Below are 249542 nucleotides of genomic sequence, written 5' to 3'. Positions count from 1 at the left end.
AAGACTTTCTGCCACTTCTATACCACATCTTGGTAGACAAAGAGTAAATTATTTGGAAGATTCAAGAGATGATAATAATAATAATAATAATAATTGTTATTATCTTTTATAGCACTTTTCAATTTAGAAACCATTTTCTTAGAAGTAGCAGAATGTATTGCCAAACTCTTCCCACTCATCTGTCAGAGGGAGACCTAAAATCAAAAGAATATAATTAGCTGCTCAAATAAATTTAATCAGAGTTGAAACCATTCCTTTCTTTGTCCTTCATGCTGGGAACTCACCATCTCTCTTCCCAATTCAAATTTAGGCTTTCCTTATAGAAAGCAGATCTTATTCATTAAAACTCCAGAAATAAGTTGCAAAAATGCAAAGATGAACATTCAAATCATCAATATTATAATGACTATTATATTTCCTAGCAGATTCAAGGTTATGCTCACATACACTCAGTGACATGGTTTTTAACCAAACAGAAGGCACAAATATGTATCTTTTCTTGCTAACTTGCCTGCATTGTAAATTACCTGCATTGTATTCATTACTATAAAATTCAGAAAACCCCATGTAAAGAAAATAGTAATAAATGCTATTTCACTCAAAACTCATTACTATACCTTTTTTCCCACATAATGAGTTAAATTTAGAAATCAGTCTCCAAATATTCTAAATTAGATAAATGGATTCAATTTTTAATAATTGTGTTTGATAAATTCCAAGGATTAATTCACTTTACTTGGCTATGTCTTAGTTTACCCATTTATTTAAAAATGTATAGGTACGTCTCCGCTCACTCTTTCTCAAATAGATTATGAAATCTAATTAGTACAAATTTATGACACTAAGAATTTAGAAAGAAAATGTTATATAGTGTAGAGTTGTATTAATATTTTGGTCTAAGCATTACCTAACTTTGTTAAATTTAATTCTTACAGTCCCAAGAGCTTTGTCTGTCATACATTCCACTTAAACACACAGTCCAGTACACTCCTCATTATACACTACTCAGGTCAATTCTTTAGCAGAACAGATAGATGCAGCCTTGAAACTCTAGTCCCTGTCAGATCCATCTATTCCCACCCACATCCTGTCAGCCATCGCTCTCAGATTCCACAAAAAGTGAGAGGGAGGGAAAGAAGGAAAAAACTGGCAGGCATTAACTACACTGTCTTCTCATTTGGCTGTTAATAACAAACAGGACACACACTCTCAATTATCATACAAATAATTCATCCATTCAATCACGCCAACAGCAAGTATTTACGAAGCACCAACTGCCTGGGTTTATGCCCAGTGCATTGGAGAACACGTGGCTAACACAAAACGGGGCCACACTTGCTGATTTTGCATGGAGATTATGAAAGGTTCAACAAGGAAAGCAAAGAGCAATACAAGATTTTGCTAAATGATATACCAGTGATAAGTATTACAGAAATTCAAGGTTATACAATGTTTATAATGTCCTTAAGTAAGCCCAGGTCGCAGAAAGGTAAAGTCCAATCATGAAAGGACATTGTTAACTCTGGAACCCTATTTTGTTAATATGACTTTTCGGAACTCATAATCAAAATATTCTATAAACCTGTAAAAAATCATAGGATATATAGAAAGAACACAGTAGCTGACATATAATTTTTAAAGCGTTTTTGCATTATGTCATCTAATTGTTATAACACCCTAAGAAATAACACAGGAAAAATATTGCCTCAGTTATTTGTTGAGGAAACTAAGGCTCAGAATAGTGAAATGACTTGCCCAGGAAAACAACATGCAGGTGGCAGAGACAGTATTAGAAACTAGATCTTTTTTTTTTTTTTTTTTTTTTTTTTTTTTTTCGTGACCGGCACTCAGCCAGTGAGTGTACCGGCCATTCCTATATAGGATCCGAACCCGCGGCCGCTGGGAGCGTCGCCGCGCTCCCAGCGCAGCACCCTCCCGAGTGCGCCACAGGCTCGGCCCAGAAACTAGATCTTTTGATATCTAATACTTTCCTTTTTTTTTTTTTTGGTGGCTGGCTGGTAGAGGGATCCAAACCTGTGACCTTAGTGTTATAAGCTGTGCTCTAACCACTAATACTTTCCTTTTTCAATAATAGTATCAATCTGTTTCTGTACACTGGTGAAATAGGATGGATTTTTTTAAAAAGGCATTTCCCTCCTTTTTCCTATGTATGGGATCAGCCACAAGGTTGATCAACCACAGCTGCATGAGGAGAGGAACTTTAGTTTTCTTCCCTACAGTCTCCCAGCATCTACACCAGGGCCTGGCTCATATTAGGTGCTTTCAGTAAGCATTTGTTAGAGAAATCAACCCTATCAAAACTTTGTGAAATTTTTGATTTGCTTAAAGCAGGGGTTCTCAGAGACCCATCTACAATTCAGTGTCTGGCTGGCTAAATATGGATTTTTAAACTATAGATTCCAGAGTCCTGCCAGTAGAAATTTTGATTCAGGAGGTCTTGAGTGATGCCCAGGAATCAATGCTTTAAAATGATACTGCAATGATTCTAATGAGCCACCAGGTTTGGAAGCCTCTGGTTTAAAGCATCTCATTTTCTTTATTCCTCCCCACTCCATCCTAGTCAGTGGAGAGAAGTGAAAAAGCAGACAGGATAAGAAAAGTAGAGATGAACAAACATGTGGCCCTAGAGAGAGGCCTTTGGGAGAGAACCTGCCCCAGGTCATGATGGTTTTCCAGTTTTCAACTCCAGTCCCTCATGATCTTCTCTTCTGTTTCTGCCTCTGGATTCATTTATTTAATTATTCATTCAGCAATGTGGCAGGTTCTGGGAAAAATCAGTAAGCCATCAAAGACCCTGCTCTTGTGGAGCTGATGGTCCAATGAAGGGAGACAGACAATAAACAAACAAATGTGTGCTATGTCAAGAGATGTAAATACTGTGAGGAAAAAGTAAGGCACAGTAAGAGGATAGACAGCAGCAACAGGGATGGGAACTATTTTATACAGCGTGGTCAGGAAGGCGTACTGAAATGAGTTCCATGAGGCACTGCTGTATCCCTATAATAAATTTGCCTGAAATAACCTTGAAGAGATCACTTGGAGCCCTCCATTGCAAGCAATAGAAAGTGACTCTAACTATCTTAAGGAAAAAAGGAAATGTATCAGGGGTTCAATGAATTAATAAGAGGCTGTAGAACCAAACTGACAAGATGGATAGAAATTGAGGCATTGTTGGAGTGTCCAGTGGTCCAACTGTTTTCTAATAAGGACAGCAAGGACAGTCTGTCCAGAACACCTCCATCACTGCTATATGACACTGCTGGTCTCTGCAGATATATTTAATCAGTCTTAACCATCTCCTCATTTTTGCATCATTTGCTCCAGACTTAAAGCCCCAGGTGGAAGAGGCTGAAGGGTCAAGCCTAGGCCACCTGCCAGTGCCCTGGCTACAATGGGTAGGAAAGAAAGACACTGCCTTCTAGGCAACCAAGGAGGAGAGCTGCTGTGGATTGGATGTTCTGCTAAAGCTCATTGAGACTTAACCCCCACTGATACAGTGTTAAGAGAGTGGGAAATCTTATAATGGTAACTGAAAGGTGTGGCCTTGAAGAGTTGATTAGATTGTGAGGACCATGCCCTACTGAATGGATTAATCCATTGATGGTTTAATGGTGGTCATAGGTGTGGCTCTCATGGCTTTAAAGGGAGAGCTCATGAGAAAGTCTCTCTCTCTCTCTCTCTCTCTCTCTTTTCTGCCTTTCTCGCAATTTGATACCCTGCATTGCTGAAGTCACCACCAAAGAAGGTCCTCACTAGATGTGTTCCCTGGACTTTGGACTTCTCAGACTCCAAAACTGAAAACAATAAATATTGTTTCTTTACAAATTACTCAGTTTCTGGTATTTCTGTTATAAGCAACAGAAACAAACTAATACAGGAGCACAGTACAGTCTCCCCAAAAGCTGGCATATAATGAAGGATTCCCCAGGCTGGAAAAGCTTGGATACTGGATTACCAAAAAAGGACCAAATTCTACTATAGCTTCTGTTTCTTACAACTAAATGAGCCCTGACATAGACCCCAGAAAAAGGCTGCAATCTAAGACCAAGCCTGAACACAGAGTGTAAGATTCTGTTCTGTCTCAGGACATTTAATACGCACCAATCAGGGACAATGCCAGGGTGTTGGAGAGCCAAAAGTGAGGCAAAAACAAAACAAAAATATGATTCTTGATTTTATGATCCTTGAGTCTAGATGGGGAGACAATTATATTTTTTAAAAAATTCAAAACAAAATATCATATGCCATGGACAAAAAAGTGTTACTGCTGATGGGAAACAGTTCAGCGTAGCTCTTTTAGACCCTTCCTCTGGAGACAGACACCTGAGTTTATATCTTGCCTACATCCATTGCTAGAGGTAAAACCCTGGGAACATTCATTTCTTTGGGCCTCAATTTCCTCTTTTGTAAGAATGCAGACAATAAAAATACCTATCAGATGTTATAACACCAAGGCCAAGGGTTCAGATCTCCATACTGGCCAGCCACCAAAAAAAAAGTACCTACTAGGTAGAGTTGCAGTGAAAATTAAACTGAGATAATCCATGTAAAACCCTTCATACTATGGCCGGCCAACACAGTCAGCACTAATACAGGTTAGCTAAATTAATAGCTACTTTATTTCATCAGTATCAATTGATATCTGTGAGTGTAAAATATGTCATCATTTTATCAATTTTATGAATGAAAGAAAATCACTTCCACTTAAACTATGACATAGTGCTTTTCTTTAACTTAGAATTTTTCTATACAATCTCATCCTCCATGCCATCAAGAGTACTGGTGATGCAGCATTTCTTAAAAGAGTGCTCCTAATTATCTCTGGGTTTCTCTACCAAGCTACTACTGGTGTCCATTCTGTAAGTCATTCTGAACAGTAATTACACTCAACACATGTGGTACCAATAATGCATTTAACTCAGTTGAACTGATGACAGTTCGAGCAGCTATGACCATGTTTGCGGACAATTATGTCTATGTCATAACTATCACCTGGCTGACTGTGGTTGTAGACACATCCTTATTTCAGAGATATTAACATGTGAAAAAAAACTGAGTCTTAGAAGAAGACAGGAGCTTGTTCAGGAGCTCAAACTCTTCAATTTTATAAACCAAAAGGACAAAAAGTAATAGCTTTGACAGATGTTTGCAATGAATCATAGTTGTTGCTGTACACTTTAGAAAACTGTTAAAATTGTTACTATAGTGAATACTAAAAGGAAAGTATTTTCAAAACTGCCAGACAAAACTGATGTGCAGAGAAGTTTTCTCAGAATCCAAAAACTGTAAGAGTAGAAGGGATCCATACAAGGCTTGAATCCATCCATTCTACATCATCCCTGACCTCTAAACTCCAGCCTTTAAAAAACAAAACAAAACAACAAAAACTTTCAGTGATAGTAAACTCTCTACTTTCAAAGCAAGTTCATTCCATCTTCAGAAAACCCCACTTAGAGTTCTTATATATATTGAAAAGAAATCTTACTTCCTGTGCTATCCACCTCTTGACCTAAGCCCTATCCTTTAGGACCATACCTTCAAGTACAATCACTCTTCATGTCCCCTCTGTGTCTGCTGTCTTCCAAGGTCTATCATTTCTGAAGATCGACAATTTGAGTTGAGTTCAGCTGTGTGGTTCTTCTACTGGTCTTACTTGGAATCACTTATGTAGCTGCAATCATTTGGCAACTTGATGGGCTGGGGGGGTCTAACATGGCCTCATGCACATGTCTGGTGGCTGTCCTGGTTGTCAGTTTGGCCTCCCTCTCTACATGGTCTCTCATCCCCAAGGGGTCTACACTTCTTTACCAATAGTGTCAGGACAGCAAGATGACAAGAGCAGACGCTGCAAGGTCTCTTAAGAGCCAGGCTAAGGGCCAGCCCGTGGCTCACTTGGGAGAGTGTGATGCTGATAACACTGAGGCCAAGAGTTCAAATCCCTAAATAGGCATTGCTGGTTGGCTCACCTGGTAGAGCATGGTGCTGGCAACACTAAGTCAAGGGTGAAAATCCCCTTACTGGTCATCTTTAAAAAAAAAAAAAGACTCAGGCTAAGAACTCCCACAGTGAAAGAACTGCCACATTCTCAGATTTAAGGGGATAGAAAACAGGCCAGCTGGCCAGCTCAGATTAAACAGATCAGCTCCAGATTAAAGGCGGCAGAAAAATAGACTCTTCCTTTTGGGGGAGTAGCAAAGTCACGATGCAAAGGGCCATGTATACTGAGATGGAAGAAATTTGAAGCCATTTTTTGTAACTACCACACAAAGTAATAATCCTCCATTTTCCCCTTGTGGAATATGGTTTTCAGTCCACTCCCCATCTGGCCACTATCTTTTCAATGTAGTTCAGTTGTCTCTATTCTTCATAAAGAGAGAGGCAACCAGAAATAAATGCAAGATATCCTCTAAATATCATTTCTCTTTTCAGAATCGTACATTTTTCAGGGGCTCATTCAAAATGGGAACAAGAAGAGTCCTATTTTAACATTCCATTACATGAGGAAATTAAGGCTTTAAAAGTTTAAATAACTTGTTCTAGATCACAGATAATGAAAAGGAGAGTTGGATTCAAAATTAATGTCTGAAATTAATGCTTACAAATTTCACTACAGTAGATTTAGCCTGTTGTTCCGGGCTACTGTATCTTTTTAGATCCTGATTAGGTCATCTAAGGCATTTGTTCTGCCTCCTAATTACTTGTAAAGTACTTTCTGTGATAAATGTTTTATATATGTTGTCTCAGTTTAATTTTAGTGCTGTATCATATAGCTATTATTCCCATTTAACAGCTAGAAAAATTGATATTCAGAGAAGTTAAATGACATGCCCAAGATCTCAAAGCTAGTAAGGGTACAGTTAAAATTCAGAGCTACTTGTATTTTAACTCCAAACTCATGCTCATATCCACAATGCTATTCACTTCCCTATATTCACTGTATAAATTTATATCCAGCTTCGACCCTTCCTCTTTGCCAAAGGATTTGAAACAAGTGTTATTGAAATGCATGGATGCAGATCATCCTCAAAGTACAAAGGATTGAAACACTCATTCCAGGAATGGAAGGGCATTGGCTAGTTGAGATGAAAGAGGTTAAGGAGAGGATGATTATGCACACACACACACACACACACACACACACACACACAAAACCCCACAAAAATAAAACACTAAACTAAACTAAACTTTAACAAAGAGAAGAAACTCAAAATGAGTACAAAAGGGTTCCGAGTTTCCTGAAAGTAAAGGTGGAAAGGAAAATCACCGTGAATCACACAGGAGAAGAAATGGTAACATTCTTACCAGATCATAAGGGGTATTCTTTATCTATTGCTTCATAGCAAACCAACCCCAAAACTTAGTGGGTTCAAACAACAACCACTTTATTATCTCTTACAATTCTATGGGTCAACTGAGCTCAGCTCAGTTCTTATGTTTCTTGTCTTGGGGCTCAATTGGGCTGGAGAGGTTCCAGATGACTCACCCGCAATTCAGGCACCTTGGTGGGCAGCTGGGAAGATTGCTCAGCTGGGTTACTGGGAGGGCTGGGCTTCTGTCTTTATCCATGTAGACTCAGGGCCTTGGTCCGTACTTCTCCACGTAGTCTCTCCACATGGTCTCTTCATGTTGCCTTTTCAGCAAGATAACTGGACTTCTGACATAGGGGCTCAGAGCTCCCAAAAGTGAGCATTCCAAGAAAGTAGAAGTGAAAGCTGCCAGACTTCTTTTTAGGCCTGGAGTTGGCACAGTATCACTTTTGCCACATTCTATTTGTTAATATAAGCCACAGACCAACCAGATTCATTGTGGGAAGGACTACACAAGGGCATGGAGAGTGGGAAGCATGGTTCATTGGAGGCTGTTTCTGGAGACCAGCAAGCACAAAGGAAGAGCAGATTTCCTAGCACTTAACTCTAACATGAAATAATTACATGTATTTTAACAGAAATGTTATAGAAAATACAAAGGCATATACCCTCTCATCATGACTTTTTATACTGACACTGAAGAAAGTAAGAATATAGTGTAAAATGAGAGAAACAGTATTTCTGAGGGAACTCAGGGTAATACATTTCAAACTTGTTGCTTTATGATCAGTTGAATTGATGTAGAGGTAAAACTTAGAAAATTTATAAAAATAGGTAGTTAACATTTCTCTTAGGTTATCCCACTTGAATACCCTATTGCTTTAACAGGAAACTTTTATTGAGGTAACCATACCTCAAAAATTAGCTAAATTGATAGCTGATAATTCAAGAACTAAGATGACCGTACCGATACTCTCTAGTCAAAGATCCTCAGAAACACACTTTGAACGATTATTGGATGATGTCAGAAAGTAGAGGTAATCATATGATTTTTACATTAATAAGCCTTATCTAGGTGTAGAGAAACTAGAATGAGGCTAAAGCTGTAATTAGTAAAGTAGCAGTTATTCATATTTTCCATGATAGGAAGATGTTTGGTCATTTTTGTGGTTTTAAACAATGTACGTGTTTTCTCTGTGTTCAGACATGATTAAGGAGTGATCTTGTTTTGTCTTAATCCATCACAATCACACAGAGACTTATCTGATGTTGGTATTCTATGAAATTGTTCATTTTCAGCAAGAGAACACCAAGGCCTAGCTGTGAGTGCCAGGCCAGCTCATAGCAACACCAGGTGCTGATAGTAGTCACATCACCAGCTGATAGTACCGGACCAGTTCCCAAATGTCAGGGGCTGCTCTTCGATGTCAACTGTAATAACAATAATAATAATAATCTTAATGTCTAATTACAAAAGACTAATAAAATATATTATGGTATTGTTTATCCATACAATGGAATACTATGCAGCCATTAAAATGATGCAGTGGAAGAATATCTAATGACATAAATATATTCTCAATGCACTGTTAAGTGAAGAGGTTGATTACAAACCAGTATTTATAGTATAATTATATTTTAGTAAATTAATGTGCATAGGCATAGAGAAAAGACTGAAAGATGTTAACAGCAATGTTAACACTGGCATATCTGGTTGCTGAGATTAGGGGCAAATTTTATTTTCTTTCTGCTAATCTATATTTCCCAAGGTTTCTCAATTCAGATGTATTATTTTGTAACAAGAAAGGAGAGTGTTGCTGTTGTTGCTGCTGTTGCTGCTGTTTTACTTACTACGTGAGTGAAAACCCAGAAGCAGAGGCTCACAATGAGACTGAAAGAATGTTCAAGAGTTTAAGAAAACCACCATGCAGGAAGCAAGATTTATATTTTGACATATACATTAAGGATGCTGACTTATATTTGTCTCCAGATGGGGACGTCAAAAATGGCTATGGATTTGCTCAAAAGGATTGTCTCAAAGTTCTAGATTTATGCATCATTAAGCAAAGAATAAGTGACCAATGTCTGTGTGCCAATAACTGTTCTAAGCACTTTGTATGTATTAACGAATCTTCACAATAATCCTAAATACTATTATTATTCCCATTTTACGCATGAGAAAACTCAAACACAGAGATCAGTCAAGTAAATTTCCCAAGATCCTATACTTAACAAGTGGTAGACCCAGGATTTAAACCCAGACCATCTGTTTCCATGGTCTGTGCCACTGATTTTTACTTAAAAGATGACAAAGGTATAATTTAAACATACTTGTCATAAAATCACATAAATATTCCTGTATTTTCCTTAATCTTCTAAAAGTCTGTATTGCATTCCAACGGACCAGCCCTAAATCTCATAAGCCAAGTAACTGACAAAAACGTTAAGCAGCACCAAGGACAGATCCTAGCAGATTCAGAGTGGAAACATTTCTTCAACGCAGTAGTTTCCTAAATACTATAAATGACTCTACCCAAATGTTGGGAACAGGACTTTCTGCCTAAAGACCAGGATTTTCTACCCAGAGGACAGAATATTCTACCCAAATGTCAGGATGAGGATTTTCTACCCAAAGACCAGAAAACAAATTTGAAGCATCCAGAATTAATTTTGATAGGTAGGAGAGAAAGACAGGTGTTTCTTCCAGGTGTTCATCAGGATCTTCTATGCAGGCATCATCAAGCCTCCATCAGGGACAAGAAAGTACTGTTTAAGGAGCCATACTCTGATATGACAGGTGAGAAAGAAAGAAAAGGCTCTTCTCTGGTGGCTTATCAGTATCTAACCTGGGACCAGGACTTCATCAGATATCAGCACAGGAACAATGTGCAGGCATTACACGATTAGACAGATGAGAGATGGAAAAAGGAGTTCTTTCCAGAGAGTCGTGAATATGTTTTACATGAAAATCAGGATCCAGGCTCTGCCGGAGAGTAGGTGTATGATGAATATCAATCAGGAATGAGCACTTATTCCAAGCTTTACTGGCATTTCAGTCTGGAGTAGATCAAGAAGAAGATAAGAAGATCAGTAAGATCATCAAAAGCAGTACCTGAAACATTGAGAGAGAACAAATAAAAGAACAACAAAGGCAAAAAGAACAAAAGAAGAAAATCAAAAAAATTAAGAAAAAGAAAGAGCAGCAACGTTATGCTCAAAAGCAGAGGATCCTAAAAATGAACTTTCATGAAGAACCATATTCAGGGGAGAAGAAGAGTGACATATTAGCTCATTTACAACTTGAAGACATAATAGGAGCCAGAGAAAAACAGCAACAGAGAGCAAAGGAATACCTAAAATATGCAGAAGCTTTACAAGCTCAGATCCAGGAGAAGGTGCAGCTATCTAATATTACTTTACCTCCACTATGCTGTTGTGGTCCTGATTTGGGGGATGCTCATCCTGATACCTGTGCCAACAATTGTATTTTCTATAAAAACCACAGGCATATACTTGGGCACTACATTCAGTCATCAATTCCTGTGATATCTCTGGGGAGAACTCAACTCTTCAAAATTCCATTCATAATTTTGCTTCTGCACATGGACAGACTTTGAAAAATCTGTGTTAAGAATCTGAACTGGTGGTATTTCAGCCTTCATGTAAAAATCAACACTGAGAGATTATTTAGGAAAAGCTGTTAAAGTACATAAGTTGTATAATCTGGAAAGAAGTACTGTCCCACATAATAACTATCTCTGTAATTAGATCACAACTGTTGCTTCAATCTCTGCCTTGGGACCAAGATTGAAAGTTGACTTCCAAACCTGTCTCCTCTTTGTTGTGAACCATATAGAGCCTATTATTTTTTAAAATGACCAGTCAGACAAGTAAGATTTCTCTTACTTTGCTCTGCTCTGTTTGGAAGAGGTCATGAGAAATCTTTGAGATTATCTCATTTATCATCTTTTTAAAACTATATATTTGAGTCTTAACAATATTGAAAATGTCTGCACACAGTAGAAAAGAAGTGATGAAATGAGCGTCTCAGCATCAATGGCTATGTATATTGTCATTAGATTTTCTTGTTGTGTGTAACAATTAGACATGAGAAGAATCTGAATTTGATGCACATTTTCTTCTCAAAATTTTCTATCTCCTGGGTTTTTTGGTTTTTTTAACGCATTGTTTCTTTTCCCATTCAGTGATATTGGACTACATTGGACATAGGGCTTCTCAATTGTATAAATTTTTGTTGTGAAAAAAGGGGGAATAAAATCTCTGTCTTTTGAATATCTTCTATGTGAAATAATTGTGAGTGACATATCAAAAAGTGAATCTGGAGTCAAAGTGAGTAAAGTCCTGCCTTATTTCCCTATCTTGAAAAAATCTGGTGAATGGCATACCTAAAGAGCAAGTGAAATAAAAGTTGCCATAGTTGGTATAAAAAAAATTGTATATATACATATATACACATATGTATATGTATATGTATATGTATATGTATACAGTGGTTTTGATTACAAATACCCATTGATTTTTTAAAAAAATCAAACATATAGAAATATAGAAACTCAAGTCGAAGGTATACCTGTTCTCCAATGTTCATCGCAGCACTCTTTACAATAGCCAAGAGTTGGAACCAGCCCAAATGTCCATCATCAGATGAGTGGATACGGAAAATGTGGTACATCTACATAATGGAATACTACTCAGCTATAAAAACGAATGAAATACTGCCATTTGCAACAACATGGATGGACCTTGAGAGAATTATATTAAGTGAAACAAGTCAGGCACAGAAAGAGAAATACCACATGTTCTCACTTATTGGTGGGAGCTAAAAATTAATATATAAATTCACACACACAAAAAAAAAAAAAATGGGGGGGGGAGAAGATATAACAACCACAATTACTTGAAGTTGATACGACAAGCAAACAGAAAGGACATTGTTGGGGGGGAGGGGGGGAGGGAGAAGGGAGGGAGGTTTTGGTGATGGGGAGCAATAATCAGCCACAATGTATATCGACAAAATAAAATTTAAAAAAAAAAGAAAGAAATATAGAAACTGAAAATCTCTCATGATCTCATTTTCAAAGACAACTGTTTTTAGCAGTTCAAAGTTCAATAAAGTCACTAGGGACATAGAATTGAGGTGATCAAACCCTTCAGTCCATGCCTTCCTACCATCATAGGTCAGAGCAAGGCTCCTCTTTTATTGTGTTATTTGTATGATTTATTTCTTTATTCCCAGCCCTATTTCCCTCCTTTCACAGGAACCCCAGTTCTTAATTGGAGATACTTCCAATATACTATCTTACATTTATTTAAATAAATAGTATAGAGTACTGGTTAGGACTCTGGAGCTAGTCTTCCTGAGTTCTATATCACAGCTCTGCCACTTACCAGCTGTGTGACCATGGGCAAGTTACTTAGCCTCTACATGCCTCAGTTTTCTCACCAAAAAACTATAAAAAGTAATAGTACTTACTTCATAGGATTGTTATGAAGAACTAATATTTAGTTAAATGAGCTAATATTTATTAAGTAATTAGAACATAGTTTAACACATAGCAGGTGCTATGTGGATGTTAAATGTGCGCTATTGAAAAACAGTGGTATTGTTTCTTCTTTATTTCTCTCAATGTTAATTTTTTTAGATCTACCCATGTTATTATATATAAATCTAGCTCCATGCCCCATTTTACCTGTCGATTCCCTTAATCAGGCCCACCTTCAACATTTCTGGAGCCTGAGGCAAGAGACCAAAGGAGGCCTATATATCATATGTTTAAATATTTAAAGTCATAAGTGAAGATGACACACTGTAAAATTAGATAGTCTATCTTTTTTCTTGGCAAATATTCTTTTATAAAGACAAAATTGAAACATCTGTAAAACTCTAATTTTTATATGACTTAGAATTGGCATAAAATTCAAAAGGACTAAATTTAATTATTTTTGCCCATGTCTGGTTATTCTTCTGATGGACTGGTGACATCTGGATAAGTAATAAAGATATGTGTAATTCAAACATTAGATATTTACCCCAAGACTTTATTTTTCTTGCCTTCATTTCAGCAAAATCACTAGATTGTAGTAATCAAAATTTCCCCCTATTCCTATTTTGTTTTCTACTGGCAGCAAGGCCAACCTAGACAAATGTTCTTATTTAAGACCTTTCTTTGGCGCTGACCAGTACAAGGATCCGAACCCTTGACCTTGGTGTTACAAAGCAGCACTCTAACCAACTGAGCTAACCGGCCAGCCCTAGATAAATGTTCCTGTGTGGTTGTAGTATTTATATAGTTTTTAAATTAATTTGGAGAAATTTCACTAGCTGATGCCATACTTAGATTCAAAAATGAACCATGAATTTTTAAAACTTTTATATTGAGGTATAACTTGTGTACAGTAAAGTGCACAAAACTTAAGTGAATAACTCAAAACCTTTTCAAATGTTTATGCTCATATAACCACAACCCAGATCAAGAACTAGATCAGCTCTTCAGGCTCTCCCATGCCCCTTTCTACTCTGTACCCCCAAAGTAACCACTATTCTTATCTCTACCATCATATACCATCATAAAATTATACTATCATGTTCAAACATTTTAATGCACGTGATAAATCATTATTATAACAAAGATATTACAAATATTTTAATTTTTTCACACAAATTGCTTTCAGTTATATTGCAATTTTCATCATCTTTTAAAACAATATAGATTCATAGAATATTTGTTAAGTTCTTCTTTCAAAATTTTCAATGCTGGGGTATTACAAAGAAAACCAAATCTGGAAGTATGCTAACAATTTGCTTAAATGCCTCTTCAGTTGAGACTATATCCTAATCTATCATACCAGAAAACATGTCTATGTAAATTAGTTTGATATTATTTGCACATAAATCTTCTCATTTATGAAATTTATGTAAACTTTTTGTTTCTTTGCTCTCATTCCCACATATTTTATTTGAATATCATCTCTGTTAAATATCTTTATTTATTGCTTAGTTATTTTGGTTATTTATTGTTAAATAACTTTTCTAATACATCATGTATTTTGTGTAAATTAAGTCCAATTACTTTGACAAAATTTAGTAAGCATTTTCCTCATGTGTTCGAGAGTGATTTTGTTTATGCTTCGTCAAGATGTTCAATATTTGGGGGCCGGCCCGGGGCAGCCCCGTGGCTCACTCGGGAGAGTGCAGCACTGGGAGCACCAAGGCTGCAGATTCGGATTCTATATAGGGATGGCTGGTGAGGTGTGCTCACTGGCAGAGCGTGGTGCGGACCACACCAAGCTGAGGGCTGCGATCCCCTTACCGGTCAAAAAAAAAAGATGTTCGATATTTGGAAAGATCCAGAATATTGTATATAATCTTTGATTTGTTCCCAAGAATATCATTGCTGCTGGCATAACTAAGACCAACAGATTCAAAATGGCATTAAGTGGAACACACACACACACACACACAAAAAAAACAAGTTGAAAAAGATTATGACACTTATACTTTATTTTACCAAGGCCTTTATCATAGGCTTTATTGTGCTTGAGGGAAGGGGGCCGTGTATCACAAAGTCGCAGATACACACCACTAGCACCACCTGGTAAATCTATAACTTAGGATTTACTGGCAGAGCATACACAGTCCCCTGAACTCTCACTATCCCATAATATGGGCCTACATAGATGTTCTGAATGCCCCTTGTCCAAAGTCCCTGTGGTCAGCCTGAGGCAAAGGACTAAACATGCCCCAAACAACACTCCAGGAAAAAGGACCCTGCCCCCTTACTGTGTTATATTTATCAGTTGAACTGAGAGGTAATAGGGAAGATCTAATTTCTCCAAGAAACAAGAAACATATCAAGGAATCTCTGGTCCAGGAAGAACTTAAGGAGTACACAAACCTAGGGCTGACGTCTTATATCAAGGGCCTTGGAACCAACCTAGGAGAAGTTCTACCTCCCAGTAACATTGGCGTCAGCCGGTGGTCCATCTGTCCCTCTGCAGACAGGCTCATTCCTGATGAGCCAGCTCCCTGCTGAACTACCAAAGGTGGGAAAGCAATGTGCTTACAGGGCCAGCCAAACTTATTTCTTAGCAGACTTGCCTTCAGCAATCTTTTGAATCGATGCATAAAATTGAGAAATGTTTTCTCAGTTCTTGTCTTAAGCTAAAAGCCTGTACTTTGTTACAATAGGTATAAAACCAGTAAAGCATTCCTTAATTTTCTACTTCTTTGTTTATTTCTGGTAGTTCAAATATGTGTGTGTGTGATTACTCAACATAATTTTGTACAACCTAGTTGAAGTAAATAATGTATTTGTTTTATTTTATATATAGATTTTATATAAAGATTTCTTCTTTCACTTTATTAACCATTATTATTATTTTGAATTATTCTGAATTTTCCATCCTAGATAATGATCATTATTTATCTGTCTTAAATGTTTAGCCTTTCTAGCTTCAATTTTCAAGTTTATTCTGTACCTAGAAATGTCAAACTGTTTTCTGTAAACATTTTGCTGTTAAAATATTATTTGAGTGTTACAATAATGTCATAAATCAGTGTTTACTTGTGTTTGTTGAATGCTTTCATTGTTTTCTGTTTATTCAATCTTTTTAAAAATTAATGCTATTCTTAATGGACAAATCATAATTGTGTACATTTATGGGGTACAATGTGATGATTTGATACAATGTGGAATGGTTAACATATCACCTTGCTTAGCTATCATTTTTTATGGAGAGACATTTGAAGTTTACTCTCATTTTGAAATATGCAATACATTACTATTGACTATAGTCACCCTGCTGTGAGGTATATCTCAAAATTTATTCCTGTTCATCCTTTTTTTTTCCAGTTCCAATAACAGAATGCATGTCTTTTTATGTGTGCCAATGTCATTTCTGCACTTTTAATCAGGAACCTAAATGTTTCCAATCACAAATACCTTTGTTGGCCTAAGCTGACCATGAAAACTAGTTGTGAGATGTGTAACAGTACACATGGCCTTTAAATTTAAAATGTAAAATCCAATTTCTATAGTTTTTTTTTCCATTTGAAAGAATTTTGGTATAAAATAAAATACTAAATATTCTGCTAAGTGAAAATGGAAATGAAATGGAATTGTTCATTTGAAACAGATTTTATTTTGCTAAAAAAGTCCTCAAACAGTAGGAAGAATGTGATGGCCATTGTCCAGGAGCATTGCTCGACAAATATGAAATGCCTGGGAGGGTTCCTCTTTTCACCTTCAACTTGCTGGTTTCATGAACGTCATTTTATTCATTTTTCTAACAGGCAAGACAGAATAGGATTTGTTCTTTCTTAGTTGTGAATTTGACATGCATAATTCTCTTTGTAATTCTAATTGCTTTGGTAAGTTATTAAATCTTCATTAGTAAAGAATGTGAAACTGAAGAGGTTACATTCGACCTCTTCAAGTTGTGGATTTGAAGAGAGTAATTTTCTTCCTGTGTTTCATTATCATTTTGAACGAAATTCTTTGAGTTTCTCCATCAACCTATCTGGTAGCTACTGTCCCCAGCACCCACCAGAGGCCTGGACAAAAGAGCACTAGTGGAGGATCCACCCTCCACTGAGGAGGGTCCCCTCAGGGCAGCCTCAAAGTCAGGGGTCAGACTGTGGGCTCAGCTTTAATGACATAACCACAAGGTAAAAGTTTGAGTTTTTAGACCTTACAGATTCTAGGGGTACATGGCATGCCCAGAGGACACACACACATACACACACACACACAGGGAGGTCAGGGAGTGCAGGCAGGGAGAGAAGAGAGCTTGGCAGCTAGCAGTGTATATTGGGGAATAGGATGTGGGTCACTTTAAGTTCTCAGGCAAATGCCTGAATGGTCCCTTTAAAGGAAGCAGGGGGCAAGCAGGGAATCCAGCCTGCTTGGCAGGAGAGATGCCTGTTAGTTCAGATCTCTGGCCACAGGCTTGAGCCATTTGGGTATGGTGTAGAAATGGAAACTGTGTCAAGGGTAAATGAGCCTTGCTCTGGCAAGGGAAAGTCAAACCCGCATTCAAAATGGATGCTGACGCAGCATAAAATTATAAGCATTTACTACAGACATATTGGTCAGTTATTAAATCTCTGTTAAACATACAATTTGCAATCTCCTATTCAAGAATCTTAAGTGGATCACTCTCAACAAAAAAGTCTGTTTGCCTTCATGTTTCCAATTTTTAAAAATTTAAGCAGATTGCTTCTTTTGAAGGCTGCTCCCTTTACTTTCAGGTTTTTTTTTTTTTCTTCTTGAGGTCCACTTTTGTATTTTTTTTTTTTTTTTAAAGATGACAGGTAAGGGAATCTTAACCCTTGGCTTGGTGTTGTCAGCACCACACTTAACCATTGAGTGAACCGGCCATCCCTATATAGGATCCAAACCCGTGGCCTTGGTGTTATCAGCACCACACTCTCCTGAGTAAGCCACAGGCCGGCCCTGCACTTTTGTATTTTTTAAATATTTATAACAACCTTGACTTGTATTTATTCTCAATGACCCAAATTTTAAAATAACTTGTAATATATTCAGAGTTTATATAACTTAAATATATTTTCATTTTAAAAATAAATGTAAGTAAATATAAAAGTAAAAAATTAAAATGAAATTTTACATATTTTGAAAAAGCCTTTTTTCTTCAAAAATGTTCAAAATTGATTATTAAATTTAGACTTAAGTGACAGTATAAGTTAGTTAATAAATATCAGAATATTCAGTCAAAATTGTTTTAAAAAGCAGAATTTTAAATTTTGTTTTCTGAAAATTTGATTAAATCTCTTAATATATTTTTACAAAAATAAAACTATTCAAATTCTAGCACTGTGTCCATTTAGTTGCCAATGTAAAGAATCAGTTTTCCATTTTAAGCCTCTTATGTCTAAACCACACATACACACATTTAGTAATATGTGTTGCTCATTACTGCAAGTACTACTCAGCTGTTGGAAATACAGTGCTAATTTGTGAGTACCATGAATTGGAACACCAAGAGAAGCCCAGAAATGGGTGCTCAGCACTACCGGGAAAGGACACTTCATTACGCCAGAATACATTGCATTTGTAGCATCCAAGAGGAAGGATTTGTCAAGTAATTAATTTGTTTTCTTCCTTATCTAAGCGTTTTTGCCACTCAAGTGCTTCCTATGCTCCAAAGCAGTGTCCATCTCCGAGGCTGGCAGCAGTACAACCCAAAACCTTCACAGCATTTTAACTCAGCCCACCTTTTTTAAGGACGTAGGACAAGATAAGTGGAGACATTTCCTTAGAGCCTGAATAGAATCAGTCACAACAGAGAATATGTAGGGTTACAGGTCAGGCTGTGCCAGTCCCAAGTACTGTACCAAATCACTGACAAAGGCTCCTGTGCATGTACTTTAAGAAATGTATTTTTTGTGTTATTGTGACAAGCAAAGACTTCTAAATTACAGGTCTACAGCAGAGGCCCCCTCTTGTCCAGGTCAAAGGTAGTATCCCATGTTGCCTTCCATTCTTTGCTACAATCAAAACCATGATGAACATCCTCATTTCTGTCTCCTTGAGGATCTGTGAAGGGTTTCTCTAGGATATGTACTCAAGAGTCAAATTGATGGGTTATCAAATACACACATTCTTAATTTCACTGAATATTGCTCTCCAGAACAGCATACTAGTTTACACTCCTGCCAATAATACTTAAAATGTTTCTCAATTTTGCATGCAAATATATCATTTTTGAAAACCAAAATGGTATTGTCCTCAATCTATTGTTTCACAATTTGAATTTTTCATTTGTCTAGTTTGACATTAATCCACTGGCTAGAACCTTTAGGTAAGGTTGTCTAATCAGTAACCACTCAACTGTACTAGCATCTGAACCATATTTCTGACATTGTCCAATTTGCATATTTATTTGTACAGAGCACAGACTTTAACAAACTATTAAGAACTATTCCAGGCATTGAGGGACACAAACACAAATGAGGCACAATCTACACTCGAGGACCTTGGAATCTGGAAGATATCATGCAAAACCTATTCTACAGCCTTACAGAAGTCAAGATTTACTGTCATTTGAGTTTTTGTTTTTTTTTTTTTTACAAATTCTTTAACCCTGTCAAAAGAAAGAACGGGACTGTATTAGTCTGTTTTCTGTTGCATGTAACAGAGTACCTGAAACTGTGTAATTTATAAAGAAAAGAGATTTCTTACAATTTTGGAGGCTGGGAAGTTCAAAGTTGAGGGTGTGCTTCTGGGGAGGACCTTCTTCCAACTGGGGACTCTCTGAAGAGTCCTGAGACAGCACAGGGTGTCACATGGCAAGACAGCCGAGCGTGCTAACATGCTCACTTGCTCTCCTTATACAGCCACAAGTGCCACTCCCCTTATAACTATTATCCATAAACCCATTAATCCATTCATGAGGGCAGAGCCCTCACGATCCAGTCACCTCCCAAAAGCCCCACCTTTCAAATACCCTGGTCAGATTTCCCACCCTCTTAACACACTGTCACAATGGGGATCAAGCCTCAATGAGATTTGGGGGGACATTTAAACCATAGCAGGTTAATCTGAAAACGCATGCCCTTAGCAAACTTTCACTTCTAATGTGTTTCTTTTGTGAGAGTACATAATTGAATAATCTTTTTTTGAATCTTGCCCAGGATCAAAATCAATTTCACGAGTACATAATTTGGGTGTTCCACTTTCTCCTTCTGGAAAATCACCACTGTATTTGCCAATATCCAATCTTTATTTTATTCTCCTTGATTTTCAAAATAACAAAACATCTGTTCAACTACTCACTCAGGGCTCTCTGCATATGCTAGGATATAAGTCATGTAGGCTAGATGATTGAAAATTATTTGGGGCTGGTGGGTTAGTTCAGCTGGCTATAGTGTGGTGCTGTTAACACCAAGGTCTGGGGTTTGATCTCTGTATCAGCCAGCTGCCAAAAACAAAAACAAAAAAGAAAATCATTTAGATCTCTGCACAATTTAGATATTCCCACATTTCCCACCCACTTTGGGCTCCAGTTCCTTCTAAGCCACTTTTGTTTCACCTTTTTCAGTATGATGACCATTCTCCTTGACACAGAAGACAAACTCAAAGAGTTCTGCTTACTTTGTCACTTGTCTTTATTACAGTCAGCCCCAAGCACCAGATCTAACTTGTCTTTTATCTTCTTGCTCTAAATATGACTTACGAAACTCTTTGTTCTTAGCTGCTTTGCAGTCCTCCACTCATTTGGGGATTCGTTTTCCTGCTGCCATTTTTACAGATTTGTGGCACTCTTTCTATTCATCCTTAGTCACATTTTCTTATTTCCATCATACACACATTTTCTATTAAAATCTAAACTAATCAGAAAATTCTCCATACTACTACAATGACGTATTCAGAGGCCTCCTTTTTTTTCTTCTTCACTGAGATCATTTAAAATTATGTAATCAGAATTGAATATTTGAGGGCAACTCAATTCTGTTGATCAGGGTACATCTAGCACAATACAGAGCAAATAATAAGCACTTAATAAATATTTAATGGATGATAGTAAATAAATGAAAACCTCATTCCAATGAATCATGCCTGTCTTTTCTTCGAAATTTTATAATCTGAATTTTTCTGTAATCTTCCAAACATAGCTATTTATATTGTGATTTAAAAATTACAATTTACATAGTCATTTTCTCCCTATCTTCCTGTCACTTTTACTTCAGTTACTTTCAGTTTTAAAGCACATACATCTTGCTGTTTGTAACCAGTGAAGATGTTAACTCAAATGCTGTGGGAGCCCCTCAGAAAAACCCTTTGGGGCCTGACACCCCTCACACCTACATATAATGATTTTCATTTCCTTTGGCAGCAGAGGGATTAATAGCCAGGGACAAACTGCTTTGAAGAAAGACCTGTGCCCTTTACAAAATGAGAAGCTGCTCTTCAGTAATGGGAAAGAATTTGAAACATCTTCAAGCCACCTGCGTATATGCTCTTGTGTTAGAAATTCTATTTGCTTTTGTTCTTGATACAGTTGCCTACAAAAATACATTAAGAGAATCTATTTTCTTTGGGGGGGGGCAGCCTGCTGGTAAGGGAATCCAAACCCTTGACCTTGGTGTTACAATACTGTACTGTAACCAATTGAACTAACTGGCCACCCCCAGGAGAATCTGTTTTCTACATAACCTAAATAAGATAAAGAAAGCTATTGTGACTAAATGTTGCCATGAATGCACAATTTCTACCCTTGGGAAAGTTATGAATGTGAGCTAAATCTCTCTTCCTGCTTCCCCCAACATTTGCTGTCACCAGAGGTGCCCTTGCTGTGGGCTGTGAGCAAAACCCATCAGGGACCACTTGCAGCCAGTTCCAGGCTCAGAACCATGAAGACTATGAAAGAATCCTAGGAGCTGGCCAGTTGGCTCAGTTGGTTAGAGTGCAGCCTATAAAACACCCAGGTCACAGGTGTGGATCCCAGTACCAGCCGCTGCCAAAAACAAACAACAAAAAAGAATCCCACCTTCAGCAGAATCTTGAAAACATGATGAGTAAAGTCTGGATATCGCCTAGCTTTTTATTTGCTAGGAAATTAAAGGGACTTGAACCTTGCTAATTAGTTTCCATTGTTTCTATCCTTCAGTTTCTATCTCATTGCCATTAAAAAAAGCAAACCCCATACTGGCCAGCTGCCAAAAAAATAAAAATAATTTTAAAAAAGAAGCAAAGTGTGTTCCTGCCCAAGAGGGCAGGCAAACCCAATTTAGGTAGTCCTTAAAACTCTGTTATGAAAAATTAAAGCAAGCTAGGGTTACTATTGTTCCAAAGCTGGCTGGTTTTTTCCATCCTATATGCAATCCTGATATTTTAGATGCAACTCCTAAAAACATAGCCTCATTTTGACGTCATAGGTAAATCTTGCCATTAAAAACCTATACTGCCATATTGTATGATTCCATTTGTATGAGATGCCCAGAATTGGCAAATCCATAGAGACATAAAGTAGATTAGTGGCTGCCAGAAAGTGGGGAGAAGAGAGACTGGGAAGTAACTACTTAATGGGTGCAGGGCTTCTTTTGGGGGAGATGCAAATATTCTGGACTTAGTGGTGATGGTTGCACAACATTGTGAATATACTAAAACCCACTGAATCGTACATTTTAAAATGGTTTAATGGAGATTTTTATGTGAGTTTCATCTCAATAAAAAAATTTTTAATCTGTTCTGCCCCAACATTTTAAATTTTGTACTATCAAATGTAAGGGGAAATATTGACTCATATAAATCTGCAGAATAATAAAGTTAATAAAAAGATGAGTTGACCAAAAGAAAAAATTAGGTGGAAAATGCTTAAGTTTGGGGCACGCACCTGCATTCAGAAACCCCTGTAACCTGGATCCCTGACCTTGGTTTCCAGCATGCTCATACTGCCACCTGGTGGCTTTGAACCTCCAAACCAGGCAGAGTCCTACATTTAGGATTTCCAGCTCTACCTACTTACCTATTTCTTCTTCTCCCCAAGCTTGCCATCTTCTGGTTGGAAGGAATATACAAAATGAGTTCCTTGATAAGGTTGGAAAACCCAAGTTGTTCAGTATATTAAGATCTACTATGCTTCCAAACAGCCAAGCAATATCTTAAGTCAGAGAAGTGACAGAAGTAGAATTTCAGGCACACCCCATTCATTCCATCGAATAAATAAGTATTGAGCCTGCTTTGTACCAGGCACTGTTCCAAGCCCTAGGAATATAGCAGAGAATAAAACCAACAACAATCTGCCTTCATGATGCTTACAGTTCTTGTGAGGTGGGACAGAACAGTAAAGATGAATGAACCAGAGTTACACAGATCAACCTGAATGCATCTCATAATCATAATGTTGTGGGGGGAAAGTTATATCAGAAAATATGCTATATTAAAACAGTTATACAACATTGTTAAATGCACAAAACATTATATATAAGTATCACCTAAGGTATGTCACATGAAAAGGCAAGGGGTAAATGTTTAACAACTGGCTCTCTGAAAGAGAGAGGAAAAGTACCGATTTGTAGTATTTTTTGATTTTCACAGTATAAATACTTCCATCATGGCTGATTCCAAGCTACCATACGTTTAATAACCAGCTCACAAAATTCTTGAAATTTTAACAATCAGCCTTTTAGATCCTGTATGTGAGCAGGCTCTGGCACACCACTGCTGCATGAGGTCCAGTCTGGGAGCATGGACAATTCATTCATAGTGATAGAAAGGAAGCATCAGTAGTTGATAGAGCTGCCAGTGGAAGAGTAGATGAGGTGGTGGAAACTCATGGAAGTTCTCTTCTTTTTTTCTAGTGAAAAAGGAAGCAAGGTCAGCAGCTAAGAAGGAAAGGAAAGGTTTGAAACTTAAAGAAGAGAAGAAGTAAAATAGTTGCCTAGGAGAAGAGAGTAAATAAATTAGGGAAATATATTGCTGAGCAGCATTAAGAGCCCACTTGAGGTTAGTGGTCATAAATTTTAAGAGAGAACAGTTAGCATAATCAAATGGTTTTCTTCAATGCATAGGTGCAGGCTCTGAGTAGATGGGTTTGGATTTTACCAGGGACAGGGAAAAGTTGTGAGAATCAATGGATCGATTGTCCTAATCAGATCAATGGTTTGTTGAAATCAGAGGGAATGGGCTAAAATGATAGCCATCAGTAGTGGTCAGAAACCAGAATGCTTGAATCAAGACAATGGTGGGGTTGCAATTATTGGCAACAAGAAGCAAGCGAGTAACTGAGGTAGGGTAGAGAGTCATCCAGGAGAGGAATGCAAGGAATTGAGAATCCAAGATGTTGGAAAGATCATCTATGTGGATAATAAAATCGCTAAGATTTAAGATAGGTGTAGTGCTAGGATGACAGCAAAAGAGAAGCTAAAATCTATAGATGACTGCAGTAAGGAGAGGTAGTGAGAGATAACATCTAATGATATAAAATTCAAAGCTGCTTTTTTTTTTAAGGGTTTAGGAAGAAGCATCGTTTGCAAGTCCAGTGGTACAAAAAAACACAGACTATCTGAGAGGGCTGCAGGGGAAGCAGTGCTTTTAAGGCAGAGTCAGGGTTTCCCAACTTGGTGCTATTGACATTTGGGGTTTGACAATATTTTGCTGTGGGGGCCATCCCATACATTGTAGGATGTTTAACAGCATCCCTGGCCTCCACCCACTAGATACCAGTAGCACCACCTCCAGTTGTGACAACTGAAAATATCTGCAGACATTGCCAAATGTCCTCTGCGGAGTGGGGGAGAATGGCCTCCGGTCAAGAACCTCTGGGCTAGAGCAAGAAGGTAAAGGAAAATATTCAAAGAGGAGATTTAGGACATGGTGGGTTTTGCAGATGATAAACCATGAGTTTCAGAAGGCAAAGTGGGTGCTGGTTATACACCCAAAGGAATGGAAATCATCATGTCGAAGGGATACCTGCACTCCTATGTTTACCGCAGCTCTATTTACAATAGCTAAGACTTGGAACCAACCTAAATGTCCATCAGTGGATGACTGGATAAGGAAAATGTGTTATATATACACAGTGGAATACTACTCTGCCATGGAAAAAAATGAAATTCTGCCATTCACAGTAACATGGATGAACTTAGAGAAAATTATGTTAAGTGAAATAAGCTAGGCACACAAAGAGAAATAATGCATGTCCTCACTCATAAGTGGGAGCAAAAAAAATAAACAAATAAAAAATAGAGAGAGAGAGAAAGAAAGATACATCACAATAGTACATTAAACCTTCAAAAGGAGAGAACAGAACTGAGGTTACCAGAGGTAGGAAAGAGGAGGGTATTGTGGGTAAAGGAGGAATTGGTAAAGGGCCATGAAAATCGATTACATTGTATAATGTTGAATATACTAACTATCCTGATTTGAGCATTACATACTGTATTAGTCATTTTTTGTTGCTTATAACAAAGTACACTGAACTGGGTGATTTATAAAGAAAATGAAATTTATTGCTTACAGTTTCTGAGGTTGAGAAGTCCAAAGTCCATCTGGTGGTGGCAACAGTGACCCAGGGATCTCACATTGCAAGATGGTGGAAGCAGAGGGAGCAGAAAGAGCAAAAGGCAGACTCTCCTTTTAAAGCCCTCAGAACCACGCCCCTGACCGCCATTTTTAGTCCATTCACTACAGCATGGTCTACAATCCAATCACCTCTTCAAGACTCCACCTTTCAATTACCATAATAGGATTTCCCACCCTCTTAACAGTCACAGTGGGGGCTAAGTTTCTAATACATAAAACTTGAGGTACACAATTCAAGCTTCAGGGAGTTTGGGGGGACATAATTCAATCCACTACACATATTGTAATAGTAAATAATCTATTATTGACATATGTATGTAGTATAATAATAAATACAGTAATTATCCTGATTTGAGTATCACGTATTGCACACAGGTATTGATATTCAATGCTGTACCTCACAGATATGTACAATTATGTTTCAATTTTTAAACAAAGGCAAAGTGGAAAAGTTGGAGATAAATTTAAGCTGAGAGGTCTTCCCTGCACCCCTCAAATTATACCACTTTGACAGCTGACAGATTGAAGTCAGTCCTGACAAGGTGTTTAAAGATGCTGTGAATTTTCCGTTGTCTGCAAGAATGCCTCTGTTCCTGAAGTTTCTTTCTTTCTTTTCTTTTCTTTTTTTTTTTTTTGGATTCCACATATAACTGAAATCATGCAGTATTTTTCTTTCTGTGTCTGGTTTCTTTCTTTTTTTTTTTTTTTAAAGAAAATGTCACTTTATTAATATTATTTTTTACATTCTAGGGTGTTGTTGCAGAGCAGTTGGGAGGGACAGGGAGAGGGGAAAGGGGAAGGAAATGGGATAGAAGAAGGACGAAGGAGGAGGGGTGGGATTGAGACCTATGGCACCCCCCTCATTCCTACAAGGGAGACCAGGGGACTTCCAGCAGTGGCTTGGTCATTGCCAGGCTGGGTGCAGATATCAGGAAGGTGTGGCAAAAGCTCTCGCCCCCCACCATCCCAGCTTGGGAACCCGGGGCCCTACTTGCTGCAGCTTGGCGGTTGAAGCTGGGCTGGTTGCATGTGTCAGGGGGGTGTGGCTGAGGCCCTCGGCCCCCCACTGCCCCAGCTTGGGAGAGCCCAGGGCACTTCCTGTGGTAGCTCAGTTGTTGTCATTGGGCTGGCTGGGCATGTCAGGAGGGCATAGTTGAGGCCCTCGGCCCCCACCTTTGGGATTGGTTGCAAATTTTGGGGGTCACTGCTGAGGCCCCTGACCCTCCCCCCTTTCTGGCTTGGTAGCCCAGTCCTTCTAGGTGTTATAGGTGTTCTTTGGTGAAATGAGACCTTTACTAGTTAATATGAAACTTTGTCTCTGGTTGTGGGTACTTTGTTTTCTCTTTCAGATCTGTGTTGGGTTATTTGCTGTTTCTGCCATTTAAACTCCACACTGAAACTAATTTGTTGTCCTTTGCTTACTTCCAAAATGGGGGATCTTCCTGTGGGGACCAATTCTTGAGCTGTGTGGTTTAGCTAAGTCACTGCTTTGCTGCCAATTCCCTAGGGAAGGCTTTTTGTGCAGCTCAGGTATTAACGGTTAACTTTATAGGTACTTCTGGGTCTCAAGATATCTAGTGCACCTGGGTTGTGTAGAAACTCTGGTCTGTGCCTGAGTCTTTTCATCAAACTGCACCCCATGCAATCCTATATTCCTGACTAGTCTCCTCTGAGTGGCCCTTTGCTGACTGGGGGGCAGATCAGCTATCCTTGATGTGCCCCAGTGTTCTCTCAGTGGGCCCACCTCCCCCACTGCCTGTGCTCCAAACACTTCCCATGGGAAGGGCCAGGCTTTGGTCCCTTGCAATGAACCCTTTTAGTGGTCTTGCTGGCTTGGGGGCCACCAAAGCCCTCTTCTCCTCTGCCGCCTCCAAGCAACTACATCCAAAGCGCACAGCTGTGGCTTTTGCCAGCTCCTGCTCCATGCACTCAGCAGCTCCAGACTGGAAGAAGCTGGGGCTCAAAATGGTCTGAGTGGTTTTTTCTTTCTCTCATCATGGCTTCTCCTACCTTCATGCATTCCATGGGTTTCTCCTCCTCTTCCCCTGAACTCTAGCAGCCCCAGCTTGGCTGTCATTGCTTTTTTACAGTTGTAAATTGGTTGATTTGTGGAAGAGAGTGATGCTGGGGACTGTGTATTTCACCATCTTGACTGGAAGTCCCTGGTTTATTTCACCTAGCACAACGTCCTCCAGGTTCATCCATGTTGTGGCAAATAGCGGGATCTCCGGTTTTTTTGTTTGTTTGTTTTCTTTGTTTTTCTGGTGGCTGGCCAGTAACAGGGATCAAACCCTGGACCTTGGTGTTACCAACACCATGCTCTCACCAGCTCAGCTAACTGGCCAGCCCTTCTGTTTTTTAAGGCTGAATATTTCATTGATTGTATTACGTATGTATATATGTGTGTGAGATGGAGTTTGGATGTGTTGTCCCCTCCAAAACTCATGTGGAAATTTGATCTCCAATGTTGGAAACTGATTGAGTCATGGGGGCAGATCCCTCATGAATGGATTAATGCTCTCCCTGGGGGAGGGGGATTAATGAGTGAGTTCTTGCTCTATTAGTTCCCGCAAGAGCTCGTTGCAAAAAAGACCCTGGCACCTTCTCTCTCTCTCTCTCTCTCTCTTGCTTCCTCTTGCCATGTGATCTGCTTGGATCTGCTGGCTGCTTGCCACTTTCTGCCATGAGTAAAGCATCCTGAGGCCCATGCCAGATGCAGCTGTCCCAGAATTGTAAGCCAAATAAACCTCTTTCCTTTATAAATTACTCAGTCTCAGGTGTTTCTGTTATAGCAACACAAAACAGACAAAAACAGTGTGTATATGTATGTATGCATATCATAGTTTCTTTATTCATTCATCTGTTGATAGACACTTAGATTGTTTCCATATCTTGGCTATTGTGAAGAATGTTGCAATGAACATGGGAATGCAGATATCTTGAGGAGGTGGTGATTTCATTTCCTTTGGGTTTATGCCCATCAAAGGGATTGCTGGATCATATAGTAATTATATTTTTAATTTATTCTGAAACCTCCACACTGTTTTCCACAATGGCTGTACCAATCTACATCCCAACCAACAGTGTAGAAGGGCTCCCTTTTCTCCACACCAACACTTATCTCTTGTCATTTTGATTGCTGTCATCCTAACAGGCGTGAGGTGATATCTCACTGTGGTTCTGATTTGCATTTCCCTGATGATTAGTGATGCTGAGCACCTTTTCATATTGGCCATTTTTATGTTTTCTTGAAGAAATACCTATTCAGTTTCTTTGCCCTTTTTGTAATCGGTTGTGTGAGTTTGAAGTTGCTTGCTTTCCTTGATGGCATCATCACCCTACAATTGAACAATGCTCCCATGTGATGGGGACAATAAGTTAACAGACTTGGCTATTCTTGCAGCTAGTAAAATTTAAGCTTCACATCAGCACAGTCTAAGTGACAGTGATAAAACACCATGGTAATACTGGAGTTGAAACATCCAAGAACATAATCACAGGAAGTTCTGAAAATTGGAAAAAGGTTCCATAAATTTGTTACTGATCCCAAGTCTGGCTGTCCACCACCATACAGAAACGAAAAACTGGAAAGTCAAATGTTGGTGAAGCTTTATTCAGGCCTGAAGAGACAGCAGGCTAAATCATCTCATATTCTCAAGTTAATAAAGGGTTTTTGTGGGAAGTGAAAAACAAACAAAAAACAAAAAAAGTAGAAAGTGAAAAGCAGGAAGGAGGGAGATGTGAGTTGTGGGGGCTCCACATAAGAAGCCAGGTACAAAATCTCTCCAGGGGTCCATCTGGTTTCTCTTCTCATCCTTAGGGTCCTGCAGGACTATGATTTGCTTGAGGGTGGAATCATCTTAGCTTTTGGATGTCTTCCTTGGTTTCTCAGGGTCTGGATAGTACATCCCTCATAGCAAGTCTGCAGCACCAGGCTGACTGGAAAACAGCTTTACATTCATGTAAAATCATGCCATCCTGCCCTATAACCAAGGTTCAAAATATCAAATAACCATGGGAAAAGAGGGAACTCAGAGAAATGCATTCTAAGCTAGGCTTTATGTTTATCTTATACTCTGCTAGACAAGTGTACTCCTATTTCTGGCAATTCAACCAGCAAGATGCCTTGCAAACTTCCTCCAAGGCTGAGGCCTGCTCCAACCTCAGGGGAAAAGGATAGAATATGGATGGTCCTGCTGTTACATTCTTTGTAATTGCTTTTACTTTTATGGAATAGTTTGTACAATATTAACACATTAATTCTTGGTTAAAACGAGCAAGCTTTGAGTGATTGGATATTAAACTTGGTTCTGTGCACTTGATCACTTTATCTGTAATGCCAGTGGCTTGCTGGGAGGCACTGGAGCCTAAACATTACAAACGTTAATCTACCCAAGTTTAAATCCCAATTCTTCCTTGTGCCAGCTGTCTGACTCATCTTGGGCAACTTACTTTATTACTCTCAACTTCAGCTTTCTTATCTATAAAATGAAGGCAATAATATTAACTATTCTTTAGGTTGTTATGAGTAATAAGTGAGATAAACTATGTAGAATACTTAGCATAGTGCCTGACACGTTGTAAGGACTCAATGGTCTGTCTTATTACTGCCACATGACTTTAGGTGACTTACTCAGGATTTCTGCCTCTGTAAAACCAATTAGATTAGATTATTTCTAAACTTGTTCCAATCTCTCTCTTTTGGTGTAAGTGACTTCCCCTCCTTGAGACTTCCTATCTGCATATAAAATGAGGAGACTGGAGATACCTTCTATTTCTAATAACTTTGATCATTCAAGATCCTCTTCTAAATTCCCAATAACACAGATCCAAAAAAGAACAGTTAGCTTCAAATAGCCAAACATTCCTCTCATGCCAACAGTGACAAGTTGAGTGAAGGGAGAGGAAAGATATTTAACATATTTACATTGTTAACTTCTCCCAAGATCTGCCTGAGTACCAAAGTTCCATTAAATAAGAAAATGTACATAAAGTGGTTAGTGCATAAATGGTATAGATGACCTCATGATGAAGGTAGAGATGATGCCATTAAGACATAAAGACAGAATTAGGAGGATTGCTCTTTTCCTTTGACAGGAAGTCCATAATAAAAAGGTATTAAATTATTTTCACCATAAAAATGGATTGTGGCTATTAAGCTAATGAGGCTTACTTAGAAATATGTAGGAAAGAGGATTTGCCCAATCAAACATTAAAACTTGAAAGCCTTTATAATTAAAACAATGTGGCACTTGTGCACAACCAGGGAAATAATAGAAAAGCCCCAAATAGACTCAGATACATAAAAAATTTAGTACACACAGGATAAAGGTGGCATCTTACACCACCGGGGCAAAGACGGGCTTTTTTTTTTTTTTCTTTTGGTGGCTGGCCTGTATGGGAATGGGAACCTGTGACCTTTGTGTTATAAGGCTGTGCTCTAATCAACTGAGTAATCGGCCAGCCCAAAGATGGGCTTTTTAATAAATGGTGCTGGGATAACTGGGTAGCATCTGGAAAAAGGAAAAATTAGATCCTTCACACCATACAAAACAATAAATTCCAAACGTATCAAGAATCCAAATATAGACAGAGGCTGTGCTACTGCAGGAGCCGAGCAATTCCGAAATCAAAGGAATTTGTTTCTTTGACCTCATCAGGCAGTGATTCTGACAGTGACGTTGACAAAAAGTTAAAGTGGAAAACTCAAGTTGCTCCAGAAAAACCTGTAAAGAAGCAAAAGACAGGAGAAACTTCGAGAGCTCTGCCATCTTCCAAACAGAGTAGCAGCAGCAGAAATGATAACATGTTTCAGAATGGGAAAATGAGGTATGTCAGTGTTTAGGACTTTAAAGGGAAAGTTCTAATTGATGTAAGAGAATATTGGATGGATCCAGAAGGTGAAACAAAACCAGGAAGAAAAGATATTCCTTTAAATCTAGAGCAAATGAGCCAGATGAAGGAACAAATTTCTGATATTGATAATGCAGTAAGAGAACCATAAAATCCAAGTCATATAAAACCTGTACTATTCCAGTTACATTAACCTGTCTTTTTGCATGGCTTTTGTTTTCTAAATGTTGTTTTCCAAGCTATTGTATGTTTGGATTGCAGAACAATTTGTAAGATGAATACTTTTTTAAAATGTGCATTATTAAAAATCTGAGTGGGCTGGCCAGTTAGCTCAGTTGGCTAGAGTTCAGCCTTATAACCCCAAGGATATGGGTTCAAATCCTAAACCAGCCAGCCACAAAAAAAAAATTTTTTTTGTTTTACATTAAGTGAATTTACTACTTAAAGACAGACAGCAAGGGAAACATTCTGAGCCTAGGATTCATTGTGAGCCAGTCCCCCAGGGCTCAGAAAGCTGCCTGGGATGGATGGAATCTTGACTGTGATTGGCACACTTGCACTGCAGCTGAGAGACCCCAGAAAGCAGCCTGCCCTGGGTTTTATACCCTTGGGACAACGTAACACACTGGGCTAAAGCATTAAAAACATCCTGTTTCAGGGGGTGGGGAGAGGGGACTGGAACAGAGCCTGGGCTTGCCAGCCAGCTCCCCCTTATCTGAAGATGTTACACAAACTAAGTTACTTTTGAAAACTACAAGTGAGAAAGGAGGGGGGAGAACAGGATTGGGCCAAGGCCACTAGAAGAACTGTCCTGCAGTTATCTACTTTTTACATTAGTGCCCTTAGCATACTAATCATAGTTGCTTTACATTCCTGGTCTTATAATTTCAACACCCCTACCATATATGGGTCTAGTTGCAATAACTCTTGTCTCTTCAAACTGTGTTTTTCTGTTTCCAAAAAAAAAAAAAATCTGAGTGAAGCTAATTGTCAACTTTATTAAGGAGGATTGCTTTGTGCCCACCACCTAGTGTAAAATAAAATCAAATAATACAAAAAGAACCCAAATGTAGTGCCGGCCCATGGCTCACTTGGGAGAGTGTGGTGCTGACAACACCAAGTCAAGGGTTAAGATCCCCTTACCGGTCATCTTTAAAAAAAAAAAAAAAAGTACTATCTTTGAGATGTTAGATATTTATTTTAAAGTTGTGACAGTTTTTGACCTTTTCTTTTAAAAGTGCATTCAGTATCATTCTAACAAGACACTATTATGGAAACAGACTGGACAAAAAAGGGGTCAACACTCAGAAAGTTGGAGAGTCGGGTATTCTATTATGCTGGCAGGCCCAGACAAGCTAATGCTTGGAAATCTGGACCCTGAGCTCAGGTCTCACAAAGTTTTTATAAGCAGATTCTTCCGGGGTTTTTACTTTTTTTTTTTCTTTTCTCAGCATTCACTAGGCTAGCATATGTGGTCTGTGCAGATAAGTGAACTTGGTTACAAAAGCCAAAAATGCAAGTAGTGATTAGAAGCTAGACTAGTGTAACAAGCAAATATTGTTTCAAGGACAAAATATTACTTCAAGGACAAAACAGGCTCATGAGAAAATTATTTTGGCATTTTTCCCACAACACAAGAAAATTAGTTTCTTGGTGCAATGTTTTTTTAAAAAATTATTTGTTATGAAAAATTTCAAACACACAAAAGTAGAGAGAATAATATACTGAACCCCTATATACCTATTACCCAATTTTAATAATTAGTATCCTCCCCAAATTTACAGTATTTATTTATTGTTCTTTTTTTTCAATGGAATAATTTGAAGCAAATCTCAGATATGTCATGTCATGGTAAAGACTTTTTTCTTTAAACATATCCATCGTACCATTATCACATCTAATAAAATTAACAATTCCTGAATATCACCAAATTTTTAGTGTTTATTGAAATTTTGCTCATTGTGTCAAAAGGTGGTTTGTTTGAATCAAGATAATGAGGTACATATTTGATCACGTGTCTTAAGACTCTTAGACCATAACAGTTCACCTTACTCCCACCCTTGATTTTAAATTTAATCTGTCGAGGAAATTAGGTTATTTGTCCTGTGGAAACTGAATCCTTCCTCTCGGTGTTTGTTTTTCTTAACTTATTTTTCCACTTCCTGTATTTCCTGTAAACTGTTGGTTAGATCTAAGGCTTAAATAGATTTAAGTTCAATTTGAGAGATTAAGAACACTTCATAAGAAGCACTGTGTATTTTCTATTCCATCTGGTTACACTTTTTTTTTCTGGAGGATGGAGGGTTCGGGAATCCAAACCCTTGACCTTGGTGTTATAACACCAGCTCTAACCAACTGAGCTAATCCGCCAGCCCTGATCAGGAGGTTTAAACAGTATCAGCCTGATTCCCTCATTATAAAGTTCAACATCTTTTTTAGAAGGCAGCTATCATATATGTTTAGCTCTATCAATAACAGACACAGTCAAATGTTGAAGTCTTGCCCAGAGGTAGCAATCTTCATAATAAGGATAAATTAATCTTCCTAACATAGAACTACAGGTGAAGGTCCATGTCAGCTTTTCTATCACAAAGTACTGTGGAGAAAAAAAGTTTTTAAACAAGAAACTAATTTTTTTAATTGCATTACACAAGTAAAGCTCAAAGTCATCTCAGAAATTGCCATGTTATTTTATGTTGCTAAGTAAAAAGAAAACAGAAAAAAAATTATTACTATGATTAGGAACCAAGTGGATAGATTTACAGGGTCTTGTATATAAAGCTTTAAGGAAATATCTAAGTCATAAAGACTAGTAGGGAGCTAAGCATTACTGTATAAAAAATAAAATTCATATTGCTGTGTCTAAGAGGAGGGACAGGACACAGAAAGGGGTGAGGCAAGGAACTGTGGCTTTTCATTATAGCCTTATCTGTGCATGTACCACTTTGAGAAAATTAAAAAGGGTAAATGTTGAAGAACAGAAAGTCTGCTGAAATCCCACTTCTGGGTATATATCCAAAGGAATGGAAATCATCATGCCCAAGGGATACCTGCACTCCCATGTTCATCGCAGATCTCTTTACAATAGCGATATGGAACCAACCTAAATGTCCATCAATGGACGACTGGATAAGGAAACCGTGATATATATACACCATGGAATACTACTCTGCCATAAAAAAGAATGAAATTCTCCCATTTGTAACAACACGGATGAGCTTGGAGAAACATGTGGAGTGAAACAAGCAAAGCACAGAGAGATAAATACCCTATGTACTCATTCAAAAGCGGGAACTAAGAGAGAAATAAGGAAAGAAAGACCACAGTGGTCTGTTGGACTTGCAGAGGCAGAGAACATACCTAGGGATACAAAGTGGAGTGGGGGCAAAGGGGGATGGGGAGGGAGGTCGGGGGTAATTGAGGGGATAATTGGGTGGGGGACACGGGGTATAATCACAATTTTTGGTAATGGACATGCTGCCAATATGGATCTGGCCATCACATCTTAGGCACGAGTGGTGACAATTTGCTTTGTACCCATGAATATTCATAACCTATATATATATATATATATATATATATATATAGTTTGCTGAAAACATCCAAAACAAAAGTTTATTATGTACACCTTTCGAATTTTTCTGTTCCCTTATATGAATATACCTGGACACTATTTAAAGGGGCTAAGGTCAATAAAAGCTCATCTGACGACTGAAAATCTTCAGAGGTGTTGACACGTTACCCAGGAGTCTGAGGGTCGTAGGTCAGCGCTGGGGAAACGGCTCCAAGGCACCCAAGCTGGGAACACAAGCCACCACCACGCGTTAGGACCCGCCGACACAAAGCGCCGCGGAAGGCGGGGCCTCGTGACGTCACAGAGACGCCCGCCCCCTTACGTCGCGCTCTGGGGAGGCTCGAAGGTTTCTGGCGGCGGCGGCGCCATTTTGCTGGAGCCTGAGACCGAGTGGGAGTGGAGTGGAGCGGCCGTTGTTGCCGACTCTTTTCTCCTCCCCACGGTCCAGTCAGCGGGCTGATCAGGCCATCGGCCCTCGAGCCGAGACTTGTCCTTTATTTAGTTCTGAGGAGTGCCTGGCCGACATGAGTGATGTAGAGGAGAACAACTTCGAGGGCAGAGTGAGTACAAAGCCGCGGGAGCCGTCTTCGGCGGCGGCCCGATGCTCGGGGTTCCACGGGGACGAGCGCGATCGGGCGGGGTTGTGGGGAGTGCTGCGGGGTCCCGCGAGGAACAACCCTTGGAGCCATCGCGATTGCTTCCTCACATCCCAAGATGGCTTCTGGGTTCCCAAACACTACGGCTACACCACCGCCCCTTTTTGGAGACTCACTGATACCTGGACTCCTGGGTTCTATTAACCCCCTATTTGCTCCCTCCCTTCTCCCCACACCTGAGGCTTCCTTATTTCTGTTCCGAGACGTGGGTCCCCGTCGCGGTGGGGCGGGAGGAAGCGGCAGGGAGTTCCCCTCCGGCCGGATAGTGGTAGGTGCTTCCTGCGGTTGGCATTTCTGGCGACCCCGAGCATCGTAGAGGGTCTCGGGGTCGAGTGTGCGGGGCTGTTTTCCGGGCGGGGAGAAGCTGGCGTGGGACTAGCTGGGGCCTGTGTCTCCTTGGCTCTCTATTGCAGTGAGCGGCCGCGTCTCTGTTGGAACCGGCGGCGTTGCGTCTATAAAGGCGAAAGCCTTGAGGTTGAAGGTGGGACGAGCCTAATGAAGTGGTTAGTCAACGACCGCACCGACCCTTAAGCGTTCTTAAGACGAGAGCTGTGAGGGGAAAACTACGCAAGGAGCCCTTTTACCTTAATGTCCCCTCTACTTTCCTTTCCCTTCAAAGTGAATGTGGAAATGCTATCTATAACGCCTATTTTCTAATTCCTTGATGTTGGGTTTTTTCTCTTCTTTATATCTCAACTTCTAATGCCTTTCTTCCTTTGATCTTTCATCTAAAAACTGATCACTCCTTTTCAGGTTTTTACGGTAAAAAACAAAAAAGGAATCTTCTTTCTTTAATCTTACATAACTGAACGAATTTCATGGCTCATACTTTAAAAATAACTTCAGTTTATGCTGTTCTTTAACTCAAATGGGTACCTGAAGATTACAGACCCTCTCCCATTTCTCTCGTCACCCCATCCCCCAGCGTAGGATCCAGAAGAAGGTTTTCATTATTTGTGGTCGGATGGTATAAACATCAGAAAGAATACGTTCTTCCCAGCTTAAATGCACTAGAACGTTTATTAATGTTTGAATTGTATTTCCGAAGTTACTCTAGTGGTGGAAATTGGTGGAAATGAGTTAGTGTGAAACCCTGAAAAGAAAACAAAAGCCCCAGGCAACACGTTCGGACTGTTGTGTTGGTATTTATTCTAGTCACTAGGGGAAACACATTAAAAAAAAAAAAAATACTAGAGGTGTGTCCTGTAAGGAATGAATTTTGTCCTTTTTGGAAGTTCATAATATAAACACCTGTAACCAGGCCGTCAAAGCGGATGGTCGAATTAGGCTTTTGGTTTTTTTGAGGAAACAGGTTTAAAGCAATAGGTTGGAAACCAAAAAGCTACCTTTTAAAGCTATTCCTTTAAGATTGGATTTTTTGGATACAGTTTGGAGCATGAATGTAAATGAATAATAGTTGAACCTCATTTTTTAGCATAATGTATTGATTGTACCAACAAAACTTTTAAAAATCATACAATAAAAATATTTGGTGGTAGTTGTCAGCTGCTGCTTGTTTTGAAAATGTTAGGTAGTTAGGGGAAGAAATTTTGCTGTCCATTTAACTTTCCTTCGATTAACTTTCATTACAAAATATTTGTTTTGGTTTGGTTTGAAGTGAAGAGGACTACTTAATTTTTAAGTGGTCATCAAGGAAGGGAGTAAGTTCTAGATAATGGTCACTTTACCCACAGAAGAAAGTAACATGTTTCAAAACACAAATCTAAACAAAGCATGTACACCCATTTTAAGCTAAAATGTAGGCATTAACAGTTAATTTTTAAAAAGTATAGTACATATATAGATTTTACCTTTTTTCTCCCAGTAGATTGAATAATTGTGTGTGTGTTTTGGTTTGGTAGGGTTTTTTTGTTTGTTTGTTTGTTTGTTTGTTTGTTTGGTGGAGGTAATTGTTTTTATTTGTAATTGGTTAAGGAATTACAACACTAGAAACTCTTCTGGAGGTGTACTATACTTTTTTATTGTTTCTTAAGGCAATTTAATATTCACTAGTGCTTTTGGTTTTTACACTACCGTGACCTTCATCTGCTGACCATAAATCAGCAGTTAAAAAAATTTTATATGATACAACTGCTGTGTACTTACCTTTGTATCTATAGATACCTAAATGATGTAACAATCAGTCTCAAAAAAGGATTTTCAAATGATGTATGTTGGTATTTAAGTAGTTGTTATGCTTCAGATTTTTTCTTCAATTAGGGAAAACACTGGTCAGTATTTGAATGTTAGGGTTATCAGAAGCATTTGTGGAGATCATGAATCCAATTAAGTGCACTTTCATTTACTTTATCTGCAATGTAAACAGGGCACATATTAACCCCATCTTACTAGAAAGATATTTAGAATTAGTAACTTTCTGAAAGCTACTGAACATATTAAAGAAACAGGACTAATACTTAGTATTGCCTACTTTATAGGATTTTTGAATCTGTCGCCCCAGAAATCTTTGATGTATTTTCTAATTTACTGTTCATTATAATCTTATAAAGGCTGGAGTAATGTTAGCATTTCAGGAGTTACAAACTGATAACCAGAAGACGGCACAGCCAGGTATCTGAGACAAGTAGCAGTTCTCTGTTCATTGCATACACACATTGTGCTGTATATATTTTCATTTACTTTTTTAAAGAGAGCACACTGTACTTCAGTGTCTCAGATCCATTAGTGGAGTTTACTAAAAGCAGTTACGGATGCTTTATTTTCCGTTATAATGCATCTTCCATTTTAAAGGACTAGAGTAAAAGAACTTTAGGAAGGAAAATATAATTGGCTGAATTCTGTTGTAAATAACCAGAGGTGAAACTCATTGACAGAGCATGTGCTAACTTTTTAGTAAGGGCCAGCTAGGTGTTGTTCTTCAGAGAAAGAGAACTTGCAGTCTGATTTGAGATGACTGGCTGATGGTTCAGATCTGGGTAAAAGTAAGTATGTGATAGAATTAATAAGGAATTTAGAAAATTCAGCTCTGAGCAGTTTGAGCTAGGAGAAAGGGAAAGATTTACCTAGGATGTAAAACTTTCACTAGTCTGATGATTAGGGAAATTAATATTGTATGAATGTGACAGTGAAAAAGTAGGTCATACTGGAATAGTGAAAGATAGATTTGACTCGTACAGTCAGATAACGGAGGATTTTGAATTCTAGGTTTAGAAATCGGGACATAACCTGATATACAGTAAGGAGCCATCTTAATTCTGGGAGGGGTATAATGAAAAGAATTTTAGCCAAGACCAAAGAGACCAGACCAGTTCAGGAAGAGCAGCCGGAAGCACTTGAAATATTTAAGGAAGTAAATTATGAAAAAATTTGGTCGAAACAGGACTGCAGTAGAATGTAAAGAATGAATGAGATGATTTCCAAGATGCCATTAAAATAAATCCAGGAGAATAATGGTGCCATTAAAAAAATAGGTCTGTTAAAGCAATTTGCTTGGGATATGTATATCAAGTTAAGCATTTCAAGTGGAAATGTACTTTGGAGCTGGGAGTGAGATTGGCTATGGCTTTGCATGTCATCTTCATAGAAGTAATGAGTTGTTTACTTCATATAGGATTTTTATCTCAAAAAATTTAGTGTCCTTTATAGAAATGTTAAACTTTTCTTATTTTACTTATTTTATTCCCCCTTATTCCTAAATTTTTAAAAACTAAACTAAGAAAAATATTGACTGCAATTTTTTTCTCATACAGTGGCCCAATGTTTATAATAGAGATTGATTCTGTATTGTTGAGGGATCCACTGTATAATCACACAAATGTTTATAATATGCTTTGTAGTACAGTTGAAGAAGAAAGATGCTACTTATTCTTGCCTCTTTTTCAAGGCCTGTTCCTGCTCCTGGAGTAGTTGGAATATTTTTGAGAGAATCCTAGAGTTCCTCTTAATATATGAGATGATTGGATGATAAAAGTGAAGAGCAAAGCAAATTCATCTGTACCAATTTAGAATTAGAAGTTGTGTGTGTTTTAGATATTTTGTTAAAGAATGGAAGAAATGGGGGCAGGGTTATTTATCTTCTCTGAAGCCTGATTTATTAATTAGGGTTGATGACTCATTCAAAACCCAGCTTGTTGACTGGCTTGTTTAAAAAAAAAAAGAAAAAAACTCTTAAACTAAGTTATATATCTCATCAAATCAACCAGTTTCAAAAGGGGTAAAGCTTCCTTTCTTGTAGTAGTGATAGTATTAAACCTGAGGGGTTTTTAATTTGTCTTGGACTTTATTTTCTTAAAGTTAAGTACTATCATTTATCCAATTTTAATGTTTTTTAATTTTCCTTGAAGAATTTGTAAACTTAGGGAAACATCTTAAAACTCACATTTTTATATTTGAAATTCACTGAAGGGTGCTAATTTGATCAATATAAGTAGAAAGCATGATTTTGAAAGGGTGCAGTGCAAGTAACTATACCCATAATGCATAGTTATTATTTTTCAGATCTATTATAGATGCTTATGCTTTGTACTTTTACTAAAATGAGAATAAAGAACCTTGAGATCTGAAAGAATATAAAAGGATTTCAATATTTAGGAATGAGAGTCATTTAAAAACCAGACAAAATAAGCTTTGTCTATGGGCTTCATTTTTTAAAGAACTGAACTTACTTATGGTATGGCATGTAGTATAACAAATGTGAAATGACATGAATAATTAGCACAATAGTTTCCTAGAACTTGTCTGACAGTGTGAAAACCTTCTCTTTCATAGACAGTATCAGTGGGTGCTCAGGCATTAAATAACTAACCCTGCGACCTTTGTAAAGTGTGTATTCACATGCTAAGTAAATTAATACTGATTGTTATTTGTTTATATGTCCTAACAGATTTAGCAGGACAGAAGTGGAGGCGAGAAAATGGTAACAATCAGATGAGGAAAAGATTGTAAACACTGTAGAAAAGTGGAGAGAATAATGAAAGGAAATGTGGTTCCCCTTCCCTCCTTTAAGTTACTGCCGTATATAGTTGTGTATAATCCTTATTGTCTCATGATTTTCACCACAGATGTGAGTGACTTGAGGTAGAAGAAAAGTTATTTTTCCTTGAAACCAGGGTCCTGTTATCTGACTACTCAAGATTCATAAATGCTGCATGACACCAGAAGATGGGAACATAAGTAGAGAATGCTGTAACACATTCCTAGTTTGGTTTTAGTTGCTATTCATTGGCTTTTAATATAGCTAAACCACTTTTAGTCCTTGTAAGCTTGTTTTCTCTACCTTTGAAATTGCCACTTAAGCACCAGTGTTTTGAATGTTACAATTGATCATGATATGTAAGTTAGCAGGTTTATGAGCCATGTTTAAAATTTGTACAAAAGATTATAAATTTTACAGATAATTTCACAATTGTGACATGAGTTTAAATTTGATTATACAGTATGTGTATAAGTGCCAATTACTAAATCATTTCATTGTGTTAAAAGGTCCCAAAAGTATTCCAAACTTTAGAAAATATACAGACATACAGTGTTAGAATATCTGTGAACCTTTGCAGGCAGAAACCACATTAACTTCATTCAGAATGCAGCATTCAGGTATGGCCTTGAAAGAAGGAAAAGAAAATATTGTTTAAAATGAACAATCGGTATTTTGTTTTTAAGGGATTGCTCCAATAGCAATTATGGTTTAAGAAGAGTCTGCAAGGAGGAAGCAGAAATATTATTTCTGTAGACTGAAATTAAAACAATTGAGTAAATATAGATTTCTTACAAGTCCAAAAGAATGACGTTCTTAGTACAGTAAATACTGTAAAGTATTTGGGTAACTTAAGTACATTCTCCCTCTTTTGGGACATATAATTTAAATTATATTTAAATGCATTTCTGTGGCAATAGATCTCCAATTTTACTTGGAGAAATTTTGTTTTACAAGTTTAATACTGTACTCATAGACTTAAATTTGTGTAAATTTTGTACCATTACCTGGCATAGAATTTGCCTGGCCTTAATACTGGAATGGGTTACAGTGTAGCATTTATTAGTTTATGTGTTTATTTTAATGGGTATTAAGTACTAAGCATATGTGTTGAGTTTTTTTTTTACCCCGTCTGTTACATGATATAGGCTGTATTAAAAGACTACAATTATTGCTTGCTGTAGGAATACTTCATGTTCCACAACAACATGTACATATATTTAATAACTTTCCTGGTAAAAAGAATAGTTACATGGTATTGTGATTATTTAAAGTGTGTAAAATACAACTGTATTTTAACATAGAAGTATGGTTCTTAGTGAGCTTGTGTTGGATTCACTGTAGTCTTTTCTTAGTGTTCATAGTTAGTTCCCTCCTTTTCAGTTGTGCTGTATCCTTTAACCACTGCCAGAGGTATCTTGATAAAAACAAGCAAATAAACAAAAACCTGCTTAAGCAAGTCCTGCTGGCTGTGAGAACTTTCTGCCTGGCTTCTGGTTTATAGTACATAAGGTAGACTAGAGGCCTATTTAAGATTTCTGTTAAAATCTGTGATATGAGTTGATTGAGTCTTTAATCTTCCCGTTTCAATTAATAGTTGTTGGTTTCAGGAACCAGGTTACAGAGGAATTTGTAGAATTACTTAACTGAACAGCTTTCAGAACAGGTTAAGTGAAACAGGGTAGATACCACCCCTTCTTAAGTTATTTGAAAATGGTAAATATAGGTATTAATGTGACGATTTTTCTGTTTAAAGACTACTAACTACCAATGATGGACCATTTTTATGTTATAGTAAAAATATTTCTAAAGAATTTATTTTGTACTTAGTAGCTTATTCTTTAGGTTGTTTACTGATGGTTATTGATCTACCTTTTTAGATAAGTTTGTAAATTGTTTTTGGAAGTTAAAATCATAGCGACAGCTTTATAACTAGGAGTTAGAGGAAGCTAAGAGGAGTAATTCTTAATTTTGGATTATTTCATGAAGAAATTTATGCAGGTTCAGATTTCCCCAAGATAAAAAGAGAAGGGCAGACAAAAAAAGGAGGTTAGGTATTTATGAATACCTTGGTTAATAGGAAGCAGAATATACTGATGTCTTTTAAAAAGACATCCTATCATACATTACTGCACTGTTGGTATGCCAGAACTGGGATTTAAACTTTAAGATCTGAGTTACCTTGTTCCTAAGAAGTGGTCATTTTCAACAACTACCAAAGTTGTGTTTACGAGAGAAGAATTGAAAAGCAAAAATACTTAAATATTTGGACCATAAAATATTTGTCACATACTGGAAAGCTTTAAATAAACATTTAAGAGTAAATTTGGGGTTTTAATGTAAGATTTTTATTTCTGTCCTAGTAAAATTAAAGGTTTTCAGGGTCTTAGAGAGCAAAGCCTTCTGATATAACAAGGGCTATGTGATGTTTGTAGATACAATTCCAGCTATTGGTATTCTATAGCATAAATTAATGTTACGCTAGAGGTAACATTACGCTTTATAGAAGGGAATGCCATAAAAGGAGAAGATGTTCTTATCAGTTTAGTTAGTGAACCAGTCTGTGAGACCCAATTACAAGCAAATTGGCCATACCTTTTTTTTTTTTTTTTTTTTAAGTACTAAGTATGCTGCTTTTACAGTTTCAATGAATGAAAAAACCTAAATTGCTATACTTGCTCTAGGCATCTGTCCAGGAATTTACAGAGTATATAAGATGTGGTTGAAAGGTTTATTATAGATAGCTAAATCGGAAAGGTTGGTATTAAACAGAAAGGTAGCTGTATATTTCAGGTTTGTTTTCATCTGAAAAAATGGATAAGCTCGGTGACATCAGTACAGTTCTTAATAAGTAAGTCTTTTGACATTAAACTTGAAGTAAAGGAATAGTTTAAGAAAACTGTTAAAAGAAAGTGGTGTGATAGTCTTAGGGCATAAATAAAAATTGGTGTAAAATTCCTTTTGTGAGATTGGGATAATTATTTACATTAATAATCAAGGCTTAAATTGACAGAGAAACCAAACTGTCCATCCTGTTTTGGTCATAAGTGCATCATATCTGTCAAATTAAACAAGCTTTTAATCAGTTATACATTATTTTATTTGGAAAGTTTTGAGTTACTTCCAGCTTTTTCAAAAACCAGTTTTCTGATATAGGAGATATAGTCATTGAAGGGAGTACAAATACACATAAGTGCATAAAATATGTATAAACTATGACCGAAAGAGGTGGGATCAAAGATAAAGACTGTGATACAAATTTTGTAACTTATGCATTATGATATTTCGTGAACAGTATAGCATTTTAAAGTGGCACGGTTGCAAAAATACATATTTTAGGAATTAACAAACCAGAGGGAAAATTTTAAGATTTTTATGCTTCCTCATATCCTCAGTTTTTTTCAATATATTTGTCTTCAGAACATATCTTTCTGGTTAAGTCAGAATGAGCAAAGATACTGTTTGAACAAATTGGGAGAGGGTATTAGTAATTTTGCTGATTTATTTTTTTTCTTTGACCTTGGCATGTGTGCTATAATGTGAGTTTAGACAGGTGTGTGCAAATATTCAGCTTGGGATGCTTTGCTTTAACTATATTTTGATTTCTTACATGACTTAGTAAAGCTTATTTTAAGATTACTAAGAATCTTCAAGTTATAAAATAGTGGAAATTTAACACTTAGGTGGGGGGAATAACAGTTAATATTAGATTTATGTTTGAATTAAGTATTTATATTGAAATTGTTCACATTTTAGGAACAAGAAGGAAATATGAAAGGGGAGGAGGGTGAAGAGTATGGTTAAAAAACATTTAGAGAAATTCAGTAAATTCTCTTTGCTAGAAACTAGACTTAAACAATTTTAAAGACTATAAATTGTTTTTTTTTTTAATAAACTAGTTATTTGCACTTTACCTGCTGGCTTTTCCATTTGGTAGATAACATTCTGAACTCCAGCAGAGTTTTATAATCCCCACGTGCTTAAATATACTAAATGTTCTTTTTCCATTAAGGTTAATGTTCGTGAAGAAATTGAAGAGTTTTTTCCAAGAATGTGGAAGATAAATCAAGATAAAAGAAGGCTAATGAAAAGTATTAAAGATCAGAAAATTAAAATTGAATGGGGGAAAAAATTGAACAGAAGATTGGTCAGATAGAAGCACTTGAATATTTTTTTTTAAGGCTATTTTGAATTGTTTGAATTGGGGAAGAATACACGAAGTATGAAAAATGAAAAACTCAATGAAGAATGAAGAGAAGTAGAAAGCAAGAGTGAAGTAGAATTAAAAGAATCTGGAAGAATGAATGGGTCCTAGGTTAAGTAAATGTATGGTTTATGTTCCAGTGTCTGTATGATCAAGTTGTAGATGAATTTGCATGATTACTTAGTTAAATGAGAATTGGTGATCTGGTTCAAGTAGGGAATTATTGAGGACAGTTAGCAGTATTAACAATGGGTTATTAATGAGCTGAAATTTTTTCTGGAGGGTGTTGCCTAACCATTTGTTTTTCAGGAGCAATCAATATAAATTACGGTACTTTAAATGTTAGGTGTTAGGCATCTACGTGACCAGTGCCATTTGTAATACTGTCTTCTTTGGTAGGAGTCTCGCTCTCAGTCAAAATCTCCAACGGGAACTCCTGCTCGTGTAAAATCGGAGAGCAGGTCAGGATCTCGTAGTCCATCAAGGGTTTCCAAACACTCTGAATCCCATTCTCGATCAAGATCAAAATCCAGGTAAGTGTGTTTAAAATAATATTTAAAATGCCTTCCTTGAGTTTTTTCAGGCAGAGGGGTTTTTAGCTGCATTCTGTGTAGAATTTTCACCAAAGATTCAAAATCACTAAAGAGTTTTTCTCAGACCACAGAGTTTAGAAATGAATAATATATTCTGAAGACTTAGATAAGAATCATCTCTTGGACCAATTAATCTATTGAATACTAGCTGTTAATACAAATTAAATACATACTGATTGATTTAAATGTACTTGGTATTTGAGAATGTGTTTGGTTTTATGCCAACAATATTTGCACAACTAAAAGGCAGTTTTCTCCATTGGAGACTTGCGTGTAATTTAGTGCAGGGAAGGTTGATGGGTGTGTGTTGTTCTGGTTGGTTATCAGAGAATGATTTGGAAAGCTTTTTTAAGATTCATGTTCCAATTACATCCTTTACCTGAAGATTCTGATTCTATGTCTTGGGTGGAGCTCTCCATTACACAGTGGAGGCAGTGGGGAGCCCCACTACTGACAACAGCAAAAACTCTTTAGGGAACCACTGCAAAGTTCACTATCAGATTTCCTTGGTGCACTGTGGTAGGATAAAAAGGTTAAAAATAACCTGGACAGTTAATTTGGTAAATCATTGTCATTTCTTCAGTACAGACATAGGATTTATGTCTTTTTGCAAGGGGCTATGAGACAGAAGAATCAGTTCTAAGGCAGTATTTTTCTTAAAGTCCATAGCCATGCTGTTTTCTCTGTTATATCCAGGATCCAGACCATACTTGATTTACTAACAACTCAATTATTTAATTAAATACACATGTGCAGAATAACACTGGATAGAATTTGGGTGTAGAACTAGAAATAAATGTATTTTTATCTTGGGGCCTTTACATTTGCCAATCTCAGCCAAGAATTCTTTTTTTTCAGATATTCTCATTAATTTGATTGTCACCTGAAAAGATTAAATAACACACCCACACTCTTAATTCCCTTGCTCTTCTTCTCTCTCCTCCCATACCCCTGTAATATTGACCACTATCTGATTTAAAGAAAAAATAGGGACTCCTGAAGAGTTGTAAATTTATGTCTCACTTTCATTTCTATTTAAAAGTAACAATTGATATTTTAAATGACAGGTTTTCTTATTTATAAAAATTTTGTTATTTGTTTTTTAAATTGGGGCTTTAAATTTGTAGCTCTAAGGAAAATAGGGAATCCTGTTTGGTATTCTTTTTTTTTTTTTTTTTTAAGATGACTGGTATGGGGATCTTAACCCTTGACTTGGTTTTGTCACCACCACGTTCTCCAAAGTGAGCTAACTGGCCATCCCTATATAGGGATCTGAACCCGTGGCCTTGGTGTTATCAGCACCACTCTCTCCCAGGTGAGCCATGGGTCGGCCTTCTATTTAGTATTCTTGCACAAAGACAAGTCTTTGTACCTATTTCACCCCACGCCAGAGATGATTACTTTTCTTTTAGATAGGCAATTCATTTTATTGTTTTCTTTCCTGGGAAGAAGCTTTTCATTATTCAAGATTTTACACAATGTTGTCTCAGTCCTTTTCTAATCTTTACTCGTAGTTTCCTTTATAAAGTATCCTAATTCCTAGCAGATTGTACTATTTTGCTATTCTCTAATACATCTTCATATCTTCTTGCCAATGAACTTTTGCTCTTACTACTCCTACAGCCTATCAAAATCTAGCTATTAAGTCTCCCATTTTTATTGTTCACCTTTGTTTTAGAAAATCTTTCCTCATTAGTTTTATTCCCTTCCTTTATATGCTCTCTTTTTAAGCTTTCTGGCCCTTAGCATTTATAACATTTATTGAGTGCCATATAGAAGTTATTTTTATGACTGTCATCAGTACTGGTCTGGGTAAGTTAAGAATGGGTCATATGAATGGTAAATAAGAATTTGTTGGATTAATTTTATAGGCAAAGAAAGAGGACTATCTGAGAGCAACTGGAAATAATCAGAAATAGGTGAGCTAAGGAATCAGCAGTGGACAGATGGGTAAGATGCTGTAGAAAGCGTCAAGAAATGAAGACTCATAAGTGTCTATTAGATGAGTTGGGCATTTAGGTTATTAATTAATTTAGCAGATACTAGATTGTAGTAGGCTGAAGAAAGATTGGAAAGGAAATGATACTTAGCAGTGAAGGGAATATGGAACTATATGGAGATGGTGTCAAGAATCAAAGGAGTTTATTATAACGCGTGGTAGTTGGGTTTTGTTTTTCTTTTTCGAGAAGGTAGAGCCTTAACATATAAGGTAAGGTGGAAAAAGGGTGAATGTAGAAGGGATAGACTGAGAACAGGGCAGAGGTTGTAGTGATTTAAGAGAACAAGAGGAAGAATACCCTTTGCTCAGAAAGAAAGGAGCTGAGGATAGGCAGGGATAAATGAATACGTCCTTGGAAGAGGGAAAGGTTTTAATTATTTTGTTCCAGTGTTTTTACCAAAATTTATTTCTCCCAAAGGTCAAGGTCAAGGAGGCATTCTCATAGACGTTATACTCGATCCAGATCCCATTCTCACTCTCACAGGAGACGATCTCGAAGTAGGTCATATACACCAGAATACCGGCGGCGAAGGAGCCGAAGTCATTCTCCAATGTCTAACCGGAGAAGGCATACAGGCAGCAGAGTATGTGGTTTATAAAAATTAATGAAAATTTTTCTCTTTCCTGTGTGGCATAATATCTAACTTTCATGAGAGCTTGCTTTTATGTTACTCCAGAAACATCCTTAATAAGCCACTTTACCTTTTAAAATAAAGAAAAGGAAAACCTTTTATATTACAAAGAAAATGTCATACATAATGTTATAATATAGAAAATGTTATAAAGGAATGCTACCATCCTAGTAAATAAGCTTGCATGTTTCACAACAGCTGTTGCAAAGGGGAGTGTATTTTCTTTTTTTTACTTTTGAGTAGTTAAAAAAGAGATGCAATTTGGGAAGAAATATCTTCCAAGAATTAAAATGGAAAGCATAAACTGAGTTGATTTGAGAATATTGAGATACATTCAAAATTTAACTTTGGGAGGTGGGCAGGGGAGCGCAGGCAGGCAGGGAAGTACCGAAAACTTAGTAGTAATAATAACTTAACACTTTTATTCAGTGTATTTCATACTCTTAACATCTCTGTGAGGCAGGTTATGTTATGGATAAGGCAGTCAAATCTTGGATGTGTGACATTTGAGAGATTATTTTGTTTTTGTTTTTGCTAACTGGCAGAGCCCAGGATTCAACCAGGCTGCCTGACTAAAGTTCCTGTGCTTAACTGCTATGCTCTACTATCTCACTTGGTGGAGTATTTTGTTATTTAATGATGTTTTGAAATCTGTACTTTGATTTTTTAAATCCAGATGATGGGAACATTGAAAGAGTATTCTTGGAAAAGAATGAAAATGGAGCAAGGGGAGTCTAAATCAGCAATTACAGATGAAGTCAGATTAGGTACAAATGTATAAGGGATGTAAAAAATTTAAATAAATTAGAAATACATGGTATTAAATTGAGGCTGAATTCTTAGTAAATACCTGGGCTAGTGAGTAGGAAAGTTTTTATTCAGGCCAGGAAGTATATTCCAAAGGCCTGGATGTACTGTAAAGTATGACTCATCTGCTTTAGTTCTCTTAAAATCTTATTTCCAAATGACTAGAAACAATATATTCTTTGTGTATTGGGTGAGGTGTCCTGAACAAAGTATTTCTGTTTGTTAATTTTGATTTTAATTTGGAGTTTAAAATTAAATAACATCTTTATTCAATAGGCAAATCCAGATCCCAACACCTGTCTTGGAGTGTTTGGCCTCAGTTTGTACACAACAGAGAGAGATCTTCGTGAAGTATTTTCTCGATATGGACCATTGAGTGGCGTTAATGTGGTTTATGATCAGCGTACTGGGCGATCGCGAGGATTTGCCTTTGTGTATTTTGAAAGAATAGATGATTCAAAGGAGGTAAATTTGTTTTTATCATTTTCATTTTGAAAAATTTTTGATATGCATGATTATAGTATTGAGTAGCTATTAAAAGCTGACTAATAGACTCCCATTTCTGTAAACATGTCCTCCCTGTGATCCTGATTCAAACTGTGCCTCTCATTGTTAGAATTGGAGTGACCACAGTTAAACTTTTCAGTTTATACTTTCTAGGACAGCTATTGAAGTCTGGCCTTATAAAGTGAACTATATGTGTTTGAGTTAATGGAAAAAGTGTGTAGGTGTTCTCTTTTGAATCAGCTGTACTGATGCTCCAAGCAGATGACTAAATTGACTTCTGACAATTATGATGTTTAGATTTAATCTATTTAATTTTGTTTCTGTAATTAGCTCCTTATAGATTCAGAGCTTTGTGAAGAATACATGGAAAGAATTGATAGAGTTTTTTTGTTACTTAATGCCATTCTTGTGCCTAACTGAATGACCCTATTTGATGTCAGAGATTTGAAATAGTGCTATTCTAATGTATTAGTTATAGGGCTGGCCAGTTAGCTTAGTTGGTTAGAGCATAGTGCTGTTAACACTAGGGTCCAGGGTTCCATCCCTATACTGGTCAGCTGCCAGAAAAAGAGAAAGAAAAAATAGCTTGTGTACTAGGTATTGAATTATAAAGGAAGCAGAAGACTTGTTTTCTCTTTACTATAAATTCTTAAATAATTGAGTTAGAAAATTGCATTTTAAGGAATTTAAAACTCAACGTTGAAGTTTTATCAGACCACTTAAGGTACAGGCATTACTTTTTTGTGCCATTTTACATGTGATAGCAGTTCGATATAGGTCATTACTGCTCTGTGCTCCAACAGTGTTTGAATGCAACATAAGCAGCCCTAATAAAAATTGGCATATCTTTCAAAAACAATAGATGCTATTGGCATCTAGTGAGTAGAAGCCAGAGATGCTGCTAAACATCCTACAATGTGCAGGATGGTCCCACACAACACAGAATCAGCAGTCCCAAAATGTCAGTAGTGCTGAGGTTGAGAAACCCTGGGTAATTCTAACAAAATAATACTTCCATTTGTAAGTCATATATGTAATAGGCACTCTAATGTCTTAGTCAGTCGTGACTTTTTTTTTTTACTGTTACATATTTGTGATTTGTTTATTCCCGTACTCAAGAGATAAAGGTGTAAATTTAGAGATATCAAAATATCTGATCTGAAGTAAGAATTGCAAAGTGGGAATAGTAACACAATTTAATTTTTTTTTCCATGGGGAACTTATTGTCTTACCTCTTTTTTCTTCCCTTGGTTTATTTCTGGATAAAATGAAAATGGCAACTTTACTTAGGTTTCAAAGAACTTCTTGCAAATATTTTCATTTTCTAAAGTGATTAAATTATCATTGTATTTATTGGTATTAGTACCTAAGGACAAAGTGATAGGAAATGTGAGCTCAGGTATAAAGACATAGGACTTGTTGGCAGGGTTAAAAGTTCCTCTATATTTGGAGTTCACTAGGTGGCGGTGTGTTACCTAAGGAATGACTTGACTAGTTTAGACTTGTCAGCTGAATTGCAATTTGTTTTGAGTTGCCCAGACTGAAACTAGTTACTGCCAACCTCAGAATTATATAGACTTCCTTGAGTTATGTGGTTGCTTCTCTAAGGCTGTGACTGCCCCCAGTCTTTAGGCACAGGCTTTCTGATTTTTTTTTTTTTTATCTAAAGCCTCTGTGTATATTAGAAAAACCAAAACTATTGTTATGCATATAGCAAAGATTAATATGTAAACTCCTCACCTGTTTGAGAAAGAAGTGCTTAAAGAATTTTGATTTTTGAAATTTCAGATGGAAAATGTGTTAAATTTGTTGCAATTTTTGTTTTACAGACACTTATTTATGGGATATAATTATTTTTTTAAGTTGGGTTTTTTAATTGCCAGAAACAAACAGTGCTATCAGAGTTGTTCTTCTGAAAGGTGAGACCAGAGAGATATATCTTGATCGTATAGGAGCATAGCCTCTTGTCAGAGTATGTTGGTTTTAATTAAAGTAAAAGAATTAGCTCTTTGGGGTACTATTAAGGTGAAATATTTGTGAATTACATTAAAATTGTGTGTCTTTATTGGTTCAGTCTCTGTAAAAAGGCTGAAAAGCATTACCAGAAATGTGTGTTTTGTATATCCCTTTATATCATCATTTCTTCTTGGCTTCTGAGTCTTATCAGTATACTGGACTGCAAACTAAAGAACAAGAATGGGGGCAGGTGATAATTAGAACCTGAAACTTAACTCATCCTTTTTAATGTTTTGAAATCATTCTTTATATGTGAAATAGCCGGAGACTAAGAATAATGAAATGGCAAGCTACCTGGACAACCCACAAAATGTTTAACATAAAAGACTTTTCACTCCTGTTCCCTTTGTTGATCTCTTGGAATGGAGAGTGGGAACTGAGCCAGAGCTGGAAAATTACTTGGGGGAAAGTTTATTAACTACTGTTTGAGCTGGGTAAATTAAAATGTGTTCTGGACAGTGTTGAGGTCTAGAAATGCTTATACAGTCCCCTGTACAAGCTGCATTGCTATGTCATTTTCAAAATTTGGAATTTATTTGGATTACACATACTTTCTGCCTAATTTTGAGTAATTATTACTTGAAGGCTAGTGAATTATGCGTGACTTTCTGTGCCTGTTTTCCTTTACAGGCTATGGAAAGGGCAAATGGAATGGAGCTGGATGGTAGAAGAATTCGAGTGGATTATTCTATCACCAAGAGAGCACATACACCTACACCAGGCATCTACATGGGCAGACCAACTCAGTAAGATTTCAGGTTTCCTAAGCTAAACTATAAGAGCCAGAAATGGGCTGAGTCCGTGGCGCACTTGGGAGAGTGCGGCGCTGGGAGCGCAGCGACGCTCCCGCCGCGGGTTCGGATCCTATATAGGAATGGCCGGTGCACTCACTGGCTGAGTGCCGGTCACAAAAAAGGCAAAAAAAAAAAAAAAAAAAAAAAAGAGCCAGAAATGCAGTAGAAAAGAGCCAGCCTGTGGCTCACTCGGGAGAGTATGGTGCTGATAACACCAAGGCCACGGGTTCGGATCCTATATAGGGATAGCCGGATAGCTCACTGGCTGAGCATGGTGCTGACAACACCAAGCCAAGGGTTAAGATCCCCTTACCGGTCATCTTTAAAAAAAAAGAAGAAGAAATGCACTAGAAATGTGTGCAAAATTTTGATTAATCACAAGATAAAATGGGGTTTTTTTTACCTGTAATTAAAGATGAAAGTTATTTAATTTGCATAATTTCTTTGAGTCTTTTCTGTTCTTTCTCTTCCTCTCTCCCTTTCTTCCTCTTTCCCTCGCCCTTCTTTCCTCTCTTTTTCAGCAAGAGGACAAATTAAAACTATCAAAGTGCATTCCTGGCTTTTCTCTCTGTGCCACTATACAAATAGAAAAATTATTAAATACTAGAAAAATATCATATGTCTTTTAATATTCTTTTTCTGTTTTTATGCAACCTGAGAAGTCTCTGTGTATAGGGCAGATTTTATTGATATTAGTGTTTGTTTAAAAAAAAAAAAAAGCTACAATTGTCACATTGAACAAAACATAAATAGGGGCTTTTATAATGTTTTTTAACATACAACCAGAGACATTATTCACAGAGATATTTCTTGGGAGTGCAAAAGGGAATACAGGCTTTCAGTTTTGAAACACTGGGGGAAATGGTTTTGGTAAGGAGAACCTACAGAAAACTAAAGTGAAAATAGTGTCCCTATGGCTAGGAGTTTGGAAAACACCAGGGGAAAGGGCTTAGAGTTTAAATTCATTGCCAAAGGTTTTAAACATCAGACCTTGAAATTATTTTAGTGCTATACCTTTGTGTAAGGTGGTTGGTTACTTTTTAAAATTCTTGACATTAACTAGTTGCCTTTCAGTTAGTCATAGGGATACATATCTTAGCTTTTTGGTACTACTTCACAAAACAGTGCTTCATTTTACCTTATTGAAAAGGTCCTGATGATGTGCGCAGTGCATTAATAGAATAGCAGATTATAGTTGTAAAAGCATTCTTGGTTATGTATGTAATGAATAAGAAGCCAAAGCAGAATACCATGGAAGTCAGCAAAATGAGATAAGGAGGCAATTGGCGTGAAAATGTTGTTCTTTCTTTTTTAAAAAAAGATGACCAGTAAAGGGATCTTAACCCTTGGCTTGGTGTTGTCAGCACCACACTCAACCAGTGAGCTAACCGGCCATCCCTATATAGGATCCGAAACCGGGGCCTTGGTGTTCTTAGCACCACACTCTCCCGAGTGAGCCACGGGCTGGCCCAATGTTCTTTCTCTCTTATCTGTCCTCTTTGCCTTCATTTTTAAAAATTAATTAATTAATGTTAGCTGGCCAGTTAGGGGATCTGAACCCTTGACCTTGGTGTTATCAACACTGTGCTCTAACAGACTGAGCTAACTGGCCAGCCTGCTGCATTTTTTTAAAGCTACCAATTGGTATTAAATGATCCCAGAAAATAATCATTCACACCAATGTAAAATTTTTACATTTTTCTGTAGTAGTGGTGGTGGCGGCGGAGGTGGAGGCGGAGGTGGAGGCGGAGGAGGTGGCAGACGTCGAGATTCTTACTATGATAGAGGATATGATCGTGGATATGACAGATATGAAGACTATGATTACCGGTACAGGTAATGTTTTAACTTAAGATTTATGTTCTAAATTGGATAATAGTAGTGTTATTTGGCGCTTTTATATTTGATGTGTATGGATAAAAACTTGATATTTAAAATAGATTGTATATGATGCTTTGAGAACAGAAGTGAACTATCTGTATTTACCCATATTTTGTTGTGCCACATACTTACTGTTCTAGTATCATTGGTACAGAGAGATCTTAATAGTTATCATATCATAGGTACATTATTTTGAATGATGAGGAATTTTTATTTTCATCAGCCTCAGTGGAGTTAATTATGTGATATGCTAAGTAATCTTTTATTTCTTACAGAAGAAGGTCACCTTCTCCTTATTATAGTCGATACAGATCACGATCAAGATCTCGTTCCTACAGCCCAAGTATGTAAACTTTGCCTTGGTAGCATTAAAAAACCTCATTTCTAATTAATGGCTTATTTTATTTTTTTTATTTATTTTTTGGTGGTTGGCTGGTATGGGGATCAGAACCCAGTGGCTTATTTTAGAATATTAGGATAATATTAGGGTATATATGGTGGCGGTTAATAGTTGGGAAAAGTCAGACTACAATTGTCATTTTGACTTTTTTTTTTTTTTCTCTTTCTCTTTCAGGACGCTATTGATAATGGAATAGTTGCAGTTAAGGACTTTTTTCCCCTTTATTTTTTTCTCTCTCTCTCTCTCTCTTTTTTTTTAAAAATTCTGGATTTCCCCAAGCTTCTAATCCTTCCTATTCCTATAAAAGAGCCCTTAAAAATATATATTTGGTTCAGTTAGCATCTGCACTTTTGTCAATTGTGTTGATGTTTTCCACTCCTTTTATTATACTATTAAAGATGTAATTGTCATTTTGAGTAGTTTAAACATCTTGAGTAAAAAGGAACCCCAGTGTTATGCTTTGTGATTTTTTTCCTTTGCTTTTACAGATGATTAACTCCTAGCTAATCAAATGAGGAAAGAAACAATTTTTAAAGCTTCCTTTGTGTTAGATATTGCATCAGAGGTCTGCATTTACGAAGAACTCCTTTTTTAACTTTCAGGGAAGATAGTAACACATAAAGTAGGTTCGGTCATGTCAGGTTTGTCTGGGGAGGCATGGAGCAAATAGTTGAGTGTAGAAAGTTTGAAACTATAGAAAAAAACTTCCTTGAACATTTCTTTTGAAGAACAGAATTTTTGTACCCTAAAAAATGTCTTTTTTTAGAAATGAAAAGCTTGTGGACTCCTACAAAAACATGTTGTATTTGAAGTACATCTGTTAAACCTTACAAAGTTAAAGTGTGATTTTTGTGTTAAACTTATTGAAATTTAAGTATTCCTTTATCAGTGAAGGACAGCCTTTATTTATTACCTACAGCAATTGTATAATTTGCTGTTAGAAATTTTAGTATTGGGACAATGGTTAAGCAGGTTATTGTATAGCATAGAGTCTTTAGAAGATACATGGAAACGTAGTCTGCCTTCAAATAAAAGTTAATTTCTTTGAAAACGGGATTGTGTCTTTATTGTGGTACAATGGAAAAATAAAACTGGGTTGATTTGAGAACTAGTTTTTCCTTTTCCTCACATTCCCCCAGTATATATTCATACAAGGTTTTGTTCATCCTGAGTAAATTTTCTAATTTTTCCTAATATTTTTTCTTACTCCTGAATGTAATCCTTGTCCCTTCTTTGGTCTTTAAAATCCCTGTTTTTCCTCCCTTTTTTGTGTGTGTGGACTGAGTTATAATATTGAGAGTATTCAGTACCAGCAGCATGCTGAAGGAAAGATAAATAAGTACTTCACATCTTCAAGAAGCCCACATTATAGTAGGAAACACACTTAAATGACTGTAATATGAGGGGAGGGTGTTTCAGGTTACCTTTTTAAAAAGGCATTAGGATCATGAGTTCCTTTATTTTCTCAAAGCAGTAGGAATAGAATTATTATGGTCTCTGATCCATAGAATCAGAATTTTGTAAGTCTACAGGATTGAAGTGTCTCGGACATCTTTATTAAAAAGCTAACTTTTCAAAACTTTTAAAAAAAAAATTTTTTTTTGCCAATAAAGGATATCCAAAGAAGTTGACAATCTTTTGTTGGTATCTAGAGGGTTTTTGTTGTTAAACCAGGTTATTGAAAAGACTGGAAACCATAGCCCTAAATAGAATATCAATCTGTTGACTACAGGAGTATTTTAAAAACTTAAGCAGCATATCATCAAAGTGAAAACTTCCACAACCCATACGAAGAAACAATAAATATAATTAAAGACAAGTAGATGTTAGGTGTGGTAAGGAGAAAAAGCTGAGAGGGAGAATAAAGAAGTAAGGGGACAAGTTTAAACAGGGTGATCTTTGAAGGCCTCCCTGAAAAGTCAAAATTTGAAGATCTGAAGGTGAGGGACATCTACGTATGTGGGAGAAGAGCATATGACATACAAGGGTACTTCAGAAAGTTCATGGAAAAATAAAATTGAAAGATACAAATCTTTCCATAAACTTTTTGAAGTACCTTCATATAGGGAAAAGCAAGTATAATGGCCTTAAGCTAGTAGCATACCTGGAATGCTAGATAAGAAAGGCCAGAAAGGAAGAAAACCACAGGACTGGGTGCTATTGGGGAGAGAGGGGAAATGGGATGGTAGGTGTGGTCTCAACAATCAAGAAGTTCTTTTATGAAAATGGGAACTGAGGCTGGGCCCGTGCCTCACTTGGGAGAGTGTGGTGCTGATAAGACCAAGGCCACCGGTTTGGATTCCTATATAGGGATGGCCGGTTAGCTCACTTGGGAGAGCGTGGTGCTGACAACACCAAGTCAAGGGATGAGATCCCCTTACCGGTCATCTTTTTTTTTTTAAAAAAAGGGAACTTCTGTTAGAGGAAGTGGGTGCATGTGTATAATGTTATGTATGAGGACACTTCAAAATGTTCACGGAAAAATGGAATTGAAAGATGGGTGAATCTTCCCATGAACTTTTTGAAGTGCCCTCATACATTATATATCTTGTGTATATCTACATGGATAAATACTAGGCTTAAGGACTAGATGTGTTAGATTGCATAACTGCCCGATATAGAAATAAAAGTTCAGGTATTTCTGGGCCTATTCACTTTTTTGTTATCTATAGTATTAAAAGCTAAAAAGATTTTTTTCAGCTCACTGAGGGGTAAGAAAAACTTTTTTGTTCTTAAAACTTCTTACAGCAGTGGTTCCTACTTAATCTTATTTTGGTCATGGAGCCCTTAAAAATACGAAGAAACTGTAATCTGTCTCAGGAAAAGAGTGCACATATGAAAAAATTTTTTTGTATTCACGTATTTGGTTTTTTAATTATATATCCTGTGCATAGAATAAGATCTATAAGAAAATACACGAACCTCTTAATAGTGGTTACCCTGTGGAGCAGTAATCTGGAAAGGAGTTAGGAATTTGCAGAAAACCAGCAAAACAATTTTACATGCAAGTTCAGGGATATTAAGCATACCCCTCTTAGGTTGAAACCTGTCACATTTTCCAAAAATTCAAGAAGAGTAGTTATTTCCTCGCTGGTTGTTTTTTTAGAATGTCATTGCTTATCAATCTTAGAATTTCATAGCATTTTGAATTTCATAGCAACTTGAGAACTATTAAGCACAAATATATATTGCTTTGCTAAGGCAATTAAAAGTTCAGCATTTGTAAAGTGAAGGTTTATTTATTAGTTTAAAATATGCTTGGGCCGGCCCGTGGCTCACTCGGGAGAGTGCGGTGCTGATAACACCAAGGCCCCGGGTTCGGATCCCATATACGGATGGCCGGTTCGCTCACTGGCTGAGTGTGGTGCTGACAACACCAAGTCAAGGGTTAAGATCCCCTTACCGGTCATCTTTTAAAAAAAAATAAATAAATAAAATAAAATAAAATATGCTTATCCCTGATGTCAAACTTACTGCTTTTGGTTAATTTTGAGTGTATGAATTTTCTTTTTCCCTCCCAACTAATTTGAAATAGATGAATCAAATAGACAAAATAATGCATTTTTGTATTCTGTGAGACAATTCAGATGATAATCGATGTTGAAAGGTTAAGTGAGAGGGCCGGCCTGTGGCTCACTCAGGAGAGTGTGGTGCTGATAACACCAAGACCACGGGTTTGGATCCCTATATGGGGATGGCCGGTTGGCTCACTTGGGAGAGCGTGGTGCTGACAACACCAAGTCAAGGGTTAAGATCCCCTTACTGGTCATCTTTAAAAAAAAAAAAAGGTTAAGTGAGAGAGATACCATCGATGGGAGTAATGAATATAGAAAACAAGAAAGGTCTAAGTAGCTTCCAACAACCAAACACACACAAATAAATGGAATAAAAGGCTTTGCTAATTTATACTCCCAGTATGAGAGAGGGAGATTTTTTTTGTAACAAAAGATGTTGAATTTTTTTTTTTTTTTTTTTTTAAAAGATGACCGGTAAGGGGATCTTAACCCTTGACTTGGTGTTGTCAGCACCACGCTCAGCCAGTGAGCGAACCGGCCATCCGTATATGGGATCCGAACCCGGGGCCTTGGCGCTATCAGCACCGCACTCTACCGAGTGAGCCACGGGCCGGCCCAAAGATGTTGAAATTTTACTAAAGGAAAACAAGCTTATGTACTCTGAATTATTTGTACCACAAAATTATTTCAAAATGAGTTTAAGGTAGTTTTCAAAAACATGGCTAAGGAGACAAATGACAGATTAGCATAAAAGTACATATTATGGAATCCTGTATACTCGCTGTGATTTATAAATTCTGTCCTATGAGTACCTGTAATTGGCCCCAAGAAAGGCTGTCCAATTGGGAATCCCATGGTTTTAAGGTAAAAAGGCATTTGCTTAACACAAACCAGCGAACTGTTCATTGTGAATCCTCACAGGGGCTGCTATGATATGCAATCCAAGTATATGTCTCCCTGGTGATAATTCAATCCAGGAATAAATTTTCATAGTATAATGTTCAGATGTCTCTACTACAAATATTCTTTTTGTAGAAGTTTGAGAAGATACTCCCTTATACAGGGAGTGTAGGTGTATTTTGCCAGTTAAGTGGAAATGTACCTAATGAGTTGATAAAATTGACATATCCCTGTGAAAACTGAGACTTTCATAGAGAGCCTAATTAAACTATCTTACTTTCCCCTCAGAGGTGAATGAGCACAGACACATGGGATATTGGGGCACCAATTTTAGAATATAGAGAGTATGACTCCAGTCACTTTTTTCTTTGGCAGCCGACCGGCACAGGGATCAGAACCCTTGACGCTGGTGTTATAACACTGCACTCTAACAACCTGAGCTAACAGGCCAGCCCCTCCAATCACTTTAATTTGGAAAAATTAAGAGTATTTTATAGAGGGGAGGATGGGATTTAGTGTTTAATGGGTATAGTTTCAGTGGAGATGAGAAAGTTGGAGATGGGTAGCAGTGATGGTTGCACAACGATGTGAATGAGCCCAATGCCAAAGAACTACACTTACAAGTGGTTAAAATGATCATTTTCATGTATATTTTAGCACAATATGTATTTTTTCAAGTATGTATAGTAAAAAATGAAAATCTAAAGTAAAAATCCACTGCCTAGCTGGGTGCTATGTAACTAATTCTGTGGTGTGCTCTGCAGTTAGAAAGTTGCAAAGTGATTAACCAGTGATGTAACTTGCTTGCCTTATAATTGCTGTGTCCTTGGATCCTAGAACAAGGTTCTATGCCTGGCATGCAGTAGGTGTCCAATAACTTCGTATAAATAAATGAGTGAAAACAACAAAAATTTAAAGAAAAAATGCTGAGGGGCCTGCTCCATTCACTGGGCTCTTCACTTGTTGGACTGCTGTTGAGTCCACTGTTTGATAAACAGCAAATGATCTTCCAATAAAGGATTTCAGATGCTTAAAAAAAAAAAAAAATGAATGAGTGAATGAGGATAGTATCACGGGGAAATAATTGGTAGGGTCAATTAGCTAAATTCCCAATCAGAAAGTTCCATCAAATTAATTAGAATAGTGTGATTTATTTAAAGAGCTGAAGTATAAAAGTATGACAGGAGTCCAGGCTGAAAATACATATGTTCAATCATGATGACCCTAAAAAAAGGTTAAGAATTACTTTCAATGGTCTCTTTAATAAGAGAAGAAAAATGGCAGTTTAATATAATTATCGTAAAAGTGTTGGTGCTTAAGTCACCTGGAAAATTCATTTATATGGAACAATGGGATCCCTGATGTCTGATGAGTGAAGCATTCTATTTGTTATTCACAAGGGAAGTGCAGAGGTCACAATGGAAAATATTCTCTTTTTTTGAAACTTAAGGGACATGAATTTATTTTCATGTACTGTATAACTTTATTAATACATTTATATTTAACTGAAATTTAGCATTTTCTTTAATAATGTAGGCAAAGATTTAAACCTAGCTTTGTAAAGGCATACACATATTTGTAATTAAAATTATTAAGTTATAGTTCATATGCTCTGGTTTCTCTTTATTTAGGGTTTATGTTATTATAAGCAAGACTCTAATGAAGAAAACTAAAAACATTTGTTGTCTTATATAAATAGATCCTGAATCCCTTTATATTACTGAATGGGAAAACCTAGCACTATACACATTTCAGTCCTTACCCCAAATTTATATATACATTTAATGGAGTTCAGTGAGAATGCTAATCTTTCAGGGTGTGGTCTTAAATTCAAGAAAACATTCAGACTTAGAAAATCAGTCCACACTTGGCATATTCACTTAGAAAAATACAGAACAGGAAGCAGCATGCAGTAGGGCAATGCCAGGCATTCCACAGGAGGCCTTGTAGCAGTCCATACAACTTTGGTACAAGGAGTACACATAATGCAAGTGCAGGAGCCACCTGTAGGAATAGCTTGCAAGGTTCCTGAAAGATGTGCCTATTATGTCACTGCACATGGAAAGAGTATGTTGTCTCCAACAGATATTTCTACTTTCTCACAGTCCAGATGCAATTTACCAGTCAAATCATTTTTGCCATAAGCAGTGTTGTAACAGTTGACATAGTATAGTATCCTTATCAAGGTTCCAGAGGAACATCTAGAAATTTTATGAAAAAGCCAAATTCTCATGCAAAAAGGGAAAGGTTTTGTGAACTACTTAAAATAATCCCTATAAGATTTGGGGCAGGTGAGTGGGGGCGCAGGGAGGAAGGGAAGAGTTGGATGAAACTGTTCCGAAGATCACATGGAAGAATGTGCATAGGAGTGAGTAAACAATCACAGCAATAGAGTCCAGAAGAGATCCAAGTACCTATGAAAAGTTACATGATAAAGATGGCATTTTGTTTTGGTGGAAAAAAGACAAATCAATAAAAGATGTTGGTACAACTGGCTATTTGGAGGAAAATAAAAGACTCTTTCCTCATACAGTACTACAACAGTATAAATTATAGGTAGATTAAATAAATGTTAAAAAAAATAAAAGCTAGGGCCGACCCCGTGGCGCACTCGGGAGAGTGCGGCACTGGGAGTGCAGCAGTGCTCCTGCCGCGGGTTCGGATCCTATATAAGGATGGCCAGTGCGCTCACTGGCTGAGCGCGGTACGCCGGTCACAAAAAGACAAAAAAATAAATAAATAAAAATAATAAAAATAAATAAATATAAATAAAAGCTATAGGGCTGGCCCGTGGCTCACTTGGGAGAGCGTGGTGCTGACAACAGCAAGTCAAGGGTTAAGATCTCCTTTCCAGTCATCTTTTAAAAAAAAAAAAAACTATAAATGACCATTTGGCAACCATGTTAGTAATAGTTGACTAAGGCAAGACCCTGATGGGTAATAAAACTAGGTAAATAACAAGTGTAAGAACCCAAATGTCCCAAGGGATCACACCGAGGAATGTAAGAACCCAAATGCCCCAAGGGATCACACCCTGATCACATAAGTCCTTCTCAGCCACACCCCATCATGGCGCTGGTTGCCCTCTAAGTAGGGATTGTATTTTAAGCCAATCAGCCTTCCCTAGAAGCCCTATATATATGTGTGTGTGCCGCCTAATAAACGAGCTCTCTCCAGTGGATCATCAACTGGTGTCGACTCGTCCTTTCATTTGGTGCCGAAACCCGGACGGAGTTTCTCTCGAGCAGTGACACTTTTCAGATTGCAGTGGCAACACTTTCCGAGCTGCCCCTCGGGGCTCCCTCGAGCTGTAAGACTTTTCAAATCGCAGCGGCAGCACTTTTCAAGTCGCCCCTCGGGAACTCCGTCCCGCCAGGACCGGCCTCCCTTCCACCACTCACCACTGATGGTCCACCCTCGTCCATTCTTTTGGGCGCTGGCTCCTTCCACTCACCACCGGCTCATCATTAGGGAACCCCCCTTTCCTAAAGGGCACCAGCCCTTTTTCAGGCTACCACAGGGAGTCTAGATCGTCCGGTAGCACCTAGCGCCCAAACCCCATCCCACCACGGTCTTCACGACCACCATAAATTCCCAAACTATAACAGGTTCCAAAGCCCCGGTAAACTTTTACTTTCATTTTTGGAGGTTAAAAGCCCCATTCTGTTCTCTCCTTCACCCTCCTGTCCACCACTCTCTTCTCTCCACTTCCCGGGTCCGGGACCGGATCAGAAAATCCTGGCGCTAGGTTCCTTCAGGCACCGGGCTTTTGCCCTAGAGAAGTGAAGGTCTGAGTGACGACCCACACCTCCCTTCTCTCCTCCTGGTTCGTACCTGAACCTGCCGGGACTGACGTGACCTACTGGGGATGCCCTCTAGGATCCCGCCTTTCCCAACCGGCCGAAGGATCTGTCCTATCACTAAATCTCTGTCCGATTTCTGTCTAAATTCCCATTAAGAGACCAGAATGGGTGCTTCCTCCTCCTCCCTAGGGGACTCTCCACTTCAATGCCTTCTGAAAAACCTCACCAACCTTTCCCTCAGGCCGGATATTGAGCCCAAACTCCTCACCAAATTCTGTACACAAAATTGGCCTTATTATCCTTTAGATAATCAGAACACATGGCCCCCTGAGGGCACACTAGATCCTAACATTCTAGAGACCTCTTTAACTACTGCCAGTGCATAAAAAAATGGAAGGAGATCCCCTACATCAAGGCTTTTCACCTCTTGGCTCAGAACCCCACCCTCTGCTCCTCCTGTGCTCCCTCTCAAGTCCTTTTAGCACAGTCACCCCTTGATTCTTCCACCTTCAACCCTGCTGATGAACCCCCACCCTACCGACCTCCTCCTCCCCCAGTGCCTCCAGCGTCCGCTCCTCCTCCCCCGTCATCCACATCACCTTCTGCACCTCCTGCGCCATCCACTCCCCCGTTTTTACCCTCCCCTACTCCTGACCCACTAAGCCCCCCTTTCACCCATTCCCGAGGACCTCCCCCTGCCCCTTTAACAATCGCCCCACTACGTGAGGTAGCTGGGGCTGAAGGAGTAGTTAGGGTCCATGTTCCCTTTTCCCTAGCTGACCTTACAGAATTAGAAAAAGACTAGGCTCTTTCTCTACCGCCCCTACCACCTACATTAAAGAATTCCAATGGATCCTGCAGGCCTACAGCCTCACACACCATGACATCTTCATGCTCCTAGCCAATACCCTCCTCCCTGAGGAATGCAGCAGGGTCTGGGAGTCAGCCCAAACCCATGCCACTGACACCCATCGTACCAATCCAGATCACTGGCCAGGCCCCCAAGCAGTCCCAGAACAGGAACCTAATTGGGATTATAACACAGCCCAGGGAATCCAGGCTCGAGACCGTTTTGCCTCTTGCTTAATAATTGACCTCAAAAAATCGGCTTGCAAGGTCGTCAATTTCCAAAAAATTCAAGAAATTGTCCAAAAAAAGGAAGAAACTCCCTCCAAGTTCCTCAATAGATTAACTCAGGCCTTTCAACAGTACACTAACTTAGACCCCAACTCAGAAGACGGCCAGCATGTCCTTATGACCTATTTCCTGGCCCAATCCTACCCCGACATTAAAACTAAACTTAAAAAATTAGAGCAGGGTCCTGCAACCCCTCAGACCGAAATCCTGTCAGTGGCCTTCAAGGTTTTTCATAATTGGGAGGAGGAAAAAGAACGTCGAAAACAAAAGGCCGACCACGCCAACTTCCAGATGTTGGCCCGGCTTATCAAACCCCCTGGGTGCCCTCCCACAGCCTCCACCTCTAAGCCTCCACCTAGAGCCTGCTTTAAATGTGGAAAGGAAGGGCATTGGGCAAAGGCTTGCCCCACCCCCAGGCCACCCACCACTCCTTGTCCAAAATGCAAAAAGAAGGGACATTGGGGATCTGATTGCCCCCTGGCCCGAAGGGGTGAGGGACCAACTGCCCCACAGTCCCCCGAACCGTGGACACCACCTATGGTGGGCCTCGCTGAGGAGGACTGACGGAGCCTTGGGCCCTTCCCGACCATCTCTATAACAAAGCAAGAGCCCAGGGTATCCATGGTTGTGGACGGCCACCCAATATCTTTCCTCCTGGACACTGGAGCCACCTTTTCAGTCTTAAGGGAATATAAAGGCCCCACCACCTCCAGCAGTCTCCTGTAGTCGGGGTAGGAGGTAAACAAATCTTTCCCCCCAAAACCCCTCTTTTAACCTGCTGCCTTCAGGGCACTCAATCCGTTTTCTCCCATTCCTTTCTAGTCATGCCACAATGCCCCGTCCCCTTGTTGGGTCGGGACATTCTATCTCGACTTCAAGTCTCCATTACTTTGCCCCTGTCCTCTTCCTCTTCCCCCGTTTCCTTCCTCCTAGCGCTAGTTCAAGCCCAAGATCCTACTGATCCCACCCCTCCAAAGAAGTCCTTACCCATCCTGACGCACCCTGTTAACCCCACAGTTTGGGACACTGCTAGCCCCGCTCTGGCCCAGTGTTCCCCTGTACACATAAAACTAAAAGACCCCTCCAAATATATTTGCCAGGCTCAGTATCCATTAACCACAACAGCCCTCCTCGGGTTAAGCCCCATCATTCAGGACCTATTAAAAGAGGGGTATCTCCGTCCCACTCGCTCCCCTTTCAATACTCCCATACTCGCTGTAAAAAACCTAATGGCGCCTTTCGTCTCGTCCAAGATCTCCGCCTTGTTAACGCCGCTGTCATTCCCATTCACCCTTGTATCAAATCCATACACTCTTCTTTCCAAGGTCCCAGCAACCTCTACCCATTTCTCAGTTAACTTCCTAGTGGGTAGGGGATATCGAGTGTCCCCTGCCAAGGCCCAAATCTCCTTGCCGTCTGTAACCTACCTTGGTTTTCTCCTCTCCCTGGGAAAGAAGGAAATCACCCTGGACAGGAAACAGTTCCTTACTGACCTGCCCATCCCCAAAACCAAAACAGAGATCCTATCTTTCCTGGGTCTAGCCGGATATTTCAGAGCATGGATCCCCAATTTCTCTTTACTAGCCCGACCTCTCTATAATATGAGTAAGGGTCCTCCTGAAGAACCTTTACTCTCCTCACCTCAGCGCCCTTTTCTCAAGCTTCGGCAGGCCCTCCTAACAGCCCCTGCACTTCATCTCCCTGATCTAACTAAACCCTTTTTCCTCTATGTTCATGAAAATACGGGACAAGCTCTGGGCGTTCTAGGACAGAATTCTCTCACCACATCACCTAAAAGACCTTACCTATAAGGCTCTCCAATCCCTCCCACCTTCCAGAATCCTAACCCTCCTATCCTCATTTCTGGAAAATCCTGCACCCTATCCTTCACTACCTGCCCACCCCTAAATCCAGCTACCCTACTGCCTATACCAGATTCCCGCAACACCCCTTTGCATAGCTGCGTAGAAAGCCTTCAAAATTTTATACCTTACCACTCTTCCATCACTGAGGGACCCCTATCTCACGCTGATCTCACATGGTTCACGGATGGGTCCTCATTCAGGGAAGGAAACACTCATTATGCAGGGTATGCCATAGTCTCCCTTCATTCGGTTATAGAAGCCAACCTTTACCAGCAGGCTGAACTTATCGCTGCCACGCGAGCCTGAGTTCTAGCTGAAAGAAAAACTCTTAACTTATACACTGACTCCAAATATGTCTTTAGGCATCCCATTTACCTTGTAAATTAGGAGTCATTCATTGCAGATCCCACCAGAGGGATGATTCCCCAATCACTCGCGGGAATTGTAAGGCTGACCTCTCCGCACGCACTGCGGCACGGCACCCACAGACACAAAACCAACTTCCCATTCCAAGGTTCACAGACACCCTCTCAGCCCCAACCGCCTAATGATGATAAGTCCTCTCTCTTTCGCTTGCTCCATGACCTGTTTCACTCTAGCCCCCAAGCTTTATCCCAGTTTTTACAAGCCTTCTTCTCAATCACTCCATCTGACAAAGCCCTCTTACAAAAAAAATTTCCTCCTCATGCACAATCTGCCAGCGTACCAATCCTAATACCCCTCTCAAACCTGGGCCATACCCCTCCCACCAGGCCAGAGGTCTCACACCCGCGGCCGACTGGCAAGTCGATTTTATGCACATGCCTTCCATCCGGGGCCTCAAATACCTCTTGGTGTTTGTTGATACCTTTTCAGGATGGGTAGAGGCATTCCCAACATCCAATAAAAAGGCCTCCACCATAGCCCAGACTCTCCTTTCCCAAATCATCCCATGATTTGGGATGCCCACTTCCATTCAATCTGACAATGGACCTGAATTTACCGCCCAGGTAATACAGAAACTCTCCCAGTCACCCTCTCTCCCCTGGCACTTACATTGCCCTTACCGACCTCAGGCATCCGGAAATGTAGAGAGAACCAACAGAACCTTAAAGGACATACTAACTAAATTGTCTCTGGAATTACACCTTGATTGGGTCCGTCTTCTACCTCTTGCTCTACTCAAGACCAAGGCTCTCCCAAAAAGGCCCTCCAATCTTTCCCCTTTTGAAGTCATGTATGGTCGGCCCCTCCTACCCCCGGGGATCACAGCAACTGAAGGACCCATACCACCCACCATGGCCTTACCCTTGCTCTCCCACCTTCACACCGAGCTATGGAAGTACCAGGACTGGCTACTTCCAGATCCGTCACTTTCCAAAAATAAACTTTCACTCAGCCCAGGCCAATCAGTATTCTACACTTCCCCGGAACCCAAAACCCCCCTAACCCCTAAGTGGGAAGGCCCATGTCCTGTCATCCTTTGCACTCCAACTGCTGCTCTCAACCACACCTCACCGGCTCTCTCTCCCGGAAATTGTTTTCTCTTCCCTTCCTCTCAATGTTACCTCCTCCCCACCATCAGAACCCCTTAACCTTCTGGACGTCCCTCTTTGGGAGCCCGACAGCAAACACAATAACACTTTGTTGCCCCGTTACTGTTTCATCGGAAACTCTTCCTCCCTAACTTTTCCTCCGTCTTATTGTAATCTTAACACAACCATTCATACCCACACCGTCGCCCCACCAGGCACTTTCTTCTGGTGCAATGGAACCCTCTCTACCTCCATCCTGCCTAATCTTACTGCCCCATGCCTTCTTGTCACCATTGTCCCTCAACTCACTCTGTACACCAGTTCAGAACTGTTCCATCTTCTTCATCCCCCCTCAAGGCAGAAAAGGGCCGCCTTCCTCCTGACCATGGTTGGTATTTCCCTAACACCATCAGCGGTTGGAGCCGGCCTTTCGGGAGGAGCCTTAGGACACAGTTTATGGGCGGTCGAAGACATAAATGCTAAACTTGAAGGGGCTCTGACCTCCACTGCCGAATCTCTTTCCTCTCTACAGAGACAAATTACCTCTTTAGCTCAGGTCAGCCTCCAAAACCGCAGCGCACTAGACCTCCTCACCGCAGAAAAAGGAGGTACTTGCATCTTCCTTGGGGAAGAATGCTGTTATTATATCAATGAATCTGGTCTAGTAGAAACAAACATCATCAAACTCACCGACTTAGCTTCCAGCCTACGAACCACATCCAGTTCTAACCCCTTTTCTTCTTTTATCTTAAACCCTGTCCTAACTTGGATTTGGCCCATTTTGGGACCTCTAATCATTATCCTCATAACCTGCCTTTTCTTGCCCTGCATCATTAGGTTTCTTCAAACCCAAGTGGGAAAAATCTCTAATCAGGCCTTTAACCAGCTTTTGCTTAGAAACTACCAGCTTCTAGGTACCGATGAACCCCCCGCCTCATCTCGTGAGCGCCTCAGCCGATGCTGAAGAGGCACCACCTTACAGAGGGAACGCATTCCTACACGCCCTCGCCACCGAGGCCTGGCTGCTCCCTCCAGTCTCCAACTACGAACAATGGAACCGGTGCATATTCGACTTGTGGCTCCAAGGAACGTTTATGGACTTTTGCCCTTTTGAAATTACTTGTTTCTCCACCCTCCTTTGGGGTTTCATAATGGGTATTTATGTACCTTCCTCCCTTTGCCCCCCCCACAACACCCCATTTCAGCAGGCAACGTCCCCTTTCCTAAAACAAGAAAAAGGGAGGAATGTAAGAACCCAAATGCCCCAAGGGATCACACCCTGATCACATAAGTCCTTCTCGGCCACACCCCATCATGGCGCTGGTTGCCCTCTAAGTAGGGATTGTATTTTAAGCCAATCAGCCTTCCCTAGAAGCCCTATATATATGTGTGTGTGCCGCCTAATAAACGAGCTCTCTCCAGTGGATCGTCAACTGGTGTCGACTCGTCCTTTCAACAAGAAACTTACAAGGTCTAAGTCTGAAAATCTCTTTTCAGACTTGAAATGTGAACATTACAAAGGGAAAAACGTTGCAATTTTACACTGGAGAAACCTGGCAGAAACTTAACCAAAGTTAACATCATCAGTAATAGGACTGTAGTGAATTGAGTTATGTCCCCCCCCCAAACTCCCTGAAGCTTAAATCGTGTCCCCCAAGTTTTATGTGTTAGAAACTTAGCCCCCACTGTGATTGTTGAGAGGGGTGAGATCCTATTATGGTAATTGAAAGGTGGAGTCTTGAAGAGGTGATTGGATTGTAGGACTGTGCAGTAGTGAATGGATTAAAAATGGTGGTCAGGGTCAGGGGCGTGGTTCTGAGGGCTTTAAAAGAAGAGGAGAGTCTGCCTTTTGCTCTCTCTCCTCTCTCTGCTTCCACCATCTTGCAATGTGAGACCCTTGGGTCACTGTTGCCACCACCAGATGGACTTTGGACTTGTCAGCCTCAGAAACTGTAAGGAATAAATTTCATTTTCTTTATAAATCACCCAGTTGCAGGTATTTTGTTGTAAGCAACAGAAACGGACTAATACAGAAAATTGGTACCAAAGAAGTGGGATGTTGCTTATAACAAATATTTGAAAATTTAGCAACGGCTTTGGAACTGGGTGTTGAGGAGAAGTTGGAGGAGTTTGGAGGACTCGGAAGACAAAAAGACAAGGGAAAGTTTGTAATGTCATAGAGACTTACGTGGTGGCAAGCAGAATGCTGATAGAAATGTGGACTGTAAAGACCATTCTAAGGAGGTCTCAGAAATCAGAAGGAGTTTATTGGAAACTGGGGCAAATGTCAACCTTGCTGTGAACTGGGAAGGAACTTGGCTGCATTGTGTCTATATCCTAGGACTTTGTGGTAGTTGGAACTTAGGAGTTGTGAACCAGACATTTGGCCAAAGAAATTTCTAAGCAGCAAAGCATTAAGGAAGCTGCATGGCTACTTGTTACAGCCTACGCTGAGTTATGGTGGCAAAGGCATGACATAAAGCCAGAATTTAAAAGGGAAGGAGAGTGTAAAAATTTAGAAAATTTGCAGCCTGGCCATGTGGTGGAGAAGCAGAGAGCATGCTAATGGTGCAGCCCAGTGAACATTAGCTAAGATTAGTACAAAGAAAGGGGATTATCAAGAGAAGGGGAAAAGAGCCCTGAAGGCATTGCAGAAGCCTCTGGGGCCAATCATTCCATTTCAGGCCCAAAGACCTAGGGAGACAAAATGGTCTTGGTGAACAGTACTGAGGTACCCTCCACAGGCTCACTGCTCAGGGCCACCTTGGGAAGCTGCTTCCAGCACCAGCACCCCAGCTGCTTTGGCTAAATTGGTCCCAGGTGTGGCTGGACCCACAGCTTTGGAAGATACAAGCTGGAAGCCTTGGCGGTGTCCATGTGGTGTTAAGTCTTTAGGTTCACAGGATGCCAGAGCTGTGGAGGTTTGGGAGCCTCCACCCCAATTTCAAAGGATGGATGGAAAAGTCTGGGGGCTCAGGAAGAGCTCTGTCACAGGGGCACAGTCACCACAGACAACCTTCACTAGAGAATGCCAAGCAGAAATGTGGGGCTGGAGTTGCAGCAGAGAAACCCCATCAGTGCCATGTCTAGTGGATCTGTGAGAGGGAGACTACCATGGAGACTCCAGACCTGTGGAGTTACCAGGATATAGTATCACCTGAGACCAGGAAAGCCATAGAAGTGGAGCTGCCTGAAGACTTGGGGATCCAACCCCCACACCAATGTGCAGAGGACATTGAATATGGAGTCAAGTTACAAGATTCATCAGCTTTAAGATTCAGTGTGTGTCCTGCTGAGTTTCAGACTTGTTTGGGACCTGTTACCCCTTTCTTTTGGCCTACTTCTCCCTTTTGGAATGGGAATATGTACCCTATGTTTGTCCCACCATTTTATCTTGAAAGTAGATAACTTGTATTGATTTCACAGATGGGACTTTGAACTTTGGACTCGAGTTAAAACAAGTTAAGACTTTGGGGATGAAATGAATGCATTTGCATGTGAAAAGGACATGAGTTTGGGGGGGCCAGGGGCAAAATGTAGTGGATTAAATTATGACCCTGAAACTCCCTGAAGCTTGAATTGTGTCCCCCAAGTTTTATGTATTAGAAACAGTCCCCACTGTGACTGTTAAGAAGGTGGGAGATCCTATTATGGTAACTGGAAGGTGGAGACTTGAAGAGATGATTGGATTGTTGGACCATGCTGTAGTGAATGGATTAAAAATGGTGGTCAGTGTCAGGGGTATGGTTCTGAGGGCTTTAAAAGAAGAGAGAGTCTGTCTTTTGCTCTCTCTGCTCTCTGCTTCCACCATCTTGCAATGTGAGACCCTTGGGTCACTGTCACCACCACCAGATGGACTTTGGACTTAGCCTCAGAAACTGTAAACAATTAATTTCATTTTCTTTATAAATCACCCAGTTGCAGGTATTTTGTTATAAGCAATAAAAACAGACTAATACAGAGACTAATGGACATCAAGTGCTTCCTGATATGATGCACTAAGGACATTTCTTCCATGATATTCCACAAAAACATACAGAGACTCTTATCTTGGGGAAAATCAGATAACTCCCAATTGAAGAGTATTCTGTAAAACAACTGACCTGTGAACTTCAGAAGTTTCAATATTACAAAAGATAAAGATTGAGGAATACTCCTGATAAAAGGAGATGAAAAAAAATAACTGAATGCAAGCCATAATCTGGAATTTTTTTTTATTCTGTTTTAAAACATGATTTAAACATAGTTTTATTGTTTTCAATCATAGGGAAATATACCATCATTTATTAACCATTCCTCTAGCTCTTTTTAAAATCAGCCTTATTGAGGTATAGTTTATATACATAAAATTCTCCATTTTAAGTGTAATATTGTAATATGATGAGATTTGATTAAATTATACAGCCAGGGTTTACATTTATTTATTTATTTTGGCAGCTGTCTGGTATAGGGATCCGAACCCTTGACCTTGGTGTTATAACACTAGGCTATAACCAACTCATCTAATTAGCCAGCCTTACAATAATTTTTAATCTGACAGTTACAGAGAGCAGAAATCTTCATATCAATTTCTCTTGGAACTTCTTTAGTACACAGCATATTTGAATTAATTCTGTGAACTGATTTTCAAGACAGACTGAATTGGTGTGAGAAAGAATGTTGAATTCCATTTTAAGTAAAAGTTAACTAAATTAAGCACTCGTTAAACTAAGGGTTACTCTACTCTTAGGTGACACAGGTGTGTCATGAGAAAACAAGCTGGTAGCCAAAAATTTTATTTAGTGAAACAATTTTCATTCTATGGCCTTTGTCTGTGGAGATTTAGTAAGGTCCGACAATTTCCACAGTAAAATACAATTAGAGTTAATTTTAATGTGTGTGGAGATTGTTAAAAGTTATTGAGTTAGGGCCGTGGCCTACTCGGGAGAGTGCAGTGTTGATAACACCAAGGCCATGGGTTCGGATCCTATATAGGGATGGCCGGTTCGCTCACTGGCTGAGTGTGGTGCTGACAACATCAAGCCAAGGGTAAGATCCCCTTACCGGACATCTTTAAAAAAAAAAAAAGAAAAGTTATTGAATCAAAAGCAGGAAGCCAACACATTTTGAAAACTATTACTTTCTGGGCTGACCCAGTGGCACACTCAGGAGAGTGCAGCGCTGGGAGAGCGGCTGCGCTCCCGCCGCGGGTTCAGATCCTATACAGGGATGGCCGGTTCGCTCACTGGCTGAGCGCGGTGCGGCCAGTCACAAAATAAGACAAAAAAAAAAAAAAAAAACTATTACTTTCTGACTAAAAGTCAGTTGGGCTGGCCAGTTACTTGGTAGAGGAGGCTGATAACACCAAGGTCAAGGGCTCAGATCCCTGTACCAGCCAGCCACCAAAAGGAAAAAAAAAAAAGTCAAGAGTCAATTGATGAGAAAATGAATTAACCAAATCACTCCAACACATGATCTAAACTTTCCTAAATCTTAACATGAATCTTTGTAAAATAGGCCTAAATTTGAATTAATGTTGGTACTATATAGTACTCCAAATTTGAACTGGACTTTAAGAATTCTAAGACATCATACTGGTTAGATGCCAAAAAAAAAAGAAATTCTAAAGTCATCTCTTGAGCAACAGAACAATAATACATTTAAAAACTGAAAGATAGTGAGCCGAGATGCTTGTACTGTTCAAGCTTTATTAAAGAAAGAAATCTGCCGGCTGGACAGCCCCAACAGTGGGTTTGTGAGAGTTTATATTAGCTTTGGGGCATGAAATGTACTGGGGGAGGAATCATTAGGTTGCTATAACTGGGTGGAGAACTACATTGATGCAGAAACCGGAAAGTTGTTTCTAAGTCAGGAGGCTTCTTGTAAAGGGACGGGGAGAGGGGCTTGGTGCTGGAGTGGAAGAAGAGGCCGTCCCTCGGCTATTTCATGCTGATGCTGGTGCTTATTGTGTGCACAATGGCGCCAGCCATGTCCAAAATCCATCAAAAACCTAATTGACCAATGAAGAACCGAATTGATCCATGAAGATGAGTTTAACTTAGGATATCTCCAGACATTTATTGTACTTAATAACTGCCAAACCAGTATGAAAAGGTTGCTCTTAAATTGAAATAGTGACTCTAGGAATATCCGTTAGGTATACATTAACATGGACACAACTATTCATTGTACAAAATATAAAATTCTTTATTTCCCAGGTGGATGAGGGGAAAGAAAAAAAATTTTTTTAATTAAAAAAATAAAATTCATTATTGATGCAACTTACATGCCCATCAACAGGAGACTGGAAAAAATATATTACAGCAACCCATTCAGTGGAATACTGTTTAGTCATTTAAAAAGAAAAAAGGAAAACATTTTTTATTTTATTTTTTGGCAACTGGCCTGTACAGGGTTCCGAACCTTTGACCTTGGTGTTATAACATTGAGCTAACTGGCTAACCCTGAAAAACATTTTTTAAACGGGGCAATCTATTTGTACTGATATAAATTTATCTCCAAGATACACTGATAAGTGAAAAACATAAAGGTGTAGAACAGTATGTATACTATACTGCCATTTGTGAATTTGTGTGTGGTGTGTATGTGTACACACACATAAAGGAGACATATACATATCTGCTGTGAATACTTTGAAAATATATGTGGGCTGGCCAGCTAGCTTAATTGGTTAGAGCAGTGTTGATAACACCAAGGTCAAGGGTTTAGATTCTGTTATGGGTCAACTGCAAAAAAAAAAAATATATATATATATATACACACACATATATGAAATGAACATAGTTTCCTGTGGGGAGGGGAATTAGTTGATAAAGGGTTACATATTGAAGACAGACTTAATTTTCATGGACATTTTTTAGTACTGTTTGATTTTTTTAAACCATGTGTGTTTATTACCTACTTAAAAGAATCTAAACAAATTGGAATTTTTTCATTTCCAGTTTTAACTTTTAAATATGGAGCAATATGTATGTTTATTCTGATTCAGTAAAAAAATGATTCTCAATACATAAAAAAACTACTGTGAAATTTTTGGAGAAAATCCTAAAAAAAAAAAAAAGGGAGAGACTGAGAGAGAACCTCTTACCTGAAAGAACCTCTTAGTTACCATTTTTAAATTCATACGGTACTTTAACATTGGTTGCCTGAATAAGCAGTCTATCAATACTGAGTCAATCTTTTATGCTGACTTTTTTCTCCCCCTCAGTGTTGAATAATGGCTTAAAATTATCTAATCCAATTCTCCATCTAATGATTGAATTCCCTCTAGAACAAGATACTCCTTAAAGCAGCTAGCTTACTTGAAGGAAAATGGGTCTTAATCTAGTGTCCATGGCTAAGGGGGTAATGGATGAACTTTAGAGAGACTATAAATCTTTGAATATATATATTCATAACTTGATTGCTTATGTTCGTATATATTTTTCTAAGGAAAAAGTTAAATGCTCCCATCAGATTCTAAGAGGTGTTCCTAACCTTCCTAAAATAAAGAACCATAGTCTGTAAGGCTAATAGAGTTGAAGTTATGTTTTGGTTTCGTATATTCTCATATTTTCTTGTCTGTGATTATATATGAGAAAGAGTAAATGAGTAGAAATATTTATGAAGTTGGGAGCCCATACTTCTCACTGTGAGAGAAAGAAAATAGAAACATGGAATAAGGGAAGGTGAGGAAGATCCCTCTTGCGTTGGATTTAAGTTGGAGGTATTAACATGAATTTACAAATGTTGAAAAATGTCTTCTTAATATTGCCCTCAACAGAGATAGCTTAAACAGACCAGTTACTATAACAAACCGATAAAATTATTCAAAAATTAACTGAAGAAAAAGTCCCAGGCCCAGATGATTTCAAAAGGTAATTCTACTAAGCCTTCAAAAACCAAATAATCCCAATGTTATCCAAATTGTTTCAGAGAATTAAAAAAAAGAAAATCCTGAATTATTCTGTGAATGAAGTTTAATACTCATATCTAAACCTGATAAAGACAGCACAAATAAAATGACAGACAAATTTTGCTTATAAATATCAATAGAAAAATTCTGAATTAAAAAAAGAAAAAAATTCTGAATTAAATATTAGTAACTAGAATACAACGGCACATTAAAAACAAATACACCAGAGGCATTTATTCCAGAGATATAAAGATGGTTCAATATCAGAAAATTCATTAATATAATTCACCATATTAATAATCTAAAGAGGAAAACCATATGGTTATTTCCACATCTCAATGCTTATACCTGATTAAAAAAAAAAAACTTAACCCCCTACCAGCCAGCTGCCAAAAACAAACTTAAAATATGAATACAAATTGATTGATACTTCCTAAGATCACACACACATACACACCACCGCCACCTTAAAGTCTTAAAGCCAGCATCTTAGTGGGGAAACATTTGAGACATTCCCATTAGGGTCAGAAACAAGGCAAAAATGTCCACTATCTCCATTACTATTTAACATTGTATTGAAGGTATTAACCAATGCAGTTAGACAAGAGAAAACAATTGGAGGCATGAAGTCAGGAACAATGAAGTAAAAATAGATTTCTATTTGCAGGTGATATGAAAGTATACCCAGAAAACCAAAAAGCATCAATGATATAACTAATATAAATAGGGGCCAGCCTGTGGCTCACTTGGGAGACTGTGGTGCTGATAACACCAAGGCCGCGGGTTCGGATCCTATATAGGGATGGCCAGTTGGCTCACTTGGGAGAGCGTGGTGCTGACAACACCAAGTCACGGGTTAAGATCCCCTTACTGGTATCTTTATATAGGGGGGGAAAAAAACCTAATATAAATAGCAAAAGAATTCAGTAAGGTTAACAACATATAAAATCAACATGTAAAAACCAGTGGCCTTCAAATATACAAACACATTCAGTTATAAAAGATAGTGGGATCCCTGATCCACCTGAAAGACACAAAAGCAGGAAACGACATTTTTTATTCTTAGATGGAATATAACATCGTGGAGATGACAATCATTCCCAAATTAATATATAAATTGAACACAACTCTCCATCCTAAGTTTATGGTTTTTTCTTCTTCTTCAGAAATTTTTTTAAATTAATAAACTTCATTTTTTTAGAGCAGTTTTAGGTTCACAGCAAAACTAAGCAGATAACACAGAGTTCCCATATAGCCCTTGTCCAAGTTATTTTTTCTTGGAGACTGATAATATAATTCTAGGGGGCTGGCCGGTTAGCTCAGTTGGTTAGAACATGGTGTTATGACACCAAGGTCAAGGGTTTGGATCCCAATACTGACCAGCCACACACACACAAAAAAGATAATATAATTCTAAAGTTTATATGTAAAACTAAACCTTCTGGAATAGCTGGGAAAATTCTAGAGGGGGGACAGAGCTGCAAAGAGAGTCTATCCTTACCAAATATTAAAAAAAAAATACTATAAAACCTCCATAATTAAAACAATGGAATTATAGTTCATGAACAGACAGGCAAATCAGTGGAACAGGAGAGAAAGTCTAGAAATAGACCAATTTACATATGGAAATTTAGTATATAATAAAGATAGTCTTCTGAAATAGATGGATGGACTTTTTAAGAAATGCTGTTAGAACACCTTATGACTGTACATTTAAAAAAAGAATGAGGCAGTAACTTAATTGCAATTAATGGAACCATCTCAGTATAAGAAGAAAACATAAATGAATTTCTTTATAACCTAGGCAAGGGAAAATCCTTTCTAATGACTCAAACTCCAGTTACAATTTACGAAAAAGACATAAATTCAACTACATAGAAACAAAAACTGACGGACACCATAAACAAAGTCAAAAGAGAAATGATAAACTGCAGAAAGTATTTGTAAACACATATCACAAATAAAGAGTAAATCTCTGTGTGTGTGTGTATACACCATATATATAACTCTTAAACATAAAGGAGAGAAAAATAGAATGAGAAAGAAAAAGGAAAAGTTCTGTACAGGTGAATGCCAGTTGATAAATGTACAAATGATAGAAAATCATCATTTTGTAATCCTTAATATAACAACAGATTCAGACAAAGATTACAATGGATTCTAAAACTACTGGATGAATAGTTGTTGGAGAAAAGGATACTTGCATGGACTGAAAGTATCATGCCACAGATTACTTATTAATTATAAAAGAAAAGAATGTTCCTTTACAATGAAGATCTGGCAGTCACCACATTAACAAAATAATCAAATTTAGCATCACCAATAGAGAAATAAACCAACGTGTGCCTCCTGATGCAATCCAGTGTACAATGTGCAACTTTGCCTATGAGTATTTTTGCCAAAAATGTTTAACCAGCATCTGATTTGGAGGAAATAATCTGACAAATTCAGAATGTAAGACATTCTACAAAATCAAACGCCTGGAAGACTGGAGTGGGGATGGGGTGGAGTGCTCTAGATTAAAAGACACTAAAAAGATACAATTTCCATAAGCTATGTTTAAACGTTGATTGCATCCTAGATCAAATAAAATAAAACATCAGTCAAAGTTATTTTCGGATCAATTGGAGAAATTGAGTTTTGACTATATATATATTACATATTGGATGAATGTTAGTGTTCTTAAGTGTTAAAATGGCATGATGATTCTATGGAAGAGTGTCATTATTCTTAGAATATGCAGGCTGAAGCATTTATGGTTGAAGAGTCATGATGACTTCAGCTTTCTATCAAACAATTCAAACAAGCAAAAATCCAGTGCATACACATATACACATACACAAAAAGGAATATGCATGTTCAGTATACTATTTCAAATTCTGGGTAAGTATAATTTATTTAAATAAAAATTAAACTATCCCAAACATATAATTTGAAAAAGGAGACCACTGTGGCTAAAGCATATTCAATTATGATACACAAAAAAACAAGCAAACAAAAACTGGAAAAAACCTTTTACCTTTAAAAGTAAGAATGAAAGGGAGATGAGTTGGCCCAATTTCTTAGAGAAATATATGTCTTTAGTATGTGTGGTATGAATTACTACTCCTGGGCTAGCTATTGCTAGCACATGGAATTTCACTTAGCTTAATACAATGCAAGTAAATTTAGAAAGTTTTCCAGAAGATTAATCCTTTGGAAAACAAATTATGGTCTCATATTATGAGAAAAATACAACTACCGTAGTAGCCTATTGTGTACTAAGTAAACAGAAAAGTTAAAAAGATTTTAAAAGATCACTTGAGATAAAACTGTAACATAATGGAGAAGAACATTGCACATGTATTTGTAGATAGAATCGTGCCTCATTATTTTATACTTTTTCTATGTATTCTCAAGGTAGGAGTTTAGTTTTGATTTCCTGAATCTTAATGGCTTCAGCCTACATACAGGTGAAAGGACTAATACTTTGATTAGAATTCATGAAACCTAACACCCTGGGTGACACTCAAAAATTACTGAAACAGGACAGAAAACAGAAGTTTTACTTTCATAAAATTATACTGGTTTCATGCCTGGATGTTTAATATTGCTCCAAAAAGAACACAAGGAAGACAAAAGTCTAGGAAAAACACAACAAATGATCAAAGGCATCCATTGATGAGTATTTTAAGAGACTGAGAACTTGGAAAGTATAATCTAGAAAGTCCAAATAAAAGCATATATGATCAAGGTTCAAAAACTGCTGTAAGAGGGCTGGCCCGTTAACTCGGTTAGAGTGTGGTGCTGCTAACACCAAGGTCTAGGGTCTGATTCAGCCACCCTATAAATAAATAAATAAATAAACCCACAAAAAACTGCTGAAAGAAACCAGTGGGATGAGCGTGAACTTCCTCACTAACTCCTCGTATTTAGAATTAAAAAGCATGCTTTCAATCTTGAGGTATCGGGAGAGAAAAAGAAATACTGTAGATAGTGAATTTCCTGTGGCCCCTTACTTCCAATTCCTCTAGGACAACCAAGAAATCTCTGGTTGGCAAAAAAAAACCAAAACAAAACAAACTTTAATAGCAGTGTTGTTTTTTGAAAGTACTTTGATGTTTTCATATCAATCACATCATTTAGATACATTCAAGAAGAGTTTAGATAAATTCCTAAATAAAAGCTTTAAAATGGTCCATTAAAGCTAAAGACATCTTGTGTACATCTGACATTTTTAAGAATAACATAAATGGCATTTATATGCTGCCTCTTAAGAGGTGGTGGCCAAGGATCACAACTTATGCATTCATCTCTGTCCTCAGCAGGGCCCTGCACCTTTTGAGGCACAAGTATTTGTTGAATAAATAAGTAAACATTACTTCACCAAATGTTTTTTGATGATACTTAACAGAATTGTAGACTTGAAACAAATTCAGTTCAAATTGTACCCAATACATAAAAGTCTTTAAAGAAAAATGTATCTGCTATATTCATCATTTTCAGAATCTAAGGATTATATAAATCTTCTTTTTTGCTAACCACACAATGAAACCTTATAATATTACACTACATTTTGGATGGTGCTAACTATTTGATATTGTCCATCATGAAATAAGAAATGTAAAAATGAAGGATCCCATAAAAATCAAAGCATATATTTCACAATCTAAAAATTATAGCTATTTTAAAGTAGGTGAAATAAATTTACCATAACTTCCTAGAATTCCATTTGATAATTACATTACAAGGTTCTCAGCAACTTTACTTTTTAACCGAGAATTAATGTTCAAGGAGTTTAAATCACAGACTGGTTCTTTTTCAGGACAATTTTGCTATTTCTTCTCTTCAAATAGGACTATATCATAAAAACCTCATGTTTACTCGGTATATTTTGCCAAATGTGACAAAAATCAACCATAGTAAGCCTCAAAAAAGTTTCCTTTAAATTCAGTTCTGCTCTCTATTCTTATTTCTTAAAAAGTAGTCTGTATATAAAGTAATAAAAGTGTATTATGCTCTGACACAATTGTATTGATACTGAATTATGACCAAAGGCTTTTTATCACCTTTAGAAAATTGAAACCATAAAGCTTCAAGATATTGTGGTTAAGAAAAATTGGTCTATACTCTAAATCTTAAAGAAACTGGTTTTTCCCCTTTAAAACAGGGTCACCTTAGGGGGTGGGGTGGAGTTTGTATTTGCACAAAAAACTCCAGCATTTGTATGTTCAACAACTTTTTTTGAGGACTTCCCATATAGAAGGCTGGATGTTACATAGGATCATGCCTGCATTCAACAAATATTTATTGAGTGTATACTATGTGCCAAGCACAATTTAAAGTATTGGAAAATTAGCAGTGAACAATGTAGACCAAAAACATCTCTGCCCTTGTGGAGTTTACTTACATACAAAGATAAACCAGAGCTTGCTAATCAGTTTAGACTCTACTAGAGAAGATAAGCATAAAAAAACTTTTTAAAATAAATGTTTTTGCAATATACAAATAAAGTGCTATGTCAAACTCACATTTTAAAATTCTAAAATCAAAAAGGGGAAAAAAAGAAAAAAAAATAGGAATTCTAAAATCAGAGGAGGGAGACATTATTTCTAGTCTCCAGGATTAGGGAAGCCTTCATAGAAAATAATGACTCAACTGAGGCTAGCCTACAAATAGAGTCTAAACCACAGAATACTTGATTCATAATTATTTTTAGTTAAGTTTGTTATACTACAAAATAAAAAGAAGAAAGAAAAAGGAGGTAAGTTTACAATGTGAAATGAACAATGTGTCCACATCTGGATATGAAAGATTTTTAACATAACAGATCAGGAATTAAAAGAATAAATAAGCCATTTGTCTACCTTGTTTTCAAACAATTATTAGCTCTGATTTTAGACCATAATGATTTTCCTCGTTAAAAATGTATCTAAAATTTTGAAGTGGAATAAAATTTTATGAAATAAAAATCTCTTTTCCTATATTTGCGTTATTAATAACTCCAAAATAGTAGGACCATATTAAATGGCTTTTATTTTTATAAGTGCTTGGAGCTATAAACTAAATAAACTAAATAAACTTTTCTGCTGAGTTATTATTGAGGGTTTTCACTTACTTTCATAGAATAAAATTTGTGTTAACGAAATTTCCTTCAAATTTGCCTGGACTCTGAAAACTTTAGTCTCTGTAAAAATCTGAAATATCATAGATAAAACCAGCAGCTAAATATCTTTAAATAAGTTTCAATAAACTGCATTTTTTTTTTTGCTTTATTTTAAATAAGTGAGAAAGAAAAAAATGGCTATATCACTTAGCTTGCTCCCTATCAAGCTTCTCACTCCATCATTTTCTGAGAATGGATTCAAAAGATAAAATGCACAGGGATATTCATAATCACAGAGGATTGAAGTCTGAGTCCTCTAAATGTACTTACTTCAAATATTGAAAATAAAGAATCATCTGCAGGATCTTTTTTCACCTTCTCTCAGAGTCCTGCTATTCCCATTATTTTAGTTAGTTTTTCAAGTGCACCACTGCTAAAGCTATTTTGCAAGAAGGAGCAGCTATGCTAAAGTTCTTTAATTCTGTGGAAAAATTCTTCTTTCTTAAATGTTGCTCATGTGAATGTTTCAACTGTGAAGAGGAAAAATCCAAGCCAGGGATAGTTACTGCATCACAAATAAAAATTTTATGTCTTTTTTCTAAGCAATTCTTACGGAATATTTGAAGAAACCACCAGGAATAGAAACAAATGTAGATATTTGAACTGAGTACTTGAAATTCTTTAAATCCAATACATATAGTTTAAATCTAATGATTTTTGTTTACCTTTAATTTGTCTATAATATCTTCCAAGTGGTCTCAAGAGGCTCCAGTTTTTCTTGTAACCATCTATAAATCATTTGTATAAAATTAAAATATCTAAATTGATATTTTTCAGAAACCTATAGGAAGCAGTTAGAAAACTAATTTTAAAGGTCAAATGAATATTACTAAACATTCACACTGACTGATCATCTAGTAATTTGACATTTGACTAATTTGTTTTGAAATTTTGACCTTTTTGTTTCCTTCTCATTCTCTTTTATTCTAAATTCTGTATTATGGTAATTTCTTATCTAAGTTCACATGAAGCACAAGGGTCTGATTTTAAAAGAAGGAATCTTTTATAAAAATTAATTTTTATGTGCAGAGTAGAGACAAATTTCTTTTAATTTTTGGTCAGGATGTTGGCTTGTTAGCAGTTGGCCTCAGTAAGGGTCCTTCACAGGGGATAGCTCTTTTTCTGCTTTTCCCACAAACTGTCACTTAGCTGTGGTATCTGAATAAGCTTTTTTCCCCTCTGATAGTGGTGAGATATCCTTCCCTGTGTTATATTCCAGTGTAAAGCAATAATCCTTTCCTCTCTTGCACTTTATGGAACTTTCAGAAGCAGACCAATAATTTCATTGATATTCCCAGTCTTAGTCCTGTTTCTGAAAGCTAAATTCCACAAATATTTGTTGAAGCCTACTCAGTGCCCTGTGCTGTCAAAAAGGTAAAAGGTGGTACAAATAGTTTAACTCTTTTTACAGCTGTGAAAACAAAGGCCCAGGAGGTGAAAACAACAACAACAACAACAACAAACAACTGACCCAGCGTCACAGTAGGGTCAGCTACACCATAGAAAACAGGGACCATGGAGGTGTCCATAGTTTAGGAAGAACAACCCACTTACAGGTAAACAACATTATTGAAGAGCAGCTTTTAATTCAAAGGCACAGCCGAAGGCTTTGAGCTTTTAATTGAGAACTCATTTTACTTTTCAGCTCATGTATGTAGTTAGGGGTGAGAAGCCAGGAGTACTTCTGGCCAGTAACCACCATCCCATATGATGTGAGAAAAAAGAAGAGCAGGTGGCAGGGTGAGCTTGAGCTCCTGTCACCTGTTCTTCAACTCTCCAGGAGACAGGAGTGGAGAGGAGTGTGTGAGTGTGTGTGTATCTGTGTGTGTGTGTGTAAATAGTAGTACACAGTCCCTTCCCCCCTACCCCCTCTGAACTTTCACTAAAAGCAAAAACAAAATTCAGCTCCACTGATTCTTAATTTGCAGTAAATCTGAACATGTAATTTTTCAAGTTTGACATGGGGAGGAATTCTTAGCTTACCACTAAGAGCGAGTGACGTGGTTGTGAAAGCAGATTCCTCGGCCCCTAGAGATTCTGATGTAGCTGGGCCATGAATGAAGCTTTTGAGAGATACAAGAGAGATCATAGGCTAAAGAAATCATGGGACCTTCTTCCTTACCAAATCGTTTACATTGAACTGATTTTACCTGTTTGAGATCATTTAAATGAGATCCTGACTAAAGTCACTGAGGTGAAGCTGCTGATTTTTTTCAAGGTCTCCTCCACCCTCAAGGCTTTCAACCTTAGTGTTCAATGACATGCAGAACCTCTGGTCAGGATAAATGTAGGCTTTTTTTTAAAAAAAGTAATGATGTTGGCCAGTTAGCTCAGTTGGTTAGAGTATGGTGCTGATAACACCAAAATCTGAGGTTTGTTCCCTGTACCAGCCAGCAAGAAAAAATTAAAAAATTAAGAAAAAATGTAAAGATATTGGGTCTGCTGTCTTACCACCAAAAATAGAATAAAAAATACCGCTACTGCCTCCCATTTGGGGTCATTACACGATGTCACTCAGAGGTAAACACATTTCAGCCCTGCTACTGAACTAGCTGTGTCTGCCCACATGGACCTTCCTTGACTTCAATTTCTGCAACTGTAAAATGGGTATCTGGTAGATCCCAAATACTCTTTCCATATATCAAATCATAGGATCATCTTATCATGAAACAGGTTCAACTGAAAGTCTTGTGAAAGAGAAGATACTCTGTACAATCCCCTAGTTATTAAACAAGCAAACAAAAAAACTTCTTTATACAGAGTATCCAAGAATTTGGAATATATATAAAAAAGGGTATTTTCCCACTTTGAGTCTCCGAGTACTAGGCTCTAATAAACATTGCCTCTATCCCTTTCTCTATTAAAAAAAAAAAGTGCTAACAGCACACACCTCCAAAGATAAAATCTTACTATCAAAATTACATTTTAGAGATATTATAACTTACAATTTACTATAATGAATCTAGATACCTTCTGGCTCATGCGTCCTTTTCCTGTTATAGGTGCTTTAAACACTGACTTCCCTTTACACCACAGGAGTCTGGTTTCTTGACTTTACATCCAGTCTAGCCTGGGCTTTTGAAAACAAGAACTTATTTGCATACTTATATTGGGATATCCATAGCAAGATTCAAAATCCAGAGTCTATAACTTCATATTACACTGCAGAATCACTTTGACAATGCAAAACTGTGGTAATTTCCTTGAAGTGTATTGTTTTCAAAATAAGTTTGTGTTTGAATACCCAACTTCTAATCAGCTACATATAATAAAATCACATTCTCCGATGTCCTTAAATTATCTGTAAGATTATTTTTTAAAAATCAGCAAAATCTGTTTTATGAGCTTATAAATGTCATTAAATATGTTGGCTTTTAATAGGTTTTATTCCAAGCTTTCATGGAAAAGTTAGAAGGAAAAGGGCCATATTTTAATCCACAGATAACAGATTTTATGAAATAACTCTAATAGTCTTCAGCTTACTTTCATGTTTTTTAAGCAAATAAACAGAAAAAAAGTAACTTTTTAAATACCATATCTAAAGTTATATCAAATGAAATCACAAACTGTTAAACAGATTCTTTCCATGATAATTAGTGATAACTGAATGTTAATATATTCAAGTTTTTACTCTGTTACAGATTTTAAACAATAAAGACTATATAAGCTTAATCATGGCATTTGATTATGAGAAGATACTTTAATTTTTAGCTATATCAAGAGTTCCATAAATCTGATTATTTTGATCTTTTTGCTTGCTTATACATGCTTTCTGTGCTTGCCTGCAATGTATTTATTTCTATTAATTGCCACACCCAGAGGATAATTCAGTTTACTACTATATTAGCAGAACATTGCCACAGGGAAAAAAAAAAGAAAATAAATGCATCTGTTATTTGTAACAAAAATAAAAGGTTTAGTTTGTTTAAAAAGCAATGGTCATTCTTCATCTTTTTAAAGACTCAGTTTAAAAATGTTTGGTTATCCTAATGCAATATGACTTTTCCCCCTACTTTATAATGAAATAATTTAGGGATATTTAATAATCAAGAAAATCTTTTACAAGAATAGTAATAGGAAGGGGCTATCATTTGACTGAAAAAACATTCATTTATAGCCAGCGGTCATCCCTGAATCAACATAGTTTAATACCAACTCTCCTGATCTCCAATAAAGAAAGACAAGCCAGTGGATAACAGTACCTAGCTTTCACTTAAAATCTGAGTTTCCTCTCTATATCTGTTTCAAACAACATTGTTGTTTTTACAACAGCAGACCAGTATTTTGGCTCTTTTTTTTTTTTTTTTTTTTTACAGGGGCATTTTCTCAAATAATTACTTTGATAAAACTAAAGTGATCAAATAGAAGTACTAGAACAATCTAACAGAAAATATTTCTCATAACTTCATATTTTGTAAATAAACAACATTTTCAAAATGATCAGTATTACTTCTATCAGTATTGAAACTGATTACATTCATGTTTTAATAATGTTGTTGGATATTTTATGTGTGTAATCCTAACTAAATATAATATTTTTGAAAACAGAAAACAAGGTATAGAAAGATATACAATTGAAAACATTTGTATTATTTAAATTCTAATGTTGATGTACTAATAGCATCCCAGTTCCAGTTTGATCTGTATTTTCAAGTCTTATTCCCTCAGGTTTAAAAACATCATATTCAAGTATTCTGATGGTTAAGAAAAAAACTGTTAAAAGTCATGCTTACCTTGCTTGTTTTAACCTGCAACCTCAGAATTTGAACACAAGTTCTATCTTGCTTTGCTCCTTCACAAATCTCCACAAAGGGCTTCTCAGCAGGAATATGTGTATATATTCATGTGTCCAATTGCACCCACTGACTGCATTCCATACCTGACAAAACTGCCTTCAACTGGAAGATTTGTTGTTGTTGTTGAAGGAACAGAGTAATGTTATGTTTAACCCTATTGTCTATTTCACTGAATTAAAACATTTCCTTAACTTTTTTAATATTAATATTTAAAATAAAATTCAATTAAATCGGTTTTTAAAAGTCACAGTATTGGTCCTGGAGTAAAATAAAATTTGTATATATCTCTATGGTTGCCAGAGATAAGCACCTACAGTGTACTACACTAAAGTTTTTGATTTTTTAGTTTATTTCCTATTTGGCTTTTTATAGACAGTCCTTCATTTAAATAAAAACCAAAGACATCATTTGAGTCTTGGTAGCAAAGAAATACAAAAGCAAAGAAATTACCATAAGAGATATGGTAATAGATAGAGTCAAGGAGCAAAATTCTAGGCAATTTTCAACAAATGAAAACAAAAGAAGATGACATCATTCAGTACTTAATTGTTCCATATCAAAATGTTAACAATAGACAGAAACAATATCGATTTCTGATGTAACAAAACTGATATTTTTTGACTTCTTTTAGAGGCTTTTATGACCTCTGTTGCTTTGGTAGTATCCTTTTTGTAAAATAGATTTTTAATGGCTGGATTAGAATTAGACTGCTTATAAAAGAGAGACCATGCAGTTATTTTAGCTTAATGGAAAATATTCAAGAGAAGTATGTCATACTTGTTTATGTTAAATTGTACACATTTTAAAAAGTCTTTACTCACATTTTACAAAGTAAGATTTACTTTTAAATTGTTTTCCAAGTCTTGGAAAGTGCTAGGAAAAACATTTTAGATTACAAATAAGATATGAATACTTTACCCTACTAAGGAAAGCAATTTAAAAAACAGAAAATTGCTTCAATTACTGACATGATTCTCCAAAAAACAATACTAAGGATTGGATATTAAACAGATTCAATTACTGATATTTAATGAAACTTCAGAGAAAATTTTGCCTTTAACAAGGCACTAGTATTGTCAATTTAAAAATAATTGATCACTAAATTTAAGTGTGCAACCAAAAATACAACCAAAAATATTACCAACTTTTATATTTTTAAGCAATCTGCTATAAAAAGTAAATGTTTCAAGAGAAGTGTGTTAGATATGCATTTTAATACAAATTTTTATAGTGTCAATTTTGATAAAGATTTCCAATTAGGTTTTTTTCCCTTCTATATCTTATGGTCTCAGATTCTTTATGAACTTCAGCTGAGATGTCCAAACAAAAAACAAAACCCCTTACTTAGCCTGCTACTTTCCTCTTTAAAGCTGGGATCATCATGCTAGAGAGTTCAGGACTAAAATGTAAACTGAACTCAAGAAGGAATGAATTTTAATGAGTCAAAGTGGAAATGGTAATGATCTACCATTATTATTGCAAGTAAAAAATTAAAAAAGATATTCTGCCCTATTATATCTAAAAATTAACTTTACTTTTACAGATAGTATGAGAAACTCAGTTTATCTCAAAAATCATCTAGATGGTGCTAATTTGTATACTTAAATCATGAAATCTGCTGTTTCATCAAAGGAACTTTAATTTCTAGATATTTTGTTATGGGATTCTAGAATATAAATGGTCAGGAAAATAAAGGACCCAAATATGAAAATAGGAACCTAAGATGTGTCTTTTAAATGTACATGTTAGAAAATGTTGAAAACTAGCGATAACCTCAGCATGTGCTTTGCTTTTTCAGATTATTTTAGTGGGAGAGTAGGTTCTTATTGTTCTTTCCAGTGGGATTTCATGCTTGGATTCCTGTCCCATTTTACACCATTAGTTAATATATTCTCTCTTTACTCCCTTCCTTCCACCCTTAGCAAAGAAACCTGCAGGATAAATGAGTTGAAACCAAGAAACAAGTTTAAATACCAACTTTCCCCAGCCTCCCCAGACCCCTCCCCCCACAAACAAGTAAACAAGTGCCTGCCTTCTTTGTTTTCTATGGTTGGTCTGCAAATAAATATATACACATCAATTACCAAAGAGTCTTTCTTTAAAGGTCTCATCCTCTCCCCCCAACCCAACAGAATGAGTATTTGAAATTTTTTACTCAAGTGAAGCAGCATAATACAGAATATAATTGCAATAAAAGGAATTGTGCTTATCTAATACTTTTACAGTTATGTATGAAGTTTACCAGATAGATAAAAATTCCCATTCCAACTACTATACTTAGTAGTTGAAAATGTAAAAGAAACAGAAAATCAATTTCTCTCAACCAGAATAGACTTTTTAAAGAAAAACAGTGATTGCATAAATCTTTGATTTTGAGAAAACATTTGAAAATATCCCAGATTTTAGAGTTTTGACTTGTCCAGATTAATTTTGTTTCCCCACAATTGCATTTTCTCTACTCTAAACAACTTGTTTAATATTTTCTACTGTAGCAGTTTCTTTCTTTTTTATTCTTTAATGAGTTTTTCTTTTTTTAGTGTATTTTTCAAAATATAAAAATTATAGAATATATAAATCCCAATCTAGAATCATTTTACAAATAATCATGTCTTTATTTTAAATTTCTTAGGTGTTAAAGGGTTATCTAAATTAGTAACTCTATAATCTTAAGCATTATACTGTAAATTTGTAAGCTTTAATTAATTTGTCCAACTTAAACCCTTTGTAAGTTACTCTGATGTTTCTGAGGAATAATTTAACATGAAAGCTTCTAAAATATACCTATTAAAAACACATTTAGTAAAATGTACTTGAATTAAACAAAATGTAAACTAAATATGTGTAACGATTACTTCTATTTTGAAACAGCTTTTCTTCACTAATCAGCTCAGTTTTTAAAATTTGTTTTAAAAAGCTGCTCAAATAACTGTTTTAGTGTTATGGTTCACACAGCAATTTATGTTACTTAAGTTAGTTTTTAGAGACTGGAACTAAACAGTACAAAGCTAAAGATACTTTTTCCAAAAGAACTTAAAGAGGATGATGTAACATTACTATAGCTAAGACATACAAAAGTACAGAGAAAATCTTTGAACTCACTGATCTAAATCAATTATCTCAAAGTTTTTCATATTTACTGAAGAGTTAGTTTTACTGGTTTTTAACCAAATCGAATATTTTGTCAAAACTTAAAAAGTGAAAAACTAAGTTATCTGTAAACAAATAATTAAGTTATATTCCCAACTAGTACATTTAATTTTCTCCAGATAATGAAAGATTGGTAAAATCTGTTATGAAATTAGATCTACCAAACAAATTTATACTTCCTTCTTTTCTTTCATGGCCAGAGTTCTGTCTGACCTCTAATTTATTTTTGAGAAGACCAACAGCAATTTATTCATATAATTACAAACCCAACAAAGACACCAGTACCTAGGATACACCATTGTGGCTGGTTTGCCTTTTTAGTTAATCGAATTAAATACAATTAATTCGTTGGTTTTGTGCTTTTCCAAGCCAAATTCATATTTATTTTTTCTCACCGTCTCCACCAAACGTCAGTAAAATTAGAACATTTCAGCTACAGAAATCGTTAATCCTTCAAGGTCCGTCTCAGCTTCATTGGTTTTAGTGCAGCTTCAACAAAAACGTGGTCTCGGCATAGTTGATTTTACCCGGAATTTTTCGTTTGCTTTTTTTGGAGGGGTTGTTTGGTTTTGCTTAAAACAACCCTGCGGACCACAAAGGGGGTTAGAAAGGGAGGGGGCAGAACGAGTCGCTGTCTCTAGAAGCCCAGGAAAGTTCAGGCATCTGGAAACGTATTTTGTGGTAGTTGTTTTAAATAAAAAGGACGTATAAATTCTAAAATGTTGGAAACGAGAAAGGAAACGAAGATGTGACTCCAGCTGCTGAGCATGGCGCAAACCCAGGACCTCCGGGCGCTGGACGTTGGGGGAAGGGAGGGGACTCTGCGGGCACCACGCGGTCAGCCCAAGGGGCGGGCTCCACACACGCACGCAAACTATTTTCTTTCCCTCCTAACAGTTATCTCCCTCTTTCCTCCTTGGGGGCTGGGGTAGGGGCGAGCAGTTAAAGGGCAGGAAAAATGAGAGCAAGAAGAGGGGAACCCAATCCCACCCCTCAACCTCAATAAAACCAGCGAGTCTGCAAAGGGTTATTTTCGCGCCACAAAAGATGGAAATCCAGTGGCCGTTCCGGGACCAATGAATGGAAACCAGCAAACGGCTCCGGCGGAGGCAGCCGACGGTGATAGGCTCCCTCCCTCCACCAATCGGGTGAGAGAAGCCCCCTCCGCCCCCACCCCGCAGCCAGGGGCGGTGTCTCTCTCGACGCCGGTTGCTCAACTTGGTCTCAGCGAGCCAGCCCCGTGGAGCGCGGGAGCTCCGCCCTGGGGCCGCTTTTGCGCGCCCTGTGCGCCCATCTCACTGCCCGGCCGCGCCCCGGACAGAGGCGCAGAGTTCGGCGAGGGCTTCTGGTTCTTCCTGGGTACCAAACATCCCCGAGCGCCTGGGACCCATCGCACACACGAAACTGAGGCAGGAGGTGCGGGAGGGTCTCCAAACACACGCTGCCTGGTGCGTCCCCGCGGCTGGCGGGCTGGTGCGGGGGAGGAAGGATTTCAGGTGGGGGAACGACATTGGTTCATGGGGCTCCGCGCAGAGGGACGCAACCCGAGGCGGAGTCTGAAGCCTGCTGTCCCTCTGCAGGGCCAGGGGGAGGGCGGTCCAGTGGTCAAAGCCCTCCGAGGACAGCCGGCGGCCGAGGAAAGACCTTCCCCAGTGTGCGCTGCAAGAATCCCGCCCTCTTTTCTCGGGGCAGAGCCAGAGGAAAAAGGAAACCACTCCATCTTCTCATCTCGTGGGGCACCATTTTTTATTTTAAACAAAAATAAATGAAGGCAGATTCCAGAGAGAGGGTAGATCCAGGTTACCACTTATCACGCCTCTGGTTTAAACAGATGAGTCCAGGAGAGCTGATGGTTAGAACAAGAGCGTGTTAAATACCTCCAATGAGGACCAGGCGACGCGGCGGGCATTGTGTGCCCACCCGCGTGAAGAGCTTCGGCTCCCGGCTTGGTCTCAAGCAACCGGGAGTAAGGAAGAGTAGCAATAGGAATGCCCTTTACTCCTACAATGCCTGCTCAGCCTTCGCCTATAACCTGTGGATACAGCAATGGTAACCGACCTCGCAAACATTTTTTCTCCTTTAATATTACACTGATCCATTAGAAACATTTTTACTGTCCTCAGGTTAGCAGATGAGGAGGAGGTGCAGCTGTCCAAAGAGTAAACAGACTACAGTTGGAAAGACTCAGCCGCATCCAAGAGCACATACAAAGGGTGGGAGTCCTTTCTTCGTGGAATTAACATTAGGTAGGGGCTACAATGCTTCAGGAAGAATCTGGAGTAGCCCACATACAGTTAATTTGTGAGATTCTTTAAAAGACTGGAAGTTAGATTAACCTCATATTCGTTCTTGAAAATTCAAATATATTTTTTGCACTTGAAGTGCTAGTAAAAAACATTGACCTACGGTCTTTTCACTCAGCCATTGAGTATATACTTACCTCTCAAATGCTTGGAAGATTGGAAGTGGAGTGAACTGCATACACCTCCCTTTTTGATGTCTGAGTTTATATTACACGTGTATGTTTTTAAGGTCCTAAATGGAGTATCCAGTTTGTTACAATAATACACAGATTAAGTTCACAAGTGTCCCAGGAACATATTTCATCAAAACAGCACACTTGTTTTAAATTCCAGGTGTTAGATTTGCTTGATAGTGACAGACAAGCATGGGCTAGTGTTTATGAAAAATAAACAATTTATTCTATGCTTTAGAAATACATATTTCCTTAGGTCTCAGTTTTAGTAAGAACGAATACAGTCAACAATCCAGAAGCCACCGTTCAATTGACTTTGGAAACAAGCTGAACATATAAAAATCTGTTCTTATGAAAAATTACTAAGAGTTAAGTGATTGATAAAGTACAAAATTTAAGTGACATTTAGAAAAGTAAATATTTACTAATTGAATGAAAAACATTTCTCCAAAACATTTTTTCCAGATAGCTTTTGATCACATGCAACAGGTACATGAAAAATAAATTAATCTTCCATATTTACATTTAACATACCAAAAAGACCCTTAAATAAATATTTTTTCTTTTCAGAACCACGATTCTTACTTTAAAAACTCAAAAAGGAAAAAATAAGCTTTTTACGAATTAAACCTAACCATAAACTTAAGAGAAATTCCGCCAGTGTTTTTTCAAGAATGAGCCCATATACAGTTCTAGATACTGTAACACAAGAACACACTTGTCCCCCACCCATCTCATAAAGTAAAAACATTTACTAAATTAAACGTGAATGAAATTATTGTGAAAGGGTGTTTACGTTTAAAAAGGTGGATTTGCTTGGCAAGAAAGAAAAACCTGTTAGAAAGAAGTGGCATTTAAAATGGATGATCTGACACCTTCCGGTGACTTACCATAAAATTATAAATTCTCTTTAAGAGGCAAAATGTAAATTACTCTTTATTTCAAGCAATGATTCTCATATTTTAAAAATAATTTGCCATTCATCATTTAATTGTTAAATACTTTTAAATACATACGGTTTTGAGAAAGAAGCGAATTACATCAATTGTCAATTACTGAAGATGTTTCCAGTGTAAATGACAGTATTTCTTCTAATCACAATACATTTTTTTATTAGCAAGAGTACCAAATCATTATTCTTGTTTATATTTCCATGCTATATAGAATTTCATTCACTTTTAAAAGTTAGCACTTTATATCTTTTCCATGGAATACCTGTTAAAAATATACCACAAGTATCTGGTGCAAATGAAGCCTTTGAGCACAGTACAAAATCATTAAACGACACTCGGAGATTTCCACAAGAAGCTCAGCACTGGCTTCGTTTCCGTATTCCTCATCTCCAGCTCACATTTTGTTGGCCCAGGAAGGCTCCACCGGGCCCCGACCCTCCCCCACACACCCACCATTGTACTCGATACACACAGGGAAAATTATGCATAGCTCTCGTGGCCAAATGGGGGCAGAAAGACTCGAATAATTTTTCCAGCGTGAATACCAACCTAAGGGTAACACAAAGCGGTCTTCCTGTTTAAGTCCCAAGTTCTCCAACTAAAATTATTTCAACAAAAGTACCAGCCTCCCCCTTTCCTCCCCCTCTAGAAACTACAGGAAAAGGAGGTTTTCCTTTAAGTATCGACTTCTCCCCCTTTGACTTCTCTCCTCTAGCCGCCCAGGCCCCCAGCGCCCCCATCCCCAAGCCACAAACCTCAGACCCTGTGCTCCCCTCCCCCACTGGTGGCCAAGCCCGCCCCCGGCCTCATTTATCTCGAAGCCTTTTCTGAATCGCGCAACCAATGGCAAACGCGAAGCCGAGAGCCACTGCGAGCGCAGGCGGCGGCGAAGGAGGTGTCGCCCAGACACCCGCCCAGGACGCCGCGGCTCCCATCCCCCACCGCCCCGCTCCCGCGGTGCCCGGGGCCGGGGAAGGGTGCACCGATCGGGCTCCCGCCTCTGCCCACCCCACCCCCCTCCCCGTTTCCGTCCCTGCCAGCTTTGCGAACGTGCTAATGGCTTTGTCGGGGTTACACTTCTAATGCCATGAAAGCCACCAGGCGAGTTCGGGTTCGTGACTCTTTGGTTTTGTTAATTACCTTTAAAAAAAAAATCCAGTGCTTAAAACTACGGTAACTACAGCTGAGGAACTGCCTTGTTAGCACCCTCACCCCTTTCCTCATTAAAAAAAAAAAAAAGTCAGTATTCCAACCCTCCCTCCCCGGATCCGCCCCGACCAAATAACCCTTTCTAAACTCGTGTGGTGACAATCAGCTCACGGCGCCGCCCTCCTCTCTGCGCCCCGGCTGCGGCTCCTTTAGCATTTTTTCCCTCGTCCTCCTCCCCCTCCTCAGGGTCCCTCGCCCAATCTCGCTTCCCCTCCCCCTCTTCCTCTCGCTGGCTTTTTTTTTTTCTCTTCCGAAACCCACTCTAATTGAGGCGCTGGGATTCCTCACGTGAGACGTTGATTTGTAGTTTGAACACGTGGCTCATTCAAAAAGCCGGACACTCAGAGCGGATTTTTTCCGCCTCCTGCGCCTTCCTCCTCTTCTCCCTCTCCCCTCCCTCTTGCCAGTCACCCTTCGGGGTTTTTATGGGGAGGCGGCGCTTGCCTCACGTAGTGTGATATTTTCACGGTCCGCTGGCCGCTGCCACAGGGGTTGGGGAGGAAGAGACAAAAAGTAGTTTCCCCCTCCTCCTCCTCCTTTCTCTTGCTGATCCCGCCTCCTCTTCAGAGTTAGGAAGACTCGGTGTGTTTGGGTTGTAGCTAGGCTTTTTTTCTTTTCTTTTTTTTTTTTAATACCCAGAAAAGGAAAAACAAGAACCTTCGGATCTGATTTTTCGCTCCTCGTTCTTGTGCTTGGTTCTTACTGTGTTTGTGTATTTTAACGGCCTGAAGGAGAGGGGAACAAAACCTGCCGGATCCATCCATCATCACTGTGGGTGGTTTTAATTTTTCGTTTTTCTCATTAATTTTTTTAAACAACCACTCTTGACAATGAACAAACTGTATATCGGAAACCTCAGCGACAACGCCGCCCCCTCGGACCTAGAAAGTATCTTCAAGGACGCCAAGATCCCTGTGTCGGGACCCTTCCTGGTGAAGACGGGCTACGCGTTCGTGGACTGCCCGGACGAAAGCTGGGCCCTCAAGGCCATCGAGACGCTTTCAGGTGGGCCCCGCCCGGGCGCCCGCGCCAGCCCTGCACCGCCGGCCCGGCCCGCCCGGGCGTCTCCGCGGGGCCCCAGGTCGGGCGCGGGCCGGGAGCCGGGGGTGAGGCCCGAGCGCCCACACGCGTGGGGGCCGAGGGGCTCTCCTCCGCTTCTGCTCCGACTCGGGGCCCGCGGCTCCCCTGCCTTGGCCGGGGTTGGCCAGGGGAGGGCGGACGCGCTGTCAAGAAAGCCCCGGCGCGGGCTCGGAGGGGCGCGGGGCTGGGGAGGCGCGCTCGCCCCGCCAGGGCCCAGGCGCGTGCTTCAGGCCGCGGCTCGCAGGGCCTGGGGGCCGAGTGCGAACGCCCGCCGGTCTCTTTCCTTCCGGCTTTCCTCGGGTCGTTATTTACACCGCTGGTTTCGCTGTCCACCCCCACCCCCGGCCGTGGAGAACGGAAAGTGGCCTTAACCCCGCTGCACAGTGAGGCCGCAGGCTGGTGCCTCGCACAGGCGGCCCCGCGCTTCCTCTCCACCCTGCGCAGGGGAGCGAGTGCGCCGGGTGTCCACGTTCCACCTCACCCCGTCCCACAAGAGAAAGGGGCAGGTGGGCGGGGGCGGCCGCTTGTCGCCAGCGAGGGAGCCGCCGCCACGGCACTGGGCCGCCCGCCACTCTCTGGGCCCCGGCGCTGGGCTGAGGCCTCCGGGGACGGCGGGGTGTGCTCGGCCGGGGCTTGGGACCGTGCGTGGCGGGGTGTACTCGGCCGGGGCTTGGGACCGTGCGTGGCGGGGCGGCGGGCTGGGGCGGGACGCCGGAGAGGAAGGCTGAGCTGGTCTCCCAGAGAGCCCCGTGCCTTTCGGCTTCCTGGGTCAACCCAGAACTGGTGCGGCGCCTCGCCGTCCTTCGCGCCTGGTTCAGTCTGTGCTGAGCTGCACCTCTGGCCGTTCACTCTTTCTTCGTCTCCCCTGCGGTTTCCCACCCTGTCCTGCCACTCAGTCCTCCCCATCCCACCGCCAAGTGCTCCCGGCGGGTCTGGGCTTGAACCAGAGAAGGGCCGGGGCGCCCCTCCCCCGAGTTTGGCCTATGTGGAGTGCCCAGGGAGGTGGGAGGGAGGGCCGCGTCCCTATGGCCTTCCTTGAATGGGTAACTCCCTGAGGTGGGCAGGAGAGGCCTGGACTAGAATGTTACACCAGTAGTGGGCCCGCCGATTCCTCTCTACAGCCGTCTGAAAGTTAACCCACACCGATAGGGTCAGCTTCCCACCCACGCGGTTACCGGCTTCTCTCTGGGCCTTAAGCCGCGTCCGGGCCTTGGGGGCCATTCGGGGTGTCAGGAGGCCATTTGTGTCGTGCTTAGGCTGCTTGGGTCCTTAGGGCAGGGGGAGCCACTGAACGCAACCGACCATCTCTCATCTCTTTTGTGTCCGTAGGTAAAATGGAATTGCACGGGAAACCCATAGAAGTTGAGCACTCGGTCCCCAAGAGGCAAAGGTGAGCTTATTTATTCTGTTCTTCCTAATTCTCCTGTCACCCCATTATTGGGAGGAAAGGCTTAACACAGCTGAAAACATCTTCTCTTCCTCTTTTGCTTACCGGGCTGTTGTACGGCTTGGCATTTCTCGTCTTTTTCCCTTGCGTTTAAGTTTTTTTTTTTTTTTTTTTTTTTTTAAAGATGACCGGTAAGGGGATCTTAACCCTTGACTTGGTGTTGTCAGCACCATGCTCACCCAGTGAGCAACCGGCCATCCCTATATGGGATCCGAACCTGTGGCCTTGGTGTTATCAGCACCACACTCTCCCGAGTGAGCCACGGGCCGGCCCCCTGCCTTGCGTTTAAGTTTAAGGCACGTGTGTGTTGATAATGCAGGGAAAGGACAGAGGGCTTGACCGTGGCTCCTGCCACTGGATTGTCTCAAGGAACCTCTCACAGCTAAATATTCTCTGGCAGAGCAGGTCAAGTTGCAAGAGCAGAAAATCAAAGCCTCAACTAGTAGTTCTTGGGAATCTGCAGGACTTAGGAAGCAATGGATGATTCCCCACACCTGTAAATACAGGAGAGGGGAAGGCAGCTGCAGACAGGTGCGGGTATGGTGGGCCTTGCGTTCCCTGTTCCAAGTTGGGGGACGGTCAGTGCATTTGAGAAGAGAGACATTTGCCTTTACCCTGTTAGCTCGCCAGTGGGTATTTGAGACAAGTGCGTGAATGCCTGAATTTCTCCTGCCCAGAAGTGCCTTTCGGTCACTTCAGTTACAAAAGTTTCTGCTAACACTACCTTTGTCTCCCGCTCCCCCGTCCCCACTTTTTGGGGGCATGTTTTTGCTTACAAAGAACCACCAAGAGATGGTGAAGAGGAAAGGTTGGGGTTACTTAAGCAGGGGAATTTCTCTTCTCCAAGGGCATGTGTATTGTCAATCTACAGAATGTTTGCAGGCAATGTTTTAGCGTCTGAAGTATTTTGGAGAAATGGCTTCTTTCTCTAGAGCAGGTCAGATCTTCACTCTGTAACTCTCAGCTGGAAGGACGCTGCTGCTCCCTCCCAGTGGTGCTGGGGCTGGCCTATGCCTGTCTGAGTTTTGCAAGGTGTCGTTAGGGTTTCTGCCTTTCCGCTTCCCATCCCCCCACTGCCAAACTGGGCCAAACCATAAGCTCTAAGTTAATTTAAACCAGGGCTGTCTGTATCTGGTTAGGTATTGAGTGTGCTGGAGGGCAGGAGGGGTTTGCTGTGCATTTTCCTGGTGCTGTGCAGAGATAAGTAGATGGCTACACAAAGTGTCATCTGTATCCCTGTTTGTAGATTGAGCTCTCTTCCAGGTAAAGCATTTTCACAAATCTTGTTTTTAGGAACAAGCTGGTTTGGATTGTTTTGGACTTCTCTTGTTCGTGTACTTAATTTTCATTAGGATAATTGGAAAGGGATTCGAGTGACCTGATTTGGTTCTAGTTGGGAATTTTGGTAGGGGTCAAGTTATTTCATATAATAGAATGTAGTTCTTTTTTAAAAGCATCTAAAATAATAGAATGTGTACAGAAGTATCTAAATTAATCTTCATTTAACAGAAATTGAAAAATTGAGGGACAAGTCATAGCCCTCTAAAAAGTTTAAAGGCGTAGTCTGTGAATTGGTTACCTAGGGAAAAAGTGTAAACAGGTTCTGCAAATTTTAATTGGTTTCTTGTTTAGCCAGTGTGTCTTAGTTTTTTTTTTTTTCAAATGTTGAATAAAGCAAGCAAATGGTAGTTTGAACATTTTAACATTTTAACATTTGAGTTTCTAAATTCAAACATTAAATGTTTTGAGTTTTTTCAGATACAATTCATTGACCTACATGTAAATGCAGATTGCTTTGCTTTACTCTTGCTTTTCCGGCCTGGTATGAATTTCTCCCCATATGTAGGGAATTTAATTAAAAATATTACCTACTAGCAACTGCCTGTTTTCTTCTTAAAGGCTTTTCCCAGCTAAAAACATACTTTGTTACTCGTTACTTTATAATGAGCAGGAGTTTTTCTTTAGGAAAGTACATAAAGTAAAATGTTAGTAGTGATAGCAAGTATTTATTAGTGGAAGCTTTATCTAGTTTATTAACGAGTAGGTTTAAGCTTATTTTGCTAGCTTTAAAAATGCTCAGGATTTTAAATATTACTTTACTAACAAAAAAAAACAAAAACGGGTGAGCACTTTGGAAACAATTTTTTACTAATTTGAGAGAACTGTCAAGTAAGTACTTTGTATTGAAATGTCTTAAAAGTAGAGCCTTCTTTTTTTGCCCCAGGAAATTTACAGGAAATCTATATTACAATTGTTTTAACTGAACCTTGGAACTAGATGCAGTTTTCCTTATCTGGATCATCTGCATAGGCTCTGGGAGAGGGCAGAGAAGTCACCAGCAGCCACAGGTCCAGCACCTATGGGAAGGTCAAGAGGTGATACTGGTGAGGGTTGCTGTGATAGTGAGTTGAATGCCACAGACCAGTCCTTGCCAAAGTGAGCCTGCTGAACTTTAGTGTTGAGTTCTTTGTGCTTAGCAGTCATTTGGTTCCATCCCATCATGTGGGCATCTGAGGCAGGAACCCCTGTGTGTGCAGCAGTGACCTTTATACCTGCTGTGCAAGGCATGTTGGGAACCTGGTGCTGGAGAATGCTTATGGCAGCACTCTGAGATGGATGAATGGGCTTGCAATGACAAAACAGGGGAGCAGGCCCAGGGGGTGATTGGATGCTTGGCAGACTGGCCTAGTTCTGACTGCCAGCTGAGCTGGGCGGGGACTCTTTCAGGAAGGGGCATTGTTGAGTTTGGTTCAGACCAAGCTTAGCTCCTGATTACCGAAGTCTCCAGGGAATGTGGAAGGAATGTGGCTTTTCTGCATTCAGATACCCCTCAATGGGGGAAGATTATAGGAGTACTTTATGGAACTTGAGGTCCCCTGCATCCAAAATGAAGAGAAGATTGCATTGGATATCTGTGGTGTCGTTGTGCTTTCTGTTCCAAATATAAAAGATACAGTATATGAAGACTTGACTGAGGTACAGGCTTCAAAAAAAAATTATCTCCCTTGGAGGTAAGAGTGGTGTGGAAGTAGTTGTGACTTTGAAAGACTGTAGCTGAGTTTGGAAGACCTGCTGGTATCTCATGGGGCCTTGTATATGCCCTTATGTGAGGATGTAAATAGCACTGATGTCCTTTTTTGTTATATTGTGGGCTTTTGGGCATGGGAGAGAGACTGGGAGACTTACTGACACTGAGGAACTGAGAGGATGGTGTTTTAGGTCAATTTCCATGACTTTTAAATTGTGAAAACTTTTCATATTTTCATTTTTTTATAGCCTAGTCATCTTTTTTGTTAAACTTCCTCATGAAAGCTGTTAGCATTGGATTAAGATTATATGAAGCCAAAAATATATTTGAATAAAGGAGAAAAAAGATATTATAGTTAATATTTTTCCAGGAAGAGTCCTTTAAAACAAACCGTGGTGCTTTAAGCTCAAATGTCCTTTTTTTGTTTAAAAAAAAAAAAAAAGTAAAAGTAATAAGGTGAGCAACTTATTTCTGTATTAGAATCTTGTGTTTAACATGTAAATTGGATAGAGCATTATAAAAGTCACCGAGGTTTTAAATGTATCTTATTTTAAGTGGTTATTTAAAAACTAGGGTTGCATTTTAATAGCTGTTAAGTATAGACTAGGATGGTGCCATGACCAGCAGTGTGCCCATTAGCCAGGGCATATAACCCCTTATGATGGAACTGACTTCAAAGTCTCAGGACAACAAAAGCTGTTTTTAATCTTGAACATTTCAACACAGGTATGAATAGCTGTGCTATTCGTCTTATCAATGTGGTACAGGTGAATCTTGTGAATTGGGGACATTTCTCACACATGCAGAGACTTGAGGTTCTGAATGTTAGGAAACTTTCTTGGCTGGCAAAGAATTATAAGCAGGGTTATCTTTGGAGTGCTCAGTTTAAGATCAGCAATGCGTGACTGCTTAAGTGGTTGTAGCTTGAGAGATTTTCCTTGATTTTACAGTTTCTCAATACATTTTGAAAGATTTCTTACTTTGGCCTTAATAGAATTTTTAAAAATGTTGATAAATAGCTTCTACTGTGCATCTGTCCTGAGTAACAAAGAGGAAGATATTATGGAAACCTGACATGTGCCTGGAGCCAGTGGGAATTGAGAATCTTGGCTTCTGTTTCTGGCTTTCTTTTTGATTTGAATGATCACTTACATTCTCTGTTCAGGCCAAATGCCATTATAATAAACTACAAGGGGCATATTTTTTTCTGAAGTTTTGCCATTCTGCTTGAAATAAATGGGTTATCAGCTAAGCTTAAAAATATCTTTTGGAATCAGAGATGTGGGGTTTTCCACGTAGGGAGCTTGACTTGAATTTTTCTGTAGTGTGGTTTGGTAGCTCAGTTGCTTTTGTCCTGATACCGCTTTCCAGGCAGTCAGCAAGAGGGAAATGATCTTTGCCATGCTTTCAAAACCCTTTTATGAGCCACACCGCTGCAGTTAATGTGTTGTCATAGGATTGGGATTTTTGTATTAAAATGAGGCTGCTGTGCTGGCCGGTTAGCTCAGTTGGTTAGAGCGTGGTGCTGATAAAGTGAGGCTGTTGAACCACCTTCATATATTTGAAGTGACTCATTGTAATTGCTTTTAGCAGCATTCAGGCAGCAACTTTTCTAGCAGTAACTAATATTTGAAAGGTATGAATTATCTGTTCAGTAACTCTGGCGGTTGGTTTGGTCTGGGAGGAAGGAGAGGCGGAAAGAGGAGATGGTTAGCTGTGCTATTCTTAGCAGAGTTTCCTTTATCAACTGTTGCCTCTGATTCAAGCTTCCAGAGTCCTAAGGCAGGAGGTGGCAGTGTGGTAGCAGTGACCAAGAAAGGAGGATTGGTATTCTTAGTTAGAATCTCTACCACATAAATCTGATGTTTACAAATTGGCTTGGACTGCCAGGATTTTGCTTGAAGGTTGGTGGCAAGCATAGTTTTGAGTGCTCCATTAAAATCGAGGGTGTAATTTATCATGGTTTGAAATTGCTGTTTGGCAAGTATTCAGTATTGGTAAATAAACAGTTATAAATATTAATATAGTATGTGAATTTTGTTGCCCTGAAGGGGGAATACATAGTACATAAACTATACATATTTTAGAGATTATCCTGAGACCATTTAACTTGATTAAGAAATAGTTTGAAATTATTGTAGAAGTACTCTTAGAGGAATCTAATAGAACTATAAGCTGAAAGAGGCCTGAGGCCGTAAAATATTTTGCTGGCATTATCATTTAGTTGTTTAGGGACCTGATTCTATTGTGATCATTGTATTTCTATATAACAAACCACCCCAAAACTTAGCTCAAAACAACTTACTCTTTCTCATGATTCTGTGGATCTGTTAGGTGGTTGGTTTTCCAAGAAGGCTTCACTCACATAACTGGCCCCTTAGTGCTTATCCTTGTGACTTTTCTTCACGTGGTGTCTCATGTTCACTAGTAGCCTGAGTTTTTTTATAGCACAGTGACTGACTACCCCAAGTGAAATTGGAAGCTGTTAGACCTCTTAAAAGCTAGACCCAGAATTGTCACATTTTTACTTTTGTCCCATTCTGTTGATCAAGGCAAGTCACCAGCACAGATTCAAGGATCCCCCTTGAATGGAAATAGACTCTATCTCTGGATAGTAGAGTGGCATGCATGTACACAGAGGGAGGAATCAGTGGTGGCGGTCTTTGTTGATTATCTTCCACAGATTGGGAGAGGAGTAGTCATGACTTCAAAATGTTGGGAACATAAAATATCTGGAGATTGCATTTAGCGTTAAAAATGGGGAGTTAGCCTCCATTGTAATATCCTGGCAAGAGATGATGGTATTAGCTTGGAGGTAATGAGTAGTGGCCATTCTATTTATATTTTAAAGGAATAGCTAACAGAATTTGATGGATTGGGTGAGGGGTATGGGAAGAGTCAAGAATGATATCAAGAGTTTTTGGCTAGAGCAACTGGGTGGAAGATGGTGCCATTAAATAAAAAAGAATATTTGTCAAAATGGAGGAACAGATTCTTGGGTGGAAATGGGAACTTTGTATTTGACATGTTGTGTTTGGAATACTTCTTAGACATTTAAATGAAGTTGAGTGGGCAGTTGGATATATCAATCTGGAGCTCAGGAGAAGGTAGGTTAATAGAGGTGAAAATTAGGGGCTTCATTAGCTTATTGCATTTGAAACCAAGGAAATGGTCAAGTTCGTCAAGGGAGTGAGCCTGGGGCTCTAGGAGGAAGGAGAGACCAGCAAAGGAGAAAGAGGGAAGATGGTAAGGTAGAGGAAAGCAAGCAGAGTGAACTGTTTTGGGGAGATAAGTGAAGAAAGCCTGTGGAACAGGAAGAGGGTGTAATCAGCTGTGTAGAATACCACCGAGAGTGTGATTTAGATAGATGAATACGTGAGGAGGGAGAGGTGTTAAATCTCAGCCTTCTGGCTCTCTGTAAATAGATGGAGAATGATTTATGAATTTTGGAGCAACCTGGAATATAGCCTTTCTGCCAGAATTCATTTATTAGGATCTTTGTTTATTTTCTTATTTTCTAGAACTATCTAAGAGCATATTCTATTTATGATTTGTCAGAAATGAAAGTCTCCTAAGTTTAGTAAATCCTTTTGCTCAATGGACAAGACTAGTTTGTGACATCTGACAGTTAACCTACTCTGGCATGTTTTAACATTACTGGTGGTCACTTTCTTATAGAAAAGTCACTCTGCTTTTCACTAACATACATTTGGGAAATTCTGAGGCTGTATTAGTTTTCAGAACAGTGTAGCCAAGTTCAGTGCTGCTTCTGTGTCGTGGTCTAAATACTTGATGACTTGACAAGCATAGGCCGAAACTATTGCCTAAAACATTTATGGATATTATGGGCTAGATTTAAAATACTTTAATTATCTTGTTATTTTAGGATGCTGGCATAATTTAAGCATTCCTTCTATTTTATTCATATAATTTTTGCTATAAGAAACACAAGACATCTTTTGGAAGTACCTAAATTTCCTCCTTTTTTTTCATATTTAAAAATCTGGCCCATGGTAAAGTAGCATGCTCTCCAAATTATGAACCCTGTCTTTGATGGTCATAATAGTTGCCAAAACTAGGTGATGTTGAATCAATTGATTTTAAGACAGAAGACTTGGTCTCGTGTAACTCTTTTCAATACTTTTTTTCTTTGTCTATGAAGGTCCTTGTATTAACAACTTGCTATTTTAAGAAAGGAAAACTAACACAAATGAGATAGCACAATCAATTCTTTTTGTTTTGGTTGCTGGCTGATATGAACCCTTGCACTTGGTGTTACAAGGCATGCACAATCAATTCTTTAGTGGTATTAGTTGCTTTACCAAAGGATTCTCCATAAAGTCCTGGTAGGAGTGACCAGCCCTAGGCCCTGTGAGTGATCAGTGGAACCCATTTCCAGGCCCTGCAACTCTGCCCTGCCTGCTTTTATTCCTCCCATTTCAATTGTCCAAATCCTCAAAGTAACTTACATAGCAGCCTCATCATGTTTGCGGTGGCAAGTCAGAGCAGAGACGTCCTATTTCTTGCCTTCTCTGAAGTACAGAAATCTTGTTTGTCTTCTTTGAAGGGTTGCTTGTCCTCTTTCTTTAGGAAGAACACAGGTACAGGTAGTCTGGAATCTGGGGCTTTTTACAGAATAAAACTATTTGGACATCCTGTTTTAAGACAGAAAATGAGATTTTTTTGTTTTGTTTAATGTATATTTTAGCAATGCCATCTTAATGTAAAGGAATTGTGGAGAAGTGGGAGGGCGGCCTAAGGACATACAAGGGTAGGACAGAGAGCAGGGAGTGGTAGATGCCTGGCTTTGTCTCAGGAGGGTGATTGTGACTCATGGGATGTGCTCTTAGATTGCAAAAGAGGTGGAGGTGTCCGGAGTGGAGTCCATGGTGCCTGTTTGTCCTAGCTTGTTATCAAGTTTGGTAGGACCCTGGCTTGCAGAAGGAAGTTTCTTTAACTTGGGATATTGTAGAGGATCAGGAGAATAGGAGGGAGAAATTGTGCTGAAGCCTTTTGTTTAGGAACCTTGCTGCTTACCTTACATGTCCTTGTTGAACTGAAGGTATAGCCAGAAAGATGTGGGATATGAGGTCTTAGATTTGGGTTTGGATCTCAGCTCCATTTACTAAATGCATGATGTTGTTTAAGGATGAGGAAATTGAAGTCTGGGAACGTTAGAATGGAAATGATGCTTCATAGGATCATGTAGGACAATATTTGTAAAGCATTAGTACAATATCACCTGGTAGTCACTACAGTGGCAGTTCTTGTATTTTTTTTTCTTTGTCTTTTTAGTTCTTGTATTTTTTTCCCTTTGAAATTCAGTTGTGAAAGCTGAGTCGATGCAGATTCGATTTGGTGGTGACTAACAGAAATATGGAAGATCTTTGTTCTGTTTGGGATGTGGATTCATTTAAGGAGAAATCTGTCGATGGTATATTTTTGTTTTCATTTACAATGTGCATGTATTATCTTTTTTCTTAAGGTATAACGTAGAGACCATAGTTTATAAACATTAAACGGATTAATTTTTACATATGTGTGCATTCAAATTCAAAACACATAAAGTAAAATGTGAAAAATATTTGTTTTTCAGTCCTCACTATCTCCATGTACTTACCAGGGCTTATCGCTGGTTTATGTGGTGTATTATTTTCCAGACATTACTTTATGCATGTATCTTCAAACTTTTGGTGTCTGGCCAGTATGAGGATCTAAACCCTTGACCTTGGCATTACCAACACCATGCTCTAACCAAGTGAGCTAACCGGCCAGCCCCCTACCAACATTTTTTAATATAATTAAATTATATTGTTTATAATTTGTGTTTTTACTAAATAATGTATCCTGAAGAATTTTCAGTGTAGGAACAAATAGTTCTGTCTTTTAACAGCTGCCTTGTTCAGCATCTGTGTGTAATTTAATCGTTCTTTTCATAGTAGTTTGTCAAGTACGCTTACATTTATACATGTATGAGGGTACTTAAAAGTTTGTGGAAAAATATAATTAAAAGATAATAAGAATCTTTCCATGAACTTTTTGAAGTACCTCTATATATCATTGAACTCTTAGTTGGGATTTATTTTTTTGGTGGCTTAAGAGAACCTGTGGTGTTAAAACTGAGAAGTAAGTGATTGAGTTCTCCTCAGTGATCCTCAAATGTCTATTTTTTTTAAAAAGTTAGCTGGTTTTGCAAAAATGGAGAAGCTCTTGATTTTTTTCTTTTTCCTGTAGTTTTTTGAGCTTCAGAAATGAGTTCACTCCTTATGGCTTATAAATCTTTAGTTTAACAAGCATAGATTGAGCACCTGTGCTCGTAGTGGATTCTATGCTAGGTTTCAGGGACTAGCAAGAAGAGTAAGACCCTGTCCTGAAAAAAAGTACATGGAGTCAAGTGGCTTTCACTTTATTCTGTCTGAATCTCTGGGTGATGATATTTTTAATTTCAACAGTAATAGTGGCCTGCTGTGACAGTGATGCTAAAGGTGGATTAAACTCTCTGCAAGTAAAGAGAAGTTGTAGATATGTTGTAGGATATATGTGGGATGCCCCAGAAACACAGAAAGGGCATTAGCCTTAGCCTGGATGTTGATACAGCCAGCCAGGGATAGATTCAGAGAGGGATGTGAAGACAAGCAGAGGCTAACCATGTGCAATAAGGATGAAGGGGCAGAAGGGACAGCAAGAGCCAAGGATGTAAGTGTGAAACATCCTGGTGTGTGCAGGGGAATCACAAGCTGTTTGGGATTAAAGAGGCTCAAGTGTGAGGCAAAGATGGTGATTGAGGCTGAGTCTAGAGGGGTGGCTAGAGCAGCCTGTGTGCCTGACAGAGTGACTGTTATTCTTCATGTGTTTAACTTTAGGGGCTCAGATGGTTATTTGGGATTATCCTGGAAGACATGATACCTAGGTTAATTTTGAGATCTGCTCACCAGCGATACTTTTGAACTGTTTGCCTCTTCAGTGCCTCATGGGAATGGCTGTGCCCCCAAAACATCCCATAGAGTTCAGAGCTGTTCTTGGGAACCCTCTGACAGGGTAATTAGGGTAAATTGTGATACAGGACAAGAAACATGTAATAAGGTTGATTGAGCCCATGTCATCTTTTTTTTTTTTTAAAGATTATGTATGGCAAGGTAGTCATCAGTAATGATGATTAAAGCTCCTGGTATTTGATTTTCATTAAAGATGTAATGAGCCTTTGGAGAAAAATGGAATAAACACATGCACATACTATTAACTGAGTCAAATTAGGAGCAGCAGTACAGCACTATGGTAAGGAGGATCAGTGGTATCTCGCTTGGATCCGCACAGATCTTGGTTGGAATCCTTGCCTAGCACTGATCTGGGGCAAACTGATTAAACTCTGAGTGTCTCTTTCTCTCTCTCATAAAACTTACTGATCAGAGTTGTTGGGAATTAAGTGATGTTTGTAAAGGACATCTTGGATTATCTGTCACCTAAGCAGTATTTACCATGTGGCAATAGAAAATAAGGGATGGATTTGTCTATTCTTGTATAATCCCATGGTTTATGTCTCATGTATGTATAGATATACAGAAATGTTTCACATTTATTTGTAGAAAATGGGTTATATACTGTGAATAAGGTAAGAATTTGTACTTTATGTCAACATGCACGGGTCTTAGAATCCCTAAGATGTGTTTAGTTGTGAAATTATCTTAAACAAGAGAGATTATACTTAAAAAAAAATAATAGACTAGAAGATAACTGCTAATTTCAAAGAGGTAGACACAGTACAAAAATGGACAAAGGGTGGGAAGTGGCACTTCAGAAGAGGATATCTAAAAAAGTCTTTGTAGAAAGGTATCCAATCTTACTGGTTTTTAGGGAAATGCCAAATATAATGTTATCTTCTGCCTATAGGTTTGGGGAAAGATGAATAAGATTGATAATATCTGGTGTTGGCAAGTGTGGAGGAATGGGAATTCATACGGCTAGAGAGTAAATTGGCAATGACATCTTGACGTTCTATTTGGCAGTCTCCTTTAGAACTTAAAATGTGAATACCCTTCACCCAAGTATCATGGAAAGCAACCCAGTCCTCATAGTTTTGGGCAGTCTGTAGGCATAGCTTTAATGAGCAGTATTGTAAAATAACTCCAAATCACCAGGCAAGACTTGGTAAAAGATCTTTGGGTAGGAGTTTATAAAGCACACAGACCTTGAAGATTTTATTAAATTATTTATCACATTTTGTCAGGTGTTATATGATAATCTGCAGCTAGTATCGTTCTCTACTTTTCAAGCAAAGAGGATTCCTTGGCTTTAATATGACTGTCTGGGACATTTTTCAGTTGCCTATTTTTGAGCTGTAGAAGGTAGATTTTTGAAAAGGATGGTACCTAAAGCCCCTTCTATTTTTTTTTTCTTTTTGTTAAAAGCACTTTGAAATAATACTGGACAATTTATAAATTTTAGGCATGTTTAATGTCTTTCTCCATGCTAGTAAACTTGTAGCATTCTCTTATAAAGACATACTTGGCAAAAAGTTTTTTTTTTTTTTGCAGTATTTAATAGCTAAAAATTGGAAATAACCTACATTCCATCAAAAAAAAAAAAGTACCATATTCTAACCAAACATTCAATATTTTGTAGCAGTTACAAAGAATGATAGAGGTTTGTATGAGCTGGAATGGGAAGAGCAAATTGAAAAGCCTGTTTGGGACAGGTCTTAAAACACAGATGTTTGAAAAGAAACTTCCATATGTATATGTCTGTGTAAAAATGTAGGAAAAGGTCTAGAAGGTACAGACCAACAGTTGTTATCCCTCTACAAAGGGGAGCTGACTGAGGAGGGGGAGAAGCTAATGGGAGGTCTTTGGCTTTTATAGTCTATTCTAGTGATTCTCTAACTTTTTAGTTTCAGCCCCTTTACGCTTAACCAAGGATCCCCAAAGAGCTTTTGTTTGTTTTTATTTATTGACATATGGTTTAGCAGCAACCAACTGAGTAATGTTTAAAATTGTTATTTTTAAGTGGATTAATAACTATAATAAACGTGTTACATGTTAACATCAGATTTTGTTTAAAAAAAAAAAAAAAAAAAAAACCCAACACAAACTCTTCTAAAACCAAAATAAAATTAGAAAAGTGGAATCATTTCATATTTTTGCAAATTTCTTTAGTGTTTGCCCTAAAGGACAACTGGATACTCATAACTAATTCTATATTCAATTTGTTGTAAAGTACAATTTTGATTGAAGTATATGAAGAAAATCCAGCCTCTCACAAATATATAGGTTAGAAAAGGAGTATTTTAAGTCTTTTTAGATAATTTTAGGTATTCTTTGATCTTACACCAAAATGTGACAAGTGGTAGTTTTTTTAAAAGGCTAGTTCGAATGTGAAATCTGAAATCATATCAGTGAACTTTTTGTTCTCTGTTACATTTAATCCATTGATTCTCTTGCACTTTGAATGGATCTTTATCCATGAAAATTGGGAAGATGTCAAAGTTTTCCAAAATTCTAGTTTTTACTTAAAAGCTCAAATTTAGTCATTAGGCAACAAATAGTTAAGGAAAATAAATGTTCTTGAAGTGACAGGCTCACTTTATTCTTTTTTTGTGGAAATGTCTGCCAGATACTCAAGTTTAAATAACCATAGTTTTCCTGTAGTTCCTGAAGGTAGAAATAAATGGTGCTTCAGGAAAAGTGACTGGTTCATCTTGCCACTCAAATAACCACACTCTGCTTTTTCTCCATACAACCATTATATGTAACAGAAATGTTTTATCCATACTTCCCTTTTCTTCACACAGATATTGAAAAGATATGTACTCAAAGGTTGAGTTTTAATAGAATTTAGTAATTCTTACTGCTTTATCAAGGACATCTTAAAGTGAAACTTGCATAATTCTTTACTGTGAATGCCAGTGACAAATACAGTGACTGCTAGTACAGGTTAGTGCCACTGCCTTGATTGATGCTGAGCGCCAACAGTTTTACCCACCGTTGTCTTTCTATCAACAGTGTGAATATCTATACAGTGAAAACGGCCAATAACATCTTTTTATTATAAAAATAGTTTTGGCTTCTTGGACCTCCTGGGAGTGTGTCAGGGACCCTCAGAAGTCCACAGACTATACTTTGAGAATTGCTGCTCCACACAAATGTGTGGCTTAAAGTTATTTGGCTCAGGTATTCCTTGTGAATATGTGTTTACGTTATAACACAACAGATGGCAAGAACAAGTGAGGATTATGTGCCACTCCATGGCATGCTCGCCTTGAGAGGGAATTTTACACAAGTCAACTTGTGAAAAACAGGCGTGGGAAGGGAAAAGCAGAAGAAAAAATGTAAGACACTGTAAACACAAAGAAGAAAAATCTAGGTGAAAGAAAGATGAAATATTTAGAAAAAAGTTAAGAAGCACTCAAAACAAATGCCGATGAGCAAAATGAAGTGAGTTTGGATATTTGGGCCCCCAATCAGGCTTTACGTTCCTCAAACCAAAATAAAAACTACATGTTGATACCAGGTTATGCCTAAGGAAGTGAACAGCATCAGTACATTTTGTTTTTCCTTACACTTTAAAGAAATCTAATTAGGATCTCAGGGCACCATTAAAGTTTCTTTTGACAGTTTAGATGTTTTGAGGCTGGAAGCTTGTGGTGACTCATTGTACTGTATTTGAAAGGATGACCAAGTGAAGAGTCCAGCTGTTAGTTAAATCTAGAAAATAACTAGTTTTGTTCCTGTCACTGGATAGGTACTTTTCTTGTCTTAGACAATGATTTTTTTTTTTTTTTCCCCTTTAAGAGTCATAGGGGCTGGCTGGCGAGCTCAACTGGTCAGAGCATAGCCCTGTTATAACATCAAGATCAAGGGTTCGGTTCCCCATATGGGCTAGCTGCCAAAAAATACAACGATGCCCTTTCATATTATTTCACCAAGTCTTTCCCATCCTGTGTGTGTGTTTGTATATATATGTATCTTTTTTTTTCTAGTACGAGAATGTTCAGTAACTTGCTGTTATGTTTTCTTTTTCAAATGGTTCAGTTTTGCTGATCTTTGCAATTTTTAAATGATTCATTCAACAAATTTTTTTTTTTTTGTCCTTTTTTGTGGCCGGTAAGGGGATCGCAACCCTTGGCTTGGTGTCGTCCGTACCACGCTCAGCGAGTGAGCGCACCGGCCATCCCTATATAGGATCCGAACCCGCGGCGGGAGCGCCACACTCCCAGCACTGCACTCTCCCAAGTGAGCCACGGGGTTGGCCCATTCATTCAACAAATTTTTAAGTGTCTCCTACATGCCAGGTACTGCTGTAGGTGCTTGGGAGACTGAATGAACAGAAGGTGAGAATTCTGCTCTCATGAAGCTTAGGATCAGAAAAAGGACATTAGTGGGATAAACAACAACCACTGCTACATTTTGCTACCAAGGAATTGAAAAGTGTGGCTGATCCAACTGAGATACAGGTGTATGTATAAAATACACACTACATTATGAAGACTTAGTTCAAAAGAATATAAGAGCTGGCTGGTTAGCTCAGTTGGTTAGAGCATGGTACTGATAACACCAAAGTCCAAGATTCAATTCCTGTACTGGCCAGCCACCAAAAAAACCTGAACAAAAATAAAAATGTGAAATATCAGTAATTTTTATATTGATTTCACCTATTTTTTTTTTTTTACTTGAATGTGGCTAGTTAAAAACTTAGTATCATGTATGTGGCTTGCATTTGCAGCTTGTTATATTTCTAAGGAGATGAACAAAACAAAAGTATAATAGGCATATTAAAGGCTGTAGAGAAATAAAATGGGGTAAAGAGGAACAGGGATACTTGGCAAGGAGTGGGGTTTAGTTATTTCTTGTAAGATGATCAGAGAAGGCCTTTCCAATAAAGTGCTGCATGAACATAGATGTGAAGTTGGAGAGGAGGGAGTGAGGTAAGCAGATGTCTACAGGAAGAGTGATGCAGGCAGGCAGCAGGGACAGCAAGCCCAGGAGCACTCAGGGCAGTGCATGCGCCCTGCCTCTGCAGTCATCAAGGAGGCTGTTCTGGCTGGAGCAAACCCACAGAGGGAGAGCTGTAGGGGATGAGGTTGAAGCAGCATGAAAGCTGGTTGGTGGGAGAGAAGGGAGAGGAGTGCCAGCAGATCCCCTCTGAGTGAGATGAGAAGCCATGGGAGGGTTTTAAGAAGGGACAGTTCTGATCAGATTTATCTTTGAAGGGAACTCTGGCTACTCCATTGAGAATAGACCATGGATGGGGTAGGGGGTGGGGAACGGTATCAGGGAGACCAATTGAGAGACAGTTAAAATTATCTAGGTTAGATGTGGTGGCTGGGATCAGGGTTATGGTGGTATTGCTGGTGGTGAAGATGAGTAGTTAGACTCTTCTGTTTTGAAGATGAAACCATTGGCAAGTAGGGAGAAGGGCTGGATGTAGGGAATGAGAGAGAAACCAAGGATACCTCAACAGTTTATGGTTCATGCTAGGATAGTGTTTCCACTAACTGGGATAAGATTTTGGGAGCAGCATGGTTGGGGGTGGGGAGGGATGGACATTGAGTTTGGTTTGGCCAGGTTCAGTCTGAGGTGCCTGTTAGCCGTGTGGAGATAGCACAGTGAATAGACAGTGGATGGAGGAGGAGAGGTCAGAGGGCATGGTGGGAGGTAAGGGGAGCCACTGACCGAGACAGGTGCAGCTTTGATGGAGTGGGGACATTGAAACCCTGAATGGTGTGGATTTTCCAAAGAATGGATGGATGGAGCAGAAGTAGACTGAGCTTTCAAGGAGGCTTGCTGTAAAGACAGAGAAATAGGAAGATAGTCAGAGAGGTCGTGGGATAATAGGAAAGGGCTTTAAAAAGCTTTATTTCAATTTACAGGGAAGTTGCAAAAACAGTACAGATTGAACATTTACCCTCATCCAGTTTCCCCAGATGTGAAAGTTTGACTACTCTCTAATCTTTCTGGAACATTTGAGAGTAAGTTGCACTCATACTACCTTTTACCTGTGAGTATTTCAATGTGTGTTGCCTAAAAACAAGGACATTCTGCTGCATGACCATAGTACAATTATCAGAGAAATCACCTTGATACAATAGTGTTTAATCTACCAGTGTTAGTCAGATTTGCTGGTTTGCTAATGTCCTTTTTTGATTACATATTTCATTTAGTTGTGACGTTTCTGGTCCCTTTTAATCTGGGACCATTCCTTAGTCTTCATTTGTCTTTTGTGACCTTCATGTTTTTGAGGAGTATAGCTAGCTATTTTGTAGAATGTCCCTCAACTCGGGTTGGTCTGATGTCTCTCATGGCTAGAATCAGGTTAGGTATTTTTGATTGAATACCTTAGAAGTGATGTTGTCTTCAGTGTACTTCGTCTGGAGGCACATGGTATTATATTGATTTTTGTTCTAGTGGTGGTGTACTTGGATCAGTTGGTTAAGGTGATATCTACCAGGCTTCTCCAGGGTGTTACTGTTTTTTCCCTTGCAATGAGAACTTTTGTGGGGAGATATTTTAAGACAATGTAAAGATCCTGTTTCCATAAGACTTTTGCTAATTTTAGCATCTATTGATGATTCTTATCTGAAACCATTATTACTGTAGTGGCTGCCAATTGATGACTTTCCAATTCTGTTTATTTCTTCTGCGTTTATTAGTTGAAATGTTACTCTAAGAGCTTTCATTCTCTATTTTATATGTTTATATTAATATGGACTCGTGGATTATTTCACAGATTATAACATGTTGCTATCATTATTTTGTTCAGACTATCAGTGGGAGTTTTTAAGTATTTTAGCATGGTGATAGTATGCTGAAGGCAATGACTCAGCACAGGGGGGGAAGACGATTATGATAAGCTAATGTTCATAATTCTAGATGGAATCTTTACTTATGCTTCATTTTTTTTTTTTTTTTTTTGGTTGCTGGCTGGTACAGGGATCCAAACCCTTGACCTTGGTGTTGTAACACCTTGTTCTAACCAGCTGAGCTAACCAGCCAGCCCTTGTGCTTCATTTTAGGTAGCTGAAGTTGGCAGTGAGTTAAGTACTGCCAACTTCAGCTACCTAAATGCAATAAATCTAACATACTTGACTCTTTTGGGGGGATATCTTAAAACCAATGAAAATCAGGTTGTCTTCATGTATATGATGCATTAATTCTTAAATTCAGATACTCTGTTCTGCACCTGAACACATATAATAATTATGGTGTATTGTGTGGTACTGACGATAATTGTTAATCATATGCAGGTTGTTTTTTCTATATCAGTCTAACTTTATCTTATCTTACGGTCACGTGTTGTTTTCAGTCTTTTGCATTTTTTTTTTTTTTTTTTTTTTGTCTTTTTTGTGACCAGCCCCAGCCGCACCGCGCTCACGCACCGGCCATCCCTATATAGGATCCGAACCCATGGTGGGAGCACTGCTGCGCTCCCAGTGCCGCACTCTCCCGAGTGCGCCATGGGTCAGGGTCGGCCCTCAGTCTTTTGCATTTTGATGCACTACTGATAAATTAACTGTGAGGCTGGTAAAGCATTATCATACATTTCTTTATTGTTCCTATTTATTCTTACGTCTCTTGAATGGTGAAACAAATCAAATGGAATTTTAAGCTATTGTCTTCAGTTATACCATATATAAAACACCCCCTAGTTTTTTCTGTGGTAGTTAAAAAATTTGGAAGATTTTAGTAAGTGGTAAAATTTAAACCATAAAAATGGTTAACATCATCTTTTTTCCCTTTCTCAAATGCAACCAGCTTGCAGTTTCTTGTGTTCTTTTGGCAAAGCTTTAATATGCATATATATATATATATATGCATCTATGGATGTTTGCTTTTTAGAAAAAATATTAAGCTCTGCACCTTACTGTTTTGAAATTTTAAAGGCACTTTGGAAGGTGGGAGGAGGAAAAATTGTGGTGACATAGTATGTTCAATACTGTTAAAATACTGGATCTCGATTTAAGAGTACAATATATTTACCCATATGTGGGCTCATAATATATTATAATCTGTTTAAAGCTCTTGTTATTAATAGAATATTAATATCATCTCAGGTTTCATTATTAGTACTTGTTATAGGTTATTTTGATTCAGGAAACTCCAGCATGTGGTTTACCCCCATAATCAATTATGATGAAAAGAAAAAATGTGTTGTGCAACGTTGAACCAAAAGTAAAGAAAAAAAATCCCCAAACCTCTCAAAACCTCAGAGCAGTCCTTTTTAAATAGCATATGCGTAATACATTATATTAACTGGAACTTGCTCAGTGCTCCAAATTTAATTTTAATGGTTTTTTAATATTTGTGTTTTTAGATTTCTTTTAAAAATCCTTTTTATTTTTGTTTTTCTTTTTCTAATGGTGCTCTTAAACTGCTTTTTTTGGGTGCTGAAACTGCTGTTTATTTGAAAAATTAGTATTTTTACAGAAACATCTTACTGAAATATTGATAACCAGAAAAATATTGAAATTTGACTTGTAAGCTTAAATAGTTTATGATTTTAAAGAAGGACATTCTTTTCAGTTTTCGAACTGGTAGCAACATAGATATTTTCAATACTTATGTGTTTTAATTCCAGGTGGAAGCCTAGAATGTTCAGTACACATCAGTCTAATTCTGAATTTATGGACTTGTTTAATAGCTCTTAAATAAAATACATAATTAAATGTAATTAAATATCTCAGTGGAATTATAGCTAGTAATTCAATACTGCACAATATATCCAAGATGTAGCTATTGAACTTTAAACATTAAGTTTATTTTTAAAGTATCACCATATATACTGCTTAAATATGTAGATCTGATAGGTAAATTTTACTTTTGATCATGTTGGATTTGTGTATCAGTATAAATACTTAATTTTTCAAAACAAGTTTTAAATTTTGATAGTGTAATTAACTAAAAAAATTAAAATCTCACTAAACTGCTTTTAAATGGTTTCGTTAAACATAAAGTTCTAGTTACCTGGTTTTATGCTAAATTTTAATTTGGTTTACATACTGCCACCCAAATCCCTGAATTTATCAAAGGACTAGATGGAAATTTTAGTAAAATAACATCAGTATACCTAAAACCAATACTTGAACTTTTCAGTTAAATTTGAAACACTACAACTTCTTAAAATCTGGAGATTGGTTTCAGCAAAGTCATTTCTTGTTATTCTAAAAATGAAGAAAACACAAAATGGAATATTGTTCTATATTACTGACCTTGAACAAAACTTAAGATGACATTGATCCATAGCCAGCTGATAATATATCTTTTAAGGGATTGAGTTTTAAAGTTATTGATATTTGCACTTTGACTTCTGTTGCTTATTTGCAGTTTCATTTTCTTTCAAATTATCTATTGAGCTCTGCCAATGACAGCCACAATGCCCAGATGCTAGGGAGACAGAAAAGCATTAAGTTAAATTTTGAATGAGAAATTAACATTATACAGTAATTTTATTCAATTCAAAAAGTAGATTTATGTGAATAATATGTGCAGTAACATTTTTAACCATTGTCACAGTTAACAGTAACTTTAAACATTAAAAAAAATTTTTTTTATAGTCAGTTGTGGTTGTTGGGGGAGACGGCAGTAATTTTAAATGCATAGCTGGACTGAGTATTTCAGATTGTCTGATTAGGTAATTTGCAATTTCTGGACGAGGTGGGAGCTATTAAGGTTCTGTAAGTCTCTTTTAATCTTCAGAATTTTAAGATGTGTGTCTTATAAGTAAATTGGATCTGGTTAGTTGTTTTGATGCTGCTTGATCAGTCTCATAACTGTCACGACTCTGAATTTACAGGCTCATGAAAAAGTAGACCAAGAAGCACATACAGTATTTTTCCTATTTCTGATTGTAGAATTCTGCAACTAATTTTCCTGTTATCCACTTTATATATTTAAAGCCTTTCCAAGTCCCCAAATACCTAAGGTTGTAAACGTAGGGGTAGATGACTATTTAAATGGTGTCCAAGAGATAGTATAGAGAAGGGATTAAGAATCCCAAAGGTTTGTAACTGATATTATACTCTTAAATTTAAGATGTGTTCAAGCTTTGTCAGGAGAACAGGCTTAGCGTAAGTGTATTGTGTATGATGCAGGACCTCTAAGGAAAAAAGTTAAAACTTTGACTTAGGTCCTTCTCCAGCCATAAGTAAAGCCTGTGTAAAAGTTAAAAATGACCTGATATGTGTACAGATGGCTGGTGGTCAGAGTATACCGGAGTCCTCATGTGCTGCCCCCCGATGGACAGTATGTCCCGGTAGCTTACATTTTGCACTTGTTTCTACAAGTCAGTCTTCAGGCACTTATTTTGAAGTGGTTGGAGGTTTAACACATTCTTAAAGCTTACACATTTCCAAAACACTTACTTCAATACTTTTACAAGGTGTTAAAGCCCAGCCCACTGAAGTTTAATGCCCTGTACAGATTGTTAATGACAGATTTAGTTTATGATGCTTTTTCTAATTGCAAAGATTTCAAAGAGAACATTTGGTGGGGAGGAAAGGGCCATTATAAATACTTGGTGTCTGTGTTATAGAGAAAGCCCAAGGGCAGGTAGATGTGCTCTAGGTACTCTGGAGAGTGAGTACTGTGCAAAAGGTAAGAGATGTCTATTCACACCTTTGCTGCTTGGTGCTGCTCCTGTCTTCTTTTCTTAGCTTATGTTAAACATTTTGGCCTATTACATCAATATCGGAAAGAAGATCAAGTTTCTTCCTGTGAGAGATTTGTATCCACTATGGGCTTGAGCTGTGTTAAAGTCATAAGAAGCATGCTTTTGCATATAAACATGTTGATAATAAGCATGGTATCACATCCTACATTGTCATGATGAGGGCACAGTTTTAACATGTGACTTTTTAAATTGAATTTGAATAATACATAACATTTTCTTAAACATGATGGTGGAATGTAGAGGCATTACATTTTCTAGCATCTAGGTCTTTCAAGTTTATTGAATACATTTTAACATTGCTGCTACATATTTATCTTTTCTCAGAATGGAATTTAATTGGAAGTGTGCCATGTAGTTGCTGAGGTTTTAAAGGAAAAAATAGCACACCATACCTAGGTTATTGTAAAACTCATCTAACTAAAAGACGAATGCCTATGTTTTTAGGATTATCTTATCAGTCTAACAACTATGACAAACATGTGGGGCCCTTGAAATAACTTCCCAGTAGAAGGGAACTTATTGAAACATCATCTACATGGATCTTTTACTGCCAGTTAGTGTGGTTATTTGTCTTAATCATATTTCATCTTAGCTGGTAGGTGAGGCTGGATGTTTGTTTGCTTTGTAATGATCTATTCTGTGTTGATGTGACCTACCTGAATCTCGTCTGTAAAATGTGGAGGTAAGTTAGATAATTTCGAGAGGAGGTTATGGTTATATTGTTATGATTATATTGGACAGTTTTCCTGAAGATCTGTGTAAGCGGTTTTTTCTTTCACAGAACCCAAATACGAGTAGTGGACGTCTAAAATAGAGGTAAAAATAGCGTGAACATTGGAGTTGTAAGTTGGAATTTGATTTTTCATTTACTTGCTTTTTGACCTTGGTTAAAGTAATCCATCGAGGCTGTTTCTTTAATCTGTAAAGTGGAGTCCTGATGATTACCTCCTTCTTTTGGTATAAGGGTAAGATGAAAATGTGTTTCAAGTGTCTGACACAGTTTTACCCATTAGGAGTCACTGAATAAATTGTATCTGTTACTATTTTCATTCTCAATATCAATCAAATTTTTAAATTTATTGTTAAATTGTAGTTGTGGCAGAAAAAATCTGGAGATGATCAGTCTTCCTCGGTATGCTGACTTTAGACCTGCTAGCTAGAGGATGCAACTTTTCATCTACAGCATCTCTTTTGTTTATCAAAATTGGCATAAATGTGAATTGTGCAGAATTGCTGTACTAATGTAGCAAGGGATTTTGTTTGAGTAAAGAGTACAGGTAATTTCATTAATACATATGCATTGTTATAGAATGAGATTTTTGTGAATATCTTATATTTGAAGTTATTGTGGCGAAATGAATCTAAATTACTGTCCGTAGGCAAGGGAAGGAGACTGAGTATTGTCTAGTGCAAAAGTCTTGGGAGCTTCTAGTTTTTCTGAAGTATGGGAAATGCTAATGTGATCACAGGTTATGTGAGTGAAAAGTACTTAAGACTTCTTCACTATCAGTCATGTAAACTTAAATCATTTTTCTTCTAAAACTTTCCTCTTCATGGTGCTAACAGGCCCAGAGTTTGATTTTAACAGAATCTTACCATTTGTGAAGATAGTAACTTTGTGAAGATAGTGACTTCTAGATTAGAGAGCAGAAAGAAAAAGGTGGAAATTTCAAAAGTACTGTGGTAGAAAAAATCCCAGTAGTACATCTTCCTATACCAATTACCTCGCTTCAAGAATCACTGACTGATGACCAGCCACGCCTCGTCTCTATGCCTGAATGCCACACATTCCCCATTTATTTCAAAACAAATTTAAGACTGCAAACATATTACATCCTTAGCCCTTAGTGTGTATCTCTAAAAGATAAGGACTTTAAAAAAGCAAACATTATTACATATTAAAAACTTTAGTACTATTTCATTGATATCAAATATTGCAGCTTTTCCTGGTTGTCTAGTTGTTTTTTGTTTTTAGTTTATTTGAATTAGGATTTCAATAAGTTCCATACATTGTGACTGGACGATATGTCTTAAGTTTGTTTTTCTGAATGTCTAGGTTCCCTGTCTTTTTAAAACAAAACAAAACAAAAAAACAATCTGGTATTACAATTACATGGAGGAATAAATTTTGGTGTTCTGTTGCGCAGTAGGGTGACTATCGTTAATAGTAAAGTATAATATATTACAAAATAGCTAGAAGAGAGGCTTTTGAGTGTTCTCACCACAGAGATGGTAAGTCCTTGAGGTGATGGATATTCTAACTACTCTGATTGGATCAGATTTAACAGAGACAGTACTTCAAAAAGTTCGTGGAAAAATGAATTAAGTTAGGAATCTTTCCATGAATTTTTTGATGGCCCCTTTTATATGTATCAAAGCATCAAATTGTACACCATATGTTAGTTACAATTAGAATGTGTCAAATTAAGAAAATAATTTTGGGTTGGACAGTTAGCTCAGTTGGTTAGGGCCTGGTCTTGTAACACTAAGGTCAAGCGTTCAGATCCCCCTGCAGGCCAGCCGCCAAAAGTAAACAAATAAATTAATTAAAAAAAAGAAATAAGTTTAATGAAAAGAAAAAACTTAGGTTTTTGTGTTGGAGGGTTCCCCAGGGTCTGCATTTTGCTGACAGTATTTTTGTGGTGTCTTTTAACATGTTTCTCTGTTCTCACAGGACATGATAGGTCTAGACACTTGATCATTTTCAAGATTTTTTTTTTTTAATTGGCAAGCATGTCATAGGTGAGAAATGGGGAAAATTTTAGTGTGTTGGCCAAGGTTTTATTTGTTTAGGGGAGTAACAGAATAATATGGGTGAGTTCAAGTTTGGAAAACTGTTGATGTACGTTGGGAAGCATTTTAGTGACAGTTTTTAAAATCTGTTCTTCCTTAGGTAGTATAAACATACCTGTTTTATCTCACTAAAACGTAAGATCTTATTAAGCAGGAAAAAGTTGCTGCAGTCAGAGACTGGTAAGGTAGCATTGCATTTTATAATATGTTTTCTGCTGGAAGAAGAGTTACTTGCAAAATTTAGTGAGATTGTACATACATTGGAAGAGAAGAAAGGGTTGAGTTGCCTAGGAATGAGTAATGTCAGGCAGAGATATTTGGATCAGACTTGTCTGCCTTCTTTGTTTTCTTGATGCATAAGCATTCTTCAGTTGCATGAAACTGAGATTTTCATACTGATTTTCTTGCGAGCAGTAACAATTGTTTATTTGCCTGATTATAAAGAACATGAAAATTGGAAATATAAATCATGTGGGCTGTATCATCTTACTTCTTGGAAACATTCTCCGAATTCTCAGGTAGTGAGATTATTGTAGTTTGTAACATTAATGGGAAGGTGGTGTAATTTGATAATGATCAATTTGCAACTTTCCCGCTTAGAAAAATCTGAATATCTGCCTTGGATAAGGACAAGGACCACATGCACATAAGCAGTAATATGAAATCAAAAGTGTTAATGGACACATACCCCCCCTATTCAAAATATAGCAGCTTTAAAAGTTTAGTAATCTTAAAACACTACTTCTTGCAGGTACAGTTCACTTAGTATGGTTACTCTTATGTGGGAAATAAGCATTCCATATAAAACTTTGTGTCCTTCAGATTTCCTTGACAAACAGAAATAAAATTTAATTAATTGGTTTTGCCTTTGAGTGTCAAGTATACAAAGTTTTAGATCAGCTGTGTCCAATTTAAATATGTGAGATATAATTTTAACTTTCTAGTAGCCACCTTAAGAAGTAAAAAGACAGGCAAAATTAATTTTAATATTTTATACAACCTGATATATTTAAAATACTAATCTTTTAACATGTAACCAGTATAATAAATTGAGAAATTTTGCATTTTTTTGTACTATGTCTTTAAAATCCATTACGTATTTTACATCTTCAGAACAATTTGGACTAGCCACATTTCAAGTGCTTAGTAAGCCACATGTAGTGGTGGCTTCTGTATTGGACGGAGCAATTTAAGATGTGTAGCGTTTAAAATCACATTGAAAAATATGTTTAGTCTTGCTGGAAAAAATGTAATGGTATTTATAAAATTAGTTTTAGCTGTGGAAAAATATGGGCATGATTAATTTTCAGTGTGACTCAAGCATATTACAGCTTTTGTATCCAAGTCTTATTCCCTTGTTACCTCCCTAATTTTCAAGGAAGATATGTGTAATTTACTGCATTGTGCTAATGTTAGATTTTTGAAAGAGCTACACTTGAGTCACGCAGGCAATGAAGCTTTTATTTAAATAGTAACTCTCTGGTGTTCAACTGCATGTGTTTCCGTGGTTTGTTGAAATACCGGTGGTGACTTTTTATTTAAAGGCACATTTACTAGGTTAAAATCTCAGTATAAAGACTACAGAAATCTTTGGTTATTTAGGGATCAAGGATCAGTTTGTGCCCTATTAATTCAACTATTATTTTTGGAAGTGTTTTTGTCTTTCCCACCTTGCACGTGCCTTGAGGAAGTGTAAGAATTTTGGCTATATTCCTGTCTTGAAGAGACATTTAGTGTCCTAAAAAAGGGTCATGTCAATGTATAAAATGCAAGCATTAGTAATAAGAGCAGCACATTGAAGAACATTTAGCCTTTCTTGTACTCTACCAGCTCATACCCCTGGCTTCAGTCAAGTTTCCATCCACATGCTTATGGCTGTCAGGCTCTTGTTCTACATAGATGAAGGTGATAAGATGTACAACTTTAAAAGATAAATATACCTATGTTTAGTTAAGGGGAACTGAAACCATGGATATTGTTCCTGTGGAGATCTGGGAGCTTAGGATGATGGAAGAATCATCTTAGATTCTCATTTAGAACTACGATGTTAAGACTTTGTTCCTTTACTCATTGTTTAAGCAATGTTGAATAATTGCCTGTTATGAGCCAGGCAATGTGTGAACCACTACAGTGTACAACAGTGAATAACACAGAAATAATTTTGCCCTCGTGGGACTTGTCCTGTTAACTAGACCGCAGTGGCCACCAAAAGCACGTGTGTGTGTGCACGCAGACTCATTAGCCTGCCCTTACCCCCAGAGATTCTGATTTAGGAAGTCTGTGTTGGAGCCCTGAAATCTTCATTTTAAGCTGTCTCTCCTGGTGATTCTAATGTAGGTGGTCAGGCTGGCTGGTTTGCTCAGTTGGTTAGAGAGCAGCCTTATAATACCAAGGTCAAGGGGTTTGGGTCCCCTTACTGGCCAGCTGCCAAAAAAAATTATAATGTAGGTGGCCCTTAGACAACACTCGGAGTGACATGTCTTTCTTTACCTTTATAGTTGAGGAGACCTAATCTTTTTTTACCCTTTCTATCCAGTATTCAGTTTCCTAGACTCTGGCATTGCCTTTAACTTTTGCAGTAGATATGCTTTTCTCTAAAGTACCTCTGACTCTGTCAATACAATAGATGTGATTTAATCTTTCACAGGGACTTTTTTTCTCTTTTGTGGGGGCAGCTGTCTGGTAAGGGGATCCAAACCGTTGACCTTGGTGTTATAACACTACACCCTAACCAACAGACCTGACCTAATGGACCTGCCCCACAGGGTTCATAATCTGGGGTCTACCTGTTTTACACCTAAGTCTCAGCGTTAATTCCTTCTTCCATTTTTACTGACACTCTTTAAAGACTGACAAAATGTCTGATTTCTTCTGCTAGGTTGTAAAATCCTGGGCGAGGGTGGATGTGAGGGAGAACTGATGTTACAGAGTTTGTTAGAACTGTTGGAATCTATAACTGGTTTTCTCTTGGTTCATTCTAATGTTATACCACAGGCTGGAAATAATAGCTTATTTTTCCCTTAACAATTAGTAAAGTTTTATTTTATAAAACAAAAGCTGAAAGAAATTGAAAACTGCCCATGATTCTACTAGCCACAGCTTATTTTGGTTAATATTTTGGTGCTATATCTCTTTTCCTTATTTCTGTTAATGTACATACACACATTTTTTTTTTCTTGCTTGGGGATATTTTTATTGTGGTAAAACACTTATTTGTAAATGAGATCGTATTTCATGTTCTGTTTTTGTAATGTGCTTTTTTCAGTGAACAATGTCATGAACATATCTCATTAGATATTCTTTCACATTTATTAGTCTCCATGAGCTTTTGTTCTGTATATTGTAATTTATTTGGTAAATCCCTTTTACCTGGACCTCTAGATTCTTCCTAGTTTTATTTAACTTACAGCTAAGCCTTTGAGCCTGTTACCACTTTACCTAAGGAAATAATGTAAGAAAGAATCCTTGAGTTAGAGCCTGTACCTCTTGTCAGGGGATTTAGACACTACCATGTCAGTAATGGGGCAAAGTTGTGCCAGTTGACACTTATGACCAGAAATGTAAGTTTGATAATTTCCCCATATATTTACCTACCTAGAATATTGGAATTTTTTAAAAATTGAGGTTGACCTTTTAAAGAGCTAGTTCTTCACTGTATAAAACAAGAAAGGATAGGTGCAATTATAATACAGCAATATTGAACTTTGCAAGGCTGAACAAATTCCTCTTTAGGCATAGACTGAGTTAGGAACGGCTGGAATGAAAATTTATAGCCAGTGCAGAGTGCCACCAAGTGGCAGGTTGGAGAGACCACACTATGCTGCTCTCAGTCCACACGGTTTGGCATTTTATTTGGAAATGACTGGTTCAAATGTGTCCCAGTTCTTTGCATAAGAAAATAATGCAAAGAGGAATGTTACAAGTTAGACTTGGTTTTCGCTTCTCATCTTCAGTTGGTGTTAGCAGCATTAAATCACAGTCTAAGCCTGGTATTAGGAATATAAATTAGGAATGCAGTGATTCTGCTTGATTTGTATAAGTGTTGGTAGAAAGGGGCAGGACAGTATTTTGAGAAAAATATGATTAAAACAAGTACATTCAGGGCCTGCAGGTAGTTTGGATGGAAGGTTGCAAGTCTAACATATTTTTGTGTCTTGCATTAGGACTTAACACGAAATGATTAGCTTCACGGGTACCTAAAATGCCTGCATGCCTGTGTGTGTAATCTTCACGGTATCTTGAGGCAGCTGAATAGTCAACTACAATCTTGAGCCTTCCTTTCTTCCTCCCTCCTTGGTATTAATATATAACCATGTCTACTTAATGTACATACTGCAACTAAGTATCGAAATTACGATTGTATGGTTTAAAGCTAAGAAGTAAAGTAAAAATTTTGCTTAGGATTAGCATCTTTTTACCTTTTGAACTTATCATGTAATCTGTACTTTTTTTCTGAAGTTATTTGACATGGTTATGCTATTCGTGGGATTATAAGTGAAATCACTAAGACTGAATATAGTGTGATTAAGAGGATAGACTCTAAGGGTTTGGATCCCCATACTGGCCAGCCACCCATTTCCCCCCATCCTCAAAAGGATAGATTCTAAAGCCAGAATGCTCAGAGATGGATTCTGACCCTGCCACACACGAGCTGTGTGTACTTAGACAAATTAAACTATATCTTCATTTGTTTTCTAATCTATAAAATGCTAATTGTGAGGGTTAAATGAGATGATAAAACATAAGGCACTTTTAAGTTTATGCCCTTTTTTCAATGTATTGTCAAGTTTTTCAGTGGAAGTAAAGATGCAAACATTAAAGAGTTTCTGCAAGAAACTAGTAATCTAAAGTTTGAATTGGAAATAATCAGTCTGAACGCATGGTTTCTCTTCCAAACAAAATATATTTTCTAGCTCTGGCCTGGAAGTAATGACCCATCCAATGACAATGAACACCCCTTTTGACCAGATTGTAGTCTCTCTACTATTTCTGACTGAAAGGAACCAGCACTTCATGTGGATAAGGCTGACTGGAGATGGGGGCAGAAATAGTACAGGTTGAACCTGGAATATCATGTCATAACAGAAAGCAAAGAGCTCTCAAAGATTGCTGGAATTGCTCTAGCTCTTGCCATCATTGCCAGGTGATATTGTGTGTTGCCACGGGACTCTGTAGAAAGCTCCCACCCAGAAGAATGCCTTTGTCAGATGCGCCCCCTGGACTGTGGACTTCCCAGCCTCGAAAACTGAAAGCCTCAGTCTCTCGTTTGGAGAAATTCCCTGTCTCAAAAATTACCTTTTCCTCTAGAAGCTTCTCTCCCTCAAATGACATTTGGGTGTAATGCCTGGGGAGCCTGATGTGCATTCAGAACTGACTGTAGGGAGAAAAGAGGGGAAATAAGAAAAGATGAACACATTTGCAGGAGTGCGTGACGGTGGCTGGTTCCATGGTGGAAATGTGATTTCATCTGGAATATACATTGAAAATGAGGAATGTTCACCCAGCAGACTTAAATGACAAATCAAGGCTACTCCTGTAACTTGGTGGCAGTCCCTGGACTAAAACTCAGGCCTCTGGTCTTCCCACTAACATACATTTATCTTGTTGCAGAATTACTATCCAGTAGTGCTGAAGATAGTTCTGTTGTGGCATTCCCTTTGGAGTTTCATCTGAAATATATGGACATCAAAGCCAGTTTGGAACCGTAGGAACAATTTTCAGTTTATTCAGTATATTGACTGAATCCTGTGTCGAGGGGCTTCAGTCATTTCATCTAAACTTAGCTTATCTGGATGTACTTGAACTAGACCAGTGGTCACTTCTTCTCAAACCAAACTGACAACATGAACATTAGTGATACCTGCATTTTTATGAGAATAAAATGTTTCAAAAATAAAGATTTAAACCTGGGGGGAAAAATTACTGAGAGTCAGGCCAAAAGATGCAGGAGCCAATATGAAGAGGCCATTTCACTGGCCAAAGATGGGACAATGTGAGCATCCAAAGAGACTGATACACACAAAATATTTACGAATCCGTGAATTCGTAATGAGACTGAAAAAAACTAAAATATTTGGTTATCTTTGGACAATGCCAGAGCCCTAACTCATTATTCTGAAAAGTTCAAAATAATATTTTTGGACTCCTCTTAAAGCAGAGATGGAGTCAGGGATTTGTATAAAGCTAGTTTATTTTGCGTATTTCAAGAATCAGGAGTGAGAGAACGGGGAGTATGAAATGGAGTATTAGGAAAAACCAATGAAGGGCACTTTATTGAGTTTGCTGTAGAGAAATATGGAACCTTAGAGAAATGTACAGAATGCTTCCCAGATTTATCCATCTGAAAGACTGGGGCATTTATTTTCTGTCTCCCCCGCCCCTCCATAAATGGCAGATTGTTCTTAAGGCTTTCATCTCTCCAGTATTTCCGTGCTGCTCCTGTGCTCTTAAGGTTTTTGGAGAAAGCCCCTAGGTAAAAAAGCAGATGTATAATGTGTGTGCTTAAAGGTGAAAAGAGGTGGGCGCGGGATTGTCCACCACAGCTGTGAATGAAATCATAGGTGATGTGATAAAGGGCACAAAACCATTGGATGCAGAAAGGAAAGAAGTATTTTTCTGCCTCTACTATATTTGCTATGCTTCAGAGTATTCAGATATTTGAGGGACAGTTCTTTATGGAAGAACTCCAGCTAAAGAACACAGAACACATGATAGTCTGAGAAAGTCATGGTTTTTAAGTGTGAATGAAATAATGGATTAGGCAGTGATCACTAGCGGTTGCCAACATCATAGGAAGACAACCAGACATAACATATCTCCTGATGGAAGTAGAGAACATTTTCTGTGAAATATTGCTGTTTCTCCCCAAACAAGCAACAATAACAAACAGATTAAGCCTTTAGATCCTTTAGATCTAACTGCCGCTTTATAGGGGACAGAAGAACATATTAAGCACCACCACAAGGGGTTAATTGGCAAAATCCAGGCAGTGAGAAGCTATAGAACAAATGACGGGGTTTTAGGTTTTTTTTCCCCCCAAATAAGTTGTAAGGAAAAAGGGAAACGTAGATTATGAGGCTAGAATAATAATCAACCAAACACAATGTATGGATCTTATGTGGATACTGATTCAAACAAACGAGTTGTTAAAAATTTTTAATGAGGAAAATTTGAGCACTGACTAGATATTTAGTACAAGTGTTAAGTTTTGTTCATTTTTAAGGACTTCTAACAGTAATTTTGTCTGCTTAAAAAAAGTCATTTTCCTTTTTAGAGATATTGATATTTATAAATAAAAACATGAGAATAAATTGAGGGTGACAATTACATTCTGAGGGAAGTTGGGGAGAAACATCCAGGTAGCATCAGTTATCTTGTTCTAATTGTTTGAGGTGGCTTATATGTTTTATGCTTTATATATGAAAATATTACACATTATATAGCAAATTCAATATAGTAAACAGTTATTAAAATGATGCAAAGGGGATGCAATGGGCAAAATCCAGAATGAGAAATTGTACAGGATTTAAGACCTGGGACCAACAAGTAAATGAAAAGAAAGCAGAGTGAGGGGAAACTCTTGCATTAAATAGACTAAAGAGACATATCAATTCTTTGCCTGTGTGCATCTTATTGGGATCTTGCTTGATGTGAGCATATCAACTGTAAAAAGATAATTAGGCAATTCAGAATAAATATGTTATGGTTATATTGAAATTTAAGAAGGTCCTTATCTTTCACAGTTGTTTACTATTGTACTTCACTGTGGCATGCTATGTTAAAGTGGGACTTGTTGGTACAGGTGTGGGTATAGAATAAATAAGATCAGGTGGTCATATGTGATCATTGAAGCTGGTGATGGTTATATGGAGTTTCTCTAATTTGGTGTCAACTTGAAAATTTCTATTAAATCAACTTAAATCTGTTATTTCAGTTACTAAGGATCTTGAAATTTGGAGTCTACATGAGCCTCTGCATGGGCTCTTTATTCTGTAATTAAACCTGCTTTTAATAAATATTGAATATTACAAGTAACTAATATTATAAGAACAGTAGGTTTTTTTTTTTTTCTTTTCCTACACGGCTGGCTGGTATAGGGATTGAACCTTGGACCTTGGTGTTATCAGCCCCATGCTCTAACCAACTGAGCTAACCAGCCAGCCCGATAGTAGTCATTTTCTAAAAGATTTATATGTTAGTCTGAGAACTTAAACTTTACCCCATTTTTTCATTTGAGAAGAAAACCCTTAAATTCTAAATGATTAATTTGTAAATAGATTGACTTTATTTTAAATAACACATGAGTGCTTAAATCAGCATTTTTCTGGTTTTCATTCTCAAACATAAGTATGACAGTTTTTCACTTCCTTAAATGTTAGTGATTTCTGGATGGTGGATCTGTGAGTCTTGTGTTTTTCTTCCTCTTCTGTATATTTTAACAAATTTTAATTTAACTATCAATTGAATGCTTATCAAGTGCTAAGCACTGTTCCAGGCTCTGAATGAAACAATGAACAAGATAGCCTAATTAGTCCTTGTTATGGAGAGTGCATCCTATTTATTACTACTTCTGTGTGTTTTAGGAAGAGATGAAACAATAATTTATGTGCTGATAGTTAAATTGAACTTTAATGATTTTCTAATCAATATGATAGGAACAATCTGTTGAAATGTCAGTATCGATTTTCTTGACTCTTAGGTTATATTTAAGTTTGATTCTGAATACTTAATTTTCAAAGCTCAGATTAGAGATGACCAAAGAAGCAGATGATAGTGTTTTAATTGTGTGCAGCCAACTTGATAAGTACAGCTGAGTGGGGTGGATTTTCTCAAGTTCTTTCCATGTCCGAAGTTTGTGTTTCTGTGTTGGATGATTACAATTCATGTCTTTAGTTGTTTCCTTTTAATGCTGAGCCTTTTGGCTCTTGTACTGATGAGAGGTGGAGCACAGGGTTGGGAGCCAGACATAAAACTGCGCAGAGTTTAAGATTAGTTACTGAGTAAATGGGAAAGAACAATTCTAGATGTCAAAATACTAACTGTATGAAAATAATTCTGATGTTTGTCCAACATGAAACTTGAGAGAATCAGATAACGGAACACGAGACAGCCATTTAAGGAAAATAATTATTCAGTAATTTCCAATAAGTAAATGGGTGATGATGTACATTTTGAAGAGTGGGTAGAAAGTCCTTGGGAAACATGGCTAATGGATTATTTTTAATGTACAAAAGATAGTATACTATTTAAAGAATTTCTTGGGAGCTCTGTGAAGTGGATATTTTTGTAATATGGATAATCAACTGCTAATTGACCTGAACTTTGTGCATATGTTTATGTGTGAACTTTTAGGAAAAATTTTCAGTAATACATACACCCCCCCAAAAATGAGTTCAGTGGGGATGAATACTTAGTTTCTTAACACTGTGCTGCCAGTCCTTACTGTGTCAGATGCTTGATTGAAGCAGATTAATACTTGCATGTGTGTAGCAAATCTTAACCTCTGGTAACTCAGGGTAAATATTTACACAGTGTGAGCAACTTTTCTATTAGCCGAAGCAATACATAGCAGTTCTGAAATCTATGTATTAGAATTTTATTAGGGTGTAGTTTTTAGCCTTTTATAGAAAATATAAAACATAAATGCAGAGAGGTAGTTTTAACAATTATCAGCACAAGATATTTTGAAACAAATCCCAAACTAGCATTTTATCTGTAAAAGTAGGTGGTATTTGAAATTTTTGTTCTTAAATTGACATTCTCTCTTACCATCTCTTTGGTATATTGTCCCCTGATGATTATGCTTTGTTTTACTCCGTCATAAAAATAATGCTAAAATTTTCCTCGTCTCTATTTTGTGATTGTAGACAGGGTGTGTGGTTAGTCTACATTTTCTTTGGAGTTCTCAAACGGACAGGTGGCAGCTGTGGCATGTATTTGTTCTCATGCTTTTGAGGGGAGGAAAGAGGCAAAAGACTAGGTTATCAATCTGGTGTTTTGCTGTGGGACTTAGAAGTCATGGATTATTTGATCTGGAAAGGGAAGTTCACTGTAGTTCCTAATTTTAGAAGTTAAGCAATTTAATTATTTCAATTAACTAAGCTCAATTGCTGTTTTTTTAATTTTATTTTTAACAGCTAGTTGACTATAAATTCCCTTTCCTTCTTAGGGGTCATTGGTATTGGTATCTATAGTACACTCTCACGTAACTAATGTACAGTTCCACTATCTCTCTCCCTCCCTCCCTCTCTTTGTGTGTGTGTGTGTGTGGGGGGGGTATATGTGGGCATTTAAACTAAGGTGGAGATACTTTACATTTTCTGTACCATGTACTCCTCTGGCAGTCTGGAATCTATGGACCTCTTCTTAGGATGTTTTTAAATGCATAAAATATACAGAATTATAAAGGAAACCAATTATTTTGGTTTTGTTTTATTTTTTTCATTTTTTATTAGCATATTCATTATTCAAATCATACTTATTCTTTATGCCCCTTATCCAGTCTTTCCCCCTTCCCCTCCATAACCATACATTTGTCCTCTCCATCTGATAGATTAATTGTTCCTCTGTTGGTTTGTTGCCTAGATGGTCTGTCCAGTACCAAGACACATGTGATCAAGTCCTCCCCTATTATCATAAATCACATGCTTCTTCTATTACTCTGGAGTGTGCTTTGTGGAGAGAGAGGACCTCTTTTTTTTTTTTTTTTTTTTTTTGGTCTCCACTGTTGCCTCTCCTTGTGTCAGTGCAGTTGAGAGTCTGGCGTGCCATCTGCACGGTACCTGTGACTGCTGCTGTAGAGACTTAAATCCTTTTGTGGTAGCCATGGCAATTGCGGTAGCTGTGGTGGGCTACCTGCGTGGAAATTGCGTTTTTGGTGTGCTCTTTACCTGGTTTGGCTGCGTTAGGCTTTCCCTGGCTCTATGCCTCAGGACCCCGGCTGGGCCCTGGGGCAGTGGCGGCAGCTTGCCTAGTCACAACTGGGTTCGGCTTCACTGAAAACAATTATTTTAAAATATAGTTACCAAAATGTTAAAACTCAGTAATGTGTGCTTCTTAATAACAAGTTCTAGCAGCACATCTAAATTTCATAGTAATGAGTGTAGGCGATATTTAGAGATCGGCAACAACTTATTGTGGTATGAAAATATCTGATTTATGTTGATGTCAAAATTACAAATACTTCAGTTCTGTGGTTTATTGCCAACATTCATCATTGAAGAAAGTGTTAAATATCAGTTAGGAGATAGTGAAAATTAAATACATGATTAACACCCCCCCCCCCACCCCACCCTATCTGAGTTCCCTGAATTCCATTTATGGACCCCTTGGCTGTGATCTCAAAGTGAGAACAGCTGGACTAAGGCTTTGTTTGTGTCCTGGGATGCTAAACGGTTTGAACTTGGATTATAGTCATTAGAAGAAATGTTTCTCAAACATATCTGCTGGTTTACTGGCTTTTTAAAAAAGTCATAACAATCCAATAATGCTGGGACTCCAAGTGATCTCAATATGCATGTTGTAACTAGCTTTGCTTTTTCTTTCTCAGACTGCATTTTCTTATTATATATTGGTTTGTAGTTAAATTAATATTTTAAGTAGTTTCTAAACTTCCATGTTGGCTATTAATGTCTTCTTGCTTTTATGGTTTTTTTCCTTAAAAAAAACTTTTAATTCTTCTGCAGGATTCGGAAACTTCAGATACGAAATATCCCGCCTCACTTACAGTGGGAGGTAAGAATTTCTATATTGAAAATTAAGATCTAAGTATCTAAGCCTGTTGCTGTTTTTTTCAAAGATTTTTCTCTGTCCCTCAACTCTCGGGTGTGCTAGAACACAAAATCCTTCTTATGGCCTGTGTCTTGGTGTGTGTTTTTCTTTTTAAGGGCACACAGCGTATCTTTTAAAGATCTATTTTTTTGAGATATATATTTTTTAAAAGTTGAAATGGATTCTTGGGTAACTGGATAATCTTTCTTATTCAGTCACATTTGGGCAGGATCTTGTTGATTTGAGTTCTTTCTGAGGAGTTTGCCAGTTGTATTTAAATATGAAGTTTCCTTCTAGGCAAATTTTTAAAAAGATAAATACCTGCTCTTTATGCTTTATTTTAAAATGTTATTCTGCTTCCTTTTGCTCAGATGGTGGCACTGTAGTGATTGTGTATAAACACAAACTAGTTAGCACAATTAAATAGCCTGTGTCAGCATTTCAAAGCATAACAACCATTTCATGGTCAGAATCTGAGATACCAGTAGTTGAGATAAAAGAAATGTCTGTTGACTCTTCCAGATGATGAAACCTGAAAGTTCTTAAAACCTACCATGAAGAAAGTGATATGGAGAAACTGCTCAACTTCCATGTATTTCTGATATAAATATCAAGAGTAGCTTTGTGTGTTTCAGATTAGTCTTCTAAAATGACATTTGATGAGTCACTAAACCAGAATCCTCATCAAAATGCAAAGTATGGTTAAAAGTTTGCTTTGGTGGTAAGTTAAAGGAAGTTGGTCTGAAGTCTGATTTTCTATGGTCCCTCTGTTGATAACAAATGATTTGTGCCCAGAATATTTCTACACAGCATTTATCTTCAGAACAGTATCACCAAGTTTGATCTTTGCAGGAAGTGGTTGATTCTTTGGTATATGCTGAATATATTTCAAGTTACATGATTTAAATATATACTTTCTAGATGGAAATAGGGATTTAAGATTACACTTTATGCACTTTCCTGTTTTAGATTAACATTTGTTGGCGGTTCGCCGGTACAGGTATCTGAACCCTTGATGTTGGTGTTATATATAACACCTCACTCTAACCAACTGAGCTAACTGGCCAGCCCTAGATTAACGTTTGTTTAAGGAACTCAGAAGCTTGGGGGGTGGGTCACCAAATCAAGTGTTGTGGTATCAAGCATGCTAGTTTGATCCCCTTATTTTAAGGTGGGCTGTAACACATGATTTTAAATATGATTTAATACAATTTTCTGTTAGGAACTGTCCAGTATAGTGTACTTTCCTATGAAATAGTCAAATGGTAGCAGCTAATTTTAAGCAAGTGAATTATTAGAGTACTAGCATATCTACTATAGACTAGTGACAGTTTTCTTTTAATTCATTCATAATATCTCCTCAAGTTTAGATTGTGGTAGATCCTCAAGATCTTAGTCCATTGCATTTTGGTGACTTCTCAAGCATTTAGTTTTCAAGCATTTAGCATTTTCTTTCATTCTGGGTAAAATCTAACTTATAAGAATAAATCTTTATTTGCTGTATCTAACTTTTTCTTAATTTTCATGTTTCTTTTTTTATCCTCTCCATAGCCCTTTGAGGTAATGCCAAGTTGGTGACGTTATCTCCATTTTCAAATAGGCAAATGTGGGCACACAAGATTAAAAGAATTAGCAAGAACACAAATGAAGCTTGGAACTAGACTTTGGAACTCTTCACCTTTGACCCTTTTAAAAAATTGATTGTTTTGACATAGTCATCAAGAACAAATTTGAGAGTTTATTAGGAGTAGGATGAGCTGTTAGTTATTTCCTTTCCTTGAAGACTTGAGTGACCACCATTTATTATTCTCCTTTTGAGAAGGGTTACTTTGTATATCTTTTTGTTTATACACATAGGGTGTGCTGGCTGTCTCATGCCAAAGCCTTATTGTAGACAGAGATAATTTTGTGCTTACTGTTCCGGGCTCCCTTTATAATGGAAGGATTAGATTTTGAATCCACTGGTTAATCTCAGAATTACTGAAAGTGGGATGCCCAGACATTGTGCCTCCTGATTTTTCGCAATAGGAAATACATAGCACCACAGATGAAAGTAGTCTTATCTAAAAAACGGAGGTTTGACTGGATTCAGTCTCAAAATATAACTTTGAGTTTACAAGAAAATACAGAAGCCTGAGGGACAAATTAAATGCCGCGAAGAAACTAGCCAAATCCAGAATGTGGGACATTTCACAGGACAAATGATGCTGTTTTTCCCTAAACCAGCATTGGCATGGAAAAAGGGCAGGGGCCTGTATAGTAGAAGACTTATGAGAATAACAAAAATAAGCACATGCCCGAATTAAGTTATTTGTGAACAGTGTAAATAGCCTTATGAAGCACCATGGAGAACCTAGAAAAGGCTTAGAGTTTTCCCCCAGAGACATGGCGGCCTTTAGGTTCACATTTGGAATAGTATTTTAGCTGTACTACTTTCTAGTTGTATGATCTAGGTGTGGGATCTCTGAAAAGGTTTTCAAAAATTCTTTGAGCCTTTTTTTCCTCATTTCTAACATGGCTGCTGATGATAGCCACCTCATTGAGTTCCATCGAGCATTAAATGGGGTTATGCATGCATGCTACAGCCCTTAAAATACTGCTTGGATCATATAAGTACACAGTATGTTCTAGCTATGATATGAGCCACAACATGGACCCAGTGGTGGAGAATGAGGTAGGCTCGTTTTCCTCTAAATATGTGGAGTATGGAAAAGAAATAGAAAACTGTTTATTCTCCATCCCTCACTACCTTGCCTAGTACCCGTAGGATAGATTTGGTGTGACCATAACTGGAAGGGCTCCTCTACAGAAATAATCCTTATGTCTGACAGACCTGGATCCTCAGATGCCCCAAGGGAGGTACACATGTATGATGAGGATTGGAGAGAGCCACTCCTTAGGTGAACAACGTGGGGAAGGGGGAATGATAAAGCCCTAGCAAAATACTTGACTTCTAACACCTTTGATTCTTTTTCTTTTGCCTTCTTTAATTTCTCAAGTGGGCCTTATTTCCTAACTTTAAGAAATGTCTTTCTGGGTATAAATAGCCATGTTATTCCTAATCTTATTGTCTTATTACTACTCTCCATCAAAAGAATCAAAATTCCTAAAATATACTCACAATATCAAAAGGGGTTTCTTGAAGTGAACCATAAGGCCTATTAATCACACAGTTGAAGTAGTCATCTGGTAGAGAGCAAGTTAGGTTCTCGTTGTGGGGTCAGGTGTAGAGAGTGGAATGATGTTTCCACAGAGTTTACTGTCTGGGAAAACAATCTGAGCTAAAGTTAGTCATCAGCATAATAAGGTTCTATATGCTGATGGGGCCCTTACTTTGCCCGTGACTGGAATGACCTTATGAGTATTTCCTGAGGCAAACATTTGAATACCTTGTCTGACAGGTACTTATGGGGAATGCATACTTTAAAATCAGTCTTGCTAGAAAATGCAGAATGTCTCTTAGCTTTACCTCAACACCTAGATATCTGATTTTTTTCCCCCTGTACTTAATTGAGCTGGGAAGATGAATATCTTATACCATAGAAATCTCTTCAGAGTTTAAATGTGTTTTTTCCACTTGCATTGTTTGGTGTGATTGCTTAAAGGAAGTAGAAGCACTGGGCTAAACAGTGGAGTAAAGGGCGTTCTTCATAACTGAAGCGTCCTCAGATTGTATCCAGGCTTCTGCTGGCCAGTGGGTTGGTCTCTGGTTCTTGACATAGAAAGCAAGTAACTGGCATACTAAAAATGAAAGACCAAAGGTACAAGGTGGAAATTGCAATATACAATATTGTGTTTTTGGTTTTTTTTCCTTTAGAGCAGAGTTATATTAATGATCTTTTAAAGGTCATTTTGGTGCTTCTTCATGAACTTGAGGCAATTTTTAGAACTACATGGATCTTGTAGGAAATCTTAAAAGGCTTTTCTGTTAGGGCAGTAGGATTATTCTAACAGAACATTTTATTTAGCATTTGGCTTGTTAACTTTGAACCCAGCTTCTGGGTTCACAGAAAGTTGACTTTTAGGGTATAGGGAATATTAGAAAGCTCTTGGCTTCCTCTGTGATTAGAAGAAGTTTATTCCTCTGTGGTTTTGGGGTGAGGAATATCATATTAATAGTAAGCTGCAATAGGGAAAGGCAGTGTAACTTCTTGTAAATAATAAGTCAGTCATGGTCATTCTCCAGTTAGAAGGGCTAAAGAACTAGACAGATGTCCATGTTTCAGACCAAATTGAAAGATACAATCTACTAAATAAGGCAGAAATCTCAGAACATGGTCATTTTGTGGGGGATGAAACAAGTACTTATGGAGAAATTATACCATGCACATTAAATTTAGAGGACTACTTGATAAGGATGATTGGTAGAGGTCAGAAATTTACATGAGATTAACAACAGCTTCCTAAAACGGGTAAATCTCAGTGAAATCTGTTATTTCCTTTCCATATGGATTCTGAATATGGCGAGAAAGATTGAATATGGGAGATCTCCCTGGCTGCACTTCTAAGAAGTTAGCAATAGCAATCATTAAACTAGGCTCTAGACAGGAGAAGGGAAACCAAAGGAGTTCTTATTTAAAAAAAAAAAAAAAAAAAAAAAAAAAAGCAGGAACGTAGTGATGCCATGTCTAGTCTAGGGGAGGAAACAAAACAATACCATAGTTTATATAAAATAGCTGAGAGAGAGACTACTGTAGGCTGTGGATGAATGTGTCCTGAGAATTGGAAAACTGTCTTGAGGACTGGGGGGAGGTGGAATGACTTACAAGTGAAGAGACTAGGCAGGGGCCCTGGAGTGGGTTAGGTGAAGTCCCTGCTGGATGTCGACATTCTTAAGGGCAGAGACTGTCACTCATCTTCTGTCCAAGGGCTGACTGTTTCTTGGCACTGTGATCAGGTGTTATTTGATCCATGATGGATACAGGAATTAAGGCCATATAGAAATTGGGTGAGACAGAAGCATTTTAAGTATAATTGACAATGTAAAGCTAACACTATGAGATACTTGAACTCAGAAGAAGACATCTATAGAAACAGTAGAGCTGACATTAACTGTGAACTGAGCAAAAAGTAATGATAGTCACTGATGTTGAATATTAGAAATAACCCATTTAAAAATTGCCTTTTGCAGCAGACAGCTTGGAGTAGCAGATAAATGAGTGTTATGGGTGGGTGATTTTCTTCACAATGGCCTGACTTTGAGCACTTGACCAATATAGCTGGCACTTACTAAGCACTTTTGTGCTGGTCACTGAATTAACCCATTTTAATCTTCACAACAGTCCCATGTCCCCACTTTACAGATGAGGCAACTGAGGTACAGAGAGGTGAAGTAACTTGTCCAGGGGCATGCAGCTGGAAAGTGTTAAGAGTTTCTGCTCTTAATCAGGTTACTCTAACAGAAAACTTCCCCCAAAAGGTAAGTTTGTTTCTTGCAGTTATTATTTATTTGGTTCAACATGCCCCTGAAAGTTTGACAATGATCCCAATAGATGCTGGATCCTCCCCGGTCTGGAGGAAAAATGTGGTTATGAGTGATGAATGAATTTAGACAATTTACTTGGGGAAGTTATTGGTAAACTCTTGTGTTTAGAGAACTGTGGACAACAGAGTTCTCCATGCATGGCTGCTCTGGATGATTCAGATTTTACATCATCAGAAATAATCTGGTGAGCATGTGCAGAGGAATATCATAGTTTCCCTATGGCTAGTATATGAGTGGTGTATGAGCCAATTATTTCTGAGTCCACTCTGCTACATCCATGCGTTCATTATGTGCTTGTGCTATGATGCCTAGAATTTTGTCCTCTATTTCCATAGTTTATCTGAGATGGTCATCTTTGAGGTCTTCATGCCCTTTATTTAAACCTTTTATTACGAAAAATATCACACATAAAAACAGGGAAGCTAATATAATGAAACCCATTTTCAGCCATTATCAATATTTATATCTCTGTCTTCTTCCTTTTTTTCTAGGTTATTTTGAAGCAAATCCTAGGCTTTTTTTTAATTGACACATTGTAATTACATGTCCTTATGGGGTACAGTCTGATGTTTTGATACACATATATGTTGTATAATGATCTGGTCGGAGAAGTAAATATAACCATCTCATACATTTATCATTTCTTTGTGGCAAAAACTTTTAAAGCCTCTTCTCTAGCTATTATGTAATGTACAAAACAACTTTTTAAAAAAAATTACATTCCTATATGAGTCAGATCATGTGGTATTTGTTTTTCTGTGCCTGGTATACTTCACATAGCGTAACTATCTCCAAGTCCATCCAAGTTGCTGCAAATAACAGGATTTCATTCTTTTATAGCTAAATAATATTGCATTGTGTATATATACCATATTTTTTTAAATCCATCCATTCATTCATTGGACATTTAGGTTGATTCCATATCTTGGCTATTGTAAATTGTGCTGCAATAAACATGGGAGTACAGATCTCTCTTGACAGTTTGACGACTTTTCCTTTACGTATGTTACCCAGTAGTGGGATTGCTGGATCATATGATAGTTCTTTTTAATTTTTTGAGGAACCTCCATGCTGTTTTCCATAATGGCTATATTAGTTTACACTCCCACTGACAGTGTACAAGTATTCCCTTTTCTCCACATCCTCAGCAAAATTTGTTTTCTTTTGTCTGTTTGATAGCCATTCTAACTGGAATAAGGTGGTATCTTGTTTTGGTTTCCATTTGTCTAAGTAATGATATTGAGCATTTTTTCATGTGCCTGCTGGCCATGTGTATGTCTTTTGAGGAATGTCTATTAAGATCCTTTGTCCATTCCTCAGTTGGGTTGTTTGGGTTTTTTGCTGTTAAGTTCCTTACATATTTTTGATATTAACCCCTTGGCAGATATATAGTTTGCAAATATTTTCTCCCATTCTGTAGGTTGTATTTCCATTCTGTTAAGTTTCCTTTAATGTATAAGTCTTTTTATTTTTAGTTTTAATACTACCTATTTTTGCTTTTGTTGCTTGTGCTTTTAAAAAAATCCTTGGCCAGCTCTGTGTTGTAGATCAGTTCCCCTGTGTTTACTACTAGTAGTTTCATCAGGTTTTACATCTAAATCTTTAATCCATTTTGAGTTGCTTTTTGTATATGGTGAGAGATAGGGATCTAGTCTCATTGTTCTGCACGTAGATATCCAGTTTTCCCAGCACCATTTACTGAAGAGACTGTCTTTTCCCTAATATGTATTCTTGGCACCTTTGTTAAAGTTAGATTTGGCCAGTCAGCTCACTTGGTTATAGCATGGTGCTGATAACATCAAGGTCAAGGGTTCAGATCCCCATTCCAGCTACCTGCAAAAAAAGTTGGCTGTAGGTATGTGAATTTATTCCTGAGCTCTGTTCGATTAGTCTGTGTGTCTGTTTATATGCCAGACCGTGCAGTTTTAGTTACTATAGCTTTGTAGTATAATTTCAAGTCAGGTAGTGTTATGCCTCTAGCTTTGTTTGTTTTTCTCAGTATTGCTTTGGGTATTCAGGGTCTCTTTTAGTTCCATATGAATTTTAGGGTTGTTTTTTTCCATTTCAGTGAAGAATGTCATTGATATTTTGATAGGGATTGCATTAAATCTGTAGATTGCTTTGGGTAGAATGGCTATTCTAACAATATTAATTCTTCTAATCCATGAACATAGGATATATTCTCATATGTCCTCAATTTCTTCAGAGTTTTATAGTTTTCACAGTAGAGGTCTTTCACCTCCTTAGTTAAGTTTATTCCTAGGTGTCTTTTTTTTTTTTTCTGTAGTTATTGTAAATGGGATAGTTTTCTTTTTCAGATAGTTCACCCTTAGTGTATAGAAATGCTACTGACTTTTGTATGTTGATATTTGTATCCTGCAACTTTACTGAATTTGTTTATTCTAACAGTTTTGGGGTGTAGTCTTTAGGGTTTTCTATATATAAGATCATGTTGTCTGCAAATGGACAGTTTGATTTCCTTTCCAGTTTAGATGCCTTGTCTTTCTTTCTCTTGTCTAATTGCTTTGGTTAGGACTTCCACTACTGTGTTTAATAGAAGTGGTGGAAGTGGGTATCCTTCTCTTGTTCCTCATCTAAAATGTTAGCAGGGGTTTGTCATATATGCTGTTACTTCATGTTAGCTGTGGATTTGTAATAAATGGTTTCTATTGTGGTACATACCACAAAGAAATGATAAATTCATGAGATGATGGTTACATTAACTACTCTGACCAGATCATTATACAACATATATATGTATCAAAACATCAGACTGTACCCATAAGTATGTATAATTACAATGTGTCAATTAAAAAAAGTCTAGGATTTGCTTCAAAATAACCTAGAAACAAAAGAAAAGGACAGAGATATAAATATTGATAATGGTTGAAAATAGGTTTCATTATATTAGCTTCTCTGTTTCTACGTGTGATGTTTTTCATAATAAAAAGTTTAAGGGGCATGAAGACCTCAAAGATGACCATCTCAGATAAACTATGGAAGTAGAGGACTTCAGTTGAAATGATCATAATATGATTTTTGTCTCTTTCTGTCAACATGGTGTATCACATTTATTGATTTGTATATGTTAAACTGTTCTTGCATCCCTGGGGTAAATTCCACTTGGTCATAGTGAATTGGCTTTTTATTGTGCTGTTTGGATTTGTTTTGCTATTATTTGTTGAGAATTTTTGCATCTATGTTCGGCAAGGATATTAGCATGTAATTTTCTTTTGTTGTGTCCTTGTCTGGTTTTGAAATCTGAGTAATGCTGGCCTCAAAATGAGTTGGGAAGTATTCCCTCCTCAATTGTCTGAAATAATTTGAAGATAATTGGTATTAGTTCTTTAAATGTTTGGTAGAATGGAGCAGTGAATCCACCAGGTCCTGGGCTTTTCCTTAATGGAAGACTTTGTATTACTGATTCAATTTCCTCAGTTGTTATTGGGTCTGTTGATTTTCTATTTCTTCATAATTTAATCTTAGTAGATTTTATTTGTCCAGGAATTTATCAATTTCTTCTGTGTTTTCAAATTTGTTGGCATGTAGTTATTTGTAATAGTCACTTATGATCCTTTGTATTTCTGTGTTATCAGTTGTAATGACTTCTTTTTCATTTGATTTTGAGTGTTCTCTTTTTACATAGTTAGGCTAGCTATATAGCTTTGTTAATTATATTTATTTTTCCAAAAATCCACCTATTCATTTCATCAGTCTTTTCAGTTGTTTTTTTGTTTATTTGTTTTTATTTCATTTATTTTTAAATTTATTTTTGATGAAATCATAATTGATTGTACATACCTGTGGGGTACAGTGTTGTATTTCATTTATTCTGTTTTATTTCTTTCCTTCTGCCAATTTTGGGTTTAGTTTTTTATTTTTCTAGTTCCTTTATGTGCATCATTCGATTGTTTATTAGGAATCTTTCTTTTTTGATATATGCATTTATTGCCACACACTTTCTTCTTAGAACTGCTTTTTTCGTATCCCATAGATTTTGGTATGATGTTTTCATTCTCATTTGTCTCAAGGAATTTAAGTTCCCTTTTAATTTCTTTATTAACCCATTGGTGGTTTGGGAGCATGCTGTTTAACTTCTGTGTATTTGTAAACTTTCTGAAGTTTTTCTTGTTATTTTCTACTTTTATATTATTTTAGTCAGAAAAGATAATTGATATGTTCTCTATCTTTTAAAATTTATTTAGACTTGTCTTGTGGCCTAACATATGAACTATACTGGAACATGTTCCATGTGCAGGTGAGAATGTATATTCTGCAGCTTTTGGATAGAATGTTCTGTAAATATCTGTAAGGGCCATTTGATCTGTGGCACAGTTTAAATAAGGTATTTCTTTGTTTTCTGTCTAGATGATCTATTGCCGAAAACAGGGTGTTGAAGTTCCATACTGTTATTGGATTGTGATCTCTCTCTCCCCTTAGGTCTAATGATTGCTCTATGTATCTGGGTGCTCTAGTGTTGGGTGCATATGTATTAACAATTATATTCTCTTGTTGAATTGATCTCTGTCATTATAATGATCTTCTTTGTTGCTTATTACAGTTTTTGATTTAAAGTCTATTTTAGCTGATATAAGTATGGCTACTCCCACTTGCTTTTGGTTTTGATTTGCATGGAGTATCTTTTTACAGCCTCTCACTTTTAATCTGTTTGTCTTTAATAGTTAGATGAATCTCCTGTAAGCAGCATATTTTGGGGTCTTACTTTTTTTTTTTAATCCACTCATCCACGCTATATCTTTTTTTTTTTTTTTCCTTTTTCCTGGGAGCTGGCTGGTAAGGGGATCTGAGCCCTTGACCTTAGTATTTCTGTATCTTTTAATTGGAGCATTTAATCTATTTTACTGATATGTGAAAACTTATTCCTGCCATTTTGTTAACTGTTTTCTGGTTGTTTTGTAGATCGTTAGTTCTTTTCTTTTTCTCTTATTATTTACTTCTGTAGATTGGTAGTTTCCTGTGGTGCTAAGCTTTGTTTTTTTTCCTATTTCTCATTTGTGTATCTGCTTTAATTTCTTTTTTTAAGGTTACCTTGGGGCTAACATAAAGAATCTTGTAGTTATAACCTATTTTAGGCTGATAGCAACTTAACTTTGGTCACATGAAAATATTCTAGACATCTTCTACCCCTAACACACGTTATACTTTTGTTGCCTTCATTTACGTTTGTATCTGTTAAATGTCCCTTAGCCACTAATTGTAGCCGTTGTTTTTTTGATGAATTTGACTATAAACCTTCATTTTAGAGTATTAGAGTATTTAAGTATTTACAGAGCATCATCACCTCACTAGGGTGTTCTGAGTTTGAATTACAAACTTACCTCTGTAGGTGAATTTTATACTTTTATTATTGTCTTTTTCTTTGCAGTTGTAGCACTCCCTTAAGCATTTCTTGTTAGGCTGGACTAGTAGTGATGAATTCCCTCAGCTTTTGCTTGTCTGGGAAGACTTTATTTCTACCTTATTTCTGAAGGATGGCTTTGCTAGACAAAGTATTCTTAGCTGACAGGTTTTTTTCTTTCAGCACTTTGAATAAATCATCCCATTCTCTCCTGGTCTGTAAGGTTTCTGTTGAGAAATCTGCTGATAGTCTAATGGAGATTCCCTGAAATGTGACTTGATGCTTTTCTCTTGCAACTGTTAGAATTCTTTCTTTGACTTTGACTTTTGACTGTTTGATAATGATGTTCCTCAGTAGAGGATTTTTTTGGGTGAGCTTAATTGAGGACCTTTGAGCTTCCTGAATCTGAATGTCTGTATCTTTCCCAATACCTGGGAAATTTTCAGCTGTTATTTTATTAAATAGGGTTTCTGTAGCTTTCTCCATCTCTTCTCCCTCTCCTGCCAGAAGAGACAAAGCCAACACCTAAACCACTGTAAGCAAGGTGCAGGTGTGCACAGGTGCAGCAGGGTCCAGCAGCTCTGTGGAGGGCCTCTGGATCAGCTGTCTAGCCTGGAGCAGGACTGCAAGGGTGCAGCAGGGTCCAGCAGCTCCACAGAGGCCCGCCTGGTAGAGAGGCAAAGCTCCTGCCCGGTTCACTGTCAAGCAAGGAGTAGGCATGTAGTGGTGCAGCAGGACGTGGCAACCCTGTAGCGGGCTGCCAGATCAGCTACTGAGCCTGGAGCAAGCCTGCAAGTATACAGCCAGGCCTGGGAGCTTTATAGAGGCCTGCCGTGGGGAGGCAAAGCCACTGCCCAATCACTGTTGGTCAGGGAGCAGGTGTCTGCTAGTGCAGCAGGGGCCAGCAGATCTGGAGGGCTGTGGATGGAGGTAGACCTACCACTAGACTGGCTGTCAGGCTCAGCAGACCAGTGGGTTGAGGGTGGGTGTACATGGAGATGATGGACCTCCACTTTTTGGTGGCTTCCCTGTTGAGTAGGTCTGCCCGTTCTCTTGGGGGGTAAGGCAGTGCCATGTGGGTTCAGTCATCGGGTCTTGGTCTTTCTGTCGTGCCTAGGCTCCAGGCAGCTGGCATTGTGGTCCTGCTGTTGTCAGTGTGAACATGGTAGAATGAAGGTGGGGCCTCAGGATAGAGGGAGTCAGTTTCTATAGGCCCCCAGGGCTGGATGCATTCTGGCAGCAGGTTCAGTTCCAAGATGGTGCTGTGCTGTAGCAGTTTAGGTTGCAAGGCTGGAGGTTGCTCTACTTGGGTGGCTTCTATGATGCCATACAGTTGCACAAACCCCCAGCTACTCTCCAAACTGCCTATGGGTCCTGAGAGGACTAGGGGACTCTCTTGTGGCAAGGATTGCTAGAGTTTATGACAGCAGTGGGAACATCTGGGTTTTTTCCAGCTTATCTTCTCTCTGCCTGACTGAGCCAGTCCCTGTGGGAAGACAGTGAGGCAGAGACAAGATGCCTTGCTCTGCTCTTTATGGTGGTAATGCCAGTCTTTTCATGCTTTATCACTTCATCAGTAAATACTTTAGCATGTATTTTAAAAATATCATGTCTCCATGTTAGTGTTCTAGGGCTGCCATAACAAAAAACCATAAACTGGGTGGTTTAAACAAAAACTTTTACTCTCTCACATTCTGGAGGTTAGAAGTCTAAGATGCAGGTTTGGTTCCTTCTGAGGGATGTGAGTTTCTTGTCATTCTTGGTTGTGGCAGTGTAACTCCACTTTTCACATGGCATTCTCACAAGTGTGCTGTGTGTCTGCCTCCAAATTTCTGGTTTTTTTTATTAGGACACCAGTTGCATTGGATTAGGGCTCACCAAAATGACCTCATTTTAACTTGATTATCTCTCTGAAGACCCCATGTCCAAATAAAAGGCACATTTTGTCTAATGGGAATTGACTTCATATGAAAGGGGCGTGGGAGGATGGCACAGTTCAACCCATAAGTCTCTTCAAAAAATTCACATACTTAGTTAATAAATAGTAACGCTCAAATATCAAATCTAGTCAGCATTCATAGTTCCTTGATTTATCTGTTTTTTTAAAAAGTTGACTTGAGTCAGTATCCAAACAAGATCTTTTTGGCCAGTCTATTGCATGTCCTTTAATCATAGGTTCCCTCCTTCCCTTTTTCTCTTTTTTGGTGCATTTGTTAAACTTGGTTTATTCTGTAGAATGTTCTGCATTATTTTGCTGAACTATATCCATGTGCAGTCATTTAACGTGCTTCTCTGACCCTTGTGGGACTTGGATTAGACTCGAGTTTACTTTTTGTTTGAATGAGACAAAGTGATAGGTGATATGTACTCTTGCATCAGGAAGCAGATAACATCTGTCTCTTTGTGACGTGAAATGGCACAAATCATTGCTTAGATTCATGAATATGTGGTTGCAGGGTGATAATATTCTAGTTCTACCATTTCTTCATTTGTTAGTTGGAATGCATTTGAAAAGAGGAACTTGTCCTCGTCAGTTATGTGATTACCCTGAGGTATAGTCTGTATAAGAGAGACCGGAAAAATGCTTGATTCCCCCCCCTCATTTATTTACTAACTTTTATATATGGGTTGCCTTGACATCCTACAGGCTAGAACAGTGTATGTGTGGGGGTTTAAACGTATTTGTGTTTCAAAATTATTGGAATCATTCTTACTGATGTGCAAATTATCCTATCCTGAGAGGACTGTGGAAACTTCAAGTTAGTGCCAGTGTCCTTTTTTTTTTTTGGTGGCTGGCCAGTATGGGGATCTGAACCCTTGACCTTGGTGTTACAACACTGCGCTCTAACCAGCTGAGCTAACTGGCCATCCCAATGTCCTTTTAATGCCACCTCAGTAGTTGACAGCTCCCTTAATATTTTGGTACAAGAAGTCAAAGGTTTATTTTGTATGTTTCCTGTCCCAAGGAATGGAATCAGCCCTTTTCAAAACCAAGAAGCCCTGGTTCCTTGGGAAATGGTATTTAGAGATCACAGTGAGATCATGCCTCTCTTCGGACCAAATTATTGGCCTTTCTTTGGTTGTTCATTTTCGTTGTTATACGTATGCCCTTAGTTCCTCTCCCTGCAGGTCTCAGTCATGGCTGCTCTTCTGTGTCACTCTCTGACATGTGCTTCTTTATTCCTAAATGTGAATATTTCCCTATTTAAAAAAAATTCTTGGGAATTTCACTTGTTTCTGTTGCATTTTTTTGCTTTCTGCTTGAAAGCGAACATTCACTTGGATATCTGTTAAACATGAGGTGTCTAAAACCGAATTTCTTTCCCTCTTGAACCACTGCTTTACTTTCTCTGAATTTTAATATTGCTTAGGTCACACAGGTTTGATCTTGAAATCATCCTTTTTTGCCCTCTGGCCAAAGGATACCAAGTGTCCTCAAGTTTCTCTCCCCTTGGTGCTTGCTTCGGTATTCTTTCCTTGGCTACCTCCTTGTTATAGGATTCAGTCTTAATTCAGTCCTTTTAGGCTTCTTATCATGTGTAAGTGGAGAAAACAGCATGTAGGTACAACCACCCTGTGAGGCGTGACCATGGAGGGCTTTTGCTTTGTTTTCAAGCTTTAAAGCTATTTTTAGAGATGCCTGATCAGCAATTTAGGATTCTGTGTTACTGCCAAATTGTGAAGTTGCTCTTTCAATTTTATAATCTGCAAATGAGTCCTGTAACTTCTCAAATGGAAGTAATTGGTCCTTTCTATTTGAATTATATTCAACTACAAACAACCACAAACCAACTATTATCCTAAGCTGTCCTTGTTTAAAAAAAAAAAAAAAGTATCTGGTTTCAGTAGTATTCAGTTGCAGTCATGGCTGATCCAAGAAGAATTTGGCAAATCTCTCTCATCTGTATTTTAGGCAAAGCTTTTTACATGATTCTTATACTGCTTCAAAGTTCAGATTGGCAATTAGTAATTAAGTGTGAACCCGTGAATAAAGACTAAGAGGAGGAAAAGTTTACTACTTAGGGTTGGGAAATAAGGTTATCCAAACTTCAATGCTCCAAGGCCAAATAGTCAAACAGAACAACTTTTAAAAAGCCTGTTTTAAAAACTTTGGTCTTTTCTTCTGCATGGGAGTGATATATCTGTATGTTCTAAACTCACAGGAGCCCTCAAAACACTTCTCTTTACATTTGCTGTCTTCTTTGACCACATGATACCATAAGTGTGAAGTAAGAGGTTTGTCAGATGGATTGAAACATCAAGAGAGGAGAGACTGATGTACCCTCAGTGTGTGACATCGTGCTAATTAATGTCGCTATGTAAACAGTGGATCAAACTAAGTAGATGTAAATCTTAATGAAAATCAAGATGAGGTTTGAGAATTAGCTTATAGTTTACGGGACATCTGTGTAGTTAACATTTTTTTTTTTTTTGACGATGAATAATATATTACAATTGGGAGGAAGGATGAATTGTAGAATAGCAAGTTGAATTGTAACCATATACATATGGTAGAAGGGCAGTCAGATAATTTAGAAGAAATCATTCATAAACCAAGTATGTTACCAAGCAGCATGAGTTGAAAAAGGAGGTGAAAAAGAATGAACTGGAGTCAGATGCAACTGAAGTTAGGGACAAGGTTAGAAGTCACACCTTAGTGCCTTATACAGTGCAATGGACTCTCTCTCTTCCCCTCTCTCTCCTTCCACCATATTCTTCCCTTCCATATTTTGGTTTTTGATTTTTAATTTTTGAAAACAGAAGTATATTTAAACAACTTCTAATCCTACATTTAAATTCACTTCTAGTAAATCTGAACAGAGTGCTTGAACTGAATCACATGTGACTTTGGCTCTAATTAATGCCACGGTATAAATCATAATGGATCGATCAAACTAAGTAGATATAAATCTTAATGGAAATCAAGATGAGGTTTGAGAATTAGCTTAGTTTATGGAACATCTGTGTAGTTAGCTTTTAAAAAAATTTTTTTTTTACAGTGAGTAATATTTTACAATTGGGGGGAAATGAGTTGACCATTTCAAAACTTAAAAAATTGAGAATAGTCAATTTATTAGTAGTATAAACCACTTAAGGACACATGTAAAAGGACAAGCCCAGAAGAGTAAAAGCCAAAACACTAACAGTGGTGATGGACTTACAGGTAACTTTTATATTTGTAGTTTATTCCAAGGAGCTTATGTTTTCACCATTTCCTGACCCTTTTCCTTCTCGTTTAGGGGATTTAATTTAAATACTTTTATTAGAAGGTCAGATTGACTGTATTTTAAGGATGCGTACAGCACTCATTTGATAGGGAACCAAAATATGGATAAGTTACTGCATCGAAGAAAATGAAGAGATAGGCCTAATTTTAAACAAGAAAACTGTTCAAGATTGGCAGGAAAGCTTACATTACTCTGTTAGGTACAAGTAAACTACTAGACAGGAAATCTCTCACAACATCCTTCAAAATAAGTCAATTTTGAAATTCATTGAAGGTGGCACACCATTTAGATAAATTGGGGGTTCCTGGATTGTTCAGCGTGGAAAAAGGGAGTCCTTAGGATTCAGACAGGACAGCATGCATTGGAGACTTCGGGCAGGGGGTGGGAGATGTGTCTTTCACTGTCTGTCTTTATGACTTCATCTTGTTTTTGATGTCTTCCTGCCCGCTAACTTCTTATAATGAAGTATGGAACTAAATTAATTTGAAATGAACATACATTAAAATTGACTTTTCTTTAGCTGTATAGTTTTAGTGCGTGTGTATTTGCGTAACACCACCACAGAAACAGGCCAGCTCTCAATCACACCAAAAAACTCCCTCATGATGCCTTTTCTAATTATATTCTTCCCCTTCCCCCCACATCTCTAATTCCTGGCAACCTCTGATCTTTTGTGTCGTAAGAGTACAGGGTACATTTGTATTTAAGAGAAACTGACAGACTGATCTCCATAGTGGCTGTACCATTTTTGCCTTCTCACCAGCAGTTTGAGTTCCACTTAGTTGGCATTCTCACTAGAACTTTGGTATTGTTCGTATTTGTATTTTAGCTAGTCTAATAGGTGTATAACAGTATCTCACTGTAGTTTTATTTGCATTTCTTTAGTGGCTAATAATGTTGAGCATCTTCTTACCATTAAGTAAAGTGTTAACTGTGGATTTTTTGTAGATGCTCTTTATCAGGTGGAAGACATTGCCTTCTCCTAGTTTGCTGACAGTCTACATGATGAATGAATGTTGGATTTGGTTTCGAATGCTTTTTCTTTATAAATTGATATGATCATGTGCTTTTTCTAGATTGTTATGATGAATTACATTGATTGCCTTTTGAATACTGCACCAACCTGCATTCCTATGATGAACTCTGTGGTGTTTTCTTCTTTGAACATATTGCTTGATTCAGCTTGCTAACATTTTTGTTGAGGATTTATTGTGTCTCTGTTCATGAGGGATATTGATCTGTAGTTTTATTTTATTTTTTTGTATTCTCTTCGATTTTATCATCAGGGTAACACAACCTCAAAATGTGTTGGGAAGTGTTCATGCTCCTATTTTCTGGAAGTGATTGTGCTGACTCAGTGTTATTTCTTTAAATGTTTGATATAATTCACCAAACAAAGATTTCTTCAGAATACTTTTTTTTTTGGACCGGTAAGGGGATTGCAACCCTCGGCACGGTGTTGTCCGCACCATGCTCAGCCGGTGAGCGCACTTTCCATCCCTATATAGGATCCGAACCCGCGGCCTCGGTGCTACCAGTACCGCACTCTCACGAGTGAGCCACAGGGCCAGCCCAGAATTTTTCTTTTTTTAAAGCTCAAATTTAATCTCTTCAATAGTTATGGGACTGTTCTAGTTATCTATTTCATCTTGGGTGCTTTTGGTTGTGTGTAGTTTTTGAAGAATTGGTTCATTTCATCCAAGTTGTGGGACAAACATTTACAAAGTTTTATAGTATTCTTATTTTTTAAATGGCCCTGGGGTCTGTGGTGATAATCCCCTCTTTTAGTCCTGATACGGGTTGTTCTTTCTTCTCAAATTTTTGTCAGTCTTACCGGAGGTTTATTCATTTTATTAATTCTCCCCATGCCCCATACTCCCCCAAAAATCCAGCATTTGGTTTCATTGATTTTTTTTTTTTCCTCTCATTTAAGAAGTGCATATCAGATTTCCAAATGATTAGAGATTTCCTATTATCTTTCTGTTACTGACTTCTAGCTTAATTCCATTATGGTTAGTGGACATGCCTTGTGTATTTAAAATCTTTAAAGTCTGTTAATATTTGTTTTATATCTGTGTTTTAAGGTAGATATAGACTATCTTGGTGAACGTCTCATGTTATTGGGTGGAGTATTCTATAAATGTCAGTTAGCTCTAGTTGGTTGATACTATTCAGTTCTGTATACTTGCTTATTTTTTGGTTTACTTGTTCCATTCATTCCTGAGAGTGGAATATTGAAATCCCTCACTATAATCATGAATTTGTTCTTTTCAGTTCTGTCAGTTTTGATTGTATATGTTGGAATCCTGTTAGGTCCATACACATTTAGGATTGCTATGTCCCTCTTTATCTCTGGTAACTTTTTTGCTCTGAAGTTTTTGTCTGCAATTAAATATCACTGTGTTTTTTTTATTTTTTAAAAAAAGATAGACCAGTAAGGGGATCTTAACCCTTGACTTGGTGTTGTCAGCACCATGCTCTCCGAAGTGAGCCACTGGCTGGCCTCACTCTAGCTTCCTTTTGATTAGTGTGTGCATGGTATATTTTACTGAATCCTTTTAAGACTACCTATATCATTGTAATTGAAATGAGTTTCTTAGACGTAATGTAGCTGGGTTTTGTAGGCTTATTATTAGCATTCTTGGCCTCTACCCACTAGATTCCAGCAGCCCCCTGCCTCCCCAAGGTGTGACCATTAAAAATGTCTGCAGACATTGCCAAATATCCCCTAAGGGGCAACATAATCTCCAGCTGAGAACCACTGCCCTATGTGTCATTTTTCTCTGGCTGCTTTCAAGATTTTTCTTTTGTCTTTGACTTTTGGCAAATAGTTATGTGTTTAGACATAGATTTCTTTGGGTTTATCTTGTTTGGTGTTCACTGAACATTTTGAATTCTATAGATTTTTGTCTTTTGCCAAATTAGGAAAATCTTTAGCCATCATGTTTGTAAATACTTTTTCTGCAAGTATTTTTCTTTTTCCTCTTTCTGGGATATCAGTAACATGTTAGAACTTTTGGTATTTTCCCACAGGTCTTTGAGCCTCCGTTGTTTTTGTTCAACCTTTCTTTCTCTTAGTTGTTCAGACTGAATAATTTCTGTTGATCTGTTTTCATGGGCAGTGACAGTTCCCCCTGTCATCTCCAGTCTGCTGTGATATTTTTTTAAAAGTCACCTATTTCTTATATACATTCTATCTTTCCATTCTTTTCAAGCTTGCTCACACTTTGTGGAGCATTTTTATAATAGCTTCTTTAAAAGTCTGTCAGTTAACTTCAACGTGTGTGTCATTCTTGGCATTTGTTTTATCTTTCCCTTATGATGGATCATCTTTCCCATATGAGTTGAGATTTTTCTAGTTCTTTATATGCCAAGTAATTTTGGACTGTTACATTGGATAACTTGAATATTATAAGACTCTGAATCATATTTAAATCCAATGGAGAATGCTGAGACTTCCGTTTCAGTATGCAGTTTACCCAGTTGGGTTCAGGCTGCAAGTTGCAACCAGCCTTCTGTGGGTTATGGCTCCAATCTCAGTTCTGTTTTTGAAGTATTCTTTGGATCTGTCTCATGTGTGCACCACCTTGTGCCAGTCTGGGACCTGGGCAGTGATCTGTCCCAGGGCTCAGGTCTCAGAATTGTGGGTATTCTGTTTAGGTTCAGATTCGAGCACATGTAGCTTGGCGCTAAACCCAGGAGTTTCTAGTAACTTCATGGAGTCGCTTTCCTGAGCTCCTCCCTCTCCATGATTTGATTAGTACTTTATGGTTCCCTGGGGCTTCCCTCTTTGGTTCTCCAGCCAGAAAAGCTGGGGCCTTAGTTACCCTGCGTGGTTGTGCCCTTCCTGTCACTGTGCCCATGTCCAGGGCTTAGTGGCAAGAGGAAAGAGAAAGAGAGAAAAAGCAACAGGGTTCAACCCATTTGCATGGGAACATAGCTCCTTCCCTCCATCAGTTTTAGGTGACCCTTTCCTGCTTCTCGAGCCAAGAATACAGGGCTAAAGTTCTTTCTGTGTACATCCACTGACACTTTCCGTGTTTTGTATTGCCCCAAGTCCAGGCTGGAAAAAAAGGGGTGAATAAATCACTTCAGATTCAGTAGTTCTCCACATTCCCCCATCCACCCGCTGTCATGTGCTTTTCAAAGTCTTCAAATAGCTGCTTCATATGTTCTGTCCAGATTTTATAACTGCATTCAATGGGAGAAAAGGTACCTATTCAGTTTTACCTGGATCTAGAACCTGGAACTAAAGTTTAAATAAGTTCTTTGAAATAATTTGATTCAAAAGAGGCATGTTGAGTTTTTTTTTTTTTTTTCCCCCCTCAAGAACTACTCATAGGTAATTTGCTGTAAAGTTTACTTTTTACTTGTGCATAACCTTTGGTTGAATTAAGGCTGAACAGGACCGTAGCTATCGTTTTTTGGAAAATAAATGTATATTCTAGCTGTCCATGTGATTCAGCATTAGAGATTTGTATGTAATATACCTCATTTTAAATGTAAGTGTCCAAAAACCTTCACTTGTTGCTCTTTTCTTGTTGCTTCCTATCTCTGATTTTAGTGAACAAAATAAACAAGGTTAACATGGGAGAGGGAGACGTCCCTAGGCAGGGGTTTAGAACAGTAAACAAATTCGGAATGGCAAGACACTCTCAATCCTGTTTCTAATTTTAGCATCAGCAACCAGAAAGGCAAGGGTTGCCCCAGTGAGGACACTTCCCCCTTTGTGTTTTTTCCTTGCTGAGTGGCCTACTTTGTCTTATCTAAAACACAACCTTACTATTCAGAGTTCCTTCCCATGTGGGGGTGAGAAAGGCTCTAATTGACTGTGGTTTTTCCAAGATGTCTAGTATGCATGCACTGATATCTTTTCAGGGTTCCTGTCTGGTAGACAACAGGAAGTGCTCAGTGAGCGTTGGTTGAGTGAGGATGTGTGATGCTTTTTCACAATTCAACTGTCAACCCAAATAGTGATTTCTGTGTTCATCTTGTAGCTTGTTTCTTGGTCTAGCGTTGTTTTGTGTTCACAGTCCCCACCCTCCCACATGTATTCAAGTAACAAAGATTGAAATTGTTTAATTAGCTTACTCTGATTGATGGTAATGAATGTGATATTTCAGACTTTTAAAAAACAAGGCCTGTATTTGATTTGTCCATTTTTTCCACTCATTTTTTAGGCTTACTATCACATTCTTAGCTCTCATTTCCTTTTTTTTCTACTCTGCCTTATTAGATTAACTTAGCAGCATGCGTGTAGGGTGCAAGGATGATGGACAGGGCAGAATGTGAACCTCGAGATGGATTCACATTTGATTCTTATAGCCAACCCTAGGTATAGAATGGAAATAGAGCTTGGCCCTACATGGGTGTGGGGGTTAGGGGGGAAGGTAACAGAAATGGAGAGACTTGCCAGGGTCTTGTAGCTAACATTGCCTGAATGGGACTTAAACCAGGCAATCTAAACCCAAAGTCCCCTTTCTTAGTCACCACTGTATGTAAACTGTATGTAGTTCTGTCATCTCAAATGTAAAAATATGGATGACTTCTAATCTCCTCTGCAAATCCATTTATGACTTTCAACACCAATTTTATCAGTGTGTTTTATTCAGATCTATAATTTCCTTCTATGTAGTGTCCTAATCACAACCCTGAAATGATATTCACAGAAAATATAACCTGCTTATATATGTAATTCTAAAATCAACATAATGTCCTAATACCAGAAAGGAAACATAAAACGGAAATTATTTATATAAAATATTATTTCAATATATAAATACTTGGGCATGACCAGAGCCTAAGGCATAAAGAAGTAGTCAAGTGCTTGTACCATATGTAGAATAACCCTTAGTAGACCAATATTGGTGCTGATATAAGAATAAAATTTATGGGCACCTGCAAGGTATGCAGCTGTCAGTAAAGTGACTTTCTATAGTGATGATATGCAGATCAAAATATAATAGCATCTTGATTTACATGGTTGCAGTTTTGGAAGATACAGTATAAAAACTGAGCAATAAATACTGTTAGGTTGTAGGCTCAGATAAACGGGTTTCTCACGTGTGTGAATGTCTAGGACATTCAAAAGCTGGGCAGGATGGGGACATTTCTTTATTCTGTGGGGCTGTTATGCACAGTTCAGGATGTGTGACATATCTGATCTCTACCTACCAAGTGTACCTTCTGAAGCCCCCTGCTCCTGGCCCCTAAATTTCTAAAACAACACCCTGCATAGTTTATTCATTGAGAATTACTGTTCTAGATCAATCCTTCCCCAGCTATGTTGGAAGATCAGTTTATAATTACCAGTCAGTCACTGACTTTTTGTGAAATACAATGAAAATAAATTATTAGAAAAACGAAATTTTAAAGTCAGAAAGATAAGCCCTGATTTTTAATAGATTAAACAGACATGAAATTCCTGTCAATATGCTATAAAAATTTCTAAGTGTTTAATCTCTACTTCTAAATTTATCTTCTTGTGGTACAGTTTCTCTCTTTATCTCACTCTCCTTAGTTTACCCAAAATGACCATTTCTGAAAAATTCTTCCTCTGGGAAGATTTTGGTCCCCCTCTTCCCTGGCCAAATGCTCAAATGTTTTACTCTCAGCACCTCCTCTGTTTTCTGTAAATACTATTTACTATAAAAATTGTTGTACTGTTTAATAGTGGAAATGAATTTAACTGCTTTTACCATCAAGGATCCCTTATTATCCACGATAGAAAGTTGTGATGCAATTTAACAGGCATAACTCAAAATTGTTTGATTTTTTTCTTAGCTTTCTATACTTAAGATCTACTGCATTTTCTTCCTGCCAACCTATAGGGAAGCAGTGACTTCTCAAACCTTAATTTCAGAAAACTTCTTGCTGTATTTTTTACACTATGAGAGTTTCAGTTGATTGAAGGTAATTCCCGTAATAAGGCAGGAGGGGTCCTGGGTCATCAGAGATTTCCGGCAGTTTGTGCTGGTGAATCCCCTCAGCAGGGGCCTGCAGCTGTTTCTCCTGTGGGTCTGTGTGGAGGAGACAGCACTGCTGGAGGAGTCAGGTGGCTCTGCCGCCGTCACTGAACCTTAAATGAAACCGGCATCCTTTTCCTAACTTTTGGTTACTCAACAGGCAGTATACCAGAACAATTACTATTATTATTTTTTTGTGTGTGGAGACCTTTCCTCCAATCATGGTTTAAAAATCAGGGTTTTGGTAGCATCTTTTAAACCTTCACTTGCCCAGCTGACTCAGTTCACAGTCACTTTGCCGTGATGCATGTAGTTGGCTTTGGTGTGCGTTTGCATAGGTATTTATAGTTGGACCCAGGCACAGAGTCATGAGGTAGCTTTAAAAAATTTTTCTCATGTGAAGTGGAACTGTGTGGGCCTTTAAGTATTTCTTAAAGTTTTTGATGCATATAACAAATACAGTGAAGTTGAAGGGTGTGGTCTTATTGCCCGCCTTGCTTTCCAAGGCTGGGTCGGGCCCCCTTTGGTTGTGATACTGGTGTGGCAGAGAGGGTACTTACACATGTAGAAGCTCTGTTGACAGCATTGTGGTTCTCAGAATGTGCACCCTGGAGAAACAGGACAAGGCCAGCTGTGGCTAAATCCAACACTGCCTGCTTGGAACTCGGAGGCATTGTTTTTTTTGACTTTTACAGAGTTCAGTTTTATTAGAAATGAGATCATCTTAGGTGGATTTACCTCTGTGTGATGAGCAAAAAGTACTGTAATACTAAGGAGAATTTTTGCACATTGTTTTACTGCATGATCCCCCATCCTGGAGAAATTGGATACAGGAAGCACAAACGTGTCCTCAGTTTCTCAGCTCCTATGTGCCTCTCAGGCACACTGAGAACATGTTTAAAGATGCATGCTTTACCATCAAGGATCCCTTTTTATCCATGATAGAAATTTGCAATGTAGTTTAACAGGCATAACCCGATTTGTTTTTGATTTCACGTGCTGCTTACCCACTAATCAATAACCTGATCTGGTGTTGAACTAAAGAAATGACAATTTGTTCCAATGTTGGAAGAAAAACTGTCTCATCTGGCTTCAGTGGGGGATGGTATAGAAATGTAGTACCTTCCTTAGGAATTTAAAAGTGACTTTTAAACCCTTCTTTTTGGAAGTTTTCAAACATACACAGAGAAAATAGTATAATGAACCCCATGTACCCATCTTTGAAGATGATCAATATTCTATTCTTGTTTTATCTCCCATCACTTTTTTTGAGGGGGGTGGTAGATTATTTTAAAGCAATTGATGGGTAACTGGTGGCATAGAAAGTTTGCTTTACATGCTAACGTAAGAGTAGATGTGTTAGTTTCCTATGGCTTCTGTAACAAATTACCATAAATTTGGTGGCTTATAGCAACAGAAATTATTTGTACAGTTCTAGATGCCAGGAATCTGAAATCAGTCTCAATGGGTTAAAGTCAAGATGTTGGCAGGTCTGGTTCCTTCCGGAAGCTCTAGGATAGAATCCATTTCCTTGCCTTTCCCAGATTCTAGAGGCCATCTGCATTTCTTGGCTTGTGGTCTCTTCCTGCATCTTCAAAGTGCATCACTCCCATCTCTGCGTCTGTTGCTATGTTGCCTTCTCTCCGACTTTGACTCCTCCTGCTCCCCCTTTATATAAGGACCCTTTGATTACATTGGGCCCACCCAGATAATCGTATAAAATCTCTCCGTCTCATGATCCTTAACTTAATCACACCTGCAAAGAAAGTCCCTTTTGCCATGTAAAGTAACATTCATGGGTTTCAGAGATTAGAACATAGATATATTTGGGACCATTATTCAGCTTACCACAGTAGGACCACAGTGTCATCAGCATTTAAATGTCAAACAGTAGTAGGGCCACAACTTCAAGAATGGGGGCTCATCACAGGGAAATATGTGAGGATAAAGCTCCTTAGAAGCTGGAGGGATCTCTGTGCAGAGTACATCTGGCCCCTTGGCATCGAGGACACAACATTCCTATCAGATAACAAGGTGGAGGGGGAGGCACATGTTGGTGTAAGGCCAATTAATAGCTGCTGCCTTTGAGATGAGAGAAAAGACAGCTCCCTTCAAACCTCACAGCCAAAGTGGTGCTGATAGTGCCTCACCATCTCAGCTGTCACTATTCACTCACTAAATGTGTCTTGGTTGGAAATTTTTTCAACTCTAATAGTTTTTTTTCCCTTTATAGTTCACTGGATTTGTGGGGGAGGAGAGGTAGATATAAGAAAATAGAGTGTAAATTTGTTGTTCCAGGTTATTGAGTCTCATTGATACAAAAATCACTAAAATTTTTTTAATAATTCTTTGTGGGTTTTTTTGTTTTTTATTTTGGTGGAAGCAAGTGGAAATCTTGGCCCTTCACTAGCAGGGAACAAGTATTTTGGAACAGGTGTCTTGTAGGTATTTTGTCTTGATTTGGTTACTTGTTTTAAGGTTTTTAGGTAGGTTAGGCTTCCTAATATTATCTTAATATTCAGCTTTCTATTTGGGGGGAAGCTCAATTTCTTTTGAAACCTCACACTTGAGAAGAAGGTGACAACAAAGTCAGAAGCACCAGTGGGTGTGTGTATTATGGCTGTGCTGCCGGGCAGGTGCATCTCCAGAGGCCAGCCTCACAGGGGGGATTAATGCTGAGCTCTCCCGAGTTTATATCCTCAATACTCCATGTTCTCCTTTCTCAGCAAGTCTGATGCCCGTAAACTCTGAGCATGTTCTGTGCCTTCCAATATTTCCAGTATTGTTGTACACTACTTGAAGTTGCTGAACTGAACAAATATTTCTGATTTAAAGTAATCTACATGACTTCTTTCCCATAAAAGACATGACTTCATCATGTTTCTTTCTTGCTTAACTAAGCATGGGCAAATCTTTCATCAGTCACAGCTTTGTTTCTGTATGGTAGGAATTTTATCCTGACTTGCTGTTTAATTAATGTTTGTTTAAAAAGAGGACCTTTGCTCATAAGCTCCCCTTTGGACCAGAAATGGCACTTTGCAGTACATGATAGAGCCTGCATTGCTGGTTACTGGCTGACTAGATTCTGCTTGGTGTTGTCTGCTACTAAGTTTAAGGGTTACGTCTACCTTACCGTATATTTTTAAAACATTAACTTTACCACTGACTTCATTTTTTTTTAACTCTTAATTTCTCCTGGCTTTATTTCTCTCATGGATATTTTAAAAAATCATTTTGATTGTGAGTTGCTTTATTCTTTTAAGAAGTAGTTTTAGTTGTGCAGGTTTTTCTGTAGCTAAAAGGAATTGGTATGTGAATTAAGTTGATGGTTCCCTACCTTTAGAAACCTGTAACTCTAATCAGTTTTTTAAAAAATCAAACAACCCATATACATATCTGAAATTATGGCATACAAATGTGTAGGAGTCACTGGTGGGTATCCATGGTACTTGTTTGGCCTTGCCCCCTTCCTTCCACAGCAGGAGGGATTCTCAAGGAGACTCCCTTCCCCCTGATCCTCCGTTAAGCCTCAGGATCCTTCTCACACCAAGCTCCAAATAATCACAACCAGTTGTTTGCAGCTGGCATGCAAGGTGAATGTTACTGGCCTCCTTCGTGCTGTCCATCTCGAATTCCTTGAGTCTCTGTCTTTAGTTCTGCTCCCTTAAGAGTGTCTGCTACCTCTTCCACATATAAAAAGTCCTCCCAGTATGTGAAGAGAGCACATGTAGGCGGTACATTGTTTATCTGAGAAACCTTTCCAGTTCACTCATCTGTCCTGCCTGTGTTCCACTTTGCTGACCTCTCATAGCTTGTTTCTTTCTGGGGGCGTGGTTTCTTGATCCCTAAGAGTAGGGTTCAAAACTGAGCACAGTATTCCCCACAGATTTGAACTGTGCTTTTTGCAGTGTGGGACCTTAACTACCCTTAACGTTGTTGACATTTATTCAGTGAATGGAAGATTACATGTCCATATTCCCTGGACATAAAACTTTCATTGATTACAATTGAACTAGCTTTTAGGTGTATTATTGACTTACATGTTAAAAGGTATGTGTGGGGAAGGCTTTGGAGAATGAGGTGTCAGACTTCTTAACCATGTTGTTAATATGAAGAGTCAGGGTGGTTAGTGGTGAGGTGACCACAGACTTTCCTGCAGGGCAAGGGCCCTTTTGTTTTTTTTTTTTTTTTTTTTCCCTTCTCTCCCTTCTTTTTTTTTTTTTTTTTTATTTTATTTTATTTTATTTTATTTTTTTTTTTAATTTTATTTTGTCGATATACATTGTAGCTGATTATTGCTTCCCATCACCAAAACCTCCCTCCCTTCTCCCTCCCCCCTTCCCCCCCGACAATGTCCTTTCTGTTTGCTTGTTGTATCAACTTCAAATAATTGTGGTTGTTATATCTTCTTCCCCCCCCCCGGTTTGTGTGTGTGTGTGTATGTGTGTGTGTGAATTTATATATTAATTTTTAGCTCCCTCCAATAAGTGAGAACATGTGGTATTTCTCTTTCTGTGCCTGACTTGTTTCACTTAATATAATTCTCTCAAGGTCCATCCATGTTGTTGCAAATGGCAGTATTTCATTCGTTTTCATAGCTGAGTAGTATTCCATTGTGTAGATGTACCACATTTTCCGTATCCACTCATCTGATGATGGGCATTTGGGCTGGTTCCAACTCTTGGCTATTGTAAAGAGTGCTGCGATGAACATTGGGGAACAGGTATACCTTCGACTTGATGATTTCCATTCCTCTGGGTATATTCCCAACAGTGGGATGGCTGGGTCGTATGGTAGATCTATTTGCAATTGTTTAAGGAACCTCCATACCATTTTCCATAGAGGCTGCACCATTTTGCAGTCCCACCAACAAGCAAGGGCCCTTTTGGAAGGCCACTCCTGTGGGCAGAAGATGTCCTGAGGTTAGATGATAGCAAGTTCTCCTTGGAAATTCACAAGTTGCTATCTTATAGCAACCAAGAGTTATAAGGAGTTCATTTAAATCTTTTAAAATTAGAAATATTTTTGTGTTCATTGTAGAAAAAAATGAGAAAAAAAATTTATAAACCTTATCATCCGGAGGTAACCATTAATAGTTGTGTATTTTTGTTGGTCTGCATATAGTATGAGCTAGTTAACTATTGTATTAGTCCATTTCTGTTGATTATAACAGAATACCTGAAACTAGTAATGTATAAAAACATAATTTATTTCTTACAGTTTTGGAGGCTGAGAAGTTCAAAGTCCAGGGAACACATCTGGTGAGGACCACGTTGGTGGTGACTCTACAGTGATGCAGGGTATGACATGGTAAGAAGGGCAGAAGCAGGAGAGAGAGCGAGCTTCTCATGTGCTGTCCTTTTAAAGCCTCCACACCCATGACTACTGTTAAATCATCAATGGATTAATCCATTCACTAGGACATGGTCCTCACAATCTAGTCATCTCTTCAAGGACACACATTTCAGTTACCATAATAGGATTTCCCACCCTCTTAATGCTGTCACAGTGGGGGTAAAGTTCCCAAAATGAGCCAGGGTGGAGGGGGGGGAGCAAACATATCCAAACTTTATTAACTGTCCCTATATTTTCCTTCCAAAATGTTTTTCCAGTTGTGGCAGCACCACTTATAGAATCGGCCTTTTCTTGAGCTCAGCCTTTGTGCAATTTGGACTCTGACATGTTCACAGAAAATTTTGTCTTTCTCATTTGAGACTTAGCCACACTTTGGGAATTGTTGGTTAATCAGGGTTAGAGAGAAAAAGGAATGGTGATTCTGCCTTCTTTTTGGTCATATCTGCTATATTGGGGGCAATACTGGCCATCAATTTACAGCCAGTGTAAATGTAGAGAAGAGCAATCTCTAATTTCCAGACTCAAGAACCTTGTCTTTGTATTTTCATAGGCTAGCTATATTGGTTAGGGTGCGTAGCAGCTGACACCAGTGTTGTGCGTTTTAGCCTGATTGCACTATATTTTATGTCATTAACATCCTATAGTATCTAATAATGAGATTTACTGAATTGTTCAGTTTTTAGTTTTGTTTCATATGCTTTTTTTCATATTGTTTCTTGAACTAAATGCATTGAAGATTAAGGACTAGAAGTGGTTAATGAACATTCACATGTAAAAACATTAACATTCCTTCTACTTGCCTCAAGTTCTTACTTATCTTGATTTTTGTTGTTCTGTCTTCTATATGGCACAATTTACTTGAGCAGGGAGTGTACTGGGATTGTCTGCAGACCGTTGTCAGTACTTTATATTATTATAATTATTTTACCTATAGAAAAACTTTGTAATCTTTTGGATGAAACATTTCTCAGAGGTTATTCTGCCTTGCTGTGGTGATACTTGATTCTAAAAAAGTCATCTCTAGTACCTTAGTCATTGTCATACAAGTTCCAGTTTTGCTTTTATTTGGGGCTGAGTTCTCAAGAAGTTAAAAATTGATCAGCACTGGCTTCTAATAATAGGTCTGAATGTCTGAGTGTCTTTAAAAACCCATCACGGCTGTTAAAGCTGCCCTTGCACCCCTGGAATGTGAGAGTATCATGGATGGGTTGAGACTATGTTAATAGCCATTAAATATATATATATATATATATATATATATATATGTGTGTGTATGTGTATATATATATATACACACACATATATATATATATATACACACACACATATATATATATATATATATTTGTCTTTTTCGTGACTGGCACTCAGCCAGTGAGTGCACCGGTCATCCCTATATAGGATCTGAACCGTGGCGGGAGCGTCACTGTGCTCCCAGCACTGCACTCTCCCGAGTGCGCCACGGGCTCGGCCCTTTTTTTTTTTTAAATAATTTTTTTTTAAAGGCAATGTCAGGCTGGCTGGTTAGCTCAGTTGGTTAGAATATGGTATTGCAACACCAAGGTCCATGATTTGGATCCCCGTACTGGCCAGCTACAAAGAAAAAAGTGAATAAAATGACAAATTCAAGGTGACAGAAACAGCTGTGAAGATTTTAGGCTTTTTTTCTGAAAATGAGTCTTGTGCCTTATAATTGTGGCTTTGGCATCCCTGTGCTGCATACACATAGCCCATGAGGAGGGAGTAAAAGGGATAAATGTGGTTGTGCTGTTACAGGTTTTGTATTTAATTCTAGCTGGAGTTTGAGAGAGTTTATTCATGTGCAAGTGTGGGACATCATGGAGTGGGGTTGCCTGCTCCCTGAATCTTCCAACTAGCTAGAGGGGTAGTAGTAGATTTAGTGAAGAATTTACGGAGCCTGCTTTATTTTTTGTCTATACGCATGTGGTTATTTACATTGTTGAAATCAAATAAAAATACAGACAAATCTCTAAACAAAATGTTTTATTTGGGGAAAAAGAATTGCAATTCAGGACATATACCCAGACCGGGGTTGTCTTCAGTATGTCCAGAGAATAAAGGGTTGGGAATCTTATTAGAGAAATGCTGTGTATTGTTTTGAAAGAAAGCTCATTGGCACTGATAAGGTTTTTGGGAATTGGCAATCTCTGATAAGTGAGTAACCACGGTAGGTAAAACTAGTCTCACAGTTAACGGCAATTTGTTTCAGCAGCTGTTAGGTAAAATTGGTCATAGGGTTACAGCAGGCCATTTCAGCAGTAGGCTTGTAGAAAATTATTGAAGCAGGTGCTTTTGCGCTTTTCCCCCCCATTCCCTTGACTCTGGTTTAATTGGGTATGACATGAGTGACCCAATCTGTGTAATCAACTTCCCCAACATAAATGCGGTGATATGATGATCAGTGCTATTTTTGTAAGTTTTTTTTTTTTTTTTTTTTTTGTAGCTCTTTAATACCTACAAATGTTTTGCAAAGATCCACTCATGGACTTTTTTTTAATGGCTGTGTAGTTGGAAAAGTCTAATTTATCTTTTTTTGGCCTTATAGATTGTTTCCAGTTTCTCATTCTTGTAAATAGGCCTTATTTTACTACTTTATTGAGATATAATTCACATATCATACAATTCACCCATTTAAAATGTACAATTCAATGGTTTTTAGTATATTCACACACACCTCACAATTTTAGAACATTTTCATCACTTCGAACCCTGCACCCTTTCACTGTACAGTTCATTCATGTACAGTTCTTTTGTGCAGACATGTTTTCATTTATCTTGGGTCATATGTACCTAGAAGTGAAATTGCTGAATTATATGGTGACTCCATGTTTAACATTCTGATGAACTGCCACACTGTTTTCCAGGGTGGCTACAGCATTTTACATTCTCACCAGCCATATAGGATGGTTCTCATTTCTTCATATCCTTTTGTCAACACTTGTTATTATCTGACTTTGGTTATACCCATCCCAGTGAGTATGAAGTGGTATCTTACTGTGGTTTTGGTTTGCATTTCCCTGATGACCAGTGATGTCATGCATCTTTTCATGTGCTTATTGGCCATTTGTATATCTTCAGAAAAAATATCTATTTAGATCTTTTGGCCATTTTTAATGGGGTCGTCTTTGTTAGAGTTGTGAGGTTCTTTTTATATTGTGTATACAAGTCCGGTATCAGATATGTGATTTACTTAGCCTACATGTAAACATGTAAATTCATAAGCTTATATGTCCTAACTTTTGTTCTGTGCTTCCATCAGTATTGTGTGTGTATGTCAATAATTAGTGCTATGGATTGATTGAATTGTGTCCCCCAGAGTTCATATATTAGAAGCTTACTTCCCACTGTAACTCTTGAGGGTGGCAAATCCTATTATGATAATTGAAAGGTGAGGCCTTGAAGAGGTGATTAGATTGTAGGACCATGCCCTAGTGAATGGATTAATAATGGTGGTCGTGGGTGTGGTTCTGGCTTTAAAAAGGAGAGCACACTTTCTCTGCTCTGCTATATTTTGCCATGTGAGACTCCTGCATTGTTGTCAAGCCACCACGAAGGCCTTCACCATATGTGTTCCCTGGACTTTAGACTTCCCAGACTCTGAAACGGTAAGCAATAAGTTTCATTTTCTTATAAATTATCCAGTTCCAGATATTTTGTTATAAGCAACAGAAATGGACTAACAAAATTAGTATTATAGGCATGTTTATTAAAATCATCAATGTACTTACAGTATTTCTACATTGGCTTTGCTTAAGTTATTTCTAACATGCAGAACATTAGTGAGTTTGTTACGGGGTTCTAGAATTTTCATCTTTATATGGATATTTGTCTGAGGTCACTAATGGGTACAGTGCTTGAGTTTTTCTGTTTTTGTTTTTAGCAATTTTAGTATTTCTGCCTAGAAAATATAAACAACAAGAGAACATTTTTCTTATGGTTGAAATCTTTGGAAACTTTACCTTAAAAAATAAATCTGAGATTAAATTTCATTTTACTCAAAGTCTGCAGGGTTTCTGAAAGATGGGGAAGTAGCAGTTCTGTAGACCTGTTCCTGTTGTGTTCACAGGTGTAGTGCCCATTACACAGTGAAGTTTTAACGAATGGTGCAAATGTTACGCCTTTGCCTCAAGGATTATTGTGCATTTTAATTTGTAACTTTAACTTTTAAAGTAGATTTCAAAAACCAGCCGTATAGATTTCTCCTAGTTTCTGGTGGTTGCTGGCAATATTTGGTGTTCCTTGGTGCATTGCTGCAGTCTTTGCCTTTGTGGTCACATTGCATTCTCTGTGTGTCTGTGTCCAAATTTCTTTCTTCTTATAAGGATACTTATCAGTCACTGGATTAGAGCTACATTTACAGGTACTGGTGTATATGAATTTTTAAAGGACACTATTCAACCCGGTATCCCAGTACCAGGGGTTAACCAAGAGTAGGGTGATCAGGGATTGTATTCTAGAGATAAGACCTAAAGTGTGTTCTAGTTTAAAGGTGGTTAGTAGGGAATCAGCTAGTAGTGGATGAGGGATGAGGTTGGAGAGTAATATATGACAGTAGTTAACTATATTAAATTGCATGAACTTTTCCCCTCAAGAACCATGGAGAGCCTCAAAGGTTTTAAACTCAAAATTCAGTGTAGTGGTTGTCTTTTGTATTCAGGGCTGAACATTCATTTTGAAATAGCCTTTCTATATTTGGAGAAATTACCATGTTATGAATCTTCCAACCCATTTTAGAAGTTGATAACTCAAATCCCCCCACCCATGTAGATAACCACTACTTGGCCTCTCAAAATGCATCTGTGTAAGAGTAGGATTTATTTGTGAACAATAATGGATACATGGAGTTACAAGGTGGATAACAAGTATATAGATATGTGAGGGAACTTCAAAAAGTTCATGGAAAGGTTCATAGTATCTTTCAATTCGATTTTTCCACCAACTTTTCGAAATATCCTCATTTATTTTGAAGTAACCAAGTAGAAGCCACAAGAGCACACAGGTTCCAAACCAAGTATGTACCGGGAGTGGCAAATTGTAGACAGGACTCAGAATCTTCGCTGTTGAGGTTGGAAGCAGGGGCGTAGGGAGGAGTAATTTAAGATTAGAAAATTGAGATTTTGTTTTACAACACCATAAACAAATTCACTCCAAGTAAACCTGGTTGAGTAAACAGTCTCTGAGAAGTCAACTTGCTATTTTATAGACTTGATTTCCTCAGTTTGCAGTTAACTAAATTGTCTTCTAACTGTGACTTTACAATTGTGTGAGCGTGACTGCTTCTAGTCCCAATTCATTAATAGTAGATGCTATCCAAATTGATACTCAAATCTTATTATCTAAACAGTATTTTACAACCTGAGTATTACGCAGCCTTAAAATGTTATGAAGGATCTGGCTGAAAAGCTTGCTCAATAGAATTTTGGACCAAAAAACAGTACTCAGGGGCTTAATTAAGCCATTTTTAAGTACAGCAAATATGTGGGGTCTTCAAAAGTTCATGGAAAGATTCATGTTATCTTTTAATTCCATTTTTCCATGAACTTTGTTGAAGTACCCTCGTATAGCAGAACATGAATGGACTCTAACACCTTTATATCTTGAGTACATACTATCAGGGACTGAGAGCAAAGGGGTGTGTGGGGAAACCCTGGGTTGCCTTGTGGAACCTCCTGTGGCACCCACCAGTAAATTTTAGGAGAAAATTCCAAGGACATTTTTATGGGCTGCTTTTGATACTAGCTTGGTAACATTGTGATGATTTGTCCACCCACTGTTCAAAAGCAACTAAATATCTTAGGAAATGCATCTCTGTCACAGGAGACAAATGGCGACAGAGGGAGGGATTCCATTTGACTTTTGTCTCCAGTCTACTCTCTTCCAGCACTCTGACCTTGTCTTAGCAGTGTGTTTAAATGCTGCAATGGGTTGGTGTGGTCAGCGACTTTATTTCCTTTGCCAGCTCCCCAAGTGATTTGTGCATCTGGCTCTGCCTGTTGTTCAATGCTGTTTCTCTAGTACTGTCCAGGGACAGCCTTAAAGATAGAAGCTGGCCAGTTAGCCCAGTTGTTGGTTAGAGCACGGCCTTGTAACACCAAGGTCAAGTGTTCGGATCTCCTTACCAGCCACTCCCCCCACCGCCAACAGAGAAACGTCTATTTTTCTAGATATTCCTCTTTAAAAAAAAAAAAGGAAAAACACAAAGGCCAGTATAATCCAGATTTGATCTTTGTTTTCATTTTTTTCTGCCTGATTGTAAAATTATATGTTCTTTGTAGAACATTTAGAAAGTGTCAAGGAAAAGAGTCTTTCTCGCAATGCAATAGTTACATGACCCAATGAATCTAATATGATAGGCATTTTTCAACATGGTTGGGTCCTGTTGTGTGTATAATTTTATACCCTGTTATGTCTTATTTTTTCTTTTTTAAAAAGGAAATTGAACTAATTTTTGAACTAACTAATGATTCACAAACCATAAAACTCACTCTCCTGAAGCATACATTTCAGTGGTTTTTAGTATATTCACAGGGTTAGGAGCCATCACCACTAATTCCAGAACATTTTCATAACCCCAAAAAGTAACCCTATGGCCTTAACAGTTACTTGCCCTTCCTCTTGTTCACTCTTTTCCCAGCCTCTAGAAATCACTAATCTGCTTTCTGTTTCTATGGATTTTCCTGTTCTGGACTTCTAATACAAATGGAATCATACAATATGTGGCATTTTGGGTCTGGGTTCTTTCACTTAGTATAATATTTTCGAGATGTAGCCATATTTTCGTATGTACAGTACTTCAAAACATTTTAAGGCTGCATAATACTCTATTGCATGAATATACCACACGCTACTGTATCTGTTCAGTTGGTGGACACTTGGGTTCTTTCTGGTTTTTGGGGATGCTGCTATGAACATGTTTTTGTGTGAACATAGATGTGTCGTTCTTTTGGGTATATACCTAGGAATGGAATTACTGGGTCATAACAATAATTTTTTGAGGAACAGCCAGAATGTTTTCCAAAGTGGCTGTACCATTTTACTTTCCCATCAGCAGTGTCTGAGGGTTCCAGTTGCCCCAAATCCTTTGCCAAACACTTGTTGTCTGTCTTTTCAATAAGTTATCCTAGTGGATGTGAAGTGATAGGTCAATGTGGTTTTGATTTACATTACCCTAGTGGCTAATGACATTGAACACAGTTTCATGTGCTTATTGGCCATTTGTATATCTTCTTTGGGAAAATGTCTATCCAAATCCTTTGCTGATTTTAAAAATTGGATTATTTGTCTTTTTACTGTTGAGTTGTATGAGTTGTTTATTCTAGATGCAAGTCCCTTATCAGATATATGGTTTGCAAATATTTTCTCTCATTCTGTCGGTTGTCTTTTCACTTTCTTGATAGTGTTCTTTGAAGCACAAAGGTTTTTAGTTTTGTCTTAAGGAGTCCAATTATATGTAAATTTTAAGTGTTTATAATAGCTACTCATTATTCTGTTTTATGTTGGTAATTTTCTTAAGCATTCCTCATTGTCCAACAATTAATACAGACTTGAACATATGTGTGCATAAATTTTTAACCACATTCCCAATGATTGCTTTTGTGATGATGATTAAACAAATGAAATTAACAGGTCAAAGGTTAGGAATATTTCAAGTCTTTTTTTTAATTGTCAAATGTCTTTCGAGAAACTGTGTCAAGTAACACTCCTACTAGCAAAGTACAAGACTTCTTTCAGTGCCCTTTGATAGTACTGCATATTGATGTTAACACTTACTAGCTGTGATTCATTTGGGCCCATAGGTGTTCCTTGCCCTTTAGCCCTTGGAGCTGCTGTGTTTTTCCAAACTATTTGTATTTTAAAGTCAGTTTTACAGAATTATGGATTTTCATGGTCTGGTATTCTTACCTACACCTGTTAGATGGGATATTGAGACCCTCTTGTGCTAAATTCTCTTCTATAGCAAATGACATTAAATGGAGGTTCTGAGTTTTTTTCCCTTCATGTAAGTGTTCCAGGTATCTTATTATAAGGCCCCACAGAGCCAGAAGAATGAGCACATCTGAAGGACTAATTCTCGTGGGACAGATTCTTACTTATCACCATTGACTTTGGAACCTATCTCTTTCTTCTTCAGTTGTTTTTATTCTTATATTTTAAATAAGCTTTAAATAGGGGCAGTGGGTAAAATGCCAGCATCTGGGATGGTCTGTTTACTGCTTTTAGAGGCCACATAATTTGGGGTATTTTTCACCTCATTTAGAAAAGTTGCTTTTTAATCAGTGACTTTACCCAGAAGTATGTTTAAATCATAATTAGGCTTTTGAACTGCGGTCTTTCCCCTTTCTCTAGTAAATTGTAGCCATTGGGAGTGATAATCCCTGCCTTTCTGCTAAAGGAGTAAATTAGTGAGTTACTGAAACTGGTGTTTGCTTCTATGATGCTCTCATCTTTTGTTTTTCCATTTAGGGACTAAGGTCTAGAGGGGGACCAGGCAGTCACTGCTGTGCTGGCTCTTTGCTTGATTCCCCGTATATTATGTGGCGTGCTGGGGGATCCTGTGACTCAAGGGCTGTAGAAAAGATAGCAGATTAATAGCTGGTATTGTGGAATTCCATGTGGCAGGTTGAAGAGAATAAGCTAGGTTTGTATTTACCAATAGGGATATTAGTCACCAAAATGACAGACTAGGAGGGGAAATCAAAGTGAAGAATGTCATACCTGAAGCAAGTTACTTAAAATCTACCTCAGTTTACTTACCTGTAAAATGGAGTAATAGCCCACATTCTGAGGTGTAAATAAGATAGTACAAAAAAAAAAAAAAAAGATAGTATGAATAAAATGTTTGGAATAGTTTGATACTCTAGTTGTGTGAAAACTAAAAACTCAACAAAATATTGCTCTTCTGTGAGTACATGTGTGAAGATATAAGCATATACATATACACATACTTTTTTAAAAAAATGAAGTAAATTTCACATAATATGAAATTAACCATTGTAAAGTGTGCAATTCAGTGAGTTTTAGCATAACAAAGTTGTACACCCGCCACCTCAAACTCCAGGACATTTTCATCATCCCAGAAGAATCCCCTACCCATCAGCAGCTACTTCCCATTTCCTTCTCCTCCCAACCCCTGGCAGCCACTAATCCATTTTCTGTTTCCATGGAATTTCCCTCCTGATAGATGGAATCATACAATATGTGACCTTTTGTGTTTGGCTTATTTCACTTAGCATAATGTTTTTGAGGTGCATCTACACTAGAGCATACATCAATATTTCATTCCTTTTATTGCTGAATGATGTTTTATTGTGTGTATATATACACCACATTTAATTTGTTCATTAGTCAATGTGTACTTGGATTGCTTTCATCTTTTGACTATTGTGAATAATGCTGCTATAAACATGGCTGTACAAATATTTTTTTGAGTCTCTACTTTCAGTTCTTTTGAGTATATACCCAAAAGTGGAATTGCTGGACCATGTGGTAATTCTATTTTTAATTTTTTTTGAGGAACAGACATACTGTTTTCCAAAGCAGCTTCACCATTTTACATTCTTCCCAGCAATGTATGAGGGTTCCGAGAACTTTCTCACGTGACACACATACTTCTAAAAACATCTGCAGAGATCCATCAAACTGACAGTGATTTCTTCTAGGATTAGGGGGAAGTACTTATTTTTTGGAAGGAGGTGGTTCAAAAAGGACTTGAAATTTTATACTATTTAGAATGTTTTTACAAGTATTTCTGCTGATAAAATATAATACAAGTTAATGCTAGTTAATACCTTCATCTGATCGAGGTATATAGAAATACAGTATTTAGTACTTAGAACTCGGGCAAGGAAGCTTACTGACTCTGGGAGTTGATAGAGCTCTTTATCTGCTAAAGGATGATTTTGGTTTTCCAGAGCAGGTGATGGCCGGGTAATGACTGAACTGGTCTCAGTATGTATATTTCTATTTTATTTAAATTGCGTGGGGAAATAAGGGAACTTATCAGACCAAGTGGTTAAGAGGGTAAGCTCTGCAATCTGACAGCTGGAATTTGAATCATTTCTCCAGCACTTATCTATCTATCCAAGTTCTACTACTGTTAACTTCCCTGTGCTGCAGTTTATCTATCAATAAGATGGAATACTATTACCTCATGGGATTGTGTGGATTAAGTAGCAAAAACATTTGGCACAGTGCTGCTGCTGTAAAGCAGTCAGTTATCAGCCATGTTCATGACTTAAAGAAGGCCTGTGTAATTGGAGAGGAGAGAATGGCATACATAGGACCTTCAGGGCACTTGTTAGGGAGTCGAAGCTCTTTGAGTTTATAGCAGGGTGTGCTTTATCAGCTCAGCGTTTTAGGATCAGTCTAGCTCAGCGCTGTCCAATAGAAACATAATGTAATTCACTGCATACTCCTCTTGTGCTGCGACTTTAAAGGTCACTGAGTGGATGGTAACTTTGACTATTCTCTATTGGTCGTGCTGATCACATGACTTTAGAATCATCTCTTTCCCAAGTTAGAAGATGTGACCTGTGAAAGTTATGTGGCTTCGCTCTCTGTAGCTCTGACACTGGAACCTCCATGTGGTGTGATGCTGGTTGAGTGTCCCCATGGGTTTTGTCAATGATAACATCAATGTGCAGCATGGATCATGAGGCTGTCAGTGATCTGGTCTGTGTGTGCAGGCCTTGAAAATTGTTTTCAGGGGCCAGCCCGTGGCTCACTCGGGAGAGTGTGGTGCTGATAACACCAAGGCCACGGGTTCAGATCCCTATATAGGGATGGCCGGTTCGCTCACTTGGGAGAGCGTGGTGCTGACAACACCAAGCCAAGGGTTAAGATCCCCTTACTGGTCATCTTTTGGAAAAAAAAAAAAAAAAAAAAAAAAGAAAGAAAGAAAGAAAAAAGAAAATCGTTTTCAGTGGGTTGAATGTTTCCTAGTAACTATGATAGTAACTTATTAGAAAAGTCTCTGTTTATTTTTGTATTTGAATCTTGTACCAATGTTAACTAGACATGATTATTAGGACCTGTGCAATATAGAGGTTTTTTTTGTTTTTGTAATATAGTGAATTTTCTCACAGATAGATGTAAAAGAATACATTTCCTGGAATGATTTTACTCATATTTGAGAAGAGGTAGTTCCTGTTTCTATTAAATATGTTTAATAGTGTTTGAAGAAAGTTTCCCTTCATCTCTGCTAGTTCTACAAAATTGATTTTGTGGAGACTTTTCCCCCCTCTTGTTGAAATGAGGAATGATCCAAATTATGTCTTTCTGGTAACTCCTCCCCAATGTTTGACATTGGTTTTGTTATTTGGAAGGTTATAGGGTGTGTGTGTGTGTGTGTGTGTGTGTGCGTGCGTGTGTGTGTGTGTGTAGCAATGTGTGTGTTAGGGCAAGAGAACGTTAAATATCCTGTTTTGAATTTTGATTTCACTGTGGTTTTTGTAATGCTTGTGACTTTCAACTTCTATATCTTTTTGTGTGAATTCATAACACTTTGGTAACTTCTTTTTACCTCTTACCTTTCACTGTTCATCACTGAACGTAAGCATTGCGTTCAAAGGTAAGATGTAGTCCCTTCCCTTCCCCTATGGGGTGTAGAGGCTAGGGCAGCTCTGCTGGGAGAGACACATGGAAGGGGTAACCCATTTCCAGAGGGACTTTCAGAATACAAATTGGCACATAGACTGTAATGCCCTACATTGTTCCATCATCTGAAACACCCAAGGCAAATGTAACATAGGCAAATAAGGAGGACTTGGTATCTAAGATCATATACATATCAAGAATTACCGAATGAGTTTCAAGATGGTGGTGGCTGTGGCAGCTGGCGCGGAGTAGCTGGGTTGGAAAAGGTGGCCACTGGGCCTCAGGCAGCCGGGAAACTTGTGGACCTTCCTCTTGCCATCTCTTAAGGGAGTACCGCAGCTGCTGGCCGGTCGTGGGGGCTGACCGCCACTTTGCCCCTGGCAGGAGAGGCTGCCTCACTTACAGGCAACAGCTTTGAAGTGTGGAGCAGGAAAAGAACTGTTAGCTGCAAAAGCGAGTCTCGAAACAGGGAACACGGCGCCAGGGCTGCTGTGGATGCAGACAGGATCCCGGAGGCCGGGGCTACGCTGAAGGCGGCCAGCTGCCCTATTCAGGATTCGAGGTTTCAGGCCAGCATTAAAGAAGATTCTTGGGAGCCACCCGAGCCGCGCCGCGACTGAACAGCCCGAGGCGGCAGCGGCCGAGAACGGGGAAGGCGACAAACCAGAGGCAGAGAGTGAGCACCCGACCTGGCACAGCACTGTGAGTGACCCCTGGCCCAGCTCTGTTGGGGGGCTGACGCCACCCGGCTCCTGCCTGCATCACCGGTTCACTCAACGCCCCGGGGCTGCCTCCATTTTCCCAGGTGCTGGCAGCTCCGCTCGGCTCGGCCGTCACTGAGCCTTCCTACTTGCTTGGCCCGGCGCAGGGCTTTCCAGAGCCTGCGGGCTAGCCTCCCCTCCCACTCCCCCCGTGGTTCTCTGGCCAGGCTGGTGGCGTGGGGTGTCCCCGGCCAGTGTCAGGAGGGCAAGGAAGTACGGGCAGGCCGACTGTCACTCCACCACACCCTGGACTCCGGCCCCCGGTAAACTTCCTGTTACTGGGAGGCAGATACCATCTCTGCGGCCACCAGTTCGGAAACATATTCAACAAAATAGTGGCAGAAAACTTCCCAGGTATAGGAAAAATCACAGATCTTCAGATCCAGGAAGCTCAACGATCTCCAAACGTATTCAACCCAAAAAGGCCTTCTCCAAGACATGTCATAGTGAAATTGGCAAAACTCAGAGACAAAGAGAGAATCTTAAAAGCTGCAAGAGAGAAGCGTCAAATCACCTATAAGGGAGCCCCAATCAGGCTAACATCAGACTTTTCATCACAAACCCTAAAAGCTAGAAAGGAATGGGATGATATTTTCAAAATACTAAAAGACAAAGATTGCCAGCCAAGAATACTCTACCCTACAAGTCTATCCTTCCGAAATGAAGGGCAAATAGTATATTTCTCAAACAAAAACTGAGGGAGTTCACTACCACACGACCACCCTTATAAGAAATCCTCAAGGGAGTACTGGGTTTGGTTCCTGAAAAATAACTACCACTGCCATAAAAACCCAAGAAAAATCAATACCCACTAGTATAATAAAAATGGCATTCATGAAGAGAAAACAAGCAAACAAAAACGCTATCTACAACCTAAGGAACCAACAAACACAGAAACCAAACAGTAAATCAGAAAGCAAGGAACAAAAGACACCTAAGACAACCAAACAACCAATAAAATGCTAGGAATAAATCAACACCTTTCAATAACAACCCCTAATGTAAAAGGCTTAAATTCCCCAATTAAAAGACACAGACTGGCTGACTGGATCAAAAAGGAGGACCCAACTATATGCTGCCTACAAGAGACCCACCTCACCCATAAAGATTCACACAGACTAAGAGTGAAAGGATGGAAAAAGATTTACCATGCAAACAGAAAAGAAAAACGAGCTGGAGTAGCTATTCTTATATCTGACAAAATAGACTTTAAACTAAAAACCATAAAAAGAGACAATGAGGGACACTACTTAATGATAAAAGGACTGATCCATCAAGAAGACATAACAATCATAAATATGTATGCACCCAATGTTGGAGCAGCCAGATTTATAAAACAAACTCTATTAGACCTAAAGAAGGAAATAGACACTAATACCATAATAGCAGGGGACCTGAACACCCCACTGTCAATATTAGACAGATCATCTAGGCAAAGAATCAGTAGAGAAACACAAGATCTAAACAAGACGCTAGACCAATTGGAATTGGCAGATATCTACAGAACATTCCACCCAACAACCTCAGAATATTCATTCTTCTCATCAGCACGTGGATCATTCTCCAGGACAGATCACATATTAGGTCACAAATCAAGTCTCAATAAATTCAAAAAAATTGGAATTATCCCATGTATCTTCTCATACCACAATGGATTAAAACTAGAAATTAATAACAAACGAAACTCTGGAAACTATACAAACACATGGAAATTAAACAGCATTCTACTTAATGACATATGGGTCCAAGAAGAAATCAAGCAGGAAATCAAAAAATTTATTGAAACTAATGAAAACAATGATACATCATACCAAAACCTGTGGGATACTGCAAAAGCAGTATTGAGGGGGAAATTTATTGCATTAAACGCTCACTTCAGAAGAATGGAAAGATGGCAAATGAACAACCTAACACTTCACCTTAAAGAACTAGAAAAACAAGAACAATCCAAACCTAAAGTTAGCAGACGGAAAGAAATCATTAAGATCAGAGCAGAACTGAATGAAATTGGAACCCAAAAAACAATTCAAAAGATAACGAATCAAAAAGTTGGTTTTTTGAAAAGATAAATAAAATTGACAAACCATTAGCATGGCTAACAAAAAAAAGAAGAGAGAAGACTCAAATAACAAATTAGAAATGAAAAAGGCGATATTACAACTGATTCATCTGAAATACAAGGAATCATTCGAGACTACTATAAACAACTATACACCAACGAATTTGAAAATCTGGAGGAAATGGATAAATTTCTGGACACACACAAGCTCCCAAAACTGAACCATGAAGACGTAGAAAATTTGAACAGACCAATAACAATAAAGGAGATTGAAGCTGTTATCAGAAGGCTCCCAACAAAGAAAAGCCCAGGACCAGATGGATTCACAGCAGAATTTTACCAAACATTCAAAGAGGAATTGACACTGATTCTTTACAAACTATTCCAAAAGATTGAAACAGACGCAAATCTCCCAAACTCATTCTATGAAGCACACATCATCCTGATACCAAAACCAGGTAAAGATATAACCAAAAAAGAAAACTACAGGCCTATATCCTTGATGAATATAGATGCAAAAATCCTCACTAAAATACTAGCAAACAGAATACAGCAACACATACGTAAAATTATTCATCACGATCAAGTGGGATTCATCCCAGGGATGCAAGGTTGGTTCAACATACGCAAATCAATAAATAGGATACACCATATTAATAAACTCAAACACAAGGACCATATGATCATCTCTATAGATGCTGAAAAAGCATTTGATAAAGTTCAGCACTCATTCATGACAAAGACCCTCTATAAGTTAGGTATAGAGGGAAAGTATCTCAACATAATTAAAGCCATATATGCCAAACCCACTGCCAGTATCCTGCTGAATGGGGAAAAGCTGAAAGCTTTTCCTTTAAGAACAGGAACTAGACAAGGATGCCCACTCTCACCACTCCTATTCAACATAGTGTTGGAAGTACTAGCCAGAGCAATCAGAGAAGAGAAGGAAATAAGGGGCATCCAGATTGGAAAAGAGGAAGTCAAACTGTCCCTGTTTGCAGATGACATGATCCTATATATCGAACAGCCTAAAACCTCTACAAAAAAACTGTTGGATCTCAGCACAGTAGCAGGATACAAAATCAACACACAAAAATCAGTAGCATTTCTTTTCTCCAATAGTGAACATGCAGAACGAGAAATCAAGAAAGCCTGCCCATTTACAATAGCCACACAAAAAATAAAATACTTAGGAATTGAGTTAACCAAGGAGGTGAAAAATCTCTATCATGAGAACTACAAACCACTGCTGAGAGAAATGAGAGAGGATACAAGAAGATGGAAAGATATCCCATGCTCTTGGATTGGAAGAATCAACATAGTGAAAATGTCCATACTACCCAAAGTGATGTACAAATTCAATGCCATCCCCATCAAAATTCCAATGACATTTTTCTCAGAAATGGAAAAAACTATCCAGTCATTTATATGGAACAATAAAAGACCACGCATAGCCAAAGCAATGCTGAGCAAAAAAAATAAAGCTGGAGGCATAACACTACCTGACTTTAAGCTATACTACAAAGCTATAATAACCAAAACAGTATGGTACTGGCATAAAAACAGACACACTGACCAATGGAATAGAATAGAGAATCCAGAAATCAACCCACACACTTACTGTCAGCTGATCTTTGACAAAGGCACCAAGCCTATTCACTGAGGAAGGGACTGCCTCTTCAGCAAATGGTGCTGGGATAACTGGATATCCATATGCAGGAGAATGAAACTAGATCCATACCTCTCACTGTATGCTAAAATCAACTCAAAATGGATTAAGGATTTAAATATACACCCTGAAACAATAAAACTTCTTAAAGAAAACATAGGAGAAACACTTCAGGAAATAGGACTGGGCACAGACTTCATGAATACGACCCCAAACGCATGGGCAACCAAAGGAAAAATAAACAAATGGGATTATATCAAACTAAAAAGCTTCTGCACAGCAAAAGAAACAATTAACAGAGTTAAAAGACAACCAACAGAGTGGGAGAAAATATTTGCAAAATATACATCTGACAAAGGATTAATATCCAGAATATACATGGAACTCAAACAACTTTACAAGAAGAAAACAACCAACCCAATTAAAAAATGGGCAAAAGAGCTAAGTAGGCATTTCTCTAAGGAAGATATACAAATGGCCAACAGACATATGAAAAAATGCTCCACATCACTCAGCATCCGGGAAATGCAAATCAAAACCACATTGAGATACCATTTAACCCCAGTTAGGATGGCTAAAATCCAAAAGACCCTGAACGATGAATGCTGGCGAGGTTGCGGAGAAAAAGGAACTCTCATACATTGTTGGTGGGACTGCAAAATGGTGCAGCGTCTATGGAAAATGGTATGGAGGTTCCTGAAACAATTGCAGATAGATCTGCCATACGACCCAGCCGTCCCACTGTTGGGAATATACCCAGAGGAATGGAAATCAAGTCGAAGGTATACCTGTTCCCCAATGTTCATCGCAGCACTCTTTACAATAGCCAAGAGTTGGAACCAGTTCAAATGTCCATCATCAGATGAGTGGATACGGAAAAGGTGGTACATCTACACAATGGAATACTACTCAGGTATAAATACGAATGAAATACTGCCATTTGCAACAACATGGATGGACCTTGAGAGAATTATATTAAGTGAAACAAGTCAGGCACAGAAAGAGAAATACCACATGTTCTCACTTATTGGTGGGAGCTAAAAATTAATATATAAATTCACACACACACACACACACACACAAAACCGGGGGGGGGGGGAGAAGATATAACAACCACAATTACTTGAAGTTGATACGACAAGCAAACAGAAAGGACATTGTTGGGGGGGAGGGGGGAGGCAGAAGGGAGGGAGGTTTTGGTGATGGGGAGCAATAATCAGCCACAATGTATATCGACAAAATAAAATTAAAAAAAAAAAAAAAAGAATTACCTTTCAGCTTAAGCATGGAAGCCAGTGTGACTTAGACGAATAAATTACTTGTGACATGCCTTACAAATAATCACATTACTACGATTAATAATCACTAGTCTCGTGGGAGAATAGAGATCAAGAAAGAGATTATAAAATGACATTGCTTTCATTTCCAGGAAAAGGTGTAATGGAAATGGGGGAGGAGGCACTTTACCCAGTCTTGGGGGTGTGACTGGAAGAGAGGTGTGAAGTAAATTGAGTATATGTAAGAAGTAGGCAGTAGTGGGTGACTGACAACCTCTTATGCCATGTTGAAGCTTGGACAGTTTCTATTGGTGATTTGAAGCTACTAAAGGGTAGCACCTTTCAGAAGGGTAGTCATGGGTGTTGGGCTGGAGGCAAGCGTGCCAGTCAGACTGGTGGTTCAGGTAGTGCAGAGGTGATGGGCCCGGAGCAGTGGGTACAAAGAATAAGTAATCAGCATCAGCAAAAGGTTTACCTGTAGAGTGTGAATTATTTCATGTCCATAGTGATATCAGCTGAAATATAACAAGTTTTGTTGGGGTTGGGGGTAGGACTAGTTTGGCAATTTGATGGAAATCTGATGACATTGTAGGTACAGAGAGTTTTTCAGCTGTCTGTTGCAGTCACCTATGTATGTATGAATAAACTAGACTAGATTGAAGAGAGGCATGAAGAAATTATCTTGATGGGGGTCATGGTTTCATGAGTGTATATATAATATCAAAATGGATCAAATTTTGTGCCATTTATTGTACTCAGTAATACTTCAAATTAAAAAACAAACAAACAGACAAACAAAAAAACCTAGTCCAGGCTGGCTGCTTACCTCATTTGGTTAGAGTACAGTGTTATACACCAAGGTCAAAGGGTTCGGATCCCCATCCCAGCCAGCCACCCCACCACCACCACCAAAAAAACCCCACCTAGGCTGTTAACCTAGTAATGTTGATCTTACTTTCCAATAGCTTATTGAGATATAATTCGTATACTACACAATTCACCATTAAAGTGTACAACTCAGGATTTTTAGTATGTTAGTAGATAATGTACAACCATCACCACAATTTCAGAACATTTTTGTCACCTCAAAAAGAAATCTTTAGCTATCGCCTGCCACCCTTCTACTCTTGCCAGTCCTCAGAAACTTTCTTCTACTTTTTGCCTGTAGAATTCCCTATTCTGGACATTTCATACAAATGGAGTCATATAATATGTGGTCTTTTGTGACTGGCTTCTCTCACTTTTAGCATAACATTTTTAAGGTTCATGTATGTTGTGATGTATGTAAGTACTTCCTTCCTTTTATGGCTGTATAATAATCTGTTGTCTGAATATGCCACGTTTTGTTTATTCATCAGTTGATGGGCATTTGGGTTGTTGCTACTTTTGGCTGTTATGAATGGTCTTAATACTTTACCACCATGTTCAGGAAAGTGATAATCTTTATACTTATCACATGATTCTTTTTGTGCTATTTCTACATTTGGATAAACATTAAAAAGAAAAACTAAACTTTTGAGGATTTTAAGTCTCAAATACATTTCCTTTGAGACTTTAATTTTCTTTGATACCCTCTTTCCCCTCCAGTTGAAATTTATACTTACCTAAGCATAGAGAAATGTTTCCTTTCCAGTTTGAGTAAATTCATTTAGGTATGGGAAATTTGGTTTGTTATGGGTTTGTGGAAGTGTGCAGTGGAGATTTTTTTTGCCTTTAGACAAGATCAGTTAAACATCTGTGGTGGACATAGAATTAGAAAATGTAGACATTCTAAGAATTGAGAGAACAACCATGGGTCAGTAGTTCACGTGACAGATAACAGGAACAATGTCTTATCTTCCTATTTAATGCAGGATTAGGTAAAATTTCAGAACGTATTAAGAGTAAGCTGTATTCCTCCTTAAGGTTCAGTGGGTTGGAGAGGCATGGTACAATTTGGTAGCCCTGCTTACATAAAAGAGCATATTCAGACAGATGCCTCATTGATCGATGGAAAACTGGTTACATAGTACTGCTTGGTCGTTGGAAACCCTTTTGAGATTTAGGAATCTTGTTAGGCTATTGACAACCCTCCTCCCATATCTCAGTTGTGATTTACCCCCCAAACGTGTGCATAAAACTTCTTTTTCTTTTTTGAGTAAGACATCAAAGACCCAATGAAATCCATCTGGGGTGTGCTGGTAAATCCCAGTAGGTTGTGTTGTTAATTTGTTCACAACTAGGTACCATTTCTTTGAGGACCTATTTCTTTTAAGTATTGCTGGTTTTTTAGGTTTTATAGTCAGGTTTATTGAAGTATAATTTATATACACTAAAAATGGCAAATTTTATTGTTCAGGACTGTTGTCTCCAGTAGAGCTTTTGGCGAATACTAGTTTCATTAGCATTGTTATTGTAGGTTTAGTCAACATTGTTTATAGATCATAGGTATTTAATTTTTGTACTATTATCACTAGAGTAATAAAAGTTAAGGTGGTATAAGCTAAACTGTGGAGACTAATGTATTAGTGAACAAATTGCTTTTAGGAAGAATTAAGAGTGCTTATTTAAATAAACATAATAAATTTGCAATTACTTCTTCCACCTCTCCTCCAGCTCCACCTCTCAACATATCCAGGTAGCTGTACAGCTCTATTAGTGTGGCTTTCATTTAAAAGCTAGCTTTTAAATGGTGGAGGTATTTTTCCTGTTGTCTTAATTACTTAAGATTGAATTAATTAAAATACCTGGTTGGAATTCTAACTTACATGTGAAAAAGCATTTTTGATATTGAAAATTTGTTTTAAAAATACTATAAGCAGGTTGTTTTTTCTTCATTTTTATGTTGTAAATTTTCTCTCTAGATGACATTGTGAGTGGTTTCCTATTTTTTGGCCTTTATAAAATGTGTCTGTGATCAACATTACATGGCAAGTTCACCTCTGATAAGAGTACAGTTTCTAGTAAATTATACCAGGATTTCCTCCTGTGAAGTATTTACCTCACTTACAAAATATTTGAGTGTCTTTTTGTGCCTGTGTATTCTAGGTGCTAGAGATACAGCAGTAAACAAAATTGTTATTGTAATGCATGTATACTAGTGGCTGAGACAGACAAATGAAGTTTTATGTAGGATCAGTTAAGTGCTCTGAAGAAAATTTTAAAAATTAAGCTTTATGATTTAATGGTAACTATATTTAGAGATGAAGATTTCTATTGGTATACTCCACTCAAAGGAAATTTACTAAGTCAAAACTTAACTGTAAGAGGGCCTTCCATTCACAAGTAAGTATTAACCTTATATAAAAGAAGAAAAAAACTTATCCCCAGACAAACCTTTCCATAGATTTCAAACTAGAACCAGGAGACAAAAGCCTAAAAGATAGCAAACAAGATGTGTTCCTTTAGAACTGCTTAAAGTGTAGTAGGAAATTACCATAAAAATTGAGCATGTTCCTTAATGATTTTCTGTGATCTGGGGCCAGAAAATATTTTTGAGGGAATGCACTTCAAATTTTACAATTACATTGATGAGTAAGTGGTTTGCTATTAATTTATAGAAGATTATTTTCTTTTACTTTCCAAGAAAAATTTGTTACAGTTCTTGGAAGCTAAGGGCAGCTGAATTTGGTTTATATTGATGAGATGTACACCTGCAGTTTATATTGTAATAAATTTATAGTTACTGTTTTAAGTCTCCATTAGAATAATATGCACAATGTAATAATACAGGTACAGGAAAGATGCGAACACAGCTTCGAATTGTACATTTTCCATCCCAGTGTAGATTTAGAAATGTTCACTTCGATTTACCCCTTAACTTCTACATATTTATAACTACTTGTGTTAGTCTTTAATTCAAGATTCCAGGTAAAGTATCAACTGTGCTTTCTTCATTTTGCTAACCTGCCTTGAGAGAGTAGTCTACTCTGTTATACCTATTAGAGCTATAAAAGGAAGTTCTCTGGAAAGGAACATCTTACAGATAAAATTTAGTTTCTTAACTTGGACCCTGTCTCACGACTTCTTATACAAGGAGGAAGTATGAGGATGTGTTCATGTATGTGTGAGGAATATATGCTTCTTTCTCCTCCAGCCTCACCAACAAGGCAGTTGTGGCTTTGAACACATTGCTGAGCCACTGTCACTTACTTGTTCGTTAGCCATAAGAAATGGGATTAATGCCAGGGATCTAGGGGTGGGCAGGAGAGAGGAGTCGGTCAGTTGTGCTCTTTGTGGTATCCTGGCCCTAGTTCTGTAGTCCAAAGCCCCAGTTAATTTTTTGGCCCCTTCTTATCAATCACAGTTACTTAGAGATTTTAAAATATATTCCTGCCTTTGGTAATAACTCGGGAAACTCAAAATTTATAATTTTCTCTCCCCCTCCTGATAGGTGCTGGATAGTTTACTAGTCCAGTATGGAGTGGTGGAGAGCTGTGAGCAAGGTACATGTCTGCTAAATCGCTTTCAAATTTGTAAAAGGAAGGAAGTAGAAAGGAAACTAACTTTTATTCTCTTTGTTTTTCTCTTCCTCTAGTGAACACTGACTCTGAAACTGCAGTTGTAAATGTAACCTATTCCAGTAAGGACCAAGCTAGACAGTAAGCAGTTTGTAACTTTGTATCTATATGTAATAACTAGGTTAAATACAATAACTTATATTTTATGGATTCTAAATTGGAGAACTGCTGGGGGTAGCAGAAGAAAACTTTATTTTGCAGAGTTTGACCTTGCTATTGTGCCTTTCTTTAAGTTTGAATGTCTAGTAAGAATCCGTGTTGGTTAAAGTTTTATTATATTTTTAATATGTCTTTAATGCCAATAATAGAGTGATCTAGTATGAAGTTGAATTATACCCTATTTGCAGGCAGCTTCTGGGCCTGGGTATGATTGCCATATTACATAACCTTTTTTTTTCTTTGTTGGTATGAAACATAGATTATTACTGTTTTATCCAAAGTTGGTAAGTTGATCATGTGTTAAACTAACAGTGTTTTTCTTTTTTTTTAATTGAATCATAATTGATTAATTGATTATACATATTTTTGGGGTTCAATGTTGACATATGTTGATCAAATCAATATTATTAGCATATATACTATTACAAATTGTACTCATTCTTTATGCCCCTTATTCAATCTCTCCTCATCCGCCTCTCCCTCTCCCTCTCACTTCTGATAACCCCAGATTTTCTCTCTTTCTGAACAGTAAGGGTTACTCTGTTGATTTGTTGCTTAGATAATCTGTCCAGTGCTGAGAGGTGTGTTCAGGTTCCCCCCACTATAGTCCTAGAGTAGATGCTTCTTCTATCACTCTGGTATGGGCTTTATGGAGAGAGAGACATCCTCTTCTTTTCTTTGGTTTCTGCTGGTGACTCTCCTTGTGATAATGCACTCAAGTGGCTGGAGGGCCATCTGCATGGTGGTTGTGGCATCTAGCTGCTTTTGCAGCAGCTGTGGCTATTGTGGTGGCTATGGTGGGCCACCCACATGGAAGTGGTGTTTTTGGTATGTTCCTTTCCTGGATGTGGAAGGAGAGGCTGGTCCTCGGATCCATGCCTCAGGACCCTGGGCGGGCTTTGCAGCAGCGAGCCTGGTTGTGGAAGGAAGGGTCGGTCCCCCACTCTATCTGTTTTTATATTCTAAGCTGCTGTCATGGAGCAGTTGAGTGGGAAGGGGACAGGGAAAGGGGTAAGGAAATAGGGTGGGAGGAGGAAGGGGGGCATGGTTGAGGCCCATGGTACCCCCTCATTCCTGCAGGGGAGACTGGGGGCTTCCAGTGGTGGCTTGGTTGTTGCTAGGCTGAATGCAGATGCTGGGGGGCGGTGGCTGAAGCCCTTGTTCCCCCACCACCCTGGCTTGGGAGACCAGGGGGCTTCCAGTGGTGGTTCAGTGGTCATCGCTGGGCTGGTTGCATATGGGGGGGCGTGGTCAAAGCCGTCAGCCCCTGTTTGGGAGCCCAGAGCACTTCCTGGGGTGGCTAAGCGGTTATCACTGGGCTGGTTGTGGGTGTTGGAGCATGGCTGAGGCTTACAGTCTTTCTGGGTTTTATAGGTGTTCTTTGGTGGTGTTAGAGCTTTACTAGTTTATATCAAAGTTTGTCTCTGGTTTGTGGGTATTTGTGTTTTCTTTCAGATCTGTGTTGGATTATTTGCTGTTCCTGCCATTTAAACTCTGCACTGGAACTAATTTGTTGTCCTTTGCTAACTTCTAAAATGGGGGAACTTCCAGTGGGGACCAGCACTTGAGCCCTGTGGTTGAGCTAAATTGCTGCTTTGCTGCTGATTCCCTAGGGAAGGCTTTTTGTGCAGCTCAGGTTTTAATGGTTGACTTTGTAGGTACTTCTGGGTCTCATGAGATCTGGTACACCTGGGTTGTGCAGAAACTCTGGTCTGGGCCTGAGTCTTTTCAGCAAACTGTACCCCCTGTAGTTCTATATTCCTCACCAGTCTACACAGAGTGGTCCTGCGCTGATTGAGGGGCAGATCAGCTGTCCTTGCTGTGCCCTAGTGTTCCACCAGTGGGCCCATCTCCCCCACCACCCTCACTCCAAACACTTCGCATAGGACAGGCCATGCGCCAGTCCCTTGTGATGACTCACCAGCCTCTGAGTGGCTCCTTTTTTCTGTTGTCTGTGGCTTCTCACTCCTGTGTGGGTCCAGGGGACCCTGTTAGTGGTCCTGCTGGCCTGGGGGCCACCAAGGCCCTCCTCTCTCCTGCTGCCTCCAAGCAACTTCATCCAAAGGGCACAGATGCGGCTTTCTGCCAGCTCCTGCTCCATGTGCTCACCAGGGCCAGCCTTGAAGTAGCTGGGGCTTGAAATGGTGAGAGTGATCCTTTCTGTTTTTCATCATGGCTTCTCCTGCCTTCATGAACTCTGTAGGTCTCTTCTCCTCTTCCCCTGAGCTCTGGCGGCCCCAGCTTGGCCGTAGTTGCTTTTTAATAGTTGTAAATTGGTTGATTTGTGGGAGAGAATGATGCTGGCAACTGTCTATTCCGTCATCTTAACCAGACGCCCCTCTAAACTAACAACAGTGTTAAATTTTCTTGCTCACTGATTTATCTGATTACTCTTGTCATTTAGGAGTGCCCAGGCATTGGATCAATGTAAATTTGCTTTTAGATTTATGGGAAAAGTATATTCCAATGCAACTGACAGGCAAAACTTCACAGATCAATCTCCCTTAGGAGAAGATAATTCTGTAGGCTTTGAATAATCTAATGAATTAATAAGGCACTAAAAAGAGAAAATAGCGGTCCCACAAATGTTGATTTTGACAGATCTGCTCAGAACATGAGCATGGAGGAATGGCATCCAAAGTGGCCAGCAGCATAGCACTGACTGTCAGCTGACTATGGCGGTCTTAAGCACCTCCAGATGTAGTAGGGCAGGAACAGAATGTCCTCTATGTCGGAAAGGTGAAAGGAAAGACCATGCCAGCTGGTCCTGAGCCCTAAAGAGGAAAGGTGAAACAAGCACCAAGAGTGGAGATTTGCCTAAGTTACCAAAGGCATTACCCATTTATGGGGGGATTATGAAAGGAAATGTAAGACTGGGAAGGAGATGGAAATCTGCATAACACAAGTGGAAATTTATTTTTTAAGTTGGTGGTATTCACATGTTCAGAATTTACATAAAAGGTCTAAAGATGTGTATAGTGCAAATCTTCCAGTATTATTCTCTGGCTACCTTGTCCCCTGTGAGAAAACTATATGGAAGACAAATACATGTGTATATTTTTTCTTTCTGACACAACCGATACCATAATATTTGAGTGTTTTGTACATATAAACATTTTCTGTACTTATACAGAATTTAATTGTATGGCTATGGAAATACTTATTTAGTTAATCCCAAATTGGATATTTAGGTTGTTTCCAGTCTCTTTCAGTTATGAACAGTGCTGAAGTTCAATATCCTTTTGCATATGTCACTTTGCATGTGTGTGTGAGTATACCTATAGGGTAAATTCCCAGAAGTTGAATTGTGTTTTTAGTTGTGTTGTCCTCTGTAAAGCTTGAACTAGTTTAAATTTCCATTAGCATTGTGTGAGAGTCTGTATCTCCATTCTCCCCAACACAGGCTTTGTCAATCTTTGCCAATTTAGTAAGTGAAAAGTGATATTAATTTCCATTTTTCTCATAGATGGGACTGAAGGTTTTTAATATGTTTTAAAATATTTTACTTTCGCTTCTGTTTGTATCCTTTGTTCATTAAAATTTAACAGTTTATATAAGGTTTGGGATTATGGGATTTGGGGTATGAGTTGAACAAATTTTGTTCTTCAACTATATGTAGGAAGACAGTAAATATTCACCTTTTTTACCCTCAGATTGGGGGATAATAGTGGGAGCAGTGAGAAAGCACAGATTCCATTTGTCCTACATAAGTTATTCTTTAGAAAGATCTATATTGAATCTTTGGTAAAGCCAAATTTCTGTTGGGTGGAAAATATAGGATGATATGATAAACCTAAGGACATTTTAGTTTGTCCAAGGTGTGTCTTGTTCACATAATTTGAAAACTTATGTGGGGCTAGCTACATAACTGTTCAATTAAGCATTTTTTCCCTTTTATTTAGTTGAATAGGAGAACAGGTTGGAGACATAGCCTACAAAGCTTTAAAGAGGCATAAGATGAATTTTAATAGGGACAAGGTGACTGCCATTTATCCCCCTCTCCTTTAGAAAAAAAATTCCAAAGCATTGAGTACAAGCATGGGAAGGGTGACTGGCTAGTCAAGGCAGAATTATTGCTGAAAATAATCATAACATGATAGCAAGCTGAATGTAGAGATGTTGTAAAAATTCTTTATAGTGGTAGGAGATTGGCAGAGTCCTGCTGATCCCAACGAGGGGGTAGAGGGTGTTAAGAATTGTGTAATTCAAGTAATTAGGTAACCTAAACAAATAAATTAGGAAAATAGTCACCATAGCTCTTATTTTCTACTATTCAGTTAGTTAACATTTATTGAGTACTAACTGTTGACCAAAAATTGCCAATGCATGAAGGCAGAGTCCCTGTCCTCAATGATGAGCTTCCCAGTGCTGAAAGGAGAATAGTTGAAGGGATCAACTAATTTTAGTTCCTGTCAAAGTCAAGTTGCCTTAAAAATTTTGTCCTCCCCCTCTCAAAGAATTCCAAAGATTGAAGAGAATTAGAAAGTAATTAGGTATTTAGAGAAGGTTAATCTGAAGAATGGAAAACTCACTGTTATGAAAATCATTGTTTATTAAAGTTTTCTAATATGTTATTTTAAAAAGGGATATATGGAATGTGTTCTCATTCTATGAGGAGAACTGATTTTATTTGAGACACCTTGGGTGTAGTGGAGAGTAGGGAATTAGGAGCCAGGCAGCCCTGACTCTGTAACCTGGACCTGTGAGTTTCAGTTTTCTTAGCTACTGAAATTAGGATTGAAAAGAAACAAATGCATATATGCACGTATTTATGGAAAATGATCTTATCAAAAGGCCTGGCACACAAACACTCAGTAAATAGTAACTCTTGCTTAACCCACTGGTTCTGGGCTGCTTCTGGAGCAGCCTGAATTGGCTTGAGCAGAGGAAGTTTGGTCGCTGCAGGACTTGCTCCACTGAGCCCTGCAGGCCTGCTCTGTGGGCTCCAGCATGACTGCCTGCAGCCTAAAGCAACCTGGTGTCATTTCTCCATGCTTTTCTTAGCAGGCCGCCCAGAGCCCAAATCTTCAGGTATGAGGGCTGCACTGATATTCTTAACCTCTTTTCTCTTCTCAGTATCTGCTACTTGGAAGTCTATGTATGTGACTGGGATGTGCTTGCAAAGTTGTGAGTAAAACTTGGAAGCTAAGAGTTCAATTCCAGATTGAGAGTTTAGTTCAGTTCCAGAGTCCAATTGTGTGGAATGGGTTCTGTGTGCCACCACTTTTCTAGCTGGGGCTTTGGCTAAATTAATCTGTCATGGTTTCACCCCATCCCTAAAATGGGAATCATTATGTAGGTTGAGCATCACTAATCCAAAAATCTGAAATTTGAAATGCCTCAAAATCTGAAACTGTTTGAACACCAACATGATGCTCAAAGAAAATGCATGTTGTAGCATTTTGGATTTTGGATTTTGGATTTTCAGAGTGGATATGCTCAATGAGTGTGTATTACGCAAACATTCCAGAATCTAAAAATACTTCTGGTTCCAAGTGTTTCAGATAAGGGATACTTAGTCTGTAGTCTTTACCTCATGAGGCTGTTGAGAGGACCTAAGACAGTGACTACAAAAAATAATACAGTACCTAGAATATAGTAAGAGCTCCAAAGTTAGCAGCTATTATGCATTTTTCCAACATGTCTCATTGCATCTTGTTTGGAATGTTTCATTTCAGGTGATGACTGGCCACTGATGCCGAAGAGCTAAGGACCTAGTTTAAAAGTGTTTGTAGCTGCTGCTTTTTGTTGCTTAAAGCCCTAAGCCTTGTAAATATCACTTTTTTAAAGAGAATTCCTCAAATATGGCTGTGTCTCACTCACAATTTAACATGGAAATTCCTGCCACCTTGTGCCTAAGAAAATGGTTAATAGCACATATTTGTTTTAACCTGAAGTCTTGAATTATTAAGATAATGAAATTAATGAAATAATAACTTAAAATCAATAAAAATAGAAGGGTGTGTTTAGCCTTTTCTTGTTCCTTGGAGCAAGAGAGGCTTATGTCTCTAACTCAAATATTTTCTTCCCTCTTCCAGGGATGCTGAGATAAAACACTCAAGGACAGACATTATTCATTGTAGGATTTGTCACGTGTGACAAAAAAATAACCCCTTAGAATGTGTAGGCATTTAGTTCTTATATTTTTTTTTTTGTTTAGGGTTCTTACTTCTGGTGTTTATTTTTGTTAGGGAACAGGAATATTTATTCATACTTTGAAGCTATCATTGCAGATCTTTTTATATCAGTGTAAAAATCTGTATCAAGTACATGTATTTAGGTTAGAAGTGTTTGGAGCAACTTGGCTAATTGGAAAAAGAATTAGATAAAGCAGTGAGACAAAGGAATTTCTTGCCATTTTGCCAGTCAGAGATAACCACTGTTAAATTTGCTATAGAGTTTTGTAGACTTTGTTCCATGCATCATAACTTACAAACTTAGAAAGATGTTCTGTAGTTTTGTGGCTTGTTTTTTTCATTGAATATATTTATACTATTTATAATCTCTGTATGGTATTTCATCCTTACTACAGTTTACGTATTCAGTCCTCTATTGTGCATCTAGAGAGTTTTGTAGTTTTTTGCTTCTACAACCAGTTTAGTCATGAAGTCCTTTGTAGGTAAACAATTGGGCTTTAAGGTGCATTTCTGCACTGGATTATGAGGCTTTTAGTAATTATTGCTGAATTGTATGTATCAACCTCTTACTCTTGGTACAAGGAGAGAACTGAATTTATGACTTTTCAACAGCTAAACCTCATTTTGTTAGGACCTGTTGTGACACATAGCAGTGACATCTGAGAATAAAAAAAAAAAGATTTCTGACTTGGAATTTTAGAGCTGAAGGAGAACATAAGTCTAACCTAGTTTTATAAGTGAGACAGATAATTCCAAGCAGGAAAATTACCCTTCCAAGGTAATGTGGTTACTTATTGTTCAGGCTACACTGGAATTCTGGTCTCTAGTCCAGTCTTTTTCATATTCAGATCTGTATGTGGGGACCCTTGGGTAAGTTTAAGTTCTCTGGGCCTCATTTCTTTTTTCCCTCCCTCAACCTCAAGTTGATCTACTTATTCACTCTATCAAGGCCCTTTAAGCTCTAATATCCACCCCAATCAACTTCGTACCAATACAGTTAAGTGCTACCACCATTGGATAATCATCCTTGAGTTCTGTTGAACTGAATGCAAATATTCCAAATAATTCTCATTATGAGAATTATGCATTTCATGTCTTGCATATGCAGTAGCTTTGAAAATATATTTCTTTTCCTTATGAACTCAGCAGACCACCATATAATATAGCTGAATATCAAACATTGTATATAGAAAGATTTCTGCAGTTGATTTAAAATTCAGAAACTTAGGATCTTTATTCATAAGAAAGCCATTGCTCTGTCCTTAGATTACTTTTATAGCTTTTCAGCCATGTCCAAGTTTAGAACACTGTGATTTGACGGGTTGGGAACTCTGCTTAGTTGGCAGTTAGATAGTTGAATACACACAGTAGGTGCTGTTGCTGTCTGGAGGCTCCAGACTGTGCACTGGGTATTGGAGCACTATTCCATCTGACCTCCAGAGTGAGTGAATCTTTTCCCCTCAAAGAAAAATCTTTCTGAAGTAGCACAATGAAATTTGGAAGTTATTTCCAAATTGAGAGAATTGTTTCTTGGGCCACGTGTGATTTTATTTGGATAGTTCCAGGATATATAGAAGCATCTGGTAACTTACATGTTTGCCTCTGTTTGTTCCCATGGAGAATGATATCTCTGTGTGTATGTCTGTCTCACTCAAAAAGTTACTTACCTTTTTTGTAATGTTTTACTGACTTAATTCCATAGTCAAAGTTCACTTACTGTCTTCTGAAGCCAGCAGTACTCAGTTTTATAATGGGAAAGGATATAATAGTGAACTATACTGCCTTACATGCCCATAGATATAGTTGACTCCTTTACTGGGTTCAGGTTTCCTTTTTTTTGTTTTGAAAGAACCCGTCAGTGATCTCTTCTTACCTTCAGAAAGGCTTAAAGTTGTTTTGAATGAATCTCTAATTGGTTGGAACTTCTGCAACTATAACTTTCTATGATAAATATGCATCATAAATATTAATAAAATTCTCAGCTCTTGTCTTTCTTTAGAAGTAACCAAAATATTTTATGGCCCTTAATCCACATTCCCTTCAGAAAAAAGGGGAAAGGAGGAGAGCAAGGAACAGTATGTTAAATTACCATTCTGTTATTGGGGACTTGGTGAAATAAGCTGTGGTGTGTGCCTGTCAGCCTCTGAAGCTTACGAAGAGAATGCCCTCTGACATAGAAGTCACATGAAAATATCCCAAGACGTACTGTATCTGAAAAAAGCAGTCCATAAAGCAGTGTACATCATGACCTCAATTATGCTTTTAAGGAAGGAACTGAACATGTACGCATGTGTTTGTAAACATATGGAAAGGACTGATCCGTTAACTGGTCATGGTTAAAACCAGTTCTGGGAAGCAATGGACCACCTTCTTGTTGCTTCTGTATTTCTCTATGACTGGTATCTTTGACAGTAAGAGTTCATTCCTGTGCTAGGGAATGTAGGACAGTGATAGTACAGGGGATTGAAGTGAGAAAAGAGGCAGAGTTCTGGGTCCTGAGAAGGTTAGTGAGCCTTCGTGTGTACTTGCCTAGGCCTGTCTTCTAATTTCAGGCTCTCAGTGCTCTTTTTCGTGCTAGGACCATCTCTTTTCCCCCCACCTTTCCATCTAAGTCATGAGTTGAAAGTAGATCTCTGAATAAGGAAAATAGTATATAAGCCAGAAATGACCACACTGAGCGACTGGAGAAGAGACCATTGTATGCCTGTTTTTCTCTCCCTGCCTGAGCTAGACTTGGGCCCATAGAAACAAAATCTGAGCAAACAACCTGAGTAACCCAAAGAAGAGCCTGTGACCTTTTTTTGTTTTGTTGTGCACTAGAGTTAGATGTGTATTATTAGGAGTGTTTATGTATGCCATTGAAATCTTGGCTATTACCCTTTCACACCTTTATTACCGAGTTTCTCCCTTTAAAAAAACAAAAAACTCCTGATGAACCCTTTAAAAAAATATGTAAGGTAGAGCACAACAACTTGGATGATTCTTATAAGTAAAAGATGCCAGACATGAGTGTATATAGCATGTATACTCATTTATACTTACATATAATTTAAAAATAGGCAAAATCACTCTGTGGTGTCTGAAGTCTAGAGGAGGGGTAATTACTGGTGGGAGGCTCTGGTGGGGCTTCTGGGGTACTGGTATGTTCTAGTTCTGATCTGGATGTGTGTGTTCACCTTGTGGAAATTCAGAGACGTATGTTGAAGGTTTGGGTACTTTTCCATATATATGTTGTAAACAAACAAACAAGTTCTTCCCCAAATAGGTAGACAGTGGAATGGATGGGTAGATTAGAAAATAGCTTCATTTTCTTTTTTGGTTTACCACGACCCTTGCCTCCGTGCCCCCAAATCAGTTCATAAGCTCTATGAGGTCAGGAACCACTACTTCCAGGGACATACTCATAATAAGGTACTAAGATTTTCTTGAATGATTGGCCATCTTTAGTGTTAAATTCTGCCAATCTCCTGTGAATGTTTAGGGATATTTATCCACTGGTTCTACAAATCTTTTAAACATTTGTATTATTTCAGAGGGTGAAATGAAGGGGCAGGGCATATTTCCAATGTCTTTTCTATTCTGATTTGGAAACACCAGCCAGGACAAGAACTGTCCACTCAGTTCTGTCTTGCTGTTACTAACTTCATGAGTTAAACTCAAGAATTTGACAAAAAAATTTTTTTCTTTTCTATTTTTTATTGGTAGACAGTAAACATGTTACCTTTGGAAGCTGTTGGTCTTCTTCCCACTTTGTACCCTTTTCCTGGGAAGTACGTGGGTGGTGAGGATCATGTATTCTGGGTTTGCTCCTTGTGTAGTGTCTTCATTCAGAAGTTTTAGATCCACTAATCCTGAGTGGAAGAGATGGGTGTTGCTTTGCTAAAGGATTCATTATATAGCTTGATTTCTCTTCCCGCTCCTGCTTCCTGTCTACTTTCAGAGCATTAGACAAACTGAACGGATTCCAGTTAGAGAACTTCACCTTGAAAGTTGCCTACATCCCTGACGAGATGGCCGCCCAGCAGAACCCCTCCCAGCAGCCCCGAGGTCGCCGTGGGCTTGGGCAGAGGGGCTCATCCAGGCAGGGGTCTCCAGGATCAGTGTCCAAGCAGAAACCATGTGACTTGCCTCTGCGTCTGTTGGTTCCCACCCAGTTCGTTGGAGCCATCATAGGAAAAGAAGGGGCCACCATTCGAAACATCACCAAACAGACCCAGTCTAAGTGAGTATTACTGAGTGCGTGGTGGGCATTAATGTTTTCCGCTCTGAATCTTGATAACTGAGGATGTTGCTGTGGTATTTGGTTCCTTTCTGAACATGGCCGTGAGCCCTCCTTGTACAGTACTTGGAAATGGGGAAAAAACCTTGTGATTTGATATCTTAGTGTTCACTTTGTATACATCTGGGGCTAAATCTTAATCTCAAGGGAACCTCAAATTTTTGCACATGAATGGAAAAAAAATGACCTAACCTACTTCTGGGTAGACACACAAAGGGCAGCTTCTAGGTTGTTCTCTGCATGCATTAACCACCCTGCGCGACAACCCCGCTGCCACCACTTAACCTCCTTGATTTCAGTGTTTTTGGGTGTAATTTCCTGGGTCCATTCTATTTCATCTGTGGCTACAATACAGATATGGTTTTTCAGTCTTGTTTTACTTTAGTGATGAATTCCTCATCTTAAGGTCCAAATTTATCATGTGATTAAGATATGTAGTTAGAATGGCTTCTTCTTCGGGATACTGTTTGGTTTTAATTGTCAGATTTTAAGGGATTGGAAGATTCTTGTTTATATGTTGGAGCTAACTTTTCAAGAATAGAAAGCAGGAACTATTTGTTTTTATTTACCACTGTAGCCCCAGTGCTGAGGCCGTTGCCTAATACATAGAAGGCTGTAATTGTATTTGTCAGGCGAGTGAAATGACTGTATGTGAATATATTTGAAGCCTTTCATGTATATGTGAGATACTTTCTCAGTTCAGAAGCTCCAGTACATGTTACATGTTGTTCTGCTTTCTAAACCATGCTGTTGTGTGTAGTGTGTGGATATTTTGACCCAAAGAAGCTTGGTGAACTCTCTCCCATCCTTAGTACTAGAATGTGCTATAGGGCACATCTCTGGGTCTGTTGCTATCATATTTCTTGAAGAACCTGCAGGTGTACCAGAGAGAAGAGGTTATGCACAGCAGCGTCATTCTGTAAGCCTTGGGTCAGCTACACAGATAACTGGATTATGTTGCTTTTTAAATCTAGTAAGGAGAATTATTTCATGTGATCTGAGAAATTCAGCATAGTCTTCCTGTGAAAGTAGAACTACAGTGCTGTGTGTACTTTGCTTGTGTGTTTGTTCCAGCAGGCTAAAGATATCAATATTCATCATAGCACTATGCCTGCCTTGAACTGGTTCATTTTTCATGCAGAACCAGAAAGAACTTTATCTCGTGGTGGTTCCATGCCCACCACCCTAAGAGGATATTCCCATCCTGCCTCCCCTGCTTTGAAGCAGGAGACATTGGGTACCTGTATGCAGAATTAGTGGGGACTTCATAATATAGGGAGTGGCGAAGATAAGTCAACCATAACCTCGATCAGTTTGCTTGGCTTTAATCTTCAAATTTAAGGGCTTCTTGCTTCCCTTGATCCGCTGTTACCTGCAGAAAGTTATTACGTGGCTTCCCTTCCATGTTGTGTGGCAGTTTGGAATTGTTATTTTTTTCAAGCTGCTCATTTCCTTGTCAGATGAAAGAGCTGTGACTTAAATTGAACTGTTTGCTTTACTTATGGTAGGAAGAAGGGACACAATTTTGGTTATATCCGATGATTCATTTGCAGAGGTCTGCCAGTGGATTTAATTAACTCTTGCCACTGAAACTAGTCATTATCTGTTTCTGGAATGGTCTCAAAGGGTCACCCTAATCTCCAGAGCAGTATTCCCTTTTCCCGGGGGGTCAGAGTTTAGTCGTCCTTAACATAATCAAAGAACGAAAATAAACTGGAAGAAGGGATGTGAACACGTTACCAGAGGACAAGCATCACTGATGTGACTGGGGACTAAAACATTGTCTGGGAAGATGGTCTCTGAGATTGGGACTGTTACTGAAGACTTTTTTTTCTTAGTTATTTCTAGGTAGAAATGCTTCATTTCTGCATTTCCCTTATTTTTATTTTTTATTTTATTTTATTTTATTTTGTCTTTTTGTGACCAGTAAGGGGATCGCAACCCTTGGCTTGGTGTCGCCCGCACCACGCTCAGCCGGTGAGCGCACTGGCCGTTCCTATATATATAGGATCCGAACCCGCGGCGGGAGCGCTGCACTCTCCCGAGCGCTGCACTCTCCCGAGCGCTGCACTCTCCTGAGTGCACCACGGGGCTGGCCCATTTCCCTTATTTTTAGTTATAGGTTTTACTTCTGAGGTAAATTGTCAGTTTTCAGTCAAACATTGAGGAAGAAGAAATCTAAACCTTGATTTTTATTGGCACGATGAAGTGGTCATTCTCATGGCTGTGGGTTATGTAGTTCTTTAGCACTGAGTGGCCAGAGGGACTTAACACATACTTGATTTTCCTTAAAACACATATTTTTGAGTAGTTGGTTTTCTTTTTTGTACTTTCTAAACAGCAGCAGACTTACTTTTTACTTAATTCAATTGTACAAAGATGCAAAATAAAAAGTTATTGCACCTTCTGAGGGGACCGTTGATAAGTTGGGGATGTGTCTTTAAAGGACTTGTTACTCACATCTACTAACATGAGTAACTTCAAAAAAGAAATCATATCATGGTATTTCACTTAAGATCAAGGACCTCTTTCTATACTGGTACCTATAATTTTACCACATTTTAAAAATAGCTGTATGATATGGATATACTTTTATTTAACCATTTCTTCCTGATGGGCATTTTAAAGAAAAATTTTCTTTCTCTCTATTACAAATAGTGCTATGGTGAGTATCCCTATGCCAGTGGTTCTCAGCCCGGGGTGTTTGTTCCCTCAGCGGACTTTGGAGACATTTTTGGTTGTCACAGCTGGGTGAGGGGTATACTACTGGCATCTAGTGGGTAGAGACCAGGGATATTGCTAAACATCCTACAATGAACAGGACACCCCATCCACAACAAAAAATGAATATGGCCCAAAATTTCAGTAGTGCTGAGGGTAAGAAACAACACTGTTGGCCCATAGGTGAGACTATATACGTAAGAAATGTTACAAGAAGTAGAATTTTGGGTCAAAAGGTGATAAGCATTTTATTTTTGATAAGTCCTGCCAGTGTGCAGTGTACTCCTACCAAAAGTGTAGGTGTGCCCCGTTACCCATCGTCTTGCCAATTCTTAATTTTACCTTACTCAAAATATTTGCAGGTCTGGAAGAAAATGACGTTTTGTTTTAATTGGCATGTATATAATTACTAGTGAGGTTGAACATCAATTTGAATTTATTTGCCATTTGCTTTTCTCTGAAATAGAATAGCTGTCCCTTTGGGATCCATTCCTATCGCTGTTTGTTGCAGACTTTCCTCTATCAAAGAGGCAAAATGTAGGAAGACCCTTGCAAAAGGAAAGCAGATAAGTGAAATCTGCTCATGATGAATAGTGGATATGCTGTGCAGAACAAGGAATCCGCCTGGCTTGTGGGATTCCAACTCCAGGTCTCTTGGCATGTACTCTAGTTGCTATTTGTTTTAGAGCAGAAGAAAGCCTTTTGTCTGAATCCAGGCTCGTGGATGTGAGATGTTTTTTTTTCTGTGGCATCTAAAAGGGAGCTTTAAGCACAAAGAGCTTGGGCAGAATGAAAGGATGTCCTGCTTAGTTAGACTGGGAAAGAGAGAGGAGTGTTCCTGGAATTAAAATTTGTCTCTAAGGTATCAATGTTGACAGCTTATCAAGAGTTTATGCTCTTGAGGGAACTGAGTCATCTACTCTTTGCTCAGAAGTCCTGTGACTTTGCAGTTGGTAATTAGACTCTGTTGCGAACACATGCTTACAACTCTCACTTCCCTTTCTGCTTGTGCCCACTATCAGAATCGATGTCCATCGTAAAGAGAATGCAGGGGCTGCTGAGAAGTCAATTACTATCCTCTCTACCCCTGAAGGCACGTCTGCGGCTTGTAAGTCTATTCTGGAGATTATGCATAAGGAAGCTCAAGATATAAAATTGTGAGTAAAGAGGATTAACCTGTGAAAGAGGATGCTACTTGTGCTGTTCTGTTTCGGATTTTTGTGACATAATTTCTTGGGAATTGCCAACAAACACAGGGAAATGCTATCCTGATAAGTGGTTGGCACTATTGATTTGATTGTGAAGCATAAGTCTTTTAAATATTCAAGTATTTTATTTTCATTCATGTTGTATATGGGGCAAGTGGTAATAATGGGGAGAAGTCAGATGTAAAAGAACGCAGTTGGGAGACACGAAGCCCACCTAGGACCAAGAGGTATCCTGGGACTTACCCAGACAGGGCTGCAAACTCTCACTTGTATTTTATTCAGAGCCCATTAGAGCGCTGTTCTCGTCCTCCACCCAGTCCTACTGGGGCAGCAGGGAGTGTGGAGTTGGGGAGGTCCACACCTCATTCTGTGCTGAGGTAAACTGGAGGTTTATTTGGGTATTGAACACTGGAATTCTAGGAATTCTAGGAATCCAAAGGAACTGTTAGTGGAAGTTGGGTTCTGTGTCGCTCCGCTCCGAGTGTATAAAATAGCACTACACTCAAAATAGAATAGCACTTACTTACAAGTAAGGTCCTGGAGTTAGCCTGGGGATCCATCACCAATGTGTAATTTGTAGAGACTTTTAAATCTGTTTTAGCAATAAGGTGTCATATATAGGTGTTATATTATAAGACTAATTATTTTTTAGTATAGCAAAAAAATAAAAGCCCATCATCTAATAAAACCTCAGTGATATTTTTAAACAGTGATATGTATATGACTTAGAAATTCAGGAATAAAAAATGAAAGACCCCCTTCCTGTTCTTCTACTGTTCCCAAAGTGTGACCACTGTTGAGTTTTTTCTTTGCTTCTACAAATTTTGCTTGTATCTCCAGGTATGTATTTTAAAATTTATACTAGGATTGCACTATTTTGCATTTGTACCTTGTGTTCTTCTGTTTAGAAATATGGATTTGAGTAAGAGTATCCATCATTGATGGTAGATATTCCCTGAAGTGAATAAAAGAAAAAGGTATTTTAAAAATTAACTTCTATTCAAATATGAGGGTATTTCAGAAAGTTCATGGAAAGATTCATATTGTCTTTTAATTCTGTTTTCCACGAACTTTTTGAAGTGCTCTTGTACTTCCTTTGGGGGGTGGGGTACAGCTAGCTTGTATGGGAATCTGAAACCTTGGCCTTGGTGTTACAAGGTGGTGTGCTAACCAGCCAGCCACCCTCATACTTGCTAATGTATTTTTGCCGGGTCTATTCATGCATTGCTAGAATGTAGGCTAATTGTCAGTAAGTTTTAAACTGTACCTAGCATAATGCTTCCCATATGATAGGTAAGAAATAAATGTTTAATGAGTGATTATTGTCTTTTTATCCAAGAGTAGATTTACTTAACACTGTTTTCATGACCAATTTTCTATTTACAGCACAGAAGAGATCCCCTTGAAGATTTTAGCCCATAATAACTTTGTAGGTCGTCTCATTGGTAAAGAAGGAAGAAACCTTAAAAAAATTGAACAAGACACAGACACTAAAATAACAATATCTCCGTAAGTGCTGCATTGCTTTTGAATTAGGAAACTTTCAAATACTGTTTTTAAGCTGTATGTTTTATACTAAGCTTAGCTTCTCCCATTTTATAGCTGTTTGAGCTAGCCTGTACTGCCACATTTACACTGTTTCTCAGACTCCGTCTACTGTCTACTATCTGTTTCTAACCTTCATTGAAAGCATTATTTGTGCTCACTAAAGAGGCAGGAAGAATTAAATGCTCTATGTTCATATTTTCTAGCTGAAAACCTGACCACATTTTTTGACATTTATTCCCAAAGTTGGAATCTATAACCAGTTTATTATCCATTGCGTGTAACAGATTTATCTCATTTGACCCCGTAAGACAGTAGTGACCATTTATTGCTAGCTAGTTTCTGTGAGTATTGAATTCAGGAGCAGCCTTAGCTGGGTGGTTTTGGCTCAGGGTCTCAGTGCTTCTGCCGAGTTGAAGCTGGTGTTGGCAGAAGGCTTCGGTTCCTCACCACATGGGCCTCTCCACAGAGCTGCTTGAGTGTCCTCCAGAAGTGGCAGCTCCTTCTCCCAAAGTGAATGATCCAAGAAAGAGCAAGGTAGAAGCTGCAGTGTCTTTTGTGACATAGACTCAGAAGTTCCACACTATCATTTTTCTAAAATTGGTTACACAATTCAGCCCTATATAGTGGGGGTGTGGGGGCAGGGGTTAACAGGTAATTGGGAGGGGGTTGTCATCTTGGAGGTGGGCTACCTACACCGAGATTCCATGGATGCCTTGAAATTACATGAAAAGGTTTTTCTTTTTCTGAGGGTAACTATCCTTAGTTTTTATCAGAGTACCCAAAAAGGTAGAAAGGGATCGATGAACTGAGAAAGAATGGTAGGGAAAGACTGAGGCAAAACATTCTTGTAGCAAGGAGTTTTCTAAGGAGGTGGTAAGGAAGTAGGAAATGACTGTTTGGTTGTAATGAAAGAAAAAGTGGTACATAAGTGATACTATCTTGTCTCAAACTTTACTTTCAGAAAGAGGAGGGTTTTAAAAGAAAATCTTAAAAGCATTTCTAGAAGCAGCTATTCTAAAAATTGTAATTCAGGATGCCCGACAGGGCTGAGTTAAGACTGGAGTTTAGAATTATATACTTTAAGTAGTCTAAGTAAGACAAACAATCTTCATTATATAGATGTTTACATTTTTAGCAAGTTTGAGAAAAAAATTAAGGAATAATATCACATTCATCTGGCTCAAGCGTAGCTTATGATATTTTGCTAGTAGTAAAAAAGAATTTTAACTCCAGGAATATTAAAGAGAACTGTACCAATTTTTCATATACTTTCAATATACGTAGTACAGTTTTCCATGGTAAATATCTCCCGTTGTTTTTCCTCTCAAAGCTATTGACCAGCTTAGGCTTAGGTATTCTCAGATATAATTTTTAGTGGATTTTGAAGCTTCAGCAGGACCCGGATCAAGTAGGGAGTTTCTGAATATTGCTGCTAACTTTTTTGTTGTCTAAATGGTCATCAGTGGACCATTTTATTTTCTCCAGCCTATTTTAATCTAAATTCTAAAAATATTGGAAAAAAACTGAGTTTAAACTCAAATTCTGGTTTGCCTTTTTGGAGTATTTCCATACTTTTTCCTTGCTTGGTGACTCAACGCAATTGCATGAGAATTCCAATTATGCCTAGAATTGGTCAGTACAGACTAGGAACATACTTATTAAAAGTCATATACTTCTGGTTCTTGGCTTCCACTAAAACTGTACATCCTTCTAGTAATTTCTTTTCCATTCACTGTTAAATTGTGAAAATGGTTCAACTTTAAGTGGTCAAGAAGTAAGCTATGTTTAAAATATGGATTTAATTCAACTACATATACCTGGTAATTCTTATTGAGAAGGGGGGGCGTATTTTCTTTTGTCTTGCAGCCTTGGAATTCTTGGATTTGTGTCTTCTGGGGCTTACTCATCTCCCATCATGTGTAACTGTCCACTTTTACATATTGCCAGGCTCCACAGTTGGTTTTAATTGCCATCTGTGGTTCAGTTATCATCAACGTGTTCCCCCTATAATTTTCATTCTTTTTCTTTTTCCCTCTTTTTCAATCGGCAGATTGCAGGAATTGACACTGTATAATCCGGAACGCACCATTACCGTTAAAGGCAATGTTGAAACATGTGCCAAAGCTGAGGAAGAGATAATGAAGAAAATCAGGGAGTCTTATGAAAATGATATTGCTTCTATGAATGTTAGTTTTAATATGAAGGACGTGTCTTTATTTTGATGAATAGTTAAAAGATGTTTTTAATTGCATTAATATTGATTTCTTGAGAGGTGGCATCATTAGAAGTAGTTTTAATTTATTATTATTATTATTATTATTATTTTTTAGCACCATAGCAGGTACTCTGGGATAGTAGGGAAAACACAGGCCAAACATTAGGCTTGGCTGTCTGTGATTTTTAGCAAATTATTTAGTCCTCAAGCCTTAGCTTCCTTACATGTGAGGTAAGGATAATATATACCTACAGAAAGTTAATACCTCCCCTATGGTGTTAATTTGAGGGAGTTTAATATAGAAGGAATGTGGACTTTAGAGGTATATGGACTAGATTTGAATCCCGGCTCAACCATTTATGAGCTGTAGCTCTATTCTCTTGGACAGTTAACTCAGTTTCTCTGAGCCTCAGTTTCCTCATCTGTAAAATGGGGTTACTGCATAACCTTGCATACTATTAATAGATATAAAAGTTATCATTAAGAATACAGGTTTAACTTGGTTACTCATATAAACTTTAGAGATTTAAGAATTTCAAGTGAGTAAAGGGTTCAGATACCTGAACCAGCCAGCTACCCTCCCCCCCAAAAAGAATTCCAAATGACAAAACAAGCTGTGTACTGCATCTAAGTCTATTAAAGCAAATTGCTGACATTCCTTAATGGATGGATGTTGCTAAAAGTGAAACACTTCAAAAGTCCATCTTAAATTTTGAAGTAAATGATTTTAAAAATTTTTTCAATTGGTCTTGTCATATGAAATACTAAATCTGAGAGAAGGGAAATGTGAAAATATTACCTTGGTGAGAAGAGCCTAGAATGCTAATCATTTTACCTCACATGACTACCTGCCTACCTTTACGTTATCATTGCTTGTCCAGATGTTTTAGAATCAATTGGGATTAAATCCAACCCCTTAAGCCTTTTTAGAAGATTCCCAAGTACACTCAAGTCCCATTTCTACTCTCTACTTCACATTTAAGCCAAAACAAAATCCTCTTTCTGGCTTTTGTATTCATTCTAAAGATATTTAGTTGCAGTAGTTACATGGGGATAGGACCTGGGACCTGATTTCTTAAGGGCTTATCTTTGTTTTAGGCCTGTGGACCCGTGAGTGCCAGATTTTATCCAAGGAGTAAAGATCTCTTAATAGCTGGTTCTCTATACCCGATTTACTTTTCAGTGAACACATCTTACCTGTTTACCTCTTCAGCTAAGACAAGCTTTTCAGTCTGTATTTACAGTGTACCTACAGAGTACAGTTTTTTTTTTTTTTTTTTTTTTCCCCTCTCTGCCCCCTAGCCCCTGACAACCTACAGAGTACAGTTTTATCTAAGTACTGTGTGGTGGGTGTGAGGAGAAAAGGAAGGCTGTGTTCCCTACGCTCAAGACTCCTCAGTGCAGCTGCAGATCAAGAAGGGGGCAAGCCAGCACACAGATTTAAAAAATACCAAAAGATGTAAACTATATACTCAAGTGTAGCCATATCTGCGTTGTTCTAAAATTTGACTCATAAGATTGTTTTATTAGGTGAGGTCACAATCTGAATAATGTCACTTACAAATGTCATTTTCCCTTGATTCAGTTAATTATTAAATTAAGGGACCTTTTTACTATTGCAGCTTCAAGCACATTTAATTCCTGGATTAAACCTGAATGCCTTGGGTCTGTTCCCACCCACTTCAGGAATGCCACCTCCCACCTCAGGGCCCCCTTCAGCTATGACTCCTCCCTACCCACAGTTTGAGGTAAGATAACTGGCCTTGGCTTTCTCTATAGTTGAGCAGGATGCAGTAACAGTCACACTTCGTTGCCCTCTAGTAGTGTGACATTCAGTGCTAACAGAAAAATCTTAATGTAAGTCCTGGTCCCGTGTGATCTATCATCAGTTTAGAGCCAGCAAGTGCTATACGGTTCTTGTCAATAGAACCTTCTTATTTGCCCTTTGTATGTTGTAGGGTAGACATGGGAATTATTTTGAAGTTTTTGGATGGTAGGGTTGTCAACATGTGTTTTTAAATATCAAAAGAAAAATTTGGGACTTTGGAGCAGGGGGAAGGAGGTTAGTCTTGTTTTGTTTTTTTGACATTGTCACAAATCATACTTTTGATAGAATGAAGTGTTAGCAAAAATTCTTAAAGGTACTAGACAGCAAAACCTACACTGAGTTCTAAGGTTAGTCATGTTTAAATGTTGAAGGAAAGGATTTTTAAAAGGCATTCTTCACCTTGTCACCTGGAAATAAAGTGTTTTGAAAAGTTTTTCATTTTGAATGTTTGTAACTTTTTCTTTTTCTTTTTTTTTTTTTGTCTTTTTCGTGACCGGTGCTCAACCAGTGAGTGCACCAGCCATTCCTATATAGGATCCGAACCTGTGGCAGGAGCGTCGCTGCGCTCCCAGCGCCGCACTCTCCCGAGTGCGCCACGGGCTCGGCCTGAATGTTTGTAACTTTTAACCAGTGAGCTAAGATAGTTTTGCTCACAATTCTATTGTGTGTGCATGTAAACATCAAACATTTATTTATTTTTCAAAGAGGCAGATTATGTAAGAAATATTATTCTTTTTTATTTTATTTTATTTTTTTGATTTTTAAGAATAGCATTTTCCCTGAGGTTAGAAATAGAACAGTGATAGTACAAAAATAATTGCAACACAGCAAACAGCTGATACAATAAACTACTTTGAAAGTAGTTCATAATTCAGTTGCATTATCAATGGTAATTGGAAGTAGACAATCATGTGAAATAAAATTAACAACATTCTTCATGAATTTGTTTACTTCTCTTCCTTCTCATTTGACTCTTTTATCATGTAATGTAATGTTTTGAGTGGTACCTCCTATATCAATTTAGGGAAATATCCAGGAGGAACAAGTTGGAGATTCCATTATATATATGCCTGCCTAAAATAAATATGTAGAATAAAATGACACTGAAATTCTGCAGAGAGCAAAGATGACTAAGATTATCCACTTTTTATTTTTTTATGAATGAGAATTTCCTTTTCTTGTCCTTGAACCTTTGAGACTGACAGGTGTTCTGAGCTCTTGCCTTCTTGCAGAGTGTTTTTACCTTTACTGTCAGCACCATCTGCATCAGACCCTGCAACTCGCCTGCCATTTCTAGTATGTTTGGGTCTGGAAACCAACAAATGTAAGCGTAATTGTCAGAATTTCAATTAAATACTAAATGTGAATAGGTTTGTTAGGCATTATCTGAAGCTTTCCAACACAGCTAAACGCAGTCTGACCTAGCCTGGTGTGTTTGTACTTAGCTGCTAAAGGGGACTGGTGGAAAGAGCCCTGGAGTCAAGAGTCCAGGTCTGGCCTTGAGTTTCTGGATTTTTCTCACCTGTGTAGTGAAAAAGCTGAACTGGATGAATTATCTCTAAAGACTTTAAGGTCAAACATTTCTACCTTCTATAGAATGGAATAATATGAAAAGTTTAAGGGGTGAGGAAGTGAGGCTAAAATAGGAATTTGAAAGTACAGTCCTGTGTCCCTTAACTATGGAGATGTTCTGAGAAAGGCACTATTAGGTGATTTTGTTGTGCAAATATCATAGAAGTGTACTTACACAAACCTAGTTTGTATAGGCTACAAGGGTACTTTGAAAAGTACCTGACACTTCTGTGTAAAATGACATTATTAAAAGCTATAGTGAGCTGATTATGTCAAATAACTGTGCTAGAGAAGTTTGCACGTGGCCTAAGTTTCTGCTAGCTGCCCTAAACTAGCTTTCTCTTGGGGCAGGTCGAAGTCACTTAACCTCTCTGTTCCTCACATTCTCAGTTTAATTGGTGTCGCTTTAACTCTTTTTTCTCTTCCTTTTGGTGACATGCTCTAATCTGTAGTAAAGCCTCTCACATTCCAGTTCTAGCATAAGAGAACATTCCTGACGTTTTTCTTTTTTTTTTTTTATGTGGATGGTTCAGTATCAAAAATTCCTAAACTGAATTGCTAAGTAGCTATTTTTTTTTAAAATATACAATAAAAGACTGAATACTATGTAATTTAGTCAGTTTTCTGATTTAATGGTATAGTTCTATATATTGGGTTTCTGTGTTAGAAAAATTAAGAATGTTTTAAAAGAAGTGAGATCATATTAAGAACTCATATTTCTGAAGCACTTTTACAATCGTTAATAAATGGCTAGTAGCAATTTTGTTTTATTTTCAGAATAGGAGGAGGTTAGTGATGTTTACTTAATCTAACAACATTTAACCAAAAGCAAAGGTAGGGAAAATCTCACTGGAATAGGTGGGTTTTGCTTCTCCTGGAACATTTAAACTAAAGTAGGAGCAATTAGAAGCAGCAAATGAGAATAGAAGATGCAGAAGCTGCAAACAGTAAAGGTAGAAACTCTACAACAGGGCAAGAACTGAGAACACCTTACAGTCTGGTCTGGTGGTTTCAAGGACACACAAAGGAAATTCTCATTCTTTTTTTATTTTTGACCGGTGAGGGGATCGTAACTCCCAGCTTGGTGTTGTCTGCACCACGCTCAGCCAGTGAGCACACCGGCCATCCCTACATAGGATCCGAACCTGCAGCGTCTATGCTACCAGCGCCTCACTCACCCGAGTGAGCCATGGGGCCGGCCTGGAAATTCTCATTCTTTAAGGGAGAAAACATGCCAATCTTTTTTTTTTTTTAAAGATGATGGGGATCTTAACCCTTGACTTGATGTCAGGGTTTAACCGGCCATCCCAATATAGATAGGGATACGAACCCGTGGCCTTGGTGTTATCAGCACCACACGCTCCCAAGTGAGCCACAGGCTGGCCCTGAAAACATGCCAATCTTAATATTCATTTTCTTTTGCAGAATTCCAGTAGGCATTTTACTCTGCATGTGTTCTAGGCAGTGATATAATGGAATCCCCAGGTTGACACCCGGATATTTCCCTAAATTGTTGGAGGAGGTACCACTCATAACATTAAATGCTAAGAGACAGAGACAGTTCTGTCACCTTCTGGCTGGAATGGTTGAGGAATTGTGGATATATTGCATGTGTTTACTAAAGATGAGTGTGTTCTTGTAATTTTTCTGTAGATCTAAACCTACTACTAACTTCATCTCTGTTCTAGACCTCAAACAAAATGTCAGGATTATTCACAGAACTTAAAAGTGGAAAGGGGATACATTTTTGTAATCTCTCTTTTCCTCCAAAATGAAAAATCTTTTCTTTTGTGGGTTAAAGTGCTCAAAGTTGCCTTTTCCTTCTATAATATGTAGGCATATGATGCTTTCTTGGATGCTTGGTATATATATATATATTTTTTATTTTGTGATAATTATAGATAATTATTAACAGGAACACTATACTATTTTGAACTTTTCAAGGATGTTCACCTATATAACCACAGTATCGTCACTCAGGAAATTTGGCACAATGTTATTAATACAGTCCATATCTAAATTCCTGCAGTTGTCCCAATAATGTCATATATAGCTGTGTATTTTAAATAAAGAATCTAGTCAAGATCATGCATTGCATTTAGTTGTCATGTCTCTTTAGTCTATTTATAACAGTACACCAAACCCCTTCTCCCCTTTTTTCTTCTTTTTGGCATTGACATTTTGAAAATTTTAAGCCAGTGGGTTATAGAATCACCCATAAATTGGATTTGTGTGATTGCCTCTGCAGGATTGTGGGGGTTTTTTTGTGGGGGGGGGGGCGGGGGGGAGGATACTCTGTCATGTATCACATCAAGAAGCAAATGATGTCAGCTGTCTCATTATTGGTCATGGTAAGTTTGTCATATGATTAAGATAGTATCTGTCAGATTTCTCCATTGCAAGGATGCTTTTCCCGTTTGTGATAAGTAATCAGTAGTACTTTGAGAATGTGTATCTTCTCCCCAAAAGTCTTTCACCCTATGGGTTTAATATCCATTGCTGGCATTTTCCCAAATCATGTACAGACGGTTCCAACGTACAATGATTTGACTTAACTATATTATTTTTCCTTTCACATTTATTAGTTCACAACATTCTGTATAGTACAGCATTAACTAATTACTCCCTGCCTTAAGGGGGAAAATATTTTTTCTGTAGAATTATCCCAGACCTTTTGAATTAGAAACTCCCGGGGTAGGGATGAGGTACAGGCATCATTTTCAAAAGCTCCCCAGATGACCTCAATGTGAAACCAAGACTAACAATAGCTGCTGTGTTTCTTAACTGGTTAAGAACCTGTTTCCCACTTAAATGAATCAAAATCTCAGTGGGAGCAGGTAGAAGCTCAGAAATTTGGTTTTATAAATATCATCAGTTTTGTTTTGTTTTTTTGCTACCTATTCATTGTCGAGAACTATTGTTCTACAAGGAATGTTTATTAGTCTGTGGAGGGGGGGACCTTTAATTTTGGAAAGAATATTTTTTATCAACACCAGTGCATGGGAGAAAAATTTGAGATAAGCATAAACACACCACTTGTGTGTGTCCCTCTTTGTACCTTGTTCTAAGCTTTTCTTAAAGAATAGTGGGAAACTCAACCGCTTTATCTCTGGACAACCTCTTTCCAACTCAGGCAAATATCGGGCCAAAAACTTCTGTGGGATGCTGCTATATGTCTGTTTTCACTCTTCTAAATCTATTTTGGTATGCTATCTATATCTGGGTTAGGTTTGTCTGTGTGTTGCAAGAAAAACAATTGGTTTAAGTGAGTTTTCTTTAATCATGAGAAGAGTTCAAGGGTAAAAATTCCAAGGCTGGTAGTGGTTCTGCTATATTGTCTAGGACTGATGCTCCTATCTGCTTAGCATGCCATACCCTAGCCCAGGATGACTGCTCAAGCTCCAGCCAGCAAAGAGGATAAGGATAAAAAATTGGCAGCATCTTCATTTAAGGATGTTGCCTGAGGACAGCTTTTCACAGTTCCACTGGTATCGTGTTGGCCAGAATGTAACACCTGGCCATGTCTAGCTGCAAGTGAAACTAGGAAAGAGTCTCTACAGAGTCTTTGCAATGAAGAGTCTCTACAGTGACTGTGCCCATTCAACACAGGGTCTATTACTAAAGGAGAATAGATGTTGGGGACAGCTAATTGACTCTGCCCCCATGGATTTAGCACTATTACCTATTAATGGAACCTCCCAGAGCTTAGAAGGGAGGAAACAAGCTTTCATGTTCTCTCAAAAAGAGGAAAATCTAAAATTCTGGAGGAGAAAATTCCATGTTCTAGATTCTACTCCTACAGGTTATTTTCATCTAAGTAAAGGGAAAACACCATTACTCAGAATTGTTCTGTGTCTCTGGATACCAGCTAGAGTAAATCTTACTTTTAAATAGTGGTCAGGTAATTTTCTGGCTTAATGTTTAAGGGAATAATTCTCCAACAGATCTTGTTTTAGTGTATAACTTTGGGGGAGGAGCAAGTACTTAGCTGGAAAAGTTTTGCCTTCACTGTCTATTTTTAGACTTTATTATTCTTGTTCTAAACCCCAACCACTAATATTTATTAAGTGTAGCTCATGGTCACCACTTTTTGAAATACAAATAAACTATTGTTTTTAAAGGAAATTGATATTACCAAAGCTTTATCAGTTTCTTTGCTTATCTTTGCTTCTTAAATTCCTTTGGTTTTGCTTTCCTGTTTGCTAAAGAACATACTGTAGGTTTGTAGGTCTGTGAGAGTCTGTGGTATTTTTTAAAAACTGGGCTAGAGAATTAAAGTCGACATTTTTTCTGGGTACTTTCAGGCTATTCTTCCAGTGCAGTCTGGTATCTATGCTCGTTGATGAGGAGTTTGCTCTTCCTTAGAAGCTGTCACAGAAGTCCGATTACTGAAGATCATCTGTTTATCCTTGGTGTCCTGTAGGTTAACAGCAAATCTCTGCTTTTATTTTAAATATATATTGCCTGCCAGGAAATAGGTTTTGATGGCTAAATATTTCAAAGAAACTCTGTATTTTTATGTACTGCTTCCTCTTTCTTCTAGAATTGTTTCATTTCTCTACTCATGTTTTCTCCTTCCTGCCTTGTAGCATGAAAGTAGAATGATACATCTTATCTTTGGATAATTCTCTTGCCTCTCTTCCATTCCAGAATTTTGCCTAGTGGTCCCCCCTCCCACAATATTCTCTTCTTCCTGGAACCTGCCAGGTTGATTTTTTTTTTTCTGCAGTGGAGCCAAAGAGTTGGTTCTTCCAATAGACAAAAAGTCTCTAGTTCCTGCCTAGCAGCTGGCTCATGCAGTAATTCATTGGCAAACTTCTAGTTTATAAGTGACAGGAAATGCTCGACAGTAGGGAATAGGGAATTGGCACAGCACATCCACCTTAGCTGGATGATCTTGGCAGCTTGCAGGTGGGTTGGCAGGAGTAAGCCCCAGGGCCGTTGTCTTCATAATTTGAGAGCCTCTTTGGAGTATTCCCAGAAGTCTCTGGAATGATAGTATAGCCTAAAAATTACTAACTTTCTGCTTATGACAGAGGCATGAAAAATATGCAGTTTTTTAGGTCTTAGCTAGTTAAGGTACTTTTTAAGAAACTAAATGTTTTGAGTTGAAAGGGATTTTTAGGTCAGATGACTGTTTCATGGAGTCTCTTAGTCTTTCTCCTTAAGATTTGTCATTGTGGCTGCACCTCTTTTGTTTGGAATTTGGTAAACAATTTCCAGATAAATAATTCCCTGCATACATTTATTACCTCTAAGAGGTCTTAAGTTACTCAGTTATGGGGAGAAACTTCTTTGTCTTTCTTTTTTTTGTTGTTGAAGATTTCAGTATTCATTTAGGTCATGGAGTTGAGTAAATGATTTTGGTTCCAGACCAAAATCCATTGAGAAACAAAAATTAAAAAAAAAAAAAAAAAAAAAAACAACCAAAAAACCAGGAGTATCTATTTTACAAGCCAGAGGGAATGGCTGGCATCTTTCCGGGTTCCTGGAGGCTGATCTTTTGGCTGGTGTGCATGTCCCCCTGCCTTCGGGATGTCTTTGATTTTGTTCCCCACAAAGTAAACACACTTAACCTTACTATTTGCTTGTACTTGTATATCTTCACAGTGATGATTAGGAATTACTCACTGGCAGACTTTGCCAGTTATGCAAACTTTCAGTTGAGCAGCTTTGCTCTTTTGTTATTTCAAGCCATAGAGTGTGCCAAGCGGTGCAAAGGAAGTTTTGCCGATAGGCATCTGGCAGAAATCCGTTGGGAAGCAGCTCATGTCCTGTGAAGATCCTTCACCTCTGAAGAACGTATCAAGAAAAAGATTTAGGTAGAAGGGTCAGGACAGTGCAATTGAACATTAACTTAAATGTAAGGAATATGTGTAACAAGAAAGGGTAATGCTGAATGGGGTGTTTTCAAGCTAGATCTCAGACAAATTCACAGGTGGAAGAGGCTTATGAGAACCATTGTTCTGGCTACTTAGTTTTGCAAGTAAAAATTAAGTCATCTGTTTATCTGGGGTGTTCAAATCCTGCAAACATGGCTTATTATGCAGAATCGCATGTAAGAATGAATTGTACCAGAAAGCTGGTATGATGGCTGTCAGGTAGACACATGTTTATGTGAGCTGCCCTATGTTCCTAGAGAAAATTTCCTTAAGGTAATTTATGGTCAGGGAGATGCTTGGTGGATATGAAATTGGAGCAAATGGAATCAGGTAACGTTCAGAAATGTCTTCTATCAAGCTCCAGTCATCTGATTTGTCGACTTTTCTTGAAGGTGCTATTACCAAGGGCACTTGTCACTGCTCGTCAGTCTATGGCACCAAGTGTGGGAAGACACCTAGTTTCCTTCTAACTCTGCTTTTTCTGTTTGACAAGTTCTGTTGCTTCTGTTTTCATTCTAGTGTAGGATATTTTTAAATCTGTGTATTGATTCTTACTTCATGTACTTGCCCTTTCTTTGTATTATATTTTGGTCCTTTCTGCCCTTCTCTACTGACTACTGTTCCTTCCAAAGCTTCACACATTTTCTTAAGTTCAGTCTTAATGTTCATATTGGATTTGTTACTTTTCATCCTACCTCCCCCTGCCCCCCCCCCAACATCAACAAAGCAAAAACGTTTGATAGCCTTTCACCACTGTCAGAAAGATTAGTTTGCTTTTGAGGCTTTAACATGGCTTAAGCCTCGGAGCTTTCTCATAGCAGCAGTCTAGGATATTTTCTAGGCTAGGACATGTGCTAAGGCTGTGCTTTTGAGGCTCTGGGACTTTCACTCTAAGGATCTTAACATTATTGTCTTCTGAGGATATTTATAAGTTTGTCTCTGGGATCAATGCAAGCAAAAATTCATGTTTTACTAAGCAAATGAATACGCTTTTCCTCATAGACATGGCAAATCAGGCAGCTGACTTTTTTAAAAAAAAATTATCTGGTGGGAAGCTTAGAGCCAAATTTGTGTGAGCATTTTTGGCTGTATCTTTACTATTACAGGTCCCTATGCTCTTATTTCTACAGCTCCTTTATTTTATCTTTCTAGATTATGTGTATTTTGTAAGCAGCATAAAATTCTTTCTGGAATAAGGCCCAGTAAATAAATTACAATCATGATGAAATACTATGGTAATGAAAGTTACGTTACATTGATTCTAACTGTTAAAAGGGTCTTTACCACCACCAAACCATAAAAAGTACTTTGTTCAGAAGAACATAATATGGATGTTCTTAGATAAAACATTTAGATCCCACCCTTTTTAAGGAAATTTGGTCAAGACTAACTTAAGTCTTGGTATAGGGACCAGAGTGACAAAATAATGCTAGCAATGAGCATAGTTTATGGCAGCACTGTTTGGTCTATCTAGTTATTTAAAATAATATAGGCCTTAAAGGTATAAATGGTATATAGTCATTAAGTCTGTAAGGTACAGTGCCTTCCACAGAGAGGCACTGTTCTTCTGACTTTGAAATAGTGAAGAATGAAATAATTTTATTTGGTGTTCTTTGCTAATGAAGAGCATCAGAAGTGATTTGGCCCCTATCACAAATTTCCACAGTCAGAATTTAGTGGGAAGGCAAATCCTCTTCTGGTGTGTTTGTTCTAAAAATGCTTTTAGAGCTAAAAGGAGGACTTCATTCAGCTTACAACTACTTAATACCTGTAATGTGTTACATTGTCCTGGAAAACATGGAAATACCAGAGAACTTTACCAAGCTATAACAATATGGTACAAATTTAGTACATTTGAGTGCCGGCCCATCGCTCACTTGGGAGAGTGTGGTGCTGACAACACTAAGCCAAGGGTTAAGATCCCTTTACCAGTCATCTTTAAAAATAATAATAATAATACATTTGTTTAAGCTAAAGAAACAAAATTCCATGATTAGAGGTGATAGGTGATTAGAGCTGGGTAAGTCAGGAATATTTCCAGGAGTCGAATTTTGGGTTAACTCTTATATGAATATGAGGTACATGGTGGGGGTTGAAGATAAGGAAGAGACATAGAACAGTTTAAATGAAAGGCATGGTTGGTACTAAAATGATTTCTTTCTTTAATAAATTTATTGACCATAAAATAAATTTATTAGCATAATTTAGAAATATCTATCAATTTAAAATATTCGTGCTCTTTGACCCAGCATTTCTATTGCATAAATTATTGGAATTATTTGTACAAGGGCATAAAGATTTATGTAGAAAGATCTGATAATATCATTATATGAATTAGTGAAAAATTGGAAACTGAACTTTCCTAATGTCTTTATAAAAGCACCTTCAAACAGCAAAATGTCAGGTGAAAATAAAGGAATTGAAACTTACATTGTAAGTTGTAAAACGTCTTAAACATGCATAACATAGGTGTGTGCAGAGGAGACAACAACCCTTTTGCTTTCGGTTCCTTAATCTCCAAAATAAAGATTTTAATAGACTATCTCTGGGTGCCTTTTTAGTAGGTTGATTATCAAAAGGTTAAGCTTTTGCCAACTATATGTAGGAAATTTTTTTTTGACTCATCGGAAGTCATACCAAGGCCAATCAAGGGAAGAGTGATAGGACCACTGAAGGCTGCCCCTCCTCGAATGACAATTCTATGTATATTTTTAGCAGCTCTGGGTTTATTTAAGAGCACATCTAAACCCATTGAAAGAAGGGTATAGTGTGTGTGTGTCTGTGTCTGTGTGTGTCTGTCTGTCTAGGAAATAGACCCAGATTTGAATCCTGGCTCCACCACCAGTCAGTGTGTGATTTGGAGCAAATGACTTTACCTCTGTAGCTCAGCTTTCTCATCTCTAAATGAGAATATTGTTAGTTTCTATCAGTTGGGTCTATTATGAGGTATAAATGAGGCCATGCACAGCACCTCACCCAGAGTAAACACAAACTGATTGCCACACAGGTGTCCTATTCCCCCTCCCCTCATAACAGTTATTTTCTTCTTCACCTAAATTTTCATCTCAGCATGCTTTTTACCCACTTCCCACTATTCTTGGTTGAACACACACACACACACACACACACACACACACACACACACACACACACACAGGTAGCATTCAAATGTGTCACAAATGTCTTAACTGGAATTCCACTAGGATGGAATAACTGGAATTCTGTGTGGATTGAGCAGGAGCCCTTTTATATGATAATTTGATAACGCTTATTTATTTTAAGTGTTCAGGCCCTTTAACTCAGTTTTACTTCTCAGACTATTTGCAATAGAGGTATTTGAACAGGGTACAAACATTTATGTACAAAGATCTGATTGAAGTGTTATGTGAATTAGTTGAGCATTGGGAACTAGACACACACACTGTGGGGATAGGATAAATCAGTTGGTGTGTGTGAGGGAACACTGTCAGTAGAATGAAGTAAGGACACATGAATGACACGGGAAGATATCCAAGGTGTATTGCTAAAATAAAATTAGAGTACGTTGTCTGTAGATGTCTGCCTGTCCTTTTCTAGTTTCCCATGTGTGTCTTTTCATGGGGTTTTTGTCACTCTTCCTGAGTGTTTGGCATTATTTGGTCCATTAGAAAAACTTAACAATGACCAAATAACTTACAAGTTTTCCTGATTGACTTTGGTCATTCCTAGACAAATTTTTGACGTTTTCCGATTTATTAGCACACTGTTATACTTTAATTTTTATTTTGTCTAGTATCATTTGTATAATTTCCCATTTCTCATTTCCATCTCATTGGTAAATAGGCAAAAGTTATTTATTATATTCAAAGAGCGAGCCCTTTTGTTATTTCTAGAGTGTTTTTCTTTACTAATTTATTTTTTAAAAATCTTCAGAGGAAAGAAACTAAAGACTTAAATTCCTAAGATCAAAAACATTAGATAAACAATCGAATCTTTAAAGATTTAAGATGATAGTTAAGAATTTTCTTGAAAAATGTAAACAATATTAAGTAGCAGCAAGGATGTGTTGCCCAACATTTTGAGTGGGATAGATTTTTCACCTGAAATGTCGGGGGTCTAGAGAAAAGGAAGAAAAGATTCTCAGATTAAAAGTCTTAACAAACAGTGTGAGTAAACTGACCTGTGGAATGGTCTTCGGTGAGCCTGGGCTGAGGGATAAGTAAGCGGATGGCTTGTTCATCCATGTGTGGGGTTCTGCGGCTGGTTATCAGTCTCTCTCCACAGATTGGTGGTGCCTAGTGTCCTGTTCCCTGTCTCTATTCTGGGCTTACAGGAAGAAGATGGAACCATTAATGCCACTAGTAATTTTTGTGTGGTGATACCAGGCAGTCTGAGTGCAGTGGTATTTACAACTTAATTGATCACAACCGGTTACAGGCTTTGCTGTTCCTGCTCTACTTCTACCGTTTCATTTCACTTGAGGGGGAAGAAAATGGTGGTATCATTTGGTGGACCAACAGTAAATGGCACAAAATTTGTTCCCACATCCGTTGAAAGTATCAGTCTGGTGTTGCTGTTTGCTTTGATTAAGATTTTCAAAAACTGCTTAAGATGATCAAATTCTAAACATTTCCCTAATTCCTGAGACTTTGAAAAGCATTTAGGTTAAAAATTAGAAATCAGCTGTTTCAGGGTGCTGTGTGTATACATTCCAGTACTGATAAATTGAGTACTGGGGAACTGAATTCATAGTGTCATGTATAATAGGAATACAGGAAGCTTCAAGAGAGAATCCTGTGAAGCGTTTCTTACCAAGTGGATCACATGCAAATTTCTTCTTACAAAGTATCTTCTTACATTTCTAGAAATGTTAGCTTATTAGGTATAAGTAATGGTTTGTTTTTGTTTTTTAACAAGTGCATATTATACTTGGTTTATGCAGTTGTGGCTTATCTTAAAATATTTGGAATTAATTTATCCTTCGAAGCGTTTTATTGCTACTATTAGAAGGTAAACAAAGTGTAAATTGAATGAACAGGTGCATTGCTTCTGCATCTTAGAACTTAGTTCACCAGTAACATTACTGAACCTTGAATTGGCCTTTTTAGGAACCCAGTCACTGAACTATTCTTTTGTTGAATGTGTCCTTTAGCCCTGCAAGAATGACTATATGAAAGGGCACAGCTGGCTTGAGGTGGTAAGAAGCAAAGGAATGAGGTATGCAGATAACGTCCATTTACACATAACCTTTCAGGAGTTAACCTTCAAATGTGTTCCAGTGTGTTCACATGTAAAATGGACAGGGGAAGGCAGAGGTGGAAGGAATAGGGAATGATATGGGAAAGTATCTTACAGCATTTTATTACCGCTGAAGTGAATTAGTTCTCTTCTGATCCTGTCCTGTGCTTGGCCGTGATAACTACTGAATGGTAGTGGTGAGGTTTCACACGATTTAGTCATATGTAATGAGATTCAGGAGTTTTTCTTTTAGAGAATAGGTCATGATGTATGTGTTTATGTGATGTATGTGAAGCCTACACGGATAAGGTATGGAGCTGGTGTCCTTCAGTGCTACGTTTGATGTGTAGCCCAGGATTTTGTTTGCTTGTCAGGAATCTCCCTTGGATATAGGGTGATCTTAATTTTGAGCACAGTCTTGTCCCTCTATTGTAGTAAGTTTAAATTTTATAACATCTATACTATCATATAATCTATAACTTAGGACATCTTAAAGTTTTAGAAAATTGTGTAGAGAAAAGTGAAATTTTAAATACAAATGCTTTCAGGATGAATATATGAGATCTTCTTGACCTGTTAGGTAAACTCTTGTCAACTTATTGTGGTAGTTTTTCCTAAAATTTTCCCAGTATTCCTGCTGTATATGAGAATGCGCCCATGCCAAAGCTGACGATAACAAAGCCTGATTTGTAGCAAATAAGCATGCATGTCCTGGCTGTCTTTCCTAACAGCAATCAGAAACGGAGACTGTTCATCTGTTCATCCCAGCCCTATCAGTCGGTGCCATTATCGGCAAGCAGGGCCAGCACATCAAACAGCTGTCTCGCTTTGCAGGAGCTTCAATTAAGGTACTGTTCTGCCAATTGTGGTTCTCCTGGTTCTTTACAGTGAGGTACAGAAACACGAGTCCTATTGCCACTTAATAATTTGAATTTAATGTGGCAGACTGTATTCGGCTTATATAAGGGCATGACCCAAAACCCCAAACAGTGGCTTCGGTGAGGTTACTTCTCTCTCCAGAAAAAGCAGTCTGGAGGTCAGCAGTTCTGAGCTGAATGGTGGCTCTGCTCCCCCAACTCCTTGAACCTAAGTTCCTTCTAGCTCATCTTCCCCAGGTGGGCGCTTGGTCCCTCATGGTCCCAGATGATACCATTCAGTGTCTAACAGGTCTGCTGTCCAGTCAGTAGGAGAAGAGGACACAACAAAGAGGCTTGCTCTTAAGGGAAGTTTCCTGTGAGCTGCTATGGTTTATTTCTACCTATACTACATTGTTCAGAACTTGGCCACACAAAGCTGAAGGTGCAGCAGGGGAAATATAGTCTATGTGTGCTCAGCTAAACATTTTATTACTATAGAAGGTAGGGTAACAAATATTGGAGGACAGCTAATGGTGTCTGCTATATAGATAATTGTGTGTCCTGAAGATCCTGTATTTTGGTGTGCTGAGAGACAATTTAATATTAAACATAGATCGTTTTAAGAAATACAAAAGTTGACGGAGGCTTAATACATTGATAGCTTTCTTTAGGTAAACAACAGTCAATCAGGAGTTTTATTTTGGTTATGTTTTGTAAACCCTTTTCAAAAAGATTTCTTTAAAATAGCATAGCATACTTACCATATAACCCATAATTCCCACTCCCAGGTATTTATCCAAAAGAAATAAAAACTTAGGCTAACATAAAAAACATACACACAAATGTTTATAGGATCTTTAATGATTACTGTCCCAAAATAAGAAACCAAATGTTCTTCACCTGGTGAATGGATAAAGTGTGGTCCATCTATACAACGAATATTACTCAGCAATAAAAAGACAACTATTGATACAAAAATTCAGAAGAAATCTCATGTATTATGCTAAAAGAAAGAAGTCAGACTCAGAATGCCACATACTGATGATTCCGTTCACATGACAATTCTGGAAAAGGCAGAACTATTGGGAGAGAGGACGAATCAGTAGTTAGGAGCTGGAGGTGGGGGAGGAATTTGGAGAGGGTTGGTGGAACTGCTCTGTATTTTGGTTGCAGTGGTTGTTATATGACTGCATTTGTCATCTCATAGGACTGGACACCAAAAGAGTGTATTTCATTGTGTGTATAAATTAAATAATTAAAAATCAAAACACATAGAGAAATGGCCCTCATACACTCCCTTGCAACAAAAGGTAAGATAAGTGAACAGTAAATCCAGCCAAAATAAATGAGTAAAGGAAAAGACATGATAAAAGATCAAGTGGTGAACTGGCTTTACTATACTGCTGAGTTTTCTGATTAATGAGCTAAAAAATCCTTGGCACACACTCACACAAAAGGAACTGAGTACACCAGCTTTGGAAAAACTGCAATGAACTTTTCATGAACAAGAATTGGGTGTTAGAGGCTCAGTTCGTATTCTTCCTCACTTTTATGGAAGTTTTCTAATGAGATTGAAGATGTTTTTGTTTCAAAAAAGTCTGAATCATGCATATTCCGAAAGATTCACTACCACTCTTAATACTTTGTATAGGTTTACTTATGTAAACTTCCATATACATACTTTATTTTATTATGCACATATTTGGTATCACCAAACAATAATCATTTTTGTTAACTTATTTGACATTTAGATTTTCGTAACTTATCCTGCACAGTGCAGTAATAAATTCTTTCAGCAAAATTGTTGTATACAACCTTATTTCTTTAATATAAGTTTACAGAAGTAGACTTGGAGGGTCAAAGGGCATGTGCTTTTTTTAGGCTTTTGAGAGATTGTAGCGATTTATACTCCTCACCTCAGTGTACATGTGCCCTTAGCCCCAGCAGAAAACCAGCTGGAAAGCTGAAAAATAATACCTTCTTTTTGGGGGGTTCCTGTGAAAAATCCTAAGAGCTTGGACTAAATGCAAGTAATTATTGGCTTATTTTATTGACTGCAAGTTACTGCCCTGAATAAAGTAAGAATAGTGTTAATTTGGCTGTAGGTGACAGAAATGTTAACCTTATTTTGAAGGAGGGAGAAAGCATGACTCCATTAAAAATGGACATTTTTTGATGTAAATATACGTGTAGGAAAAGGTTAGAAGACTGTAGCAAGTTAATGGAGTGATTATTTCTTGAGTGGTGGGATTTGGGGTGATTTTTATTGTATTTTTATTATACAGTAATCATATTTTTCAGATAAGAATTTTGCTTCTTGCATAGCAAGTGTCTAACAATTTTTTTTTTTAAACTCCTACCAGTTGGGTCCCCAAATCCTTTCTTACTGTGACTGAGAGGAAATGCTGGTTTCCTCTCCTTTCAATTTTTGCACCGTTTCCCTAGCCCAGGCTTTTTGTGTGATTTCATATAGTCTGTGAAAACAGAAAAGTCCGAGTTTACTTTTCTTCTGCTCAGTTAATTTAGTTGATTTATATGTTACTCTAATGAACATACTTTGGGGAAATTTACAAGTCTTAGGTTTGTGAACTTAGCAAAAAATGTATACAAACAGCTTAAGAAATTGTTTCCTTTCTAAATTCTGTAAAAGAAGTTCAGCAACCTAGATAGTATTAAAAAGCAGTGCCTTTTCTGTGAAAGTAGAAAAGGTCATGTTGGGCACTAACCTCAAAACTTAGGGTACAGAGTCTCCTGGAGTGTTTGTTGCATTCATAGGAAGCCTAGGGGGCTTTAATTGAACATGAGCAATGGAGACAGATGCAGCTCTCCCTCTAGCTCTACTAGCTGTGTGGTCATGGGCCGGGGAACCCAACTTCTACAGCCTTCCATTTCGCCATTTGTAAAGTGGAAGTAATACTTTATCAAGATGTGGTAAAGATTGGCTGAGAGATTGCGTGTGGGATGTTACATTAGAGCCAGGTACAGTGTAAGTACACAGCATATAGAAGGAGCCTTAATTGATCAACCCATGTTAATCGCTGCCTCTCCATAATTTTCTTCTAGAAGGCTTTTAATTCTGTATTTCAGTCAGACACGTGCAGATGTCCACCTGGTTGCCCTAAGGTTTCTGTCAGTGACACCTGAAAGTATTATAACCTGTTATTGATGTGTCTATCACAGATCGCTCCAGCTGAAGCACCAGATGCTAAAGTGAGGATGGTTATTATCACTGGACCACCAGAGGCTCAGTTCAAGGTACATTCTCTAGAGTGAGGACGTGAGGAACGATAATGCCTTCTTTTCAGGAACTCCGTAACCTGGCTTCTCCCTTAAAATACTCAGTAGAAAGAATAAATGGAAATTCATATCTAAGAGCAGAGTGGAACATTACCTAAAATTACATTTCCAAAGTAAACCCAAAGCCTTTAATTTTGAGAGTTCTGTAATGGTTGTTGGGTTTACCTGTCTCCCAAAGGTGAATTTGCTCAATGCCTATTATCATATGTGAAGGTGAGAACTTGAGACTGAAATTTACAAACCTGCCTGGATAATGTGCCTTGGAAACTTGTTTCTAGATTTTTCTTTCCTGTCCCTGATATGCTGTAACCTTGAATTAAAATGCCCCCCTTTTCTTCTTTACTCTTGGATTTAACTGTTAGCCCTTGCCCATAGGCTCTCCATAAATTGCTCTCATCCTTGGAATTTTAGGGGTTGAAATGGAAGGAGCTCTTGTGACATTTGTCCTAGTGTGAACAGTTATGCATGTTTATTGGGGCTTGGGATGCCTCTCAGTGCATACCGAGAGGTGGTATATAGCAGGGTGATGAAGAGCAGAGATTTGGCAACCAGGATGCTGGTTCAAATCCCACCTCTGTCATTGACCAGCTCTATGACCTTGAGCAAGTTAAACCTTTCTCTGGCTAGTTCTTCATCTTTAAATTGGGCATAAGCACACCTACATCCTAAGGTAGTTTTAAGGATTAAACCATATATAAAATGTTTAGAATAGTGCCTAACACCTAAGAAGCACTATTTTAGTGTGCTGGAGGTGGTGACTCTAGAGGAATCAGACTAAGACTATGCCACATTCACAAATACATTCCTTTTAGTGCATAACTTCTCTCATGAAAGTTTGTCTTAGATAAAAGCAACTGCTGAATTGTATTATTACTAATTTATCTAAAACCCATATCTTGGTCCTATTTACCACTTAGCAGATATGTAAAAGGACAACTGTTTAACCTTAATCCTTAGTTTCGTTTCCTTGGCTTTAAAATGTGGCCAGTCATTTTTCAGTAAAAATCCAAAGTTGCTTTCACTTCATTTTACAGGAAGAATAGGAAACAAAGGCGCTTTGAGATGTGGGTGCAGTTGGCTAGGCTCACAATTGGATGAAGAAATTTATCCCTTCACAGCAGCCTTGTGGACTAGGCAGTTCAAATCACAACTCAGAAATGTTGGAAATTGCTTCCTATCCTGAACCTTCAGGGTCAGCCACTTTTAGTTTGAAATCTTTAAATACAAACATCAGTTATTGCATGTTTCCCTTTGGTGCTGAGCTTTTTACTCTTCTATAATTGGAATTGCTGTGTTGCAACTCCTATAATGCTTGGATGATAAATTTGAAGTTATTTCCCTATATCTTCTAATACCCATGTTTTACAGCTATTTTAAAGGTAATATTTAAGAGAAGCTGTAATGGTTAAATCCCATTTATATGATCAGTGATAATTCCAAATGAATGTTTTGTTTTAGAGATCTAAAGAATAGTAAATTTCCTAATCCTTTTCTTTTTTTTTTTTAATGAATTCAGGAGCTTCTGTTTTTGAAGGATGGAGTATATCCCTAGTGTCCTTTGACTGTGTTAAAATAAAATCTACGTGTGGGCCTGAGACGTTAAGGATGAATGGAATATGGAGTATCAAGATTAATGTTTTTTCTGTAATCTCCTAAAATGAGCTTAACATTTCTGCACCAGTGAAAATGTGTTGGGTACTTTTGTTTTTGTGGTTTGCCCTGGCAGCTTGTCAGATGAGACCAACTCTCAGATTTTTTCCTTTGGTGTTTACCAGAACGAGTCAACTGGTGTCTGTAATCGATGAGGTTTCTTATATATAACTTCTAGTTGTATGCAGTGTGTTGTATGCAGTAATAGTTTGTTGACTGTAAATATCACAAGTGTCTGTTAACTTCATTTTGTAGCCTCTTTATTCAAAGCTGAAACCACCTGGCCAAGATTAAGAAACATGTTTAAATAGAAAATAGTCCTCTCAGCAGGTTTCTGACTGGCCCATTTAGATATGAGTTTGGTTTTTTGTAAACCTGGCATAGATGGCTCTGTAGTTCTTTCCCAGTCTCTTTTGTTCAAGAAAAATGCAGTTTCTCATTGCCAGCATGAGAGGTTTTACTTTTCAAGATTGGTGTGCAAATGGCCATTTGCCCACAGAAATTACTTATTCTTAGTTAGGCTTTTGAACTATGTTTGTTATAAGAATATGCCTTATCCTTCTTTCCTCAGTCATTCAGTTCCCTTAGCTGAAATGAGTAGTAGTTGTTGTGAACCTTTCCAGGGCTTCCTAACTTCTGACTCTTCTGCTATCTGCAACAATCCATCAGATGCAGGTGTATTACTGCAAAGGGCAATTCCAGTTGGATTTGGGCCATCTTTAAAGAGGATTGACCTTTTGTGTTTCATACATATGAATGACACTGATAGGATATGTTCTCATCTGCAGGCTCAGGGAAGAATTTATGGAAAAATTAAAGAAGAAAATTTTGTTAGTCCTAAAGAAGAGGTGAAACTTGAAGCTCATATCAGAGTGCCGTCCTTTGCTGCTGGCAGAGTTATTGGAAAAGGAGGCAAAACGGCAAGTACTTCAGCAAAACCTGTGCAGTGGTATAAAAGGGAAAGCACTGAAAGGTACTTAGGAGTTCCAAGTCCCTGAATTTTGGCTAACTTATAAAAAGCAGAACCATCTTGATCAAGGTTTGGAGAAGATTGCCTTTTCCCATCTAAGCATTGGTGTCAGCTGCTACTGAAAGTAATGCGTCTCTTTCAGACCATTTGTGTGAGAGCACTATCCCGTATTTGTAAAGGGCATTTAAGCATTATTCTGTTGATAGAATTTCAGTTTTATATTTTTAATGACATGAACTGATATTTTTAAAAATTGTATCTAAAACATGTACCTCTGTAACTGGAACAAAGCAAATGATTTCTAGTCTAACACAAATTCTAAGTCATTTTCAAACCTATTTATAATTTTGAAGTGATTGAGGGCATACACTTTGGAATAAGACTTTCAGGATTTGAATCTGGTTCTGCCATATATTTGTGTAACTGGGCAAATCCATTTCTTTGGATGAGCCTTAATTTAAGTTATTTTGAAATGGGGACAATACTTAACAACCTCATAGAATTATTAATGGATTAAATGAGATTTGTAAAACCATAGCGTAGTGTCTGGTGCATAGTAAGTGTTCAGGAAATGGTAGTTTTTTAAAAATTCCACTTAACATGATTTGTATTTATCTTTCAGGTGAATGAGCTCCAGAATTTGTCAAGCGCAGAAGTTGTTGTTCCTCGTGACCAGACACCTGATGAGAATGACCAAGTGGTTGTCAAAATAACTGGTCACTTCTATGCTTGCCAGGCAAGTGAACTCTAAAATGATAAGCTCTTCTGCTTCTTTCTGAAATGGAAGCAATTCTCCCATGGATGCTCTGACCCCATACAAATATGTACAGTTGTTTGATGCTTAACACTTTTTTTTTTTTTTTTTTTTAAAGATGACTGGTAAGGGGATCTTAACCCTTGACTTGGTGTTGTCAGCACCGCACTCTCCAAAGTGAGCTAACCGGCCATCCCTATATAGAAATCCAAACCCTTGGCCTTGGTGGTATCAGCACCACACTCTCCCAAGTGAGCCACAGGCTGGCCCTGATGCTTAACACTTTTAAATCTCCCTTTTAGCAGGTGATTTCAGACTACTAGCAAACTGATTAATATGTATCTTTAATCTTCAAGTGGATTTTTATTCGAAGTTCTTGAAATGGAAGAGTAAAATAACATTTAGTAACTTTTGATCAGTAGAAATCTCAAAGCTCTATTCTTTTGCAGGTTGCCCAGAGAAAAATTCAGGAAATTCTGACTCAGGTAAAGCAGCACCAACAGCAGAAGGCTCTTCAAAGTGGACCACCTCAGTCAAGGCGGAAGTAAAGGCTCAGGAAACAGCCCACCACAGAGGCAGATGCCAAACCAAAGACAGATTGCTTAACCAACAGACGGGCGCTGACCCCCTATCCAGAATCACATGCACAAGTTTTTACCTAGCCAGTTGTTTCTGAGGACCAGGCAACTTTTGAACTCCTGTCTCTGTGAGAATGTATACTTTATGCTCTCTGAAATGTATGACACCCAGCTTTAAAAAAAATAAAAATATGGGGGGGGTGGAAGAGGAGCTCTGCACTTCCCTTTGTTGTAGTCTCTCAGTATAACAAATATTCTAACTTTAATATTCCCCCATAATGCCAGAAATTGGCTTAATGGTGCATTAACTAAATTCATCAAATATAAATTGCTCCTATATCCAGTTGTTAAAATTGGATCAGAATAGAGTTATCACAGGAACTTAAATGTTAAGCCATTAGCATAGGAAACTGTTCTCAGTTGTTTTTATCTAACACTAACATGAATAAGGGAAGTGCTGAATGGTGTTGGCAGGGGTATTAAACGTGCATTTTTACTCAACTACCTCAGGTATTCAGTAATACAATGAAAAGCAAATTTTTTTTTTTTGAAAATTTTATATACTTTATAAAGATAAAAGTCCAACTGTTTTTTAAAAAAATAAATTTAAAGTTTAACAGCTATCTACTAATAGGCAAATAATTGAGAAAAGAATTTTACTTCTGGATGGTGACAGTAAAGATGGAAAATTAATTTCAGGTTTTTTGAGGCTTTTGGCACAGTTGTTAGTTGGAAAATCTAATAAATATTAAGATATGGAGCAGTGCCTATATTTGGAGAGCAGCAATACCATTTATTCTTTCATTTATAGTTGGGAAAGTTTTTGGTGGTACTATCAGAGCCAAGTGGTGGCAGGAGATTTTGGAACAGCTAGATTAAATGGCTTCAGGAGACTTCAGTTTTTTTGTTTAGCTACGTGATTGAACGCATAAATGCTTTGTGCTTCTGACTATCACTACCTAAAGAAAGTGCATCAATGAAGAGATGCAGGACTTTAAACTGATTGGCAAAAAGCAAGCTTCAGCTTGTCTTACAGGATGCTTAGTTTGCCAATACACTTTAGACCAGCTGGTCTACACTTTGAGCAGACTCCAAAATAATTACTTTGTGAAAACCAATGAGACAGAAATGGTGTGACAGTGTTTAAAGGCAACAAAAGGCTTCATCTCCATGTGCCCGGCACTGTCATGAGCCTCAAAGCTATTCTGAAGATTTTTAAGTAGTGATTTAAAAAAAGCCCACATAAAATATTACACAAAATGTAACAGGATTTCTGTATATTCTGCAACCATTTATTTGAAAATTAGAAAGTTGAAAATACAAGAAGTTTTTGGAATATAATTTAGGTGACTGTGGAAACATCTGACCTTTGACACTGAACTCATTTGCCCAGTCCGTAACTTGATGGCAAAGCCCTGTATGTACAAATTGTGTGGGTGTGGGTGGTCTCCAAGGCCACGCTGCTCTCTAAATTGGTTTTGTGTTGCTTTTGTTTGGAAGATGATCACAGTCATATTACACTGATCTGAAGGGTATATATAATCCTTAGTTATTTTTGCTTCATTTGTATTTCAAGATGAATTTCTACAGACTTAGTTTTTCTGAAAATCAGCATATCAATTAGACATTTTGAAAATGATTTGAAATGTTTTTCTAAATATTTTCAGAAAACCAGTTTATTTTGTAGTTTTAGCCAAAAAGTGCTCTTTTTTGTCACTGAGTTCACCTAGCATTCATAATTTTTGTTTTCCATACAATGAATTAAAAAAAAAAAAAAACATGGACTTGCTTCTGGTTGGATTTCAGGTGAAATGTGTTTAACGCCAGTGTTCTTCCTCAATGTTTGATTTTTCCAATACCTGATTTTTTTTTAAACTCAGATAGGTGCTGCATTTATATCTGCTGGTGTAAATTCTGTCATATTACACTTTTAGCCTTTTAGTGTGGCAAATCATGTTTTACTTTCACTTTAAGCATTGGTAATTTGGAGTATCTGGTAGTAGCTAAGAAATAATTCTGTAATTGAGTTTTCTGTTCACCCTATGTGGATCATTTCCTCATCTATAATGTGCCCCAAATGCAGCTTATTTTCCAGATACCTTGATGCAGAATAAAGTTTTTCATCATTAGGTACAGCTTGTTGTATAGCATGTTTTGGTTTTCAACTGAATGTCAACGTTCTGAATTTGGTCAAACTATAAACAGATTTTTAGTAATGTCAATATCAAAATAAGCACCAGTTATCTACTGATAAGTTATTTTCTCCAGTTCATGGTACTTAATGTGAACTTTTGATAATACTGTTGCGTATGAACTAAGAACTATAGGTTTTAAGAGTTTTTCCTAATACTTTGTTTTCTTTCTTCTGTCACTTGGAGTATTCTGGAATGGTTTAAAAGGCCTCCTTCCTACGACACCCTGGTATTTTATGCCCCATCACCTCAAGCAAAGATGTGACTCAATCCAAACCTGAAATGACTAAAGCAGTTCATACAATTTTATTCACATTTGAACTCCACTGGAGTCAAGGATGAAGTGTCATCTTCTATTCCAAGAATGAAGTCTTCAGGCAGTGTCTCAGGTGCTATCTGAGCTAACTGGTCATCATAAGAACGTAGGGTCCATAGTTTCTCTAATTCATAGATTTCTCTGGTTTCTGGAAGCATCAAATGAATCACCATGCTGCCTATCGGGGACAGAAAAACAGTTCATTTGATTTTATTCTTGTGATCTAACAACACTAGCTAGTGTAACTCTAGGAACTAGAGCACACTTCTCAAAGTGTGGTTCCCAGATTAGTGTCACCTGGGAACTTCTTAGAAATGCAAATTGTGGACCCCATCTCAGCAATAATACCACAGGGTACATGATAACAAAACTGGTGATGTTAGCTTAGCTGTATCCAAGTGACTGAAGGTGGTTGCTCTGTCAGGTTTCTCTTGGGAGACAAACCTCCCTGGGTATCACATTTCTGCACATCCTGTGAGCAAAACACCGAACTGCCTTTTCTCCTGGACTATCTTTTCAAGGATAGTGAAGTCTCATCAGAAAGATACAATATTGGCTATGTCTAGGGACGTCTGATTGTCACATCAGATAGGGAAGGATACTGCTAAACATCCTACAATGCAAAAGATGTGCACCACACGCACCAAAATTACCTGATCCAAACTGTTACTGGTGATAAAGCTGAGAAGCCCCGGCTTACAGCCTTGGGGTCTCCCACCAGAGCATAAGCAGGCCTGCTTCCTGCCAATTATAAAAAAGACATGGATGCCCTAGTCTCGGTTCTTCTCATAACCATGTGTGTGCAGATGCCCTATGGGATCTGGGGCTCAGGGACCAGGGAGAAAACTCAATGATACTGGCTTTTGTCTCTAACTCGGAATAGTCTTGTCTGTTACCTGTATCCATGAAACACGCAGGACAACTTGTTACCTTGTAAGCAGGATAAAATCCAGATCCCTCACAATTCTTGACATACAGTTACTGTTTTTCCCTTTGTACTAAGTATCTTGTGAGATGCTTTGAAACTATGCACACATTAAAGCCCAAACTTGTTACATCTTTTCAAAACTCCAGTCCTTTGCTCCTTGGCCTTCCCTATGCCCAGAATGACCTTCGACCTTCATCCTTATTTGAATTATTTATGGCCAAGGTCACATGCATCTTATACCCACCCCCAAGCCTTCCTCTGCTACCACTAAGATCTCTCCTCCCTCTACTATGTTATTCATCCTGTTGTCCACCTTTGTGAGCTGTGTGGCTAGTTATAGATACAAACCATATATGTCTTCCTTCAGGAGTGCATTATCTAGCAGACTTTTGGTTAGGTAAAGATTTCACAAGTGAAAAGGGTATAATTAAATACAACTTTTGTTACTTTAAACATTTCAAAAATCTTACATGGAAATGCACTCAGCAATCTGATTTCAATTCTTTTGCAACTGAAAAAAATATTTGTATTACACTAATCTTGATCTGTAAAATATGCCAAAATAACTTACCAAAATCCACACACAGCCAGTCATCAGTGTCCTTCCCTTCGATCTTAACATGAGGCTCACTTTTACATTTCAGATATTTGTACTGAAAAAAGACAGGTCATATATTAAATGGGGGAAATCTTTATTCTTCCTGAGGGTCTGGTGGCATTCTTAATTTGAGAACTAGCTTACTCATTCCTCATAGTTATACTTCGTTAGGGAAACTATTTCCCACCTAAATCCTAACCACCACCTACACCTCTCCTGAAGCCTGCCCAAACCCTTCTGAGAGGGCCACCCCACTCATTCACCAGTGTGCCTCTGAGGCAGACAGCCTGTCACTCAACAGTTGGTCCCCACCTACATCATCTCTTGGGTCTAACCCAGCTGCCCACCATCAAGGAAGGCAGATGCCATCTTCCTGTTTTAAGGCTAGGTCTTAGTGCTACTAATTTCACCTCATCTACTTTCATGGCATGTTGATGGGACTTCATCTTATGTGTCTAGTCCCAGCATACAATGAATAGTTTCAGTTCTTTTGATAAAACCAACAGATATATATGCAAATAAGTCAAAAACTTACAAGACAAGGACATTAGATAATGATAAAAGGGTCAACTTACTAAAAAGATATAACAGTTATATACACGCCAAACAACAGAGCTGATAGATACAATGAAGCACGCTGACAGAATTGAAGGGGGAAACAGCAACACAATAATAGACTTCCACTTTCAATAATGGATAAAACAACCGGACAGAAGATCAATAAGGAAATGAGAACTTGAACAGACCAACAGACATTAACAGAACACCCATCAATAGCAGAATTAACATTTTTCTCACGTGCACATGAGACATTTTCCAGGACAGATCACATATTAGGCCACAAAATAAGTCTTAAAAGAATGAAATCATACAAAGTATATTTTCTGACCACAATGGAATGAAACTAGAAGTCACATGGGAAAATAAAAAATACCTTGAGACAATGAAAATTAAAGCATACCAAAACATATTTTGTGGCAAAAGCAGTATGAAAGGAAGTCTACAGGAGTAAATGCTTACATTAAAAAACAAACAACAAACAAACAAAAAAAACTCCCAGGCTGGCTGGTTAGCTCAGTTGATTAGAGTGAGGTGCTGATGACACCAAGGTCCGGGGTTTGATCCCTGTACCAGCCAAAAAAAACAAACAAATTGAACAACCAAAATTTATGCCATAAAGAAACAAGAAAATGAAAAACCTGAAGCTGGCAGAAGGAAGGAAACAATAATTAGGGCAGAAACCTGAAACAGTGCAACCAAGATTTGGTTCTTCAAAAAGATTAACAAAATTGACAAATCTTTAGCTAGACTGACTATGAAAAAAATAAAAACTAAAATCAGAAACAAAAGAGGGGACATTATTACTGATTTTAGAGAAATAAAAAGGATTATAAGAGTACTATGAACAACTGTATGCCAACAAATTGTATAACCTAGATGAAACAGACAAATTCCCAGAAACAAGACTGAATTATAAAGAAATATAAAGTCTGAACAGACCTATAACTAGTAAGGGGAATCAGTACTGTAGTTCCCCCTTATCTACAGGGGGTAAGTCCCAAGACCCCAGTGGATGTCTAAAACTTTGAACAGTACTGAGCCCTATATGTACTGTGTACAAATGTGTTTCTCCACAGTTTCAAGGATAATTTGTTCTTACCCTAGATCTTAGCAAACTCAGCATGCGATTTTTTTTCTTTCCGTATTAAGTCAAGAAATTTAACTTTTTCACTTAAAGGAAGCACAATTACGGTTTCACTTTGGCATAGCCAAATTGCCAGCATTACTACTTTTGTTTGGGGCTATTACTAAGTAAAATAAAGGTTACTTGAACACAAGCACTATGATATGGAGACAGTGGATCTGATAACTGAGACCACTATTAAGTAACTAATGGGGCAGTTACCATTATACAGCATGATACGCTGGACAAAAGGATGATCCATATCTCAGGTGGGATGGAATGGGGCAGCGAGAGATTTCATCATTCAACTCAGAATGGCATGCAATTTAAAAAATGAATTGTTAATTTCTGAAATTTTCCATTTAATATTTTGGACTGTGATTGACCATGGGTAACTGAAACTGTGGAATGTGAGGATAAGGGAGAGACTACTGTAATAAAAAAATCTCGAGACAAAGAAAAGCCCTGGACCAGACAGGTTTGCTAGTGAATTCTACCAAATATTTAAACAAGAATACCAATCCTTCTCAAACTCCTCCTAAAAATTGAACAGGAGGAAACACTTCCTAATTCATTCTACGAGACCAGCATTATCCTGATAGAAAAGACACTACAAAACAAGAAACTACAAACCAATATTCTGATAAATATTTGATGCAAAAATCCTCAAAAAAAATCCTAGCAAGCCAAACTCAGCAGCATATTAAAGAGATTATACACCAAGACCAAGTGTGATTTATTCCTGGAATGCAGGGATGGTTCGACATACAGAAACCAATCAATGTAACACATCACATTAACAGAATAAAGGAAAAAAATCCACATGATCACCTGAATTGATGCAGAAAAAGCATTTGACAAAATTCAACACCTTTTCATGATAAAAGCACTTAACTAGGAACAGGAGGAAACTATCTCAATGTAATAAAGGACATATATGAAAAGTACACAGGTAACATCACACTCAGTGGTGAAAGACTGAAATGTTTTCTTCTAAGATCAAGAACAAGACATAGATGCCCACTTTCACTACTTCCATTCAACACAGTATTGGAATTTCTTGCCAGAACAATTAGGCAAGAAAAAGAAAAGGCATCCAAACTGGAAAGGAAGAAGAAAAATTATCTGTTTGTAGACAACATGATCTTATATGTAGAAAACCCTTAAAGATTCCACCAAAACAACAACAACACAACACACACAAAAAACAGGACTAATAAATTCAGCAAAGTTGCAGGATACAAAATTAACACACAAAAATCAGTTGTATTTCTATATATTAACAATGAGCAACCTGAAAAGGAAACTAAGAAAATAATTTCATTTACAATAGCATCAAAAAGAATAAAATACTTACAAATAAGCCTATCCACAGAGGTGAGAGACCTGTACACCAGACTACAAAATGTTGCTGAAAGAAATTTAAGTCACCAATAAATGGAAAGATATCCCATATTCATGTATTGGAAGGCTTAATATTGTTAGGATGTCAATACTACCCAAAACAGTCTAGAGATTCAATGCAATCCCTATCAAAATCCCAATGACATTTTTTGAAATAGAAAAATCCATTCTAAAATTCATATGGAATCTCAAGGGACCCAGAATAGCCAAAACAATCTTGAAAAGCCATAACAATCTTGAAAAAAAAAAAGTTGGGGTCTCATATTTTCCTGATTTCAAAACTTAGTACAAAACTAAAGTAATCAAAATACTGTGGTACTGGCATAAAGACAGACATATAAACCAGTAGCATAGATAGCCCAGAAAAAAAACCCTTGCACATGTGATCAAAAGATACCCAACAGGGTGCCAAGACCATTCAATGGGGAATAGACAGTCATTTCAACAAATGGTGCTGAGGAAACTGGATATCCACATGGAAGATCTTATACCATCTACAAAAATGAACTCAAAGTGGATCAAATACCTAAACTTAAGACTTCCAGTCAAGATGGCGGAATAGACGGTCCTTATCGTCACTCTCTCCCACAAATCAACCGATTTAAACTATAAAAACAACATCAAGTGCATACGGAATGGGGAGACATCCAGCGGGGGAGGCAGAAGCTCTGCGGGGACCACATGCCCTGCGGGGCCGCTGTCGCACGATCCGGCAGATAGGCTTCACCACCACCACCCGGCTCCATTCCCAGCCCAGCCCAGTGCACACAGAGTGGGGAGACATCTGGCAGGGGAGGCAGAGGCTCCGCAGAAACCACACACCCAGTGGCGCCGCCACTGCATGATCCAGCAGGTAGGCTTCACCGCAGGCACCCGGCTCCATTCCCAGCCTGGCCTAGTGTGCTCTGAGCAGGGAGACGTCTGGCAGGGGGACGTCCGGCAGGGGAGGCAGGAACTCCACAGGGACCACATTGCTGCTGCGCGATCCAGCAGCCCGGCCCAATGCGTACGGAGCACAGAGACGTCCAGCAAGGGAGATAGAAGCTCTGTAGAGTCCACACACCCTGTGGGGGGCCGCCGCCACGCGATCCAGCAGCAGGTAGGCTTCCCCGCCGCCACCTGGCTCCATCCCAAGCCCAGCCTAGTGCACACAGAGCAGGGAGACATCCTACAGGGGAAGGGGAAGCTCTGCAGAGACCACACACTCTGTGGTGCCTAAGCGCATCCCAGCAGCCCGGGCCAGAGCGCACGGAACAGAGAGAAGTCCAGCACGGGAGGTGGAAGCTCAGCAGAGACCACACACCCTGCAGTACCGCCCGGTGATCCAGCAGCCCAGCAGAGTCCGAGCTAACCAGAGAGGTGGCTCCACGGAGAAGCCCAAGACCCGAGGCAACCACACACGCAAGGCACTGGTGGCCAACTGAGCAGTCACTGAGGTAGCCATACCAAATTGGCAACCACAGCAACATCTTAGTCAGTCAATAGTGTCAAACCTGTGGACTGTGAAACCCTCTGCCACAATGAATAAACATCAGAGAAAAGACACCAGAAATACGAAAAATCAAGAAAGTACACCACCAAAGGATAATAACTCTCAAGCTCTAGATCCTGTAGAACAAGAAGCCCTTGAAATGACTGACAAGGAATTTCAAGTGATAATTCTAAGGAAACTGAATGAGATACAAGAAAACTCAGCTAGATATCAAGATGAAACAAGGAAAAGTATACAGGACCCGAAAGAGGAAATGTACAAGGAAATCAATGCCCTGAAAAAAAATGTAGCAGAACTTGCCGAACTGAAGAAGTTATACAGTGAAATAAAAACACAACGGAGAGTTTAACCAGCAGGCTTACGGAAGTTGAAGAGAGAACCTCTGAACTTGAAGATGGGCTGTTTGAAATAAAACAAGCAGACAAACAAAAAAAAGAAAGAAAAAAGAATCAAAGGCATTGAAGAAAATCTGAGAGAGATATCAGACTACCTTAAGTGCTCAAATATCTGAGTCATGGGTATTCCAGAAGGGGAGGAAAAAGGAGATTGCATTGAAAACATATTCAACTAAATAGTGGCAGAAAACTTCCCAGGTACGGGAAAAATCACAGATCTTCAGATCCAGGAAGCTCAATGATCTCCAAACGTATACAATGCAAAAAGGTCTTCTCCAAGACATGTTTTAGTCAAATTGGCAAAACTCAAAGACAAAGAGAGAATCTTAAAAGCTGCAAGAGAGAAGCGTCAAATCACCTATAAGGAAGCCCCAATCAGGCTAAGATCAGACTTTTCATCACAAACCGTAAAAGCCAGAAAGGAATGGGATGATATATTCAAAAAACTAAAAGACAGAGACTGTCAGCCAAGAAAACTCTACCCTGCAAGGCTATCCTTCCGAAATGAAGGGCAAATAGTATATTTCTCAGACAAACAAAACTGTGGGAGTTCACCACCACACGACCACCCTTACAAGAAATTCTTAAGGGAGTACTGGGTTTGGTTCCTGAAAAATAACTACCACTGCCATAAACACCCAAGAAAAGTCAAAACCCACTAGTATAATAAAAATGGCATTATGAAGAAAAAACAAACAAAAAAAAAGGCTATCTACAACCTAAGGAACCAACAAACACACACAGAAAACAAACAGTAAATCAGAAAGCAAGGAACAAAAGACACCTAAGACAAACAAACAATAATCAATAAAATGATAGGAATAAATCAACACTTTTCAATAACAACTCTTAATGTAAAAGGCTTAAATTCCCCAATCAAAAGACACAGACTGGCTGACTGGATCAAAAAGGAGGACCCAACTATATTCTGCCTTCAAGAGACCCACCTCACCCATAAAGACTCACATAGACTAAGAGTGAAAGGATGGAAAAAGATTTACCATGAAAACAGAAAAGAAAAATGAGCTGGAGTAGCTATTCTTATATCTGACAAAGCAGACTTTAAACTAAAAACCATAGAATATTTTATTTACTCAAGATGTCGGCGGCTGCGGCGGATGGCGCGGAGTAGCTGAGGTGGAAAAGGTGGCCACTGGGCCTCAGGCAGCCGGGAAACTTGTAGACCTTCCTCTCACCATCTCTTAAGGAAGGACTGCTGCTGCTGACCGGTCGTGGGGGGTGACCGCCACTTTGCCCCCGGCAGGAGAGGCTGCCTCATTTACAGGCAACAGATTTGAAGTGTGGAGCAGGAAAAGAATGTTTCTTAGCTGCAAAAGCGAGTCTCGAAACAGGGAACACGGCGCCAGGGCTGCTGTGGATGCAGCCAGGATCCCGGAGGCCGGGGCCGCGCTGAAGGCGGCCAGCTGCCCTATTCAGGATTCGAGGTTTCAGGCTGGCATTAAAGAAGATTCCTGGGAGCGCCCGAGCCGCGCCGCGACTGAACAGCCCGAGGCGGCAGCGGCCGAGAACTGGGAAAGGCGGCAAACCAGAGACAGAGAGCGAGCACCCGACCTGGCACAGCACTGTGAGTGATCCCTGGCACAGCTCTGTTCGGGGGGTGGATGCCCACGCGGCTCCCGCCTGCACCACCAGGCCACTCACCGCCCGGTGCTGCCTCCATTTTCCCAGGTGTGGGCAGCTCCGCCCTGCTCAGCCATCACTGAGCCCTCCCACTTGCTTGGCCTGGTGCCGGGCTTTCCGGAGCCTGCGGACCGGCCTCCGCTCCCACTCCCTCCGCGGTTCTCTGGCGGGGCTGGTGGCGGGGGTGTCCCGGGCCAGTGTCGGGAGGGCAAGGAAGTACGGGCGGGCCGTCTGTCACTCCACCATACCCTGGACTCCGGCCCCAGGTAAACTCCCTGTTACTGGGAGGCAGATACCATCTCTACGGCCACCAGTTTCGAAAAAAGCCTAACGAATTTCTGGTTGGGAATAGTGTGGTAGGAGAGTTCCCAGGTCCGCTTGAACCTGCCGGAGACCAGGCTGCAGGTGGGCGCTAGACTCGGTTTATACTGGGGGGATACAAAGGTGAACAAGACCCGAGAAAGATCTACATAGTGCTACAAAGGCACCCAGAGAGACCGGTCGTCTGTGCCCAGCAGAAACCTGGTAGACTTCCTGGGCGAGGTGGTGCCGAGCAGGGTCCTGAAGGCCCAGCTGATAGACAAGAGGTGCAGAAGACACGCCCCAGCCCACGACAGTGCGCCCAGAGTGGGGAGACGTGCGGCCAGGGAGGCGGAGACTCGACAGAAACCACACACCCGGTGGGGTCGCCACTGCACGATCTAACAGCCTGGGCCAGAGCTCACGGAACAGGGAGAAGTCCTGCACAGGAAGTGAAAGCTCAGCAGAGATCACACACCCTGTGGTACGTGATCCACCAGCCCAGCAGAGTCCAAGCTGACCAGAAAGGTGGCTCCCCGGAGAAGCCCAAGACCCGAGGCAACCACACACACAAGGCACTAGAGGCCAACTGAGCAGTCACGGAGGGAGCCATACGAAACTGGCAACCACAGCAACATCCTAGTTAGTCATTAGTCTCAAACCGGTGAACTGTGAAACCCCCGGCCACAATGAATAAACACCAAAAAAAAAATACCAGAAATACAAAAAATCAAGAAAGTACACCACCAAAAGTTAATAAATCTCCAACTCTAGATCCTATAGAACAAGAAGCCCTTGAAATGACTGACAAGGAATTTAGAGTGATAATTCTAAGGAAACGGAATGAGATACAAGAAAACTCAGCTAGACATCATGATGAAATGAGGAAAAGTATACAGGATCTGAAAGAGGAAATGTACAAGGAAATCAATGACCTGAAAAAAAATGTAGCAGAACTTGCTGAACTGAAGTAGTTATTCAACGAAATAAAAAACACAACGGAGAGCTTAACCAGCAGGCTTGTCGAAGTTGAAAAGAGAACCTCTGAACTTGAAGATGGGCTGTTTGAAATAACACAAGCAGACAAAAAGAAAGAAAAAAGAATCAAGGACATTGAAGAAAATCTGAGAGAGATATCAGACAACCATAAGCGATCAAATATCCGAGTCATGGGTATTCCAGAAGGGGAGGAAAATGGAGATTCCATTGAAAACATATTCAACAAACTAGTGGCAGAAAACTTCCCAGGTATAGGAAAAATCACAGATCTTCAGATCCAGGAACTGAACAATCTCCAAATGTATTCAACCCAAAAAGACCTTCTCCAAGACATGTGATAGTCAAATTGGCAAAACTCAGAGATAAAGAGAGAATCTTAAAAGCTGCAAGACAGAAGCGTCAAATCACTTATAAGGGAGCCCCAATCAGGTTAACATCAGACTTTTCATCACAAACCCTAAAAGCTAGAAAGGAATGGGATGATATTTTCAAAATACTAAAAGACAAAGATTGCCAGCCAAGAATACTCTACCCTGCAAGGCTATCCTTCCGAAATGAGGGGCAAATAGTATATTTCTCAGACAAACAAAAACTGTGGGAGTTCACTACCACAAGACCACCCTTACAAGAAATCCTCAAGGGAGTACTGGGTTTGGTTTCTGAAAAATAACTACCACTGCCATAAAAACCCAAGAAAAATCTAAACCCGCTAGTATAATAAAACTGGCATTCATGAAGAGAAAACAAGCTAACAAAAACACTATCTACAACCTAAGGAACCAACAAACACAGAAAACAAACAGTAAATCACAAAGCAAGGAACAAAGGACACCTAAGACAACCAAACAACCAATAAAATGCTAGGAATAAATCAACACCTTTCAATAACAACTCTTAATGTAAAAGGCTTCAATTCCCCAATCAAAAGACACAGACTGGCTGACTGGATCAAAAAGGAGGACCCAACTATATGCTGCCTACAAGAGACCCACCTCACCCATAAAGAATCACACAGACTAAGAGTGAAAGGATGGAAAAAGATTTACCATGCAAACAGAAAAGAAAAACGAGCTGGAGTAGCTATTCTTATATCTGACAAAATAGACTTTAAACTAAAAACCATAAAGAGAGGCAATGAGGGACACTACTTAATGATAAAAGGACTGATCCATCAAGAAGACATAACAATCATAAATATGTACGCACCCAATGTTGGAGCAGCCAGATTTATAAAACAAACTCTATTAGACCTAAAGAAGGAAATAGACACTAATACCATAATAGCAGGGGACCTGAACACCCCACTGTCAATATTAGACAGATCATCTAGGCAAAGAATCAGCAGAGAAACACAAGATCTAAACAAGACTCTAGACCAATTGGAATTGGCAGATATCTACAGAACATTCCACCCAACAACCTCAGAATATTCATTCTTCTCATCAGCACATGGATCATTCTCCAGGATAGATCACATATTAGGTCACAAATCAAGTCTCAATAAATTCAAAAAACCTGCAATTATCCCATGTATCTTCTCAGACCACAATGGATTAAAACTAGAAATTAATAACAAACGAAACTCTGGAAAATATACAAACACATGGAAATTAAACAGCATTCTACTTAATGACATATGGGTCCAAGAAGAAATCAAGCAGGAAATCAAAAAATTTATTGAAACTAATGAAAACAATGATACATCATACCAAAACCTGTGGGATACTGCAAAAGCAGTATTGAGGGGAAAATTTATTGCATTAAGCGCTCACTTCAGAAGAATGGAAAGATGGCAAGTGAACAACGTAACACTTCACCTTAAAGAACTAGAAAAACAAGAACAATCCAAACCTAAAGTTAGCAGACGGAAAGAAATCATTAAGATCAGAGCAGAACCGAATGAAATTGAAAACCAAAAAACAATTCAAAAGATCAACGGATCAAAAAGTTGGTTTTTGAAAAGATAAATAAAATTGACAAACCATTAGCATGGCTAACAAAAAAAAGAAGAGAGAAGACTCAAATACCCAAAATTAGAAATGAAAAAGGCGATATTAGAACTGATTCATCTGAAATACAAGGAATCATTCGAGACTACTATAAACAACTATACGCCAACAAATTTGAAAATCTGGAGGAAATGAATAAATTTCTGGACACACACAAGCTCCCAAAACTGAACCATGAAGACGTAGAAAATTTGAACAGACCAATAACAAGAAAGGAGATTGAAGCTGTTATCAGAAGGCTCCCAACAAAGAAAAGCCCAGGACCAGATGGATTCACAGCAGAATTTTACCAAACATTCAAACAGGAATTGACACCGATTCTTTGCAAACTATTCCAAAAGATTGAAACAGACGCAAATCTCCCAAACTCTTTCTATGACGCAAACATCATCCTGATACCAAAACCAGGTAAAGATACAACCAAAAAAGAAAACTACAGGCCAATATCCTTGATGAATATAGATGCAAAAATCCTCACTAAATTACTAGCAAACAGAATACAGCAACACATACGTAAAATTATTCATCACGATCAAGTGGGATTCATCCCAGGGATGCAAGGTTGGTTCAACATACGCAAATCAATAAATGTGATACACCATATTAATAAACTCAAACACAAGGACCATATGATCATCTCTATAGATGCTGAAAAAGCATTTGATAAAGTTCAGCACTCATTCATGACAAAGACCCTCTATAAGTTAGGTATAGAGGGAAAGTATCTCAACATAATTAAAGCCATATATGCCAAACCCACAGCCAATATCATCCTGAATGGGGAAAAGCTGAAAGCTTTTCCTTTAAGAACAGGAACTAGACAAGGATGCCCACTCTCACCACTCCTATTCAACATAGTGTTGGAAGTACTAGCCAGAGCAATCAGAGAAGAGAAGGAAATAATGGGCATCCAGATTGGAAAAGATAAAGTCAAACTGTCCCTGTTTGCAGATGACATGATCCTATATATCGAACAGCCTAAAACCTCTAGAAAAAAACTGCTGGAATTGATAAATGATTTCAGCACAGTAGCAGGATACAAAATCAACAGACAAAAATCAGTAGCATTTCTTTTCTCCAATAGTGAACATGCAGAAGGAGAAATCAAGAAAGCCTGCCCATTTACAATAGCCACCAAAAAAATAAAATACTTAGGAATTGAGTTAACCAAGGAGGTGAAAAATCTCTATAATGAGAACTACAAACCACTGCTGAGAGAAATTAGAGAGGATACAAGAAGATGGAAGGATATCCCATGGTCTTGGATTGGAAGAATCAACATAGTGAAAATGTCCATACTACCCAAAGTGATATGCAAATTCAATGCAATCCCCATCAAAATTTCAAAGACATTTTTCTCAGAAATGGAAAAAACTATTCAGACATTTATATGGAACAATAAAAGACCACGCATAGCCAAAGCAATGCTGAGCAAAAAAAATAAAGCTGGAGGCATAACACTACCTGACTTTAAGCTATACTACAAAGCTATAATAACCAAAACAGTATGGTACTGGCATAAAAACAGACACACTGACCAATGGAATAGAATAGAGAATCCAGAAATCAACCCACACACTTACTGTCAGCTGATCTTTGACAAAGGCACCAAGCCTATTCAGTGGCGAAGGGACTGCCTCTTCAGCAAATGGTGCTGGGATAACTGGATATCCATATGCAGGAGATTGAAACTAGATTCATACCTCTCGCCGTATACTAAAATCAACTCAAAATGGATTAAGGATTTAAATATACACCCTGAAACAATAAAACTTCTTAAAGAAAACATAGGAGAAACACTTCAGGAAATAGGACTGGGCACAGACTTCATGAATACGACCCCAAAAGCACGGGCAACCAAAGGAAAAATAAACAAATGGGATTATATCAAACTAAAAAGCTTCTGCACGGCAAAAGAAACAATTAACAGAGTCAAAAGACAACCAACAGAGTGGGAGAAAATATTTGCAAAATATACATCTGACAAAGGATTAATATCCAGAATATATAAGGAACTCAAACAACTGTACAAGAAGAAAACAAGCAACACGATTAAAAAATGGGCAAAAGAGCTAAGTAGGCATTTCTCTAAGGAAGATATACAAATGGCCAACAGACATATGAAAAAATGCTCCACATCACTCAGCATCCGGGAAATGCAAATCAAAACCACATTGAGATACCATCTAACCCCAGTTAGGATGGCTAAAATCCAAAAGACTATGAACGATAAATGCTGGCGAGGCTGCGGAGAAAAAGGAACTCTCATACATTGTTGGTGGGACTGCAAAATGGTGCAGCCTCTATGGAAAATGGTATGGAGGTTTCTCAAACAATTGCAGATAGATCTACCATACGACCCAGCTATCCCACTGTTGGGAATATACCCAGAGGAATGGAAATCATCAAGTCGAAGGTATACCTGTTTCCCAATGTTTATCGCAGCACTCTTTACAATAGCCAAGAGTTGGAACCAGCCCAAATGCTCATCATCGGATGAGTGGATATGGTAAATGTGGTACATCTACACAATGGAATACTACTCAGCTATAAAAACGAATGAAATACTGCCATTTGCAACAACATGGATGGACCTTGAGAGAATTATATTAAGTGAAACAAGTCAGGCACAGAAAGAGAAATACCACATGTTCTCACTTATTGGTGGGAGCTAAAAATTAATATATAAATTCACACACACACACACACACACACACACACACACACACACAAACACACACACACACACACAAACCGCGGGGGGGGGGAAGAAGATATAACAACCACAATTATTTGAAGTTGATACGACAAGCAAACAGAAAGGACATTGTTGGGGGGGTGGGGGGGGAGGGAGAAGGGAGGGAGGTTTTGGTGATGGGGAGCAATAATCAGCCACAATGTATATCGACAAAATAAAATTAAAAAACAAACAAACAAAAAAAGAACTAAAAACCATAAAAAGAGACATGAAGGACACTACGTAATGATAAAAGGACTGATCCATTGTTATATCCAGAAGACATAACAATCATAAATATGTACGCACCCAATGGTGGAGCAGCCAGATTTATAAAAACAAACTCTATTAGACCTAAAGAAGGAAATAGACACTAATACCATAATAGCAGGGGACCTGAACACCCCACTGTCAATATTAGACAGATCATCTAGGCAAAGAATCAGTAGAGAAACACAAGATCTAAACAAGACTCTAGACCAATTGGACTTGGCAGAGATCTACAGAACAGTCCATCCAACAACCTCAGAATATCCATTCTTCTCATCAGCGCATGGATCATTCTCCAGGATAGATCACATATTAGGTCACAAATCAAGTCTCAACAAATTCAAAAAAATTGGAATTATCCCATGTATTTTCTCAGACCATAATGGATTAAAACTAGAAATCAATAACAAATGAAATTCTGGAAACTATACAAACACATGGAAATTAAACAGCATTCTACTTAATGACATATGGGTCCAAGAAGAAATCAAGCAGGAAATCAAAAAATTTATTGAAACTAATGAAAATAATGATACATCATACCAAAACCTGTGGGATACTGCAAAAGCAGTACTAAGGGGGAAATTTATCGCATTAAATGCTCACCTCAGAAGCATGGAAAGATGGCAAGTGAACAACCTAACACTTCACCTTAAAGAACTAGAAAAACAAGAACAATCCAAACCTAAAGTTAGCAGACGGAAAGAAATCATTTAGATCAGAGCAGAACTGAATGAAATTGGAACCCAAAAAACAATACAAAAGATCAAGGAATCAAAAGGTTGGTTTTTTGAAAAGATGAATAAAATTGACAAACCATTAGCATGGCTAACAGAAAAAAAAGAAGAAAGAAGATTCAAATAACAAAAATTAGAAATGAAAAAGGTGATATTAGAACTGATTCATCTGAAATACAAGGAATCATTCAAGACTATTATACGCCAACAAATTTGATAATCTGGAGGAAATTGGTAAATTTCCATGCTCTTGGATTGGAAGAATCAACATAGTGAAAATGTCCATACTACCCAAAGTGATATGCAAATTCAATGCAATCCCCATCAAAATTCCAATGACATTTTTCTCAGAAATGGAAAGAACTATCCAGACGTATGGAATAACGAAAGACCACGCATAGCCAAAGCAACGCTGAGCAAAAAAAAATAAAGCTGGAGGCATAACGCTACCTGACTTTAAACTATACTACAAAGCTATAATAACCAAAACAGTATGGTACTGGCATAAAAACAGATACACTGATCAATGGAATAGAATAGAGAATCCAGAAATCAACCCACACACCTACAGCCATCTGATCTTTTACAAAGGCACCAAGTCTATACATTGGGGAAGGGACTGCCTCTTTAGCAAATGGTGCTGGGAGAACTGGATATCAATATGCAGGAGAATGAAACTAGATCAATACCTTTCACCATACACCAAAGTCAACTCAAAATGGATTAAAGAATTAAATATACACCCTGAAACAATAAAACTTCTTAAAGAAAACATAGGAGAAACACTTCAGGAAATAGGACTGGACACAGACTTCATGAATATGACCCCAAAAGCACAGGCAACCAAAGGAAAAATTAACAAATGGGATTATATCAAATTAAAGAGCTTCTGCACAGCAAAAGAAACAATTAACAGAGTTAAAAGACAACCAACAGAGTGGGAGAAAATACTTGCAAAATATACATCTGACAAAGGATTAATATCCAGAATATACAAGGAACTCAAACAACTTTACAAGAAGAAAACAAGCAACCCAATTAAAAAAATGGGCAAAAGAGCTAAGTAGGCATTTCTCTAAGGAAGATATACAAATGGCCAACAGACATATGAAAAAATGCTCAACATCACTCAGCATCCGGGAAATGCAAATCAAAACTACACTGAGATACCATCTCACCCCAGTTAGGATGGCTAAAACCCAAAAGACTCTGAACGATAAATGCTGGCGAGGTTGCGGAGAAAAAGGAACTCTCATACATTGTTGGTGGGATTGCAAAATGGTGCAGCCTCTATGGAAAATGGTATGGAGGTTCCTCAAACAATTGCACATAGATCTGCCATATGACCCAGCTATCCCACTGCTGGGAATATACCCAGAGGAAGGGAAATCATCAAGTCGAAGGTATACCTCTTCCCCAATGTTCATCGCGGCACTCTTTACAATAGCCAAGAGTTGGAACCAGCCCAAATGTCCATCATCAGATGAGTGGATACGGAAAATGTGGTACATCTACACAATGGAATACTACTCAGCTATAAAAACGAATGAAATACTGCCATTTGCAACAACATGGATGGACCTTGAGAGAATTATATTAAGTGAAACAAGTCAGGCACAGAAAGAGTAATACTACATGTTCTCACTTATTGGTGGGAGCTAAAAATAAATAAATTCACACACACACACACACAAAAAAAAACCGGTGAGGGGGAAGAAGACATAACGAGTACAATTCCTTGAAGTTGATACGACAAGCAAACAGAAAGGACATTGTTGTGTGGGAGGGGGGAGATGGAGGAGGGAGGGAGGTTTCAGTAATGGGCCACAATAATCAACCACATTGTATATTGACAAAATAAAATTTAAAAAAACAAACAAAAAAAACCCTAATCTTAAAACCAAAAACTATATAACCTGTAGAAGAACACATAGAGAAAAAGGTTCATGACACTGGTTTGACAATGGTTTCTTAAATATGAAACCAAAGGCACAGGAAACAAAAGAAAAAGAAAAGATATAATGAACTTCATCAAAATTAAATACTTTTGTGCTTCTCAGCAGAGTAAAAAGGAAACCCACAGAATGGCAGAAAATATTTGCAAGTCGCATATTTGATAAAGGATTAATATCCAGAATATAAAGAGAACCAGAACTCAACACACAACAAACAAACAACAACCTGATTTAAAAATGGGCAAAAACTTCAATAGACATGTCTCCAAATAATACAAGGGTACTACAAAAAGTTTGTGGAAAAGTGGAATTAAATGATAATGTGAATCTTTCCATGAATTTTTGAAGTACCCTCATACAAATGGCCAATAAGCAAATGAAAATATGCTCAACATTACTAATCATCAGGAAAACACAAATCAAAACCACAATGAGATATTTCTTCATACCAATTAGGACAGCTACTGTCAAAAAAACAAAAAAATAAGTGTTGACCAGGAAATGGAGAAATGGGAACTCTCGTGCCCTGTTGGTGGGAATATAAAACGTTGTAGCTGCTACAGAAGAGAATCATACAAATACTGTATGATTCTACTCATATGAGGTACTCAAGAGTAATCAAATTCATAGAGACAGTAGAATGGTAGCTGCCTGGGGAAGGAGTTATGTTTAATGGGTACAGAGTTTCAGTTCTGCAAGGTGGAAAAAAGTTCTAGAGATGGACAGTGATAATGATTGCACATCAATGTGAATGTACTTAAAGCCACTGAACTGTACACTTAAAAATGGCTAATATGGTTTTTTGTTACACATATCTTACCACAAACAATAACAAAACTTTCTTGACCTTGCTTTTCTCTCCCTTCTCATGTAAAATTTTTGTAAAGATGATTTTTATTTCCTTATTTTTCCTCTTCCACAGAAACTTCTCTGAAAAACTTCCCATTCTTTTTACATCCCCAAGCCCAGTGGTCACTTCTAAGTTGTCATCTTATTCCATCCCACTATTAACGTCTGATAGAGACCTCGAGACCCTGTCTTATAACTCTTCTCCATGCTCTCCTGGTTGTCTTCCTAGCTCTCCAACTACCCCTTTTTGGAATCCTCCTCTGCTCTGTCATTTTGTACCAGGGCTCTATTTTTCAGCCTCATTTTTATTTCATGGCCCTTCTCTAGGCAATCCCAACTATTCTTTTGGTCTTAACTGCCTCCTCTATGACCAATTTTCTACAGAATGAGAGCAGTATGTTCCCCTGTAGAAGGGAACCAGAATCAGCTGGAAGCTTCCAGGTAGTTTCTTCCTCATGCTGATTCACATTCAGTCCAACTGGAAAATGAACTGCCTTCCCTATCCTCAACTAGACCTATGAATTCACAGGGCAAAGACTACATCTTTTTCATTTTTACCTTCCCAATACCCAGCACAGTGTTTGGGCATGCTCAACATTTGAATTAAACTCTAGGCCAGCACTGTCCAACAGAACATTTTACAATTACGAAAATGTTTTATGGCTGCCAAATATGGTACCCAATAGACACATGTGGCTATTGAGCACCTGGAATATAGCTAGGGCAACTGAAGAACTGAATTTAAAATTTTAATTTACAATTAAATAGCCACATGTGGCTAGTGGCTACCATTTTGGACTCCAGAAATTTTTCTGGCTTATATTGTCTTCTAGCTTGCTTCAGGTTATTTTTAATTTTTTTTCCCTTATTATGGTCACAAAGACAAGAATTAGAAATATCCTAACTCACTAGGGCAAGATATTTGTTCCCATACCTTTCACTATCAAAGAACATCAAATGTACTCATGCAAATTCTGAAAATTTGGGCTTCTTATGTAACCTCAAATGATGGGTTTACTCTCTTTAAGTGTTGCTCCTCAGCCTGATACACTGACACTATTCCACTTAGTTAATGGTCCAAAAGAGAAAAGAAAGCATACTACCATCTTCACAATGTAGTAGGCCATGGCATGTAAGTGTCGGGTAGATGTTCCACTACCAATCACAAAGTAATCTGTGTATTTCATTTCTGGAGGAACCTTGATCACACAAATGTCTCTTGCATTTTCTTGCCTCAGAAGTGAAACCAGCATATCGATGTCAAACTTGGGACCCATATGATCTGAAATGCAAATATTTGTGTCAGATAGCCAAGTACAAGACAGACCTTTATGTTACCCAGAGATGCAGGCAACTGGCAGTGAAACTGCTCCTCCGTGAAGGTGTTTAGATCTAACATGGAAGCTGAACCTACCTAGGCAATAGCTTCATTTAGCACTGCTCAACTTGTATGGTCAGAGTACTCAGGTTACACAGAGCCACTATACATACTTTGCTATTATCATATGCAAATAGAACCATACATCAGTGACAAAGGACTTTCTACACACTAGTACTTGAAATGAGCAATACATCTCAAAGACAGAAATACTATAGCAAAGAATAAAAACAGTAGCACAAATTGGGGAGGAGGTGATATCCTGGGGCATATCAAATTGAAACCAGCTATAAAGGGTCACAGAACTAGAGCTGTGAGCTGAAATGGCTCTTAGGTAATATCAGGTCCACAACATTCAACTGAGAGATGAATAAACTTAAGCCTAAGTGTGTGAATTAGTGTGGCCTAGGATCAACAAGAAGGCTAAATTTTAAATGGTTCTCATTTTGAACCCTCAAGTTTTTCTCGGAAAGCCATTTGAGTTATTAACAACTGTTACCTATGAAAACCTTTTTTCCCCCCTCCTGTCGAGATTTAGATACTTTCTTCTTGAGCCTGGAGTATGTCTGTAAATTTACAGCTCCCCTAAATTCTAATGCTGATTTCAAAGGACTAAGCTAAGTCCACTAAGACCTCTCTTTCTCTCATATTTTACACTTTCACAGATATGATCTGTTTACCATCTCTCAAGTTTCTAAAGATGTCTGCAATGATTAGAGGATTTTAACTTGGACCCATCTCCTCTTAGAGTTTCTGACGCGCCCCTTAGCTCTTCCTCAGAATCCTCATGCCCCGACACTCCCAACAAATCCATTCCCCAGGACCCCAAGAAGAGCGTGAAGGGGGAATGAGGACGGTGAGGTCGTGATGCCAAGGGCCGGTGTGGCCTTTCGGACGGCTGGGGTTTTGGAGACTACAATGCGTCTCTTAATCTGTTTCTTCACTGTGAAATGGGAAGGTTGGAGTCAACAATCTTTGAAGTTCCTTCAGCTCTGGATCTACAAGTGTTTTGTGACTCCAAGAGAAATACATAGGGAGGGAAACAGCCCGCTCGGACGGGATCTGGCTCCAGACTGCCCAGAGAAGGCCGCCTTCCCCTCCTCCACGCCGGTACCTGCTGTGACCAATTCCGGGCGTCCCTCTCCAGCTGTACCCTCCGCCCGCTCCTCTAGCCCGGGACCACTGTGCAGGCCCCGCACAAGGTCGCGGGCCAGACAGGCCCGGCCGAACGCTAGTCCCGCAGGAAGCCGCTCCACCGCCAGCGGTCCAAGCCGAGGCCCGGCCTCCGCCATGGGCCCCGCTCCACAGGTGAGTGCTCTGCGCCACAACAGCGGCCCGAGCCGCCGAACCGCGCAGCCACACGACCCCATCCCCGTCGCCGCGCGTGGACGTCGCGGGGCGGGACTTCACGGAGCGCGAGCAGGTTCTGCTGCTTTCGATTGGCTCGGTTAATCGGCAGCGGCCTGGAAATTCTACGTCAGATGCGTGGGCGGAGCCACAGCCCGGAGGCCAGGCCGTGGGCGGAGTCAGAAGCCGGGAAAGGAAGACGGTGACCCGGAAGGGGTGACTGGGATTAGGTTTTGCAGGAGTGAAGGAGTAGTTGTGACTGCCCAATTTGCTTTCCTCTAAGTTGTCGTAGTGACGCCCTACGTCGTCTTCTCTCTTTTTTTTTTCGTTCTCCATCCGCTAAATGTACACTTCATGAAGGCAGAAATTTGTGTTTTGTTTTTAACTGTGTCTACAGCAGCTAAAACAGCTCCTGGTACTGAATGTACCAGTTATTGCTGTTGGTCAGACCGGAATTGGGACATATAATTTTCTACTTTCTCCTGTTACCAAAAATGCATTCCAGAGTCCTATGCAAATTTGAAATCCCATGAGAAAACTCTATCCTAGGCTAGGGTGGGGTGGGAGACAGAAGTGTAAAGGACCATTTGGAAAACGTTCCTGGTCAACCTTTCACCTACATGCCCTGTATGGAGGAGTTTCTGCCAATGGACAGCACTGTGGGGACCTCTTCTGTGAAAATGAGAAATGCTGAGGTGCAGTTACAGTATTAAATCATAGAAGTTGAGGACTGAGAAGGACCCAGGGGGGAGAAAGCGACCTGCCCAGGGTCATCCACTTAGTGTCTATGTTGGAACCAGAAGCCAAGTTTCTGAACTGCAGGCCTGGTGACTTCTGAAAGGGAGGCTTCATAGAGAGAACAAAGGGGGCAAATATTCCAAATGCCTGGAACAGTGCCAAGCACCAACTAGGTACTCCAAAAGCGTTTGATACATTATTTAATTTCTTTTTAAAGATAACTCCACTAGGGCCAGCCCCTGGTCACTTGGGAGAGTGTGGTGCTGATAACACCAAGGCCATGGGTTCGGATGGCTGGTTAGTTCACTTGGGAGAGTCTGGTGCTGACAATACCAAGTCAAGGGTTTAGATCCCCTTCCTGGTCATCTTTAAAATAAATAAATAAATAAAAATAACTACTAATTTGGAGAAAAAAATTTTTTTAAATACAGAATTAATATAAGCACTTGTGTATATCACCCCAAATATTTACAATTGCTTCAAGTATTTTTGAAAATAAGAAAAGTAGAATACTACAGATAAAGTTGTCTTCTTTGTCCTTCAGTTCCAGTCCCATCCTCTTCAATTCCATTTCCCCAGACACATGAATTTGGTGTTTCTCCCAGCTTTTCCCACCCTTGCACCTGGCTCCTTGCATGATGCCCTCGTGGCTCACATCCCCCTCCCTCCTGCTTTTCATGTCCCATGTTCCATTCCCTTGGCCTGGTCTTTAAAAGCCCCTCAGTAAATCTGAGTCTTGGAGATGGCTTTAGTCTGGCCACTCTCCTTCAGATTTACCAGAGAGATGGGCTAGCCTAACATCTCTCCTCAGGTCACCAGGATTCCTGAATAAAAGCTGACTTCCATTTTCACCGACATTTGACTGTTGAGTTGTTAATTTTTGAAAGGGGGCAGACAGTTTGACTTGTGAGCCTGGTAACACTCTTTTAATCCTCTATGCAGCAAGAATTATTTTAGCCCCATCTTCTTTTTTGCTATTTTCCAAGCACCATATCCTTGCAATGCCAAACTTTGCACATGCTATTCCACCTTTTAGAGCACCCTTCTTCCATCTTTTCCATGACAAACTCAGACTCACTTTGTAAGACCTATGCTAGGCATTAAGATATCTCACCCTACTCTCCCAGATGGTCCCTCAGAAAACCCTCATCTCTTTGTTCATAAATGTCTTTGACATTTACCGTGTTCGATTGGAATGATAACACACTGGAAAAGACTCAGATTTAATTCCAGCTCTTCTGTTATTAGCAGTGTGCTACTGAAGTTACTTAATCTCTGATACTTAGTTTTTCCTCCTCTGTAAAATGAAAATAATATTGCCTTCTTCATAGAGGTGTCTTGAAAAATAGAATAAAATAAGCAATAGAAATTATATACCACAATGCTTGGTGTGCAGTAATCATATGAAAATTAGCATATTATCTGTCTACAAATAGGCCTTGTCGGATAGAAATGCCTTGAACCCAGTCATTCTGATAAAGCCCATCAGAAAAAGATCACCAGGAACACACATGTGGTCAAAGTTAGATTTATTAATCGGCTGTAGCAAGAAAGACTGTACACCAGGAAGGGCAGAGGAGCATCTCAATAAGAGAGAGTAGATGGGGCTTTGCTTAGGGCTTGTGCTGAATGAGTCTAAAGAGAGACCAGCTGTGGGCTGGGTGCTGTCCCGAAGCAGGGGCAATTTAGCAATTAGTTATCTCAATAGTCTATGTGCAAGGGGCTGGGATGACACTGGTCAATCACTCCACAAGGGTTGTGTGGTCTGGAGAAAATCATGTCCTATTAGAAACATTGCTCTAGGTTCCATTAGGAACATCACATTCTGATTACCAGTAGGGCTGAGAAGCAGACTCAGGGGCTCCTTGTTCCCTAGAAATATAAAAATTAAGATAAATGTGGAGTGTTATATCTGGGGAAGGAGTAATGCTGAGCTGTGTCTCTATGTAAAGTGTCGTAAAATGATTCCTGCGCCTCTGAGTCTGTAGGCAAGACTGGGATGTTCCATTCTCACTGAAATGATGCCAATCAGCAGTTTCTCATCACCTGTGATTTCAGAGACAAGGTTTGTCAGCACTGTATTAGTCTGTTTCTGTCACTTATACTTAATGCCTGAAACTGGGTGACTTACAAAGAAAATAAATTTATTTCTTATAGTTCTGGAGGTTGAGAAGTCCAAGGTCAATGCATCTGGTGAGGGCCTTCTTCCTGTTGGGTACTATCTGAAGCATCTGAAGGCAGTGCAGGGTATCATGTGGCAAGAGGACAAGCCTTGTAAAGCCACCAGTCTACTCCTGTGATAATCATAGTTGAATTTCCCAGCCTCTTAATACTGTCACAATGAGGATTAAGTTTCACATGCACTTTGGAGGGAATAAACATTCAAACCATATCAAGCACTATGTCCTTGATGTTAATTACCAAAGCTGTTTTTACAGGTAATATTTCCTACCTGAAGTAAAGACTCAGGGAAATGGCTGTTACCCATTAGAGAGGTCCTCAGAAATGCAGACTGCCCCTCTCCTTGAGAACTGGGCCATCTACTGTTGGGCTTGGACATGTTTTCAAATGTTGGTTGCCTTTTAAAGGCAGAGTCAGAAGGGTGGTGATTTGATAATCCATACCTTTGGGGGCTGAGATGCAGGGCTGAAGTCAAAAGCAGCTTCCTGAGGGAGTGGGGAATTATAAATTAACCAGGGCCCATGACCACAAGGACTTCCTGATTATAGACCCTAATTAATACCTGGCGTGTTCATTCAGAAGCCTCCTGTTTGCTCCATTAGCAGCAAAGCCAAAAAGCTCCCCAATTTGTTTCCTGGGGCTTCATGGGAAAGTGAGAAGCTGCAGTCACAGGGTCTTTCTCTGCAGCTAGTCTCAGGGATTGGGGGTCAGGGGGTGGCTACTCAGGGCCCTGCATCAAAGAGAACAGAGAGGTACAAAGCACAGTGCAGGCTGGGCCAGAGAAAGGCCCAGGGGCTAAACTAGAGAAAGTTGGAGCAAGCTTCCTGGATGTAGTCACACTGGACCATGGGGCCCTTAACACCACATCTGGCA

At 38.4% G+C, this 249542-nt stretch overlaps 3 protein-coding genes, 1 non-coding gene and 1 pseudogene across 5 annotated transcripts; 3 read left to right on the top strand and 2 right to left on the bottom strand.

Moving 5' to 3' along the window:
- Nucleotides 1-24004: 24004 nt before the first annotated feature.
- On the top strand, nt 24005-31400 carry LOC134380951 (activated RNA polymerase II transcriptional coactivator p15-like; annotated as a pseudogene).
- A 3807-nt stretch (nt 31401-35207) lies between these two features.
- On the top strand, nt 35208-55296 carry TRA2A (transformer 2 alpha homolog). The gene is made up of 8 exons (XM_063098853.1): nt 35208-35383; nt 45016-45149; nt 47627-47792; nt 48924-49112; nt 51801-51916; nt 53672-53800; nt 54121-54188; nt 54420-55296. The coding sequence occupies exons 1-8, from the start codon at nt 35348-35350 to the stop codon at nt 54428-54430; spliced, it is 849 nt and encodes a 282-aa protein (XP_062954923.1). The 5' UTR covers nt 35208-35347; the 3' UTR covers nt 54431-55296.
- A 39133-nt stretch (nt 55297-94429) lies between these two features.
- Nucleotides 94430-222489, top strand: IGF2BP3 (insulin like growth factor 2 mRNA binding protein 3). Of its 2 annotated transcripts, XM_063100181.1 has the most exons (15): nt 94430-94604; nt 96009-96069; nt 131290-131338; nt 181521-181572; nt 181665-181728; nt 191884-192165; nt 195966-196100; nt 197538-197660; nt 199750-199885; nt 201537-201662; nt 215145-215261; nt 218451-218525; nt 221006-221137; nt 221810-221923; nt 222391-222489. In XM_063100181.1, the coding sequence occupies exons 1-15, from the start codon at nt 94430-94432 to the stop codon at nt 222487-222489; spliced, it is 1740 nt and encodes a 579-aa protein (XP_062956251.1). The 2 variants fall into 2 exon arrangements, with proteins under 2 accessions (XP_062956251.1, XP_062956253.1); XM_063100183.1 differs by lacking the exons at nt 191884-192165; nt 195966-196100.
- On the bottom strand, nt 127690-127763 carry TRNAI-GAU (transfer RNA isoleucine (anticodon GAU)). Its single transcript has one exon. It is a non-coding gene; the product is annotated as a tRNA-Ile (tRNA).
- Nucleotides 222490-224994: 2505 nt separating the features above from the next.
- MALSU1 (mitochondrial assembly of ribosomal large subunit 1) lies at nt 224995-245817 on the bottom strand. The gene is made up of 4 exons (XM_063100531.1): nt 245518-245817; nt 244129-244307; nt 226527-226608; nt 224995-225205 (listed from the first exon to the last, which is right to left on the bottom strand). Exons 1-4 carry the CDS (start codon nt 245771-245773, stop codon nt 225018-225020), a joined length of 705 nt encoding a protein of 234 aa, XP_062956601.1. The 5' UTR covers nt 245774-245817; the 3' UTR covers nt 224995-225017.
- Between the last annotated feature and the right edge of the window lie 3725 nt (nt 245818-249542).

This window comes from Cynocephalus volans, chromosome 6 (assembly GCF_027409185.1).
Source record: "Cynocephalus volans isolate mCynVol1 chromosome 6, mCynVol1.pri, whole genome shotgun sequence".
Taxonomy (NCBI): domain Eukaryota; kingdom Metazoa; phylum Chordata; class Mammalia; order Dermoptera; family Cynocephalidae; genus Cynocephalus; species Cynocephalus volans.
Note: the sequence above shows the minus strand (reverse complement) of the source record. Positions and strands in the feature narration are given on the sequence as shown.

Bases quoted from the DNA above. Each gene is read 5' to 3' on its own strand.
- TRA2A (XM_063098853.1), top strand. From the start codon at position 35,348: ATGAGTGATGTAGAGGAGAACAACTTCGAGGGCAGA. The intron at 45,150-47,626 runs GTAAGTGTGTTT...TTTCTCCCAAAG, and splicing joins CGATCAAGATCAAAATCCAG to GTCAAGGTCAAGGAGGCATT. The intron at 49,113-51,800 runs GTAAATTTGTTT...TTTCCTTTACAG, and splicing joins GAATAGATGATTCAAAGGAG to GCTATGGAAAGGGCAAATGG.
- IGF2BP3 (XM_063100181.1), top strand. From the start codon at position 94,430: ATGAACAAACTGTATATCGGAAACCTCAGCGACAACGCCGCCCCCTCG. The intron at 131,339-181,520 runs GTAAGAATTTCT...CCCTCCTGATAG, and splicing joins CGCCTCACTTACAGTGGGAG to GTGCTGGATAGTTTACTAGT. The intron at 221,138-221,809 runs GCAAGTACTTCA...TTTATCTTTCAG, and splicing joins TTGGAAAAGGAGGCAAAACG to GTGAATGAGCTCCAGAATTT.
- MALSU1 (XM_063100531.1), bottom strand. From the start codon at position 245,773: ATGGGGTCGTGTGGCTGCGCGGTTCGGCGGCTCGGGCCGCTGTTGTGG. The intron at 244,308-245,517 runs GTACCGGCGTGG...TTTGCATTTCAG, and splicing joins CCCGGAATTGGTCACAGCAG to ATCATATGGGTCCCAAGTTT. The intron at 225,206-226,526 runs GTAAGTTATTTT...TGTCCCCGATAG, and splicing joins CTGGCTGTGTGTGGATTTTG to GCAGCATGGTGATTCATTTG.